This window comes from Planococcus citri, chromosome 2 (assembly GCF_950023065.1).
Source record: "Planococcus citri chromosome 2, ihPlaCitr1.1, whole genome shotgun sequence".
NCBI classification, from domain to species: Eukaryota; Metazoa; Arthropoda; class Insecta; order Hemiptera; family Pseudococcidae; genus Planococcus; species Planococcus citri.
In genome coordinates this window covers 74,223,689-74,512,046 of record NC_088678.1, presented here as the reverse complement: position 1 = coordinate 74,512,046, position 288,358 = coordinate 74,223,689, and the positions used below count along the sequence as shown (strand labels likewise).

At 35.3% G+C, this 288,358-nt stretch overlaps 2 protein-coding genes and 2 long non-coding RNA genes across 10 annotated transcripts; 3 read left to right on the top strand and 1 right to left on the bottom strand.

Annotated features, from left to right (window-relative positions):
* Positions 1–23,330: 23,330 nt before the first annotated feature.
* On the bottom strand, positions 23,331–27,521 carry LOC135837706 (uncharacterized). Its single transcript, XR_010557243.1, has 3 exons — positions 27,344–27,521; positions 27,092–27,280; positions 23,331–26,630 (listed from the first exon to the last, which is right to left on the bottom strand). It is a non-coding gene; the product is annotated as an uncharacterized LOC135837706 (long non-coding RNA).
* Positions 27,522–31,821: 4,300 nt separating this feature from the next.
* Positions 31,822–33,655, top strand: LOC135837704 (uncharacterized). 3 transcript variants are annotated; one of them, XM_065353072.1, is made up of 6 exons: positions 31,822–32,212; positions 32,325–32,475; positions 32,570–32,623; positions 32,710–32,856; positions 32,931–33,019; positions 33,105–33,655. In XM_065353072.1, the coding sequence occupies exons 1-5, from the start codon at positions 32,147–32,149 to the stop codon at positions 33,002–33,004; spliced, it is 492 nt and encodes a 163-aa protein (XP_065209144.1). In that variant the 5' UTR covers positions 31,822–32,146; the 3' UTR covers positions 33,005–33,019; positions 33,105–33,655. The 3 variants fall into 3 exon arrangements, with proteins under 3 accessions (XP_065209144.1, XP_065209143.1, XP_065209145.1); XM_065353071.1 differs by having other exon boundaries at positions 31,835–32,212; positions 32,931–33,008; XM_065353073.1 differs by having other exon boundaries at positions 31,837–32,235; positions 32,931–33,008.
* Positions 33,656–51,167: 17,512 nt separating this feature from the next.
* tio (tiptop) lies at positions 51,168–240,457 on the top strand. Of its 5 annotated transcripts, XM_065353067.1 has the most exons (4): positions 75,795–76,008; positions 76,084–76,396; positions 231,759–231,960; positions 234,480–240,457. In XM_065353067.1, the coding sequence occupies exons 3-4, from the start codon at positions 231,863–231,865 to the stop codon at positions 238,051–238,053; spliced, it is 3,672 nt and encodes a 1,223-aa protein (XP_065209139.1). In that variant the 5' UTR covers positions 75,795–76,008; positions 76,084–76,396; positions 231,759–231,862; the 3' UTR covers positions 238,054–240,457. The 5 variants fall into 5 exon arrangements, with proteins under 5 accessions (XP_065209138.1, XP_065209139.1, XP_065209141.1 ...); XM_065353066.1 differs by lacking the exons at positions 75,795–76,008; positions 76,084–76,396 and adding an exon at positions 51,168–51,949; XM_065353069.1 differs by lacking the exon at positions 76,084–76,396.
* A 4,151-nt stretch (positions 240,458–244,608) lies between these two features.
* Positions 244,609–245,291, top strand: LOC135834430 (uncharacterized). Its single transcript, XR_010556672.1, has 3 exons — positions 244,609–244,852; positions 244,949–245,074; positions 245,167–245,291. It is a non-coding gene; the product is annotated as an uncharacterized LOC135834430 (long non-coding RNA).
* Positions 245,292–288,358: the final 43,067 nt, after the last annotated feature.

Below are 288,358 nucleotides of genomic sequence, written 5' to 3'. Positions count from 1 at the left end.
GGTTTTAATGCTAGATCTTGGCTCATTCAGGAGGTTTGTTTTAAATTTTACTCATTTTTAGAAAAAAATGATGATTAGGTGATAAAAATCATTAGTGATCGTTTGCCTTTGATCTAATCCCTTTGCATTTTTTGGATTTTTTTGATTTCCAAAAAAATCGAGTAAAAGGTCTTTTTCGACTAATTCGAGGTCGCCGAGTCCGACTCTGCTGTCCGATTTGAACGTTCACCCCTTCTTCATAGAAATTTGGTACTTATCTCGGAATTACACAAACCAGCTTCAATTTTGACCTCATATTCGAAATCAGTGACCTCAAATTAGTCAGAATCCGTCATAAAAAATGCAAAATTCTACAACTTTTTTCTAGATCATTTTTTTTATTAAAAAATGGTAAATTTTCAGTAGAAGGAAGCGTACTCGGGACAATCTGGCATCAGAAATGAATTAATTTTGACGCAGAAATCCAAAGATTCGCCAAGACTTCGAAACTGAACTGATAAAAAGGATTCGAAACTGTGTCCAATCGATTTGACGAGTTGAAAATAAGATAGGTAGGTAGGTACTTCAAATTCAAGCTTTCTAGATCAATTTGGTAAAATTTTGATTTTTTTTCATTTTTTGACCCAAATTTGATTTTTAAAAATTCATCAAAAATCGAAAAATTCATTTTAGTAGGCACCTGAAATTTTATTTAGAAGTAGATACGTATTATATTCGTTCCTTCTTTCGATCTAGTTTTGTCCAGTTCAAAAATTTTCATGCCAGTTCGGATATTTCTCTCGTTAAACTTTTTTTAGATGATACATTTTTTAAAAGAAGAAATTAACTATTTTGAGACCTTTATTCCGACGATTCTTTGTGCTTCAAGACACCGATGTCGTGGCTCCAATTTTTAAGAATCCGATTTAGTTATCTACTCCGAGTCTGAGATTATCCACATCTGATAAAATTTGAAATTTCACAATTACGCTACTAACCGGACATTTCTCCATCACTATCATGTTCCAAAAGCTCAAAGCTTCCCAGTTTATCGAGCGACAACATTTTTTTTCAACAGTTTTTAAAACTCATTACCTAGAAAACCGATGAACCGATTTCAATGAAACTTGAAATCTCACTAGGCCTGCACGATTCCTACAAAGTACTAATACGACCCTCAATTTTTAGTGAATCATTCATGACCGAATTGATCAATTTTTTGAAAGAACCATTCGCCAACGAATCGATTGATTCTTCAATTTATGAACTAATTCGTTCGCGAATGAGTCACTTATACCTACGCATCAATTCGTTCGCGAATGATTCACAGAAAATAATCCAATTCGTTCGTGAATGATTCACCAAAAATTGAGTAAATGAATCGATTCGTTCGCGAACGAGTCACTTGTACGAATCGATTCATTCGGGAACGAGTCACTTGTGCGAATCGATTCGTTCGCGAACGAGTCACTTGTGCGAATTGATTCGTTCGCGAACGAGTCACTTGTACGAATCGATTCGTTCGCGAACGAGTCACTTATACGAATCAATTCGTTCGCGAATGAATGTTTTAAAAAAAGTGGATCATGTCGTTCGTAAAAGATTTTTACTTTACGAAAAATCGGTCTTCTCATGCTAAATGCGTGAGAATTTTTTTTCTTCCGGTTTTTCGATTTTATTTTCGAAGATTTTCAATTCTAATAATTTTTCTTGGCTGGCACTGTGTCCCAATTTCGAATTTTTGCTCATTTTTTTTATGATTTCAATTCGGAAATGAACTCACGAATCACGATATGTTGAGTGTTTTTCTCTGTAATAGGCTCAGTGTATCTGTGCCCAGAAGGCCAGAAGGCCAGAAAACCAAAACACCTAATTAGATTGCTCATCCTTGAAGTGCCCAAAAAATCAATATTTTTGATCGCAGGAGGCTCCAACTTCAACCCACCTGAAGTCGTCTTCAGAGTGTCTTAAAATTGGAGCACAGAGTAAATTTCGGTTTTTCATCTCCATTTGCGATGAAATCTTGGGGAAATTTCAAGTTTCAAAAATCTACTGGAGGCTCCAGTAATTTTCAAAAATTTACTGGAGGCTCCAAAATGACTTGAAATCCACCTTCAGTCGACTTCGTAGCGTATTGAAATTAGTTTGCAGAGTAAATTTCGGCTTTTCAACCCCATTTCATGAAATTTTGTGGGAATTTCCAGTTTCAAAAATTGACTGGAGGCTTCAGAACTGCCCAAAACGGTTTGAAGCAGTTTCCAATCGATTTGGCAGGTCGAAAATAAGGTATATCCCAAATTTCAGCTTTCTAGGTCAATTTGGTAAAATTTTGACTTTTTCCCACATTTTTAGCCAAAATCAATTTTCCAAAAAAATGCCATATAACCTTTCAAAAAGTCGCTTAAGGCTCCAAAACAAATTTGAATTCCAGCAGCAGTCAACTTCGTAGCTTATTGAAATTAGTTTGCAGAATGAATTTCGACTCTCCATCACAGTTTGATGAAATTTTGGAGAAATTTCAAGTTTCAAAAATCTACTGGAGGCTCCGGTTATTTTCAAAAAAGTCGCTGGAGGCTCCATAACGACTTGAAATTCACCTGCGGTACTTCGTAGCGTATTGAAATTAGTTTTTAGAATACATTTTCAGCTTTACAACTCCAGTTTGATGCAATTTTGTGGGAATTTCGAGTTTCAAAAATCTGCTGGAGGCTCCAGAACTGCTCAAAACGGGTTGAAACCGTTTTCAATCGATTTGGCATGTCGAAAATAGGGTATATCCCAAATTTCAGCTTTCTTGGTCAATTTGGTAAAATTTTGATTTTTTCCCTCATTTTTGGCCTAAATTTGATTTTCAAAAATTCACCAAAAATCGAAAAAGGCAGTTTAGCACTTGAAATTTTGACAAAAAAATGATGAATTTTTGCCTGTTCTCTCGATCTACCTTTGTACGGTTTGAAAAATTTCGTGCAAATCCTCTGTTAGAACGCAACATCTGCGATTTCGGCTGACCTATCAATCAAAATGACCGCCATTTTGTAAGTAGGGCCACCTTTTTTTTTTTTTAGGACAAGGGCTAGAAATGTTCTTTAGGGTTCCCCCCTTTAAGAAAAAAGTTGTCCCGGAGGATTGGTGAGGGTGCGGTAAATCCTTATGCGGACCCCCCGACTATTGCTCTGTTATTGTTCAATAATGAAAAGCAAATTTCCTGCATTCTTAGGTAGGTACCTAAAAGTACCTACTTGCTGTATGTAATAAGTTACCCCATTTCTACCTTACAAATTTTCTTTTCATCTCAAAAATCCATCCAATAAAATGAAACGATCGGATCGATAATATTCTTTCTTTATCTCATCTCTCACATAATTGCCCATTCTCTTCGCCAATTAACCCTTTCAAAAGTCGAATCTACGTAAAAGGCCCCGAAAAAATGGCGTAAAAAACAAAAACAAAACGGTCGACGAATGAGGAAAACATCCAAAAAAGAGAAAAACGAATAAAGAAGGATAAAAGACGACACCGATGATGTCGAGGACGACGACGAGGACGACTGCGACGCAGCAGCGAGAAAACGCATTACAAAAAACAGTAAAAGTGGAAAATTCAACGGCAGCAACAACAACGACCGACGACGATAATACAAAATGAGTTTAACTTAAGCGTATGGAAGATTTATTTTAATGAAACGTTGAATTTATGAAGATCGTCGGGGGCTACGAAAATGGTGTTCCCGAGGCACTTAGGGTGCAAAGGGTAATGCTGTTTACCCCGAAAAAGAAGGGTGCTCTAGTCGTAAATCTGTCAACGTATAACGCTAACATGGCGATGAACAGGTCTGCTCTCCGTTTCATCCCGTCAGCCTGTGCGTCACCCGGAGACTCATTCTTCAAGTTTTACTGCTTCAAGCGTCACTCTTTTCTCTGCTGATATCGCTCTTCATTCTGTTTCCTTTCTTAATAAAACCGTACGACTGTTCGCCTGCCTCGCTCTCTCGCATACGCGCTATGCAGTGATGACCAGAATTTTTCCTTTTACCGTACTCTTTTTCTTTCTCCTTTTTCCTCCGAAATGGGTTTCGGTTTCGTTTCGACGCCGAAGACGATCGAGACGAAATGCAAGTAGGCCTATAACGTATACCTAGACCTTTATAGTTGGCGTGTTCTGGTCGTTGTTTAATGCTTTGTTTCAATTATGGCCCCTGCCTGCGTGTGCTGACGAAGAAGAGGGTGCGAAAATGGTGCGAATAGTTGTGCAAAAGCTCCGCATCGGTTGAGTGGTTTTTTAGCTCTCACTCTCTTTCTCTCTCTCGTGCTCGTGGTCGTTTCTCCCATCTATGGCTACGTATACGTTGTCTATAAATTTCAACGTTGAAATTTGCTTACGCTTTATCACCAGCAGAGATGAAGCTGCAGAGGGTGAAATTCGTCATTCTGTTTTAGCCCTTCGTTCTTCTATGTTGAGAGTGATCTATGGGTTATTACCGGAGTAATATTTACAATATTCTTGGAATTTACAGGCCTCTTGTTTTGAAAAGGCGTGCCTCTACGATCTTCTTTCACTTTTTCCACCCCCGATTTCAACAGCTCCTAGTTTGGGTGCTCCTGCGAAATAGCCTTTATGCAATTTTCGCTCGCTCGTGTTCGAGGAATTGTATAATTTCGTTTACCACATCGGAAATGAAAATGCCGAGTATGCATGTCGTGTTGTGACATTGCTGCCTTCTCGGTATATTTTCTCGATGATTCGTGTTTACTTTTTTCTTCAATTAGATATTCAAAAAGTAAATATTTTCTTTGAATGCATAATCTCAGTTGTCCATTTTGGGTTGGAGGCCATAATCAAACTATGCAAGTTGATATTCACCACCAGCTAGAATTTTTGTGAATGCCACATTTTTCGATTTGCTACTTTATTTCAAAATCAACTTCAGACTTGATACGAGTATTATAGCTGCTGAAATCAAATCTTACCTCTTATGAACTTATCAGTGACTTATCATAAATATTCTTCAATTTTCAATTTAGAAGTTTCTGCTATACTCCATTGCCTACAAAAGATCTCTACTTCAAAAAGCCCTAACAAAAAATTCCTGATTCAGTCAGACTCACTCTCTGCTCTTTTATCAATTCAAAACAAATTTTCTGAACATCAACTTGTTCATAAGATCCATCAAATCATCTATAAACTTCGGACTACTGACAAAATTATTAAATTTATGTTTGTCCCAAGTCATGTAGGCATTGAAGGAAATCAGGCAGTAGATGAATCAGCTAAATCAGCTGTTACCCCCTCTAAAATTTTCTCTGTGACCCATGATGATGTTATTAACATTCTAAAAATCATCCAAAACTCCAATTGGCAAAATCTATGGAACTCAAAAACAAATCACAAACTATTTACCCACAAAAAATAATCCTCCCTTGGAAGCACCTTAGTCACCTAAACAGATCTGAAGAAATTATAATCACCCGCCTCCGAATTGGTCATACTAATAATTAACCCACAGCCATTTGTACACCAAAGCTCCTAAACCCACCTGTCAATTCTGTAACTCTGAAATAATCTCCACTCAACACCTTCTATTCTACTGTCCCTCCCTCAAAACAAAACGCCAATCCTTAAACATTTCAGACCTCAACCCTACAATTCCTGACAACATCAAACAGATGGAAAACATTCTTAAATACATCAAAGAAATCAATCTTTCAAACCAAATCTAGACTAACCCCTGGAAACTGGGCGTAAAAATCCTGGCAATTATACACGTCCAGTATAAAAAAATGTCAAAAAAAAAAAAAAAAAAACTTCAGACTTGATACGAGTATTATAGCTGCTGAAATCAAATCTTACCTCTTATGAACTTATCAGTGACTTACGAAATTCTGAGCGAAATTAATTCCTCACTGGAGGCTCGTGCCATAGAAAGGGGGAGGGGTAAAGGCGACTAAACAGAAAACTTGATATGTATTGAAATCAAAACCAGGAAATTACACTGAAATTTGAAATAAAAAAACCAAAATTGAAAGTGAAAATTGAAGGTAAAATTCAGAACTGAAAATAAAATGTAATGAAAATGAAAATTCTAAGAAATTACTACACAAAGAGCCGAAAATCGAAAACGAAATTGAAAATTTTTAAAATTGGACTGAAAAACCGAAAAAAAAGTTAAAAAATTACCGTAAAAATTAAATTGAAAGCTTCAAAAATAAAATGAAAAAATGGGTAAAAATGAAAGAAAAACTCAAAATTGTTAAAAATTGAAATGGAGATTAAAAACTGAAAATGAAATCAGAAATTTTGAAAATTGGATCAAAACTCGAAAAATGAAAATGAAACTAGAAACTAAGTAGTCAATATCAAAAACTGAGAATGAAATGGAAATTAAAACTGATATCAAAACTGAAAATGAAATTGAAAATTCATAAAGTAAGATCAAAAGCAGAAAATGAAACTGAAATTTGAAGAAAAAAAACTGGAACTGAAAAAGGGAATCGAAAATGAAATTCAAAAGCAAAAATTTTAAAAACTGACAATGAATAAAAATCTTAAAAATTTGGTCATAAACCAAAAATAGAACCAAAAAATGAAATTAAACTGAAACCTCTGGAAATGAATTTCAAAAATGAAAGTGAGAGGTACCCAAAATTTAAAAAAAATAAAACTGAAATTGAAAAATAAAAAAAAAATGGAAAACTGCAGAGAATGAAATGAAAAACAAAAATTGAAGTAGAAATTAAACATGAAATTAAAAATTAAGGGGCAAAATGTAACATGTACCTCACTTAAGTTTTCAAAATTCCGTCTGACACTCAAAATTAAATCAAAAAATGAAAATCAATATGAAAATTTTAAAAATGAAATCGAAAACGAAACATTGAAAATAAGTATCATGAAAAACTGAAAATGAAATATATGTAGGAAACCAAAATTGAAATCTAAAATAAAACAGAAAACTTAATGTGTAATGAAATCCAAAATAGGAGATTAAATTGAAATTTGAAATAAAAAAACCAAAACTGAAAGAGAAAAACGAACATAAAATTCAGAGAATAGAATGTAATAAAAATAAAGTTGAAAATTCTGAGAAGTTGGGCCGAAAATAAAATAAAAAAGTGAAAGTTATACGAAAAATTCTAGAAATAAAATCCAAAACATAAAAATACCCCCCTTCCCTTTCCTTCAAATAAAAGACATAATTTAAACTCAAAAACTATAAGAATAGAAACTAAAATTTCAGTTCTTTAAAAATTAAATGGAGAATTCGAGAACTGAACATAAATTCAAAACAATCATCAAAATAGAAAACTGAAGGTGAAATAGAAAGTTTTGAAAATGAAATCGAAAAATAAAAGTAGGTACCTATCTAAGTAAACTAAAAAATTCTAAGAATACCTATACCTAAAAACAGAAAATAAAACAAAAATGTTTAAAAATGAAATTTAAAACTGAATCTGAAGCCAAATACATACTTTGGAAATAACATAGAAAATTTAATAATATGAAATTGAAAATTCTGAAAATTGAATCAAAAAACTGAAAATGAAAAGTGAAAAGAGGCGAGTAAAACTGAAAACTCCGAAAACGAGATCAAAAATCAACAGAAAATAGAAGAAAAAAACAAAATTGAAAATTGAAATCAAACGTTTAAAGTAAATCCAAAGATTGAAGGTGAAATTTAAAGTTCTTAAAATTAGATCAAAACTCGAAAATACCTTAATTGAAAAAAGAACGTAAAATTGAAGTCAAAATCCCAAATACTTGGAACCAACAATTTTGGAAGTGAACTTGAAAACCGAAAATAAAATCATAAATTCAAAGTTTAACTGACAATTCTAGGGGGGGAGTTTTTTGGAAGGGGGGGACAGCAATCAAATTGTAACGAGATCATTTCGCCTCGCATGCAACAAAATTTGCATAATCCATCACCTGTAATTTTCCACAAGGCATCAAGAATTGGTCAAAAATTGAAATATAAAAATCCATTTAGTTTGGTAACCTGACAAAATAAGCATAATACACTGAAAAATAATTGAAAAACTTGAGACGATGGGGAAGCACGGGCTGAATAGGCCATAAAACCTGAAAATGTTCACCAGCATTTCCTTTCAACTTGTATCCTATCTCTCTGCAATTTTTTCAGCAAAAATCATCATAGCTCTTTTACCATTTCATTAACCACCCCTACCCAAACAAATGTATTAAATTTCACCATACTCGTTGTAATAATATTTCTCGAAAAAAAAAAAACTGATACAGCCATTAAAAAAATTAAATAATTAACAAAATGATTCTCTCACAATAAGCTCGTGGTCTCGATTCGACCAACAGTTGGAAATTTACAATCATCCGGATTCTATTTTAAGCGAACCCTAAGCCCAAACGAAGACGATAAATATCGTAAAAATGTACAAAAAGCACGTGACCTCTCGTGCTATAGCAGCCGGCAGCGAACAGCGAATTAACGAAATATTGATACTGTTAATCATCGACCACGTAAATCATCTCGTCGTAGCGAGGCGCGGGCCACATTTAAATTAAATATACTTACTCTACAGTACATAGGTACCTCTACCTACATATTATTAGGTACCTATAAAAACGCAGATTAATCAAGTAAAAGGCCGGATTCTCGATCTACAAAATGTGTACAGTACACTGTACAGAGTCTTATCACAGACAGGAGGACAGCACTTGTTATGCAGTAATACTGCTGGCATCGGCAGCACGAAATCAAGAAAATCAAAAAGCAGGAAGATATATATTCGTGTTAAGCAAACCAAACAATTACGTTAACAGAAGTGAATTAAAAAGCAAGGGTAAAAATTTCATGAACAATACACGCTTCGTATATAATAAATTTCGGTATTTCTCATTAAATGTAATTGACAAGAGGCGTTTACCAATCACGAACTATAATCTAAATGGTTGTTGATTTGTAACCGTATTGTTTTTTTTTCTCTAGCTGGTTCTTTTTTCGTTACCTATTTCATTTCTTCTTTTTTTTTGATGTTTTTTTGTAGTGTTAGGTATAGGTAAATGAGAAATAATGTTCCTTTTGAAAGGATATGATTTTTTCTATCGGACAATTACCTACTTTTACTTACCTATACTTTTATTCGAGTTTTAGCAGCCAAATTTTGGTCATGTTGAGAAAATGGTTCATTGTGAGCTATCGAAGTAGTCAAAAAAAGGAATGAAACGATGTGTTTAAACTTTTCCTTCGTGGGTTTTAAAAACTTGACGAGGAGGAAATTGAAAATATTTGGTGAATTTTTGAAAATCAAATTCAGGCCAAAAAAGAGAAAAAAAATCAAAATTTTTCTAAATTAATCTAGAAAGCTGAAATTTGGAATACACCCAAATTTTCGACCCTCCAAATCGTCTGGAAAAATTTTTGAACAATTTTGAGCAGTTCTGGAGCTTCCAGTAGATTTTTGAAACTTGAAATTTCCACAAAACTTCATCAAGTGCAGTTGGAAAGCCGAAATTTATTCTGTAAACTACATGATTTCAAAATTTCAATACGCTATAAAGTCGACTTCAGGTACATTTCATGTTGTTTTGACGCCTCCAGCGCCTTTTTGAAAATTCCTGGAGCCTCCAGCAGATGTTTGAAAATTGAAATTTTCACACATTTTCATCAAATGAATTGATGGAAATCCAAAATTTACGCTGCACTTCGACATAAACACGTTATCAAGTAGAATACTGGTGAGTTTGAGTAATCTTGGAGACTCCAGTAGATTTTTGAAAATTCTTGAAGCCTCCCGCAGATTTTCGAAACTCGAAATTTTCACAAAATTTCATCAAATGGAGTTGAAAAGCCGAAATTCACGCAACAAATTAATTTTAAAGCGCCATAAAGTTGACTGCAGGTAGATTTCAAATCCTTTTGGAGCCTCCAGCAAATTTTCAATACTCGAAATTTCCATAAAACCTTACCGAATAGAGTTGGAAATCCAAAATTCACTCTCCACTTCAATTTCAACACGTTATCAAGTCGATTACAGGTGGATTCAAGTCGTTTTAGAGTCTCCAGCGACTTTTTGAAAATTCCTGGAGCCTCCAGCAGGTTTTTGAAATTTGAAATTTTCACAAAATTTCATCAAATGGAGTTGAAAAGCCGAAATTCATGCAACAAATTAATTTTAAAGCGCCATAAAGTTGACTGCAGGTAGATTTCAAATCCTTTTGGAGCCTCCAGCAAATTTTCAGTACTCGAAATTTCCATAAAACCTTACCGAATAGAGTTGGAAATCCAAAATTCACTCTCCACTTCAATTTCAACACGTTATCAAGTCGATTACAGGTGGATTCAAGTCGTTTTAGAGTCTCCAGCGACTTTTTGAAAATTCCTGGAGCCTCCAGCAGGTTTTTGAAATTTGAAATTTTCACAAAATTTCATCAAATGGAGTTAGAAAGCCGAAATTTACGCTGCAAATAATTTCAATACGCTATGAAATCGACCACGAGTGGATTTCAAGTCCTTTTGGAGCCTCCAGCAAATTTTAAATGCTCGAAATTTCCATAAAACTTTACCAAAAAGAGTTGGAAATCCGAAATTCACTCTCCACTTCAATTTCAACATGCTATCAAGTCGACTGCTGGTAAGTTCAAGTCATTTTGGAGCCTCCAGCAACTTCTTGAAAATTCCTAGAGCCTCCAGCAGGTTTTTGAAACTTGAAATTTCTACAAAATAACTCCATTTGATGAAATGTTGTGCAAATTTCGAGTTTCAAAAATTCACTGAAGGCTCCTCAAAAAATCGCTGGAGCCTCCAAAATGACTCAAACCCACCAGCAGTTGACTTAATAGCGTGCTCAAGTTGAAGTCCAGCGTGAATTTGGCATTTCCAACTTCAACTGATGAATTTTTGTTGAAATTTCAAGTTTGAAAAATCTGCTGGAGGCTCCAGGAATTTTCAAAAAGTCACTATATGCTTCAAAAAGACATGAAATCTACCTGCAATTGACTTCACAGCCTTTTAAAATTAGTTTAAAAGAATGGATTTCGGCTTTTCAACTGCATTTTGATAAAACTTTAAGGCAATTTCAAGTTTCAAGTAATCTGCTGGAGGCTCCAGAACTGCTCAAAACGGTTCAAAACTGTTTCCAATCGATTTGGAAGGTCAAAAACAGGGCATATCCCAAATAAAAGATTTCTAGATCAATTTGGTAAAATTTTGACTTTTTTTCTAATTTGGTTTTCAAAAATTCACCGAAAATCGAGCTTTATCCAGTTCAAAAAATTGTGTACGAGTCCTATGATGGAAAGCAAAATCTGTGTTTTGGCTGACCTGTTAATCAAAATATGGGCAACTTTTATTTGGAAAGTTTGCTTTAAAATGTTCCTTAGGAGGTCCCCTTTAAGAAAAAAGTTATCCCAGGAGATCGGTGGAGGGAGGGGGAGGGGAGTGTGCAATTATTCCTATTGTCATATGCTGCTGGACTATTGGTCTTTTATTGTTTTCGTCAACATCTTCAAACTTGAATTATGAAATCAACGAAATTTATGTCAAGAAATTGAGAAAATCCTTCAATTTCCAAACTTACTCGTACCTATCTCTTGAATAATAAATTCGGATTTTTCTTCAGATATCACAATCTTCAACTTTTCAGATCCACTTTTACTACGAAATTTTTTCAAACATATTCTCTGAATTTATCTGGACGTCGAATCGAGAAGATGAAAATGAGCATAAAGGGAGCTACGATTCGCGACATTCACTCTTAGCTGCACCAAAATTTATCAACATGCGATTAGGAAAGGAAAAAATCGATGACCCATCTCACAACTTTCATTTTAGAAACTGTCACCGAAGAAGTAGGTTTGAAAACAGAAACTTTAAAAAAATGAAGATCTCAGCAGAAATATTCTTCATCTAACTCCCCTTTATCCTCTGAATGAACACGTTCTATCCGCAAGTCTGATCGACAATAAGAAATCCAATTTCAGGTACAAAAATTGACCTCGATGAAAACCTATCGAACATATTAGACTATACTTTCACGCTGTACACACATTCTCGTACACAAGATACTCTATGTCGGTCTCGGTATACAGAAACAGCGGCAACGATCCGATTAAAAAGGCTGATTCAGAATTATCGACATTTGCAGAAACGAGAACGCGGTGCGAGCTGGGCGATGGCGAAGGAGGAGACGACGGTGGCATAGCGTATCCTCTACACTACAGCAGCATGGATATAATCCAAAAAGGGAGAGAAAAAACGATAATAAGTCATAATTTGAACACGTGCGGGGGAAAGGTTTAGGAAATTAAAGATTCTCAGTATACTATATACGAAGAGAGCAGCGAGAGAAAGAGAGAGAGAGCGAGCCCCTTAGAAAAGCGTACAGCGTACCCTTTTCCATAACTCCACCACCGCGACAGTTGCTAACTGAAAAACCATTAGGTGCGTAATGGTGGTCCACCAATGCACCAAAATCAGCGCAACGACTTCTTTCCTCCAGCTACCGGCTGTGGCGGCGGCCGCTACCTCGTCGTGCTATTGCTCGCTGATGCATTGATTATACATTACACGACAACGTCACATCATGTTTCGCTTTTTCCCTTCCGCGGAAAAGCGCAAAATTTCTCTCGCTGTGCGAGCTAAAAGCGACTCCGGCGACCTGTCTTTATACGTACCGAGTTCCTTCATTCCTTCCAACATGTATATTTTTTTCAAAGGCCGCGCAGCCTTTTCGCCTTTGGTTCGCGTTGCGCCGCCATCGCCGTGACGAACAAGAGAATTTTTTAAAACAAAATTGTCGCAGAGGTTTCTTCTCCTTTTTGAGAGATTTTTCCTCATCTTGCTCCCAAGGAGGTACATACAGCTTCAGTTACAGCAGCACTCTGGCGTACTCTAGATATGGTATAATGGCGCCTGTACCACGTTTCATCAAATTTATGTATTAACAGAGTTCTTTCCTACGTATATCTACCTACACGACGAATACAAGAAACACCAAATCGATGGATATTTTCGAGTAGGTATTCGTGCTGTAAACTTCCTTCATCCTAATATGCTTCAGAAATTACGTCATATTTTCACTCGAACCATTTCTCTTCATTTTTCCAAGTTTTCATTATAATTATTTTATTTCAAAATCTGGTCTACACATAGTTGGTCCCAGTTCCTTCAGTGGCCGGGTGGGGGTGCTTCAGTTATTTTCACGTTGTCTCGAGGTTCTCAACTTCAGCATAGCATGCCCCCAAAGTTATGATACTTTGATCAAAATTGATTTCATAGTTCGAAAGGGCATTGCATTCTTAACTTTTTAACCATTTTGAAATTTTCAAAAGTTGAAAGTTGAACTTTCAAATTGAAAGCTCAAATTTCAAAATGGCGCTGTAAGTGGGAGCTACCATTTAAACTTTTGAAAAAATTTTCAAAGATGTACCTTTTGATGCTTCTTTGAAATATTTAATTTTCGAGATGGGATCTTTTAATGGATGAGGAGCACCCCCCCCTCCTCCAAATTTGGGAAAAACTTACAAAAAAATCTGGGGCATGTGATATATCGAATTGTACGTTTTTGGTAATGCTGAACACGAATATGATGTCAGTTTTTTGATTGGACCCCATCCACGGACTCCAGTACGTCCTCAAATGGGGTAAATATTCAAAAAAGTGTTTTGTTCGTTCGACGCAGATATGACGTCAGATTTTATATTGGACCCCATATATGGAAATCATTACCCATTTTGTTGGACTCTTACCGATTTGGGGAGGTGCTGGGGGTCGTGGATGGGGTCCAATCGAAAATTTGACATCATATTATTCGTGTTTAGCGTCACCAAAAACATAGTATTCGATATACTTATCACGATAGGTCAACAACCTGCACATTTTTAAAATTCACAGAAAAAAGACCAATAATTCGATTCATTTTTGGAAATTTTGCCCAAAATTTTCCTAAGATGAATTCAATTTTCAGTTCTAAAAAAAAATTACGAAACTTCGAAATTTCGTTTTTAAAAATTATGCCCTCTTTTCTCTCAGATTTTTGATGAATCCCCTTCTCTCAAGAAAATTTTCATTCACACATCCAAGTCCCTAATAGTCTTGGCATATGACAATAGGAGTAATTGCACCCCCCCCCCCGCCGATCCTGCGGGACAACATTTTTCTTAAAGGGGACATCCTAAGGAACATTTTAATGCAAAGTTGCCAAAAAAAAAGTTGGCCTTACTTACAAAATGGCGGCCATTTTGATTGACAGGTCAACCGAAATCGCAGATTTTGCGTTTTAACATAGGACTTGCACAAACTTTTTCAAACTTTACGAAGGTAGATTGAAAGATCATGCAAAAATTTATCACCTGTCCAAATTTCAAGTGCTAAAGTGCGTTTTTCGATTTTTGGTGAATTTTTGAAAATCGAATTTAGGCCAAAAATGAGGGAAAAAATCAAAATTTTACCCAATTGACCAAGAAAGCTGAAATTTGGGATATACCCTATTTTCGACATGCCAAATCGACTGGAAACGGTTTCAACCCGTTTTGAGCAGTTCTGGAGCCTCCAGCAAATTTTTGAAACTCGAAATTCCCACAAAATTCCATCAAATTGGAGTTGTAAAGCTAAAATTCATTCTAAAAACCAATTTCAATACGCTACGAAGTACTGCAGGTGAATTTCAAGTCGTTTTGGAGGCTCCAGCGACTTTTTGAAAATTCCTGAAACCTCCATCAGATTTTTGAATCTTTTAAATTTTCACAAAATTTCATCAAATGGAGATGGAAAGCTGAAATTTACTCTACACTCCAATTTTAACACCCTCGGAAGACGACTTTGGGTGGGTTCAAGTAATTTTAGGGCCACCAGCGACTTTTTTTGAAAATTACTGGAGCCTCTAGCAGATTTTTGGAACTTCAAATTTTCACAAAATTTCATCAAATGGAGATGGAAAGCAGAAATTTATTCCACACTTCAATTTTAACACCCTCTGAAGACGATTTCGGGTGGATTCAAGTCACTTTAGGGGCTCCAGCGACTTTTTTGAAAATTACTGGAGCCTCCAGTAGATTTTTGAAACTTGAAATTTCTCCAACATTAATTTATCAAATGGAGTTTGCAAGCTGAAATTTACTTCGCAGACTACATGGTGGTTTCAAATGGTTTTGAAGCTTCCAGCTGCTTTTAGGAAATTTCAATTTTCCAAAAAACGTCATACAACCTTTCAAAAAGTTGCTGGAGGCTCCATAAAGACTTGAAATTCACCAGCAGTCAACTTCGTGGCGTATTGAAATTAGTGTGCAGAATGAATTTCGACTCTTCATCTTGGTTTGATAACATTTTGGGGAAATTTCAAGTTTCAAAAATCTACTGGACGCTCCAGTAATTTTCAAAAAAGTCGTTGAAGGCTCTAAAATGATTTGAAATCCACCAGAAGTCGTTTTCAGAGGGCGTTAAAATTGGAGTGTAGAGTAAATGTCAGCTTTCCATCTCTATTTGATGAAATTTTGTGAAAATTTAAAGTTTCAACAATCTGCTGGAGGCTTCAGGAATTTTCAAAAAGTCGCTGGAGCCTCCAAAACGACTTGAAATTCACCTGCAGTACTTCGTAGCGTATTGAAATTGGTTTTTAGAATGAATTTTAGCTTTACAACTCCAATTTGATGGAATTTTGTGGGAATTTCGAGTTTCAAAAATTTGCTGGAGGCTCCAGAACTGCTCAAAACGGGTTGAAACCGTTTCCAGTCGATTTGGCATGTCGAAAATAGGGTATATCCCAAATTTCAGCTTTCTTGGTCAATTGGGTAAAATTTTGATTTTTTCCCTCATTTTTGGCCTAAATTCGATTTTCAAAAATTCACCAAAAATCGAAAAACGCACTTTAGCACTTGAAATTTGGACAGGTGATAAATTTTTGCATGATCTTTCGATCTACCTTTGTAAAGTTTGAAAAAGTTTGTGCAAGTCCTATGTTGAAACGCAAAATCTGCGATTTCGGCTGACCTGTCAATCAAAATGGCCGCCATTTTGTAAGTAAGGCCAACTTTTTTTTTGGCAACTTTGCATTAAAATGTTCCTTAGGATGTCTCCTTTAAGAAAAATGTTGTCCCCGAGGATCGGCGGGGGGGGGGTGCAATTACTCCTATTGTCATATGCCGGACTATAATGGTGGGGGGAGGGGAGTCCTCTTTTTCCTCGTACTTTTTCGATATCGTGATTGAAATTGTAAGGTAAATACATATCTAGGTAATAAAAATTACTCACATCTCCTCCGAGAATTGAAAACTAAGAAAATCAAGAACTTGAATTTTTTTGTTGTTGAAACCATAGTTGACTCTTCAAAAAGTTGTAAAAAGCGAAAATTTCAAAAAAGGGAAATATTGACAAAGAGAAAGTCTTGAGAAATCAGGATTTTGACTTCTATACGAAGGAATTCATCCCTCGAACACAGCTCCCAAAAAAAATGTCAGCGGTTCAAATAGAAAATGGAGAAACCTTTCTTGAAATTCTGCTTTTTCTCAAAACATGTATGTAGCATGATATATATTTTTTTAAAAGAATTATTTCAATGCCAATTTGAAAAAAAACTAATTTTTTTCTTGAAAATTCACCATATTTTCTAGAAAAAATAGAATTTCTTCAAGAAGCTCGTTTTAGATTTAAAATCATTCTTTCATGTTGGATTTTACAAAAAATGTCGAGTAATTTCCAAATACATAAGTATAAGAATTCATGCAATTTTAGTTACAAAACGAAACTTTTAAGCAATTTTTGGCAAAAAATGAGTCTTCTCTGTAATTTTGATAAAGAAACAAGATTTGTTTGCAAATCTTGGCAAACAAAAAATAGGTAAGCCATTTTAAGCAAATTACGATAAGAAAAAAAACAGTTTTGTTTGAGATTTTGAAGAAAAAAACGAGGGTTTAAGGCAATACCTATTGTTAAAAATACACTTTTTTTGGTCATTTTGATAAAATATGTATTTTTTTACAATTTTGGCAAAAAATGTTAGAAAAACAGATTTTTTGTTGCAAAAAAAGCAGGACTTTGTAGAAATTATTTTTTCATGCAATTTTGAAAAATAAAACGTCAATTACCTACCCCTAATATTTTTTCCATTCTTCGCCAAAAAAAAAAAAAAAAAAAAGAAGAAGATTGAGACATAAAATCCATTGTGGGCACTTCTAAGAAACCCTTTTGTATCGAAGCCTAAATTAAACGTGTTGCCAAATATGGCATAATTTGTCTCAAAGCTCAACTGATGGGTAGGTAGGTACATTATGTTTTATTAAATTCCAATACACATCTCCTTCTCCCAGCACGTCTTCTGCTGTACAAAAATAATACTAGGTGAAGAGTGCGACGTTGTCAGAAATCTACAATTTGAACTTTGTTACGAAAGCTTGATTCGTTCCTACAAGAAAGAGAGAAAAATCTCTATTTCACCAAATACTCGTATCTACCTACCTACGCCAGCACTTCTATTAGACTTTGACTTTGGTATCTTTGATTTTCCATATTTATTATTTTTATTCGAAAAACTTCCCTTCGAAGGCATTTTAGGTTGAGATAAAGTTTACAAATAACGATAACGGAATCGTATACTACTCGAGCTCTCGAGCCTTCGAGGCATTTTTTTTTTTTGAAATATAAAAATGAGAGAGAAGAGAGAAAGTACATTATTATGGTGTGGGCATCGTCGCCTACACACCACGTAGGTACCTAAAAGTTGAGCTTTAAAAAGACGAAATGCGAAAGGAGAACAAAACGTTGGGTTTTTAAAACCAAACCAACATAAATATTTCCCCTTATTCGGTTCAATACCCTTTTAAATGCGTAACGTGTGTAATTGAAAAGCGAACCTTGTCGACGAGTGGTGTGACATCGCTGTAGAGAATTCCAGTCCCTGAATCTTATAGTAGGTACCTACTAGGAAGAGGGGTATCACGATGAGATGATAGTTCTTCGTTGAGAAATGGTGCTGTTGGTAGCCTTGCATTGATCAAAACCAGAATTGAAAATATTTCGCAACTATACAGGTTGTCCTGGGAATGAATGATGGAATTGAAAATTTAGATTGAAAGATCATTTAAAAAAAAAAAACTTCAGATGAGCATGTTTCCTTTCCTGAAGTAGTTTGCTCAGAGATGAAAAATTTGACTTCAGTTTTCATCTTTTTCGATATTTTTCAGCTTCGGGAGCTGGAGCTTCATGCAAGTAGATCAACATCATTTGAAAGACCAAGGGAGGGTTTTTCTTGAAAGTATGATCATTTAAAAGTACTCTGCCTAGAAATGAAACATTTTCAAAAAATTGGTACACATATCAATTTTTCATTTTTTTGTTTAGGTATTTTTTCGACTTTGAGAGGCTTAAATCAACATCATCTGGGAGACCGGAGGAGGGTTTCTCTTGAAACTGTGCTTATTTAGAAATATTCTGCCCATAAATGAAAAATTTTCAATAAATTTCCACAGACATCAAATTTATATTTTCACATTGTCTCGAGGTTCTCAACTTCAGCAACGCATATCTCCAAAGATATGATACTTTGATCAAAACTAATTTCACAGTTCGAAAGGGCATTAAATTTTAAACTTTTCAAGCATTTTGAAATTTTCAAAAGTTGAAAGTTGAACTTTCGAATTGAAAGTTCAAATTTTAAAATGGCTCTGGCAGTGGGAGCTACCAATGCTACCATTTAAAAAGTTTGAAAAAATTTCCAAGGATGTACCTTTGATGCTTTTTTGAAATATTTAATTTTCGAGATGGGATCTTTCAATGGAAGGGGAGCACCTCCTCCCCCGAATTCGGGCAAAACTTCAAAAAAAAAAAACAACCTGAGGCAATCTTGCAATGAATTTTTCAAATTGTTTTACTTTTTTTTTCGAAGTTTCTGAAAGGTTTTCCCAATTTTTATATCTAACTACATATTAATTTTTAAAATTACGAGTAGAATGAATTTTCTTGAAATTTTCTACAAGATTTTTTTATTTTTCATTGAATTTTAAAACAATGAATATTTTACGAATTACAATGAATGTAATGATCTCTTTTCAATCTCAAATTCAACATTGGTGTTACCATATCTTAAAGTTTCAGTCAATTTCGACTTCGAGACATTTTGAGACGATACTTATTTCAATTTTTTATGTATTTCAATGCAATTTTGAATTGATTTTCTCAAGATTTTTCCAGATGGAATTTGAGTGTTATTTCCAAACAAATCTTGAGTGATTTTTCTACACAATTTCAAATGTGTTTCGGATGATATTCTAATTTTTGGAAAATTTTGGAATTTTTCACATGAAAATTGAAAAATGAACCTAAGATTTAAAGTGCAAGTTGAAAGCATGTTCTAATTGTTATTTGTTTTCTGCATTTATAAATTGAAGAGTGAATTTTTGCTCAAAATTTTCCAACAATTTGAGATTTAAGTTTTAAATCCTTTTCAAATAAAAAAATCCAAATTCGATCCAATTTTCAGCCATAAAAACAAAAATCATAATAAATCTCTCTTCTCGTCCATTTATAAAAAAATCCCCAATTTCTGCTTCAGATGAATGGATACTTAAAACTCGACAAAACGAATTGCTCTAAACAAAAGCTGCCATCTTGATACACGTTTATAGCATCTCTCACTTTCGTTCAACCCAAATCTCTTCTCAGTAAACGGAAGCTCTCACGATTGTCACGTTCGTTAACGACAAGATATGACGATAAATTTGCCTATTCTTCGCGACGAAGGCGTAAAATAAGGAAACCATCCTACGAATTGGTGTAGAGATGGCAATGGCGCTGACTGCAACGAAGGGCATCGTCGGCAGGAGCACCACAGCACAGACACATCCATCGGACATAATTCTTCGATTGTACAATGAGAAACACTACGTGGGCGTGCCAAAGTACCCGAAAACCGAGTACATATTTTTCTCCAAATTGCGTTTGCGACGTTGTTGTAAAAAAAATATACGACTTACGTAGTAATAAACTTTCGTCTGTCACAAATGGCTCACTGAAGAGATGATAAAACGCGTTAATGCTGATCGTGTTCTTTTTTTTTTTGCTTCTCTCATTTTTCTTCTCCTGCTGTATTTTATTTTAAATTAATTTATACTCGGCTACCAATACCTGTATATGAGTTCGTTTACCAACTACTTAAATACCTATACCTCCATCCTTCACACACAAGTTACAGATCTATTTATTGCAAGGTCTCGCAACCTCTCTGTCTCTTTTCTTTTTATTGTTTATTCGACAGCGGGAGTAAAATGCAAAAATACATTGTAAAATGATGGGTTCAGTTCATCGTAAAAATAAAACATCTCACACATAAGTCGAACAAGTAGGTTTGCTCTTGAATTAAATATTATTAACGTGGCATTTTAACGACTCAGAAGAAGCTGTGTTGTTTGGGAAGATGGTACGTGGAACGTCTCCTACAGAACCACATCTTATTACCGTTGATTTACACGCTTTTCAAAAAATATATCTTTGAGAAATACCACATGCACAGGCATCCACACACAGACAAGAATGTAGTACGAGTAGATTCAACAAGAACACACAAATACCAGGTACCCATAGAGCAAGAAAGTAAAAAGGATAAATATGTTATAAGCTACAGTCGTAAATTTATTTAACTTTAAAGCACAACCGACGTGATAGAAAGAGAGGAAAAATGCACGCCTATGGATTAGATTGATAGGTGCTCGTAAAACTTGAGAAGGTCGACTCTCTCGTTCTTTCGCCCTCATCGCAAATTATACGATAGCGCCACTATTTTGGCCCTAGTTGTACGATAAACGTATAGATAGCGATATCGAGCGTAAAATGAGTCAGCTTCTGCTGGCCCGAGTGGCTGGTAAGTAGTTTTATGTGCTAAAGCTACGTCGAATAACGTCTACCTCCACCTTACCACCCAGCCCGGTGATTTACACAAATGGCTTTGCATGTCACTAGAACGTTTCAAGATTTTCTTCGCGTACAAAATTCGCCTCGGCTGGTGATGGAAAAGCGTCTTATGCGCTTGTACTTTCAATATCTTGAGCGAATATTCTCCTCTTTTTTTGCTCCTTCTCTTCGTAGTTTCGCGTTAGGTGTACTGTACGTCTTGTGTGGTTATGGCTAAGGGAAAATATAACCGAGATGTTTTGCAATACATTCGGATGCTGGTTTGAAGGTCGATTTTGTTAAAATTCGGGCACATGTAGTTGAAGGTAAAATTCAAAAGCTGATTTAGTTGAATCGAGAGCAAGTTTCAATGTTGGAATGTTTTCGATTTTTTTAACGAAAAAAACAACTTTTGTTTTTTTTGGGGGGGGGGGGAGTTTGTAAGTACCTAAATAAAGAGGCTAGTATACTATAGACATGCTCTTCTCGACTCTACTCTACAGAAATAAAATCAAACGGGGGGGGGGTGGTTTATTGAAGGAACAATCTCGATAAAGGAACATTGATTTCCAATTATTCAGTTGAACGTCAAAGTTCATTTTTTGTCAACTTTTAGATTAATAAAATCAACTTATCGAACTGGAACTTTCAAAATTTTTATGACAAGGAACAATGTTCAGAATTTGTTTGCCACGTGTTTTCAGTCTGTTGAAAGAATAGACAAAACGCACCATCTCCCTCAACCGATGATAATTTTTTTTCAAACATACAGCATTTTCCCACACGGTCTCTCTGTCTCTATGTAGAAGTCTCCCCGTCCCTTCCCGCGCCCCCTCCCACCAGCCCTCAAAAACTCGTCTTCAAAAAAGTTATTTGGAAAAGGTTTTTCTAAAACAGTTCTTTCAACAAAAAAATCTAAAATAGGTAAGAAGTGGTCATTTTTGAAAGTTGAGGTCAATAACATGTTTCGTTTTGTGAACAAACAATGTTTTTTAAAAACGTTTTTCACTCGTGGTGGATTTTTTTTGCAAAAAATATCCACAGGAGACTTTTTTAATAGCATAGTTTGATAGTTTTATTTTTCATGAAGTTTCCATCATCCCTTCCAAAATTAATTTTTCAGGTACATAAAGTATTCTTCAAATTCAAGATTTTGCTCATTTTTTGTTCTAAAATGAAATTTTCAATACCAGTAAATTACCAAAAATTACCATTACACCAAAAGTAATTATTTACCAAGAATTGCAATGTTGTTTAGGTTACCTATCAAAAAATACTAGTAATAAACCAGAAATTACCAAAACATTGACTGGCTAGAAAATAGCAGTAATTTGTAAGGTATTACTGGTAATTTACCAGAAATTATCCCTAATTTCCCAGAAACCCTGTGAAATTTACCTGAAATTACCAGTAATTTACTTAAACTTACCAGAAATTTACCTAAAATAACTAGTAATTTACCAGCAAGAAACTACCTGTAATTTGTCCAAAATGCCATGTATTTTACCTCAAATTACCTGTAACTTACCTGAAATTACCAGTAATTTACATGAAATTACCAGTAATTTACATGAAATTACCAGTAATTTACATGAAATTACCAGTAATTTACATGAAATTACCAGTAATTTACCTAAAATTACCAGTACTTTACCAGCAAAGAACAACCTGCAATTTGTCCAAAACACCCTGTAATTTACCAGAGATTACTAGTAATCGTTCGTGCAATCATGCAGTTGTGCTATTGTGCATTCGTGTGATCGTGCAGTCGTGCGATCGTGCAGTTGTGCGATCGTGCAGTCGTGCGATCATGCGATTGTGCAGTCGTGCAATCGTGCAGTCGTGCAATCGTGCAGTTGTGCAATCGTGCAGTTGTGCAATTGTGCAGTCGTGCAATTGTGCAATCGTGCAGTTGTGCTGGCGTGCGATCGTGCAGTCGTGTGATCGTGCAGTCGTGCAATCATGCAGTCGTGCAATCGTGCAGTCGTGCAATCGTGTGGTCGTGCAATCGTGCGGTCATGCAATCGTGCAATCGTGCAATCATGTGGTTGTGTAATTGTGTGGTTGTGCAATCATGCAGTTGAGGCACCATCAGGGATGAAAACCGTAACTGAAATTTTTAACTGAAATGAATTTTAACTGCTAAAATGAGGCAAAAACTGTAACCGTAACCGTAACCATAACCAAAATTATTGATTTGATATTTTTTAACCATAACCTTAACCAATTCATTTTTTCGTTTTGGTTAAATACATAACTGTTATTTTTTTGAGTAAAAATCTCATTTTTCTGGTGTAAAATATGACATTTATTACGATTTTTGAGAAAAAAGGGCTCAATTTGTCTAAAATTTTCTTCAAACTCAAAAAATGGCTGAAATTGCATTTTTTCGTTTTTTTGGCTGCAGGCGCCCTTTTTTGACATTGAAGTGCAATTAATTTTTGATAAATGAATAAAAACTGTAACCTTTATTTTTAACCATAACCTTCATTTTTTTGGGTCATAACCATAACCCTTAACTGTAACCATAATAAAAAATTTTAAAAAAAATAACCGCTAAAAAAATAACCGATATTTTTTTTCATATTGGTTTTCATTCCTGGCTACCATGCAGTTGTGCAATCTTGCAGTTGTGCAATCGTGCAGTTGTGCAATTGTGCAATTGTGCAATTGTGCAGTTGTGCAGTTGTGTAATTGTGCAGTTGTGCAATTGTGCAGTTGTGCTACCATGCAGTTGTGCAATCTTTCAGTTGTGCAATTGTGTGGTTGTGCTTTCTTGATTCTTGCAATTGTGCATTTGTACATTTGTTTGTTCGTTTGCCTGGTCTAAATCCATTCTGCTATCTGATCAGTCCCTCATCCATATCATCAGCCATGCAATTCAAAATTATTTTTTCAAAAATCTTGTATAAGGTAGGTGACACCGCATGGAAGGGAGATGGGCCTGTATCTCTTTGGATCATTTGCATCTTTACCTGGTTTCTGTAAAGCAATAACATGTGCCTGTTGCCATAGTCTTGGCAGTCTTGAGTTTTCTGTACAGGCATTAAACTCTTTTTGGATCCAATTTATTGCCTTTTGTCTGAAGTGTTTAATCTGTTATCCATACCGGCAGCCTTCCTGTTTTTGGACAATTTGATTGCAGACTTCACTTCTTTGTTGGTAATTGCCTAATTGGTGTGGCAAAGTTATTCACTGTTGGAAAAATAAGAGAAATAATCACATTGATGTTCCTATATGATGTTATCCATTGTAATATAAATGACAGTAAGCTTTAGGGAAAAATTAATTTCTGGGCCCCAAAAATCCATTCTAGACAAAAAAAATATTCTCCTTGAGCAATTATACTATACACATGTGCATCTCAGACACTTTTCTCTGTAGATGTGCAGATGCTGATATTTTTAGTATGGGTAGCATGGTGAGGGGGACATGGAAACATGGGCATGGGCGCATTGGGGGTTACTTGTGAGCCATCTTGATATTTGGATTTTTTACTAGTTTGTTTTGTTTTTTTTTCTCCTCTGAATAGATCACCATTTAAAAATGTTAACTTATATTTTGTTTTTAGTATCTTTTTTCTGTTTCCGTTTTTTTCTATTTTATTTTATTTTTTGCACTTCACTTCCTTATTTTGTATTTTTATATTTTTTTCAGTTTATAAAACGATATGCACTCGTAGTTTCTATTCCCCCTTAGTTATAATCAGTCTCTCCTGTAATTGGCTTCTGGGGTTCTGGCTGTTGGAGAGACCTAGGTAAATTGTATATAAAAATAAAAAAATTAAATAATTTACCAGAAATGATCCGTAATCTATTAGAAATTACCAGTAATTTACCAAAAACTGTTGGTGAACTGATTTTTTGAAAATTGATAGCCATTTACCAAAGATTATTATGAAGTTACTTGTAGTTGTAGCTTTCAGTAACTCAATTCACCAAAAATCATCTGTTATTTACTAAAAAAGTTATCTGTATCGGGATAAGTCTCTTTCACAAGGTAAACTACTCGTAATTTAAATCAAAGATGTGTTTTCTACTTACCTTTAGTAGTCAAATTCTATTGATGGGGATTATTTTTAAGTTTCAAAATCTGACAAAATGTCTGAAAACTATTTTTGAAAGTTTATCACGCAGTTTATTGCTTTTTTAAAGTATTGGAATGTCAAACTGGTCATTTTCTCGTCTTCTTTTTTTTTAAGGTTTGACAAGATGTTGGAAAGTTGTGAACGAAAATTAAGTCTACTTAATTTTATAGATCTATTGGTTTTTTCTCATGTTATCATAAAGTACAAAGAGCAGAATCGTAACGCGCGTGTTGCGAATCTAACAAAAAAAAAACATTCCTACTACACATTCACAGGCAGTTTATTCACCTAGTTTCGATTTAGGTATAGGTACCTATTTTTTATGTGCTCAATATTTTCATGAAACAAAGTTAGTTTGTTCTTAAAAATAATTTCAATACAGGTCGCCCTAAAAAAAAAAAATGTTTTTTTTTTTTTAGGGCGACCCATTCTGAAATTATTTTTGAGGACAAACTAACTTTTGTTCGATGAAAATATCGAGCACATAAAAAAAACATCTACCTACAATTAGAAAAATTTAAAAATACAAAAATTCAGACGTTTCAACTTTCAAGATCAGGATTGAATATGAAAGCATTGTGTACTGTATATTCCACCTAGCTTAGTATCTATTGTTGTTGTTGTTGGGTCAGTGTCGCAGTTTGTTCTCGCCTCTGAATTAATCATCCGTTCCGTTCCGTTCCGATCTCAGTTACTTGAAGAACTATTCCTCTGAAATTTTTTCCCCCCAATGGATATTTGAATTTCTTCTTCAATTTTATTCCAATCAGCACTTTTCTTACAAAGTTGGTTTTTGTAGGTTTCTTTATTAATTCTTCTTGAGGCTGAAGACTGTAGATTTTTTCACTGTCCAATTCCAACCACTAATAAGCAGGTATGAGTACACAAGAGTATGATACAATGATAAAAATTGCTGATAAGTTTGTTTCAATGCTCCTCAACATGTTAGATAATAGGTTAGAATGCAATCATATCCGAAATGGTTAGCGTACATAAATGAAGTCCAAAGCTCATTAGCGGAAAGTTTCATACAGAGTCCTATAGTTGTCCTCCATTTATTCCAACTCAAATTTAGTCAAGGGTTTTTTCCAGTTAATGTTTTATATTTGTGATTCGTTGCGCTCGGTGCTGAAGACTGTAGATTTTTTCGCTGCCTAATTTAACTGTCAATAATTTAGTTCCCAGGTACGATCATACCCTATACGATGAGTATGTGGCAGCACAATCCTATAGTTGTCTTGTTCTGCATTTCACCATTTGTTCTAACTCAACTCTTGTCAGTTTTTTTTTCAAACGTTGATTTTTTTTTGTTTGTAGTTTAATTCTGTAGATTTTTTTCACTGTCCAATTTTATCGGTGAATCATATTCATTGATGAGTATGACTCGCCTATAAAATATGTAGATAAAAGATACTTGATTTCACAACTTACAACTTCGAAACATGTTCACAAATTAGCAGCAAATAAGCTTGAGGTATTCTGCAGAATTCCATCAATCAATGGAGTTCCATCTGTATGACACGATTATTATTACATAACTTATCTAACGTGATAAATCACTGCTCTTAAGTTTTGCGTCGTAGCGTATGCTCTACTCCCTTATTCTGTCGCTTGGTTTGATAATTCATCTTCTCTGCTCTCTTCTTTTCCTTTAAATCTAAAATTCGGAGCTCATAAAGAAGAATTGGACACCGCAAAACAACGTCCCCAATGTTTCTGTAAATTTTCAAGATGTTGGTATAAAAACATTGCACATACTTTCAAGTTAAAAAAGATCATAAACCAATAATCTCCTGATTGCCACGTGTGTGATGCACCTACGCATTTATTATCCTGAAAGAGGGAGCATTTTTGAAAGAATCGTGGCTTTTATTCTCTAGAATCTGCCCCCTACCCAACCTGTTTTAGGAAAAATGGCCTAGTCTGAAAAAAATAGTATTTGAGATTCTGTGTTGATCTAGACAATAGTCATCAAAATGCAACGCCCCGATTCTAGATACATATTCAGTGGTTGAAAATTTGCAAATCACCTACGTATTTTTGGGTAAATTCGTATTATTGACAATTTTCTCTTTTCAAATATTTCCTGTTAATTTTGGTTAAAATCTTTCAACATTTTTTTGTCACGATTCGCCCTAATAACCTACGTACGTGTTAACAATAACGTTAATTCTTACCTATAGATTGTACATTCTTCTTATGGACGTGTTCAAATACACATTCGTTGTTCGAAAGACAACTTTGTGAATAATTTTCTAATTCCGTTTTGATTTAATTAAATTTTTTGCATTCCAGTCCTTCCTTTTGGTTCATGATAGGATGATTTGTCATCCTGCAGTCATCTAGTTCGAATTTTTTTAAATCAGCTGAAAAACAAATAAGCTTAATATGGTGAGCTAACTACTCATAGGTACTTAGCATAAGCATACCTTTCTCTAGGTAGATTGGACTGGAGCAGAACAACACTCAAAGTACCAAAGAAGATGAATTCTCGTATCTATAGTTGACGTGGGGTGCAAACAAATTGCTGGACCGTGCTATTGTTGGATACTCGTCTGCAGTAAATCTCAAATTAACGAAATTCCAAGACGATTCTGTTTTTTTGAACAGAAGATATGGTAACTTGATCAGAAGTTATCTTATCATCGGAAGCGGAATGTTCAATATTAATATATGACGGATCATTTGGTACATGTATGTAGGTACCTACTTACAGATACGTAGAGGTACATATGTTCGTATGGCGGAAGTGAAATTATCTATATTTTTCGGAATTTGTTACTCAAATTTTATCTCATCTCAGAGAAAAAAATCAGTGTAAGATATTTTCGGGAAGCTCAAATTTGGAAAAAAAACTGTAAAATGTCATATGGAGAATTTGTTGATAAAAATTTGAGCTCATTAAATACATTTTGATGACATTTTTTAGAAATTTCAAATTTCAAAAATCTACTGGAGGCTCCAAGAATTTTCAAAAAGTCGCTGGAGACCTCGAAATGACTTGAACTCGCCAGCAGACGACTCAAAAGCGTGTTTAAATTGAAGTGCAGTGTGAGTTTCAGATTTCCAACTTCATTTGATGAAATTTTGTGGAAATTTCCAGTTTCAAAAATCTGCTGGAGGCTCCATAACTGCTCTAAACAGTTCGGTTATTTCAGATAAATTTATTCGCGAAAAATTCACTCAATTTTTTCGTACATTTTATGAATTTAATTACACGAATTGATCAAAGAATTGACCGAATTTTGATCACATCGTTCGCGAATGATTCATTCGATTCGATTAGATCATTTCATGGTCTATTATACGAGATCGTCTCATCTAATTAGATTTTCTCAGAACAACTTATTCAGTTCAAGTGAACTCGTTCACACATTATTCGTTCATTTTGTAGTGATTCACTTGCGAACGATTCATCAGATGAGTTTTCAATCAATCACACAAAAAATACGAATTGATCAAATCATCGACAAAGAATTGACCAAAAATTGGATAATTTATGAATGAACTACATTAAAATGATAAAATATTTGTAAATCGTTCGCGAATGATGTACTCGATTCAATTTGACCATTGTAGGGTCTATCATAATAAGGTTATCATCTGATTACATTTTCTTAGAGAAACTTGTTCAGTTCAAGTCAATTTGGTCGCGAACGATTTGCTCATTTCGAAATGATTCATTCGCGAACGATTCAAACTGATGAATTCCGAATCAATGATACGAAATATGAGCAGATCAAAATTATTCTAATCATTAACAAAGAATTGATCTAATCGTTCGCGAATGATTCACTTACGATAGTTCCATCCATAAGACCGTTCAAAGATTTATCATCAGATCTGTTCCTATTTTCACAGAACAATTCATTCGATCTCAGTTGATTCGTTCGCGAATGATTTGATCATTTTGGACTGAATCATTCACGAACGATTTACTCGATTTGATCGGATAATTTATGAATCAATTACAAATGCATTGATGACGTTTTGATCAAAACGTTCGCGAATGACTCACTCGATTCGATTCGATCATTCTAGATATAACCGTTTACGATCGATTTGGCAATGACAAGTCGAAAATACGAGGGGTGTCCGGGAAATTAGTCACATTTCGCTCTTACGTGGCGAGAAATGTACCTACAGGGATCATAAACACACGACTAGAAAGGTTGAACTTTTAGCTTTAAAATGATATGTTTACGATCGTGATATGATAAATAGAAGTTGGTGAAATTTTGGTTTGAAATGAGGTCCAAAAAGATCTCGGGTCACGAGAGTAAAAAGTAGGAACTTTCATGCAGTGCTCCCTCTAGCTCCCACGTGAAGAGAAATGTACCTACAGGGATCGTAAATACACGACTGAAAACGTTGAAGTTTCAGCTATTTTGATTTGGAATGGGCAATGAAAAGATATCGGGTCCCGAGAGTAAACCTAGAGAAACATTCATGCAGTGCTCGCTCTAGCGGCGAGACTAATTCACTTATTGAGTAACTTTTGTGCTTAACTTTTAGCCTGAAGTCTCAGGAACACATTGGTGTACTCAACTTTTCTATACGACCTACAGAAAAAATTTTAAATGGCTCTGAAGCGACCAAGAGAACATTCTCATGAAAAAAATTCAAAAATTTCCACCAACATGACTTTTTATTCAGTCGCTTTCAGTTCATTTAACTTTTTTTTCCACAAGTTATGCAGAAAAGTTAAGTATACCAATGTGTTCCTGAAACTTCAGGCTACAAGTTGGGTGCACAAGCTACTCAATAAGTGAACTAGTCTTGCCGCTAGAGCGAGCACTGCATGAAAGTTCCTACTTTTTACTCTCTTGACCCGAGATCTTTTTGGACCTCATTTCAAACCAAAATTTCACCAACTTCTATTTATCATAATTATCACGATCGTAAACATATCATTTTAAAGCTAAAAGTTCAACCTTTCCAGTCGTGTGTTTATGATCCCTGTAGGTACATTTCTCGCCACGTAAGAGCGAAATGTAACTAATTTCCCAGACACCCCTCGTAGGATATTATGCCAATAAATTTCAGCTTTCTAGGTCCATTTCGCGAAATTTTGATTTTTCCCCTCATTTTTGGTAGATATAAATTTGATTTTCAAAAATTCGCCAAAAATCAAAAAATGCACTTCATCACTAGAAAGACATCAAACTTAAAAACTTTCCCAACTTTTGAAGCCAAACCAGCTTCTAAATCTATGATTTTCCCAACTAAAATTCACATTTTTTTCAAAAATTTCTGCCCTCGCTTTGCTCGGGCAAAACTGTTGTACCTTTTCACATCAACATTACAACTGTTTTGCTCCTTGAAATTACAAATTTTGAAAATCTTTTACCCTCGCTTCGCTCGGGCCAATTTGTTTTTTTTTTCACGCTTGAAAATTTCAAGAAACTATTGATAAATTTCTTAAAAAGTTGAGATCAGAAAAACTGAATTTTTTCTTTAAATTTGATGAATTACAATTTTTCCAAAGCTTTTAGCCTCGATTCGCTGGTGCCAATTTGATTCTCTTCTACTAAGTTACGATTTCAAGAAACGTATGATTGAATTTGAAAAATATTGAGACCAGAAAAACTGGATTCTTTTATTAAAATTGATGTTCTACTTTTCCATTTCAAGTCACATATTTTCCAAAACTTTTGCCATTGCTTCAATCGGGCCAATTTAGTTCATTTTTTCACACTAAGAATTTCACAAAACCATTGATAAAATTAAAAGAAAGTTGAGATCAGAAAAACCGAATTCTTACACTAAAATTTATGTTGTTCTACTTTGCAAACTTCAAACTTTTTAAAGCTTTCGGCCTCGCTTCGCTCGGCCCAAATTGATTCTCATCTACAAAGTTACAATATTTTTAAAAATCTATGATTGAATTTGAAAAATGTTGAGATTAGAAAAACCGAATTCTTTCATTAAAATTGATGTTATTCTACTTTTCAAATCATAGATTTTCCAAAACTTTTGCCCTCGCTTCGCTCGGGCCATTCAAAATGCTCTTTTCAGAAATTTTAAGAATGTGAAAATTGAACAGAAAAATTCCAGAAGTACTCAAAATATTCGAAGCTTATAAAAAATTCAAATTTTTCATTTCTTTCAGAACAGAACCACTGGCTTTTCAAAATTTTCAGCACGTTAAAATTTTGATTATAGTCGGCAAAGTTACAATTTTTTGGCTACAAAATGTCGTGATACAATCCCCTCACTACTTGTAACTTGAATACCTCTTTTTTCATCTACCAACTTGGGAATTTTCAGTCGAATAAGTTGGGAATCTAAGGATCTTTGCCCCCCCCAGCAAAACCACTTCGCTACGTCCCTGGATGAATTTTTGCATGCTCTTTCGATCTAGCTGGGTTCAGTTCAAAAAATTTCGTGCGAGTTATCTATGTACATGTTGAAAAGCAAAATCGACGATTCGGCTGACCTGTTATTCAAAATGGCCGTCATCTTGTTATCAAGGCCAACTTTTTTTTTGACAGGTTTGCTTTAAAATGTTCCTAAGAAAGTTCCATTTAAGAAAAAAGTTGTCCTAGAGGATCAAGGAGAGAGGGGGTCGCAATTATTCCTGCTGTATTTTGCCGGATTAGAAAAATTTCAACATTTCAAAATATATACATTGATCGAATGTGATATCAAAGTAACTTCAATTCGAAAATGAAACGAAAATTTTTAAAAATCAGGGATGCGTGATACTCGATATCTTAGAATGCCATGATACTTTTCGGTGAATATGTTATCAAATTCACGATCAAGGTATCGATATATAACATGATACCAACTTTTCAACGCCAGCGAATTTTAAAAATTATCACAGGTTCAAAAATCAAAATGTACGATGAAGTTATTGAGATCTAGAGGTAGGTATTCATTTCTCTCGGAATAATTTCAGTTATTTATCAAGTAAATGGCACGAACATCTCATCTTGATAATCTGCATTTATTAATACTTATACATATACGAGTATCTCTTACAGTAGGTACCTATTTATCTCAAGTTAGGTTCCACTTCTAATTGAAATTTCTTTGAACCACCTATAGCCTAAGAATATTCAACCCACACTCACATTCTAGGACCCTATACTTACCTATAAAAGCGATAGCTTAGCTCATCGAGGATAGTTTTTTTTATTATTTTTTATTATTAATTCAAGCTTTGGTTTTACAATTTCGTAGTACCTATTCATTCAATTGATAAACTATCATTCAAGTTCAAAGAGATGCTCAGTTCTTACAGAATACGTTTAATAATTTTGTTATATCCAGTTGGAGTATCAATGGATTGGGTAAGCATCCGCAATAATTAGGTGTACGTAATTTTCACATTTGTAATTTGTAAATATTCTTACCTATTTCTGATTGATGCTTTATAATGAATATTCGTTTACTTAAATTTAGATACCTATGATAACGCCAGACGAGATGGAAAGAGAATTAGCTTTTAAAGAATTCCTACAAAAACATGGTGAACCGTGGTCGTTGAAAAATTTGGCGGATCAAAACGAAGAACTTAAAAAAGAAAAAGCATTTTTGAAATACATGGCCGAACGTAAGTAAATATAAATATGAGATACATAGTTCAAATTATTGCGCTGGAATTTAGATGCAAAATTGCAAAGATCAAAGAATGCATTTTGTTTTAGCCGTGATCGAAAATTTGGACGAAACCACGGAAAAATCTATACGCAACAAAGAAGGTACAAGGATGAACAACTAGAAGAGTACCTAGACCTACTCTTACTTCTGATTGATGCTTTATAAATATGTATTCGTTTAAATTTAGATATTATGCCGCCAAATGAGATAGAAAGAGAATTGGCTTTTAAAGAATTCGTACAAAAACATGGTGAACCGTGGAGCTTAAAAAATATGCGGGATCAAATCAAGGAGCTTCAAAAGGAGCATTCCTTTTTGAAATACATGGTCGAACGTAAGTAAATACATATGGGATAGTTCGAATGATTACGCTGGAATATTCAGATGCAAACTTGCATTTTGTTTTAGCTGTGATCGCAAATTCGGACGAAACCACGAAAAAATCTACACGCGATGAAGAAGGTACAAGGATGAAGAACTAGAAGGGTACCTATACCGTACATTCCATTTTATGAAAGTTCTTGAAATAAACGTTCTAAGGTGGTACCTGTTTTAATAATGAATTTATTCACTTTGTTTCAGGTTTTTAGGTTTGTCCCCGAAATATCTACATTTTTTCTCTATTCAAATGATCAGTTTTACATCAACTATAGCCAGTGGAATAAGACCTATAAGTACGAGTAGTACAAGTATATAAACGCACTCCGGAATCATTGTGGGAAGGACGACATCTATGACAAGCTTTATAGTAGAGCAAGTTATGATTTTTTTTAATCAAAGAAATCACAATTTGCTCCGCATCATTTTCTGCAGCGGTCCACGGAGATACCCGGAGACCTTACGCATAAATGTTTCAGTGATAAAACTGGATCTACTGAAAGAGACGTAGGTAGGTATTGGTATTGTAATAGCAAATAGCCTACGTTTTTCACCACCATAAGGACAGACCTACGACCTTCAACACAAAACACAACCATTTGTTTCAATGAATCGGTATGCTTTGGTGAAATCGTCACCAAAACATACCATTTCATTGGAACAAATTATTGTGTTTTGCGTTCAGGATCGTAGGTCTGTCCACCTGTGGATCAGTTTTGTTAAATTATATACCTAAATAATAATGAAGTTTTTGTAGAAAATTGATGGTTTTATTTCACCTCGGATTAAATCGTCCTCAAAACATACCACTTAACAGAAATGTTAGGGTCACAACAGTTTCGGAAAGAGAGGAGAGGGGATCAACAGTAATACAGTGAAAAAATCAACAACATGTTTTTTTGGTCAGCCTTATTATTCCCCCACATTAACATTTTTTTGAAATGGTTCTACATCAAAACGAACCTTTTAGGTGAATTTTGCCAAATTTGGACAGAATGCGGATTTACACCATCTTGAAAACCCAATTTTGGACCCGTAGGCAGCCCCTCCTCCAATTTTGGAGCGATCGAAGATTGATAGTATGGTATCGTTTTCATATGAATCGAACCCACTGAACACGAATGTGAAGTTAGATTTGCAGTTGGACTCTTCTAAGTGCCACATTGAGGGGGGGGGGTTGCCCAAAAACTAGATCTATATTTTTTGTGAAAAAATGTTTACCCAATTATGTATAGCACTATTTACGCCATGATCAGGAAGAGAATTATGATGAAGCATTTTTCACAAAAAGTTCAATTTTTGGGGAACCCAACTCTTCGAATTGTGACCTTCAGAAGGGTTTAACTTTTTGGGGGGGAGGACAGACTCACCATATGTAATTTCACATTCGTGTTCAGTGGGATTCTTCGCAAATGTTTCGCTATATTAAAAGATATCATTCCTAAAACTGAGGAAATATTTTGGAACGCACATGATGCCAATTTTTTTATCATTGTTGCCAATTTCAAAAAATAAAAAAAATCACAAATTTCTGGCGATTTTTAACAATTTTTTGAAATCCAAAATATTGGCACCACTGCGTTTCGAAATATTTCCTCAGTTTCAGGAATGATATCCTTCAATATTTTTGCATTATTAATGCGAAACATTTGCGAAGAAAAAATTTTCAAAACACCAACTACAGGTGACCCAAAAATAAACGATTTGCAAATTTTCAATCACTCAGTGCAGAACTCTAAGGGTGGCCTTGGATGCCGATCTTCTGAGGCAACTTTTTTCTTAAAGGGACAGTCCTAAGGAACATTTCTAGCCGTTGTCCTAAAAAAAAAAGTGGCCTTACTAACAAAATGGCGGCCATTTTAATTGACAGGTCAGCTGAAATCACAGATTTCGCGTTCCAACATATGGGACTTCCACGAAATTTTTTAAACTGTACAAAGGTAGATCGAAAGAGCAAGCAAAAATTCATCATCTGTCAAAATTTCAAGAGCTAAAGTGTCGTTTTCGATTTTTGGTGAATTTTTGAAAATCAAAATTAGGCCAAAAATGAGGGAAAAGTCAAAATTTTACAAAATTGACCTAGAAAGATGAAATTTGGGGTATATCCAATTTTTGACCTGCCAAATCGATTGGAAATGGTTTCAAACCGATTTGAGTAGTTCTGCATGAAGCCTCCAGCAGATTTTTGAAACTTGAAATTTTCACAAAATTTCATGAAATGAAGGTGGAAAGCTGAAATTTACTCTACACTCCAATGTTAACACACTCTGAAGACGACTTCAGGTGGGTTCAAGTAATTTTGGAGCCTCCAGCGACTTTTTGAAAATTCCTGGAGTCTCCAGCGGATTTTTCAATTCTCGGAATTTTCATAAAAGTTTATCAACCAAATCTGGAAAAATTTCAACACGTTTGCAGGTAGATTTCAAGTCGTTTTGGAGCCTCCGGCGACTTTTTGAAAATTTTTGGAGCCTCCAGTAGATTTTTGAAACTTGAAATTTCCACAAGATTTCATCAAATGCATTTAGAAAGTTGAAATTCATTCTTTAAACTAATTTTAATACGCTATGAAGTCGGCTGCAGGTAGATTTCAAGTTGTTTTGGAGCCTCCGGCGACTTTTTGAAAATTTTTGGAGCCTCCATGTAGATTTTTGAAACTTGAAATTTCCACAAAATTTCACCAAATATGCATTTAGAAAGTTGAAATTCATTCTTTAAACTAATTTTAATACGCTATGAAGTCGGCTGCAGGTGAATTTCAAGTTGTTTTGGAGCCTCCAGTAGATTTTTGAAACTTAAAATTTTCACAAAATTTCATCAAATGCATTTGGAATGTTGAGATTCATTCTTCAAACTAATTTCATTAGACGACTGCAGGTAGATTTCAAGTCGTTTTGAAGCCTCCAGCAACTTTTGGAAAATTCCTGGAGTCTCCAGCAAATTTTTAAAACCTGAATTTCCATGAAATTTTATCAAATGCTGTTGGAAAGCCGAAATTCATTGTGTAAACAAATTTCAATACGCTATGAAGTCGACTGCAGATGGATTTTAAGTCGTTTTGGAGCTTCCAGCGACTTTTCAGAAAGTACTGAAGTCTCCAAATGTAGTTGGAAAGCCGAAATTTACTCTGCACAGCACGTGCTAAAGTTAATACCGGACAGATTTCGTAGCATTTTTTAAAAACTCGAAGCTTCCAAAAAGGTACAGGAGGCTCCAAAATGACTAGAAGCCATCTGAAGTCGTCTTCATGACCTGGTGTTAAAATTGGAATGTAGAGTGAATATTTTCAGCTTTCCATCTCCATTTGATAAAATTTTGTGAAAATTCAAAGTTTCAAAAATCTGCTGGAGACTCCAGGAATTTTCAAAAAGTCGCTGGAGTCTTCAAAACGACTTGAAATCCACCTGCAGTCGACTTCGTAGCTATTGAAATTAGTTTTCAGAATGCATTTCGGCTTTCCAACTCCATTTTGAAGAAATTTTGTGGGAATTCCAACTTTCAAAAATCTGCTGGAGGCTCCAGAACTGCTCAAAACGGTTTAAAACAGTTTCCAATCGATTTGGCGGGTCAAAATTTGGATGTATCCCAAATTTCAGCTTTCTAGGTCAATTTTGCAAAATTTTGGTTTTTCCCTCATTTTTGGCCTAAATTTGATTTTCAAAAATTCACTAAAAATCGGAAAAGGCACTTAAGCACTTGAAATTTTGACAGGCGATGAATTTTTGCCTGCTCTTTCGATCTACCACTGTACGGTTCAAAAAATGTTGTGCAAGTCCAATGCTGGAACGCAAAATCTATGATTTTGTCTGACCTGTCAATCAAAATAGCCACCAAATGGCTATAAATGTTCTTTAGGACTATCCCTTTAAGAAAAAAGTTGCCTTAGAAGATCGGCGGGGGGGATTATCTCCACTCGTGGCCTGGGAGGGGCAAAAATTTTGAAAAAATCGTTGAAGTGTGATTGTTCCCTTCAAAAAGTGTTTTTTCGCCATTTTAGGGTAAGTAGATGAGGTGGGGGGAGATTTTTTGGCTTCAACAATTTTTTATAGGTTCAAAAATCCGAGGACACGGGCATTTCACCTCTTTCACCTTGTGGGGGGGGGGTTTGTAATTTTCAACTTTGTCAAGTTTAAAAAATTTTCTGCCAGCTGGGATTCCTCCCTCACCTCCTTTACCCTCCCTCGTTAAAAATTGTACCCTTGAGGTCTTTTTTTGGGCATCGAATGTTGAATTCTCCAAAAATTTATCAAAATCGAGAAATATATTCCTCTTTGTCTGTCAGATAAAAATCAACAATCGCTCTGCAGAAACAGGTTCCTCATGCAGTAACCCAGTAGTACCTATGCTCACAGGACAACAGTCCAAATCCAAACTCCATTATTAGATTATGAAACTTCCAGTAGTCAGCATAATATTTCTTTATAATGAAGGCACCGAGCAAGGTGGAGCTGATGAACCATTATACAAAGTATAAATATGCAATCGTAGAACCCATTAAAACTCTCTTTATAAACATACAGGTGTTTAGGTAGGTAGGTATAAAAAAGAAATTACATTTTATTACAATTGATTTCAATAAAATGGAAACACGAACCGGTTGCATTGATCTGTATAAATTTCATATACCTAGATTAGATATATGGTATACCTACCCATATTAAATATTCAAACCTACATAAATTCAGATGCCCATCAATGGTATAATTTTGTCAACGCATAATCGAGAAGTGCAGAAGCTCCAGAAAATGAGGCTCGTTTTTGTAAAAAAAAAATCAATTAAGTACCTATAAATTTCACATCATCATAATGGAACAGACTATTCCATATATCTACTCAACATTGGTATAACTACAGAAAGACTGATAATAAAACTTGATACGAAATCGTGGATATAATTAGCTACACGATAAATCGCGCATATGTATTAGACACGATCATCATGAAAAATAAAAAACCGACAACATCAACAACAACAACAACAACACGGGCGTATGCGTATTTTCGTAATTTGCATAACTCGATCATAGCCTGCAGTATTGACCGTAGCGAATATTACAATTAAGGCAAATTGTGTACAATTTAAAATAGCACAAATGATCGTTTCAAAAGACATCCAATCCTATAAGATCTTTTACTATATACGGTAATTGTTCAATCAGGTCTCAACCAGAGCAGGAACTACTTAACCATGAAACAATTTATCTTTTATATGCTGTAAAGCTAAATCTAAACCTAATACATTGTGACTATATGCGTGTCTTGTGGCATTTTATAACGGACCTTCGACAGTACACCATCACGAGTATGTCAAACAACAATAACTACTTAAAAAAATTTCCACAGCACCATATGTCCTTCTTCGCGAGAGAGCTCTGGCTTTAATTGAAGTTGAATAATCACGACTGTTATATGTTGTGTTGTCGTTGAACTGGATGCGCCAACGCTTTTCTACTCGTATACTTACAGATCATTGGAGAAAGAAAGGCGCAAGGCGCTTTATAACAAATGAATTTTTTTCCACCACTGCTACCTCATCGTATATGCTGGTGCTACCGCGTTAAAGTGTGTGCATCATGTGCAATCTAACATCTTTATCCAATTGAATCCCACTTCTACCTATACCTTACTCTATGGCGTCTGTTACACCTTATTTTTTAACGTTCCAATGAACATGAAACCGGACATAGACTTATTACGGTAATCTCAGCGGGACTTCTTCTACCGGTCATGGTGATACCACGAGATACACATTTTCTTCAGAATGAAGAGTTAATTTTTAACCTGCGCCGATAAATTTTACGAAATATGAATATTTTTTTAAGGAGAAAAAAACCAACCACTGTCTGTAATATGCTATAGAGGTATGTCTGTTTCAGTGTTTATATACGTCTGTGTGAGAAATAGACACATATTCGTGACATGATCTTAGATTACGTGTGATTTTTTCTCGTCTTCTGCGCTTTCCTCTGCTGTATTCATTTTGCTGTTTGGTGTGTTACTTCTTCATTTGCAATAACATATGTGGACTTATTGCCCACATTTTTTCATCGTGTGCTCTATGTATAAATGCATGTTGCGAATAGGAAGTTATCGATTTTAATTGATTTTCTAAATACAACACGTTTTAATCACGTCTTGATATGAGTTCAGTCTTTCAAATTTAGGCCCACGGTATGAAAAGAGCTTACATATAGGGAATCTCATGAGTGAGCAGGAACTGATTTGATCAGATTTTTTTTTAAGTAAGAGGATCTCGAGGGTTGTTCATCACAAAATGTATAGCTGCTCAATAGCAAAATTACAGATCCCACAGGGGTCCAATAGGTCTCGCAAAGTTTCGATTTTTTTCGGACAATTTCGCCAAAAAAAATGAAAGAATGTGCCAAAAAAGCAAAATAGTGAAACTCATAACATATTAGGCATAAAAAAGTCGTAGAGGGTCCGTAAAATATATTTTGGGGTCCAAAAATGTCTAAAAAATCCCCAAAAATGGTCGAAAAATGCAATTGGACAGCTACAACTTTGAAAAGCACTTTTTCTGGTCATAAGTCGAGTTTCGTGGAATTGGGGCATTTTTGGGCCCAAGATTTTCAGAAAATTTCTCAAATCTGATCGAAAAAAACGATGGGGAAGATATAATTTTTAAAATCGTCTTTTCTAGTCAAAGTTGAGTTCCCTGAAGGTTGGGAACTGTTTCTAGTCTGTGAATTCAAAAGAGTATTTTTTGGGCCCAAAATTTTCAAAAAATTTACCAAAAATTGTCAAAAAAATGCGACTGGTGAGGTACAACTTTGAGAATCGTATTTTTTGGTCATCAGTAAAGTTTCGTGGAATTTGGGCGTATTAGTTTCGAGTCTGTGCATTCAAAAGAGTACCTATAGTTGGGGAGCCCACTTCAGGATCTATTGCGCCCCTCCACCGTCGATCGTCTGGGACAACTTTTTTCCTAAAAAGGGAGTCCTAAGGAACATTTCTAGCCCTTGTACTCAAAAAGAAGTGGCCATAAGGGTAGAGGCACCAAATATGGACCACTTTTTTTTGGAGGATTGCCACTTGAAAACTACAGGAGGTAGAAACCTCCACAAAAGCTTAAAATGAAGTTCCATCCTTCCACTAACACTGTACAAAACCTCAGGGGTGAAGGTCAACTTTAAGTATGTTTTTTTTATTGTTGAGTGATGAGTGTCAAAATGACAGTTCGAAATTTTGGACGCCTAATATGGACCACCTATAAAATTTCAAAATAAACATACTTTCACATTTTTCAAAAGGTCATATTTATTTGTAGAAATGAACAAAAAAACTCATTTTAAGCAGTTCAGGTTAATTTTGAATATTTTTTTCAAATTGTTGAATGACGAGTGTCAAAATGACATTTCAAAATTTTGGACGTCTAATATGGACCACCTAAAGAATAATTTCAAAATAAACATATTTTTACGTTTCAAAACATCATATTTATTAGTAGAAATGAACAAAAAAAAGTATTTCAAGCATTCTCCAGTTCAGCGGCTGTAAAAAATGAGTAAGAAATTCAATATCACAGGTGGTCCATATTAGCGCACCCCATAAAAAAAACTTTGCACCAAAAATTTCTGTATATACCCTCATTTTTTGGCAAAAACTGATCACTCCAGCAGAAACTACATCCTTTTTTGATATTATAAACATCAATGACATTTAGAAAATTACACCACATATACATTTTAATAAAAGTTAAAAAACACACTAAAAAATTTTTTCAGTGTCTCAAAACAGTTTTTTGTAAATTTCGCAGCGAGTTTTGACTTTACAGTTGTAATTTTTGTCTCATTCGTTTTTTTGATGAAAAATACATCAGAATACATTTTTTCCTGACAGATTGCGCTAATTACCAACGAGAACGGGCGCTGGTCCATATTGCGGACTGGTCCATAATTGGTGCCCTTACCCTTACTTACAAAATGGTGGCCATTTTGAATTTTGATTGACAGGTCAGCTGAAATCGCAGATTTAGCATTCCAACATAGGACTTAAACAACATTTTTCAAACCGTACAAAGGTAGATCGAAAGATCAGGCAAAAATTTATCACCTGTCCAAATTTCAAGTGCTAAAGTGCGTTTTTTGATTTTTTGTGAATTTTTAAAAATCAAATTCAGGCCAAAAATGAGGGGAAAATCAAAATTTTACCAAATTGACCAAGAAGGCTGAAATTTGGGATATACTCTATTTTCGACATGCCAAATCGATTGGAAACTGCTTCAAACCGTGTTGAGCAGTTCTGGAGCCTCCAGCAGATTTTTGAAACTCAAAATTCCCACAAAATTTCATCAAAATGGAGTTGGAAAGCTGAAATTTATTCTGCAAACTAATTTCAATGCGCTACAAAGTACTACTGGTAAATTTCAAGTCGTTTAGGAGCCTCCAGCGATTTTTTGAAACTTACTGGAGCCTCTAGTAGGTTTTTAAAACTTGAAATTCCCGCTACATTTTACCAAAATGGAATTGGCAAGCTGAAATTTACTTCGCAAACTAATTTCAATGTGACATGAAGTCGACTACATGGTAGTTTCAAATGGTTTTGAAGCTTCCAGCTACTTTTTGGAAATTTCTATTTTCCAAAAAACGCCATACGACCTTTTAAAAAGTCGTTGGAAGCTCCAAAACGACCTGAAAGCCACCTGCAGTCGACTTCGTAGCGTATTGAAATTAGTTTGCAGAATGAATTTCGACTTTCCATCTCCGTTTGATGAAATTTTGGGGAAATTTCAAGTTTCAAAAATCTGCTGGAGGCTCCAGTAATTTTCAAAAAATCGCTGGAGGCTCCAAAACGACTTGAAATCCCACTGCAGTTGGCTTCGTAGCGTATTGAAATTAGTTTGCAGAGTAAATTTCGGTTATCCAACTCCATTTGATGAAATTGTGTGGGAATTTTGAGTTCTAAAAATCTGCTGGAGGCTCCAGAACTGCTCACAACGGTTTGAAACAGTTCCCAATCGATTTGGCATGTCGAAAATAGAGTATATCCCAACATTTTAGCCTTCTTGTTTAATTTGGTAAAATTTTTATTTTTTCCCTCATTTTTGGCCCGAATTAAATTTTCAAAAATTCGCCAAAAATCGAAAAAAGCACTTTAGCTCTTGAAATTTTGATATGTGATGTTCCTTAGAACTCCCCCTTTAAGAAAAAAGTTGTTCCAGAGGATCGACGGGGGGGGGGGGGGTGCAATAGATCCTCAAGCGGGCTCCCCAACTACTATTTTTGGGGCCAAAATTTTCAAATTTTTTTTCAAATTTGGTCGAAAAAAGCGATGGGGAAACTACAATTTTGTAAATCGTCTTTTCTATTCACAAGTCAAGTTCCCTGAAGTTTGAGTGCAATTTTGAGTCTGCTCATTGGCAAAGATATTTATATTTTGCAAATGAAAGGCTCAAGCTAGAGCCTCAAATTTTATCGTACTTTATTAATCATTTTTTGGCAACTGCTCATTATTTTTCAAAACATATTTCTCCCAGCCTTCACCCCCTCCAACCCCTCTCCCCCTAATGAAACTTAGAAATCTTCCGCCTTATGATGTACCTGGCTTCAAAGAAATTTTTCAGGTAACAACGTTTTGGACCCAGTATTTTCAAAAATGTTTCCAAAAATGGTCGAAAAAAGTGAAGGAGAAGCTATAAATTTTGTAAATCGTATTTTCTAGTCACAATTCGAATTCTCTGAAGTTTGATCGCTATTTTGAGTCTGATTATTGGAAAGAGTATTTTGTCCAAAATTGATCGAAAAAAGCTGTGAGGGAATCTACAATTTTCTAAATCGTCATTTCTAGTCATAAGTCGAGTTTTGTAAAGTTTGGACACAATTTTGAGTTTGCGCATTCAAAAAGTATTTTTGTTTTGGGCCCAATATATTCAAAAAAATTTCTAAAAATGGTCGAAATATACGGTTGATCAGGTAGGTACAATTTTGGGAATCGTCTTTTCTGATCAAAAGTCAAGTTTCAAACTATTTCAAAAGTGATAGCATGCTCAATCGCAGTTTTCAACCACTTTTTTGGAAATTTTTCGAATTTTTTGGACCCCAAAAAATACTTTATGGATCCAAGGACTGTTTGACGCTTGATATAATGTCACTCATGAGGATCACTATTTTACTTTTTTGTCACATTCTTCCATTTTTTTTGGCGGAATTGTTTGAAAAATCGAAATTTTGAGACCTCTTGGACCCCAGTGGAGCTCGTAGCTTTGCGATTGGGCAACTATAAAGTGATGGACTATCCTCCAGGTCCTCTTACTTTTCAAAAAAATAGGGTTAAATCGGTTACTACACACTCGTGAGGTTTCTCCGATGGCTGTTCGAAGAATTTGAGCCTTTAAGGAACATTTCCTTGAAAATGTAATGCTCAAAGTAACAAAATCTGCCTGCTTCTGTGTTGCTATAATACAGTTTTAAGACAAATGCAAAATGATTCTATCAGAAGTACCTATGTACCTAAACCTCACGTTTATCTTGTCTATATGTATTCATGCCAATGTTGTAGTTGAAGGTAGACTGAGAGGTGGGCAATGTCACGAATTCCATTATCTGTATGATCGAATCGCATCTTCGACTATCTCAATCAAAATGATAAATTATAGAAATATGAAAGATCTCGTTATTAGATTACATTACGTTAGATTGTTTTGAACACTTACAGGCTTGTCATGAATTGGCCAGTAGAATGGTGAAAGTTATTTTATACGAGTGTATATATTTTTTGCCATAAATAGGGCCAAGTGATACCTATAAATGAGTGAAAAAGTATACCGATAGAAATGTACAACAATGTGTAGGTAAGATTAAAATACATTTAAATTTCTTATCAAATAAAATGTTACGAGTAGATATAAATTTTAAATAGAGGAAATTCTAAATTTAATGGCGGATGAGGGGGGGGGGTTAATGAATTTCGGTTTCCTCAAACACACGTCCGCTCCATTTAATTTTAAACTAATGATTCCTCGTCACCACAAAGGCTCAAAAGCACCAGTCTTCCTCCAGTTAAAGAGATGCATAGTCTAAAATTTCAATCAAAAATAAACCTCTCAATTTAGCCATAAGAAAATCATAAATGGATCTGATGAAAAATGAGAGTGCCTAATACCCTTCATTGAAGCTTTTCCATATTTGAAAGGACGACCAAACTTGAAATTTCTTAATTTTCCTTGACATTTTCTGACCCTTGAGTATCTAGCTCACATTTTTGAATCAATGGCATCTCATAGCTGAACAAAAAATTAGATAGTGATAAACAGAAAACCCAATGATAAAAACTGGAATTTTTACATCAGATGATCTAATCAAAGATAAAATCAGCTGCCAGTCCATAAAACATGTTCTAAAAACATATAAATTTTCAATTAGGTAGCCTAGATATGAAAACATTGTCAAATCACAAGAAGCTGTTCCGCTTCACATAAATTAGCAATTACGATGCTACACAACAATCCAGCTAAAAAGAAAGATATCACATCTCTCGAGTTCCCAAGGATTTTTATTGCAACTGCAGCTCCTTTCCTTTCTCTCAGTATAATTATAATTTTATCCAATTTAAAATTGCACAGAAAACGATTATAATGCACAAACTAGGGTACAGGTACACAGATTCATATACCTGTATAACAAAATATTTAAATACCAAGTAGTTACACATATCCATATACTCACTCTGAAAGTCTCAACAGCACGCGGATCTCTTTTACTCGAGAATTATTACAGTCGTGTTTTCACGTTTAAATTTCATTACCTATATATTTTTGAAATGAACTGCGCATTCATACTTTTACGTGAATACCTTTTCATACAAATGACTGTTGTAATAATATATAACCCAACCCTTTTAACAACTCATATACATATCTGCTTTTCTTACGCACCTTTTTCGTCCCCCCTTTTCTTTGGTACCTCCTGCAAAAGAAATCATTTACGTCTAGTACACTATTATTTATAGTTTTTCATGTTGATGTATAAATCAAATATGTAATTGTGTGCAGCAGTCCCTTGCTTACGTATTGCTTCAAGTTTAACTTCGGTGATACGCGCGGTCACTCAAATATTTCTTTGAAGTTTGATTTATGGATGATGAGAACTGGAAAGTGGAGACCTTTTTAGAAAAATCTTCATATCGTTGTGCGGTGATCAGGTAATGTCAATTGTATATCTTATGGTGTGATTGGATTGTTGGCGATCGTATGATTTTTTTATGGGTGTAAAAAAACAAGGTAAGTACTACATAAGATGATTTATGAGTAGGTAGGTAAGCAGGTATGGCATGGGATGGACAAGACTTGATGAGAAGGAAATTCCAGTTGATCCTTTTGAGTTTTTTTTTTTAATGTCAGAATTGGAGTCGTTATTGTTACGATGTATTTTTTTTCGCACATTGAAGATAATTTACATTGAAGAGAATTGATTATAAACTGGTCATTTTTATACGAATTGTCAAAAATTCTCAAGTTTCAAAAAGTCAATATAATGTAGAACAAGATGATTGTAATACATTCGCATTTGTCTCTAAAATAAGGAGCCTTCAGATGTTCGAAGATCTCCTATAGTTGAATTTCAGAGCCTAATTTGTGAAATTAATGATTCTGAATATTTTTAAAGGTTTCCAAACAAGGGTTGAGCAAAGAGTTGAAGACATAAAAATAAGGTTTTGCTATTTGAAAAATAAATTTATAAGTCTTCTCTCATTTTGGAAATTTATGATTTTCTCAATTTTCTCAAAACTATTACCTATGTTGATTTTTGGGGCCAAGTTTGAAGATGTAGATGGAAACAAAAGGCCACGTTGATGGAAATCTGGGATAAAATTTCATTATCTAAAAAGTTTTCCCATTTCCTCCGCCTAAATTTTTAAAAAACCCACAAAGGAAAAATCTAAACCCAACTTTATTCATTTTCATGGCTCACAAGCAGAAATAAGTTGTCACACCACTCATATCAAAAAAAAAAAAAATGGAATGAGAGGGTCAGATACTGTGAAGTTTTTGATTTCAAAATAATTCGTTTTATAACAATTTTGAAATTCAGAAAAAAAATACGTTGAAAATTGAAATTTTTTTTTAAAAATGTGGCAAATAGAAAATCTGCGTGTTTATGAATGAGAAAAACTTTTCATTTTGGATGTGAAGAGGGAAATCAGACGATGAGACAAAACATCTCATTTCAATGTAAAAATGTAAAAATTATGAAATTTATAAAATCAATTTCCGAAAATCTTATCCAGATAATAAGTAAGGGAGAGACGCCAAATATGGAATGTTGCCTAATATGGAATGCGACAATATCTCGAATGTTTACCATCGAAATCTACCGGCGATGGTCAGAATCGATTAAGCTAGTGAAATAACCAGGCTATACGAGTTTTGGTGGTGATCCGTAAAGTTATCTGTGTTTAATTGACAAAAATGTGATTTGATAACAAAAAAATTTTTCTGTGAAAAATTTTGAATTGAAAAATTTTAGCAGAAAATTGTGCGAAAACATTTGTATGAAGATAGCTTCTAGAAGTGAAAAGTGAGTACTTTCAGAATATTTCATCAGTTTTTCTCGAAAGCTGCAAATAAAAAAGTTATGATCGTTTTTTATTCAGATTCTTTGGGTAGCCTATTATGGAATATGCTGTGTTTCTTATTTTTTAAGTATTCTTTCGATCACACTTGTTCAAAACGTTGGTAATTATGCATCTTAGATGTATTTTAGGTCTCAAGTCAAATAAATTTGATTAAATACGCAATTTTATCCATTAATTTTTGAAAAAAAATTTTTTTTTCAAAGTCAGATAATTTCACATTTTAAATTGATTAAAATGTGAATTTTGTTATTGTAGTCAAAGGTTTCAATTACTTATTACATTTCAAGTCAAATAAATTCATTTAAATACGTATTTTTGAGAGTAATTTTTGAAAAAAAAACTATTCCATATTTGGGGACCATTTTTTCAAAGTCCAAAAATGACACTTTCTACAAAATTGGGAGTGGGGGGAAAAGTTTTTGGTTTTGAGAACTGAGCTTTTAGAGGGTAAAACTAGAGGGTTGCAGCTACCCATTGGTTGTTTGAGATCACCCTTAAGTTGATTTGGGGCTGAGCAATCTCAATTTTAAAGATGGTATTCCATATTTGGCGTCTCTCCCTACTTACCTAAAGGCGCAAATTTGAAAGGACCCCCCCCCCCCCATTTAACATTGCTCCAATGACAGCTGAAAAGCTAAATTTTGCTTTAATCGAAAGTTCTCGACAAGTACCTATACTTGCTTCTAAAAATATAGCGAAAACCAAACTTTGACTTTTTGGACCCCATTTTGATAAAGATCCTGAAATTTACACGAAAGAAAATTTTTTGAAAAAATGTTTTTGTACAAAATTTGAACCGATTTGGTCTCATAGAGGCCATGATACACCCCCAAAAACTAAATCTTTGGCATTTTTGAATGCCTCTTCGATTAAGTTGGTGGAAATCTAAACCATTTTTGCCTTTAAGGGAGTTGGTGGGGGTACCCCATAAAAACTAATCTTTTGGGGCATTGTGTGAAAAAGAAAAACTCTATTGTAATCATTTTTCTCCTTCAGATCAACACATAGCCAATCAACGAACAGTATTTCTGATGAGTCCATCAATGATTAGTGTTTTTAAATGCTCAATTGCTTCGCAATATATCATTTTGGTGCCACATTTGAAAGAGTAGCCAGCAGTTGTTTACTTTTGCGATGATTAGAAATTTTAGCACTGTCCTCAGAAATTCTTACGCATTTATAAATGGCAATAAATTTATGAAATTTTCAGTTTATAGCCAATCAACAAACAGTATTTTGAATTTTCGACATAAAGGTATAATCTGAGCAATTACCTACTGTTCATCAGGTTCATCAACACCAAATTTGGGACTGATTTGGAATTTAATTTTTAATATTTTTATTTTTTTTTATTCGTGTAGGAATGATTTTGATTTTATTTTACTTAGTTAATGTTTTAATTTATGAGAAATTTATTTGACTTCATTTTATTAAAAGTGCTGAGTCTAGGTACATTCTACTTTATAAACTAGGTATACATATAAAAAAGATCAATAAATGAAAAATCAGCTCCCAGTTGATATTTAAAAGCAAACTTAGCAACCAATGCAACCATCAACCAATATGGTGAAAGTAAATGCAAACACTATCTTGCAATCAGTGAATAGCTATGGCTTATTCACAAAACTGGAGGCATTTTATTTGAGGGGGGGGGGACTAGAAATTTTCCATGAGAAAAACATACCAAATTTTACAGCATAAAATAATGAGTTTTTAAATTGAAATAAAAGATAAAATGACAATTTTTCCAATTTATATAATTTGCACCATGGCTTATAAAAAATTTTAATTTATTTTTCTTTTTAGAATTTATGGAAGTTTCAAAAATGTATTTTTTTGATGTGGGAAGGAGATAGAATTGTTCAATTTCATTTTAGAAAAAAACATAAGAGTCCCAAACAAAGCGAAGGCAAACAAAAATTTGTATTTTGAGAGGTAAAGAAACAATGTTTTTGGATGACGAGTTTATTTTTTCAATGACACAATTTTAGAACTTACCATAAATGTTTTTAATTTTGATTAGAAATTTTGATTTTGAAATAGGGAACTTCATAGGCAAGTCCACCCTTAATTGGAATTGGAAATGGTTTGGAACTGTTTTGAGCAGTTCTGGAGCCTCCAGCAGATTTAGGAAAGTTGAAATTCCCACAATAATTTTACCCATTGCAGTTGAAAGGTTGAATTTTCTCATACTTACTTACTCAATTTCAACATTCCCGAGTCAAACCATCGTTCTTGTATGAGAAATTAAAATTTTCATAATTGATGAAGAAAATTTTTGGAAAAATGTTTTTTTTAAAAAAAAATTTTTGTAATTATTGATCCCATCCATTTTATTATTATGATTTATTTAAAGTAAGGACACCATTCTTGAAATTTTCTCACTTTTTAGGTCATTTTAGGTGCAAAATTGAACCACCTATATTATTTTTGTAAGTCGTAAAAATCCCCTAAAAAAGTGAACAAAATTCAACTGGTTTTTTACTTCCAACTGGATATAAAATATAATCAATCATTAAAAAAATATATAGGTACCTGTATTGAAAAAATAAGTATCCAAGTATTTTCTGATTTTTTGGATGTGCAAATTTTAAAATTTGAAACTCAAATAAAAAAGAGATGGTTCAAACCAGGGGGCATACATCCCAAGCGCACATTGAATGAAAAAAAACACATCTCAAGCGCAAATCGATTTGTACATCATTAGCGCAAATGCATTATAAAAATGCATCCCAAGCGCAACAAAGAACGCCGCTATCAATACACTTTCCCAGTTTGCTTTACGTAGGGGGTTTCAAACTGTTGGTCAGTAACGCAGTTTATGTAGGTATGTAACACAACTTACAAGCACATACAAAGGGTGTTCCAAAAGTAACGCCTCCAAGCTCATAGTTTGAGTCCTGAAACTTTCCATATGCGGAAATTTCTCTATCTGTGGTACCCACCTTCCATGCTAATATCAACCCAAATACTCTCGGGGGCCATTTCTCCCCTCTCATGCGCCTGTAGGCTGTATCTGTATGTATTTTTCAGAAAACCCCCTTTTTTTTGAATGACTGTAGTTCCACCCCACCTCCCCCCGTAGATAGAGATACAAAAAAAGTTGATACATCATTAGATCGTAAATTTGACATAGATTCTTTTGTCCAGCTACATACTCGTATTTTTCGCTAAAATGCAATGCGGGGGAGAAAATGGCGAAAAACGTGTTTTGAGGGGCTAAAATCCACCGTGCGAAGACGCACCAGGTGGATCGGGGGTGATTCCACATATGTTGTTTAGGTTTGTTAGCAATTTTGTTTGGGTTTGCCCCCATAAAGTGCTTTACCGACTGTACTACAGTAGTTATGTTTATCCTTATTTATTTAATAACTTTCCATGTGATTTTTCTGTGATAAGTATCAAATTTACTTATACAATCTTACATGCTTATTAGTTTCGTCGATTTCTTTTCGTTTTTATAGGCAACCTATTTTGGGAACCACTGTTTATGAAAACCCGTTTTACCCTTCGCGGCATTCTTTGTTGCGCTTGGGATGCATTTTTTTAATGCATTTGCGCTTGCGATGTGTAAATCAATTTGCGCTTGGGATGTGTTTTTTGTTAGATCATTAGCGCTTGCGATCTACGCCCAAACCAGGATACTACAATTTTTCCTGTAGTCTTTTAAGGTCCCTCCACAACTTTCCCTACCAATCTCCCCATATATGCGGTCTGTGGTAAAATGTGTGGAACTGTAGTTTATTGCAAAATAATAATATGTTGAATAACGTTATTAGGTATAGATACAATCTACATCGACACTGTATAGTTGGTCTTATTTGAGTGGGCAATTTTGTTTTTTAATAAGGGAGGGGGGTGGGTAACAAGTTTCTCTTGCCACCTCAACATGCCACAAGACTTAATGAGGGGGTGGTATAACCTAACCTAACCCAACCTAACCTAACCTTACCCAGGATTAGAAATCTTTCACCAGCAATTTTTTCTTCAAAATTTTTCTTCCATTCTTCATCCCTGTATGGTCCACATGGTCTGTATAATGTGAAACAGCAACTTCATCACTTCAATGGTAACAAGTGTTTTTGGAATTCCTCCTGCAAACATAGCAAAAAATATGGATAAAAAAGAAATGTGAAAAAATTCATCAGCTCCTTAAATAGGTATAAATTCTTACACCCTCAGTATTAAAAATTATAGTTTAGTGTAAATAGGTAAGCTGAAAAATACTACAAGACGTTGAAAAAAAAACTAAATAAAAGAAAGAAAAAAGAAATGAGAAAAAGAAAAAACCAAATAAGATGAAAAAAGCGATACAGAAAAATGAATTAAACACCGAGAGTTAAGCAAACTATAAGTATAATATAGAGATGGGCGGCGATGGTGATTTTTCCTCCACAGTCCACAACCTGAACCACAACGACGACGTCCTTGAATATTTGTATTCTTCGAATCTACATTGAAAACAATAAATCGCGTATCCGTGGATAGATCTACGGTGTTGATCATCTCGTGGTCTTTTTAGTCGCGCGGACATACGATGAATTATAGGCGGCGTGTACGTATATCACTCCAGAAAGAATTCTTCTTGGAAACTGGTGTGCTGCAGTGGCAACGGCAGCGACTTCATCCGTTTGACAGGAATTATTGCTCGGGGTTGGATAAGTTATGTGCGCATTGCCAACGCTAGGAGGAGTCACGCTGACGCTGGTCACGCCCATGGAAAACCGTGACGTCATCGGCCGGTCCCACTTCAAAGGGTTCGGATATGTTCGGATCATTTCGGCGCGACGTCTCGCTGTCGTAGCAAGTTCTCTCCTTTATCCTACGTCGCCCGATAGTCTACCTTCGTATCCGTTACACGTTACATGAGTATTATCGCTGTTCCGCGTATACAAATCCGCGCTCTTTTTTTATATTTTATTTTAATTTTTTCTTTTTTAGTTTTTAAAAAATAGTTTTCGTTTTTATTTATTTACCTGCGATATTTTCGTTCGTATTTTTGTTATTGTTGTAAAACCCTTATTCGCGACTTTTTTATAATACCGTTTTTATTCGAGTTGTTTTTATTATTTTTAAAGAGTATCCAGATTCGATGTTGTAAGACGACGACGACGACGACGACGACGAAGAAAAACGTGATTTTTTATCAGCATCCTTTATTTTACGCGATTTTTTTTCTGTTCTCATCGATGGTTATGTTTTTTGAGAAAACAAAGCTCGACCGGCGTTAATTCACATTTTATAATGAGTAAATTATTACAAGTTTCAAATAGTGCGATGATGTATCGGCGTAGCCAGCCGGTGCTCATTTGTGTATGATTTTACAACCCGTGTATATTACAAAGAGTGATATTAATTGATAAATTTTATAAGTGAAGGTGTCATCATTTCGTCTTTCAAAACGGAACGTACTCGTAGTATGACACGGAGGAAACAGAATTGTCCCAAAAGGATGAAATGTAAGTTGCATATTTTATTTTATCTATATTTTATTTTTTTTTTTTTCGCGGTAAAGATAAGGCAGCCTTATCGCTGCGTTCGTTGCCGTTGCACGCAGTGATATCTATCTTCGTTGCAGTTTGTCGTGTTTCCATGCTCATTTGGCCGGATAGGAATTTTTAACGTTGTCTCGCTCGCTTTTCCAACCTGACGGGACACGTTTGTGCGGATACGCTCGTATTTGCGCTCATATATGCGTTCCTAACTCGTGTGAGTTGGATTTTTTTTTATGAATGAGCGAGTGATGTGGTACGTTATAAATGTATTGAGTCATGGATATAATTCGGAGTTGAATAAACTGCTTATGCTTAGTTGATTACTAACGTAAGCTCATCAGTTTATTATTAATGGAGAGAAGGAGGGGGGAGGCAAAGCAGACAACATTTTTGATGCATCGAAATTTATTAAAATTATATAGAGATGTTTTCTGAATAACAGATTACCTAAATTATTAATCGAGCTAAACATTTTTATTTACATAGCTCTTTCCCCCTATCGATGAAAATATTCAACTCAAATATCTTGCAGCTAAAAATAAATCACTTATTGAATCGAATCATCGACACATGCTGTTTGATAAATGAATAGGAAATGGAAGTGACACTGATAAGAATTGACGATTGATGGAAACAACAAGAAAAATGTCAAGTGTCGTTCGTCAAGTCAAGATGTCAACTTTTACGAGTACCTATATTAGCTAACGAGTTGAATTGCATTCCTAAGATTTAAAAAAAATATATATTTTTCTCATATCGAAAGGAAATGAAAAATAATTTACATGACTAACCTTATATTGCGATAGATTCTTCGTGTTAATTTTTCAAAACGAAATTTTGTTGCAGGCAATTTGTTTTGAGGCATTTTGTGGGACTGTGTCCAAAATTAATATATCTAATTATTATTACGGTATTAATAGAAAATATCATTTTGAATCCTGTTATAAATTTTTATTTGTGACCTTATGCACTCATGCACGATCAACTTGAAATATTTTAATGACTCATTAAAACGTAAAATATTTATTATTGCGATCTTGGCTCTGTGCAATTTTGTATTCACCTGGCACACGCGGTCGTCGTTGAATGTTGAATTCGATGTATGTACATATTTCTCGTCGACTCGTTTTGTTTTCGATATAGATAGGCAAAGACGAGGGGGGAAATTCGTTCCTAAATATTAAAACTATCTACCAATTTGATAAACTTTGCCAAATTAAGAGAAAATTATTGGGTGTCAATTTTTTGACAGGGTATGAAAAATGAAGCCGTAATATTTCAACATGGTTATCGTAGGAATTGAAAAGTCGTGAAGAAATCACTAAATGAGCTTAAAATTTGTTACTTTATTTATTTTTTTTTAAAATCAAAAGTATTAAATTGTTAAAAATATTGTTTGAAACATTTTGTTCGCCAAAAATATACGTACAAATCCAATTTTGGAACTGATATGTAATTTTCGAGTATTCATTATTAACTCATTATACATATTCAGTCACAAAACAAACTCAAAATTTGCTCCTAAAAATTAAAAAAAAAAAAAAAATGTTGACCAAAACCCTTTAAAAAATGTATGTATACTTACGTATTTAGGTACGAAGCTAATTCTGAATTTGATAACTTTAAAATTGTCATTTATGTATAGCCTACTATTTTTCTTCTAAAAATTAAAAAAAAAAATCAAGGAAATTCATAAATATTTTTTGAAAAATCAAACCTCTAAAATCTAAATAATGAACTGATAATTTTCAAATTTTCATTATACTTGCCCCAATTGATGAAACAAACTATAGAAATTTTAATTTAGTCTCGAAAATTTAAAATTTTTTTAAAAATCGAAAAAGTTGGCTGAAGAAAATGTTTGAAAAATGAACTCTTAAAAATATTATATTCCTGTCAGCATACGAGTACAACACTATAATTTTGGAACTGAAAACCTCAAAATTTACTCCATAAAATTGAAAAAAAAATCAAAAAGTTGATAAAAAATGTCAGAAAAATTAAGCTTTTAAAAAAATATACTTACATTATTAAAAATTACTAATTTGAGAACTGATTTTCAGATTTTTATTAAGATACTCAAAGTGACAAAACAAACTCAAAATCAACTCAAAAAAAAATCAAAAAAATTTGTTGAAAAAATGTTTGAAAAATAACCCCTGAAATATGTATATTTAAATTTACATGCAAAGCTAATTTTGGAACTGAAAAGCTCAAAATTTACCCCAGAGAATTTTTTAAAAATCAAAAAAATTCGTTAAAAATTGTTTGAAAAATGAAGCCTCTAAACGAATCCAATTTGGGAACAGAACAAATAATTTTATAATTATCATTTCGGTAAATCCAAATTTTGAAAAATTTGTTAAAATAAACAGAATAGACATTTTTTTATTATATTGGTTCCTACTTACATATTTGATGAAAAAATATTGAAAAAATAGCACTTAGGGTCTTATGCTGTCATAAAAAATTGAGGATTTTATTTATCTAATTTTTTTTTCACATTCCCATTTTTAAAAAAATATATTTTTTGAAGTTGAATCAAAATTTTATTCGTCAAGAGTACCTAAATTAGTGATTGTGAATTTTTTCAGATGAAAAATCCTCCCTCACATAATACAAACTCAAGTTTCTTGATTTTTGCAAAAAAAAAATCCAAAAGTTTTTTTTAATGGAATTTGAATTGTGAATAATTCTGAAAACGTGTCTCATTTATTTACAATACTTTTTGATCACTTATCGGATTACTATTCAAAATTTTTTTCTTTTAAAATGATGATGAGGACTCAAAACTTGAGAAAACATCTAAAATATTTGAAATTCAATTTTTTATTCAGTTTGAATGGCTTTTGGTTGAATTTTTCCTCAGATTTTTCAACCAAGTAGAAATGCAATTTTTTCTAATTTTCGAATCCCAGCTCCCAAGTTTTATTTATTCGTACACCATCTTTTTTTTTGGGGGGGGGGGGGGGTGTTTGTAATTACTTGATTATTACACCCGTCGTATGAGATTTAAATCGAGTTGGTATTTCAAAAGGCTTAATGAGGTGAATTATTTTTATTTATTTATTTATTTATTTATTTACTTTTTAATTTATGTGATATCATACCAATCTCACCTCTGAGCATAAAAATGTCGACAGATTCATACATAGTTACATTTATTTTAGAAAATTGGAGGTGAGTGATGAAATTTCATGTCCAGAGTTACAACTCAATTATCTTTCAAAATGGAGATTCAAACTTTTCAAGTTTTTTAAAAATTTTAGGTAAAATTTTATAAATTTTTAATCATAAAAATATCAATTTGGTGAAAATATTTCAAAAATTCATAACCCTGCTAAAAAAACATTAATCTAACAAATCAAATTTGAACCCCTCTTTTCACGTGTCTAATAATCTTGAAATTGAATAATACATTCTTTAAAAAAAATTGTTGGAAAATACTCATCACCATTGATGAGTTTTTACCTTCGTCACTTTTTTAAACGTAAGAAAATCGTTTTCTTGAAGTCAATTTTTTATTTTCCAAGTTTTTTTTTTTTTAAATATGTACATAAGTAGAAAAAATACAATACATTTTTGATAGGTACATTTATCTTACAGTGATGTAAGTTTTCATCCCTATTTTTTCTTTTTAGGATTATCCCTATGGCATTTTCCAGTTCAAGTATCTACCTATTTTTTAAGCAGCCTTTAAAAGGAGGTAATGGGTGAAAAATTGTTCATAAATGTTCAAATATTTATTTTTTTAAATTACTGATCTGAAATATCATCTTTTTTTTTAAATTTCAAATGAATATTTTCAAAGGAGTTGAGCTCTCTACAAAAAAAAGGAAGTTCAGATCCATGATCTGATTTTTTTCTCTGCAATTTTTTATGTCACTTCAAAACTTTTTTTTTCATTACTTACTCAAATCTTTGTCCCATTTTTTTTTTTTTTTTTTTTTTTTAAATCGAGAAGAATTTTTTAAAAGCTCATCACAACACGTTACTGAGAGAAAAATGAATTCTTTACATTTTGGTTCTAAAATGCTTCGTTTTCGAACTTTCTCCCTCATTTGAAATTAGAATTGCATGTTATTTTTATTTTTCAGTAAAAAATGTGTAGAGAATCAGTGATGAAAAACTGAAAACTGAAACTGAAAAAAGCAAAACTGATTTTCGGTAGTTCATTTTTTCCAACAAATTTCCAAAATATTTCGAATTTGAAGGGAAAAAAGTGGAATTAAAATTGAAACTGAAATGCAAAATTTTTGCCATTACTGGTGAGAATTGATGGGTAAATGTATAAAATTATGTTTTAGCTATTTTAATGAGTTTTTCTACCAAAAAGACGTTGCCTACTCCTCCTCCTTCCAATATCACCACAAATTCAAACTGGCTAAAATTTAATTTCATATAAAACATGTTAATTCATTTGATCTTTTTTGGTTCCATGCTTGAAATAAAAATCTATAAGTAGGTTTAGGTACTTACTACAATTTGGGAGTATTATACTTACAGCTCGAAAATGAATAGTTTGAGGGCAAAATTGCATGAAATGTAAGTTGTAGTAAATTCAATTTCCTGTTGAAGTTTCATCTGATTTTTACAAAAAGCTTTGCTGAGCTTTAATTGAAGATTTTTTTTTGTTCAAACACGCTGAATATATCTGAAAGGATAGGTCTTTCTTCCAGAATGACCAATTTTAGAAAATAATAAACGATACCTACTTCCATAATAACAAAAAAAAATGAAATTTAATTTTTTTTTCAAAATGTATCAATTAATTTACATTGTGGCGTACATGTTTGACTATGAAATCAGTAATTATTCGGTGCAAAAGACAGTAGTCGAACCCATATGGTGCCATCACCACTCCACCCAGCCTATTTAAATCCTCGAAATTATCCAGGATAACTAGAAACATCTCAGATTTTACTTTCACTTTAGTTACAGGGTGGTAAGAATACTTAACATTGTGAAGTCATCTTGAAAAATTGACCCTTTTGAAAAGACCATCGAAACTGGAGACAATCAAGGTAATACCTAAACCTATTAGGTATATTTCTTAAGGACAAAAAAAAAATAAAAGAATAGAAACACCAAACGAATAAATAAATGAATGAATGAACCATCGTCGTCGTCGTCGTCGAAAAAAAAACACACACACAAAAACCTGTTCATCCTTTGTACGTACAATGTTCATCCCAAGCCAAAAACCGAAGATGAAAAATTCAAAACTCACCCCGCCGATTGTTTTTTTTTTCGCTGGCACATGACACTGACATCTCTAAGAGGAGAATTCAATCAATCAACATTTTACTGTGCAGTCTTCTCTCGTTCCATTTGTCCGCAATTCTTCAAGCCAAGCTACCCATCCACATAGCTATTATTCCAACACAATAGAGACTAGAGAGGAAAAAATTCATGTCACTTGTAAGACAGCACGCGTCTTTCTAATAGTATAGATCTTCTAGGTATGTGTAGGTACAACATGTACTATACTATACAATGTACACAAGTACATAGACCTATAGTAAAAAACACACTGCACATAAGAAAAAAATATATTTACCTGTGTGAAGGAATATAAGGAGGAAAGGATATACGCTCGTCATTTGTCAAAAAAGTAAAAGCGAAAAAAAGCAGCCTGCGAAGAAGAGGAAAAAGCACGCTATGTAACTAACTGTATAGAGCAGTGAGCAGAAAAAAGGGTAAAATGCTCGCGAAAGGAAACCACAGCGGAGAAAAATTTACCCTATAGTGTAGAATGCTGTATGCTATATGGGCTTGGGCATTTTGGCCTTTACAAAACTCTCTACTCTCTACTGATGTGCTGATGTTGTGTATTGGTATTGTAAATGCTGATGCTGGTGTATGTGGGAAGTTGTTTTTCTCTCTCTTTCTATCTCTCGTCTACTATATGGATATCGTCATCGTTCGTCGTATGGCACTGGCTGCTGTGTGTGGCTGGTGTGTTTGTGTAGTATATACACTGGTATACGTTCTATTTTCCGCGCCATGCTACCTAATTTCCTGTAGCCGTCTGTTGCAAAAAGGATTCCTCTTCATTCAACAGGTCGAATAGTATTTCACCAAGTCTGCTCAACTTTTTCGACCTCGTGAAAAACTGATGATAAATTATTATTTATATTATACTTACTCTTTACTTATACGAATGAATCAAATATTACTGCAGTAGGTCTAGGTACCTACACCTTATAATATGTATGTATGTAGGTACATTTTGTGTGCCACTAAACCATATATAATCACCATATTATCCGTAGGTAGTACCGATTAATATCCTATTTTGGTCCATAGCACATACACAGTCCATATGGTAAATAAATTCACTATACAAGATACTGGATTTATATAGACAAGATATGTATTATATTTTTAATCGAAGAAATCAGCACAACATCTAAAAACTGACTCACAGCAACGAAAGCGGAATATCACATACATCTTTGATGGAGTCAAGAGTGACTTTTTTAGGCGATAATTATGCTAAACAGTGGAATTATCTTCATAGGTATATTATAAGTATACTCGCGTGATTCCAATTTTATATATAGTGGGTGAACGAGTCTGTAAAAATATTAAAATTGTGAAATATTCGATAAAAATTCACCTCACATCGTTGTTGGCTTGGCACGTGGGTGAGTGATGTTTTTTTCACTTTGATTTGATGAGATAAGAGAGTAAAGAAATATGTATAAGAATTTAAGACGAGGTTTTGGTGTAATTTTTGCGACGACGATGAAGATGTGTGGTGTTTTAATTGATAGGTGTTGGAGTTTCTCGTGCGAGTATTTATGAGATGATGGCGTCTCAGTTGGAATTTATGGAGTGATTGGGATGATGCGTCGGTTGATGGTTGACTTTAATTGTTCGCGATTATGATGGTAAAATATGATGTTGAAGGTGACAGTGTAGTGTTGGAAATTGATCTGGTTGCCAATAAAATTATTGTATTTGTGGATACCTGATTGCAGACTTTGTTTTTTTCTTCTAAAATGAGCGATATATTTGCCTGGGGTGATCGTGGAAGTAGACCGTAATAATGAAATAGATGATGATTGATGATGAATTGATGAGGTACCTAAGTATATTTAAACAATCTGTTGAATTAGGTAGAGTTTTATGATTAGAAATCTGGATAATAATGAATTGGTATACCTAGATTTTTTCCCCACAGTTTCGAAAAATAACCTTGGGAACTCTACATGGACAACAAAACGGATTTCAAAATAAGGTATTTATTCAGCTCCATGACATCCTGAGTTCCTTTCTATTTTAATTGCCGAATTAATTTGTTGATCATCTTCGATGAATCATCTCACTGTTGGAATTATGAAATGGTTCATTTTGTTTTAAGCAAAGTCGTTGATTTAAAAATTTTAAATTTATTTTCTATTCATTGGATTGGGTATGTATTTTATAATTTGAGAATTGGGTGAGTCGAAGAATGCTCGGAGAAAATATCCTTTCACTGGGGTGAGTAGTTTTTCAACTTTTTTCAAATTATGACAGAGCCTGGCAAAAAATCATGGCCAAATAACCTCAATAAGACATAGAAAATTTTAAAAATCAAAGTGTCTAAACGGTCACGAAATTCATGAAAAAGTCACAAATTTTGCTATGAAACACCCTTGAAATTTTTTTAAAAGCTCATAAAATGAAAAAAAAAACAAAAAATTACAAATTTGTTCAAAAAATTAGGAAAATTTAGAAAAAACTGAAATACCTATACTTGCCTACAAATTGATAAACAATTTCATCGCAGTTTCGAGTTCTTCATTTGGGGGGGGGGGGAGTATTTTTATGCTGTAAAAATGTGAAAAATAGATCATGAAAAAGTCATGATTTTTTGATTGAAACAATCACAAACTTGTTGAAAAAATCAGAAAAATTTAGAAAAAACTGAAATACCTACTTGCCTACAAATTGACAAACAATTTCATCGCAGTTTCGAGTTATTCAATTGGGGGGGGGTATTTTAATGCGGTAAAAATGTGAAAAATAGATCATGAAAAAGTCATGATTTTTTGTCTGGGAGTTTTGTTAGACACCCTGAAAATTTCTGGTCAACGTCAGGGACGAAACTATATACTTAGTTTAAAAAACCAGATAATGTACTTCTTAAATTAAAAATTTTTGAAAACTTCAGTCCTCGCTTCCCTCAGGCCCGTTAGTTTTTCTTTTTCAAAATCAAATTTTTAAAAAAATGATTATTCATACTCAAAAAATGTTTAAATCAAAAAATAAACTCCTCAAATAAAAAGTAAACGTTTTTTTACTTCTCGAATCTAAAATTTTCGAAAGTTTTTGCTCTCGCTTCGTTCGGGCCTGTTTGATTTTCTTCTTCAAAAATGGAATTTCTAAAAAAAAACGTCGCTCGTTCGAATTATAAAATTTTGAAACCAAAAAAAATCAAACTCCTCGAGTAAAAAAAATCAAAGCTCTTTCAACTGTATCAAAATACGATTTTTCAAAAGCTTTTGCCCTCGCTTCGTTCAGACCGGTTTGCTTTTCTTTTTCAAAGTTGAAATTTTCAAAAAACCATCATCTAGATTTTGAAATTTTGAAATTTAAAAAAATCAAACTCATCATTTTAAAAAAAAACAAAGCTCTCATCAAAGTATGTACGAATTTTTGAAAGCTTTTGCCCTAACTTCGTTTGGGTCAATTTGTGGGTTTTTTCGAAATTGTAATTCTAAAAAAATCGTCTTCAAAATTCTAAAATTTTGAAACCAAAAAAATCGAGCTTCTCAAATAAAAAAAAATCAAAGCTCTTTCGCCTATCAAAATACGAATTTTCGAAAGCTTTGCTCTAACTTCGTTCGAGCCAGTTTGCTTTTCTTTTTCAAAGTTGAAATTTTCAAAAAAAACATCATCAAAATTTTTAAATTGAAAAAAAATCAAACTCTTCAATTGAAAAAAAAAAAAACAAAGCTCTTATCAAAATACCAATTTTTGAAAGCTTTTGTCACAACTTCGTTCAGACCTGTTTGCTTTTCTTTTTCAAAGTAGCAATTTTTAAAAAACCATCATTCAAATTCCAAAATTTTGAAACCAAAAAAATCAAACTCCTCAATTTTAAAAAAAAACAAATCTCTTATCAAAATACAAATTTTTGAAAGCTTTTGCCCCAACTTCGTTCGGGTCAATTTGGTTTTTTTTTCGAACTTGTAAGCAATTCTAAAAAAATCATCTTTCAAATTCAAAAATTTCTAAACCAAAAAAATCAAACTCCTCAAATAAAGAAAAGCAAAGCTCTTTCACCTACCAAAATACGAATTTTCGAAAGCTTTTACCCTCTGTTCGTTCAGAACTGTTTGCTTTTCTTTTTCAAAGTTGAAATTTTCAAAAAACCATCATCCAAATTTCAAAATTTTGAAGTGAAAAAATCAAACTCCTCGATTTAAAAAAAAAACCTTATCAAAATACGAATTCTTGAAAACTTTTGCCCCAACTTCGTTCGGATCAATTTGTTTTTTTTAAAAACTTGTAATTCTAAAAAAAAAACTGTTTTAAATTCTAAAATTTTTGAAACCAAAAAAATCGAACTCCTTACATAAAAAACATTGCTTTTTCACGTATCAAAATATACGAATTTTTGAAAGTTTTTTGCCTTCACTATTTTATACAAAATGAAAAATTCCATGTTTGAGGCTTCTAAAAATTGATCAAAGAAAACGAATTTTTTTTTAAAGTCATGATAGTCCATAAGAAGACCTACCCATAATGTCAACTGGCAAAATTGTTTTCTCATCTTTCGTTTTATTCGACAAAAATTGACATTTTTTTCTCATATCAGTCGGGCAAATTTTCGGTTGCACCCCCCCCCCCTCCTCCCATCCACCTCTAGTTTCATCTTTGGCCGAAGCAGGCTCGTAAAAAACACTCTTTCACTGGGGTGGTTCGTTTTTCAACTTTTTTTTTCTTCAAATTTTAATGGAGCCTGGCAAAAAATCATGGCCAAATAATTTCAATAAGAAAACGAAAATTTTCATAATTTTTGGTCAATTTTTGACCCCTTTCCCCTTTGTGATGTGCTGTAAAAAATTTTTCATCTCAAATATTTCGCATTAATTAAGCCAATACATCGAAATATGTAATTTTTAAAACTGGGGAGATATTTTGGAATACCTACTTGCAGTGGGGCCAGTTTCTTTTATTTTTGGTCATTATTGTCAATTTCAAAGAATCAAAAAATCCAAGTTTTTAGCTTTTTTCTCCATTTTTTGAAATTCTTGATGATCAAAAAATTGGCATCACTGTAAGTATTTCAAAATATTCCACCAGTTTCAGAAATTATGTACCTTTCGATACATTGCCCTAATTAATGCAAAATATTTCAGAGGAAAACATTTTCAGAACACAAATTTATCCAAAAATAATTTTGTACTTACTTCGCAAATTTTCAACCGTTCAGTATAGAATTATTCTGAAAGTGGTATTGATCTTTCTGAAAACAGGTTAGGTAGGAGCTAGAGCGTATAAACCACAATTTTTCGAAAATTCCCTCTCTTCGAAGATCAATATCTCCCTTCCAGGGACATCTCCGGAGCTAGAATTTTTTCTGCATGACTTTCAACTCAAAATGAAGGTCTCTACTAATTTGATCTAATTCCTCTCAATTTTCTTCTCTTGATCCCCCAGAATGACCACGTTTCAGGAAATAATCAACAATATTTTCACGGTGAAGATGAAAAAAAAAAGAAAAGAATTTCAGTTTGGTTTTCAAAATGATGTCAATCAATAAAGGTCGTTGAACTTGGATGTGTTCGATTGCCCTAGGTAAATGAAAAATTCATCGTTGTCAAATTGCAAAAGACACATCAACTGAAATCGAGCAAAATTCAGTCTCTTTTCCTTTGCCACTGTCTCACGACGAGGCACGTCAAAAATAATCAAATGACAAGAGATATCCTTTGGCTTTAGGCTTCCATATCCATATCTCGCAATAATTTATACCGATCAAAAAAATTATCCGCTAATTAGCTTTGGAGAGGGAGGGAAGGGAGGTAAACTAATCTAAATCGATATCTACGTACACCTACCTAACTAGATTTCGAAAACAAAGCAATTCGAGACATACAGAGCAAAAAAAAAAACTAGGGATAAAATACGTGTAAAAGAAAGGAGAAAAAAACCACCATCTCGCCAACGGTATAAAAAAAAAAGTATATCCTGCAGCAGGTCGCCGTCGTTCGAGTCATTGCTGGCGGGCTGAGACGAAGCGAATAAAAACCAGTCGTGACATATGAGTGACGCTTCGACGAGAACAAGACTAAGATGAGTAAAATAATACGAAAATTTTGATGATAATATTGAAAACGACGTCGATACGAAAGCAGAAAACTGATATAATAAAAGATTAGAATGTGACAAGAATGACAGCGGACAAACATAGACGCGAAGAGGCAGAGGCACAGGCACCGCCATCCAGCCATCTCCATCATCCAGCGCCATATTCCACTGCTTTGCTGTGGCGCAAGGGCAACAAATATCCACTGTAGATAGAGACGGCGGTGGCTCTGGCTATCCGTTGTCACTCAAAAATTTTCAACCGTTTCGAATCCGTCAGTGGGATTTCCACCTCGCCTATCTAGTTTAGGTCACGAATTTCGTATAGCACTGAACTGGCACTGGATGTGGTTGTGCAGTCTTACGTTGCTCGGTTTATGCTTTCCTATATATGCGTTATAAAACCGTACAAAAGCCTCGAGCAATGTATAAATTCTCGGCATTTCATTTCATTTTTTTCCCGAACTAATTCCGATTACCTTCATTTTATAAACTTGACATTTACTGACGGACGTTTTTCATTCTTTCTATTCTTTTTATACGTATATATGTATAAACGCGGTTTACGTATCTCTTCTACTCTTTTTTTTTATTTTTTATCTGTATAATATGCTTAATTTCAATTTCAAAATCGAGAATTAAAATCTTGGTAGTTTTTCCAGGTATTTCGAAGCGTCGTTTTAGAATTAATTAGTTTTTAAAGAGGTATACACTACAGAACAAAAAAACGTGCCAGGAATTCGGATTATGTGTCGGTTTGTTTACTCGAGGCGAGGCGCCTCTCACATACATGTAAACTTCTAGTATTCGGACAAGGGACGAGCAATGAAATTCGCGACACGACAGTTTGAAAAGTCGACACGAGTGGACATTGACGAGTGACAATGGTATACCTTCTTTTGACGGACAAGTACAACATAAGTACCATCGTTGCTATCGATCGTGCCAAATGGTCGTCTTCTTGTGGTATCCTATCGTCTCTGTCTCTCCCTCTGTCTCTGTATATCGGTGAAGTGTGCTATGCCAACCCCGAACCTGTCCTTTCCAGGCTTCACTTGGTTACAAATTGTACAGTTTATACCTACCTATGTAACCTCTCGATTCTCGTTGTGGCCTATTTCTCAATGCCATTTTCAATATTTATTTTTCACGAAATCACGCTGCAAAAATGAATTTACTTACACGACGTGACCTTCTATTGGCGGAGCTGCGGCGTGGATTTTCATGCAATGATCTATGGCTAATTTGATCGATGGGTTTGATTAAAAATTTCATACAGTTGATTTTAAACGTGGTATAAGTTCGGGAACTTGCATCATTTATACAAATTCACAATCACGTTCGTTTGGAAGGCAAAACAGACCTAGACCCCGAAGCACATGTTACTATGCCTGCCCCTCCCCTCCCCTCCCCTCCCCTCCCCGGTTAAAAAAAATTAACACGAATTTCCACTGCTGAAATGTATTTTTCGATTCTTGGCGAATTTTTAAAAATGAAAGAGCCTTAAAATGGGATGGAATCAAAACGTTACCAAACCGATCTAGAAAAAAACAATTTCAGGACCCTAGAGTTGGTTGGAAACGGATTCGAACCGTTGTTTTGAGCAATTTTGGAGACTCCGAAGTTGGAAAGCTAAAATTTACTTGATACTCTAATTTCAACAAATTGAGTCGATTGGAGATGGTTTCAAACCGGTTTGGAATCTTTCTTTCTTTTTTTTTTTTTGGTATTCCTATCATACTGCACTTCGAAACTGCTCGTTTCTCCTAAACACCAACCTCACCTACCGCTCAGACCACCTCGCGCTCACTCCACCTGACATGGCCGAAAAGTCCCAAGCCCAAAAACCTGAAACCCACAACTCACACGGGACAACTCACACAAGGGATCCACGGCCCCGGGAGAAGGTGCCGAGAATTTGAATTTATTATTATTTGTTTATTTCAATTCTGCCCCTTGGTAGAGGCACCCAGCAACGGGCCAAACTTGGTGGCTACCGACGAACAGTGTCTTGCATCCGGACAGCAATGTTTGCAGCGGGGTGTGGTTCTACCTGGAACAGTTTAGCAGCAGATCACATCTCATTAAGTACATATCACATAGAACATAACGCATAAACATATATAAAAACAACGAGAGACTTTGTACATGGGAAAGCTTCCCTAGGGCACTAGACTGTGCCTTGGACAGTGACTACTCCCACCACAGAGATGACCCCTGTCGCAGATCAGCATGCTGGAATGGGAATGCAGGAAAAGCAAGGCGAAACCCAAAAGTGGACCCAAGGCCCACTAACTGCCGCAAAGACTTGACCAACGTGACCCCGAACAGCCAAGGGCTCCATCACTGTGGGTCACTGACCGGACCAATAACGAGAGAAATGAAAGGGAAGCCCTGCCAACCGGAGTAAATGGACCCTCACGTGCCTAGCCAAGGACCACCGACCAAGAGTGACTCCACTACAGAGATCTCTTGCCTGGTCTCCCCCTCAGGATAAAAAGAACGCTTGTTCTTTCGCGCAATGATCCAAGGTGCCAGCCCGCAAGACGACTGGATGATAGATCACACTGGGGAAAAAAGGAAGGAACTCAGGAGAAACCATAGGTGACACATGTGGCCTGAGGTAAAGAAAGGATTCCGGCAAACCCTACAAAGGGGTTTACCCATCATTACCGGCAATGCGGCGGAGGCGAACTTCATACTACATGTTGAATCTTTTTAGCCATTCAATCAGCTCCTTGGCAAACGTGTTGAATTCTTTGCTGATGGCTATCTTCCTATTTGTACGGTCAATGAAAGCATTCTCGACTGAATGTGCGATTAATGGTGTGTAGATAATACCTAAACTCGCCATGCCCTGTCAGGATTTGGGAGGACCAATAATTGCATGCAACGTCTGGTGCTTGTAGCCTATCCGAGATATTAGGAAACATAGTCTTCATAAAAGCGTCGTATTTGTCCCAGTCCTTCTGCCACAACCTAATGGTATGCTTTCTCAGCCTATCCTTAACCTCCCTATAGGTATGTAAGCCTCACCATTGGTGACATGACATATGTAAACTTCTTTGGCTCTACCTTATATAACTCCGGATAGTTGAATGGATACTTCCTAGTCTGGATACCCCGAATTTCGAAAGTTTGAAATTTTCAAAGAGTTGGAAAAACTGTGGAAATTAACTTCATGATTCATCAACTTGACTATAGTTACAGACCATTTTCTCAAAATCGGTTTCTGCCAGTTCAGAACTATACATTGTTACTAGGAAAGAACCTTGAAAATGGTCTTGGATTTTTATGGGAATTGCTAAGGGTCGAAGAAAAATCGTAAATACTATTTTTGGTATAGCTGGGCCATTTTTTCCAAAATAGCTTCAGTAGGATTTGGAGCGAAAAACCGCCATTTTTTCGAAAATGGCCTCCCTTAATTTTTTCTGAATGGCTTTTTATTCGAAATTGGCCCTCCTGAACCAAATTTCGCCATTTCTGGGCATCTGGAGGCATCCAAAATTTTGAAATTTGGTCCTTTAGAAGGCATGGAAATCGATTTGGGCAGCTATGAATCGAGTTGTGGTTCATTCTCAGCCTGTTTGAAGTGTTTATCTTTATTTGAGCCGATTTCAAGAAAGACCTCTCGAGGAAGTTTTCTTGACCAGCATTCCTCTGTTATCAATAAAAATATTTTGGCAAAAAAAACTACTTTAGGGGTCCGCCTGGAAATTGAGCAAAATGTGCATAAACTCGATAAAAGTCAGACCCAAATAAGCAACAAGTTGATTTTTTTAACTGCTGAAGTTGATTTCTAGGTCTTTTGGAGAAATTTTAAAATTCTGGAGAAATCGAAAACCACGTCTGAAGCTCCAGAATGGCTCGAAATAGTGAAATTCGTATTTGGGGGAGGGGAGGGGGGTTGGTTTTAGATGAAATAAACCATTCGTGTGAATTTCGCAAATTTCTCTTTGAACAGAAAATTTTTGATTTTTGAAAATATTTTCCTCAAAAATATTCTGGTCAAAAATATGCAGTTGAGGTGTTTGCCTGGAAATTGAGCAAAATGCGAATAAGCTTGATAAAAATAGGCTCAGAGCAAGCGAAAAGTTGATTTTTAGCTGCTGAAGTTGATTTCTATGTCTTCTGGAGAAATTTTAAAATTCTGGAGAAATCGAAAATTACGTTGAACGCTCCAAAATGGATCGAAATAGTGAAATACGGGTATCGGGGGGGGGGGGGGGTGGTTGTAGACAAAATGAAGCCAATCGTGCAAATTTCAGAAATTTCCCTTCGAACAGAAAATTTTTGATTTTTAAAAATATTTTCTTCATTTATTCTGGTCAAAAAATAGACATGATGTGTGCATCCGAAAATTGAGCCAAGTAGATAAACTCCTGAGAATATGCCAAAACTCAAATTTTGGCTGTTCAAGTTACCTAATTTCTTCGTCTTCTGGAGAAATTTTAAAATTCTTGGAAAATCAAAAATCGCGCTGGAAACTCCAGAGTGACCGGAAATGGCGAAATTCGATTTAAGGGAGTTGATATTAATTTTGGACAAATTTAGGCCATTTTTACCTACTAAATAAATTTCATGTTTTTTTTTTTTTTTTAAAAGCATACTGAAATTTCCAAAAATGGTAAATTTTGGATATTTGAAAATACCCTTAAAATCAATTCAGACAGCTGAAATTTTGAGTATGGGGGTTCCAGATCACGCTATTTCCAAAAATCGCTACCTCGTTTAAATCAAAAGTGGACATTTCGAGAAGTTCCCTTGTTTATTTTTCCAAATTCCCTATCACGAATTTCGTTTCAAAATCACGAATTCCATTTCGGAAATTTCCACTAAAAAAAAATCCTTCTATAAGTATTTCACCTGTTGTGTATTTCGTTCTTTGTGTACCTATATAGTCTACTCCATTAACACAGCGCAACAATAAAAAAAAAAAAAAGGTAAAAATAATCAATACAGAAAGATCTTCACCCATTCGAGTAAATAAATACCCCCATCGGGCCAATTTTCCTTAACGCACCAGGTAATTATAAAATTCACAATGAGTCCAACGAAACTATATAACAACAACAACGAAATAGCATTTTAAACAGAACCGAAATTACACAAAAAGCAATACTGATCTGCACACCCTTAAGTATCATGTTACCTACATTTGACAGGTTCGTTTTAAAATAGATTGTTAACGTTCGGGCAATCGCTGCATGTGAAGAACAAACACTGACAGTATCTCTCGGAAATGGCATTTAAGTTGGCAACTAATGATCGATAGCTGTCCGACCAATAACTGACAAGCTGTTCTGAAATATTAACCTTTAACCTCCTTTAGAATGGTTTTTTTCCCGATCCTCTCTGTGTCTATGTACGAATCGTTCCATCTCTTGTGTTTCATTTTCTCGTATGTGTGAGTGTATTTAAGAATAGATACCTAAGTATGTTTTACTGTGAACGAGGCGATGTATTTTGTTGCTGTTAGTTTGTTTATATAGTATAGAATTATTCAATCATCAATCTAATATCTACGAATCGATATGATAATTAATTAGGTCCTTGGACTAGATTGTCAAAAAAAAATCTGCATAAGTTACACTTAATAGTTACAACGAACATTGCTCATTTTGCACAGTGTTAATCTATGTAGGTATGGTCAATTGATTTTATAATTTAGGTAGATATTTCGCGCAGATTACACACGACTCGGTTATAACGAGACCTTCAGCTCCCTCCTTTGTGCACCTCTCTGTTTCTTTCCACAAAGAATGGCTTTCTAAAAAATTCATTCAAGTTTCAAAAATCTGCCGGAGGCTCCAGAACTGCTCAAAACGGTTCGAAAGCGTTTGCAATCGATTTGGCAGGTCGAAAATAGGATATATTCCAAATTTCAGCTTTCTAGGTCAATTTGGTGAAATTTGATTTTTTTCTCATTTTTGGCCAAAATTTGATTTTCAAAAATTAGTCAAAAATCGAAAAAATGCACTTCAGCCCTTGAAATTTTGACTATTGATGAATTTCAGCTCGCTCTTTTGATCCAGCTTCGTCCAAATCGAAGAATTTCGTACGAGTCCTATATGTTGGAAAGCAAAATCTGCGATTTTGACTGACCTGTCAATCAAAATGGCTGCCATTTTATTACTAAAGCCAACTTTTTTTCGGTAAGTTAGCTTCGTGTTGTTCCTTAGGATGTCCCCTTTTGAGAAAAAAGTTGTCCCAGAAGATCGGTGGGTGAAGAGGGTTTGTGCAATTATTCTTCTCGCATCGTTGCCCCCCCCCCATGACTGAAAAAGATTTTCGTGACGATTGACTTCAATCTGCAACTTTTTCCATGCAGTACGGAATGCTTGTCAAGAACAATGAAGTTTTACTACTATAACGTTATGCATATTAATGAGCTCGTGTGGTTTTATGCTAGATGCACTATAGGTAGGTATATGCGTTCGTTACTACACACAGAGAACGCCCGGATAATGCCAACAAACAATTATGTAAGCGAATGTACACACAGCGATTCTGTCGAGCGAATTTTCGTCGTCGTCGTCATTTTTTTTGCCTTGCTTTTTCCCTTCTCACCCCGGATTTGGTTTTGTTAGGTTCGCGATTCTTCGTATAGTCGAATGTTTTCGCGAAAAAGAACCATTAAAAAGTAATTTCTCTACGTGTTTCGGATAATTTATTGTTTTGAGAATGGAGAATGGTACTTACATAGTTGTAGTGTGTACGTAGATGGATTGCTGTTGTATAATTTATATATGTAAGTACTAATGTGTGCATTGTTTAAAATTAGAGAAATATTTTGACGCAGTTTGATGGTTGATGGAATTAATAATTATAAAATATGGTTTCGTGGGGTCTTGGTAAAATATTCAGTTTTTAACCTAATCTAACCTAACTTTCTGAATCAAACTCATGAAGAGTAATAGGTACATATGTAATACTTTTGTAATCAATTAAGTAATTTGATTTTGTGGATCATCTTCAATATTTTTGATGATACCCTTGGACTTTGAGGCTTAGTGCTTGATCATTCGATCATTCGAAATCTGACCAGTTTTAGAACCTTGAAAAAACTTTTTTTTTGCGATGGAAAAATTGAAAAAAAAATCAATTTTAAATCAATAGGTATTTAATTTATTATTAAAAAAAAAAAAACAGAAATTCTGACTTAAAAATATTTGAGACAACTTTTTGATTAAAAAAATTGCTCTTATTATTGTTTATTCGTATATAAAGTTTTTGGTTGAAAATTTTCAGTTGTTCCATCACAAAATTTAGGGCTTCATGATTTCAAAAAATCCCAAAAGTCTCAAAAGCAAGATTTTTATGTCGAAAACCAAAAATCAAAACAAAAAAGAATCCTTGATTTTTCCTTTAAAAATTGATTTTTTGTGATAAGAAATTCAATTTTTCTTCAATTATTTTCATTTTGAAAAATTAATTGAAATACTTGTCAAGAACTCAACAAAAAAAAAAAAAAAATAAAGAAAAGTAAAACTATACAAAGCATAAAAGTTTCCTACCAATTAAATGCAAAAATTAATTTTTCTAGGTGGTTTTGTTTCTGAGATATTTCGACCAAAAAATTAAAAAGCTCAACTTTACTGTACAATTTCTTATTTTGAAATTTTACGTCAGTAATCAATACTGATTGAAAACCTAATCAATCATTCTTTAATTTACCATCGAATTGGGTCCGAATAATTTGAAAGTCAATTTCAATTAATTGAACCTAAATTCAACGTACCTAGAGGAACATTTTTTAAATGATTAAAAATCAACAAAATTTACTTATTTCATTTTGTAAAAAAAACACAATTTTTTTCCATCGAAAATTGCATTTTTTCTCATCGAATTTTCACTCTCGAGTTTGAACATGGTTTATTTCACCTTTTTGTTTCCCAAATTTTGACTATGCTTATTGAAGATTAGAAAAATGTTACTTCCATTGGTTAATTATCATAACTGAAAATTCTCAACTTAAACTTTATTTAAACCATAGATAATAAGAATAATTTTTTAATGAAAAAGTCAATTCAAATACCTAGTTATATGTAAGTATTTTAAAATCAGAATTTTTGTTTTTTTTTTCAAATCAAATACGAATTCAAAATTTAAAAATATTTCAATACTTCCAAATGTGTTTTCAACGTTACAGTCTCCCCCTCCTCCTCCTTCCACACAACTGTCAAAACCTCATTTGACTAGATTTGTCTCATATCGATACTTAATATAGGTAAACGATTTGATTGATCATTCCGTCGAAAAATTCCTGCTCGATGAGTCTAATCAACGTAGGTTTAAGTTTCTATAATACCTACTCACCTAGATCTATTATGCAAACCATCTCCTAAAATGATTTTATATCGAATCACCCGAGAAGTTAAATTTGCAAATTTATGATCCTTAAAGTGTTTTTTTCTGTTGAAATATGCTTCTTGACTTGATTATGTTAACTACTCATGTATGTATATGTACAATGGATTAATAGGACGAACATATCGTTGACGTAACCTACACCGAACAGTATAATTTTATCGAATGACAAAATGATGGTTTTTTTTTTCCTCGCTACTCTAGTCTCATCGAAAAAATAAAACAGACGGCAATTAAACTCGATATTAATGATATTGTATCGGTATTTTGGCAGATATTTTATCTTCATATACGGGTTTACATGTTGACGCAATGTATAAATTTTTCACGCGCTCGTTTCTACATATACAGCAGATAACAGCACAGCTCACAGACTCAGCTCTTTTCTCTCTCTCTCTCTCTCTCAATGTACGACGACTACTAATCTATAATACGCCCACAGGTGCCACATAAATCGAATTAGTCGTTCGCATTGAACTTATAAAGTAAATATTGGCTGATATCCATGTCTAGAAATTTTTATACCGAGTTTGCGTTAGGATTGGGATTGGGACCGAGATCGAGCATTAAGTGAAATTCATTATAATAACGATTATCGTATAATTATCAATAGCTGCTGATGTGCTACGTGTGGCTGGCTGGATGCAGTAGTCTTCTCATATATGTATGTTTTCACCTTAAAGTGATGAATGATCTCGCAGACCAGTATTGGCAACGTGGCTAACTGGCTATGGTTTTGCTTTACCCTTCTCAGTGGTGCAGTTCGCGGATGGCATATGGGATTTGTTCAATTTGCAAGTTGCATCTGCGATTTGAAACAATCGAGAATTAGACAATCGCTGATGTTATAGGCAATTTATGTTTCATCAAGTAGTCTTATCATCGCTACATATTGTTAATTATAACGTCACTTATTCGTGTATTAATTTAATAGAAGTTGAATATTAATCGAAAACTAACTCCTGTGTGTCCATCGTATGAGTATGTGGCTATGACTCCCGCAGATTCACTGGTGAGAAAGGAAATTGCCACCAGTGCAGCGATCGTAGGCCAAAATGAGATTATTAATTACGACTAGACGTCGAGATACAGTCATGAGAAAACGTGCCCATGAGTCATAGCTTGTGTAGAAGCCAAACAGACGGATTTGTAGACTGAACCGAGTTACTGATAAAATAAATTTAGGCTGTAATCGCTCATCTTTTTTTATTCCCAGCTGTTGAATCAATCAAAGTAGCAAGATGATAAAGTAAAACATGGATATATATGTGACTTGAGAACGATGGCAAAATTTTGTTTCATTTGGTTCAAAAATACTTGCCTTCCCTTCCTCCCTTTAATAATGTGCTGAGGACTTACACAAGGACAAAGCTAAATCGAAAGAGCATGCGAAAATATATTTTTCATCAGCCAATATTTGAGAGACCTGAGTACATTTTTCGATTTTTGGTGAGTTATAAAAAAATCAAATCTGGCCAAAAAAATGAAAAAAAAGTCAATAGTCTACCAAGTTGACCTAGGTACTTAGAAAACCCTCAGATTTGATTCATTTTTTTAAAATAAGATGTTCAAAAGTTGCGAAATTTTCTCCACTTTCGATCGAGATGATTTTGAAGCCCAGTATAATTGAGATCTATGGCTTGCCAGGTTGCATTTATCAAAAATAAAAAAAATTAAGGTGAGCACATTTGGGCATTTTGCCTAATTGCCTTACTAATAAATATTAATTATCGATTATTGTTCACGAGTTTGTATGTATTTATTTTTTACTTATCTAATGCATGTATTGAATAAAGCTCTACTGATAGATCCGCACGTATCGATATTATGTACTTACATGGCAACAAAAGAATTCATTACTATTTAACTACACATTCTGTATGAAAACTCGTCGATATCTACGTAATATAAATGCGTGAACTCGTAGCTGATTTCATTGTATTTACATTCAGCTTTCGTATTTATAGCTTATTATTATAAAGGATCCATAATGTTACCTATCATTATCATTCAAGTACTCGAATCGTTTTTATTATCGAAGGTATATCAAATATGAATTCAACCTTAAGCCTCGAAGTCGAAACATCGTTGACTTTTATTTTGATCTTCGATTGTAATCAAATTAAGAAACTATCATATCTGATTATCTTTTAGTTTAAAACGTGTCTTTTGTTTTTCATCTTTTAAAAGACGAAAAAAAGAAACACGAATTCATTTTTCATAATTATTTTTGATCCGGTGACGAACCTGCTTATTAGAATTCGATAAGATATTGGATTAATTTATTTACAAATACTTGAATGAAATCTTTCCGCAATATTGTAAATAATCTTTATCGAACATCAAAGAATTGAAATAGCTGATTAAGTATACGCCTCGTACTTACTTATTTATACGAATTTACTTCAAGTTATTCGTTGAGAAGTTCAGAATACCTTGGAAAAATTCATTCTGTATCAAAGTAGTACCTATTCAATGTAAAAATAAAAAAATTAAAACAAAGTAAATTCAATATGAGATTTCCTTTGGTTCGAAAATGTATCATTTTTTTCATTTCTGTAAATTCCTGCTTCGGGTATTTGCTAACTGCGCATGGTTGTTTTCTTTTCGTTGATTAATTAGGAACTAGGAACTTAGCCTGGGAATGAGAAAGGAATACCTACCTAAACATATCCATATGATTGACATTATTTTTGTTACCAGTCTCTCAAAGATTGAACGTTGATGAATGATGAATGATATCACTCATACTTAACAAACATTCAGCATTGTTCTCTTTTTATAGATATTTCCTTTCCTAAGTGAAAATGTCGAGATAACTTGCTTTATCAACTCCGAATAATATTTTATAAAATAATAATTGCAATCTAAATGTGTTCTTGGAATACCTACACAATACACATACTTCACTCGTTATCGTTATAATCGCAATATTAATTAGGCAGCACTCATTCGTTTTATTAGACTGACGGTACAGCTCAGAATTTAGCTGAATAAGCGTATTTTTACTGCCTTCATAGTTCATAATTAAAAGAGAAATGGATAAGTCTTGAATATTGTGGAAATGTGGATCGACTTTAGTTAGTAATATGTAGATCGTTCGTAGCTGAGTTCAAAAAGGTTTTGGAGTTTCTCATTTTGGACTTTGATGTTCTGATCTGAGATCTGAGAAAACTTTAGAGTCCAACTTTTGAACCTTCTTCTTTTTCATTCTTTATTAATAATCAAATAATCCTCAGACCTTTTAGAGAGATGATTAATAATTATGTAGATTGTAGAAGTTCTATTGAGTAAATCTTTATAAGAAATATTTACTACTTGAAAGATCGTTAATTAATCAATTATTTCTGAATTCTCAATTCTGAACTCAGTGAACTACTGAACTCTATAAAATACTCAAAATATCAAAAACAAAAATCAAAATAATAAAAAAACTTCAAAAGTTCAAAAGTAGTGGTGGGATATTATCGATATTTATCGATATATATCGATATTTGCCGCCGTCGATATATATCGATATTTTGAAGCCGATAATCGATTATCGGAAAATTTTTAAAAATTATGCAAAAATCCCGCAAAGGCGCAAATAAATTGTGCGAGGTATTTTTTTGCTCTTTTTGAGCATTTTCAGACTCTTTTAGAGTAAAATAGTGATTATCACAGCTATTAATGGTAGCCATGGGCCATATCTGTAGAATGATGAAATGTTGACAATTACGTCATAAATGTCATCATTATTTATTTTAAAAAGCGCCAAATAGGTAGCTAGATACTGTAAAAGCAAAAAATTAAAGAATAGAAACAGCTTAGAGATGATTCAGTTCATCTTTTCATCAAAAATCAGCTGTTTTATGGTCTTTTTATGAACATCAAAAACATCCGATATATATCGATATTATCGATATCAGACCTCCGATATTTTGACGATATCGATATCCCGAAATATCGATAATATCCCATCACTATTCAAAAGAATTTTTCTTATCACTAAGTCACTAACCAATCAAAATCAATTATTTCACAGCAAAATTTAAATTCCTCAAACGTCAACACTGATTTTAAATTTTTTCAGTCATTTTTTTGGACATTTTTGTACTTTGATCGAAACCAACCTGGAATTTCAGTTCTGAAAATGGCGTTCGGTAATTTTCCGCTTCGGTTTTCGTCATTAATTAATTAATTAATTAATTATATTCTGGAACGTGTTTGAGTGATTTGTTTGTTTTATTCGAAAGAATAGAAGTGTTCGCGTTTGACAAGTGTTTCACCAATTCATCCCCGATCTGTTGTGCTGTGTTTGAAGTGAAAGTGGCAGTGTCTGTTCGGTCCTTGGCTTCGGTTTCTGTTTAGTAAGCTAATTTCCAAATTATTTGAATGTGTTTGAATGATCTATTTATTTTAATTAATTAAATTAACTATCAAAGGTGTTCGTGTTCGACTAGTGTTTCGATCAATTCATCTCCTATCTTTTGTGTTGTTCATAAAGTGGCAGTGGTGATTGAAGTGATCGTTCGTTCTGTAGCTTCGGTCGTTATCCACACTCCTCGTCAGTACGATCGATTTCTGATTTTTTGAATATAGTTGAGCGAGTATTGATTAAATTCATCGAAAGTGTTCGTGTTCGATTATTAGTGTTATGATAAATTCACATCTCACTTCGTCAATCAAGATACCAAACTGGAAACGTTCTACTTTGAAGAGTCGAAGGATTGAAAAAGTCGAACTGCAAGTTTCTAGGTAATGTTTAACCAACTTGAGTAAATATTACTCGTACACATTATCCTTGTACTATACGATTATCAGTTTTTTTTACGATATAAACAAATTTGACACCGGATTATAGTCAGTCTACAGTCTACGTTCAATTGTCGGTGCGTATGAAAATGGTCTTATCAACTTATCTCAATCTCTACGTTTACATTCAGTCGCCGAATCATGCTTCCCATCATCCCATCACCGTGTACCGGTTCATGCTTGTCTCAAATTGAAAATCGGCGTCGATTGTACCACGTACTACCTAAATTCATTTAATTACCAGACAATTATAGATACGTTAGCGGTTAATTTAACGATCCGAAGGAGAATACTTCTAATGCACAGAGTAAATAATTCGATACTTACCCGCATCACTCACAGTTCACATACAGCTGCGGTAATTTTAGTATTTCAAAAAATCCATAATTGATAGCAATCTGCCATCGGAATTTTTGGTAAGTTGTAAATTTTTCACTGACTCTGACGCCCTGACGATGACGGCGACGAAAGGTACGTTCAACTCGTCCTATAGATAGGCAGATGTTCGTCGTATACAAAACTTGGTTAGCTTTCATCTTCGCATTAAAATTCTGAATTTTTTTTTCTCTTCAACGCTACCGTGTAATTAGGAAAATGTATTAGTAGTACGAAATACGAATGTTGGTTATTATTTCGTAGATATTTGACAATGTGTGATGTTCTGGTCGTCGTGTCAAACTGATAGTTGTGTTTTTACAGCTGAAGAATACAAATTACCCGGTTCGTCGAGTCAAACAATACGAATTCACTCAACCAGTTCTATAAATTTAAGTCGTACCCCTTCGTCTGCCCATCTTCTGCATCTCTCTTCGAGTATATACGTACAAAACGCCATAGCACGTACCAAGGAATAAAATATGGAGACGCGTGCAACAACCCGAAGAACGCGAATCACGCTGCTGCAGTCGAACCACATCGCAGATTCGCAGATTTGCAGATCGCAGAGAGCAGCAGAAAAAAATACCAGAGAATCTAATATCTTAATGTTGGAAGATTCGTTCGTATTTTAAGCCGGGAAATTTACGATTATGGAAAGTTTAAAATGTCAGTTGAATAGACAAGACAATAGCGACTGGTTAACCGCGCCATCGCCAACCGGTTGCATTGTTGGTCTTGGTCGCGAACCAACGTATATGCTGATCTCGGTGTGCGTGTTATTTTTTTTTTTTACTTACTTACCTCTACTGAATTTGAAATTGCTCTGCCCAGATGCTCGTATGCTCGTATTTATCCTACGACAATGTGATGATAGCTTTCTACTCGTGTATGGTAATGAGCTGATCGCTTGCTGCCCCATCATCATCTCAGCAGCCTGATCGTAATTCGAATTTGGCGACAAACTAGGAGCATTGTTTCGTATTGTCTACTGCAACTGCAAGAATCGCTGCAATCCTTCCAACAGATCGTGCGTTTTGTTCTCCTCGTCGCTGCACTCGTCTTCACCCTGCAGAGATGCTCGTTTCGTATTCGACTCCAAGTATTTACCTACTATACGTAATTCAAATAACTCAATCCGAGTACTCCAATTAGCCGAAGTAAACGAAGATCAAATCGAACGATTATTTTGTCCAGACAGCACACATTGCTCGAGTATTACTATCACACATTCCCTCAGCAGTGTTGTTCTACTATACCAAACTGGGCCTGGGCCATTTTGTATAATGCGGCAATTTACGTTCGAAATTCGTCCTCGTCTAATATCCATGGTACTTGGCACGATGCTCGACAACGACAACGACGTATTATTCTATGGCGAAATTTATATACGTACTTATATGCTCGGTAACCGGTTGACTGACGACGACAACGACGACGCCAGCATCGCAACATACACGTTGAAAATGACGAGAAAATACACCATATTATATGAGAAAAGAGATTCGATTAATAGGTTTTAGTGTAGGTTACAAACTTGATTATGTTGGAGTAATATCCCTCATTTTATTTATGTGTGTTGGTGCTGTACGCATTCTAAATGTGTACGACGACGATGAAGAAGACAGAAAAATACTCGAAAACCAGTTTTTTTATTTTATTTTTCATGTGGAAAATATAGTAAGATCTACCTACCTATCCAAAGGATCGCGAACTGGTTACATTATCCATCAAGCCGGTGACATTTCAAAATTTGTATACGTTCACGAGATGAGAAAAGTCATCTCACTTATTCGTTTGGGATGGCGATACGACTCAAAGCTTTCTCCCTCTTCTGTCTCTCTGTCTCTACGTATCTTAATGTCTGTTCAAATCTCATCAAAATCTGACTACTCTCGACCGCTTTACCTACCTATTAGGTATAACGTCTCTAGTTAATTTATCGGAATTTTTCGATAAACGGCCGTATTTATAGTATATATTTTTTTATCTTCGGCTTACGCGTTGCTCTTTTTTTCTTCTTGATGTTGATGAACGTAATAAAAATGATAAAAAGAAGAAACTAAACTAGTCGTTGGAGGATATAAATTCCGGGTACTGTTCGTGGCAACCTTAATGACTGATTCGACTGATATAATGACAACGGTTTTATCTTTTCAACTTAGCCGCGCAGTTTCGCCCGGTTCATCCGACTACGCTCTCTTTGGCTCTTTATGGGATGGAATCAATGGTTTGTTGTTGTTGGAGAAGGTATACGAGATTCGAATTATGTCATACGTTGTTGTATGGGTGTCCTGATTTAATTTCTATTTTATCGGGATTGCGATTAGATTAGAAGGTTTGGGATGGGTTTTTTGTTGAGTTAGTTGGATGCGAAAGTGACGATGTGTGCTGAATTTCGAGCGTGGAGTTCCAGATTTGAAGTGTCAAGAGCTGTATCTCTCGTTTGCGCCATTTTTTATTTTTCAAAAATGAGACTAATTACGACTTGTCAAAATGCCAAGTACGAATAAATTGAAAACTGAACTGATTTTTTGAATTTTTATTACAAGTATAGAAAATCAAAAATTTGTTTGTGTGTTACGAAAGTAAAAATTTTTGAAAATTTGCTTTAATCCCTCCTTTTGCTAGTTCTTGGGAAGAAAATCACATTTTTAGACAGAAATAATGATCTAAAAATAAAATAAGGAAAAATTTTATTTTCTTACTTCTCTCCAAAAAAAAACTGGAAATAATTTTTTTTCGATTTTTTAGTGTTTTAGAAAATTGAAAAACTCGAATCTGAAAACTTATCGATCTGGAAAATTTTTATCATCTTCTCCCTCCTCAAAAATTTGAGTATTGGAAAAAAATCTCGTGGAAAGTTCTGCTTTTAAGCTGTCTTTTTTGTTAAAATTGTCAAAAAGTCACGCTTGATTCATTTTTTCATCATTTTTTAAATTTTCCATTCATTCCCTCTTCCCTCCCTTACCTCTTCCAGAATTTTTCTTTCTAATAAAAATATTTGAAAAAAATGTCCTGCTGAAAATCTTGCCTACTTTTTTCCTCTCTTTTTATCAGAATATTGAAATTATTTTGTTAGTTTTTTTTGCTGTAGTTGATAACTGAAAATTTAGGACCTGAAAATTTATTGACATGAAAAATCTTTACCCTATATCCCCCCCCCAACTACCTATCTCCTTAAAAATTGAAAATGAATGTTCTGTTGGTTCCATTCTTTGTGCAAATTATGATTTTTTTTGCGTTCTCCCTCTTCCCTCTTGAAAAATTTGAATTTTCAAAAAAAAAAAACTAGCTCTTCACTTTGAAATTAAAGAATTTCTGATCTGGAAAAATTTTGATACCCTTCCTCCCCTCTTCTCTTCAAATAAATTTAAATATCTGAATAAAATGTCCTGCTAAAAGTCTTACATACCTACTTTTGTCCTGCTTTTTGGATTTTACTCCCTCCCCCCTTTTTGCATTCAAATTTTGAACGTTTCTATTACTTATTATTTTTTTTTTTGGCCAGAATTTGGAAATTATTTTTTTCTTTTTTCAGCTTTTCTAGATTGATGAAAAATCTGGATTTAAAAATGTTTTTGATGTGAAAAATCATGACTCTGTACTTCTCCTCTTTCCTCAAAAATTGAAATACATATCTTACTAAAAGTTCCCTCCTTTTTTCTGATCAACTTTGAAATGTACCATTTTCATTGCCAAATTTTTCAGTTTTCAAAAAAAAAAGGTGAAAAAAATGGGTCAATATTTGATTGAAAAATGAGGAAAATAACGATAGAAGTGGGACATCTTGATACGCAACTAAAGTAAGACTTCCAAAAAAGCGTTCGTTCCAATATTTGCGTTTCTTTGAGGAGAAGGGAGAGGAAGGGGAGGTGGTAGAAAATTTTCAATTTTTCATCTCAGCTAATAAGGGATTTTTTTAAAAACCATTCTCGAAAATTTTAAAATTTTTTACCTGGAAAAATTTTTGTACCTCTGTCCTTGCCATTCTCAAAGAAATTGAAAATTTTGCAGTTTTGTCTTGCTAAAAATCCTGTTTTTTCATGTTGTCGTTTTATTGCATTTTATTAAATTTTTTCCCAACTTCTTATTCTTTTCCCTCAGCTGTTGTTGTTGTTTTTTCGTTTTTGTAACGCTGAAATAAATTGGGGTTGAATTTGCATAAATTTTGAATTCTGAAAATCTCAAAGATCAGCATCCCACTGCATTCATTCATTTTCAAATCTTGACCCCCCCCTCCCCCTCCTCCCTCTTGATCTATTTTTGTTCTCGTTTTCATGACGCCAAAGATTGGTCTTGAATTCGGATTTTGAGCTTCGAAAATCTGGAAAATCACCATCTTCATCTCTTGAATTTTAAAAATTGATTTTGAAAGTTTGATTCTCCAGCCCCTTCTCACCCCCCCCCCCCCAAACCACCGAGTAATTTTCGAGCAACATATTTGGGAGTTGTTGAGTTGATTCCCAAAACACGAAAATTAAAGACAGAACTCTCAGATTAATTTCTTCTTTCCTGATCTCTATTTCCATCTTCTTGAAATCAGAACCAGAAAACATTCGTGTTAATTTCATACCGAATGATCCAACATAATTCACCGCACGGATATTCCGAATCCAGACCCTCGAAGAAAACCATCTATGCGAGTGATTAAACTATCCTTTGTTCTGCAAAAAGTAGTCTTTGTTGCCCTTTAACCCTCCTCCTAGATTCTCTGGTGTCAAATACGTCTTAATTTGATTTATAAGCCAAAGTTGAGATCTTTATAAAGATATTAAAAAAACTAGTATACCGAAACAGGTGTCTGCTGTCCTCGTTAAGAGCATCTCGTCATCTAGCTAATTTCTCGGCGCGTCGCTGCAACCCCTTTTTTAAAAATGCTAGTATTATATAAACCGCATAGCTGACGAATTATTTATCCGTCGGAATGAAAAAGGGGTAGTCGAGCGAAGGAAAAAATTAATAAAATACACCGGCGAGGTGAAGCGAAGTATTTGCGTGCAGTGAAGCTGTGTAGACAGAAGCACCCTAATAAACAAAAACACTAAATCGACACAGTACGTACTCGGGTTCGTTATAAATAAAGAGTAAACGAACGAAACTCGAGTAGTATACGAATCAGAAAGGTACCAACAACAGAACAGTTAATGTATCAAGGACGAGGTGATACATTTGGCCAAAGATTTATATCATGGCTCACAATCAGTTACCTACTGGAATTCGAAAGGACATCCGAGAGTAAGAAGGGAAGACATCGCATAACGTCTAATTTCGGCTTAATTAAAAATCGAAATCCCGACATATAATCCGATATACCAGAAGGAGGGAAGGATGGTGGATGGTGCAGTACGACGTTTCCTTGCCCAAGTCACGATGACAACGACTTACTACAGTAGATAATATATATTTTTAAATGTCTGTAAACTCGTATGCCTCTTTCTCCGCCAATCTATCGTACTATACGAGTATATCGTGACTTCTAAAACGGAATTAAGAAACGTTCGTATAGCTCAAAAATAGAAGAAGAGTCTTTAATTCTGTCATCATAATCGACTGACAACGTTTCACTTGAAAATTGAACTTCCGTGACGAAAAGTTGTCTTTTTTTTCTCGCTCCTATACTCTAATTTAATAGCCGCGTGAAACGACAGCAGGCAAAAATTATTTATTGTCGTTTCTGGAGAAATACCAGTATAATATTGTGTACACGACGCCCAGGCTAAGGTGTTATTAACTCTTTAAAATAAAAAAAAACTCGGAAAATTGTAAATTTCTGCTTGTTTACCGCCGGCCACGCAATCGTGTCACCTGTCAGTCATATTTATATTATGCGGAATACCAGATGGTAGTAAGTTAGCCAGTTTTGAAATACATAGGGTAGGGTAAAGTATATGGGTTTGTTATACGAATTGGATTAGGTATACGAATACGTAGTTAATCCTTTTTCCCAAGTTGTGTGCGAAGGTCTCGTTCCAGTTTATTAAATTATTACAGTAATAATTTGGTTTAGTTTTCGGACTGCTGTATTTACCTTACACGTAAGAGAAAATGGTGTCGAGCTTGGTTACCTCTTTTGTGAAAAATTATACAGGTGTCTTAAATGTTTTGCAATATGTTGAAAAAACAGAAATGGTATAATTATGTAGATATTTTTTTGTCAAATTAAGAGGTCAAAATGCTTCTCGTATTTTCTAGATTTTCAAGGATCGAAATCCGAATTCAATAATCTTCAACGTCGTGAAAATGAGAACAAAAGTAAATCATGAGGGGGGGGGGGGGGTGGTTAGGATTTTCAAATGAACGAATGCAGTAAAGTGATGATTTTTGAGATTTTCGAAACCCAGAATTTATATTGTGTATGAAAATTCGAACCCAATTTTCAGCGTTATACAAAAATGAAAACAAAAAACCAACCGAGGGAGTAGAATAAGAAGTTGAAAAAAAATGAATAAAATGCAATAACTTCTTTGAGAAAAGAGAGGGGGGTGTGAACGTTTTTCTTTATCAGAAGTTTTTCAATTTTTTGAGAGGAGCTAATTTTTTTCATTTTGAAAATCAGATATAAGTAAGGGGTCATTATTATTTGTATTTTTTGTGAAACTAGAAAAATTTTCATACCCCTGTCCTCGTCATTCTCAGAGAAATTGAAAATTTTGAAATTTTGTCTTGCTAAAAATCCTGCTTTTTTTCTTAAAGGAGACATCATAAGAAACATTTTAAAGCAATCCAGCCAAAAAAAAATTGGCCATGCTAACAAAATGGCGACCATTTTGATTGACAGATTAGCTGAAATAGCAAATTTTGCTTTCCAACATAGGACTTGCACGAAATTTTTTTTCAACTGGACAAAGCTAGATCGAAAGACCATGCAAAAATTCATCTCAAGCCAAAATTTCAAGTCCTAAAGTGCGTTTTTCGATTTTTGGTGAATTTTTGAAAATCAAATTTAAGCCAAAAATGAGAAAAATATCAAAATTCTACCAAAGGGACTTAAAAAACTGAAATTTGGGATATACCCTATTTTCGACCTGCCAAATCGATTGGAAACTGTTTCAAACCGTTTTGAGTAGTTCTGGAGCCTCCAGCAGATTTTTGAAACTTGAAGTTTTCACAACATTTCATCAGCTGAAGTTGAAAATCCGAAATTCACGCTGCACTATAATTTAAACACGCGATTAAATCGACTGAGGGCGAGTTTAGGTCATTTTTGAGCCTCCAGTATATTTTTAAAAATTGAAATTTCCAAAAAATTTGATCAAATGCAGTCAAGTTGGCATTTCTTTTTTGTAAGCTAATTTAAATACGCTATCGAGTCGGTTGCAGGTAGATTTCAAGTCGTATTGGAGCTTCTAGCAAATTTTTGAAAATTGCTGGAGCCTCCAGTGAATTTTTTAAGCTTGAAATTTTGAAAATTTCATCGAATTGAGTTGGAAATCCAAAATTTACTCTGCACTTCAATTTTAAAACGCTATCAAGTTGACTGAGGGTAGATCTCAAGTCATTTTGGAGCCTCCAGCGGCTTTTTGGAAATTACTGGAGCCTCCAGCAGATTTTTGAAACTTGAAATTTCGGCAACATTTCATTAAATGAAATTGGAAATCCGAAATTCACGCTGCACTCCAACTTAAACACGCTATTAAATCGACTGATGGTGAATTTAAGTCAGTTTGGAGCCTCCAGTAGATTTTTGAAAATTGAAATTTCCCCAAAATTTGATAAATTGCAGTTGAAAAGTCGAAATTTATTCTATAAGCTAATCTCAACACGCTATCGAGTCGACTGCTGGTAGATTTCAAGTCGTTTTGGAGCCTCTAGCAAATTTTTGGAAATTGCTGGAGCCTCCAGCAGATTTTTGAAACTTGAAATTTTTACAACATTTCATCAAAATGAAGTTGGAAATCTGAAATTCACGCTGCATTTTAATTTAAAAACGCTATTAAATCAGCTGCTGCTGAGTTCAAGTCATTTTGGAGCCTCCAGTAGATTTTTGAAAATTGAAATTTCCTTAAAATTTGATCAAATCGAGTTGGAAAGTCGAAATTTATTCTGTAAGCTAATTTCAACACTCTATCGAGTCGACCATAGGTAAATTTCAAGTCGTTTTGGAGCCTCTAGCAAATTTTTGGAAATTGCTGGAGCCTCCAGTCAATTTTTTAAACTTGAAATTGAGTTGAAAATCCAAAATTTACTCTGCACTCCAATTTTAAAACGCTAAAAAGTCGACTGCAGGTAGATCTGAAGTCATTTTGGAGCCTCCAGCGACTTTGGAAATTACTGGAGCCTCGGGCAGATTTTTCAATGCTCGAAATTTCCATAAAATTTTACCAAACAAATCTGGAAATCCAATATTTACTCTCTACTTTAATTTCAACACGTTATCAAGTCGTTTTGGAGCCTCCAGCAACTTTTGAAAATTTTTGGAGCCCCCAGTAGATTTTTGAATGCATTTGGAAAGTCGAAATTTATTCTGTAAACTAATTTTAATACGCTATGAAGTCGACTGCAGGTAGATTTCAAGTCGTTTTGGAGCCTCCAGCGACTTTTTGAAAATTCTTGGAGCCTCCAGAAGATTTTTGAAACTTGGAATTTCCACAGAATTTCATCAAATGCATTTGGAAAGTCGAAATTCATTCTGTAAACTAATTTCAATACGCTATGAAGTCGACTGCAGGTAGATTTCAAGTCGTTTTGGAGCCTTCAGCAACCTTTTGAAAATTTTTGGAGCCTCCAGTAGATTTTTGAAATTTGAAATTTCCTCAAAATTTCATCAAATGCTCCAATTTTATGTCCCATGATTCGTTCTTCATTCAATTTCATGAAATTGGGGTATAATTTAGCTACCATTGAAACATTTCTCAAAATTGCATCTCCTGTCGATTTTCGAATCGTACTATTTTTTGTATAGGTACATTTCTGAAAGAAAATACAAAACCAACCGACATCTAAAACAACACATTGTATTAACACTGTTATTCAACGTTCATTCAAAACACCATGTCCATAAACATCACACCACACTTCACGTCAGATAATTCGAAAGCGCGTACTACTCGAGTACATAAAGACCAAAGAACGATTTCAAAAAAAAAAAAAAAAACACCTTAATAACGTGTTTGTTGCTGTCGAGTACCAACACACTTATGATCATGTACCTACGTTGGTCGGTTGGTTAGTAAAAAAGTAACAGATAGAATACATTTTAAGAATGAAATTCTCAACTATCATATTAGTAGCCGGTAATTTGGAGAAATAATTGCGCGATGCGATGGACAGACCGAGCTCGTTTATACACAGTGTTTCTTTCTGCTTTTTTTTTTTTTTAGAAGGCTAATTATACACGATATATTGGAAGTTGACCCGTGTATTTTGCCTCTGTATACGTATAGTACGTATAAAGAGAGAACCAAATGAACGTGTGGTCAAACGAAGGAGTCATTTGAGACGTGGTAATTACGGGTTAGGCGTCGTAAAAATGTATACGACTGGTGAAAAATGTACATCGTGTTCGATTTGGGAAGATTGACGGAATGTTATACTATATACACCAGAGCTCAGCGTCGTCGTAGTCGTATTACAAATACATACCTACCTATGTATCTACTTGTATGTGTCCCTGTTGGTAGGAAAGAAAAAAAAATAATAAAAAAACGCGGGGTTACGCCACCGAGCTCGATCGTTTATCGTATTTAAATATACGCTGTTTATCTGTCCGTCAGCCTCTATGACGCGCTCAATTAAAAAACCTATCAAAGTGTCAATCAAACGTCAATCATTTGTGAAGGAACGCCTCGCTTGCTGACTGCCTGTATCTTCGAAGACTGTGTTTTTCGTTCTCTATCTCTCTTTCTCGCTCTCTTGAATCCTATACCTTTTGATCGCAGCAGTAAAGGAGAGAAAAAAATTATTTCACTGGTCCCCGAAGGTGATCTTTTTTACTAGGTTGGCCGTCAGTTTCAAGTTGAAATTTGAAATAAAAAAGAGAAGAAAAATTTTCGATTTCATTAAAAATAAAGTTACGCCGGCTACGAACTGTGTGTGATGCCGGATTGAAATCTGTCAAGCGTGGGATACCAGGGCTACACTTTTGAGCTGAGTTGAGCAGAACCTTTTGCTCGGATTTTGGTGATTTTTTTGATTGAAATCGAGCTGGGCAAGAATCGATCAGATACACGATCCACGTGACAAAGATACCCACGTGGGACTCGAACGTGTTGCTGAATGAGCTCGACCGCTCCGTTGCTCGGTTATGCCGACGAATACGAACATAGCCTGTCTTTTCATTGAATATTGTTTCTCTAAAGGTCTTATTTTTCTCCACGATAGTGTAGCTGATTTAATGTTGTATCGTGGAACGCGCGTTTAAGCTATCCCGAGATATACGTCAATCATTCATCGTCTACGTATACGTTGTTTTACGTTAGAAAAACCTCTACGTGATAATTTTTTGCTAGCCGAGAGTTTCCATGACACAATTTCACCCACGAACTTTACATCACGCTGCTGTAAAGTTTTCTTCACTGCCCTGTCACCCTTACGTAGGTATTTTCTTGCTCCTCGATTCTCGTGTAAAAATTATAGTATCTTGAAAGTTGGTAATTTGTTCTTCCACACGCGAGATTTTGCTCCCAAATACCTACTCGAATTGTCACCTTATACGAGTATTTCTACGAGTTGTTTTGTCTCCTAGAGGAATATTATAATGATATTTTAGATATGATAAATACACTCGTATTACACTCTACGAAAAAAGTAGGCTGTGAAATTTTTTAAAAAGATGTTCCGCGTATGTGAGACTGCCAGAGAGAGAGAGAGACAAAGTAGGCTGTGAAATTTTTATTTAAAAGATGTTCCGCGTATGTGAGACTGCAGTCAGTGAGAGAGAGACACGGAACTGGAAGATTGCGCAGAGTTGTTGTGGCGATTGAACTCGTTGATCTTTTCAACGCAACATCCAAGACCCAGGTATAAACGGGCGCAGATTGATTACAAACATTAATGAGATAAGTTGACTTGGTACGCATTTTTTTGCCCATGCCCGGATAATCGAGTGATATTAATTCGTTTTCTAATGTATTCGCGTCCCAGCCGCGAACTCCTCGCTTGCTTCTGCCACAGCCGAAGAAAGTACCGGAGGTAAACCGGTTCCCGCACTGAATACTGTGCAATGTGCGAATGAACGTTTAAAAAATACGTACTCGACTCCTCGGTTCTGTTCGGTTCTGTGGTGTTTGGTGAACCGGTTAAAAATAGTAAAAAAAAAACTTTCCAGTATTCGGATACTACAAACGATATGACCAGAGCCACCGCCACCATCCATGCCAGCGATCTCATCTGCAGGCGGTGTACGAATGCCATGTGCCCGCATGATTGACACATGCCATAAAACGATGCACATTCTATACGCGCGTGTGTTCTGAGTGACCATTGTCCAATTGTCCATGTTCGTGTGTGATGATTGTGTAGTCTTGATAAGAGGTGGGAAAAGCGATGTTGAGGAAAGAAAAACGTTTTCGGAATAATTTCATTGGATTTGAAATTTCCAAAATACTCGAGTGGTGATTTCCCTCCTCCCCTCTATCTGCAGTGGTGTCAAATTTTGAGATGGATTCACAAATTGAAAAATTAAAATGGAAAATTAAAGTAGATTCGAGAAAAAAGGTTCGAATGAAATCAAAGGTCTCAAACGAATTTCGATCAAGTGTTGAAGGAGACTTCATAAGCAGCAATTCGACAAAAATATCTGGTTGAATAATTGAAAACTATGGTTTAAAAATAGGTATTGCAAAATTAAATTTTTTGAAAATGGTCACCTTGGTTATTTTTTGAAATTTGAAGGGAAATTTCAGTACATTTTTTGAATTTGATGATCTGAAAACCTCTGAAAACCTCCCCCCGAATCAATTCAACCACCTCCCCTCCCCTCTCACTCCAATACCATCTCAGATTTTTTTTCAGACAATTTACATTGGTTTTCTGAGTGTTGAGCAAATTAGGGGACCCAAAAACATTCTGCAGATTAATTCGTTTCCCTCCTCTCCCCTCCCCCATATCCCAGTTCAGTTTCAATTGTTTATTTTCGCAGAGTGTCCAAAAGACCTTTCCGGTCCTAAATGGTATTTTTTTTTTCAAAAAAATCCAAAAAGATGAGAAAAAGTCGGTTCTTATTTTTATTTGAATGTCCTTCTTTTTTCCGAATTTTCAAATTGCCAGTTTTAATCAATAGTGAGATATTTTATTTTTTTGAACTACACAAATTGAAAGTAAAAAATTTGTTAAAATTTTTCCTAAATTTAAACAATTTTTTTTTGAAAATTATAAGTTCTTGAAATAATTTTTTTTGGGTGATTTTGTAACAAAATATAGGGGGGGGGGAATATTTGGCCAATTTCTTATTTTAAAACATTTTATCAGACTCTCGTACATTTTTTGTGAAGTTTAATGAAATTTGGTGAACTGCAAGCATCTTCTGATTCAATTTCTTCTCTCTCTCCCTAAAACAATTCCAGCATTTCAATTTGATCTGTTATTTGTTTTCAAACCATCATTCACAAGTCGGTTTTTTTCAACTTTTAAAACAATTTTTCATTATAATAACTGTTTTTGTCGAAAATTCGGCCCTGAATGCCCTTACCTTGAAAATGAACTCATTTTTTTCCATCATATTATTGTGAAGATTTTCCCCAGGAGCAATTTTCTTGTGGAAAATTCCCCCCTATTTTTTCATCATTTTTGACCATAAATTTATATTTCTTGGATGAACTGAGCGTCTTACGAAAAAAATGAATACAGAAACAAAATTGTAAGCTTAAAATTCTCTATCAGCAGATTTGCTAGCTCAGAAATTCCATATTTGCTGCAAAAAAAAAAAAAAAACAAGAAAAATGGGCAAATTTTCGAATTTTCGAATTGATTTTATGAAAAATCCTCACTCATTATTTTTCTCGGATCAGCAGCGTGAAAAATTCTTCCAGAATAATCTTAAAATTTCATTCCTATTGGGCTATTCAAGATGCTACTTCATGAGCAAAAACTACATTTGGTCACTTGAGAGGATTTAAGCCACTCTGAATTATCCATGGGGGGGGGGGGGTGGGTATTTTCATGTCTTCCAAGTACAAGATGTTTTGTTGCTATTTGAACACAACTTTTTTCAAAAAATTCGACCATTTTTTAAAATTTCTTATGACTTTTTGACTCATGTTAAAATTCATTTTTCAGAGTTTCTGAATTTCAGCGAGAGAATAATGATGAGCAGGGGGTGGAGAGGGGAGTCGTCAATATTTATGAATATGCTTTTGTCGGAAAAAGAGTCACGAAAAAAGTTCAAAAATTTTGTTCTTCGGAAGTTCAGTATACGAATTCTCCTTTGCCCCTCCCCCACTTCCCCAGAATGAGCCAGGATATTATTTTCAAAAAGCAGATATGCATACAAAAGTGCCTTCTTCCTTTTTTTTCAAACCACATACAGCATGATAAATTGACGAAAAGGAAGGTTGTGGAGGGGGGGGGTGTTGAGGGCTGAATAATTTTTTGTGAATTATGTTGGAATTAGAAAATAGAATTTATTTGTTGTAATTATTGAGAATAATTTGTGTTGAATTATCTGATGTTCTAACAATTTTTTGTTTTTGTTTTCTGTTTTAGGTGAGTATTGACGTTTTCACAGTGATTGCGATTTTTATCGAAAGCAGAGTGTCTTTATGATCGATGCTTGAACTTTGAAGCATTCGTAAGTGAGCAAAAAACGTTAATTTTTATCATTTTAGACTTCTCACGTCGGAATCATTGGTTCGTTTGCTGAAATTTCGATGCCTTTTTTGACATTTTCAAGGGTTTAGACATTTGAAAAATTTTAAATTCGATATATGTTGAAGGGGGGGGGGGTTCAGGGTGGATCGAGTCATGGATTTTCATTGCCAATATCTTCGTTATTATAATATTTTAAAACAATGGAACTTTTTATCGAAATTAATTCGGATTCGAAACCACATTCTAGTTGACGGATTAGTGGTGACCTTTTCACAACGAACGTTTTATAGGGAAGAACGTGCTAAGAAGAAGTAATCGAATGGCCCTGTTTAAAATGTATCCGTCGATATTATTTGTAGTAGGTAGGTAGGTAGGTAGGTACGACAGGGAAGAGTCGCGTAAGCATACCAAACGTTCTGTTTGAAATGATTGACATCGACACATAATTCTTTTAAAAGGTGTAGAATATCGTATGCGTATCGAGTTGTTAGAATAATTAATCTAATTAAGGTTACGACCGCGCTACCGCGTCATTCTGCTCGCTGACGAGGTTGTCACCGAACCTTGGACGAATATTACAAATTCTAAGTGTAGAATATCGACGACGATACGTCTCGTGTATAGTACATATTATTATTTTTTCGAAACTCCCAAACTGTGAAAAAAAATGAACATTTGGAAAGATATTTTCACTGTGCTCTCTCTCTCTCTTTAGCTCACTCGCACACTGCAGGCATACGATACCAGAAATTACACATTATAATATTACATATTATACATATGTATGGGATGAAAGAAAGGCTAGGCTAGGCTATATACATAAATGAAGAAGTGAGGTAGAGGTGCCTGTGCACTGCACGCGGCGGCAACATCGCATCCCATCGCGCCGCCGCCACCACCGCTGCCGCCGCCGCAGCATTTTAAACTCATATACACTGTGTATATATATTTCGCCGAACACTGACAAAAATGACGGATTTATGACTCATGGATGTTGACTGTTATAGCTCACTATAGCTCGGGTAATGCAACCGCGTCACAAGAACATAAATTATACAATAAAACAGACGGAAAGATAGACACCAACGTTTACCATTTACCACGATTTTTGGTTTTTTGTGTTCGGCTCGTTTGCTGTGGGAAATGCACGGTACCGCTTCGAACTAGCTACCGCAGTGATTTCCAAAAAATTTAATTAAGCCGCGACTTCAACTTGCAGCGAACTAGCGAGAGTTTTGCGAGCGCGGTGGCGCTGGTTTTTTCCCCTGCTCTGTGCCCTCTGCCTTCATCATCGCGCTGTGTTGGTTTTCTCTCGTCTTTATAGTGCTATACGCGGCTACAATCGGCTCATCTACGATATAGATACCTACGTTACGTACGAGTATAGTATATTTTTCCTACTTCTTAATGTGTGAAAAAATAAGAGCTTGGAGATGGGCCAAAATAACGCATAACAAAAGATTAATGTAAACAGAGGTTTTGTTTAACGTTAATACGACCGAGAACAAGAATTAATTCGTGTATCAGATGATTTTATTTACAAATATTCGCGCTATTTAACCGCCGCCAAGTATCGAGGTGATTGATGGTATTTCAAGGTTGGCCGCAGACAAACTATTTCGATGGGGTTTTCCTTTCCTGCTTCTTCTTCGTTCATCACTACAATGATGAGAATTTTTATGTGCAAGTTTTATTTTATTCGATAAATGAAATTTTTCTGCGAAGGAGTTGCGAATGTAGAAGAGTTGAAGACAATTTAATTCGATGTTTCGGAATAAAGCCAAATTTTAAATTTCGGGGCGATAATTGATTGGTTTTATACAGGGGTATTGAATTTATCGCGGAGGCATCCGGTGTTGCCAGATTTTTGATGTGAGTGAAGAAATGTTCGAAATGAAAAATGATTTATATGAAAGGAAAATCTCGAACTGGAGAGGTCTGGTTGGTCAAGAAACAAGATTTCTGGACTATTAGCTTTGATATGTGTCAGTGTGAACACTTGTCCTAGCTTATCGCGAATGTGCTGGTGCCAAATTTCTGAAGTGATTTATAAACAGCATGAAAACGAAGAAAAATCATGTGAAATAGAGAGGGGAGAAAAGATTTTAATCCAAAGGTTTATTTGATCAAACTTGCTTTTATAGTCTAAAACTGAAACATGAGTATTTTGTTAATCATGCTAAGTGAGAACAAGCCAGTGTTGCCAAATTTCGGAAGTGATTTATTGGAATAAGCTTGCTTGAGATGGGAAGGGATCCGAAGTCCAAAGTTTTGAATCTGAAACTCTAGCTGATGAATTTCACCTTTATAGTCTGAAACTGGGTCATTTACTCCATTGTGAGGACAACCAGCGTTGCCAAATTTCTGAAGTAATTTATCACATATTCAAAAATGATGAAAGTTGGATGAGATGAAAGAGGAGGGGAAGGGGGGAGGGTCTTGAAACTTGAATTCACTTTTATGTTCAGGAAATCAAGGCATTTGATTGATTATGGAGGCACTCAGTGTTGCCAAATTTCTGAAGTGATTTTCAAGTATGCTTGCTTGAGATGAATAGGGGAGAGGGAAGTCTCAAATATGAAATTCCAATTTCCAGCTGATAAATTTCATTTTTATACTTAGTCTGAAACCTAGAAATTTCCTCCATCTTGAGAGTTGAGAATGAGAACAACCAATGTTGCCAAATTTCTGATGTAATTTATATCGCGTGGGAGAGAGAAAAAAAAGAAAGCTTGTGTGAGATGAAAAAGGGTCAAGCATTCTTCAACTTCATTTGATCGAAATGATTCACTTTTATTGTTAGAAACTGAGGCATTTGGTTGATCACGGGAGCACTCAATGTTGCCAAATTTCAAAAGTGGGTTTCTAGTGTACACAAAAAAACTTCTCATGAAATGGAAAAGAGGCAAAAAGCTCTCAGTTGAAAAGTTCAGGTCCAGTGGTCATATTTCACTTTAAAGTCTGAAACTGAGGCATTTGGCCGATGTTGCCAAATTTCTGAATTTAATCAACGGGAAATTGCTGTGGTAGGCCAATTATTATGAACATAATTTTATGACTTCTGTAGTTCAGCCATAAAATGTATTCGGTCAAGGTGGAGGTATACATTTGATTAATCACATGGACACTACACACTAAACAGTGTTGCCAAATTTCTGAATTTGTTGTGACAATGACTTTAATTAATTAGGCACTCAAGATTCGAAATGGAGATGAGGATTGTCTCAAGTGATATATTCTGATAAAGTTTCATCGCTCTTTTGTTGGTAATTTAAGTGCACAACTTGGCAACGTTGCCTTTCAATTTTTTAGATTCCAATATTGTGAATTTTTTGGCCCAGTGTGCTTATATTTCTCAAATTTTCATCGTGCAATATTTCCTATAAATCATTATGCAAAATGATGCATAACAAAGTATGTAATATTCTAAAAGCGTTGTTGCCAAATTTAACTGAATCTGCATAAATTGAATATCAGTGTGTTGTGTATGCTAAATTCAGTGAGGAAAAATGTGAAAGTGGCGAGTCAACGAATGGAGAAATGTGAGTTCCAGTTGATTAAACAAAAACGTGTGCATTTTAAGATTTGGCAACGTCGCCGAATTCAGTATTTTTATTCATTTTTCTACTTTCTCGGTAATCTGATGCTTTTAAAAATGGAAACATCTCTACAAATGCGTGAAAAAACATGATTAGAAGATTCCAGTCAACATCAGAGAATCAAAAATAAAAGTTATAAAATGCAACGTTGCCAAATTTCTGATGAATTATATTCCCAAAATCTGAAAATAAAATCTGTCGAGGCATAACTCTTTAAATAGTAATAAATGAGGAACGATTTCTGCCTCTTCTACCCTCCCCCTCCCCGCCGTTTTGAATAAACCCAATAAATCAATACTTACGAGAGTTGAAAATGAATTAATTGATTTTTTATAATTTTTTGCTCCCTTTGAGCCTGTTAATCAAGAATAGGAGAAGTGAAAAAATCGTATTGTGAACTTGAAAACACATTCAAGTAGAGAGTGGAATTTTCCCAGTCACTCAAAAAGCTTACCAGGTATTAAAAGCGAAATGAAAACCGAGCAAATGAGAGTTGAAATAATGTAAACAGAAGTAAAAAAAAAAAAAAAAATGTACAAACGAACGAAATGAGCCGTTAATCTATTATCAAGGCGGATTAAACACAATGGAACACGTAATGACTTTTGTTTCAATGATAATAATTTCATAACGAGTGGAAAATTTTATCGGCGAAATCAATTGAAATCTGCGCAGTTATCTTACTCGTGTGGTGCTCCAGACAGGGGAAATTTTTCTTCACCTTATACAGTTTCGTGCGTCGGTTACGTCATTTCAAAATATACAACCGCAATCGTCAAATTTCGCGTATCAATTCGACAACTGGAAACGAATCGATATACCCGCAAAAGAGCGGAAAAATACCAATTGCGAAGTATTTTTGGACCTTTGCCTTCTCGTTGGCAGGTTTTTACGTATACAGGGTGACAGCTCGAATCGACATTCGTCAACGATTTGGCGACGCTCAAATGCTCACCACCCCACGTGACTGCGCCTTATGTCTATACCTGTGCGTGGGGTGAGTATGGTACGTTTACGTTTGGCACGTGACAACGGACGAGATTTTGGTTTTTGCCCGAAATACCAAAAATTCTTGTCGCGGAAACGAATGAAAAAAATCAATTGTCGGAACGACCAGCATCAGCAACGGCTCCGGCTGTTGCAACGAATGAACGAACGAGTCGAATGAACGATAAAAGAAGCTGAAAAAAAAAAAGGCAAAAAACACCGTAGATTTAATAAGTTTACTTCTGTCACGGTGGAAAATTTACGATTTCGCAGGTAGTTAACGAGTCGATGGAGGTGGCGGTGGCGGTGTTATCAACGGTAGAAGTCGTATAAAGAAGAAAAAAATGTCGATGGTACTCGCGGATACCTACTCTTGACGATTCGTATCGACGTTCGGTTATACGATTACGATTATAGATGAAAAAAACAACAATAACAACATCGACGACGACGACGACGACGACAACGGTGGAGACGTTATCGATGTTCGATTCGATATTTTTTTCAATCGTATCGTATGTGTGTAGTCATTTTATGGGCCTGTAAATTACAACGATATGCGGTTCGGTTGCCGGTTCGGTTGCCTTGCTGTATGCAGATGGATAGCTAGAGATACTACTCGGCATTCGGCGAGCCTGAAAATTGAACGGACCGTAGTTTGGGTGGCCCTGACAGAATTCGACTGATGTGTTATGACTAGGGACAAAGATAGATATAAATAATGTTACAAGTGACAGTTTTATGAGCGTTGTTTGCTGTTTGTTGAGTAAGTGAGATGACGACATTGATGTATGAATGATGATAAGAGTGGAGAACACAGGCTTAACCAACAGCACACCAACACACGTGCATACAAAACTCGCGTATTACAATAATTATTATACTAGTCGAATATACGTACAACGTGTATGTGTGTAGAGAACAGAGTTCTGTGTTCGCTTCGCTTTGGTCGCCTGGTTGTCGTTGTCGTCGTCGTCGTCTCATGTAGTCGACATCGACCAACACACTGCCTAAGCATGCCACTAACTACGAAAACCATCCATCGCGATTTGCCACCAGAAAAGATATCGATAATCGTGAGTTTTATTCCGGATACGAAAAATTGAGAAATTTCGTTCAATGGGTCATCAAAATACTCGTACGTATTATCGTACGTAGAATTCCTAGTGCGATAACCTCTCTCATACGGTATATTCGTGTAACTGACACCTCCAGCACCCCCATCCGTGGTAGAGCGATTCGCAACAGCTTCGAAAAAACCTAGCTGAGGGTGGAGGTTGCTTGGGCGTCGTTGTCGTCGATCCCTTTCACGCTCCTTTCATTTACGTTCAAACGACAAATTTTAAGCGTCATTAAGTGAATTTAAATATTAAAAGTGATACGAACGAATTTACATTGTTTTCTATCCCTCATCGTGTACGAGAAGTCGACACGGTGTACCTTATTTTTCATATTTTTATTACCCCCTGCCATTGCGAAGAAAAATTATCATCATCGTTGCCATTTATATGTACCAATGTCAGCATCATTTCGTAATCATTTTTTCCCCTTTGCGACTCGTTTCAGCCTTTCGATACGAATACGATGAAATAAAGGTGCGATGATGCTGTGCCTGTGTTGTTGTACAAGATGTTTTAGCAATCTTTGTTTGTTCCTTTTCTTCCTTACTTTGACTATAGTTTTTATGTACTTAGTACTCGTTCAAAAACACCGAAAATGAACTGGCATTTTGGGTTCAAGTAGAAATCACCACAATTTAATCATCTTGAAATACGACGATGGACCAGCATTGATCAATATATTCATTCCAACAGGTTTCACCCTGTGTATAGTGATGTTTACAACGGATGTGGCAAGAATTTTGATTTTTTCCCCCTAGCTCCTCAACCACGTGTAATGGGTATCGGGTTGATGATTTATGAGTATAGTGCCTTGATTTACTGCTGTATGAGTTGAAACGAGTATGCTGGAGTGACAGATTAGGTATCTGTGAAGTTGACTAGTAATAGGTGTTTGATCTCGAATCAGTGATGCTCCACTGGAGGCCAAAACGAATTCCGTTTTCAGAATATCTTCTATGTATGTATTGAAAGTTTAGTGAAAGTGCTGCAAAAGTTCGGATTTTAAACACAAGATAGGGAAAATAGTGAACTTATTCGAAATTTCAAAAAAAATGGTCCAAAAAGTGAAAAAGTGAAGACTTGAAATATTTTTGAGTAAATTATGAATTATGATTAAATGTTTATATTTTTAAAAATAGGCTGGAAATAGATTTTGAAAATTGAACTTTAAAAAAAGCTCAACTTCGAATTTCTTCAACTTGAGGCCTCCATCGGAGCCTAAAATTTTCTAAAAATTATAAAATTGGTGTGACATATGGCTCATTAGTCATTAGGTTTTTAGGAGTGCACCTTTACAAAAAAATAAAAAATAAAACAAGATATTTTGAGTATGCCTCTGTGCCCTTCACCAGTGGTTGAATCAAAAAAATGAGTTCATTTTCGTATTCAACACTCAAAAAAACCTAATAAACCACATGTAGATTTTTTCAATTTTCAGAAAATTTGTGAGATCCAGAGGTGGGCGTTGGAGGGGTTGAATCAGAAAAATGGGTCGATATTCGTATTCAGCGGTATTGAAAACATGTGAAACGATACGTCACAAGATATTTGACATTTTTTTTTACATTTTCATGAATTTTAGAGTTCAGTACCCCCTCCCCCTCCCCTTCCAGAATCTTAGAATTTCAATAGAAGTGAGCTGAATAACTTATTGACAGGAACGAATATAACCAGTACTAATGATGTAGATGCTGATTTTAATTTTATTACAAACCAGATTCTTCAAGCAACTCGTTGCCTTAGTTGCAAAGTAGCGTATGTCCATCTGTTCACTTGATACTTCGTGTAAAAGTGCTTTCAATCTGGAGCGCCATCTATTGGGTTTTAGTGGTAGCCAATGGGTAAGTATGCTGGCGGGACATGTCTCCGACATACCTACCCATTGGCTACCACTAAAACCCAATAGATGGTGCTCCAGATTGAAAGCACTTTTACACGAAGTATCAAGTTAACAGATGGACATACGCTACTTTGCAACTAAGGCAACGAACTGATAATCTTCCCAAAATCCAGTGTTGGAAAAAAAACGTTTTTTTTTTAAAAAGACAAAACAAACGGTTTTTTTTGTTTAAAACGTTTTTTTTGTTTAAAACAGAGTTTTAAACTGCTGGATTTTCATTTGTTTTAAACGAGTTTTAAACATGTTTAAAATGAGTTTTAAACATGTTTAAAATGTGTTTTAAACACGTTTTTAACACAAATTCATTTGTTTTGGATTCAGTTTTTCAAATATACATCATCTAGTCATCAACTTTTAAGCTGTGACGTCATAAAATAGTTATAAGGCTCAAAAAATATTGAAAAATTGAAATCAAAACACAAAATTTGCCTTTAAAAAAAAGTACACGAAGAAGAATGAAAATCTAAAAATTCAGTTCCTTCAATTTCACAACTTTTTCAACGAGAAATTGAAAAAAAACGTGTTTTTTTAGGAAATCGGAGTTGAAAAAAAAACTTGTTTAAAACAAAAAAAACATTTTAAACAGAATTTTGTTTTAAACACTGTCTGTTTTTTTCTTGACGTTAGTGTTTTAAACGTTTTAAACATATGGTGCTGTTTTAAACTGACAACACTGCCAAAATCAAAAGAAGTAACGAAAAATATAATAGTCTCCCTAAACATATAATTAAATTGATTGAAAAAAGAGGATTATTGAAGAAAAGAAGAAATAAAAATTCAAAAAACAATATAGAATTTAATCTGATGTGTAAATTAGTGAGAGCCCAGCTTCGTAAATTTAATTCTGAAAAAAATAACAAGATGATAGGTGAAATCTTGGAAACAACAAAAAGTACAAAAACTATACGTAAAAGTCTAACCTTGGGTAAGAATTGGACTCCATGTCTACTTAACGAAACAGGAACTAAAACATATGAAGGGCTAATTGTGAAAGTCGCCTTAGTCATTTTTTTGTTCACACGAGTTTAAACATTTTTTTTTTCATATTTCATCAATTTTAAAGGGAAAAATGAGTATTGTAATGCATTCTGGGATAGTTGAAGATGTTTTTTTAATACTTGACCATGATGTTTTTACATTACTTATCACTGAAGCAGGACAACAACGTTTTCATTGATTTGTACAAAAATCACTGCTGACTAAGGCGACTTTCACAATTAGCCCTTCATATGATCACCTCAAAATCAATGAGGTTGCTACAAAATTCTATTCTGGCTTATATGATGGGAATCCAAGCTATGCTCAATCTCTAAGGACTCTAGAAAATCAAAGACTGGAAGAAAATGTGCCTCTATTTCTTGGGGAAGAAATAGATTTAGTGATTTAGTGATTAAAAAATTGAAATATGGAAAAGCAGCAGATCCTAACGGAATCACAAATGAACAAATTAGGTATGGTGGCGAAAAATTGAGGGAAAACTTGTTAATATTGTTCAATAAAATTTTGGAAAAGCAACAAACCCCAAGTTCTTGGAAAAACTCCAATATCATACTGATTATCAAAAAAGGGGATAGAAAGAAAATTGAAAACTACAGACCAATAAGCATTAGCGACACCATAGGAAAAATATTCTCATCAGTTTTAAATAATAGACTCAAAAATATCCTAGAAAGTCAACAACCTATGGAACGGAACAGGCAGGTTTTAGAAAGGGATTTTCAACCACTGACCATTTACATGTTTTAAACCAGATCATTGAAAAGAGTAATGAGTACCAACTAAAAATGTTCCTACTATTTATAGATTATACATATAAAAGCCTTTGATTCTTTAGAACATGAGTTCATGATTGAAGCACTAATTAATCAAGGTGTGCCTATCATGTATGTGAAAATGATTATAGAACTTTACTCAGAACTGAAGGCAAGGATAATTACAGAAATAGAAGGGGAATATGGAAAAGGGTTAAAACAAGGGGATCCACTCTCGGCACTGTTATTTATCTCCTCTTTGGAAGCAATTTTTCGCAAATTAAATTGGGAAAAAAAAGGAATTGTTATAGATGGGTCCGACCTGAGCGAGCTGAGATTTGCAGATGATGTTGTTCTTTTTACAAGTACATACATAGCATATCCCAATTACAATGTATGGTTGAAGAACTAAATAATGAGGGGGAAAAAGCTGGTTTACATATAAATTTTGGCAAAACAAAACTATTAACCAATTCAAAAAATAACACTACCTTACAGATTGATGGTCAAAAAATAGAAGGTGAAAAAGAAACTACATATTTATCTAGGACAACAGGTAAACATAGGAGGTTTTAATGTATAGAGGGAGATTCAAAGAAGAATAGCACTATCATGGAATAAATTTTGGTCATTAAAACACATCTTCAAGGGACCCTTTACAGAAAGCCAAAAAAAAAATCATAAGTAACCAGCTTTAAAATTTGGAATGATTTTAAAAAAACAAACGTTCTTTTGACATTCTTGGAAAATATTTTTAAAACAAACTAATCTCAATTAAGTATGCCTTTGAAAATGTCTGAAACAAATTTTTATTATTTTCATTTTTCTCCAAATTGCAGCAGTAGTCCTGAGCAATTGGACTCCAAAGTTGGCTATTTCGATGAGAAATTTCAATCTCTGAAGCCCTCCTACCCTACCTATCTCAAGGATGACCGAAAATCCAATGATGAAGATTTTCCTTATTTTTACTAATCTAGGGAACCGACAAAAAATTGATGAGCAAAATCGCATTCGTAAAATAGAATAATAAATAACAATTATTCAAAAATTGAATTGGGGGGGGGGAGTCTTGAAAATAAATTTTCTTCGGATAGGTATCAAATATGGTAGCAGAGTTTGTGGTTTAACGAGTAATATTCCTGAAAAATACGCTTCAAGGGAGCAAGACGAATCAAAGGGTTCATGGAGTGGTGATTCTATAATTTGTCTCATTTACAATATTTCATCTCCCCTCTCTCCTTCCTCCTCCATCGCAGCAAGAAGGATTTAATCCAATGCGCCAAACATACTAGAAAATCTCTCCACAATCAACCCAATCCTCGTCAGAATTTACTACAAAGTCAATAAACCCGAAAAACTTTTTTTTTTTTAGCACCATGTACCAGAAAAATATAGTTTATTCCTACCGGAAAACTTTCTTTTTTCCAACTCTCGCCTATCAAAACATATCCAAGTCCGAAGATACGAGTATACTATAAGTTACACGTTGGCTTATTTAGGACACGGTGTACGTGAAACCCTTTTTAAAGGCCGCGTTCGTCGTAATTTGCACCCTTGCCCGTATATCTTAGGTAAAGTAGCCGGTTGCCACCAAATTTATGGCGAATTTTATGCTTTAAATTTTATGTGCTGCGAAATTTTTTCCCCAAGAGTCGTTAATAATGATGAAGTTTGAAAAGAAAACTTGGCATGGCGCCTTGGGCATTTTCTTTCATCGCGAAAAGCTACATCAGTATACAGCTTTTCCCTTTCCCTTCTACCTCGCTCGATTCCTTTTTTCCCTCCTTTGATATCGTCATCGTCGTTGCATATTTCGTATGCAATATGTGTATTCTGTATAATATAAGAGTGTAGGTATTAAATTGTCATTGTCTGTCCAGTTTTTCGAAACACATCGAGTGTGGAAAATTTGCACAAGTACACGTGCCTGGTACCATTCGGTGCCATTCAATACAAATCAATCAAAATCGTCTCTAATTGAGCTCATCGAGTACTCTAAACGTAGACCAAAGATAACAAACGAATCAATCGAGTCGTCTTAAAGATAAATATAAAACACGCAGCAAGCCACATTAGAACGAAACGTCGAATCGATGGCGATGATGGCGACTCGATGACACAACGAGTCGTCAAAAAACAGGTCTTGGGCAAGTCACTCGACACTATTGACAATATACATTCGATTGAAATTCATGTATCATCCGCATTTTTTATACCACAACGTGGATAAATAAACGCCTCGCGACTCTCCAAACAACAACAGCAACAAAAACATTAAGAATTCTTAAGAAAAAAAAATCCGAAGCAAGGGCATACCTCTAACTATACATATAAAAAAAGAGCGTTGGATTGATTTACAATGATTACCAGAATGGAGCTTTTTAGTTAACAAAAAGAAGACTAACTCTATGATTAGTAGTTATCGTTGGTAATCTAACTTATTATACCCTGATACTCTCATTCGCCTTGTCCAATACACTTACTGACTTACCATTGCCCACTTCTGCCTTCTCTTTCTCATTCTCATACCGAATAAGATGGTCGCTATTAACGGAGGAAGCGTGTATTTTATATTGAAATTCTACGTCTGCGGGATTTAAAGCTATAAAACTATTGAAAATACTAGTTTACTAGTGTAGATACGGGCTGGAGGAGGAGGTGGCGCGGTGACTATACAGACTGGAGAGTAAGTATAGGAAACGGTGCGCGAGATAATGCGTCTTTGAAATATATATACGTACGTGTATTACATACGACTTGTCCTATACACATGGAGAAAAAGCCAACCAGGCCCCTCGCCGCGGTCATCGATAATTCAATCTGTCCCGCGCTCGCGTATAGCGTAATTATGGCGAAATTATACGAAAAAATGATGAAAAAACCGTCCGAGTAGATCGTAAACTATTCCAAGCCACAAAAGAAACTCGTAAATTAACGCAGCCGAGAATAAATGTATCTTCTATATACCGGAGAATACCTCCTTTCTCCTTCACTGGACCAATATCCTTGCTCCGAAGACCAACGAGAAGCATTGACAAACAGGCACTCTCTCACATTCTCAATAAAAAAAAACCATCAGAATCCATCCAGCATCAGTAATTTTCCTCCTCCTGTGCTGATATTTTCGAGAAAAAAAGCACCCATCCGACGTGCAATACAGGTCGTTGATTTCATTTACGTAGTTTTTATCTCATTTATTTTTTTTTTGTTTCGTCGTCATCGTCTCGTCGGTCGTTTAAATTTGCACGAAGTGTTAAGTAACATTACCTCGTAAATATGTCGAAAAAAAAATTTTCCCCGACACGTTACATAGACGTACACACGGTATATATTCGTCAAAAAAGCGTATTATATAGCGTAATTTTCCTCGTCCCCGAGCAACTACTCGCTATATTCTCTATCGCATAATTTATAATTACACCAGCTGTCACACTTATACGAGCGAAATACCCGTGGATCGTATAATACATAGTACACTATGTCCGAATATTCCAAATCTTTGCATTTTTTTTTTCGTGGAACGTTTATACAATGTATGAACGACTATTACACTATTTACTAGTGTTTATTTGTAAACGTATATTTCGTCAGAGACGTTTACTATCTTGCAAATTAGTCTAATATTGTCTGTATTACGCGCGAACGTTTAACTTAACGCCAGTCACATGATGTAGCAGAGGCGAGGAAGGAAAACGAGCAGGCAGAGAGAAATCGATTACTGTTTCTTGTACTACTCACCACGTGTGTCGTAAAAAAGTTGTATAAAAATTCCTGCATCTACCAACTTATTTTTCGAAAATAACGAGAGCGATGATAGAGGCATTATAGTACACTAATATTAACGAATATAGGAAGGAACGAAAAATGAAGGGTGATGGGGTAAGGGGGTGAGCAAATATATTCCATGTGGGTATCTTTTTTATTCGATAATGGAATGAGGGACACGTACTAAGTGATGCAATATTTATACACAGGATCTATCGTAGGTATGCATAAAATTAAAAATCACAAGGTGTTTATCAAACAGGACAACAAACAACAGCAGGATAAACGTGAGATTTTTGGCGGAAAATTGTTTTCAGATTCTTCATTTTCGAAATACAAGGTGAGGAGGGAAAGAGGTATGTGATTTGGTCACAATTTATTCAAGGCAACATTTTTCTATTTGAAAAAAAAAATATGAAGAAATACAGGAAAACACGAAAAATTTTTAAAATTTTGAAGAAGAAAGCAGTCAAAATATTTATTCAATTCATGAACATTTTTTCATATCTATTTAAAAAAAACACAAAAAAATGAAAAAAATTAAAAATTTTGAAAAAAAATAAATTTAAAATTTGAAAACTTGAAGAAATTTTTATCACGAAAAATTGGAAAATTGAGCTAAAAATTAGCAAATGGACAATGGACATTATTTTTGGATAAAAAATGCATGTAAGAAAAAGAATTTGAAAAATTTCCTCATAGAGGTGCTCCATTTTGAAGAAATTGTTCAATTTTTTGCAATAGAAGTAATGAAAGTTTTTCATTTTTCGATGAAAAACGACTGGTGGGAGGGGGAGGGTTTTCTAATCAAAATTGAAATATAAATCGTTTTTGCTTTGAAAATAAAATGCACGATTTAAACAAATTGGAAAATTTTGAAATTTTCTATACTGTTACTGTCAAATAGGACATTTATTGGATTTCTTTCAAATTCCACGAAGATAAATTTGTTTAAAATGATTGCAAATGGATTTGAAAAAATTTATTTTGCTGAGTATATCTTGAAACAATTTATGCTCTCTCTTCTCTTTTCCTTTTTGCACGAATTATGATCAGATTTAAGATCCTTTTAGATTTGAGATCTGAAACATAGAACTATAAATTTGATCGAACTCAAATTTTCTCAATCCAAAAATTACAACATGGGATGAAAAATTTTGAAAGTATGGTTGGTTTGGATTTTCTCTACTAGTCCCCCCCCCCCAAAATAATGGAATTATAGTTTAGTTCTTTTTGACCCCTGGTGTTCCACGAAAGAGTTGATAAGGTGATTAATATTTAGATCTCGCGATGAACGTACCAGAAAAATGTTCTAATCAAACGATAAAATTTGTTTAAAAAAGTAAAAATAAAAATGTACTCAACTTGGAAAAAACATTTGTACCAAAAAAATGGTCGAGAAAATCGAGGTTGAACAGGCAATCCAAAAATCAAATTTAGACGAAAAATTGGAAACGAGACTATAAAGGTGGGGGGGGGGGATTTTTCATAACTACAGGTATAGATGAATTTTTAGCAAATTGGTAGAATAATATCGAAAGAAAAGGAAAATACATATCTTGAAGATCACGCCAAATCGAAAATGCAAGACTTTCGCGGGGGGCTTTGACCAGACCCCCCTCCCCCTCCCCCTCCAAAAAAAATTAAAAAATACTCTTATAAAAAGTGAAACGTGATTTTAACGTTTTCAAAGCAAGTTTGAATTTTCAAAAAATGTCAAAAAAGGATACGCCGATGAAAAAAATCATTGTTGTGGCAAAATTCCTTTTTTTTCCACCAAAAGTGATGAATTGAATAATGAAAATTGCATTTAATAAAAAACTTGGTATTTTTGAGCAAAATGCAGAGAATTGTCAGCATCTTCATTACTTTCAACGTCACTAACGTCAAATGCACGACCTTTTCAGCATTTTTATCAAAATTAGAAAATTGTATTTTCAAGAAAAACTCATCTTTGAATTTACGAAATTCTTGCCGAATATTTTTGAAATCGCTCTAGCTCAATTAGGTAGGTACTTTTAAAACCTCTGGAACAGAGATTTCCTTCAAGTTGCAGCATTGCAATTGGACTCCAAAGTTGGGCATTATAACCAGAGTCCTTTGACAATTTGAAAGCTCTGATTCAACTAAATCATTGGTGAAAATCTCTCACCAAATTTTATTGTTTTTTCAGTAAATTTCTGCAGTGATTTTCCCTATCAGTTCTTGCAAATTCTCGCTAATTGAAAATTGAACAGATTGGAAGTGATTAAAATTAATGTAAAGATTAAATATAGGTACAAAAAAGAGCACGTAGTTTCACCCGGAAAAAAGACAAATCTTTTTGGTGTTCTCTCATTCAGAACATATAATCCCTCCCCTTACCTCTCCTTTCAAAAAAAAGGAAGATAGTATCGCTGTATTCTCAATTCTAAACTAATATTTCAACACACATATATACCTACACGAGCATTTAGTTATATGAAAAATGGTCATATCACGTTAACCTGTTGTAAGGTAATTTATATCGAGAGACATGTGCCGTGTTAAAAACAGATCCCCGAATAAACGGCGTTAAATGTCTCGAATATAAAACGATAAAAAACTAAGCGCCTTCTTACATGTGGACGACCGCAAATAAAAACTTATCCAACTTTTTCACCTCTCTTGTCTTCACTCTCTAGTCCTACAGGGGAAAGAGACACACGCGAACGAGATAGTAAGTTTGAAAAATATCTTCTTGAAAATAATCTCACCTCTTATACACTAAAATGATCGACCTAAGGGATGATTCTATATTATTTTTTTCCATCCAAACCATAGCGCACCCAGGTAAGTATAAAAGGTTAAAGGTATACTTACTACAAGGCACGATGCACGATGAAATTGGGATTATATATCGTGGCTCATTAATCAACGTGTGTAGTACCATTGATGTGGTAGATGGATACTCGAAGCCGCAAAAGTCAGCTTCTCAATCGATTTGGCTTACTGTTTGCTACTCGTTTATAAAAGTATTACATGGTAAATTGTATGTAACCACTGCCTAAGGCGGCGTATTATATTGTAAGAAACTGGTTTCGGAGGAGGTGTACTATACCAGGGTGCTGCAAAAGAAGAGCAAATGTACCCAGTGGAGTAAATCTTTGGAAGGTATATCGCGAGCTGGTAGCAGAGCCTGTGTTTGTTGAGAAACGCCGGCGCACCGAGGCCGGGTGCGTCGGTTGATTGATATTAATCGCATAAATTAAACATTTTGACGGCTGTGTAAAAGGGATAATGAGTGGATGGTGTAGTTCGGTAGGATGATATGTAGGTATACGTGTGCGAGAGAAAGAGAAGGAGGCGAGGGCAAGGGCGAGGGCGAGAGGATGAGATAAAGGCCGAGGCATCAACGCGGTATCGGTGTGTAATTCGATGGCACGACTAATGCATCAATCTATCATTGTCGTTGAAGCTGTCAGCTCTTCCTACTGTTTATTCTTTTTGGTATATGTGTGGTATACAGGATAGAATATTTTCTTATATAGAACCATACAAATATACAAGGATGACGCTTATATAAACTGGACTTTTGCCTATTATGAGTATTACTTCGACGCCTGCCTGTATCGAATGCACTTTTTTTTCATTACGATATACTCGAGTCCTGAACCCTGCAACCGGTCTTTTTTCTGTTTCGCCATCCACGTGTATATTAAGAGATATTAAATGGTACGGCATCAATCAACCGCAGCAGTATAGGTACTAGGAGCTAAAGTTAACGGAGAGAGATGGAAGAAAAACTTCTCCATCGCTCGAGTTGTCAAGTTTGTTTGACATTTGAGACTTATCGTTGGCGTTTATTACTTACAGGTGAGTTTGTTTTAGTATTTGATTTCGTCTTGCTCGCTCGCGCCAAAGTTCAATTCGATACATAGTTTTGTCTTCGAGTCTGTATCTATCTCTTGCCTCTTGCCTCTCTCTCTCTTGCAAGTTTGTATGTACCTTTAAAGCAGGAGCCCCTGCTGTACTTTTGTAAAGTTTTGATAAAGAATTGATAGATTATTCTGCGGCTGTCATTTGTCCTTCTTTTCCATCACTCGCTGCGAAGACAACTCGAAGGGATGAAATAACAAAACAACAACAAAAAAAAAACAATACGAATACGTCAAGAAATTGATGTTAAAGCAAATAACCAAGTTGGGGAAAAGGTTTTCTCTCGTATGAAATATGAAGTCTCCCCGAGGAAAACCTCTTTATATATTATGGGTCATTCGGCGAATACCAATGAATAGATATAGGTGCTGTGTTGCCAGACTTTTTTACATTGAGAATTATCAATAATATTATGGATGTGTGTGTGATTTTCAATGTGTTGAATTACCTATACATATAATCTGATGTTCTAATGATTTTTTTGTTTTTTTCTGTTTTAGGTGAGTATTGACATTTTCGAGTAATTGTGATTATTATGGAAGAGTGTCTTTAATCGATGCCTGAAATTTGAAGTATTCGTGAGTGAACAAAAAACATTTATTTTTACCATTTTAAGCTTTTTATTATGCTGGACTCATCGTATAGGTGGGGATTTCATGCATCTTGGAAAAGAAAATGCCTGTCGCTGAAGTTGTCAAAGTCTCGAATGTTGCTATAAACTGGCAAATATTGTCGCTTTTTTGCAGAAAATTCCAAAAATTCTCAATTTTTTCGCCTAAAATTACTCAAAAGTCTTGTTTTTTGCCAAAAATTGTCAAAAGTGTTCGCTTTCTCAAAAATTGGCGTAAAAATTATTTTTCCTGCAAAAAATTTCGAAAAGTCATGAGTACTTTTTTCTCTAAATTGTCCAGAATTTTTGCTTTTTTGACCAAAATTGCAAAAAAGTACCTACTTGTAATTTTTTTCAATAATCCTCATAAAGTCCTGCTTCCTGTAAATATTGTAAAAGTCTTGTTTTCTGCCAAAAATTGACAAAAACTCTCGCTTTGTAGTAAAATTGCTAAAAAAATTCACTTTTCTCCAAAAATTCCAAAAAGTGTACTTTTTTCGTCAGTTGTCCAAAATTCTAGCTTTTTTGTCAGAAATTGCCAAAAAGCTTTTACTTTTGCTAAAATTGTCAATGTCTTGTTTTTTAATCCAAAATTTCGTTTTTTCAAAATAACAAAAAATGTTGCTTTCTCGGTAAACTGCAGAAATACGAGTATATCATTTTTCTAAAAATTCTGCTTTTTACTTGATTTGTCAAAGTGCTGCATTTTACAGAAAATTCCAAAGTATCTCTTTTTTTATTCCAAGTTGTGCAGAATTACTGATTTTTCAACCAAAATTGCAGAGAAGTATTTGTTTTGCCAGTAATAGCCATAAAGTTTTGCTTCTCGCTAAAATCGTCAAAGTCTTGCTAATTATTCTTGCAGAAAATTGACAAAAACTTGCGTTCTAACAACATTGCTAAAAAATTTCACTGTTTTCAAAACTTCCAAAAAAATCCTTTTTTGAGGAATTGTCTGAAATTCCAGTTTTTTTTTGCAAGAAATTGCCAAAAAGCCATTTTCTTCTGCTAAAATTGTGAAAATCCTGCGTTTTAGCAAAAACTCTCGTTTCTTTTAAAAAATGACAAAAATTTTTGTTGTTTTTAGCAAAACGGTTGATTTTTTGGAAAGAATTCCACAAAGTCACACATTTTTCCAAAAATTTTCCAAACTTTGTTTTTTTTTTACTGAAATTTTGAAAAGATAGGTATCATTTTTGATTCAATTAACAAAAGGTCGTATTTTTTTTCTTCAATTATCATTCAAAAACTACCTTTTTTTTAGCAAACTTGATAAAAAAAAATTTTCAATTATTTCTTCCAAGAGGTACCCAAAATTGTTTGTTTTTTTATTTGCATGAAATTGCCAAAAAGCCTTTTTTTCTGCTAAAATTGTCAAAATCTTGCGTTTTAGCAAAAATTCTCGTTTCTTTTAAAAAATGAGAGAAATTTTTGTTTTTTAGCAAAACGGTCGATTTTTTTGGAAAAGATTCCAAAAAGTGACACATTTTTCCAAAAATTTTCCAAATTGTGTGGTTTTTTTTAGAGAAGTTTTGAAGAGATGGGTATCATTTTTTTGGCCTCTAATTACCTAACAAAAGGTCATATTTTTTTTCTTCAATTGTCATTCCAAAATTATTTTTTTAGAAAACTTGATGAAATTTTTTTTTTAATTCTTTCCAAGAGGTACCTACTCAAAATTTGTTGTTTTTTTTGCAAGAAATTGCTTAAAAAATATCACATTCTTGCGAATAATTCTCAAAAGGTCCTGCTTTTTGCTAAGATTGCCAAAGTTCAAAATTATTGCCAAAAAAATTGATGATTTGTGAGAAATTGAGAAAATTCTTACTTTGTCGCCAAGAAGTGCCAATAGCCAAAAAGTTGCATAATTAGTTCAACTTTAAGATTTCTCTACATTAAAATGTGTTTTTTCACGTTTATCACTTTTTTGGTCTCTTTTTGTTTACTTTTTCAAATGTTTTGGTAATTAAATTTTTATGGAGGGGGAGGGGGAATTGAGTACGAGCCTTGGTATTTACAATGATTTGCTATGCCCAAAAATGAGCTAACTGAAGATCAAAAAATGTCTGGAGCTCTTGAAAACTTCAGCGAGTGGCAATTTGCGACTGATTTTGATGTTTGATGGATTGAAGAGCTGTTGGTAGATGATTTCAAAAATTGTAATGATGAGTGTGCTTCTTAGTATGAAGCTGGCATGGCTTGAAAAAAAAAAGATGGAGTGATGAGTGGTTTTCTTTATATATGGTAAAACTGATATTCTGATTGGAGGGGGGGGGGGGTCGACAAAAATTGTTGAGCACAATGACATCACTTGGTTCTGTTCAAAAAAAAATTCAGTAATTTTTTTCTGCCAAATTTTTCAATTTTCGAAATGTTTGAAAGTTTGAATCAAAAGTTTTGGAAAATCCATAATTTGAAAAATAAAGCAAAATTAATTTTAATTTAAAAGAAAAAAAGGTGTTTTTTCTGATCTCAACATTTTTCAAGTTTGATCAATGGTTTCTTAAAATTCCAACTTCAAAGACGAGAACCAGATTGATTCGAGCGAAGGCAGGGCAAACATTGTCCAAAATTTGTAATTCTAAGAGGAAAACAGGAATTAAGTTTGACGTGAAAAGTCAGTTTTTCCACCCTTGACATTTTTAAAAGTTGAAAAAAATATTTTCTGTGAGTTAAGAAATGCGAGGGTGATAGCTTTTGAGAAAAAAATGAAAATTTTCTGAATAGATCGAGAATGTTTCCAATAAAATTCGAATTTTCCCAATATGGCAGAGGGGGATGATTGCCCTGTGAACAAGGGGGGGGGGATTCCGTATCCAAAAATTATCACACCTCACCTAACGAATTAAGAGAAAGAAACGAGGAAAAGTGTGAAAAATCCTTTGAAAAGAATACCATCAGAGGAGGAGGAAACCCCACCAACAGAGCCGCGATACGAAAAAGTAACCAGGATCGAGGACGAGGCAGGGAATTTTGAGGGGTGGCGGTATCGCTGGTGAAAGTTCACCCTTATAGCGCGAGCTCGCCACGTAGACACGCACACACACTTGCAGCATAGCGAGACAGCGAAAGAAAGCGCCGCGAGAAATCGAGAATCGAGTACCGTGGGTGGTGGGTGTTGGATCGGGGGTTCGGTAGGCGGACGAGGACGACGACGGTACACAATACTACAGCACAGTACAGTACACGCTATAAAAAGAAAAGACAGAAACCAGAGTGATGTCAGATTGATGTGGCAGGCAAGCCGTTAGCCATAATTCAAGGAAAATGTCCCCAAATCCGTCCTTGTCAGATGAAATACAAAAGACAGAGCAGCGGCGGCGGCGGTGGCGGTGGAAAAGGACCTAGGAGAGCGCGAACGAACGACGAACGACGAACGAACGGCGCGGCGCGAGAACGACAGACAGACATAGTACAACAAGAAGCGAGATAGAACGATATAGGCATGGAATGGAGAGAGAATCACACGCAAAACAGAAAACAGCAGGCTGGAGGAGTATGGGCTGGAGAAATACGAATGGTATAATAGGTTCGGTATAGCCTGGGCGCAACAAAGCTCCCTTATAATATTCCGTCCTTGTCACACCTCATAAGTAACTGCTAGTAATCAGTCTTTTCTATTGCTGCGCTCTTATTGCCAACTCCACGTAATAAATCGCTCAAACTCGCTCATTTTAATGACGTCAGCTATATTTCTCTGTCTTTTCCTGACAGCTTCGTCCGTCGCTTCCCGTCAACTTCATTTTTCGTCTCTATATCATCATCATTATTTTCCCAGAGAGTTGGTCTCCCTGTCTCTCTCTCACTCACTGTTACTCACTCTGCATGTCCCTGTGTATCTTATAGTATATAGGTACCCTCCCTTTGGACGTCTCTTTCTCTTCAACCTCCCTGGTATTACTCTCTCGATGTGCTGCTGCCATGTCTCATGTACTCTAACATCGATGGCTGACTGTGGTGTATTCGCGCAAAGAGGAACGAGGCAGAAGAAGAGAGCAGACTCTCAAGGTACATACAGAGGTAGACTACCTCTTCATCGAAAAGCAACGCTTTCGTCGTCCTTCTTCACCCCCCCCCCCCCCCTTGTTCCAAATCAACCACCAAATAAGTATCTGATATCCATAGATTTATACCTATAATATATACGTGGGAGCTTCGCGAGATACGAGGGTGAGAGGAGGAGGAGGAGGGGGGGGGTTAATTTACGTCAAAAATCGTAATGGTCAATTTTTTTCCTCGCAGCTCAGCGTCCGACGTTCACGCTTTTCCATCATACAAACTATTTTACGATGTACCTAGATTCGTACTTTTCCCCTCCACCCCTTCCTCTACTACTGTGTGTGTTTTTCGCTGTTCTAGTTATTTATACTTTTCATTAACCGCGTGCTCGCTGTGCGATGCGGTCTGCAGATTTCGCGTGTGTGTGTAATTATTTTGTTATATACAGTTGTCTGTGCTATGCTGGTTGCCTGCCTGATGCCTGTGCTACTATGTTGGCCGGTTACCCTGCCAACGCGACCCTTGACAGGAGCTTTTAACCGATCGTCAATGTAGATAATTGCGAGAGGTGGAAAAAAAGTACACATAGGCTTTTGTAACAACCGGCCCGACAAAACATTTTGATATTAAACGGAAATTACACTATGGTTTTCTTTTTGACAAATGTCGACCATTCAACAAACCTATACATTCCCTGCTCAACGCCCCCCCCCCCCCCACTCCCCGATCCGATGTACTTTTATACACGTAGGTCTATATAGGTATGGTTTTTAGGTAGCTTTATTACGTTCGTTGGTGGTACCTGCGAGTCGATAATTGATTTGGCGAACCGTATATGTTTTCCATAAACTAGACTATAATGAAAATAAATGATTTAATCATACGATCGCGTTGTAATTAAAATATCTACCCCCTTCCCTGTGTTTGTGTGTGTGTGTCGTGTTCGAACAGATATTTGTGTATACAACACAGAAAGTTGGATGGGTTAATTTGTTGGTCTCGTGCGTGGTAAAAGGTTCGTACGAAATGTACGATTTGTCGACGAGCTTGTACTATAGTGTATAGTATGTTATAAAGAAACAAAAACTATTTACGTAAAAGCTCCCTGCCCTGCATCCATCTCTTCCTCCTGATGCTGTTTCCCTATCTATGTATATTGTAGAGTCTGTCGCGTCGTCGTCGTCGTCGTCGTCGTCGTGAACCAGAAGGAATATTAATTTTACTCGTTCGAGTTTGAAATGAACTGAACTGAGCCGAGTTAATTCGATTGTACATGCCGACTGATGAAGCCGCGCTGTCTGTAACGATGATAATTTAATCGGCTGTAAATCGAATCGTTTTACAAGCTCAATGAGTGGATATGCTTTTGCGTACGAATGGCATGGCGTATGCTTGTGTGTGTGTGCGAATCATTGTACATCAGAGGACCTTCAGAAGAGTGAGCAATGCAGGGTGGTAATAATGGAAACGAACGAGTCTGAATTTTGACAGAGGAAGTAATAGAAATATACCTATAAGTAAGCCAAAGGGTACACCACGAGGAGTTCTTGCCGAAAAAAACCAACCAAAGTAGACAGGAACCGGTTACAGGTTGTGTTTTTATTAGAAAATAGAAAAAAAAACTGCAGGCGAAAAGTTACAAAGCGGTATTAGGTACTTAATGTGACATAAAAAAAAAAGAAAAAGAAGAAAAGGTTTCGCCAAAAAAAAGTATATCTCGAGGAAAAAAAAATTGACCGAAATATGATTCTTTATGTGCGTCTGTCATTTACAATCTTCTATATCGATGAACTCGATCGTATGTATATCTATTTGTGTATACGGTTGGTTGTCTTTTGTATTAGGGCCGGTCCCGGTCGTCTTCTTGCTGTTGTCATAGAGTATCGTATGTCTTTGGGATGTTGTTGTTGTTGGTATTCCTTCTCGTCTTCCTCATCATCATCATGATTCTCTCTTCGTCTCTCTCTTTTTTTATATGTATTACGGTGTAGTAAATCTCTCCTCTCATGATGTTGTAGAGAGTGAGTAGTTATGTCTGTTGCGTGTAATAGTATGTGTGGATATATGTACGTATATCTCTTTGGAAGAGGTACGACGAATACGAGTATAATATTTTCGCGACCAAGAAGACTACGACGATGGGATGGCAAAGAGACGACGTTTGTTTAGTATTTCCGTTTCGTCTAGCACTCATCCGTCAAAATGTTTGCGGTCTGTGGAAATTTTAGTGTGTGCCCTTGAATATTCGCATTTCGTGACCGATTGCACGTCACCCATTGTTTTTGTGTCCTAGTCGTCTTTTTTTTTTCATTTTGATATACGATGCGTAACCAGACTGTTGATGAATGTATTTGGTTACACCCTTTCGTCGTGTGTAGAGGGAGTTTTATAGTGTGTTTGGTTGAAGCGAAAGTGTACTTGTACTCGTACGTGTGAGTGGGTGATTTTGGCCAAATGACCACGGGTTTTTATGGCCTCGAGACACATTCGCGTGTTTTTTTCCTCTTCATGGGATATCGATGGTGATTGGCCAGCTGCTGATGGAGTTGGAATGGCTTCTTGCTGCTCAAGTGAGAAGGGATGGCTAAAAATACGTACCATTTGTAGAAATGTACGTAGATCAACAATGCAGATTTTTTAGTATGAGGGAGAAAAAGTTGCATTTTTGAAAACGACCCACAAATTCGAATTCAGCGTCGTCAAAAACCCAGATTTCAATAGTTGATTTAAAGAGAAAAAATTGATTTTACCCCCTCTCTCGGGGGCCAAATTTGAGTTTTGAAAGTGAAACGACCCAAAAATCCAAATTAGCGTGCTCAAAAACCTAGATTTTGACAGGTTAGTCGATATTTGAAAAAAAAATTTCAATTTCACCCCCTCCCCCTCGGTCCAAATTTCAGTTTAAAAGTAAAACGCCCCAAAAATTCAAATTCAGCGTCCTCAAAAACCTTAATTTTGACACATTAGTCGATATTTGAAAAAAAAAAGAATTTCACCCCCCCCCCCACCCCCCTGGAGCTAAATTTGAATTTGAATCTAAAACGACCCAAAAATTCGAATTCAGCGTTCTCAAAAACCCAGATTTCAATACACTAGTTGATTTAAAGAGAAGAAATTGATTTTACCCCCTCTCTCGGGGGCCAAATTTGAGTTTTGAAAGTGAAACGACCCAAACATTCAAATTCAGCGTGCTCAAAAACCTAGATTTGCGACAGGTTAGTCGATATTTGAAAAAAATTTCAATTTCACCCCCTCCCCCTCGGTCCAAATTTGAGTTTAAAAGTAAAACGCTCCAAAAATTCAAATTCAGCGTCCTCAAAAACCTTAATTTTGACACATTAATCGATATTTGAAAAAAAAATTAATTTTAAATTTGAATTTGAATCTAAAACGACCCAAAAATTCAAATTCAGCTTCTTCGAAAACCAGATTTCGACACATTGGTCGATTTTTTTTTAAAATCTGAATTTCACCCCCTCCCCTCCCCTTCCTCTCTACCCAAATTTCAGTTTAAAAGTAAAACGACCCAAAAATTCAAATTCAGCGTCTTCAAAAACCGGATTTCGACACATTAGTCGATTTTTTTGAAAATTTTAAATTAACCCCGTCCTTCTGGGACCAAATTTGAGTGGATTTTGGGAGACCTTAAATATGTGGAATTTGTTTATTCTGAAACGAGAAGCAAATTGGTCCGAGTGAAGTGAAGGCGAGAGCTTTGAAAATTTTTATTTCAAGATATGTACCTAATAACGAGGTTTTTATTAATGCGAGGAGTTTATTTTTTATTTTTTAAATTTTAAGAATTTGAATTGTCAAGGTGTCTACAAGTGGTGAAAGTAGTGAAAACGTAGTGATTCTTAGCAAGTTTGCTTGAAACGTAGTGAAAAATGTAAAATTTGAAAAATCAAGTAGCAAAGTTCATTGAAACAATTTCATGTATAAAAAAGTTATCAAAAAATCGACGACTCTTCCCTCCCCCTCTTCCTTCCTCTGAAAAGCCAGTCTGCCAAAATGGGTGGAAAGTCTTGGTTTCGGGGGGAGGGAGGATTGCCAAAAAGTCTTTACTTTTTTGTCAAAATATAATTTCTAAATGTTCTGGCTTTTTTACCATACTTACTTAATTACTGAAAAAAATGGTAAGTTGTTTTTTTGCCAAAATCTCCCTCAAACCTCACTTTTTTGGTCAACATCGTCAAAAAGATCTTCCTTTTTTTGCCAATTTGTCATTTGTTGATTTTGAATTGTTTTATTTTTAATTTGTTTATTTTATCGACGAGAAATTGGAACAACTTGAATAAATGTAGCGATGGTTGTGTAATCATTTGAGTCAATTTCAACTCCAAACCAAAAAAAAATGACAAAATTAAAAAATCGATTTTTGGGGAAAGTGGGGGAGTTGGAAATATTTTGGAACGTAGCGATTTTTTTTCGAAACGTAGTGAAAAAGTGGTGATTTTCTTTCAACAAATTTCCTCTAAGTATGTTTTTCCTTTGGAAGTGAATTTTGAAAAAGAAAAGAAAATATGCTCGAGCGAAAGGAGGGCAAAACCTTTTGAAAATTTGTATTTCGAGAAGCATAAAAACGATGTTTTTTTATGTGAGGACGAGGTGTTTATTTTTTGGCGTTTAAAATTTTAGAAATTGAATGATGATTTTTTTGAAGGAAGCCTGAGTGTCTATACCAACGCGAAAAAGGCGAGAATATTTGACCTAAGTATAGGTGGCACAAAAGCGCAAAAATGGTATAACAATTTCTTCAGAAAGCACGAAAATTTCTAAAAAAAATTTGGAGTCATTATCAAAATTACCGTTGTTTTCAATTTTTGTTCAATTTCTGCTGTTCCATACTTCTTAAATTATAAATTTTTGAAAGCTTTTGTCCTCACTTCGCTCGGGCTACTTCTCTCTTTTTTTTCCAAATTAAATTTTCTAGAAAAGTTCTCGTACATCCTTCAAATCAGAAAAATTCAAGTCTAAAAACCGATTCTCGTGTCAAAAATAATGTTTTTTAGAACTTTTTTTCGACCAGTGTACCTTATGATCTAAAACTTGAAACGCCAAAAAATTGGAGAATGAATCTTGAAACTGAATTGCTTTTGTAAGAGCCCTGTGATGATTTTTTTCATACTGTCGTCGTTTCTTCTCCACCCCTCCCAAAGGATTCCCTTTCAGCTAGAAATTTTGGAATCTCATTGACGAAGAAAACAGAATGAAAGCCAAATTCAAGCTAATTTTCATTTGAGGCTTGAAGGAAGCAAGCAATAAAAATAAAATTGAAGATGTGTTGTAGGTTAATTAATCGATAGCGAAGAATTTGGCCTATGTCCAGTAGTCCAACATTCGTCACGTTTAAATAGATTTCGTATCGAAGTAGAACAAAATTTCTGGAGTAATTTCGACTCGAACCAGCCTTCTGAAAATAAAGCTATCGGGATAATGAGCCATATCTCATGCTGCTGTTTACGTGTACAAATCGCGACAAAAATTACGTTTAGAAGGAAAATAGCGAGAAAATCACGAAAAGCTAACATCACAGAAAGGAAAAAAAATGTACGCGATGGAACTCGAGCGAGAAACGTAAAAACAGCCACGACGACGACGACAACGACAACGACGTAAAAATGTCGAAAGAAAATTCGCCGCAAAAAAAAAGGCGATAATATTGGACCATGCAGACGTGTTAGGTATAATATTGATTGAAGGAATTGAGAATAGAATTTGCTTTTGAAGCCATTCTTTTCAATATTATATCCGTTCACGACGTCACGTGCTCCAATAATAGAGGCGAAAAGCAGCGAGTTGGGCAGGTTGGGTGGGTGTTAGGGGTGGTGGCGGGGCAGGGGGCAGGGGGCGGGGGGAGCTCGGAGCTACCCGTTGACAATAATTCATCAAGTGTCTGTCATGCGAGCTGCGACGGGGACGTGAAAGAGCGAGGTGAAAAGAACGCTTTCGCTGTGTGCTGCCGCTGACAGTGAGTGACGCAGTGACAAAAGTTTGACGATTTCAAAGGATGAAAGAGGAATAGAGTGTATAGGTGGCGGTTGTCGACGCGACGCGACGTGCGGGACGTGTTAAGTTGAACTTAGCGTCGACCTCTCGACGAGAGCTTCCGAACTTCTCGCTATAACGGGATAATAAATCGATAAGTAAAAAATTTCTGCGTATGTACATGTGGAATGGTGTACGACGACGACGACGACGTTACTGCAGTCTGCGTGTACCATGTAACTTACTGTGTATAACTGTGTGCCCGCTAGAGAGGAAAAAAGGCCATGATATTTGTATAGCGTCGTCGTCGTCGTCGAAAGATTATCTTCATTTTTTCCCTTCATTTTTCGCGTCCGAGTTTCATCATATTATACTTTTTCTCTCTATCTCTCTCACTCGCTCGCAAAGCTTCCCTAGGTCGACTCGAAGAAAATACGACGACGGAGATATTAATTTAAGCAAATTTTCGTACGTCGTGAGCCAAAAGGGTTAAAATAACGCGAAGAGAATAAAAATCGCGACAGACGAGAATTACCTACCGTCAATTTACAGGTGTTTTAAAAAGCCCCGAGCTGATTAATCCTCGTCGTCGTATAGTAGTCTAGCCGCAGCTTGGAAAATTTCAACGCAAGAGACTCCGCTACGACTTGTAAGGCTGTAAGACGAGGTAAAATTACATCATGAGACTTTTATACAGTCTGGCCTCCGCACTCTCCTCTTTCCCTAGACATATTTGGGTTAAACGGCGCGGAAGTGAAGATGTACACATAGTGAGCGCCGGTAGCCGAAATCAGAACCCATATACAGTTTCCTTATACACACTGTCTGCTCTCAACCCTATTATCCCTGCAGCGAACGAGTGCGTAGTTTTTGATGAACCGCGTGTCGGGAAATTGGTGCGAAGATGCCTTGACGGTGGTGTTTTGCAAGACCACTACCGACATAGAAACCTGTCATATGGTTACCCTTGGTCTCTTTTGTCGTTTAATCATTTTTATTCAAAGGTGTGCCGTATTCATACATAAATTCTATGCTGATTGAGAGTGAACTGGGATATTCTTTGCAACGGTGATATTCGAGCGAATGTTTTTCAAACATTATTCTTTGTGTATTTCTGCCAAAACAGCAAGAAGTGTATTCTTGATGGTCAAAATTGGCGAAAAGTTTTGTTTTGTAGCTAAAATTGGTAAAAAATTGTCGCTTGTTTACAAAAATTTTCGAAAAGTTGCACTTGTTTTACCCTTAAAAGTTGTCCAAAAGTTTCGCTTTGTTGCAGGAATTGCCAAAAAAGACTGCCTGTTGCAAGAAATATTGTCGAAACCCTGTTTTATGTTGAGCATCGAAGGCTCGTACTTGGTTACTTCATTACAACTTTTTGATTGCTCAAGCCGTTTTTTTTTTACAAATTTTCAAAAATTTAATTTTTTTAACATCTTGAAAAAAATAAATGTTTTACTTTTCGGCAAAAACAGCAAAAAATTGTCGCTTTTCGCAAAAAATTTCAAAAAGTCTTGATTTTTTCCAAATTTATCTTCCTATTTTGATAAAAATTATGAAAAAGTATATGTACATTTTTTTGTCTGTTGTCAAAAATTGACAAAAATTATCGCCTTTTAGCAAAATTGAGAAGCCTTGGGTTTTTATCAAAGATTGCCAGAAATTATTGTAAAAAGTCTCGCTTTTTCGATAAAAATTGCGAAATGATTCCCACAAATTGCTGTTTTTTGCTTAAATTGTCAAAATCTTGCCCCAAATTATCACTTTCTCGCCAGATGTCAAAAAGTATCATTTTTTTGCTAATAATTGTCAAAAAGTCCTCCTTTTTGCTAACAAATGACAAAAATTCTTGTTTTTTCAAAAATTTACCAAAATGCTTAATTTTTTAGTAGAATTGCTGAAAATTGAGGGCCTGAGGGGCTTCCATTAGTCAATTTTTTTTCACTGATTTTTACAAGTTCAAATAGACTTAAAAAATTTTCTACAAGCAAACATCTTCCAATTCGTTTTTTTTTTCATGGAAGAACACATGCATATCACTGAATATGGTGGAATTATTTTAAAAGTATTCAGTGTTGTAAAAATCAGAAAAACAAAAAAAATTGACAAAGGCCCCTTTTCCATGGAACCCTGCTGTTCCCCTATTTTTATGCCGGAAATTGCAGAATTCATTTTGAAACCAGTCACTTTTTGCTTACTTTTTCGAGCTTTATTGGTTACTAAGTTACTTTTTTTGAAAAAAAAAAATTGAATATTATTATGTGCTCTGATAAGGCTTACTTTTTTCCAAAAAGTGTCGTTTTTTTTAAATGATTGCAGAAAAGTTTTCCTTTTTTGTTATAAACATGTGAAAAAGTCTTACTTTTTTGCTTCCACAATAATTTGCCAAAAAACCATTTTAGTGCTAAAATTTTCAGGCTTGTTTTTTTTTGTCAAAAATTGTCAGAAATTTTCACTTTTTTTGCCATAAATTTCCAATAAGTTTCATTTTTCATAGCTGAAAGAACAGGCGAAAGTATCTTTTTTTTTTGTTGCCAAAAATGGCTAGAATTTGTCAATTTTTTACCAAAAATTTCAAAAAGCTATTCCTTTTCTGCTAAAATTGTGCTAGTCTCTCTTGTTTTTCGAAAATGATAATTTGTTGCCAAAAAGAAAATGTTGAAAAGTTTTCTTTTTCATTAGCAAATTACGAGAGGTCTCAATTTTTTGATAAAAATTGCTGAAAAGTTGTACTATTTAGTCAATTGAATTGTCAAAAACATTTTCGTTTTTTTTTATTCTGATTATTCGAATCTCCAGTTTTTCCAGTAGCCATCATGGTAGCAGAGTATGGTTCTGTGTTGGCTCAACTACAATTTTCCTCTCTGAATAACAAAGACTTCTGATGAGAATATTGTGAATGGTTTTTTTTTTAATGAGCTGCGATAAAATGCGTTTAAAATTCATTGTTTGCATTATTCAACATGGTAGCAGAGCGTGGTTCTGTGTATGTTCAACTATTTTCCTCTCTGAATAACAAAGACTTCTTCTGATCAGAATATTGGAAATGTTTTTTTGAATGAACTGTGTGATGAAATGGGTTTAAATTTCACTGTTTACATTAGTCAACATGGTAGTAGAGCGTGGCTCTGTGTATGTTCTACTACAATTTTAATTAATTGGAATGAAAGAAATTTTTTTTTTAATGTGGTAGAAAAGCATGGCTTGGTCTTTGGTTTAGGTTTAACTAAAATTTTCATCTCTGAGGAAAGAAAACTTCTGATGAGCATTGCAGAGAGAAGATATGTTTCTGAATTAATCTGAGAAATTACTTCTCTGTTTTTATCCTGAATATTTATTCTTTTAATGTTTTTTATCGATTTGTTTCAATTTGCATCCAATTCAACACATTAGTTCGCATGGTAGCAGAGCATGTATCGATTCAGTTGTATTTTTTGCTGGTTTCCTTTTCTTGACAACTTCCAATTGTCAGGGTTTTCTCGAAAAAGGGTCAATTTTCCGACATTGCTCATCCTGGCATCCTTGATGGTAGCAGAGCGTGTGTTCAAAGTGTAGATTTTCAAACAATATGTGACATGGTAGCAGAGCGTGTGTTCAAAATGTGGATTTTTAATCAATACCTGACATGGTTGCAGAGCTGCAAGAAAAAATCATGTGCATGCAAAAAAAGAATGATTTTAAAATGCGATCGTGTGAATGAAAACACGTTAAATGGTAGCAGAGCATGTGTTCTTACCTGATCCCATCGACTTATCGCAAATTTATCCATAGATAAGGACGCAGTCACCATCCAAAAGGATAAGGAAACATACCAGTGATAAGACTATATCAACAGCGTAGCGCATTTGAAGAAAATAACCAGCATCGTAGATGTTTTGTATAGAAAAGGAAGTGACCTCTCGACCCGGATATTTGCGTCTGCGAAATTTCACCGCTGTCAGATTTTTCATTAAATATTCTAATGCAGGTTTTTCCTCACGTCTAGTTGCGTTAAAGAGCGTACTTTTGATGCTCTGCTATGCTATACTATATTCTTGTACTTGTACACAACCACCTAGCCAAGACGCGTATTGATCGGCTCAAGCAGATATATAAAAAAAAGAAAAGGGCATCTTGAAGAACAGCCTGACAAAAGAGGAGTTACTTTTCGTCGTAATTCTATTAATCGTCGTATTGCTGGCCCCAGTCTTATGTGACTGTGCCAGCGTTTTACAAGGTGTAGGTACGATAGACGTATGTCGGCCAAGTGGAGAGAAAAGCTCCGTCGTTGCTCGTTGTGTGCGATGGCGATATTTGCCAGAAAAATTTTTCGCGAAAGGAAAACTGCTTTTTAACGGCAGTGAGAGGTGGCGGGGAGAGGGGCGTACGTCTAAAAGCGGCTGTGTTTTAACGATATATGTATAGGGGTTCGAGGAATAGGCGAATGGGGCAGAGTGGTGAACGTTTTGAGCGTATTTAGTGCTATACATACGTATACATACGTATAATACGTACTTTTACACTGTGCTATGCTATATTCTACGACTACTACACAATTCTACGTATACTTATAGTACGTATAGAGGGCATGGGCAGAGGTGCATGGTATAGCAGCAGTAGCTGTAGCTGTAGCTGTAGTAGTGGTACCACTGGTAGTAGTTATAAGAACAGCAGAGTGTATGTTTGTGTAACACCTTGATTTATGCGGTTGCTGAATTATAGCTTTTTAGAACGAGATAAAGACAGTTTGAATGGTATTGTCTGAAGTTGTAACGTGGAGCGGCGGCGTAGGAGGGAGGCAGGCGCGGACGGATATTTATTTTATACAGCTGTTTCCCTCGACATAATGTCCCTCTATATATCGTGTGTGCATGCTTTTACAGTGACAGACAAGACGGAAAGTTTTGAGAGTTTTGCCGGCATAATGGCATCTACAACCATTCGTTGCAAGATATACGGTCCCCCGCCCTCGGCGTATGCTCCATCACCGACGGCTATCTTACTGTAATACGACCACCGCCACCCGAATCCCATCTCGCCTATATCGTCCTTTTTCATCTTCTTTTTCTTCGTTTTACGATTCTCTCTACCATCCCTCAATGCCCAACCTCGGCACCTACCCTCTGCTTTTTTGCAGCGTAGAGAGCTTCGCCCTCGCACTTTAGCGTATTCGCTATTTGCGAAAAATCTGAAAGCTAACTCGGGGTCATATTTTCTGTACTATACTCTGGGTGTGTGTGCGAGTCTCTGTCTCGCTCTTACTCCCTTCGTCGTCGTTGTTGGTGTGTATTTTTCCACATTCTATCACCCCCACGTCCCCGTTGGCTCATACTGTGTGTGAGCCCCCTCCGGTACCTCGAGTCAAACTACCTATGTAATAACGCCTTTTTTCTTCTTCTTTGCAACTTTTCTTCTCTACTCTAAAGTGTATCAGTTTCTTTCCGTCACGTTCGAGTACAAAATTGCCGGGTACGCGACGACGATAAAAATCTATCGTGTTTCCGTTTGTTTTTCTCTTTTTTTATTCTATTTTTCATTTTTTTTTCTCGTTTTATATTTTTCGTCTTATAACTATAATGCTCGTGTTGTAAGTGTGTGTTATTCGCTTTATGTAGTTTTTTTTTTATATATTTTCGTTCGCCTCTCTTGTTCGCGTATATTTTTCTTATATCGACGAGTCCAAATTAAAGATATGATTCGTTTTTTTTTTTCGTTTTTTATTTTCTCTTTTGTCTTCATTATTATATTTTTTTATTCGTCGTATCAATTCGAATCGAGTTGGTTGGAATTTTCCCACCTTGTTCGCAAAATTTAATCCGATTTTGGTTTCTTTTTCTACGTTTGAGGTAATTATGCTGGAAGCAGAAGCGTGTCGAATGGGGGAGGGGGTTTCTTGTCCCGGACAGAAAAATTTAGGTGAAAAGTTAGAAATCGGAATTTTTTGAAAAAAATTGGATCAGTTGGAAAAAGTTGGGAAATTTGGGAAAGTTTATGGGTAGCAGGGAAAATTGAAGAATTGAAGAGCTCTTTTCCAAAGTTGGTTATCTTTTCAGAAAACTCTCAAAAATCAGTTTCATTACTACCATGAGTAATACAATTCCAGTGAAAGCAGTTCTGAAATTCTGCATGCAGGCTTCTGAAATCAGCAGAAAATTAAAACCTCTCCAAAACACCTCAATTCGGCTCCAAGATCACAAACACCTTCAAATTTGAGGCAAAGAAAGGGGTTCCATGTCAATTCGACCGAAAAAATTCGACTTTTACCCATTAAGCAGGTTCTGGGAGCCATGGGCGAGGTTAATTTGAAAAACTAAGGCTATATTCGTGTTCAGCGATATCGAAAACATACTATTTCATGTGTCACACGAATGAAATCATTTTTTTGACCTTTACCCCATTTGGGGGGTGCTGGGGGCCTTGGATGGGGTCCAATAAAAAATGTGACGTCGTATTCGTGTTTAACGTCACCAAAAACATACAATTCGATATATCACATGCCCCAGATTTTTTTTTGAAATTTTTGCCCCAATTTGGGGGAGGGATGCTCCCCCTCCAAAAAGATCCCATCTGGAAAATTGAATATTTTGGAAAAGCATCAAAAGGTGCATATATGGACATTTTTTCAGAATTCTAAATGGTAGCTCCCACTCACAGTACCATTTTGAAATTGCAACTTTCTGGTCCTAGCCCCCTCAGGGGTGGGTGGGTGGGAGGCTTCAGTTATTTTCACATTGTCTCGAGGTACTCAACTTCAGCAGCTCATACTTCCAAAGCTATGATACTTTGATCGAAATTGATTTCACAGTTCGAAAAAGCATTGCATTTTGAACTTTTCAAATATTTTGAAATATTTAAAAGTTGAAAGTTGAACTTTCAAATTGAAAGTTCAAATTTCAAAATTGTACTGTAAGTGGGAGCTACCATTTCAAATTCTGAAAAAATTTCCATAGATGAACCTTTGATGCTTTTTCGAAATATTCAATTTTCGAGATGGGATCTTTTAATGGTGGGTAGCACCCCCTCCCCCAAATTAGGGCAAAACTTTCAAAAAAAATTTAGGGCATGTGATATATCAAATTCTATGTTTTTGGCGACGCTGAACACGAATATGACGTCAGATTTTCGATTGGGTTCCACCCACAGCCCCCAGCACCTCCCCAAACAGGGGAAAAGTCAAAAAAAATAGATAGGGATGGATAAAAATTTCAAATATCTCTTCGATTCTCAATTTTTTCGTTTAAAATATGAACTAGCGTGCAGAAGGGAAGAGAAAAATTAAAGGTAAACTCCTTAACACGAATACCAAACCTTCCCATATCAAAATTCGTATCTCTCCCCCCCCCCCCTCTCTCTCTTGAAAATTTACGTCGTCATCTCGCAGACAAAGCAACAAATTTTGATACCATGCCTGCTCCCCTTAATCCTCCACAAACTCCAACAACAAACTCTATAATATCACCGTCGTCGTTACATCAAACTCTAAAAAATTCACACATCGAGCCCGTGACAAAAAGACGTATCCTAATCCGCCCACAGACTGGAATTCCATCTCAAAAAACCCTCGAGCTAACGTAAGACGCGAATAAACATCCGATTGGCAGAGACCTACACATTGTAAGTATGTATTCCACAATCCACATCTCAATCAAAAACGCAAGCAAAGCAAAGAGTCGAGCAAAAGAGAGAGAAAAAAAGGTCGAATTCGAACAAACGACAGACCGCCACGTACGAAACCTCTTGCCCCCTTGCCCCCGCAACGTCTGCACCTTCAATACGGAACATAGGCAACCTACACACATGACCTAATTTGTATATACCACCACCCTGTGTGACGATAAGGCGCACGGCAACCCCAGCCTGGGTTGTGTATTGACGATGGATGGCGTCGCGTGGTTAAATTATTCAATCAACGCTGGCCAACAACGGTCCAGTTTCACACGCTCGATCCGAATAAATATCCTGCAAATATGGTATATGTACACTCTACAGCCTCGTCAGGTACTCGTATATGTATTTTTTGCCCATTGACCACCGCAACTGCCATTCCCATCAATCCACAGTCCTTCAAGCTTGGCACGACTCCCTCCCCTGCCTTCCTACTGAATCCATACACGTTCAGACCTCCGCCAAAAAAAGCGAAAAAAAATACACATACCAGAGACAAAATTGATTAAACGAACGAGCGAATTTTCATCGCACTACGTATATCAGAGGCAAGTTTTCAACACGCGTCGCACGTATTACATGACGAATTTCATCATCAAAGCTGACACATGTTACTCTGCTCCAACCCAATCCAACCTTCACGATCTTCTCGCTTTTTTTACGCTTTTTAACGACAAGTTTATCAAAAAAAATCTACCCGTAATCAACCTTTAATAAAGATGGAAATTCGTCGAAAAGAGAAGACGCGAAAAAAGAAAAGAAAAAAAAACCAGCTTGAAAAAAAAACGAGGGTTTGGGAAACGTCTGCATGAGCGAAACACGCTCCGAAGGAGAAAAAACTTTATTCATGGGTGGAAAGAGGCAGAGAGCGAGTTACCTATACGTATAAGTTATACGACGAGAGATATGGAAAGGATTGGCAAACTGGGCCAGTGTATTTGTGTACTTGTAATGGTGGACGTCGGTCAGTCGATGGAAATACGCTTGTCAACGTGTACGAGTTTGATTTTCAAATTGACAACTTGTTCCATACGTGAGAGATATGATTAAAGATAGAAAATATTCTCTATTCCCTTTTCGTATTTGCTAAAGTTTTACTCCACCTATGAATTTTCGAAGCTGCCGCGGCCGCAGCTGCGCGACAACTCTCAACTTTTCAATAATTTTAACCCTTTTTCCTCGTCACCTTCACCCTGATCCTTCTGCCAGAGCTGTGATGAAGTGATGTGTCGTGAGAGGGGGGGGGGTGAGACTGGAATTTTCCTCAACTTTTTGCTTCAGTCCCCCCTCCAGTAATTTTCACGCTAATTAGCCAGATGTGGTTCGAATAAATTTTGGAAGGGGGAGAATGAAACAAAAATGTTGAATAATTTTAAATTGTCAAGTACTTCGCTTTTATACTCTACAGAAAATTTGAATTTGTTGCAAGGCTAGTACTGAAATCTAAAATCAAAAATTCGCAATTTTTTCATGTTTTTTTTTGAACCTTTTGGCCTTTGAAAATCAAATTCAAGAAAAGAACAGGAGATTTTCGATTTTACCCGAGCGAAGCAAGGGTATGAAAGCTTGAGAAAATTTACAATATGTGGGGTACAAAAAAATCATTTTCTAACGCCAAATTTTTTTGCTTTTTGGTATTTTTGAATAAAATGTCGCTTCTTTTTTCACTCAATCAAATCATCATTAAATTTTACAAAACTATATTTTTGATCCTCATTTTTCAATTTTAAAATCAGTGTGCAGAATTTTTTTTTGTCTGCGTCACTTTCCGTCTTCATCAAAAATTGAGAAGTTGAAAATTTTGAATTGCTTTTCGCCTTCAGTTTTGATATTGAGTAATATTGCTAAAAAAAATTATGTTGTTTTTTGCATCCGAAAGGTCTCACTCTTTTCCAATAATAGTTCTAATACGTGTCATTTTTTCGCCAGAAATTGTTTTAAAAAGACCTTTCATTTTGCTGAAATTTTCAAAAGTCTCGTACTTATTGCCAAAAATCGTGAAAATTCTCAATTTTTGGCCCAAAATTCCCAAAATATCTTTTTTTTTAAATTAAAAAATTTCAAAATATTTATAGTTTAATTTTTTCGGCAAAAATTGGGAAGAGGACTATTTTGGCAGTAATTGCCAAAACGTCCTGTTTTTTGCTGAAATCGAACAAGTTTCTATCGAGTTTCATTTTTAGATTTTGATTAAAAACGAAAAGATCTGTTTTTTTTTTTTTTTTTTTCTGCATCAAAATGTATTATCCATGTTTTGTCACTTTTTTGATTACTTTTTTGAGCTTTTCAGGTTACCAAAGTCACTTTTTCTTTTGGAAAAAATGAGTACGAGCCCTGGAATTTCAAAACGTTGACTAAATTTGAAAGATGTTGACATGGCAGGGACCAGGTTTCCTCGTAAATTGTTTTTATCGAAGGCACAGTTAGTTAGTATAAATCTTGAAAGTAGTTTTTTCAAGGAAACTGAATTGCTTACTATATTAAATGGCACGTTTTCTTGGAATTTTCTAAAAAAAATTGTGTCGTTAAAGACAGAGAAAGTAGTCTGGATGAAAATTTTCCATTATTGAGTAATCGATATACTCACTTTTTCCAAATAGACGAGTAGACACCTACAACTGATTACAAAATCAATCTGACGTCATAATTTCTTCGAAAAATTTCTCGAATTTCATTCAATCAAATCGAATGAATAATTCGAATAATGTAATTGATGATAACGTTGGTAACTCGATCGATGAAGCCCGGTGACGAATTCGCATATTAGTACAAGCATTTTGCAAAACTATTCCAAGAATACGTGTGTATTACTCACGTGGCAGGTTCAGTTCGACTTCGACTTCGACGACGATGCCATAAACTAGATAGGTCAAATAGAGAGACAGAGAATCTGCGGGCATGTGTTTGTTACGAAGTCGAAAATTCTGTGGGTTATTCGGGTGGAAACGATAAATATTTATTTAGTTATCCGGAGAAGCCTCTTATAAGTACTACGTAAGTTTATACAACAAACTATACATAATACTACACAGAGTACAGACAGACGTGTATGTTATATACGTACATACACAATACACATATGTATACTCGATTCTTCATCCTCGTGAAAAGTATAGTAACTTTATTAGCTGCGGAAGGAAATACGTAGTGAGGTGGCAGGCGATGCAGAAACAGAAGGAGAACAGGCAATCATTCGTGTAGAACCTAATTCGAAACGCTTACTTACGATTATTTTTGTGTTTTTGTTGCTGCTGCTGTTGTTGATGATGATGATAGTGCTATTTTTAATACGTCGATGAGCAAATTAAATGCAGTACCTTTGCCTTTATTTGAGAAATTTTGACTGGATTTTTAAAGTGGTGGAATATTGATTTCAGAGGTGGATGTTTAATGGCTCAGGGTTGCAAAATGGGGTCAAATTTTTGAACGACGATGAAAAAATTTGAGCAATAGTTGGTTTTGGGTGAGAGAAGGTCTATGCATTTGCATTTTTATGCACTTTGCAAGCCTTTACTTACATTTCTTCGTAAACTGTACGAAGAGTAATTTCCCCCAGGAGTATGTTTTATTGCCGGATGTGTTTTTTTCCTGCTTCGCCGCCTCCCCCTTCTTATAGCCAGGCTGATTCTCGAAGAGAATTTTTCCCTATTCGATTTTTTTTTCTATATAGGGTAGCTTCAGGGGGTGTAAAAAAATTCTCTCGACGAGATTTTAAACCGTTCGTTCGAGTCGGTTCGTTTCCGTCACCTTTCGACTTTGCACGAAGCATTCTTGTGTTCGGCGGGATATTGATAAGTGACACGGTGACGGACGTTTTTGTGACATTGCGCGTTACATTTAAAATTGATAATTTTGCTAGTGTCGCTGTCTGTGTCGCGGCAGGGTGCTGTTGCTGCGGTTGCTTGCGTGCTGCTGTTGCTATGTGCAATCTTTCTCTTCGTCTTTTCGTCTCACTCTACTTCCTATATCTGTCTTCGTTTTTATACTTATCTGCCTGATGATTCTCTGTCTCTCTGTCTCTGCAATGCCGGCCTCACCGTTTGCGCTTTGCTGTGCTGTGTGCGTTCTTTCTCCGTGTTCATTTTATTAGTTCGCCGTTTTAGTCGACGATATACTAGTCGAGCCCGCTTGCGTCCCGACGCTGGTGCTCGTAGCTTTATAGCACGTCTCGTCTCTCTGTACTGTATGGATGTCGTTTTTGCTCGCTCTCTCTCTCTCACTCTTGTTCTTGCTCTCCGCGGTTGTACTTCAACTGTCGTCGTAATAAACGTTCGCTAGATGTTTCTATATCGCTCTGTGGCAGATATCAAAACGCGTAATGAACGGATGGATAATTCAAAATGACAGACAAGCCGAACTGATAGTAGTGTAGATGATGGCGTCAGTATTACGTACGTATATATATGTACGAGATTCGCGTACAGTTCAGAGGAAGCATAAGGTGGCGGGGTTAGACGACTTGACGGTGGTCTTAAATTAATTAATTGTGTACTATCGCGCCCGGACTTGCAGCAAATAAGGTTTACCTATAGGTGTATGGTGTAGAGCAGGTTGCATAGAGAGAGATGCCAGAGTTGGGGGGTTTGTACGCGTGTGAGAGTCGTAAATGTGGGAAAAATTTAAAGCTGCTATTAAAAAGGCTATTAAATTAGTTGCTCCGAATGTTTTGAAACTGCGATGAGTCGGATAGAGAAGCTGGGCAATTGTTTTGCTGCGAAAGTCGTTAACAAGTGTGTAAATCTATTGGTGTGGTTGGGATAAATTGAATGAAAATGTTCTAAAAATTGTTGAAATATCGTCAGATTTGTTGAAATTTTGAAAAAGTGAATGAATTGTAGAAGTTAGAGTTTTTTTCGAAGTTCTTTGCGAAAATTTTGTTTGAAAATAATGGAGATCGTGGGTGAAAACTTGCAAAATTGTTGGAATCATTGTGAAAATCTTCGAAATTTTGTGAAATTTCATGAAGTTTTTGAGAGATGATCAGATCAGGGTGTCTATCTCTAGGAAATTTGGAAGACCTGGAAAAGTCTGATAATTTTTTTCCCCATTTGGAAAATTATGCAAATGGTAGGGAAATTTTGAATTTTCACACCAAAAATAAAATAAACTTTTTTTGCAAAAATTTGCAGTCTTATTTTCAAAAGTGCCCAAAAGCCTCACATTTTTCAAAAATTGACCAAAATTCTCATTTTTTACCAAAATTTTGTAAATGTTTCCCTATCTTTTCTTACCAACCAAAAATTGCAGAAAATCTTACTTTTTGCTGAGAATTGCCTAGAAAAAGTCTCATTTTTTTCGAAAAATTATCGAGTTTTGCTTTTTTGCTGAAAATTGCAAAGAACCCTTATGTTTTACTGAAATTGTCAAAGTCTCACTTTTCCGTCAGAAATTGTAAAAAACTTCGCCTTTTGTCAGAATTGCCAAAAAGTCACGTTTTTGTCACTTATTTCTAAAAATTGTTGCTTTTTTTTGCAAAACAAAGATTTCCAAAAGCCTCGCTGTTTTCCAAAAAGTGCTCAAAAGTCTCGTTTTTTTTTTTAGAAATTGCCAAAAAGCCTTGCCTTTTGAACAGATCCAACAAATATCGCTGTTCTGCTAAAAAGTTCTCGAAATTTTTCCACCTTTTTGTTAAAAATTGCCAGAAAGTTCTTTTGCTAAAATTAGCAATGTCTCAATCGAGTTTTGTTCTTAGTTTGTTGATGTAACGCGTTTTGTTCCTGTTAAGTTTTTTTTTACATCAAATTTGGGTAATGGAATTTTTTTTGTGATTTTTTTTTCAACATTTTGGCTACTTCTTCCAATCATGTTTGGTCACCAAAGTCACCTTTTCTTGAAAGGAGCACCATTATGTAAAAAATTCACCCTCGGATGTCATTTTTCGCAGGTTTTTGTACATTTTTTGAAAAAATAAAGGAGCACGATGGATGTCCTGAAAAATGACCCAAGGATGTAGAATATTGGAGAATGCAGTTTATGGGTTGTGAATTAAGTAAATTTTTGGGCCTTTTGATTTCAATTTCATCAGCCCCATTTGTCCTGTACAGCATAAATTACTTAACTAGGAAGGGGGGGGGGGTACGAAATTCAAAAATTTTGAAAAATGATTTGTGGATATCGAATTAAGCCCTATAATATGTTTTTGAAGACGCTGATTTTAAAGTCATCAATTACAAAGATCTCAATATTGTATTTTTTGACATTTTTTGGTTTTTTAGCTCCCATTCGGGGCTCATTTTGAGGTTTGTAGTCAAATTATTTTCAAAAATGAGTTGTGTTCTTTTAAGACCTCACATTTGGACACAAATATTGTTTTTTTTTTTTGTAAATTTTCAATTTTGTATCTCCCCTTTGGAGTCAATTTTGGTGATTGGGGACAATGATCTTCAAAAATGAAGTCTTTGCCTTTAAAAACCCATGTTATGATATCTATATTGCATTTTTTTAAAATTGTGCTACTCCTCTTTGGAGCCCTTTTTGGGGTTTGGGGGCGAATAGTCTTCAAAAATTAATTCTGTGCCTTTGAATATCCAGGTACTGATACCATTATTGTATTTTTGAAAAATTTTGTATTTTGAATTTTTTGATTCCTTTTCAGAGCCCATTTCAAGGTTTGGCGCCCTGAAAACCCTACGTTTCGATGTAATGATTGTAGTTTTTGAAAATTTTCAAGTTTGTATCTCTTCTTTGGGGCCAATTCTGGTATTTGGAGTGAAATAGTCTTCAAAAATGAATTCTACACCCTTTAAAACACAAATTTTAATTGTTTACTTCTTCTTTGAAATCCATTTTGGGATGAAGTGATCTTCAAAAATGAATTCAATGCTGCTTAAAACCCCATATTTTGATGCTAAAAATTGTAGTTTGATAATTTTAAATTTTTCACATCTTTTTGGGAGCTCATTTCAATTTTTTGGGTCAAATGGAAAAATTTTTATTTGAATTCTGATGATATTTAAAAAGTTTGAAAAATTGGGGAAAATGGTCTGAGAAATTTGGAAATGTTGAAGAAAATAATTTTTTAAAATTCAAAATAGTCGACTTTCTGGAGAAGTCCCCTGTCTGCTAGCTTAGAAATCTCCAAAAATACCACAAAATGCACCTTCTATGAAATTCTTGAAAATATCTCATCATTTTGTGGGAATATCCTCGACTAATTTTTAACACATGTGAAGAGTAAACTCGAATTATATTCGAACCATTTTTCAAAAAAAATAAAATATTCCCAAATCGTTGATAGATTAATTACACACATGATGGAAGGCTCGTACCGTAGCATCGATAATCTCAATCTGTCGTATGTGTATTTACACACATCCGAAGAAGAAACGCTGTAGGTATATGTACTTTTATATTCGTTTATACAACTGCTTGCGCTGCTCGACTACATCGAGTTTTTGACGCATCACGTACGTAATTACCGCCGACAGTTATTGGTTGACTGAGTAAATAAATTATTATCGATCTCGTGTTTATAAAAATATCGATCAAAAGTGACTCAGACTCACACACGAACGAACGAACGAGTGTGTGGAAACCGAAAATTAATTTCAAACCAGACTTGATGTACACGGATGATTGATGAAGACGCTATAAAAATTATGTACTGCGTGAAGAAGACGACTCAACTGCGTCTGTTTTCCATCTTCGATGATCTTCGAGCATGGTAAAAAAAGTGGTGGGTTTTCTCAATAGTACAACAAAAAGATACCCTACCATGCACCGCTCGCCGATCAAATGGCATAGAGGTATAAGAAAAAGCGGTCTAGGTGATTTGCACTTGTGTACTGCATTGATCAAGATCGCAGCATAAGATCTCCTCTTAGCCAAAGGGAGTTGTCGTATTGATTGCGTTTATATGTGATGTGTGGTGTGGTTTAGTATACCTATAGTGGTGTAGTCAATTAAGAGGTGTTTCGAAATTAAATAAATCAAAAGATGTCGCTGTTAAGGATAAAGGTGGATGGATTAAAACAGGCGCGCATACGGATGTGAAGACGAATGGCATAAATCTAAATTGTCTCTACGCTTCTGGCTACCTTTTGAAATGCGAAATCGTCCAAGGCCAGCATAGGTGTAGTTTATCTTCATAATGCACGATAACGTGCGCAGTTTTGTAGGTTTTTTCCTCTCTGTTGTGTGGTGACTTGATCGAATCTACGAGTATATGAACCATGTGTGAGACGACGGAGACGGAGGCGATTTTCAACTTGACCAGAAATGTCTTGGCATATGCTTCGATGTCAGATCTTTGAACCACCCACCTTGCAGCGGGTCGGATTAGAGGTGAATTTTTAATTCGATTCGAGTAGAATGATTTGTAGGTGACAGGTGCTATGAGATGGAATTTGGATGATGGTTTGTGAGTATGCTTTCGGTGGTTTTCGCTTCATCTATTTGAAGTTGGGTACTACTGGGTATGTATGATTCTATGTACTTGGGGTTTTTGTTTGGTGGCAGAATGTGATGAATAATTTAAAAAATTTTCGTTTTATTATTTTACATTGTTTTTATGATAGGTTGCAGAGGCATCAGGTTCTGTCTCGTGCTTTTTGCCGATATGTTCTGCTAATCCTGCAGTTGTCCTGTTTTTCATTAAATTTTTCAAAATTTCCTGATTTTTTCAATTAGACTTAAAATTTTCAATTTATAAAGAATTTTTAAAATTTTTTGGTACGCGAAGTCTTATTGCAGAAAAACTGTAAAATTGACACAAAAAAAATGAAATTCGAGTGAAATGTTGCAAGTATCAAAAATAGCGTCTTCAATCAAAAGAACGAGGTGCAAGGAAAAATCTGTGAACGTGATTCATGGCTCATAATTTTCGTGAATCACGAATCACACCCATCCCTGATCACGAATTAGGCCCCACCCTGCCTTATAATCACTTTTTTCGTGAACCAAAATTCACCCTTTCAATAATGTGGCAACATCGAAATGCAACATACTGTTGCTCGTTCGTGTTAATTTGTATCGTACATTCCTCATAAATTGAGTCACATCAGTATGTGGATTGTGAAGAAAGGTCGCGGACACCTTTACACCCTCGTATATAATTTCGATGTACTACGTATGTTGGGGGATAATGACGTCAGCAGCTAAATCCTGCGGCAGCTTAGCGTATAATAATCGAATACCTTCGCATATCGTACATCTCTATTATTGCGGAGAGCGAAATCAAACCAGCATGAAAAAAAAAAAGGTCGTGCTCGAATACTTGTTAATTAATTAGCCTGCCGAGTCGCACGTATACCTATATTAAAGTACTCGAGAGTTGAGCAGCGCGTAACGAGCACCCCTCGAAAGTGTTAGGTTTAGTCGAATTAACAAAGAAATGATGGATATCCGCGCGACACATGAGACGACGCAAAAGGCCGAGAAAATGTGCAAATAAAGGCCACAGCAGCAGTAGCACGAGCCCACCGCCACGTATATATTCGCGCTCATAAGACGACGAAGACGAAGGACCGCGGTGGTACTCGTACATGACGTGGAGAGGACAGGATGGCCAAAAACCAGGGAATTCGAAAAGGGAACCCTGGTCGAAGGGGACGAGGGTGGCGGTGGCGTCGACGTGAGAGCGAGCCCGGAGAAAGAGAAAGAAGTTGACGTCGTGTGGATGACCAAGCTGTATAGCGTATAATAATGAAGCCGTCGGAGCGAAACACAGAAATAACAAATGAGACGACCATCAATTAACGGAAAGTTGGCGGTCGTCATTAAAAGGCGCGTAATACAGTTCGGGAGTGATAGTATTTGTACTCGTGGTCGGTCTCGCTCTATACAGAGAGCCGAGCAAGCGTCCAAGCAACCGAGCACCGGCTTGATAAATTGTTTTAATGAGTGAAATAAGTTCGCAACGCGACGCCGAGTCGTTATCCGGGGAATTTCCAGGGGACAGTCTTTTGTTTTGCGCTCTTGACGGATGCTAATGAAGGGCCGCGTTGGGCCTCTCTTCTCGCTCGATGTGTACTGGTATCGCCATTCGCCGCTGGTACCGAGTATACCGACGGCTTGCCTTTGTACGCGCCTTCATCATCGTCGTCGTCGTCGTCGCGATACACACGGTGATTTCTCACCCCCCTAAATGATCCCTCCCCCGGCCATCCGTCCCAATGTCCGAAAACATACTGCGCCAAATTTAGTTAGTTACTAGTCCTCCACCGAACTTCGCACCTCGTCCGAGTGTCTTTTCAAAAAACAAATTTGTCACTTTCGACAAATAACTCGGAGCTTTCTTTGAATGGACTGGTCAGAATTGCAGATTTGGTATACCGAATAAGCCCTTTAGGGTTTTATTTCCTCGCCACTCTCGACTCGTCTATCGGTTCGTGTGGTGATGGCTGTGTAGTCGTGGGCGATTTTTCAAACTCTTTTGAGTTAGTTGAGTTAGCTCCATGCATCGATTTTGTTCGCATATTAGAAAGTTCTAATAATTCACGTTCTTCAGAATTCTGAACAGAATTTCCTTGAAAGGTTTCTTCAATATACTGCAAGAGATCTCAGAAGGTTTCCGATTCCTTTAAGAATTTTTAGACTATCTCTTCAACAAAAATAAGTTGCAGAGCAAATTTGACCCTAAAATCTGATACAATCAAATTATTCGGTTCCAAAACCGGAATGACTTATTGGAAAAGTTTAACCATGGCCAAAACATTGAACCTTACAGCTGATTATATGAATTTTTCAACCGTAGTGTGTAATTTCAGCCAATTTCTTTTCTAGATAAGGTAAAAAAAATCAAAAACACGATTTTTGAATGATTTTGGCTATTTTGCTACCCCATCCCTTCCAAAAAGTATACCTAAAAATTGAAAAAAAATTCTTCAAAAATTGGGAATATTTTTCTACTGATTTTTAAAATTATTTTTTAAGTTATGAGCATCTTATTGAAAACAGGAATGTGTTTGTCTATTGAATTTTTGAGCTATGATTTTGTTATTTTTAGTGTGTGGCTTCAGCCAAATTCTTTTTTACAAAAATAGTACAAAAAGGCATCAAAATCGTTTTTCAGCAATTATTTCTAAAAATTGTTGCTTTTTGCAAAAAATTACAAAAAAATCACCGTTTCCCGAAAAGTGCTCAAAAAGTCTCCTTTTTCGTACAGAAATTGCCAAAAGGCTTGCCTTTAATGCTAAGATTGAACAAATCTCGCTGTTTTACTGAAAAGTAGCGGAATGTGTTCTTGCTAAAATGATCAATTTCTCAATCGAGTTTTGTTTCTTAGATTTCAGATGTAATATTTTTTTTCTGTTTTTTTTACACCGTGTTTAGGTGATAGAAATATTTTTGGTGTTTTTCCGGTGATTTTTTTCAGCATTTTGCTTCCTAAAGTTACTTTTTCTCAAAAAGAATTATCAAGTAGAGTTTTGTTGAAAAAAGTTCTGCATTATTGTGTGAAAAATTCACCTTCGGAATATATTTCGCACGTTTTTGCACATTTTCTAAATTTTTAAGACCTTTTGCCATCACTTGGGTCTGTTCTCTGTTTTTTTTTTTATCATCATCTTAAAAAAATTTTCAAATTCTAAAATTTTAAAATCCAAAAAATACAGAGTGTTCTTCCTTTTCCAGAAGGTCAGGAAAAGTATGTCTTTTCGCCCGAAGGTCCTCCCCCCCCCCGAATTTTCAAATAATTCTGTCATTCAATCAAAATTCAATTAAGCGAAAAATGAAAACTCAATTTTTCAGAATTTTTTATTTTTTCAAAAAACGTCAAAATAATTTTTTTTTTTGGATGTTTGTACCTAATTACTAATTGTTTATTTACATTGTTTGATGTATTATAAATTTTTGAAGTTTTTTTTGGCAATTTTGTAAAAATGAATGGGGGAGGTAGGATTAGTCTTGTACATTTCTTCCAAAGTCTTTCTTTTTAGTTTTCAGATTTCGTTAGACATCCTGAAAATAAATAAACTCCTTGCATAAAAAACATCGTTTTTTAGTTCTCGTCATCAAAAAATTTCGCTCATGCCTGTTCTCTTTTTTTTCAAAATCAACTTCCTGAAAAGAAATCGTTTTCAGGCCTCTCGAAATCAAATTTCCAAAAACTTTCTCCTTTGCTTCGCTCGGGCCACTTTTTTTTGTTTAAAAATTCAAAAATTCACATTTGGGCTCCCAAAAATCCAATACAGAAAATGAAAATTTTTTCAAGTCACGTGAATGTGATTTCAATCGGTAAAATTGGTATTTTTTCTCTATATAAGTCGGAAAATTTTCAGTCAAACCTTCTCCCCTGTCACCTTCTAAAAAAAACTATACGAACTCGTCCCTAGAAATAGGGCTAACTTATACTTGCCCCAGGGCTGCATTGACTCTCGACGGCCCTGTATTTAATCGATTTTTGGTTGTTTTTATTGTTTTTTAGTAATTTCAACTAATTTCGACGTCGTCAGCAATGCAATTTTTGCAAAATTTCATTATTTTTTTTGGTGTTTTTCAGCAATTTTCATGTCACTTATACCTACAGTTTTTCTGCAATACTTTGCATTGATTTTGGTGTAATATAATAAGCTAAATTATGAGATGAATGACTAATTTAAAAATGCTAATTAAATATTGTATTTCTGTTTGTTTCAGGTGAGTACCAATTTCACTGTAAAATTAATGGAATATTTATCCACTTACGGGAATAATTAGTAAGTCGTTCATATTTATTTACATATGATTTCTGAAACAGTCGAGTATCAATTATTAATGAGATGGCTTGCAATCGTCTTTGCATTCAATTGCTTTAACCTGCCATAATAACTTGACGAGAAGACTTCAGAATGGTTCGGGATAAAATTGAACTGAGAAATGACTTTTCGTATGACATTTTGAGACCTCCACAGTCCATATTTACTTAAAAATACAGCTTCTGTGAAAATTAGAAAAAGTTGAACAATATGTCAGTCATCTTCATTAGGATTGAGCGAAGAAAAAAAACGTATCTTGGGTTTGGACAAAAATTGGTAAAGATGTTTATTTTGAGTGGGAGACCACCTAGAAAAATTTTGAACCCCCTAGTCGTGCAGGAGGCTGAGCCAGGGGTCCTCAAAGTAGGGTAATTTTTGACAAAAACACAGTTTTTTGTGTTTTTTTGGGGGGATAATACAATTTGTGCAACATCTCAGCCTTGGTCACCTTCCTCAAAAGTTGCGATTTCAGTTTCTAAACATCCCTGACCCATTGAATTAAAAATTCAATATCACTTTTGACCCTCTACCAAGCACTTGAAAATTGGTGGATCGCGAAAATTATAATTTTTGATCAACTTGATTGCACTTTTCCGTAATTTAAAATTTCTTTTGCGAAAAACTAACGCCGGATTCGTGTTCAGCAGGTCAAAATACCCAAATTTACCACACTTTTCGCGATCATTTCGATCAAATTTTCAAAATTTATATTTTTTTTTACTAATTTTAATTGACGTTAAAAAAAATTCAAGTGAAAAAATTGAATTTGGTCAGTTTGATCGAAATGGTCGAATTTATTTGATAAAATTCACTTTTCTAGCTTATTTTTTTACGGCGAGACTCGCTTCTTTTTCTATAGTGAAATTCCTTGTCCCTATTTATCTACATATTTACTCCAGTAAATAGAAAAAAAAAACACAAGGGAGAGGATGTGAAAGACGAAAAATAAGGGATGAAAAAACGTCGAGCTTTTCTCTTACACTATATGCGAGTATATCAGCTATACTATATACGAAGGTATGTATATCGTCCTTGTGGCACTGCTGTTGTTTGATTGAGTACCTCGAATTGGACATTATCGATCTGGACAGGACGCGTCGACGAAATAAAAATTTTTCTCGTATTCAAGTACCACACACCCAGCATACCATAGAAAATGGTGCAGAGAGAAGACGCGGAGGTGAAAAAGAAAAAGGGGGAAAAAATCAGCAATATTATCCGGTTTGATAGACAGTTTATCACGTCCAGTAATGGAGGGTAACTACGTCGAAGCATGCTATTTTTAAAATGTCTCAGTTTTTTTTCTCTCTCTCTGCGCTTTTTCTCGCTTTTTCTATCCTCTCGGTGTGCTGGTATGGTATGGAACGCGAGATGCGATTTTTCTTTCGCTAGAACAATATTTCGAAAAGATGTTTATTGCTTCAATCCTGTTCGCTGTATTAACGCTATTCATCATCCGATTGTCGTAATGGCAGTACGTGTTTCCTTTTTATGTTCTGTGTTTATCCGTACTACAGATAGAATGGTGTCAAATTTTACGTCGTAGTAGGTTTTTTCTTATTTTTTTCTCCATTTTATCGTCGTTGTAGATACTATGTATGTGCAGTTTCCAATTCGGACCCGAGACGAGAAATTGCTTCGGTGTACGACGAATCGCTCTCGTTCATTAAATACGATTGATTTTGTATTTTTTATCTTATACGAGTATATATTCTTATGGTCGAATGTTGTGCGTGCGACGACGATACGATAGTGACAGTTTGTATTTTATTTTTTTTTTTGTCATGGCGAAATGCATCGAAACGTGAACAGAATGAGAGAGAAAGAGAGTGTAAACGAGGCGATTGTCTTCTCTCGTCGTTGGTACAGCGCGGTCTATGATCGGAAGTGGTACAAAAGGTGATCGGATTGGAGACTGGAACGATAGAAAAGGCGGAGCAGTAATACAAGTACCTACAAGCGAATCTTTCGCAGATGACCTGATCGCAGACCAAGATGTAGCCACGACTACTGCGACTTGTTTATGCGTCTATGAGGTGTATGTGGTGGGGGGTATGAAGAAATGTACCTACTGTTTTGTGATCTGAGTTGTTTTTAGTGTTTCGAGCAGATGATTAATTAGTTAACGATTAGTCGACGATTATTTTTTTTAAATTGATTGGAAATTTTGAGGTTAGCAGATGTAATTTTGTAGACTTGTCTCAATTGGGTTTTTGTTTCGTTAGTGAAATTAATGTCTCAGTGGGTGGAAAATTTCCAAGAAATGTCATATACCAATCCACAGAATGAGAGTTGCAGTTTTTGAAATCTGAAAAATTGGATAAATTTTCACTACTGTACTTTTTAGATGGTATGGCCATTTAGTGTTTGTGACACTTCTTTTTTGCAATTTTTTACCCCTATAAAGAGTACATCGTTGATTTTTTTTTAATTCTTGAAACTTTTAGCTCTCAACTTGGAATTAAATCATATCGGAAAACCTCACAAGTTTTCTAAATAAAATAAAGAATTGGACTTTTCACGCTTTTAGAATACAATTTTTGAATTGAGAATACAAATTTTTCATTATAAATGTAAGTAAACTCTGGTGACATTTTTTCAAGTTGCATACTGTGAAATTCACCTTTTTTTTTGTGAAATCTACCTACTTACTCATTTTTTTTTAGTGAAACTCACTCGTTTGTTTTATGATTCAATTTGAATGAGCAAAACTCGCTGATTTTTAGGTTGGCTACATTTTTTTTCAGGAATATCCATTGATTTTAATCCAAATTACTATTTTTTTGTAATACATGTATTACTATTTTTTTTTTGTTGTTTTTTTTTTTTTTAGCAAAATGTACTGATTTTTAGTGAAATTGACTCGTTTCTAGTGAAATTTATCATTTTTTAGTTGAATTTCAGTTTCAGTTTCCAGATTTATACAGTTTTTTTTTGGTCAATTTCACCTAAACTTATTTTTTTCATGTTAACAAGGCAGATATTTTGGGCCCAAATATTCCAAAAATGATTGAAAAATTCAATTGGGCTAGGTTCTATAGTCGCAAGTCGAGTTTTTTCACATTTATAAATTTTTTAACAAAAAATAACTTTTTGAATTTCAAAATTTTCAAGCAAATAATATATAATTAAAGAATTTGAGTTAAAGATTTTATTCAAACATGACGTGATATTCATCAATTTTTAAAATTGATAAGGAGAAAATAAAACTGCAAATTGAAAAGAAACGTTATATTTTTGGCGTCTACTTGTTTGAATAAAATCATAAGGTGTTTAAAGACATCATTTTTTACACAAATTTTGCTAAAAACTTGAATGTAAATTTTGACACCCCCTCCCCCCACCATAAAAAAATTCCATAAGTGCTCGAAAAATTAACTGCTGACAGTCCTGCTAAAGGTCCTACTAAAATCCTATTTTTTCATTTTGAAATTTTGTTGGACACCCTCATTTTAGCGTGATTTTGAGTGTGCAAATCTGAAAGGGTATTTTTTAGTGGCCCCAAATGACTAAAAAATTGCCCAAAAATGGTCGAAAAATGCAATTGGACGAGCTGGAACTTTAGCCCAAAGTTGTGGTATGTAGTCAATTCGTATTTTTCGATTATTTTTGAGGAATGTTTTGAAAATATTGAGCCCAAATACATGACACCTTTTTGGATGCGCAGATTGGAAATCGAAGCAGAGCCCCATTCAAGAAACTCGACTTGTGACTTCCCAATGACTCCTTTTGACTTTTTCTAACTCGATAATGTTATCTCCAGTTGGCTGAGAACTTTTGAGAATTTTATGAATCATTCCAGGATAAATTTACGTTAGATTGAAAAAGCATGCAAAAATATAACCCAGCCAAAATTTCAGATGGCAAAATGGACATTTCGATTTTGGTGAATTTTTGAAAATCAAATTTGAACCCAAAGTGGCATAAAAATCAAAATTTTACCAAATTTGAAACATTTACTGTTGATTTGGGGCAGATTCTATGAAAAAAAATTGAAATTTCCAAAAAGTCACTGAAACCTGCAAAACGATTTTGAAACCACTACCAATGGACTATAACCGTGTTGCAATATTAGGGTATACAATTTGAATGAAATTTCAAGTTTTAAAAACCTGCTGGAGACTCCAGAATTGCTCAAAACGAGCTTAAACCGTTATCAATCTATTCGGCGGATCATAAATTGAGTATATTTCAAATTTCAGCTTTCTACGTAAATTTAGTAACATTTTGATTTTTTTTTTCATTTTGGGCCCGAATTTGATTTTTCTTTTTAAATTCACCAAAAATCGAAAAATGCACTGGAGCATCTAAAATTTTGCTTACTTATGGTATACATATTTTGCCTGCTCTTTCGATCTACGAGGTTTGTACGGTTCAGCATTTTTTTTGGCGTTTGGTGAAATTCGCTTGTTTGTGATGCTATTTACTTTTTGTTAGTTGAATTATTATTATTGATCTACCTAATATTAGATAACAATTTTCTGAGTTTTTGAGATGTTGACTAATTTTTTTCAATTTTTGGTAAAATTGGTTCAATTTTAGCAATATTTTGTTCTTTTTTTCCCAAGTTGAATTTCTTAATTTTTAGTGAAATTTGCTGACTTGTGTTGACGTTTCGCTAATTGACACTAAATTTTTGTGATTTTTTTGCTCTTTCAATCCCCCCCCCCTTCAAAAAAATTGTAGATTTTCATCCCTAAAAATTATTGAGGTGATCCACACTAATGAATGTGCAGCCAGACTTTCAACTTCCACTTTGGTAAATCTATCAATAACTCGACCGATTGTTCAAAATAGACAAAACAGAGAGATGAAAACAAGCTAATCAAAAGCCATATCATTTGCCTCCGCCTATACCAATTCCATAGTCATGTATATTCGAGTAAATTTCCAATGCTTTCTAACGCTACAACATGTACTTGATATAGAACAAATACACGAGTATAATTACGTTAACTTAAACGATATAGGTACCCAAGAAAATGTGAAACTTTCGTGATAGTGAACACTTTCGCAAAAAATTTTCCCAAACAACGAAACGGTGCGCTGGTTAAAAGGCAATTTGGCGTTAAATGGTAGAGTATCGTCATACACCCGTCGTCGTCGTCTTCATCATTGTACCAACAACATTTCTATACAGTACACTCTGCTATAGCGAGAGCCAAGTGATAAAAGAACGTATAATTCTAAGTCGAGCCCCAGCCATAGCCGGATAGATGCATTAAAGAAATGAAAATCAGTAAATCGTAATTGGCCACTTCGTTTCGGACTCTGGCACTATATATTTTAACAACACTTGATGCTGCGCTAGCGGCGGCACCATTTCTCTTTCTTTTTACACATTTTCTTCTTTCTCTATGTACTATGTCTTTCTCTCCTCGACGATTGTATAGAGCGCATAACAGCCGAATACGCCGTTTAAAACAACGACAGCGCAGCGAATGCGTTGTCTTCTTCGGTGATGGGCAAGTAGATTTCCAAACTTGAGGGTGGAGTGTTGGGAAGAGGAGACGATAAAAAGTCGTCAATTCTGGATCAAAAGTTGGACGGATAAATTGAAGCATGGTGGCAGAACGACGTTGGCTTTTCTTCAACTGTGTTGTAGCCTTTGCGTATACTCTTATAGTATAGTGTGAGTGCTTGTGCTGCTGTATCACGCTGCTAAGTTTTTGAAGAAAAGGTAATTGGGCTCAGAATGGAAGAGCTGCTGTCGGTATATAGCACTTTTGGGAAATCTCGGGCCGCTCTCTATATTGCCGAGGCTGCAGTTTTATATACATTACAACGGCCCCGTTACATTATACGAAGAAAAGACGAAAACCACCTCTACCTCGTCCGCCATCCGCCAGTTCGACGTATACTTTGCTATAAAGGCAGCCGCGACCGCCGCCACCGTCGACGACTAGTACGACGACGTCGACGTCGTCATCGTTGCCTCTCTCGTTGTTCCGTTTTAAACGGCCAAACTTTTGCCAGCCTTTCTCGCCTGAACCGTTGTTTTGTTAATCAGATTTCGCTCTTTCTCTCTCCGCAGCTTTCGCGAATACTTTTTTTTTTCTTCACATTCGCACGCCCGCCACTTCTACTTTCGCCTTCCTGTATATATCTGTATACTATGTGTACTGTGTACCACTATAATACTCGTACTCGATACTGGAAAAACTGCTAACGAAGCCAGGCCCGATTCACCGTTCTTCGACGACGGGGCGCGAACGAAACAACTCCAAAGACGACGATGATGAGGACGACGACCCCGAAAAGAAAAAAATAACTACAAACGCCGAACTGTGTTTTCAAAAGTCGCATAAAAACTCGAAGCTATTTTTTTTTCACTACTTCCACCCATCTTCGGCATCCTCGTCATCGTCGTCTCTCAGCTTCCCATACCACGTATATCGCGTGTATTTTACTAACTTGTTCCCTTCGTTCGACAACGACTACGACGACGATGCCATTTCGCGAAATGAGAAATCCAACACGAGCCTACGGTGTACGCGATTTTTACTCTCGGGCCCTTTTCTCTCCTCCATCTTAGGCTATAATATGAACTTTGCCAACGTTGCGAAGAGAAAAATATACTTATATATTAAAATTTTCCGCATCGAATTGAATTTTTTCTCGCCTCTTTCTCATCTGAGTGTATAGCATAGCTGAGCAAAACCCAAGGCGAAACACTATGCCAAAATTAGTACTACATGCCCGAATTGATTTTGCATTTTCGTATAGCGAGATTCCCAGCCTCTTTTTTTTATGGTTTTTGATTAGCTATTTCCAACCCTCTTGCTTCTGTACACCATTATTCAACGTACCCAGATTTCAATTTACCTCACAAATGAAGTTCCTTTTTCGTTATTCTCATCTATTTTTTTTTCTCCGGTGAAGTTGTAAAGACCACATATTGCTGGTGAATAGGTTTGTGGCTGATATGGAATTCCAGGTCTGATAGAAAAACAGCGGAGGGCTTGATTAACTCGAGATGAAGTTGGGTTCTTGTGTGAAGAAAAAAAAATGAGAAACCAATGAAAATATATCCGAAAGGAAGAACAAAAGTTATATCTACTATGTGTTGGAATCTTATAATAAGGTCTAACTTGCAGATCACAGTGGGAGTGGATGGTGAAAAATATGAGGATGGGCAAAAAAATGTCCAAAAAAAGTCAAAAAGAACGAAGGTTGGGAAGTCACAAGTCGAGTTTCTTATACGCATCTAAAGAGGTATTATTTGGGCTCAAAATTTTCAAAACATTGCTAAAAAAAAAATGGTCAAAAAATGTGATTGGACTGCTGCCCAGTGCCCTGTCATCAAATCTACCCATAGATACCCCTCCCCCCTCTCCTCTCCCCAACAAATCAAGTCTTCAAGATGTCCAAAGATTTTCTAATCGGAGAATCAGTTACATGTCAAGATTTCAAGATTCGCCTTCCCCCTCCCCCTCTTTGCTCATATCATTTTATTTGCAAGAACTAGAGCATTGTCGACAAAAAATTCACTCAACCTCTAACAAGGTTTGTTCACTTCATTGAAATCCTGAATCAAGACATTTTAATAAATACTCGAGAGATTTCGCCTTATTAGAGAATTACTCTTTGAATTTAGAAAATATCAAAAGACTACCAAAATCAACACACCGTCTTATCCCAGGAGGTGTAATGTCGCATATTCTTGGTAGGTGTTTATTGTTTAACACTGGTTGGTCTGAGGCAGCCAGACACAATTCTCATGGTGTTGTTGAGAGCAACGTCTATCTTCTTGACATGTGCTAATTGGCCCTAGGTGGCACATCCATACTCTGCTGTAGAGTAGCACAGTGCCATGGCTGTTGTCCTCAGTGTCTTTGGCTTTGCTCTCCATCTAGTTGATACCAGTTTCTGCAGTAAGTTGTTTCTTGCTTCCACCTTCATTTTTGTATGCTTACAATGTCTCTTTATATGTGAGGGTTCGGTCTAGCACAGGGCTGTTAAATTACTGTAATTTATTTACTTATAAAATACAGTATTTTACAGTATTTATGGTATTTTACTAATTTGGATATGGAGAGTTGATTTTTGTAGTTTGACTTCAAAGTTCTGAACTTCTGACCTGCCTCTGAAGTAAATTTTCATCTGTTTTAGGTGTCATTTAAAGATCATAAAAAATTTTCCATGGACATTTTTTGGAAATTTATGTGGGGAATTTTTTTTTTTTTTAATATATTGTTTAAACAGTCACAAGGTATTAGATACATAAGTGACTTGATATCAGTAAATATACATCTTAAATTAAATCATTGTACTTAATATCTCGAATAAAGGGTACCCCCCGATAAGATAGGCAAAATGCCCTTAACCTCAGATTTCGATGAAACTCACAGGGTATGTTTAGTACCCCCAAAAAATAATTTTGGGCCCATAACCCGCTCCCTACCCCACCCCCCTGCCTGAGGGGGGTGGGGTAGGGAGCGGGTTTTGGGCCCAAAATTATTTTTTGGAGGTACTAAACATACCCTGTAAGTTTCATCGAAATCTGAGGTTAAGGGCATTTTGCCTATCTTATCAGGGGGTACCCTTTAAGTAGTTCACAATAATTATTTTCTAAAAAAGGATTTTGATTACGAGAAATTTTATGTAATAATCTAGAGTTATTAAATTTTGGACAATCAAATATGACATGATGGGCTGACATAGGTATGTTACATATATTACAAATAGGTTGTGGTAATTTAGATAATAAGTATTCATGAGAGAATTTACAATGATTAATTTTAAGTCTAATTAATATTTTTGAGTCTCTACGAGAGAGTCCAAAAGTATAGATTTTTTCATCATCATTTCTTTTTTTAAGGTTCAAGGTTTTGAAAATATGTTGAGTAATTATCGGTTTTTATATTGGTGAGTGGGAGAATAGAATGAAGAGAGGTTTCACTGCAATTTATAGATTTTTCTTCGAATTGCTGCTTCTTGACATACCGGAGATTTGATTAAATAAGATTCATTGCGGAGTTTCTTGATTGCAGAATGATAACCATTACACAGGAAATTTTTGGTAACTTCCAAATCATAAATTTCCATGGATATTTGGAAATTTATGAAGGAAAGATGGAAAAAAGTGTTAATTTGGCTTTTTGGTAAATTGTGGTAAAATATGGTAATAAACTGTTGGTAAAATATGGTAAAATACTGCCGTAATTTACCAACATAAATTACCTTACAGCCCTGGTCTAGCATGATTACTAGGTATTTGGGATTTTCACTGTTCTCCAGCTACACTCCTCCCCATACCAGCTTCAATGTGCACTTCAACTTTGCATTCTTCAGGTGGAAGCTACACACTCGAGTTTTGGATGGAATTTGGACAATTTGGTCTGAGGGCATTATTCACATAGTAGGTCTCTAGTTTATTCAAGGTTTCCTGTAACATTTCTTGCACTTTTATGTGTGCATCCCCCTGAGCGGTTGCTGCCAGGTCATCTGCATACAGGAAGTGTGTGGTCTGGTCTCCAGTTAGCTGATCATTCATGTATATGTTGAATAGGATTGGGGCAAGAACACTCCCCTGAGGCAACCCATTTTTTTGCCCTCTTCATCTACGGGATTTTCCCATATGGGTGACATAGAACATCCTATTATTGAGCATAGATTTAATGATTGTGGTGAAATTGTGATCCTGGGTGACTAGTGACTACATATACTTTCTTGCACAGTAGACGGCAGTTCACAATATTGTATGCAGCAGTTAGATTAACAAACACTGCACCTGTGATTTTTTTTCTTTTCAAACCCATCTTCAAAGTGTTGTACAAGGTTGGTGGCCTGGCTTGTACAGCTTTTCTCCTGGTGAAAACCAGCTTGTTGGGGGATAAGTCTGTCATCAATTGTGTCCTGTACTCTATTGAGAAGTAGTCACTCGAATAGCTTATAGCAATGGCACAGGAGTGAGATGGGTCTGTAGCTTTTCCTATCATCGGGGTCTTTCCCAGATTTAAGAATCGCCACTACCTTTGACTTCTGCCAGAGCTTTGGCATCCTTGCAGTCTTAGCCACATTATTGAAAAGGTCGATCAGCCATTTGACACCCATTGGCCCAATTTTCTTGATCTGCTCACTATGTGTACCATCTAGGCCAGCTGCTTTGCCATTTTTGAGTGACTTGATCACACCGGAAACTTCTTGGATCTCTATACATGATCTGATTTTGAAAAAAATCGAAGACCCATTGGCATGGAATGACCCACAACAATATTTAAAGGTGACGTTCTCTGAATGACAGCAAAAAAATTGAAAAAATTGGGGTAGAGGGAGTAAACATTTCCTGAAAATGTTTTTACTTGGTAGAAGAAAAGGTAGTAAACCTAATTTAAATCCCCCACTCCTAAAATATTTGTGCTATTGGGGCATACAATTTTTCCTCATGCTTTTTAAGTATCAGTTTCATGCCATAAAAAATACTTTCAAGAAAACCACGTTTTGAAAAAATATAATTTTACTCTCATACTCGATACTTTTGATGGCTTCATTATATTTGTGATGCTACACAATTTGAAAATTGTCAATTCCTCCTCCTTTCCTATACCTCTCGCAGTCATTACAACTTCGGTTGTAATCTTAAAATTATGCATACGACCTAAAATGCGTATAAATTAACATACGCGTATAGCTTCGCATTATCGGTTCAAAATAAAAGTTCAATAAAACGTTGATTTAAAGCGTATTCTTTCTGGCTCATCTTATACGTACAAGTATAAAAAAAAAAACAAGCCTCGCCTCCCCTGGCCTGGCCCGGATCATATCTCAAAATCATACAAAATAATGTAGAAAAAATCAACTTTTCCCATTTATATGCTAATCGGCCATAGGCTCAAATAACACAAGAAAGAAAGCTGATTTAGAATTGAAATTTCACCATCGTAACATTTTACGATCTATTTTTATGAACTGGAGCGATGAAAATTCGCTAAATAAATTTTTCTTCGCGGAGTATACATTTACGTATGTCGTATATGCTTCTGTAGTGTAGTGTGTGAGAGAGAGAGAGAGTGTAGTCGTGTGGGTACTCAAAATGTCGGAAATTTTACGACGAATATGGTAATGGTGAGGAAATCTCTTTGGGAAGTTTGTTGGTTCCTTTTTCTTTCTCTTTTTTTGTGGGTGCAATATCCTCTGGAATGTGCATGTATCTTTCAGAGAGAAAATTGTTAATTTTTTGTGTTTTTTTTGATGGCCTGGCACCTGAAGTAGCTGATCCTAAAAAAATTTATTTTGATTTCTGATAATTCCTTTTGGCATCTTCGTTCATTTCCGGTTCGTTTGAAATCGTGAAAATTTATTTTCTATTTACGTCGATTTCGATTCGTTTGATGTGGCCGGCTGTATGAAGACCTTGAACCCCTCAAATCATTCAACTCCATCCGTTTTGTAGAAACATATTCGTCATGGAACCGGAATCATACCTTCATATTATACACTTTTTAATCGGATTTTCCCACATACATTGTATTTCAACGTCATTCATATACGTAGCACCTAACCTATCAACCCCCCCTTCCCCCGCTCATTGTTTTTCATATTTTATTAGCTGCTATTTTCGTCGATTATTAATTAAGGATATATTTTATAATATATTGATCGTACCTTGTCTACATCTCACCTACGTCGCAATTTCAAGATACAAGTATGAAAGGAAACTCAGTTTCCGTTTAGATTCTTAACTCGAAGCTCGAGTATCTGCTTTGGCATATTATTATTGCGTTAACGAGTTGGAAAACGTATAATTTGTTTTGATCGCTCGTATGCAGGTAGGTATCTGATGTGCTTCACACGTTTAAAAAATTATCGTTTATTTCGGGCAAATGGAATGGAATTAATCTTGTGGAATGGTGCAAGATGTCGTCGTATGTTTTTCGTCAACTCCGGGTGCGATTTTTTGTTGTTTAATTAATCGACGCGAAAAATTCTTAATGGGTAATTAAACAGTTGCCATTAACGGTGCGATTAAAAAAAATGAGCGAATTAATTTCAATTTTATGGATTCGTGCGAGGAACTGATGTCAGGTTTGAAATGTGTTTTTATGACTGGCAGTTCAATTTTGTGGCCTTTGAAATGCTCCTCTCCCCCCCCCCCCTTATCGTACAATCGTCTCGATCAGTTCATAAACCACATCAAATGGATCGGATCTCGCATACATTCGATGTAATCTGCAGAATCTCTCACTGGATGGTTTTAGTAGTTTCGGACAATCGTCCATTTTGGTAAAAGAATCTCAATATATTACACGTAGGTACAGAAGGGTTGATAGAAGTTGAAATATACGACGACGACGACGACGCCTGGGCCGAACCTAACCGAAACTAGTTTGCTGTAAATACTATAAACCGGCCCATAAATAAAGTGCATACAAGTTGGCTCGATAAGAATGGACAGATATGTGTTCGATGTCATTGTTTATGTTACACGATCGGAGGAGACGAGGGAGGCAGGGTAGAGTATTCATAAGGCAAGGTGAGGCAAATGAGTGAGTGGTATTAAAAGACACGAAAACGTTAATAAATCGACGTCGAACGACGACGAACTACTCGCCATAGTACGTGTATCACTCCGCATTGGTATCTGTGTTGGTTGGTGAAGAAGAAGAAGAAGAAGTAGAGGAAAAAAAAGAGACACGACGATGAGGAAATGAGCTTGATCGTCACACAAGAGTTTGCTTTTAACACCCAGCCAGCCTTCAAGTTCATGGAGTTGCACGAGAGAAGACACTCACTCACTCACACATTTATATACGAGAAGAGTAGGTACCTGTGCACACGCATCAGAGACGAAAAAAAGGAGAGGAAATTGTTGTTTTTGTCTACTGTGCTGTGTGTGAGATGCGCCAAGTCAAGAGCCAAGCCGCGTGTGCGCTTATGCATCAGGTATAAATGTGTTAGTACCAAACGGCATTTCTTTTTTGACAGATTTATGGGGACAGGTTAACGTTACACAGAGTATATAGAAGAGAAGTTGGAATACATGGGGAAGGAGAAGAAGGAAAAAAACGTACAAAGATTAGAATGATGGCGACCAAGAAGACATGACATATCGGCCCGCCACTTGTCTCTCTCTTCACAGAGCTCAGGCAGAGGGAAGCGCCTTGCGCGCTTTTCGATAATAAAGATTATTAGTATAATTCTTGTGATTGTGGATGTGGATGTGGAGCTGGAGATGGAGCTCTCTTTCTCGAATGTACTAATATGAACGACAAGAGTTAGGTTGCTGTACATATACGACGAGTTTATATACTAAATCACAGAAAGCCGGAGTAATTCGCTGTCTTTTTATGTATAGATATCTTTACCTTTTTACTTATGCGGTGTGGAACCAGTTCCCCCGTCTTTCTCTCTCTCACTTTTATAATATGATCGCTCTCTCGAGTAGACATATTATTATGTAGGCACTGCCCTGTAAGAATTACATAAATATGTACCGCATTATAGGTATAAAAAGTCAACTCGATACTGTTACTGTATACTATTTGTTTCAATCTGCTTCTCTCTTCCTCCCTTCCCCTCTCCCTTGTATGTCCCCTTCAGTTGTTTTTTTTAGCGATGCTATACGACAATTTCTCATCAACTAGTCCATTTTGTCGCATGTTTTTGCTATTTGTAGATTTTATAAGTAGGCGCTGATCTTCTTTTAATGTGAATCTGAATATTGTTGATGGTTTCATTATTTATTGAATCGATTTCGTTCTGGTTCTTGGCAAGCTCGAGCGATATTGCGCCATTTTATCGATGAATTTAATCGAGATAACGACGTCTAGAGTGATGATTGAAATTGTGCCGAAGTCGAAGAAAAACCACCGGACCGGATGCATTTGAAAATGATCATAGATTTGATGCAATTTTTCGAGGATGATTTCTCTGGATTGAGTAGGTAGAATAACGAGATTCTGTGGGTGGATTATTGGGAATTGAAGGGGCCAGATATCTTTTCAAAACTCTCAGGAAATTGTGGTTTGTTTGAAAATTCGAGTATAAATGACTCCTCAAATCTGGGAGATGACTGATTTCTGTTGTAGAACTTCGGTTTGAATTCAAAGGTTGGATTGCAATTCATATCATTTTGATAATTTTTGGATAATTGAGGTTCGAAAGGATTAGATATTGAGGAACCTGTTGTGCCTTGATGACGAATAGAATTTATTGAAGACCTCAGCATGCTTCGTAAATAATTTTTGATGTTTTAGTGTCCTCAAGTTTTTTTTTTTTTTTTTGTCAAGATTTCAAAAAAAGTCGTGCTTATTGCAAAAAAAAGTCTCGATTCTCTCAAAATTACAAAACAAGTCTTCCTTTTCATAAAACTTTCAAAAAAGTTCTGTTTTTTGTGAAAATTGGAAAGAAATTTCACTTTTTTTTGCAAAAATTGCAAAACAAGTGTTTTTTGACAAAATTTTAAAAAATGGTGGGTTTTTACAAAAAGTGTAAAAAAGAAGTCTCGCTTTTTTGTCAAAATTGTGGAGAAATTCTGTTTCTCAAAACTGAAGAAATTGGACTTTTTTCACCAAAACCTCATAACAGGACTTTTTTTTACAAAATCGCAAAAAAGATGCTGCTTTTTGTGAAAATTGCGAAAATACCTGATTTTTTTGTCAAAATTTGCAAAAAGTCGTGAGTGTTTTGGGCAAAGTTGCAAAAAAGTTCGATTTTTTTTCGGTCAAAAATACAACAAAATAGTTTTTTGTCAAAATTACCAGGAAACAAGTCTTTTTTTTGTCAAACTTGCAAGCCCTGTTTTTTTTAACCAAAAATCGTAGGAATGAGACTTTTTTTAAAAAAAAAAAAACAAAAACAGCAGAAAGTTCTGGTTTTTGTCAAAATTGTTGAAAAAAAATCTTGTTTTTTCACCAAAATTGCAAGAATGGGACTTTTTTTTGACAAAATTACAAAAAAGTCCTGCTTTTTTCATCAAAACTGTGAAGAAGTTCTGCTTTTTTTATCGAAATTGCGAAACAAATCCTGTGTTTTTATCAAAATTGCAAAAAAATCCCATTTATTTTGTCAAAAATGCAACAAAAGTCCTGTATTTTTTGTCAAAAATAATTCCTGCTTTTCTGTCACAATTGCAGAAAAGAAGTACTGCTTTTTTCATATTACAAAAAGGTCCTTGTCACAATTTATTTCAAAGGTACCCTGTTTTTTGTCAAAATTGTTATAAAAAAATAATGCTGAATTGTAGGAATTGCAAATAAGTCATTTTTTTTTGTAAATATTGTAAGAAATTAATTTTTTTACACTTTATTTTAAAAATTTGTTTTTGTCAAAATTGCAAAAAAAAGTTCTGCAGTTTTGTACGTACATTGCAAAAAGTTTAGGTTTTGCCAAAACTTTCAAAAAGTCCTTCTTTTGGCGAAATCAAAAAATAGTCCTGTTTTCTGCCAATTGCAATAAAAAGGCTCTACTTTTCTGCCAAAATTACAGTACAAGTCCTATTTTTTTTTTCAAAATTTGAAAAAAAAAGTCCTACTCTATTGACAGATTTGTAAAAAATTTAAATTTCTGTCATAATTTTCAAAAATCTTTGGTTTTTGAGGCTAATATAAAAATTTATTTTTATCAAAAATTGCAAAAAAAAATCCCGAATTTCTGCCAGAATTGCAAAAAATTCCAACTTTCTGCCAACATTTCAAAGTTGTCCTGTTCTAGAAAAAATTGTAAAAAAAAGCCTTACATTTCTGTCAAAAGTGTAAAAAAATTTAGATTTTTCACAGAGTTTTAGAAAAGTTCTGCTTTTTGTCAAAATAAACACTGCCGAGAAGTCAATTTTTTTTAAAATTGCAGAACATATTTTTTTCAAAAAAGTTCTGTCGTTTTTTTTTGCCAACAATTTTGAAAAAACGTGCTTTTTGTCCTCGTCAAAATGGCAAAAATTAGTTATTACCTACTTTTCAAACTAGTTCAGCTTTTGGAAAAATTTTTGAAAAGTCCTATTTTTGTCAAAATTGCAAGAAGGTTCTTAATTTTTCATTAAAGCCTAACAAGTTTTTATTTCAATAAAATTGGCGTTTTTTTTGGCAAATTTTCATATAGGGCTATTTTGTAATTTTGAAGTAAAAAAGTGAGTTAGTCATGTTTCCTGTCAAAATCAAAATTGTATAAAAAATTGCTTTTTGTAGAAAAATCTCTTTAGAACAATCACTTTTTGTCAAAGAAAAAAAAAGACGTCCTACTGTTTTATCCAAAATTGTAAGAAATTCTGCTTCATTCGCTATATTTTTTTGACAATTTCAAAAAAGTTCTTTTTTTGACCGGATGGTCAAAAATTATGTTTTTTGCAAATGTAACCAAGAATTCGTGCTTTTTTTGTTTTTTCCTGAAGAAATTTTTGATCGAAAAAAAAAAAAATTGATTTTGATGAAATTTTGAAGATGAATCCTCTCCAACCCTAAGATTTCAAGCAGTGGAAATCCAAAAAAAAAAAAAAAAAAAAAGGTAGAAAGCGCAAAAGTGTTGGATTTTTTTCAATTCAAAAAAGTTTTTCATTTTTTTGTGAATTTTGATTTTTAGCATCCCTTTATCTTGCCCTCCTCCCCTTTTAATTCGATCTCACGAAACTGAATTAATTTTCATCCATGGTCGAATAATGTTTTCCATTAGTAAGTACGATAGTATTGTGATCACATCCGCATATTTATTGGCAAAGTTGTCAACGTCTGCGAAGAACGCGAACTTCGCATGCGATAATTTCGCACTACCGCGTCTAGGTTATTGACCCCTTCTCAATCAATGTTTACATTCCGCAGTTCACCCCAACATTTAGCAAAACGATGATAATCTTTTTCTTTATATCGTAGTACGTATCAAGGGCTGATATTTTCTCGAAAAATAGCATAGCACAATCATATACTCGTAACTTATACTCGTGTTCTTAGCGAATGGAAACCCTTTTCAGCGCGAAACAGCGAATATTTTTTACTCAAAATGAGGGTCTACTATATATACGATGTGGTTTCTCACCGGGCTAAAAGTTTTTTCTCCTTCGACGATGTACAATCGTCCAAGCCAAGAGAGCTGTAGTGTACGAGTATACCTAAATTTTATTATACGCGGAGACGAGAGACTAGAGATGTAGGGGTGAGTGGAAGAGAAAGGACTCTCGGCGAGAATGAACGGAGAGGAGCTTTTAATTGAATTGTGGAAATCGGGTCAAAATATACTGACGGCTGTAAATGACGTTAAATAAAGTGACGTCGTTTAAGAACGCATAGATCGAAACAAGTGACGTTTTGCTAAAATAGTAGTGTGTACCCAGGTCGTCATCGTCGTCGTAGTAGTAGTAGTAGTAGTGGTATTTGTCGTCGTCGTCGTCCTGACAGACAGAGCTATAGGAGGACGTGGATGAGTGAAGCAGGGAGGGGAGGTGGTGTGCCAAACGGGTGTAAAGGGCGAAGCAGAGAATGACAGAGTGAGAGAGAAAGAGTGGAAAAAGTCTTCTTATATAACCGTTTGGAAAATTAGAGCGAGTACGAAACGGAAAAGTCATCGACGTGTAAATGAGGCAAGGGCTGGAGCGAACTGTCAGTCAAGCTTTTGTGTCAGTTTGTCTGCAGTGTGTTGCGCGCGTTAGTCGTCGTCGACGAATGAATTCGAACGAGAGAAGAGAAAAACTTTTCTGCGGCGAAATTGTACTACTGTTCGTTTTTGTCGTATAGTGTACTTGTACGTATATACTTTATACTTACTTATACATATACTGTGTGTACCGAGGTACGCGGACGACGACGTGACGATGACGGTGTGACACGGTTTGTCGCGGTGGTGGTATTATTATTACAGCATGAAAATTGGAAGAAAGTCGTACAGTATTGGACGCGACGACGACGAAGGACAAAAGAAAAGGGACGTCATTTAAAAGACGTTTGATTGATATTTTGCAATTTCAATCAGCAAGCACTCGCTGCTCTTGCTCCTGCTCCTGCTTCCGCTATGCTGGGTATCCCTCGACGACGATGACGATGACGACAACGTCGTCGACGTCTTGTTTGCGCCGCAACGAACACAGATGACGATGAGGTAAACGTAAAGGTGAGACGACTACGATGACGACGACACGACAAGGCAATCTTTAAAACTAACGTTTTTGCGAAAAATTTCACGTTACATTTTCTCTCTTTGACGTCAGAGTCAGTAAAGACGAGAGAAAAAAAGACATGACAGGAGGTAAATTTGCTTTTTCCGTTTCTTGTTCACATTCGATTACTATTATCGCTAATATACGCTCGGTATTTTTTCTGTCACCTACAACAAAAATTTCTTCTATAGTCGATCAAGGGATATCCCACCCCCCACCACACCATCCGGGTCGTATTATCTAACCCTTGGCGTTTGCTCTGTGGCTGTGGATATACTCACTCAACCCTCTACACGATGATGATGTTGATGTTGCCTACCCTCGTGCTCTACAAGTCGCTGTGTGCTGAAAGAGGTGAACGAAGGGGTTCAATCGACAAATCGTTCTTTTGTGCATCAAAGACTCTCTCGATATAGCGTTGGCGTCGTCGTCTCTATCGCGAGTTGAGTAAATTATTATTTCCAAGTCCTGTGTAATAATTTTCTTGCTCGCTTGTTCGTCACTTTCGAATAGTGTGCGACGATGAAAGGTTAATTTTTCTTAGTAATTAAAAAGTATAGGTATCGGATTTGGGTTGGTGGGTTATTTTGAGGTGTTTTTTCAACGCCTTTGAGTCTCGATGAGGTGCATGCTGTAGGGAAAATATGTAATGCTGAAATGTAAATTGGGTTGGTTTTCTGCCTAGGTAAAGAGAGAATGAAAATCTGTAATCATCTAGGTAATTATCAAGATTTAGAAAGAACACCACTCGTGGTGATTGAATTAACCCTTTTGGAACTGAAGCCATAGATAAGGAGAGGGAGGGGTGAATTTTGGAATTTTTCACTGCGTGAGATGAATTGCTGATTTGTTTTGTGAAGTTTGAAAATGAATTTTAAATGTAGAAGATGTTTACGTTGAAATTTAAAGAAAAAACTGAGAAGTTGTGAAATTAATATTTCGATTTTTGGAATAAAAATTTAAGGAAGATTTTCAAAGTGTTTTTTTGCAGGGTATTTGTTTTCAAAGAACTTTAGAAATTTTGGAGAATTACCCCCCGCCCCCCTCACCATTGAAAAAACCCATGAAATTTTACAATATCTGAGAATTTAAAAAATTAAATTCTTCAAAATTGAGAATTTTGTTGTAATTTCAGCAGATTTTATTTTACGTTGAAATTTGAAGTGAAAATTAGAGAAGTTGTGAAATTAATAATTTGATTTTTGGTATAAAAATTTAAGGAAGACTTTCAAAGTGTTTTTTGCAGGGTATTTGTTTTCAAAAAACTTGAGAAATTTTGGAGAATTACCCCCCGCCCCCCTCACCCTTGTTAAAAAACCATGAAATTTTACAATATCAGAGAATTTTGAAAAATAAATTCTTCAAAATGGAGAATTTTGTTGTAATTTCAGCAGATTTTTTTTTTCTCACAGCGTCCAACATTCTAATTTACCTCGCTTTTATCCCACTTTTGTTCTGATTTTTTGCCAAAAATGCAAAAAAGTTCCAACTTTTGCTGAGAAGTGCAGAAAATGTTGTCGAAAAAGTCGTGAGTTTTTCACGAAAATGCAAGAAAATTCTGTGATTTGCTCAAAACTGCGAAAAAGTCCTGGTTTTTTGCTAGAAATTCCAAAAACTTTTACATTTTTGCCGCCGTAAAGAGGTCTTGATTTTTTGGATGAAGGAAAGAGGGAGGGAGAAGGGGGGGGGTAAAGAAGTCCTACTTTTTCGTAAGAAATCTTCAAAAAATTCACTGTTTCGCCAAATTTTCCAACAATTGCTGTAGCTATTTGGCAAAATTTAAAGTTTCGCTTTTTGTAAAAATTGCAGAAAAGTCCTGATTTTGTGTCAGAAATCCCAAAAACTTTTGCATTTTTGTCGTGAAGAAGTCTTGATTTTTTTCGTAGAAATAGGATGAAAAATTCGTACTTTTTCGTAAGAAATTTCAAAAAATTTCATTGTTTCGCCAAATTTGCCAATGCTCTTTTTTGGAAAAATTCAAAGTCTTGCTTTTTGCAGAAATTACAGAAAAATGTCCTGTTTTTTTTTTTACAAAAATTTTTGAACTGTCAGAAGTGCCAACTTTTTGCCAAAAATGTCAAAGAATTCTGTTTTTTTGCCAATGAAAAGTTGTGTATTTGAAAACCCTGTGATTTAATCAAAAGTGCGAACAAGTCTTGACTTTTTGTCAAAAATCCCAAAAAATTTACATTTTTATTGAAATTGTAGAGAAGTCTTCGTTTTTCAATAATTTTTTTCGGTGGGGGGACCAGGGGGATTTTCTCGTTAAATAATCAAAATTTCACTGTTTCAAGTCAATGTGGCACTTTTAGTGAGATTTCAATTTTCTTTACAGTTTGAAATTTTCTTCGAAGGAGTCGAAATTTACATTAGGGTTGTTGGAAAAACCATTTTTCGGTCGGACAATATTATTCCCGTACGACCAGAATTTTAAAAAATAAAAAAAAAATCGAAACGTCGAAATCAAAATGACAATTTATACGAATAAAATCGAAATCAAGAATAATTTTCCAAAAAAAATATGTTCCAAGGGAATGATTTTTTTTTTACTTCCAAAAATTTCTCGACAACTAAAAAGAATAACCTAATTAAGGAAAACTGATATTTTATTCGCAAAGGTTTCAGTTTGTAGGTAGTCTCTTTAAAAATTCAATTTTCGTTGCAATTTGATCTAGACACCTCATGAGAATGGTCTCCTAATTGAGAAAAATTCACTCATTCTGTGTCCAATTGTCCATCATACCAATAACCCATTCTCCCACTCGCTGAAGTTTTCAAAATTCGAAAGTTGAACTTCCCCATGGAAAGATGTTCAAATTTGAAAATATACCTCGGCAAATTATAGCAGTCAAAACATTTCCATTTAAAAAACGAGCACCTTTAAAAGGTACCTAAAAAAGCACCCTCTCTCCCGTATTTCTGAATAAAAAAAATCAAAGACACCTAATCCATCACACATTAAGACATCTTCTAACGATCTCTGCTCGTATAACATTAGCATTGCAAACTCGATTTCAATCCCCCCTCCCTTCCCTCCCATTACACCTCATAATCCTGTCACAAAGAGAGGACTCTGAGAACTTAATTTCATCTCAATTTGAGCGCCACACATCACTCATAGCTGTTTTTCCAAAACACCACATACACAATACTTATACAATACCTTTGCCATTCTTCCAAGTGCACCAGAATAAGTATACGTATATACGAACAGGAAATCAACCACACAATGAAGTGACGTTACACGCAGATACACACGGAAGGGAAACGAAAAGAAAAGAGAAGGAAAGAAACGAAAAAGGGTTAGAGCACCTTTAATATACATACAGGCAAGAGCAAGGGTACACACATATACAATAATACCTGACTACGCGCCCGAATCATTCATTTCAAGTGCATGGCAAGAAGAAGAGAGACTGCTATGGGAGGGATATTGCGGGGGGTAAAATACAATAAAGGTAATAGACGCGGGTAGTCGTGTGCTCGCTACTGTATTCGTGGTGTTTAGTGTTTACCTTGTCACCCTTATTCGTCAAAATAACGCGTCGAGCTACTGCTTATATGAGTAGTGCTCACCTTTCTCTATCTGTCTCTGTTCTCTGCTCTTATAATATATAACAGATGCGCGAATACGAGTATATGTGAGGCAAATGTCGACTTATTATTGACGTGTACATGTACAAGGTACAGCACGTTGATATTCGTGTATGTATGAGGTACGTATATGTATAACACATAGTGAAATGTTGACTAGAAAAACGCCCAGTTCGTATTATGGATATGGAACAATGGGGGTAATTCATCCCTTTTTTTTTCGCACCTCGCCAAGTGTATAAGATGAGGTGCGTGTCTGAACAAAATGCGTTTCTCTCGGTTGTTTTGATTTGTTTACAAGCAACAACTTTTCTCTTTCACTTTGCTCCTAAACTAACAAAAACTTTTCGCACCCGAAATATAGGTTCGAACATACGTACGTCTACGTATGTATGTATGTGTGGTGTACGTGCGATTATTTGACGAGTTTTAAGCATATACGATACGACGATGCTGCGCTGACGAGAGAAAGCGTCAACTTTTTGTAGGTGACAAATTTTCATCGATTTTTCCCCTTCTTTTTGCAAACACACAAACGGAGAGAAAAAATATGCAGGGTGTCGAAGAAACAATCAACGTACCGACACTAGAGATTGAATTATCCCAGTTACCATTACGCATATGTTTGAGCATTATTTCAATTCGCCTTGTTCGACTCGAACAATCAGCTTTATTTACAGAACAGATGAGAATATTCGTCGAATTTTGAAAAATGTATTTGAAAGATGGCTCATTATGGAATTTTTTGTACGCCGGTACCTCGTGTTCAAAGAGGTTGAATCGTGGTCCGAATTCCACTGGTTGTGAGATGCAGTGAACAATAATTTTTGGGAGTGAAAAATGTCCAAATATTACAACACAATAAACTACTTCTAATTTTTAAAATTTTTTCTCCCAAAAAAAATATCACAAGATGAAGAGCCCTTAACTCATCCCTCCCTACAAACAAAATTAACTCAACTTCATTTCTGAAAATGTATTTAGCAGTGAGAGAGCAAAATAAAACGAAATTAAAAGTTGAAATTTCAAAAAGCAGAATTTTTGAATAAAAACCTCTCCATTTTGCGACTCCCCCCCCCCCAACCAGAAAAAGTCCTCCCAAATGCTTCAATCAAACAGAGGGAGGAGTGGCGTGCAGACCAAGATCTAGTAAAAACTTCTCAAAATACATTCTTTTAATTTTTCAAAAGGAAAGAAAATATCTACCTGAATGAAAAATTTCAAAATTGAACAGAAAAACATGCAAGACTTTGAGCAATTTTGACCTAAAGTAGAACTATCGAGGGATAAACTCAATCTTTGCAGATCAGATGAGGACTAAAGTCAACAGGGAAGGAATAGATACTACGGCAGTCAAAATCTTTAATAGTCTCCCTCCTCAAATCAGAGATGTTCATAATACTAAGTTATTTAAAAAATTCCTTCAAAAATGGCTAATCAAGGAGGCATTTTATTGTGTGGATGAGTTCCTGGGCAAACTACGAGTATAACCCTCTATTGAATTATTTTTTATATTTATTACTTCATTTATTATTTCATTTTGTTTTGTTTTGTTTTATATCATTCATTTCATTTTATTGTATTGTTAATCATTGTAATGTAAAGTTGCTCTGTAGGGTCTATCGATGTAAATGACTATGTAAATGCCGCTTGCGGTACCTTACAATAATAAATTTGAATTTGAATTTGAACGATTGAGAAAAAACCACAACTTGAAGAAAATTTGGACAAGAAAAGAAACAACATTTTTTTTTTTTGCAATTTTAGCGAAAAAGGGCCCCTTAGCAATTTTGGAAAAAAACAGCATCTTTTTTGCAAATTTTATACTTAGCGAAAAATTGAAATTTTTCCAATTTTGGCAGAAAACTATACTTTTTGCAACTTTGATAAAAACGTAAAAATTTTCCTAAAATTTTGGCAAAAAATAGAACTTTCTGGCACTTTTAGCAAAAAAGTAAGTGGGGCTTGTTTGAAAATCTGTACAAAAAAAAAATCAACAGAACGTTTTGGAAATTTTTAAATGGAAAAAATTAGATATTTTGCAATTTTTGTAGAAAAAAGGCTGGCACTTCGCGGGTTTGGCAAAAAAATTGGTTTTTTTTGGCATTTTTAGCAAAAAGGTAGCACTTCTGATAGTTCAAGAATTTTTGCAAAGGAAAAAAACTGGACTCTTTCTGTAATTTTTGCCAAAAGCAAGGCTTTAAATTTTGCAATCAGCAGCAATTATTTGCAATTTTGGCAAAACAGTGACATTTCTTTAAATTTCTTATGGAAAAGTAGAACTACTTTACCCCCTCTCCTCCCCCACTCCTGAAAAATGAAGACTTCTCCACAATTTCAATAAAAATGTAAACATTTTTGGGATTTTTGACAAAAAGACAAGACTTTTTCCTAAAATTTTTCATTTTTGCGCCAAAATTCTTTCAATTAAGTAATCCTTTTTTCAAAAAAAAAAAAACATCCCCAGATCCCCTAAGTTTTCTTTTTTTTAAAATATTAATAAATCATGAAAATTTCCAATTATTTCTCAAAATTTTTGAATTTCTAGAAAAGGTTTTCTGATTTTGTGGGCTTCATGAAAGGAGACAAGGACACCATCTTTGTGAGAGGATGAGAGGAGGGACTTTTAATTCAAGGATTCATATCAGAAGTGAAGAATTTTCAAAAAATTTCTGATGTCTTCATTTTTTTTTTGCATTTTTTCCTTTTGAAAAATAAAGTAATAAATGACCTCGTTTTCAAGAGAAGGCCCCCTTCGGCCCCTAAACAGTATTTTTGATTTTATTTAAGAAGACCAATTTTGCTTGAGCGAAAGACATAATTTTCAAGGATTCTGAGCATAAAATAATATAAGTATTTTTCAAAAAAAAATTCACTCTTGAATTTCTTAACTTATTTTTTGAAGATTCTGAAAACTTGAAAAATGTTCATCGTAAATTTTGAATATCTTTTCAAATAATAGATTACCCCTTTTTCTACATAAAAAGTAGTATTTTTGATTTTTTGAAAAAATATTAAATTTTAAAAATTTTGAGACTTCATGAAAGAAGACTAGTATTGCTTGAAGGAGGGAGCGAGAGCGGTATTTTCTTGAGAATTTTAGGCAAATGAAACATTTTTCAGAGGTTTTTGTGAGCATCAATTTTTTGGGGTGGGGGGGGGGAAAGAATTTTAGCAAAGAGAATTTTTCACGAACATTAAAATTATTAAATCTTTTTGAGTTAGGTACATTTAATTCAAAAACATTTTCAAGGGTTCGAGTCTTTGAAAAAATATATAAAGTTTTAAAATTTGAAGTCCTTAAAAAAAAGTACCTATTGGTTTGAGTCAGTGGCCCAAAAATTGTCCCCATAGCATTTTGAGGTGAACTTTTTTTCAGACCCCTCTTGCCATAAATTTTCATCTCATCCAAAGTGGTCTTGAAAAAGAGGGTGCACAACTGCACGACAGTAATTTTGAAAATAAAAATACGAATCTACAGGGAGTCCTCAAACAAAACGAAGACCTCTAAAATTTTCAAAAATCTTTGCCACCTTTAAACATTTTTTCGGAAAGAATCCGCCTCGAGAAGTTTATGATCAATCTAATTAGCTCTAACAATTCACACTTTGTCGTTAAAATTAGCTTTTTAACATCGTCCCTCGATCTCATACTACGTTACAAACGCTAAAAACAGAACATTTAAAAACATCACCAGTCACCATACCTACAACTTTTCTTCCACCAGGACCGAAAAAAAAGTATCGACAAATTTTCACGTAGGTAAGCTGTTTACAATACACTTCCTTTCTAACACGTCTTTCTCCGGCTTTACCTACCTATATAGCCTTGCTGCTGGCATCCTGCGAAACGTACCTCTACCTACGAACGAGTATATTGTAAAGACCATTCTCGCAAGGGTGGTTTCTCTCCTCTTTTGTTATTTTAAGTGAAAGCTTTTCGCGCCCGCGCCTATTTTTTGGGGGTCAATTGAATTTTTCATCGGGTGAAAGGAAAATACTACTTAAAGGAATACCTATATATGGGGGAGTGGAAAAGCACCGAAAGGACGACATCGACATCGGTATCGGCGGCGGGCGGCGCAGTGCATTAATTAAAAACCCCGGTAACGTATCGGTGGCCGTTAAAGGTGTCGTTTATGTGAATTATAAAAATAAAACGCAACGAATAAGAAAAAATAAAAGTACTTAGAAAAGCCAGCCAGCAGCCATCAAGGTACATTGGCCGGGGGGCAGGGGACACGACGATGGCGTTGAATTAATACGCGCGGCGCAGCTATCGGCTTGCGAAAAGACCGTGTCGTAAAAACGAATCTGCTTTAAAGCGAAAGAAGGAAAATATATATGGAAATGGTCGAGGCAGGGGCGCGGCGAGGTGCATGGCGAGACGTGTATCGAAAATAGAAGAACTAAGTGGAAATAATAATGAGAATAAATATATATAAGGGAAATTAGGATGAAAGTTAACGGCTTACAAAACGTTGCGTAAAAATAAAATTGTATTCTTCTGCAAACGATTTTTATCTGCGGAGTTAACAACAAGTATTGCATTTAAACGCCTCATTGTGTGTGCCGATCGACTTCCTCACTTTGTCGCCACTACTCGACGTCGACGTCGTCGTTGTCGACCGTCGACGACGTGCGGAGAAAAATTGCAACTATAAAGAGCGCCACAGCACCGTAGGGTGGGTTTTTCCTCCATTTCCTGCGGAATAGTTTAGTTACCTAAACTACGAGTATATACGAACTCTCTATCCTGAGTATTAGAAAAGCGGTGTATTCTTTTCGTCCTTTCTCTCTTCTTCGTAGATGGGCATAGATGGATGCAGGATGATGAGGGGAGTTTCGATACATTTCTTCGTCACGTTCACCTATTATCGTATGTGTATGTAAAGAAAGGTACAGCAAAGGGGTGAGAAAGCTCTCTCGTTATTGTCAAGTTCATCAGAGAGGGAACGTTAATGTCGCGAGGTTTTGCCTGGCTACAAAAAAGAAAACACAGTAAGCAAACCAGACGAATCGTTTATTAAATTAGAGAGCTTTCAGATTTTAGCAGATTAATTGATTTTGCATACGAGACTTCTTCTCTTCTTCCTGTATGTTGTCAACCGGAGCAAGGTGTATTTTGAGTCCCTCCTTACCCCTGCAGAAGATCTATCGACTGTCCTGGGCTCATCGAATGTATTCAACGAGCACCTTGGAAGCTTTCCTCTCTCTCTTCTGGCACCTCAAAACTTGACACAGTCCGGTCACCTAAACGGTAATTAAAACGATGTCGAATCTTGGTCGAATTAACGACCAGTTGTCACAAACTTGTAAAACTACCATATAACTTTCTACTTTTATTCGATTTATGTTAATTTCACACCGGGCTGGACTCCGGGTGAGATTTCAACGCTGTTTATTTTATCCTATATCGTATTGCTGAGTGCTACTGCTGCCGCTGCTGTTGTTGTTGTTGTTGTTGTTGTTGTTGAATGTCATATATCGATCTGTATGTATGAAAGTTGATTTTGACGTAAAGGACTAATATGTCATTGGCATGGATTGGCTTCGAATTGTAGATATCTTTATAAGTGTCTTGCCTCTACTTAGATGAGGTGTGTTCTCGTTCCGGTTCCCTTGATTTATTTATAAGCGACCGGTTTATATGAAGCTGTGACGAAAATATCGCGATAATTGGCGCTTTGCTTAGATATACGTTACGTAAATATCGAGTTTTTTTTGGACGGACGGACCGATGTATTAATATATCTAGTATATGACATTTAGAATTATCGTATAAATAGGGCCAACCTTTCTCTAATACGTCTTTTTTATTTTTTTTGTTGCAGGTAAGTTGGATTTACGATATGGATACCTGTCTATGGGTGTTGGAAGAATACACGTTTATGCGAGAGAAGTGACGGTAAAATAATTAATACAGTTTTTACGAGAGATGTAGTCTCCTTTGAATTGGAAAGGGGTGATCCGGATCTAGTATTGGTGAGATTTGATTGATGTGAGATTTACTCACTGCTGCGTATAATGGAACGAAAAAATACGAGGGAAAGGAAGCATTTGAACTGACAGAAAAAATTTTTAACCAGACAAATCCAGATCGAAAGAGCTTGAAAAATACATCAGCAGTCAACATTTCAGGTTCCAAACTGCATTTTTCGATGTTCAATTAATTTTTGAAAATCAAATTCGGGCCAAAATTGGTAAAAAATCTACATTTTACCAAAGTAACCTAAAAAGCTGAAATTTAATGTGTACACTCAGGGTATGTAACAGGTAGTGAAAAAAAGAAAAAAAAGTCAAGAATGCGTTCATTTGTATTTTTTTTTCTTTTTTTTATGATTTTGATTGAACTTTGTATATACACATTTTCTTCCAATTTCTGACTTTGTTGATTTTTTCATGTGTGAAGGGGGGAGGGGGGGTCAACTGGAGAACTTTCTGGAAATTTGGTTGAAAAAAGGTAGTGGAAAAAGTAGTGATTTTTTTCAACAAAAATTCCGTCAGTACCATGGTTTTATTTTTGACCCCCCTCCCCCCCCAAAATTGATTGGAAATGGTTTCAAACGGTTTTGAGAAGCCCTGAGCCTTGAGCAGATTTTTATAGGTTGAAATTTCCACAAAATTTTTCGCAATGAAGTTGGAAGGAAAGCTATAATTTATTTCAACTCTTTCAATACAGTATATACCTACTTGAGGTTGATTTTGGTAAAATTTGGACTTTTCCCCATTTTTGGTTCAATTTTTTTTTGATTTTTCAAAAATTGGAAAAAGCACTTAATTATTTGTCTGAAAATTTGGTTAAAATTTCCTGTTAATTTTTATTTTTTGAAAAAATTCTTGATAATTTGAGTCCTCAACCAAAAGTTAAGTAATTGTGGAAGCCTCTTAAGATGCAGAAAAATGGAAGAAATGTAACGAAAAATTTTTATGCATTAAAAATTCTCAATTTATGGATCAGAATTCTTCGAAATAAATCACCCCTGATCACTGAAGCAATTTGGCCTCCTCCAAAATGGAGAAAAATCAAAACAAAAGTAGGCAAATAAAAAGAAAAGTGGATGAAACTTTTTGAAAAATTTTCAATTGCTGCATCAAAATTCTTTTGAATAACCTCTTTTGGAAGAAAAAAGCCACCCCAGATCATTCAAGCAACGTTACCTCTTTTGTATTACTGACCCCTCCAATATTGGAAAGAAAATTTAAAAACTAAAAATTAATGGTGGATGAAAATTTTTCAGAAATTTTAAATTTCTGTGTTAGTATTCTTTTATACGACCCCCCCCCCCACTTTGTAGAAAAAAAAATATTTTCGGTCCTCAAACAATTTTGTCCCCTCTGCAACCCTGTTCCCCCCTCCCCCTTCTTCATACCATATTGTCAAAAAAACAAAAAAATAAAATCAGAAATTTTTTCAACAAAACTCAACTTTTATGTGAGAATTTGCTCAAATTAACTTTTTTTGAACAAAACACCTCCCCTGGTCTCGCGCAACAATGTTGGTTTTGCTCCAAGAAGTATGTATATAAAACAAAAAAATCAAATACCTATCAAGTAAATGGAGTATAATTTTCAAGTTATTTTTTCTCAAGGGGCGTTAGGAAATTGAATTATTAAAAAAAAGAAATTTCCTCGAATTTTCTTGTAGTTGAAAATTTTACTTTTCCAATGTTTCTTTGGAGGAAAATATTGAATTATGAAAATAAAGAATAACATACCTACTTGAAAAATTTCAAAGTTTGATTTTAAAAATGGAACAATAAAGTAGGCTTTTTTCAGCGAATTGTTCCAAAAACGAGACTTTTCTGCAGTATTGGCAAAAAAGTAGGATCTTTTTTTCATTATTTTGATTTTTAAAAAAGACAAATTTTCTCGTATTTCTCGAGGAAAAATATTTCGAAATTTTCAGGACACCCTATATTGTCAAAAAAAATATTCACACTCTTGTTATAAATAAATAATCTGTTGCATCGATCTCGTAAAAATTGAAAAAAAGGATCAGTGCATAAACCAATCAAATATAAAGTATGAAGAATTGAAAAGCACCTGTCCTTCTTACTTCTTTTTTTAATTTACTCCACATCGAAACGGACACAAAGACGTACCTAATTACGATTATATTTTTTATTACTAGTCGATCAGACGACTCGCGCGATCCGGTAGATTAATTAGGTAGTCCGAGAACGTCTCCGAGTATTCGACTCACAATCAGAAATCGAATTCGGATGTTTTATCGATCGTTAAAAATTTAATAGTCGATTTAAGCGACCACTTCTCGATAAAATGTAAGTCTGGCGTCAACGTCCGCCGTTCTGCTTTTCTTATAGGTGGTCTCTCTACCGTCTTTCTGTTGTGCAGGCGAAGATGGCCCATTGTCGGCGTGATATTTTACAGGTTTTTATGTCTTCGAGAGAAAAGACTTGTCCATGTCCACGATGAACCACGATTTACATACGACGCGTTGTGATCCATAAGTGACTCTCTGAGAAATATGTAGGTTTTCAGAATTAGGAGTATATCTGTTGTAATCGTATTCATCCGCACTTCACACCACCCTACAATACTTCTTGGTATTCTTTCCCTCGAATAAAGTACTATGATTCTTGCATATGCAACAATAGTACATAGTACATATAATCTCGACGGGGTGTAATAACGATGAATTCGCATACTCTGAACACGTTTCGCGGGGTGTTCGCCCTCTTCTACAATATGTATTAAAGGCTATAAGGGTTCGTGATGTACTAAATCATTAATCGACGTTATCTGTCCTTTTTTTTTCGCGGTGCTCTGCGAGTTGACTTTGATGATAAAGGTGGTGCAAGTTGAAGGAATAGTAATAATTCAAATCTTATTCGCTCTTTGACTCGATCTACTCACCGGTAACGAATATTTTTAGATCGAGTCGCGCGTCTGTAAGTGCATCGAAACATCTGCGGATTAATTTGAATCCGTTGAATTAGACGGAATTTAATTAACCTCGTTTGAATGCTGCGAGCTGGCTTGAGTTTTATTACATACGAATGCTCGTCATATTCGTAAGTAGCTCGTGCGTGGAGTAATTCGGGCAAGTAGGATGGATCGAACCGAGATCGGACTGAAAGGTGTTTTGAGAGATGATTATTTACTTATTTATTTTTTGAAGAGTTGCGAGGGTGGAATTTGATAAAATCATGGTGAATTGAAGTATACAGGCATGTAGTGGGTAGAGGATAACTTATGTTGTAGGGGAGGGTATTTTGAATTGAGGCCACTAGAATCAAATCTCTACTTCTCCATTTTCGAACTTTTTGAGAAAAACGCAAAAAACCTCCCTAGCATTTATCGTAACATAAAATACCGAGGTAATATGTCTAATATTTTTGTACCAACAAGACGATAGTGACCCACATGTTTGTTTTACCCTACGCGTTGCCGTAAGAGTTCCTGGGCAGTTTGAAGTTAGGAGAAGTTAAGTTTTGTCTCCAACCGTACACTTTTTACATCGTTTTAGGGCACTTAATCAAAAATTTTTCTAGTAATATGGTGCTAAAAGTTGAAGAAAGCTTGGAAAGTTTGAGAAATTAAAATAATATTGCATTTTTGACCATTCATTTGGAAATTGAAATTATTTTCCTTTTTTTTCAAAGTAAAAAAAAATAATTTTTGTTGATAAAAATGAAAGGTGTTTTTTGGGGGAAGAGTCCTCACTTGATGAATTTATTCAATTTCAAGCCTAATTTCAAGGCATAACACTAGTGTTTCATTCGAAATCTGCCAGGTTCGTTTGAAAACTCGACTTCTCCATTAAAAAAGTAGAGTTTTGATTCTAACCCCTAACTTTACACGCTGTTTTACCATACTTCCTTGACCGAAATTCAAATGTTGACATTTTCATCAGATGCGGGACATGTTGTAGTATACCAAACCATGCTTAACTCATTTTCGAAAAAAAGTGGAGAAGTAGGCATTTGATTCTATAGGCCTCAATTGTGAAAGAAATCAAAATTGGATTAAGTAGGTGGGTAATTCTCAGAAAAAGGTAAAAATCGTGTACATGGCAAATTTCTCAAAGGTTTTAGCATGAAATTTTTTATTTTTTTTTTTGGTCCATTCAAGGATCATCCCCCACACATTTCACATATGGTATTGAGATTTTTAGCCCCTCCTTTCATTGGTGTACATTCGATTTTATACCCCAAATGTCCTTCGACTTGGCTGTCACACGCCATGTTTTTGAAAATGAATGTTATAAAGTGTCATGAACTTCATTTTTTTGGGGAAAAATTGACACATACTCATTATCATAGAACACGAAGGTCCATTATTGTGCAAATTGCAATTGGAATAAGTCCATAGGAAGCTCACATTTCACATTTGAAAACTGTCACACACTTTTTGCGCAAATTTTCGAGCAATTTTCAATTATTTTTGGTAGCTTCCCAATCCAACATTTTTTTCTGGCGAGTGGCTGCACTGGTTCACTGTCCTCATAAAAATGTTACCCCGCAATGTTATTTTCAAAACCTACGCAATGGCTCGTTCTGATCGTACTTGTTTCTGAAAATATGATATTTCGCAAAATCGGTGTCCTTCGGCTTGCCTTTTTATATACCCTGATGAACCCGCCAAAAACGATAATTAAGAAAGGGAAGTTATTCTACATAATAAGTACGCATTTATTACGTGTTCAAACTCGAATAATGTCCAGTAGGTAAGGCTAGAAACGAAAAAACGTTGAGATTGTCCTTCGGCTTGTCCAGCGCCCATTTTGTCCTTCGACTTGGCCAAATTTCAGACAGCTGTACTTTTATCGCGCTAGTCAACATATTACACGATAATATAAGCAAAATTTGACATTTTCTCCCTCCCCACGCCTCACCTCCACCCCTTCCAAAAAAATAAGTCCAGATTCGAACTTTGCGGCCTGAAAAACGTGAATCGACATATCACACGATAATATAAGCAAAATTTGACATTTTCCCCCTCCCCACGCCTCACCCTCCACCTCTACATAAAAAATAACTCCAGATTCGAATTCTACGACCTCGAAAACATATCAATCGACATATTACACATCGATGAGGGTCGAATCCTAATTATCGCTGTTTTAGGGGGGCCGGGGTCCACAGTGGGGGGATTGAATTGAGGCCAACACTAGAACAGGGATCTAGGACACCTATACAAATAATTCCCACTTGAAATTTTCCAAAAAAATAATTTTTATTTTTCAAAATTATGCACATCAAAATTGACCCTTTTTCTGAGAATTACCCAGGTATGCATTTCCAAATTTTTGTCAGAAAAGTGAGCATTTTTGACAATTTATGGCAAAAAAGCAAGACCTTGGCAACTTCAGCAAAAGACAAAGCTTTTTTTGCAATTTTTGGCAAAAAAAAAGAAAGACTTTTTAAGCAAATTTTTGGATATAAAGCAAGACTTTATGACAATTTTTGAGATGAAGTGAGCACTTTTTCAATTACAGGCAAAAAAGCAAGACTTTGGCAATTCAATCAAAAGACAAATTTTGAAAAACATCAAGTTTTTTTCTGAATTTTTTGCAAAGAAGTGACAATTCTGAGTAACTTTGCTGAAATTGAAAATGATGATCAATTTTTTGAAAAACTATATTTTTGTCAGGAAGCAAGACTTTGACAGTTTTGACAAAAACTAGGTTTTTTTATAGCAATACTTGAAAAAAGTAACTTTTTGAAATTTTTTGCAGTTTTTCTGAAATTTGCCAATTTTTGTGAAAAAGCAAGATTTTGACAATTTTAGCAAAAAGAGGACTTTTCGGCAATTATTGGCAAAGAAATGATGCCTTTTCGCAATTTTCGTTAAAATAGAGAACATTGTTGACAATATTTAAACGAGACTTTTGGACAACTTTTTGTAATTTTTTAGAAAAAACCACAAATTTTTGCTCATTTTTGAAAATGCGAGGGAAGGGAAGAGTTTTAGTCAAAAAGCAAGACTTCTGGCAAAATATTGACAAAAAATTTTTTTCGTAATTTGTGTCAAGAAAATGATGTTGTTTTGCAACTTTTTGGTGAAAAATGAGACTTTGCCAAGTTTTGGGGAAAAAAGCTAAGCTTTTGAATATTTTTTGCAACCTTGTTGAGAAGCGAGATTTTTGTTAATTTTTTCGAAAAGCAAAACCTAATAGCAAAAAGCTCGACTTTTTGGCATTATTTTTTTTGTTCGCTTGAGATGATTGTGCATATCAAGTTAATTTTTGCGATTCATATCACTTTTTGACTCGAACGAACCCAAGTTTTTTTTGCATATTTTCCATAATTATTACGTCCATTTTCCCTGATTTTTGGCATAATTTCCAAACTTTAGGCAATACCTAGTTTTTATGCAGTAGAAATGAAATAAAAAGTACCTACCCTATTTGTGGAGAGAAATCGAGATTCATCAGTTTAATTTTTCAAATTTTTCCAATAAAATGGTTCATTTTTAATGTTTTGTTGATCGATTTGTTGAGACAATTCAGATTTTTGCAAATTCGAAGAGAAATTAATCCAAAAAATCAGCATACTACGTTCACTCAAAAAATCCTTTTCAATGATACCCGCATTGGGTGTATTAACTTTGCCGATTCAGAATTCCTTACAATAAATTTAGGGGTATGAATATAAAATGCATACCACATTTTGATTTTCTGGATCAGTTTGGTGATATTTTAATCAGCAATTTTTCGGGAAAGATGAGATTTTTTGCAGAGAAGCGATCGTTTTAGTCTTTTGGCAAAAACTTCTTGCCAAAAAGTGAACCTTCTCAACAAAAAAAAACAATAATTTTTGGTTAATTAAGTGAGACTTTTTTTTAGAAATTATTGGCAAAAAGTGATGCTTGTTTACAATCTTTATCGAAAAAGGTTTTTTTTTGCAGCTTTTGGAACGTTGACAAGAAGCGAGACGCTGACATATTTTTCCAGAAAATCAAGGCTTTTTTCGGCAGTTTTTGACTACAAACCCAGACTCTTGGGCAATTTTTGGGAAAATGAGTGCAAAATTCGAAATTTTTTACAAAGCAGCAACATTTTTCAGCAATTTATGGCCCAAAATAACTTTTTTGGCCAATTTTGACAAAAGTATGGAGACTTTTTGCCATTTTTGGCAGAAAGCGAGATATTGGAAATTGTAGTCAAATGAAGGGCTTTGTACCATTAATTTTCGAAAATTCTCCAAAAATTCAAAAATCAACTTGGGCAGTTCAAAATTTGGTTCTAAGGTCTGGGTGACATGCTCTTTCAGTAAGCCAAATTTCAACTCAATCGGAGTTGATGAGTTTATAAAAATTCCCTTGTTAAAAGACCTATGCCAGGATAAGAATACTTCGAGTTTTTACAAGTTTCTAGTAATATTTCGTAAAAAGGCGAATTTCACCGAAAGAAGAAAATTCCCACACATTACGTTTCGGTCTTACGTCGTTGCTTCATTCATCGAATATGCTACCTATTTTCTTGGCCAAACTCTGATTATACCCTCGGCGGGGTTAGCTGTTCGCTGTTTTCTTATTTTTCACGTTCTCGTGTTGTATACGTAGAATGAAATGAAAAATAAACGAATTTAACGACGATGGTAGCGCACGTTGCTCGTCAACCAGACGTCAACGTCAACATCTCTGGACCTTCGTCTTATTAAGAATTGAAAACATTCCGAAGAAAGATTTGACTGCGGTGGAAAGAATACACTACGCTGAGGTTAGATGGTGGTGGGGTACATAGCAACTGGAGCAAAAAAAAATTGTACCTATAAGAGTGTCTGCTGGAGAAGGCAATGGAGGTGGTGGAGATGGCGAACGACGACGACCATGCTATACGAATAAAATACGAAGTTGAGTCAAGTCGCGCTGTACTGTACGTCAAGCTAATATGTCAAGAAGCGTCGCCGAATGTCACAGTCTTGTCAGCGCCATCTCGGCTAAACGAGAAAATAGCACCGAGTTGCAAGATCATATGAAGCGAAAGGCACCTGCTCTTGTCTCTTTACTCCCAAATTGTAATTCTACAATGAACGGACATGTGACAACTGTTATCCGTTGTGTCGGTGCCGGTGCCGATGCTGCTCTGCGCTTCGCCACCACTCTGATGGCTTGTCGCTCTCTTCTATGTACATCTACGTGTATATAGAGGTTTTTTCCCATCTTTCGTCTCTGTCTTTCTCTCTAGTACGGTTGTTGCGATTTCGTTCTCTCTTGCTCTGTTTTCTACATTGATCTTCCTATTTGCTGCTGTCTATGTACATGTAGTAGAGGTAGAGGTGTTCCATAGGTACATAGAAACGCGTGTACGTCTCACAAAGCGTTCGTCAGTCTATGGCGTGTTCTTTGGACACATACGAGATGGTTAAACCGAATCATTATATGCTCATCACTCCGCACAGAACACAGTTCGTCTAGTAAAATATTGAAAAGACTACACGGAATGGTCTTCTTCGACCATTTCTCGCACATCTACCCCGTCCCTCACCCAGTCCAGGCCCCTGCTGCGAGTAAAATTAGATGAATATCGTCGCGTAATCGTTGCTTCTGCTTGCCCCATGCCCCACTACCGTGGTTGGCTTAGGTAATTAGACGCGTGGTTTCCTCTTCTTGAATCGGTACGGCGGCGGTGGCGGCGGCGTTAACACAGCTTCTGTCAATCTGTCACATATCGCGCTCCGTCGAGTTATTCTGCTATGAAATAAGAGTACGTATGCTAAGCTAAGAGACCAAGACGCCAAACGAAACGAAAGTTGACTCATAGCGTCACTAATAAGATCGACGATGATCGTTAGAATGAGGAAATACCTTTTACGTGCTGTCCACGATGCGCCAGCTTGTCGGCTATATGTGGCCAGTTCACGTTTACCTGGTATTTATTAGGTTAACTGATCGTCGCGGCGATAAAATTGCCGCAGATTTAAATTCATCCAGATCGAGAACCGTGTAATCGATATGTGTATGCGCGTGATGTGTGGTTTTTATCTGTTTGATTGATCTCTGCCCTCTTGCTTACCTAGTTTTCTTACCCCTTTTTCGATTACGTTTCGGCGGAAGATGTGATTTTTGTCAGAAACTTGAATGATTAGGTGAAGGGAAGATCGAATTTGAATGACACTACGTCGCTTTATTCGGGTTTATATTGTTAAATTTGTAATTTTATGTCGAAAACGTGAAAAAATTTGGTCAATTTCTGATATTTTGAGTGTACATTATGGCAAAAAATCGCACATTTTATCAAACTCGATTTTATGTCAAAAAATGTCGAAAATGTCTCGCTTATTTTTCAACAAGGATGGCAAAAAATTGACAAAAATTTCACTTTTCAATAAGATTGCTAAAAAGTCTCACTTTTTTACACTAATTATTCAAAAGCTCAGCTCCAATTCCTCCCCCGCCCCCCCCCCAAATATAAATATAAAATATAGCAAAAAGGCTTGCTTGTTTTCTGCCAATAATTTTCAAAAAGTCAGGCTTTTTGCTAAAGTATTGTCAATCTTGCTTTTTGACGAAAATTCTTCCCTAAATTTTTCAGTAAGTAATTGACAAAAATATGTCGTTTTTTCGAGGAAAAAAAATTCCAAAAAGATGAAAAAATTGTCCAAAGTCTCATTTAAATACCTATTTTCCAAAAATTGTCAAGAAGTCCTATCCTTTTGCTAAAATTGTCAATGTCTTGCTTTTTGACAAAAATTGACAAAAATAGACCATCGTTTTCAATTTTAGAAAAATTACAAAAAATTCCAAAAAGTTGCCTTTTTTCCTAAGCATTACGACTTTTTGCCAAAAATTTTCAAAAGGGACCCTCTTTTTTTCAAAATTGTCAAAGTTTTGCCTTTCGTTAGAAATGTACAGAAATTTTCAATTTTCGAAAGTTTTAGCAAAATTGTATAAAACTATCATTTTTTTTGCAAAAAATCCCAAAATCCCAAAAAGTTGCACTTTTGTCCAAAAATTGCTCAAAATCTAGCCCCTCTTCTCAGCTTCTTGATGAAAATTGAAAAATATCATCGTAAGTATTTCAAAAATTAATCATCATTTTCAATTTCATCAAAATTCCAAAAAATTCCAAAAAGTTGCATTTTTTTTCAAACATTGCGAATTTTTACCAAAAATTTGCAAAAAGAATCCTCTTTTTGTCTAAATTGTCAAAATTTTGTTTTTTATCAAAAATTTACGAAAATTCATACTTTTCAAAAATTGACAAAAATCCTCAAGTCTTAGCAAAATTTCAAAAAATAGTCGTTTTTTTTGCAGAAAATCCCAAAAAGTTGCACTTTTTCAAAAATTGTCCAAAATTACGTTTTTTTTTGCCAAAAATTGCTATTAGGGCCGTCTTTTTTCTAAAACCGTAAAAGTCTCGCTTTTTATCAAAAAATTGCGAATTAGTTCAGCTTCTAAAAATGGAATAAAACCAAAATATTTAATTTTATAGTGTTCTGTTTTTTTTGTGATTTTTTTTCTGCATTTGAATATGTTTTGCTCACGTTTTGTCACTTGTTTGCTGTTTCAACCATTTTGATTTCTTTTAAGTCTGCACTTTTTTTTTCTTTTTGGAAAAAATTGAGTAGGTACGAACTTTGTTTTTTGACATTTTGTTAAGCTTTTGAAAACTTGGAAATAACCTGTGGCGTTCTTGTTATTAGGATTTCATGACTCAGTTTCAAGCAAAAAATGTCCATGATTTAAGAACTTTCCATGGAGAGGACGACTTCACCTGCATTTTTTCCAAAACAATCTTCCTTCTTTTCAAGGGCATCAAAACACATGTCATTTGAAAATATTTCAAGTAAGGGGTGGGGGTTGAATCAGCTTCATGGCTGAAAGGAAGTGAAAATCGTCATAATGTTAAGGGGGTAGGTAAATGTTCCCTCAGTTTACTTACTGAATTTTAACTCTGGAATGGATGAAAATATTCATTTTGAAGTTGGTTAAAATTACCAGCAAGGGTCAAAATGTTCGAGCATCCTACATTTTTTTACGTTCGGTCGGCTTGTTTTAAAATTGAATTCGTGGAACTGAAAAATGACCCCATCAGTAGGTACCAAATTGATATGTATTTTTTTTCAAAATCTATGTCCGTCGAATTCGAAAAAAAATGGTGACTTTAGATTCCATTGAAAGGGGTAGAAGGAGGGGGAGGTTTGATCATACACACCCTTCTCTCAACCTTGATCCAAGACCCGTGAACTTGGACATCTGTGCCTTGTATGTCCATCGAGCAAGAAAATCGTCTGTTTGGCGATGATTCGTAAAAGTTATCGCGTGTACGCGTATCCTATACCTCGACTTGTCGTATAATAATGTCGTAAAATACGCGGATGTAAATCCCATACTTCTCCTCTCCTCGCACTCTATACAATCTACATGCACCCAACCCATCGCAGATTCTATAGTTATGTGTCTATGTACGTAATATGTATATCACTAGTTGTAGTATGTAGTGTACATATGCGCCGAGTGATGGTGAAGGGGAGCGTGAGGGGGGGGGGTGAGGGGGCGACGAAGTGAAGCGGTGGCAAAAAATGATCGTGTCGAAAAAGACGTATGTAAAAGACGGATGGATGATATACTATTGCGACGGGGTATTAGTGCTCGCGTACCCTGCGCCCGCTCCCCCCCTCTCGCCACGCCGCCGCAATAAGGATGGATATAGTATACGTACATGTATATATGCGACGGTTGGTAGTCTTTCTGATTTATAGGGCAATAAAGAAATATAATTAAAGGCCAAGTTACTGTATATGGAGTGACAGTGTAGTTTAGTAGCTTTTGCAACGGCACTACGTCATAGGATACATAAATTTTGAAGGCGCTCCGCTCTGCGCGCCCGACGATCCCCCAAGGGGTTTTATAATGCCACGTCGACCGTCGCAGCGCCGCCATACGCGCCACTATATGCGAATGTACCACTACTATACGTAAAGAGAGAGAGAGAGAGAAGGGATGAAGAACGGTATACATACTACACCGAAATCGGGCGGAAAAAATTGAACGATACTTTTTTTTTCGGGGGTAATGCGAATTATACTGTGTATAAGCGTAACTTTTATACCCACATATACACTTTTCGTCTGTCTCTCTCGCTTTTACTCGTACATACGTATACGTAGTACGATTCTCGACGACTATAATAATACTAATACATACGCCAATGGTACTCTGTGTGTGCTACACCATAAAATAGAAATCTCGATAAATCAAGATAACAGCAGACAGCGTCACCGGATGACCCATAACTCTTCACGTTTTTGGCACATGAGATATCTCGTTTCTTCTTTATGCTCGAGGTCTCCCTCCTGCCTTACCCTTTTTACACCCATCTTACAGTACATGTGCAGTATAGATGGCTGTAACTCTGTGTAAACCATCGTATAAATACTAAACTCGAGTTGAGAGTATTTGGTGGTGATGTGCTTTTTCGTTCGAATGCATTGTTGCGATAGGTACCTACCTACTGAGAGTACAGATAAGGTGCATTTCAAGATCGATGTTGTTTGATGACACGTGACCGAAGGATTGTGACAGGCTGCATCTATTTGGCTAGCATGCGTAGGGCCAAATATTGGTAGTCTATTTGACAAGTTGGGAAAAATTGACAATTTTGAAAAAAATCAAAATTTTATTGCAGTTTGACAATAAACAAAATTTTTAGACAATTTTGGAAAAAAAACAGGTAGATTTTTGGGAATTTCGGCAATAAATTGAGAGTTTGTGACAATTTTAGCGCAAAAGTGCAACTTATTGGCGATTTTGATAAATTAGGTATTTTTTGGGTAAATTTGACAAAAAGAGTAGAATTTTTTTGCAATTTTGCCAACAAAGTAACATTTTAATGACAATTTTGACCGACAATAGCGTGTGTTTTTTTTTGAAAATTTTGGTAACAAGAATACTAGTATTTTCTGGTAATTTTGACAATGAGTTATTTTTTTATAAATTCAGCAAAAAAAACTTTTTTTTGATAATTTTGGTAAAAATTGGAATTTTTTTGAAAATTTTGGCAAAAAATCAGGATCTTATTGCAGTTTTGCAAAAAAAAAAAAAATCATATAATTTTGAGAAAAAAGCAAGATTTTTTGGCAATTTTCTCAAAAAAAGAAGATTTTTGGAAATTTTAGCTAAAGAAGTGAAACTTTATGCCAATTTTTTTAAATCAAAAGTGGGCATTTTTTGGGCATATTTCTCAAAACAAGAACGATCTATTTGCAGAATTTTTTGACAATTTCGACAAAAATGAAGATTTTTTGACAATTTTGGCAAAAAATCAGTATTTTGTTTGTAGTTAAGCAAAAAGAGTAAATTTTTTAAGGAAATATTGAGAAGAAAGCAAGGTTTTCTGGCAATTTCGTCCAAAAGAAGTGTTCAAAAAGTTGTTTTTTTTTAACGATTTTGAATGGCTTTTTGAAAATTTCAGTTGAAAAATAGGTAGCACTTTTTGGTAGTTTTTAAAAAAATAAATCAAGTTCGTTGACGAAGTTTGGCGGAAAAAAGTGGAGTGTTTTGCCATCTATGGCAAAAAAAAATCAAGATGTTTTGACAATTCTGGAAAAAAATCATGATTTTATTGCAGTTCAGCTATTCTAAAAAAAAAAAAAATAGGATTTGTGGCAATTATTTCGGAACAAAAAGAGCGAAATTTGATGACAATTTTTTGCTATTTTGTCAACAAATGTTTTTTTTTGGCAGTTTTGAATTTAAAAAAGTAGAACTTTGTGGTAATTTTGGCAATGTCTTTTTTCAAGGCAAATTAGGCAAAATGCAATATTTTTGGGATTTTGATGATAAAGGAAAATTTTCAGACAAGAAAAATATTAGCAGAACATTTTGCATGTAATTTTTCAAATGTCAAAAAGACGTAGAAAATTTTTACTCAACCCTTTCGCACCTAAAATCTTCAAAATTCCAAGATTTTTTACCTGTTGTTTTTTTCATTTCGAGGATAGACGAAGAGGTGCTTTTTAAAGACAAAATCGACAACGGTTTCTCACCCTCCCTTCACAAAAATTTGGAAAAATAATGAAAATTTGACCAATTTTTCCTATTACCCAGAATATTACAATAAGAGGGGGGCACAAGTTACAGAAACTTTAACTTCAAGCAAATATTTGCACCATTTTTCCATTTAATTTTTTCTTATTCACTCCGAATATCTCGCTGCATCACGTCCCTTTCCGAAACATAACCCCGTTTCACATTTAGCCCATTATACACTTATTATACTTTCGCGGCGGACTTATGGGTTGACCCTTAACGACTCTAAGCACGATATATTGTGGTATAAAACTGCATATACTCTTTTTCCAATAATACCCATCTATTTAGACAATCTCACGATAGATTGTATCCGCTGTTTCTTTCCCTTTGGCCGCCTGCGACTGCGAGTAATATAATTATGAGAGAGCTTCGCGTACGTGTAAATATAAATAAATCACCAGCTCGGCCGAGGCCTTATATAATGGTAATGGCGATGGCGCATACGTTGAAATTAATTTTTCGCGTGTCGTCGAGAGCTCGCGGAATAATCGTTTTTTTAAACTCCGCGTACCTTTTTGAAATGAGAAAGAGTGCGATGAAAAAAAAAAGAGAAAAAAATCGCATACTTGAGCGATGACCTTTACATTATAAACTAAGTCGTATACACACGGACAACCACCCAATGCCCCACCTATGCTCTGGGGCAGGCGCAAGCTGCACACAAAATCAATCCGAAAAACCTAACTCTTCTGTACCTACATACTATACGAGTACAGGTACATGTGTGATTTATCGATCGAGCGAGTTCGATCGCCAACAAGTTACACGATAATACAAATGTGTATTGTGTAGCTCTCGATGAGATATTTATAACGTCTGTCGACCCAACAGTGATTTTTTTACCGCAGAAAAATACATTTTCAATACGAGCCGCGCATAATAATTAATAAACACGCGTGTACCATTTATACGAGTAAAAGAGATACCTGCCTATATTGCACATGAACGAGTCTTCGCATCCATAAGTATTTCAAAATCATACATATACCAGTTAGATTCAGCAGGAAGGAATGTACTGACATCGTCGCAGTGTCCATAATGAGATACGACGATATTGAAATCTGTCTTCGAGAGAGTATGAAAGAGATGTGTTCCTATTATAATTGCAGATTCGCTGTCGTTGTCGCCCATTCGCGAGTTGTTGGTTGTTGTTGACGCGTCCAGCAACCTCGCCTCGCCCTATTTACCTCTTTATTACGACTACCAAGACGATGAAGTGTTGATGTAACGACGACGACGACAACGACGACGTCGACAACCACAATAAGACAACGACCATTTCCACCACTCTACCATCACCGTCAATCCACTCGATTGTTATATAAACTTTATTCGAAAAGTATATAGCGAAAGGGTTTCGCTGAATTATCATTTGTCCGGCACTTATTTCCATTCTAATGGCGAGAAATTAGAACAGGTCGCATGAAACGTATGTCAATATAACTGACGTTCGTCGAGTCATCCGCGTGTACTAGAATGGGCGAAAAATGAGAAAATTCCAACATCATTTCGAATTGTTTCGATTCGAAGTCAAAACTAGGTGTGTACATAAGTCACATTTGAATAAGGCAGCTTGATTGCGGCGTTAAGGAATCAAAAAACAACGCGCTACGTAAATAAAAAAAGTTTGAAAACTTACCAAAACCCTTACTTGAATCCTAATTTGTTCCATTAGAACACTTATAGAAGGCCACGTTCGAGCTTTTTACGTCAATAATTTTTCCAAAATTGTCATTACAATGCTACTTTGTTGTCAAAATTGCAAAAAAATTCTATTCATTTTGCCAAAGTTGCCTAAAAAATACCCAATTTATGCATCAAAATCTCCGTTGGGTACCTCTAAAAAAAAAAAAAATTTGAGCAGAATTTCCACCCACCCCCCCCCCCCCCCCAACCCACCTCCTTGGACAGTATAGCCAAAAAAACTTTATATTTGTCAAAATTACCAAAAAGTTTTATTCTTTTTTAAGTACCAAAACTTCCAAAAAGTCATTCAAAATTTTCAAAAAAAACTTCAAATTGTACAAATTTCCAAAAAGTTCTTCTTTGTTGATAAAATTTCAAAACTTGCTCTTTTTGCCAAATTACCAAAAAATTCTACTTTTTGAAATCAAAACATTCAAAACTGACAAAAAAATCATTCGCTCACAGTTTTCTTAGTTGCCAAAATTTCCAAAAAATCCTATTTTTTTGTCTACATTTTTTTTTTTTTACTAGAAAATTTTACTTACTTTGTTGCCACAATTGCAAAAAAAAACTTCAGTTCATCAAAATTCAAATTCCCATAAAGTTTTACTTTTTTGCGAAAATACTATTTTTTTTTCTTCAAAAGAGCTCGACTGCTTCTGACAAGCTTTGTCAACAAACATGATTTTATTTTCGTTAAAATTATTTAAAAGTTTTATTTTTTAACCAAAACCAAAAAATCACTCAAAATTGTCAAAAAAACGACTTTCGTACAAATTGCCCAATAGCAATGATGAAAAACTGAAACTGAAATAAAGAAATTGAAACTGAAAAAGCAAAATGAAAACCAAAAGCTGAAAACTGAAACCAAAAAAAGCAAAACTGATTTTTGCTAGTTCATTTTCTCCAATTAATTTCCAAAATATTACGAATTTGATGAGGAAAAAAAATAGATTGAAACTGAAACTGTTCAAAAGTTTTGCTTTGTTGCCAAAACACCGAAAAAACTTGCTCTTTTTTGTCAAAATTGCTAAAAAAAATACGGATTTTTGAGATTTTGAAAAAATGTGTTTTGTTTGAATTATTATAAATAATTGCGTAATTGAGATGGAATTAGGTACAAAAATTTCTTTCTCAAACATGTTTATAATAAATTTGAACATTTTTCAAACGCTTCACGAATTCATTTGTCAAGGATGTTGGGAGGGGGAAGAGCTGAAAATGTTACTTTTCTATTTTTAACCTTCAAAATAATTTCTTCAGATGTTCTTGGATTTTGATTGATTTTTTGAGGGGTAGGGGGGTACTGTCGAAAATAACTTTACAATTTCAATCCTTCGTGGCTCATTCTACATATATGTACTTACCCTTCAGAGCGGGGGGGGGGGGGTCGAGCTCTATGATTTTCTCGCAGGAGAGATTTTTTCATCTGACCCTTCAGAACCTCCCACCAGCGCCCCAAACAAAGTTTAAATTCCAAGAAACTTTTAAAATTACTTAGCGGCGTCGTCTGTACTGCAGTTTTCGAGGCAGCTGAGTTCGAATATCCACTCAATTTTCGATCAGGCCTCTTTTAACCTCCCCACCAAGTACTTCTCAATTGCTTTGATTTCCAAAAAATTTAAAATGACTCGTGGGGCGTCGCTCGTTGAATTTTCGAGGATTCTGTGTTCGAATATTCGCACATTTTTTCGATCTTGCCTAGCTTTGAACCTCCTCACAATGTCTAAGTACCCGAAAATTGATTAAAATTCCAAACAATTTTTAAAAACTAGTGAGGTGTTGTTTGTTGAGGTTTCGAGGATAACGAGTTCGAATAATCAGTCATTTCTGAGACACATCACTTGGTGGCACCATGTGACACCCTCCCCCCTCTGCCTCACCCTAATTTTGGAAAGAAAAATTACGATAATGTAGCGTGACGTGTCCATTTCTACTGATTGAAAATGCCGAATTTGAATATCCTTTTATTTTTCAGGTACGACTCTTTATATTACATACCTCCCCCTTCCCCTCCAACCATCCTTTCAATCCAAAAAATGAAAATAGCAAAAATGCGATATTACAAGTTGATTACTGCCAATTTGGGGGGAGGGGGGTCAAGTAACAAAATCCATTGCATTTTTCAAACACATCAGCATCACCATTACGTTCTCACGAAAAATGGAATCTTGAGAGAAAATAAAAAAATTGATTTTTTTCGAAATTTTAAGAATTAAGAACACGATACATTTTACCAATTTTAAAGGTGCTCGATACCCCCCCCCCCCTATCCAGCTTTGTAAGTTTGTTTCCACATTTCCATCACAGGAAACTCGCTTTCCGCACAAAATTTGTAGCTCACTTTTCCACTAAACTTGCAAATTTCCACCTCGTATAGGAAAATTTTCCCACATCGACCCTTTTCAATCAATCTCTCCGCGGCCAAACCGACGTACGATAAAAATTTCCTGTCGATTGTTGCAGATTTTACGCGGCTGCGGCGGCGAAAATGACCGGAAGAAAAACATCATTTTACACTCGGTTGAAAAGTAACCAGGCAGATTTTTAAATTACAAAACAAACGAGTTCGCGGCTCTGGCAGCAGAGCCGGTAAAGCGATCGGAATTTCGCTAAAATAGGGGTAAAAGCTGCGGCTGGTCTGGGTTAATATACCGGACACGTCGCGTCTAGCGAAAGAAAGGCAGTGCGGCGCTGGCTGGCGAAAAAAGGCTATTTTATCAATCAGGCGAAGGGTGAGTGAGTGAGGCAGGGTGGGGGAGGAGTATGAAACCGGGAGGATAGTCGCAAGCTAACGGCAAATTAATGACTAGGTGTTTGTTCGAATTTACAAAATCATTCGTCGTTTTAAACAAACCGCATCAAAGTAAACGCAGCAGCATTTTGAGGAATTGATGGATATACGTATACGTTAGTGCTGCGAGACCGATGGATGGAATCGTGAGCCTGAGCTTTGATACTCTGTATACGGCTCTCTAATAGGCATAGAGAAGCTGAGGATTTAATAATTGTATATGGGTGAGCTTTTCGTAGGACTAAATTACTCGGATGGCGAACACTTTTTACACGATGGGTTAACTATGTACCATTTATAACGATCGGCTTTCTTAATTATCATCATTTTTTCGGCAAACACGCCATCAGTTCGATGGCTCTCACCCTCTGTATCCTAAGCTCATATACTGCGGCATCTGCAGCCACCTCGGTGTGACCTTAAAGAGCAAAGAGAGTCTCGCGAGTGTTTTTTTTCTTCTCTTCACGTATATTTGTCTTTGATTTGGAATCGAAATCGAATACAGGCCTGCTTATAAAGTTCACGAATACGAAAACATGGTACGTCGATGATAACGACACAACGACGATGAGGACGACGACGATCAAATTATAGGTTATAATAATTTTTCACCGCGTATACGTATATTCGGCCACCAGCTTGGAAGACGTTGCTGGGGGCCGGGGGGCGCGGCGGGCTAGAAAAAAGTACGCCTAAACGGGCTACTGCTGAGTGGACGTTTAATCATTTTAAATGACATTTCATCATTTAAAATAATACGAAGTGAGAGAGAGAGACACACAGAGAGGGCGAGAAAAAAAAGGGATGGTGGGCGTAAAGAACACGGCGTCAAAGTGAACCCATAACGATAGCGAGCCACCTCCGCGTACCCTGCTAGCCCATAGGCTATCCTTTTTTATCGTGGGACAATGCTCAGCTGGCGCTTCCTGCCACATTTACCTTGATGGATGCCGTCCATCAATGTCGTACTTCTATCAAGCTCTCTTCTGTGTGCGAATGCCGCTGTCCTTTTCTCGCTCTCTTTATCGTTTTCGCGGCTTCGGGTTTGTTTTTCGAATTTATTTTCCTGTCTTTCTGGCTCTCTCGTCTCTCGCAGCTACGAAGTATGCTTCTGTGAAAAACCCTACTGCGAGTACCTCTACCTACTCGACTCGCACATCCCTGCTCGCTCTTATCGCCTGAAGCTATACGAGAAACACCGCGTGGATGATTTTTTTCCTTCCTCCTCCGCACAGTTTCGCTATGTTTTTACATCATTTGGCTGAATGACGTGTCCGAGAGAGAATATCGTACACGTGTAATTTCGTAGTGAAGGATGAATGGAAACTCGTCGTCCTCGTATATTCATCGTTGAAACGAATAAATGGCCTTTTTTTGAAAGAGAGAAGAATTTCGAAAATTCTCATAACGTGACGCGCAAAATCTTTCAAAATACGGTTAAAATATTCAAATGAAAGAGAAATAATACGCAAATTCCTATAGTGAAATTGCGAATAACCTCCAAAAAATAAAGAGCAAATTTCAGTGAAATGGACAATTATTTGATTCGAAGGAGCAATAATGTCAACACGACTAAGAAAAAAAAATCGAAAATTATTTACTGGAATGTAAATGTAACGCGATGCATCTAAAATGCAATGAAAATTGTCGAGGAATCCATGAATTATTTGAAAAAGCCTCAAATATGCTGACAAATTATTAGAAGCGATAAAATATCATGAAAAGCTTAAAAAAATATTGTAAGAAAAGAAATTGGAAAAGTATCATGAAAACAACTTTTAAAAATCCGAAAGTCAAAAAATGAAAAACAAAATTCAATCGACGTAAAATGAAATGAAACAAAACTGACGCTTCCTTCCCTCTCCCCCCTCCTAAAAAAAACTTGAAAGATCGCAAAACAATTCTGTCAGAAGTCCTGCTGAAGTCCTTTTTTTTATTTTGAAATTTTTTTAAACTCATTACCTAGAGAACGGCTGAACCGATTTCGATGAAACTTGAAATCTCACTAGGCCTGCAAGATTCCTACAAAGAACTAATACGACCCCTCAATTTTTGGTGAATCATTCATGAACGAATTGATCAATTTTTTGAAAGAACCATTCGCCAACGAATCGATCAATTCTTCAATTTATGAATCAATTCGTTCGCGAACGAGTCACTTATACGAATCAATTCGATCGCGAATGATTCATCAAAAATTGAGTAAATGAATCGATTTGTTCGCGAACAAGTCACTTATACGAATCGATTCGTTCGCGAACGAGTCACTTATACGAATCAATTCGTTCGCGAATGATTCATCAAAAATTGAGTAAATGAATCGATTTGTTCGCGAACAAGTCACTTATACGAGTAGATTCGTTCGTGAATGATTCACTAAAAATTATTGAATTCGTTCGCGAATAATTCATCAAAAATTGAGTAAATGAATCGATTCGTTCGCGAACGAGTCACTCATACGAATCGATTCGTTTGCGAATGATTCACTAAAAATTATTGAATTCGTTCGCGAATAATTCATCAAAAATCGAGTAAATGAATCGATTCGTTCGCGAACGAGTCACTCATACGAATCGATTCGTTTGCGAACGAGTCACTCATACAAATCGATTCGTTTGTGAACGAGTCACTTATACGAATCAATTCGTTCGCGAATGATTCACTAAAAATTATTCAATTCGCTCGCGAATGATTCACTAAAAATTATTCAATTGGTTTGCGAATGATTCATCAAAAATTGAGTAAATGAATCGATTCGTTCGCGAACGAGTCACTTATACGAATTGATTCGTTTGCGAACGAGTTGGTGTCACTCATACTAATCGATTCGTTCGCGAACGAGACACTTATACAAATCAATTCGTTCGCGAATGATTCAGTAACTATTGATCGATCAGTTTGCTAATGATTCACCAACAAATCAATCAATGTTTCGGTTTTTCGTTCTTTTGTACCAAATTAACCTACTCCTCAACTAGAAAATGTTAGAGTGTCCGCATCATGAAAGTCGTCCTCCCTCCCTTACAATCCCTTTACAATGTGTGACCCCCAATCTCTGAAACTTTCGTTTTATATCGACGTATAATTTTCACATTTCTATCGTATATTCCTAATAAGCATCATTTTGCAATTTGACACACTATATACTCGTATAGGTGCTATAAGTAGTTATTAAAAAAAAAAAAAAAATTGAAGATCGTAAATTACGACAAATAGCAATATAAAACGTTGAAAACAATTTTCAAATTGATAATGGAATTTGGTAAAATTTCACCTCTGCTTGGAAAAAATTTATTTCGACGGTAAAATGATTTTAAACCATTAATAGGGTATAGCTAATGGTCGTTAAAGTCATTGAAAAATTATTAATTTCAAAAAGGTGGCCATAAAAGCCTCGTAATGCTATTAAAGGGTTATAATTCGAGCTCAAAATTTTTCGTAGCCGATTACACCGCTGTTTAGAAAGTTTCTCGATTGTGTTCGTATAGTCGTACCTATTCTGATTGGTGAAGGAGGAAATATACCTGCTATCACAATCAGTACGTAAATGTAATTTTTCCCGATATTTTGGTTTGAAATTGGTTCAAAAAAATTGTTGGTTTATGGAAAATTTTATTTGAGAAGAAAAAAAAACGTCGAGTATTGTGAGGTTTAATGTCCAATCGTATTTATGAGTCGGAAAAATTATTTCAACGTGCAGGAAAGCTTTTAAAATTACTCAAATATTATGGAAAGGATTCATTATTGGGGAGGGTCAGGTTTTTGAGATGCAATAGGCATGTTTTTGAGGATAAAATTGTGTAACGAAGCTTAGCTAATTTATATGAATTTATTATTATTATTGTGATAATCCTATACTCAGTTGATATAATTTCTAATCATTTTTTGTTTTTTTTTTCTTTTTCTAGGTGAGTATCAAATTTCAATCTCAAGAGTGAGGCAAGATTGGTTAAGTGAGTGATTTTTTTTCAGTATTCAGTGCTTGAAAAAAAAGCAACATGAATTATTCGTGAATGTAGATAGTCCGGCATATGACGATAGGAATAATTGCACCCCTCCCCTCGATCCTCTGAGACAACTTTTTCCAAAGCTGGATCGAAAGAGCGTGCAAAAATTCACAAACAGCCAAAATTTTAAGTGGATTTTTCGATTTTTGGTGAATTTTAAAACTCAAATTTAGACGAAAAATGAGAAAAAAATCGAAATTTTACCAAATTGACCAAGAAAGCTGAAATTTGGGATGTACCCTATTTTCAATCTCCCAAATCGGTTGAAAACTGTTTCAAACCGTTTTGAGCAGCTCTGGAGGCTCCAGCAGATTTTTGAAACTTGAAATTTCTACAAAATTTCATCAAAATGATATTGGAAATCCACAGTTTAGGATCTCCATTTTTGACCACCTCCCCCTCTCCTCTCACCACCTCAAAAAAATTGTTAAAATTAGGCGAGGAGAAACTTAAACGACTTTGTTAATTACCCATTTCAATTAATACTCGTTTTAATTCACAACATGTTTAGAATCATCGTTTAATCCTTACTCGTATACGATTCACGACACTGACAAATCATCACTTCCGTCAATGTTGATTGCCGCGGTTAAGTATGTGCCTAGATTAAAGGATTAAAAGCCGATAACACGAAAATGTTTATAAAGAAAGAAAGAAAGACAGAAAAAATAAAAACAAACCACGCACAACACGAATTAGGCGTGTTCAACCGTCCAAACAACGGTGTTAACGCCACATACTCGAAAAAAAAAGAGTATGCTCGCAAAAGCGAATAGAGACAAAAAAAAAAAAATAACATATCGTCTCGGTAATTGACGACACTTCGGTATCCTTTCCTTCTTTTTTTTTCGCATCTAGATCGAGAAGACGATTGTACTCGTATAGTCCGAAGGGAAAATGTAGAAACGACGAATTATTAAACGACACACACACGTTGACTAAAAATACAATTAACTATATTCGGGTACATGTAGTTTTTTGATCTAGTTGTTCGACCTTGGGGCTAAATTCTAGATGAGCTATAAATCGTTCTCTTTGGACGGGTAATTATTTATACTTTTTTTTTTTTTGGTAAAAATTATTTCGTCGATTTATGTCTTCTGCGTGTACATGTCATTTCACGTGTTAGGAAATTTCTTCAAGGGGGTTTCCAAAGTGTTGGGAATGATCAAAGAATCAACGTAGAGAGAGAATGAGTGCGGATAAATGAGGTGTGGAAATATATAGGTAGGTATATTTTGAACCTTATTATAAGAGTAGGTTAATGGTGGAATGGAACTGGCCTTAGGGTGGCTATGCAATATTTACTCTTGAGATAAACACGTCGCCGAAAACAAAATGCTAAAATAATGGAGATCTGTAGGCTATGCTCGACGAGTATATTGAAATAAGAAAATAGGCCTGTAAGAAAGGGAAAAAAAGGAAAAGGCATTTGGAATAAAAAAAGCTAAAACCGAATAAAAAATAATAGTCGAATGAACGATTCGTGAAAGAGTAGGTATACCTTGGAAATAGATAAATAAATGAAAAAAAAAGTGAAAAAAACCCGTTGAGGGTTGCCAAGTTGTGTAAGTTGACAATATCAGGAAAGAGTAAAAGCGAGTGAGTGAGAGAGACTGTGAGCGCGATGTTTTCGTGACACACACACGCACAGTCGTCGTGGTACGAAGAAGAATCGTTTACGCGACTCACGCGGTTGGCGTGAGATTGAGCGAGACAGACTGAGTGAAAGAGAGAAAAAGGAGGAAGGAGCGGGAGGAGGCGAAAGGAGGCAGCTGGGACATTGGGAACGCCACGTTTGAAGGACATAATTCACTCAAACGTTTGACAGTTTCGAATTGTTGGGCCGCTCGCAACGCCATTAAAATTATTAATTATGGCTCCGGCAAAGAACGTTTTTCTCTCCCTGCTCGCCTCGCGTGTTCTTACGCATTTGTTCCTTCCTTTTGATGTGTCAACCGGTGAAATATATGGGCCAAGATTAATGCCGTAAAACTGCTAGATCTGGTACCCCGCAGCCCCGCCGGCCCAGCTCGCTCTCCTAAGTAAATGCGTTATTTATATGTGTTTGTCGATTAAACGCGCTGTCATTTTTACGCGTTGCCGCATATAAAACTTATATACACCGGAGGAGCGGAGACGCGGAGCAGAAGCGGTGTATTGACATTGGCCGTTTCCATTATCTGCTCTGCTCTCGCCGTCTCTTCTCTTCTTCTCTCTCGAATGCTCTCTGCTGGCTGTAGTAATAATTCTCTCTCTCTCTCTTCTTCTCGTCCTACTATAACTTATTATTACTCGTGGTACCGTTTTTAATTCGTTATCGTGATTATCGAATCGACGAAAAAATTATAGCCGATTGTTGAAGAGCCGATGAGGCTTCTTCTTCCTGGTTTGACTAAAATAGGAGGGGAGGGGGAGGGTTGTGGTCTAGAGCTGGCTGGAGGATTTGGTGTGTGGTGACCTGGTTGTCAACGAGTCCGATATTGAGATCTTATCGAGGGTTCAGGGGTACGTAGTGTGACTGTAGGGTGTTGTCTGGAGGTTCGGAATTTTGCTCAAGTGGTTTTGAATCCATTCAGGATGATTTTGGTGTGCAGCGTGACTTCCCGATTTCCAGCGTCATTAAGTTTCGAAAATCTGCTGGAGGCTCCGGAACTGCTCAAAACGGCTTTAAACCATTTCCAATCGATTTGACTGGTCGAAAATATAGTCCGGCATATGACAATAGGAGTAATTGCACCCCCCGATCCTCCGGAACAACTTTTTTCTTAAATGGGACCTCCTAAGAAACATTTTAAAGCAAACTTGCCAAAAAAAAAGTTGACCTTACTTACAAAATGGCAAAATGGCGGCCATTTTGATTGACAGGTCATGCCGAAATCGCAGATTTTGCGTTTTAACATAGGACTTGCACGAATTTTGTCAAACATTACAAAGGTAGATCGAAAGATCATGCAAAAAATTATCACCTGTCAAAATTTCAAGTGCTAAAGTGCGTTTTTCGATTTTTGATGAATTTTTGAAAATCGAATTTAGGCCAAAAATGAGGGAAGAAATCAAAAGTTTACCAAATTGACCAAGAAAGTTGAAATTTGGGATATGCCCAATTTCCGACATGCCAAATCGATTGGAAACGGTTTCAACCCGTTTTGAACAGTTCTGGAGCCTCCAGCCGATTTTTGAAACTCGAAATTTCCACAAAATTCCATCAAATTGGAGTTGTAATGCTAAAATTTATTCTAAAAACTAATTTCAATACGCTACGAAGTACTGTAGGTGAATTTCCAGTCGTTTTGGAGCCTCCAGCGACTTTTTGAAAATTCCCGAAGCCTCCAGCAGATTTTTGAAACTTTACATTTTTACAAAATTTCATCAAATGGAGATGGAAAGCTGAAATTTACTCTACACTCCAATTTTAACACTCTCTGAAAACGACTTCTGGTGGATTTCAAGTCATTTTAGAGCCTCCAGCGACTTTTTTGAAAATTACTGGAGCCTCCATTAGATTTTTGAAACTTGAAATTTCCCCAAAATTTCATCAAACTAAGATGGAAAGTCGAAATTCATTCTGCAAACTAATTTCAATACGCTGCGAAGTTGACTGCTGGTGAATTTCAAGTCGTTTTGGAACCTCCAGCAATTTTTTGAAAGGTTGTATGATGTTTTTTTTTAGAAAATTGAAATTTCCTAAAAGTAGCTGAAGGCTTCAAAACCATTTGAAACCACCATGTAGTCTGCGAAGTAAATTTCAGCTTGCCAACTCCATTTGATAAATTAATGTTGGGAAAATTTCAAGTTTCAAAATCTACTGGAGGCTCCAGTCATTTTCAAAAAAGTCGCTGGAGGCCCTAAAATGTCTTGAAACCACCTGAAGTCGTCTTCAGAGGGTGTTAAAATTGGAGTGTAGAGTAAATTTCAGCTTTCCATCTCCATATTTGATGAAATTTTGTGAAAATTTAAAGTTACAAAAATCTGCTGGAGGCTCCAGTAATTTTCAAAAAAGTCGCTGGAGGCCCTAAAATGTCTTGAAACCACCTGAAGTCGTCTTCAGAGGGTGTTAAAATTGGAGTGTAGAGTAAATTTCAGCTTTCCATCTCCATTTCATGAAATTTTGTGAAAATTTAAAGTTACAAAAATCTGCTGGAGGCTCCAGTAATTTTCAAAAAAGTCGCTGGAGGCCCTAAAATTACTTGAAACCACCTGAAGTCGTCTTCAGAGGGTGTTAAAATTGGAGTGTAGAGTAAATTTCAGCTTTACATCTCCATTTGGTGAAATTTTGTAAAAATTTAAAGTTACATAAATCTGCTGGAGGCTCCAGTAATTTTCAAAAAGTCGCTGGAGGCTCCAAAACGACTTGAAATTCACCTGCAGTACTTCGTAGCGTATTGAAATTAGTTTTTAGAATAAATTTTAGCTTTACAACACCAATTTGATGGAATTTTGAGGGAATTTCGAGTTTCAAAAATCTGCTGGAGGCTCCAGAACTGTTCAAAACGGTTAGAAGCCGTTTCCAATCGATTTTCCATGTCGAAAATAGGGTATATCCCAAATTTTAGTTGTTTTGGTCAATTTGGTAAAATTTTGATTTTTTCCCTCATTTTTGGCCTAAATTGGATTTTCAAAAATTCACCAAAAAACGAAAAACGCACTTTAGCACCTGAAATTTTGACAGGTGATAAATTTTTGCATGATCTTTCGATCTACCTTTGTAAAGTTTGAAAAAGTTCGTGCAAGTCCTATGTATTTCGGCTGACCTTTCAATCAAAATGGCCGCCATTTTGTAAGTAAGGCCAACTTTTTTTCGACAAGTTTGCTTTAAAATGTTCCTTAGGATGTCCCCTTTAAGAAAAAAGTTTTCCCGGAGGACCGTCGGGGGGGTGCAATTATTCCTATTGTCATATGCCGGACTATAATAGGGTATATTCCAAATTTCAGCTTATTAAGTTAATTTGGTAAAATTTTGATTTTCCCCTCATTTTTGGCCTAAATTTGAATTTCAAAAATTCATCAAAAATCGAAAAATGCACTTTTGTATTTAAAATGTTGGCTAATGATGAACTTTTGCATACTCTTTCGATCCAACTTTGTCCAGTTCAAAAAATAGTCGCCATTTTGTCAGTAAGGCCTTAGGAACTAAAAATTGATGAAATTTTGGTAATAATAGCGTCATCATCTCTACATGACGCCAGTAACTTTTTTCATGATTTAATAAATTTTTTGAGCTTATTTCAAAGTTTTCATCAATTTGACATTTTAAAAACTCAACTTTACTACTCACATGATCTTTAACCATGATCGCCGATCATTTTCCATCGCATTGTCGATCTCATTGTATAGTCCACTAGGTCATCGGCGCGGCGATGGCTGATCGTCATACGCATTACGTAATCTGCGTACAAAGCTACCCTTATTAATGGCTAAAGCAAATGTTATTACGCGTGGAGAACATCATCGTGTCGTGTATGGGGAATACGTACGTACATAAAGGACACGTAGTCGATCAAAAAATAAAAGAGAGAAAGAAAGAGCAAAAAATACGGCGAGGGGAGTTATGATTAATAGGAGGCCTTGGGTATGATTTTTCGCTGTCGGGGCTACGATTTATTGTAATTTTCGCCTTTTTTTTTATTTTACGATTTTTATTTATCGGCGTCGAATGAATAGCGCCCGTACAACGCAGTGATAAAATATGACCAATGTAATGAAATAGTTCCGTCCCAAAGATGTCGTAAACTCGATACTTTTTTTGGCGCGGTGTATCAGCTTCAGCTACTACCTTCGAGCTATTCGATACTTACTCGTATACGTGTACTCGTAGTATGTACTATACGTAAAGTGTGATGGAGAGAGAGAGAGAAAGAATGAGAAAAACGAAACGAGCGGGTAATTTTGAAAAATCGACTTCACCGCGGACAACAAATCAACTGGCAGAATTACGTGATTTTTATCCTTTATCAAGGATTAGTTGGGTGAAATACGCCTTTTTTGATTTCCATTCATTGAGCCAGCAGCATCGCGGCTTCGCGCATCTACACAACACAGAATAACGCTGATTTATGACGCGATTTTGAAATACGTACGTCCGTCTATGCTCTGCTCTTTTCATGTACAGAAAAATGTGAAGCGAAGCGGTCGGACGCGGACGGGACGCGAATATTCAAGTCGTTTGAAGAGATGTAATATTTTATACCCAGGTCATGGTGCAGATAGACAGCTCGAATCGAACGTTCTTGGTAATCGGTGAAAAGACTTCGATAAGGTACCGATCCGCGGTGACAGGTACGAATCATTAATTCCCCTGCATGCTCAGGAGGGTTCCCGCGCCATATTATTTTTTTCTACTTCAAGGTCTGTAGTATATGAAATGATCGAATTCTACCTAATTGTTACATCCCTTTCATAGGTTTGCGATGGTCATTCGCGGTTCATTTCGTAGTCCAGATTTTTAGACTGCTGAATTATGCTGCACTTTGGTGTTTATTTTAGTCGTTGACGATGTTTCTATAAAAATTTTTATCCAGAAAACGTTTTCATTTGGGATGGTGCGATAAATTGACAAATTTTCAAAAAATCGAATTAAAATCCACCCTGCTGAACATTGGAAGTTTGTTTTTTCAAATTTACACGTTTTTTGATTTTCCCTGATGCCCTAAAAAATTGTGCCAAGAGGTCTCAAGGTGTAAAAAAATCAAAAAAATTGAAAAATGTGTCAAGAGGTCTTAAGTTGAAAAAAAGAAAAAAAATGAAAACGTTCAATTTATCAATTTCATCAAAATATACCATAATTATCATCAATTTTTTGCCAGAATTCCTCTGAATAATATCCTTTTCAAGGGAGAATTATTCCGGAAAGTACCAAATTGGACGATTTGAAATTAAAATGGTCTAAAAATATACTTTTTTATGGAGTTTTTCGTCTTTCGAGTGCATTTTTTTCAAAAAAAAAAAAGATTCTAAAATTAGACTTTTTCATATGATTTTTGAAAATTTTGAGAAAATTGGGTCATATAAGTATAGTGAAAATTTGAGCATATTTTACAGCAATAGAAAAAAAATACTCTCGCCCAAACAGTTCAAAATCAGAATTTTTCATGAAAAAAAAATAGAAACTGAAGTTGTATGTTTCGGCAATTCAGAGGATCTAATAAAATGGATAAAATCTGACAACTTTGCCTTTGGTTTTCCGAACTATTTTGGCGTACTTGCAACTATAGAGTCTCTCAAAATTGAAAAAAAATCAAGAAAAATGAAATAAATTGTAGTCGGTAAAAATATTTTGAAAATTTCTCATTTCCATGCCCGAATTTTACTGAATAGCAATTTTCTTGACCTACCACTTTGTAAAAACCACCATAATCACCCTCCCCCCCCCCAAAAAATGAAGATGAAATTGAGAAAAATGAAAAACTCAAGTCTGTAAAAAAATTTTATCGACAGTCAAAATGCATCAAAAGAGCCATTTTTCCAACAAAAAAAAAATACATATAAATGCTTGTCGGCCCATAAGGAACATTGGTCTTCTGTTGAGTCTTCCAGTCCCCCCTCCCCCCACCGAAAATGGAAATAATAAAAAAAAATGAAAACTTGAATTCTATTTAAAAAATGTTTATTGTCAATCCCTTGAAAAAGAAGGAAAAATCAATGAAAATTTTATTTATAAGTCTAAAAAAATTCCTTTTGCCAGTCGAAGTACTTCTAGTTAATCCTATTTTCATCAAAATTCCTTCCTCGGACCCCAAGTAATATATTTTGTCCTCCTGCATAGATTCTCCAAAGTTGAAAAACTCAGAAATGGGATTATAGAGTAGGTATGTGAGAATTTTTGAAAATTCATCATAGAAGAGGGTATTTAGAAGGACTTTTATTCGAAATGGAAGATTTCAAAAAAAAATCTATAAACTGCACATTTTTATTTTTTCTAATAAGTAGGGTGTAGGGGGAGGGGGGGGGGTTCTACACGAGGAAGCCAAAGTTGTTTGAGCGAGAAGAGAAGATTTTTTTCTTGAAAAAATAGTAGATAATTTAGAATTTCGGCTCAGAAATTAAAATTTTCAAAAAAATTTTCAGGTTTGATTTAATTTTTTTTCAACTTTGGGAAGCTCTATTTAGGGATATGAAAATTGCTTGAGGAATTGGAGGAGACTTTTTTCAATAGTGGATTACGTATTTTATTCTGAGCAAAAATGATCTCATGATCTGAATTTCTTGAAAATCTATTTTTTTTGTGTTTTGATTTTTTTTACAGAATTTAGGAAATTTTTTCATGAGGCTTTATAGTGGTTTCAGAATTTCTTGATGCATGAAAACTGAGAAGTTTTCCAGTCCATGGTTTTTATTAGAACACCAAATTTATACAGCCCTTCGAATTTATTAGTGATTTTTCGGATCCTTTTTAAAGGAAGACAATTTTTATTGCGCCAATTTTGTTGAAAAATTTCATCTTATGTCTTGAGAAATTTCAAAACGAAAGATGAATTTTCCATAATGAGAGCCAATGTGGGCCTGGGGCAAATCATTTTTTTTTTTTTTTTCAATATCGAAGTACATACAGAAGTTGTAATTTTGGACATTTGAAAAAAAAAATGATTTGGTCTATTTCTGTAAGGACGAAATTGTATACAGGTTGAGAAAGGGAGGGGGAGGGGGTCCGACTGAAAATTTGTCGACATAAGTAGGGGGAAAATGCTCATTTTGCCAATTGATGTCATATTCATATGACTTATAAAAATTTTCATATTCTGTTTTGGATTTTTGGGGGCCTAAATGTGAATTTTTTATTTTAAAACAAGAAACAAATTGGTCCGAGCAAAGCAAAGGACAGGCTCGAGCAACGCGAGGGCAAAAGCTTTCAAAAATTTGTGTTTTGGGAGGTAAAAAACACGTTTTTCTTTCATTACAAACCCTTCTTTTGCCAGGCTCTCCAGAAAACGCAGGCTCCTTGGTGAACTGCCCTCTCCCCCCCCCCACAATGAATTTAATATGAGCTAAAAAATCAGTGGCTGGCTATACTCACACGTAATTTGTACTCGTATTAGCGAATCGGTTACTTACGATATTTCGAGTATTTACGATCAGAGTTGCTCATCTCGTCTCGTACTAGAAGGAAAAAAAATTGAAAGCTGGGATTTTTTATTCGCGCGTCGCCTTTTTATTACCTCATTATCGTTAACGACGATGGCGACGACGACGACGTATAAGTTACGAAAAGTATATCTCTACAGTGATTCGAAGAAGTTACATTTTTAAGGGTTGCCGAATGAAAAAAGATGAGAGAGACGAAAATGCGCAATAAATAGGACACAACTCGACTCTTGCGTGTGTGTGCAACTGTACTCGTGAGTCCACAAGTAGGAGTATAGAATAAAAACTAAAATTAGAGAGAAAATCTTCGGGACGAGCGAAATTTCTAATAGAGGAAAAGTTAGTACACTATACGTACCGAAGAGACGAGCTCGTTTCAAGTTTTTGATTGAGAATAATGACTGTTTTAATTTTTTTATGATTCGTATTTACTGCTACTGCATGTGCTGTACGAGTAGTAGATACGTACGTTTACGTGAGTGTGACGAGGATGATGGAGAGGCTGCGGGCAACGAAATGAGAAAGAAGAGGTCTTGTATAATATGCTATAAGATATAGTAACAATAATAGACACTTATTAAAGAACAGTGACAAGCGCTGAGTAATTTGTTAGTCGTGTGGGAGCTGGGAGATGGTACTAGATGCGTGTTTAGGAAAAACTATAATATCTACACTATGGTGTATATGGTATGGTATGGTACTCATTCGTGGTGTAGTATCTGCGAAAGATACACTATGTATATCCTTTGCTTGCTTTGCTGGTGTTGTGCGGATAGATAGATTAATAAGAAGGGCGTCACAAAGGAAGGGTGAAGAGAACGTCAAGAGGTGGCTGTACCACCACACTCTGTAAGGCTCCAGTAGCGCGCCGGTGGTAGTTGTTAACAAAAACCATATTACGGCGGTTAGTTTTGTAGCGCGTGCGGTGTTGCGATACTTTTTCGACGTGTAATTTTTTTTTCTTCACTCGCTCTGTACGCGAAAGAGATTTTGTGCGGCATTTTTTCGTGCTTTTTTTCCCCGTTCCTCTCTGTCGGTTTTTGTGATAGTTTTTTTTTTCGTGAAACGTGTAAGTTCGCTGATTTTCGATGTGTTTTTGGTGCAGTTGATGGTGATTCTCGAGTTCTTTCGTCGTATGGATTTGATTAAAGGTAAGTTCGAAGGATGTAGTGATGAGATTTTGAGAGATTGGGTGTTTGAGAAGTGGCTGAGATGTGTTTTTGAGAGATGTGTCTACAGTTATGAGTAGATTGGTGAGATTATATTGATGCTGTGGCTCTTTGGATCAGTTTTGAAGTTTGGGTGTTGTAATGAGAGGGTGGATTTAGCTTTTGATGGGTTATTTTGAATTGAAATGGGAGTTTAATGGGAGGATTTGTGTTTAGTTTTGATGATGGAAAGAAAGTCATCTATTTTGATTGAGTTCGAAGTGTCGGTTTACAATTTACATCGAAGAGATGATTAGTGGAGGGGGAGGGGAAATGAGCAATTTTATTTTTAGCGAGAAAATGAACGGTGATCGAATTAAGGATCACTACGTATCTCAATTACGAATGTTTAAAATGTGTTGACGTGATTATCTTTGACATTTAATGGTCAAAATGGCCAATTCGAAGAGGTAATTTCAAAATTTGCGATTTGAGTGTAAACTATTCGAGTATATTTGCAGTCCTGAGTGTTCAAGTAGATCATGATGAAACACCTGTTGAAAAATCCATGCATGAAATACTTTGAATTCACATTGTAGGATCATTTTGAAGAAATTCAAGTTGTGACGTAGCCTTAGTTGAGAGGTGAGGAGAGGGGGAGTGTAAAGGTAAAATTCACCTTGTTTAGCAAGAAAATGAGGTGAAGAGAGTATGTTTCATCGGCCATATTAGAATAGAATGATTTTAAATGGAGACCGGAAATATTTGAGTTTATTCTCTTTTTTTTTTGACTTTTTGACACTTTTTATTTGCGTACTTGGAGGTATAAAAATACGAGTATCGAAAACCACTCCAAAAATCTACATTGAAGACCAAAAAGACAGATTCTAACACCTGGCTTGATATTTTTGTAAAGTTTTTGAGTTTTATTTCTTCTCAATTGAATTAGTTTCACGAGATTGACTCGGTGGGGGTAAAAATACATGAATTTTCAGAGTGTTTAACAGGTTGTAAAAATAGTGAAAAAGTAGCGATTTTAAAAATGGGCAGTGAAAGAAGTGAAAAAGTAGTGAATAAGCAATGAATTCAGTCAAAAAGGTAGTGAGAAAAATGAAAAAATTCAAACGTGCAACAAAAACTTTCAAATCATTGAGAAAAGTTTATTTTTGATGAAATTGGCAACTTGTTCTTTTAAAAATAATTTTGATTGAAATAAAAAATACTTTGTATACTAATTTTCTTCCAATTTGATTTTTTTTGAAAATTTTTCAGTGAAAAATTTGATTTTGTTATTTTTTTGTGTATGTGAGGAGGAAGGGAGAGGAGGGGGGGGGGTCGAGCGAAGAACTTTCTGAAAATGTGGTTGAAAAAAGGTAGTGAAAAAAAATGAAAAAATTCAAACGCGCAACAAAAACCATCAAATCATTGAGAAAAAAGTTTATTTTTGATGAAATTGGCAACTTGTTTTTTTAAAATAATTTTGATTGAAATAAAAAATACTTTGTATACTAATTTTCTTCCAATTTTTGTTTTTGGAAATTTTCCAATGAAAAATTTGATTTTGTTAATTTTTTTGTGTATGTGAGGAGGAAGGGAGAGGGGAGGGGTCGAGCGAAGAACTTTCTGAAAATGTGGGTGAAAGAAGTGGTGAAAACGTAGTGATTTTTTCAACAAAAAAAAATTCCGTTTAAGATAAACATGATTTGGAGTAATTTCGAGCTCGAACTTCTTTTCTATGCTCTCTCTCCCACCCCCTCCACCTGTGACGTAACATCTTGACACGTGTTCGGCACTTGAGCTCAAAATAACTCGACAAATGAACGTAGATGGATTTGAAAAGTAAAAAAGACAAACCATAATCCATGTAAAAATCAAAACACGTTTAAGAATTGTGTAAAATTGAAGAATTATTTATCTGAAAAATGAGTTCGATGGATTTGATCATTTTGATGATGTTTTTAATGACGATTCTTTGCAGAAGGTGCATTTTAGTGAAAATTTTTGCTGATTTCAACATGATGAAAAGTTTTGTAGTTTTACTTTTGAAAATTTTAATAATTTTTCTTCGATTGAACAAAATTGTCAATTTTTTTGTTATAATTCTCTCATTTTTTTTTGATATGGATATGTTTTTTGCGTTGAAACTCTGGCTAAAATTTTCAATACAAAAATCCTTGCGATGCTGAAGACTGCACACTAATTTCCAAAAATGTAATTTTCTCAAACATCTTGAAGCAGCCCTTGCATGTTGTAATTGACTGAAATGAAAAATGCATATCTACTTTTTCTTCTCGAAATTTCCACATTTTTTTCACCAAAACTTGCCATATTTTCTAACTAAAAATTGTCGATTTTTCTCCTCCAAAAATCTTAAATTTTTTCATTCGAAATTGTCAATCGTCATTGAAGTGTCATTTTTTTACTAAAAATTCTTTTTTCACAAAAAGTTGACTTTTCGTAACAAAAAATAGTACTTTTTTCTGAAATGGACATTTTTTTCTAAAAAAGTCATTATTCCGGAAGAATTTTTAAAAAAAACTACTCGTAGGGTTATTATTGTTTTAGTCAATTTTTTCATTAAAAATTGCTGTAAAACGTATTTTCCAGTAAAAAGCAATTTGTCACAAAAAATTTCCATTTTCACAGAAACTTTTCATTTTACATAAAAAAATGCCATTTTTTCTTTCTGAAATCGTCGCTAGTCACTTGAAGTGTCATTTTTTACTAAAAATTGTCGTTTTTACTGAAAAGTGTCACTTTTTCTCTATAAACTTTTGTTTTTTGCTAAAATTATCATTTTTCTATAAGTATTGTCCTTTTTTCCCTTCCCCCTAAAAAGTATAATTTTATATTACTTAACACATGATTAAATTCGAGTGATTTTTCTAATTTGTTCTAGAAAAACGATATAATTTCATTTGAAACTCATGAGGAGCTCCAGGTACCCGAGAATTCAGTAAATTACTCTTATACCCACCCCCTTGCCCTTCTTATCGATATTTCTCATCAACTTGCCAATGCATCATTTCTCAACTGCCATTCACAATTCACATCGTTTTCGTCTCTTCTCGAAAGTAAACATGGAATATAAACATGGCTGCTTTAATTCCGAAATACTCTTCTTTTGTTGTTCGCCATATAAATGCTCGAAAGTTATATAGAAAAATACTGCGAATACCTATACACTCGATAGAAAGAGAAAAAAATTCATCAAAATGAATCGATTCGACGTCAACTTTGATTTTGAAATGTGTCCGTTGCACAATATTAATGACTCGCGTATCGCGGATGACAAACGAATGTCTGTTTATTATGGTCATAGTGCCGATTTTTACGTGTACCTTTTAGTGCTACACTAATAGAAATACATGATACACTTTCATATAGTATACTTTATCAAAGAATCGACTACCATTTCACATATACCTGGATTGTGCCGAAAAAAGATACCTAGACAAGGAGAGAGAAAAAAATTCATTTACAAGAAGGATAGTATAGAAGAATATCGTACCTACACTAACATTCTCTATGAAAATGACGACTATACGACGAGTTGATGTTGATGATGATGATGATGATGATGGCAGCGGCGGCGGCAAATTCATGTCTGTAGGTAGCTCTCTAGTGCATGTTGTATAGAGAGAGAGACAGAGAACGCGAAAGGAACGATTTTGTATCGCGGGTCCCGAAGGGAATGACGGATAGATTTCTGCCAGAAACATCATTAATTTCTCTCGCTTCTCTCTTTTTCTCGAGCGCTCCAAGATGAAATCGGGGCAAAAGTAGTGTAAAGCGACGACGTGCGACGATGAAAAGTCGGCACCTTTCAAAATCGTCACTCTTGTGTAAAGTGTTGTCAATCTTTGTAAAGTCACCAAAAAAAAAAAAACGCCAAGCAAACGTATGTTTGGCTTTTTACACGTTTGTGTCGTCGTTGCTTCGCTCGCTCGAGCTTTTGGCAGATTGCTGCCTTTGTGCGAGGGTGGAAAAAAATGGAACATGGAGAAATTGGTTTTTGTAAAGCTTTTGAAAGGTGGTTTGTTGCGGTTAAGGTGGATTTAATCGGAGGGGAGGCAGAGGGTTAATTCGTCAGAATTCGACGTTGATTTGTAGACTGAAAAAGCAAGGAGAGGGTAATTTTGAGAAATCAGGTGTTTAGAATTTTTAGAAAATAAGTGAGAATTTCTGCAATTTCTGGCTGAAAATTAAATTTTTTGAATAATCAAGCCAGACTTTTACAATTTCGCCAAGAGGAAGTGCTTTTTTTGACAATTTCTGGATAAAAAGAGAGGCTTTTGGATAATTTTTAAAAAAAGTGAAATTTTTTGGAATTTTTTGCAAAGTGAGAATTTTTGAAAATTTTTGGCGATTAAGTGAGAATTTCTGCAGTTTTTGACTTGAAATCAAATTTTTTGGAATCAGCCAGACTTTTACAATTTTAACAACGAGGAAGAGTTTTTGACAATTTCTGTCCAAAAAGGCGAGACTTTTGAATAATTTTTGAAAAAGAGAGATTTTTTGGAATTTTTTGCAAAGTGAGAATTTTTGAACATTTTTGGCCGTAAAGTGAGAATTTTCGCACTTTTCGACTAAAAATAATTTTTTTTGGATAGTCAAGCCAAACTTTTACAATTTCAACAAGAGGAAGAGTTTCTTGACAATTTCTGGCAAAAAAACAAGACTCTTGGATGATTTTTGAAATTGGTGAGATTTTTTGGAATTTTCTGCTAACTGAAAATTTTTGGGAATTTTTGAAAATAAAGTGAGAATTTCTGCAATTTTTGACTGAAAATTAAATTTTTCGGATAATCAAGCCAGACTTTACAATTTTAACAAGTTTTTTTTTGACAATTTCTGTGAAAAATAGCGAGAGTTTTTGATCAATTTTGATAAAATGAGATTTGTTGGAATTTTCTGCAGAGCGAGAATTTTTGACAATTTTTGGCAATAAAGTGAGAGTGAAAATTTTTAGTTTTGAAAAACTGGAAAAAAGTTATATTTTTTGCAATGTTTTCAAAAAATTGAGATTTTTGGCAGTTTTTGGAAAAAAGCAAAACTTTTGGTGCAAAAAACCGAGCATTTTTGACATTTCATCAACCCACTCGAACTTTTCCTGACCCATCTTCGTGCTCAACACGAAAAAATAAACCATTCGAGCCTTTCTCGTCACACTGTACCACACTACTCGTATAAAGGCTAGTGCATGAAATATAAACCTTTAATACGAAAGCTCGATACTCGTACAGTACATAGAGAGCCACAAGGAACACCGAGCAGAGCAAAGAGGGAGCTATCGCGTATTAAAAGCAGCATTTACAACAGTACACATTTACGTTGGGCTGATTGTGAGCTGGCGCGTTTGTGTATATATACACGTATCATTTACACAGTCCCTGATGGATTGTTTATCGACCAGACACACCAACCGTGTCAAGATGAAGAAGAGAACAAGTAATCAACGCTAAACAACGTCTGCTACTCATCACGTTGACGACGACTCAGTCTGACACGACTGTCACAAGCTACATACGTCTCTGGTGAAAAACTCGACTCTCGGCCGTGCCTCTTCGCTGTTTCACATCTTCGCTGTGTGCACGTCACAATAAAATTAGCTCCTTTAAATTTATAATACATATTTTTTCGCCGACGTGTCGAAAAAAAAAAGGCGAGAGAAGATTCAATTAATTTGTCATCTTTGTCTGTGAGTGAGCCATGTCTGCTCTCTGCTCAACCCTTCTGCCTGGCAGAGGAGAGTCGAGTTTTGTGACGTTAACAAAGAGTCGTGAAATCTCGCCGCTATCTCATCACACTAGACGAATCGTAAATCTTACATTTTTGAGTGGGTGTCGTGTCGCGTTGTTGTGTGCTTTCAGGAACGTCACATGAGTGAGAAGAGTGGCCTCTGACGAATACTCTTCAGTTTTTCGTATTTAGGTACATGAATTTATCAACTATATAGTCACAGTAGCTGAGTTTACCTAATTACGTAACAATTGGCGAATAATATACGGTGCTGGTATTAGTCATCATAAATACACGCTCTTCGCTCTTGCTATACAAATATACGGACATGTGCTCAAATACAATGCAACTTGTAATATCGATGCACCAGACCATAGTTTGAATATCAATCAGCATCCATTCGTAGGCTGAAATGGCGAGCAGGGATTTTCAACTAATTCCCCCAGCAGTCTGTCTACTTTCAAGTGCTTATCTTGGTGACCCGATGAAATGCCGCTCGCCGTATGGAAAACAAACAAATATAGATGGATACTTCGTAATCGTATCAAATGACTAATAAACTTGTCAACGAATGTCTTTTAGAGGAAACTCGGGCAAAATTTTTCAAATGGAAGAAAGAGAAATTGAGGTAGTCCCAAAATGCTCCACCAGTCAAAAATTTCAAGTGTTGAAATTGATTTTTCCATTTTTAGAGAATTTTTAAAGGTTCAAATTTGGGCTAAGAATGCTGGCAAAAAATCAGACTTCAATCAAGGTGACTCAATGGTGCCGAGAAGGCAGATTTCATAAGGACAATTCCTTTAAAATATTTTTTTGGGGAGGGGGGGTGTGAAAGCGAAGCTAAATTTACCTCCCCCCAGTGACCACTATAGCCCTACACCAATTTTCCGCACAAGTTTGATACACTATAGATAAGAAGCACTACAGAAGGTGGTAAGCTACATCACTAATACCAAAGGGGTAAAGATTAGAAATATTCCTTAGGCGGGGAGTATTTGCCAATACCTAGATAGCTCAGAAGGGTTGTAGTTTGTCAAACTCACTATACATCATTCAAAGAAGATACGTAATAAATAAGACTCTGCTTTACTTACTACATAATGTATACCCTATTGACAAAATTATGCATAAAAACAGACGTGTAGATGTGTAGGGTAAGGTTGCCTAAATCGTACCTCTTCTTGGTTATTAGGACCTGGAGAGCCCAATTTTCACTCTTTTTGACTGATTTTTTTTTTAAATTGTAGCTTGAAACCTTGTCTATCGAATGACATACTTATCAATAGATTAATTTATTCTTCAATGAGAAGAGATATTTCAGTTTCTGCAAAGGTCTTCAAGTGGTACGATTTGGGAAACTAGTCTCCTAAATCGTACCGCCAGTTCCTCAAGATGTACTACCCAGTCATTTTAGTCATATTTTGAAGGAAGTAGATGAAATGAGGTAAAAAAATTCAAGAAAAAGCATAAGGTTTTCATTTGTATTCATTATAACGCATATTTTGATTTGTAAAATGAAAAAAATACTACATGTTTGTCTTGAAGCTTTTTATTCAGTTTTCTTTTAGTTTTTACCTGGTACGATTTAGGGAACTCATTGCATATAATGCAAATGTAATAGTACGATTTAGGAACCACAAAGTGGTACGATTTGGGCAACTTTGGCATTTTTTGAATAACTGGCAGCACTGTCATAAAATATACTTGTAACTGACATCTGTGCGCGATGAAACAATTATAAATGTGTTTCAAGTGATCTATTGAAAAAAATTCCACTTGATTAATTCTATCAGGGCTCCAACACCATACATAGTACATCGAAAAAGAAATGTATCCCAACCACACATTTTCTTTAAATTGTGATAAGTTATGCAAACATTAGTCAATCTGGCTGATTTTTTTTGTATAGTAGGTGGCAACACTGACACATTTCACCGCGTTACCTAGCCCACTTAGCCACTTCACTGCTTGTGAAGAGTGAAGTTATTTCCGCATAAATGCTTGTGCGTTGTGAACTTATCAAATTTTTAAATTTTTCTCCCAAGTCCAAAAAGTGCAAACATTTATGGGAAAATAACAGTACTCTTTGCACGCAGCAAAGTGGCCCATTGGGTTAGGTAACACAGAAAAATACAAACTGCAGGTCCCGGGTTCAATCCCTGCCCAGGGCAAAACAATTTTCAATTTTTATTTCATTTTACATACTTTAACATTACTTTTACACATTATATTCGCAGGCTGAATCACATGCTTTTTTTGTAAAAAGTCCAAATTCAAGCATGCTTGTGCTATGCATAAAAGCTATCGCATAATTTTTGTCAATAGGGTATTTACATGCAGTTTTTACATAAATTCATTGACATACGTTGTAATCTATAATTTTGTTAGATAGTATGAAAACAAATGAATTTATTAATGACAATGATTTAGTCATGTGTGCAATGGTTAGATCAACAAAATAAGAGTCAATAATCTATCACTGAGATTTTACCCTAACTACATTCGAAAGATAGGATATGCAAAAATAGGTACCTAATAACATTTACACAAAAATATAATGTTTGTTTAGTCATCATAGATTTCAACACCTTGCTCGAGAATCTATGAGAAAAAGAATAATATTTAAATCAAGTAGGTGTATCTCACCTATAGACACTGGACCTGCAGAATAAGACAACCAACTGCAGGCCAAGGGGAATGGAAATGGTAAGGAAAAGTTGTGTAATGCCAATTTATCCCACTGGGTGCTCTTGGCAGTGCTGTACTTCAATTTTGCTGGCAACAGGGAAAAGGGAGGGTTGTGTAGTCTGCGAGGTACTCCTGACTGCGCGCGCAGCCAGGAGCTCCTTCTGGGCTACACAACCCTCCCTTTTCCCTGTTGCCTGCAAAATTGACTACAGCGCTGCAAAGAGCACCCAGCGCACTATGGGCCAGGAGACCCCCAAAAACGGGCGTAATTCAAAACTGAACTGATATATTCGGGCAATATCGTGTGTTCTCTTCTGCATAGGAATGTGTATTTTGAAGTGGTGTATACTATGCTTTAGCGATTTTTTGCTAAAAAGTGCCATTCTGCTGTGTAGGCTCATTTTTCTATTGAAAATATAGCATTTTTTAATAGAAAAATGAGCCTACAAAGCACAATGGCACTTTTTGGCAAAAAATCACTAAAGCATAGTATACACCACTTCAAAATAGACATTCCTGTGCAAAAGAGAACACACGATATTGCTCGATTATATCTGTTTTGAATTACGCCCGTTTTTGGGGGTCTCCTGGCCCATAGTGCAGCGGGATAAATTGGTGTTACACAGGATATTTTGCCAAGATGGCTGCCAGTTGGTATTCTTATACACAGGTCCAGTGTCTATAATTTCACTACTTACTTGAACGGTACACTTTTTCCATCTCTTTCCTGCGGGCCCACTTAATACTATGGGCATTGATGGAACTTAACTAAACGAGGCACAAATTGGACTTTGCATATTTCAGTGATGTCCGGATACATCCCTCAATACCAAAAAGGTACACTGGTTATTAATCGAAGTTAGACCAATTAATCTGGAATTAATCAAAAGTATTAACCATGTGTGAGATGGCGTAAATTCAAGAACTATACCATGGTCTCCCTGAAAAAGAGGCACTCCCATGGCACTAATTTTATCTACGTTTGACGAGAGAACCGACTACCACGGATTGCCAAAACCAAGTGAAGTTTGAGTGTGAAGATCAGTATTTAAGATGGTCAAATCTCCACCCTTAATTGTGGAGTACCAATAGCACACTTGCTAAGTACACATACTGTACATAAATTAGACAATTTATGTGATTTTGTGTTATTTATGACCAAAATTCCTATCTTGGGCTATAAATGTCAAAGGCTCGCAAACCCTTTCACTTTAAGAAGGGGTGGCCTTATATGCACAAGTACATCGTGTACTTAGCCTTCTTCTAAGGAATTTACACATGTTATCAATATTTTCAATACAAGGGGTTTGTAATAAATGTGTTACCGTTAATGTGTTTACTCCAGGTAATGTATGAAATAACTAGTTATTTCGTACATTACCTGAGAAAGTGTGAAATTGAATTTTTTCTACACTTTACCTAGTTATTTCATACATACACGAGGTGTGCATCATAAAAGTATGAAATCAATGAATGAACTGTGATAAAGTAAGAAATGAAGCTTAATTCAAAGCTAGAACATGGTGTCCCGCCACAGAATAACCTCCAAGCCCCAGGGGCAGATTTTTGGCCACTCAAAAATTTTTTTTTTCATTTTGTACTTTACTTTCGACATTACACCATTGAGCAACCGTGATAGGTAGTGTTGAGGTTTGCGGGGCTCGATAGCAAATTCAACGTAGAATTTTTTGAGATGGCTAATAACTGCGCCAGATGAATAGGAAGTGTTGTATACCCAGCAAAATAATTGGAAAAACGTGTTCAAAAATTGGTATTTTTTCTTGTGACATATCCTTTTCATCAGTTGCCTTGAATTGAAAAAGTGTGACATTTTTGGTACTGCAAACCCCTGCCTCTTCATCTCAATTTGTAAAAAAGTTTCACCACTTTCAATGCTGAACAAAAACTTGGAAAAATTCAAAAATTTCATTTTTTTACTCCCATTTGAAGATCCGGTGAAGTTATTATAGCCACATCAAAAAATTCCATGTGAAATTTGCTATCGAGTCCAGCAAACCTCAATTTTTAATAGTTCATTTCAGATTTAACTGATCACACCTCGCTATTTCATAGAATAACTATGTAGTATGAAATAACTAGTTATTTCATACTATGGTAACATATGCACTACCTTCGGCAGTGGGGCCAATCTGCCCTCTGCTAAGTTATTTTTGAAAAATCAACGAAAATAATCGAACAGACAAATCTTCCCAATTTTTCATCAACTATTTGGCATCACCAATACCATTACACACGAGCTGGCTCCAAAATCAATACCATAGGAAATACGTGTAATACTCTCTTGTACCTGTCCGGACATCACTGTCGTTTCACAGAGTTCTGCCAGGACGATTAATGGATCCGCCGCACGTACATCTATAATAGAAAAAAGGTATCTCGCTTTTTGGCCAGACTATCAAAAGAATAGTATAGCGAAAAAAAAGAAGAGAAAAAAAACCACATCCCGCGTGAAAAAATACCCCTGCAATTCTTTGTTATATACATGTATAGAGAAAAATGTGTTTACACGAGGCTATACATAGCACATATAAGATGATCCGTAGAAAGGTGAGGAGGGAGAGGGAGACATCATCGAGCAGAAAAGTGAAGAGCAATACACGCTATACTATACGTATATCGGTACGTCATCGACGAGTGATAAATATTAAGGCGGGCAAGTGTCACCCCAATTCCATCTATAACTTCTTTTATACATTGTCACTTTTCTCGTCTATTTAACAAATATCGGCTGATTTTTCCAGCCAACACTTTCGTGTCCCTGTCGTGTATAAGTAATATAAAAATCGTCTATGCCTAGTGCCTCTGCCTATATACCTAGACCCCTAGCAACTTGCTCACCTTTCAGAGAAGGGAAAGAAGGGAGGTGCGGATAGCTCGACGATATCGACATATAGGTGTCGTTATTTGTAATCTTTAAATTTATACATCGTTTTTATACTATAACCTAAAAATGATTTACTATATGGTTCTCTTTTTTTTTGCTCTATTCTTCTCGTCACTTTTTCCTCTTTTTTGGCGTATAGGTATCATTTATTTTTGCTACCTGCCACACGAGCTGTGTTCATCTCTTCGATGCAATTTTTCTACTATCGTCCTTTCGTTATTGCGATGTATATTTTTCTTTTTTCTCTCAAAAAGATGAACGTGATGACTTCCTGAGCTCTTCCCCCCCCCCCCGCCAGATTCCTTCTTCATTCATATTGTATGGTATCATATACTATCAATTTAAATACGTCTTAGCTGCGAATAAGTGAGCTCGATAGTGCCAAGAATTAAATCTGTTTACAAATCCTGCACCAATTAAGCAGCAGGAAATGTGCCTAAAAAATATACGTAACTATTGTTTTCGAGCTAAAGTAAATTTTCAATTGGACGAGCTGATTTATTGCCAAATTTGCGCTACATCGCGTAATTCCAAATACGATCGTTTTGTACCGATGTGAATTCACGTATCAAATGAGAGAACACAGAGAGACAAAATTATCGCTGATGTGCTGCTGTAGGTTAGGTTAGATACGTAGATTTGACGTAAACAGTCTCGTTCAATTTTCATCGGTGTTTTTAATACTTATACGATGATTATTTGTGACATCGAATGGAAAATTTTGAAAACTCGTAGCTCAAATCTGAAGTCCGAGGGAAATAAACATTCGGCAAATCCGTGCTGGACAACAACTGTTTTTTTTCCATCACTCAATCATCTACGTATATGAAAATCCGATTAACGTCATTGACCAAAAAATAAGACAAAAGGCTTGTCGATCCGTATTCGGAAAGAAAATAATCAAAACCAGACAACTTTATGGAATTTTCCTCGCATCCAGGGCTTCAGATACTGACATGACAATTGACAAATTAACTGGATACTCGTCTGACACGAGTACATAATACGAATTCGTCAAATTAAACACGTAAACAGGGAAAAATAGGCACACCTCAATGAGTCAAGAAACAAAATCCATTCACAATACCTAAGAATAGGTACGAAATGATCGCGAAGGAAAACTTTATCACGCTTCATTACCGAATGTCTTTTCAAATTAAAAATCTGCCCAGGAAAAAAACACTCCCACGACTGCGGATCCGGCGAAGAGCGGGGGTAATCGCAAATCGTCCAAATACACGATCGTTCGTTTCGAACACGTGATAAGTGTAACACGGTGTGGTTAATTTTAACTACCCAAACACCTCCCACAAAGTAATCATCGCTAGTGAGAACATTATTAACGAAATCATTTTAAAAATTCACCATTTTCGTCTTGTGCACTGACGCGACATGTGTTCGATGTACTTGGGTTATTCGTATCATCGTACGCAAGCAGAAGAGCAGAAGTGGCCTCCGAGAGCGAAAATGCAACGTTGCAACGTAGGAAGTATACAGAATGATGGAAGAGGTCCTGATGAGAACGTAGATGATATGTAAGGTGAAGAAAGCAACACGATTTCGAAAATTTTGCACTTCAATGTTCAATGAGAGCTCGGGGGGTCTAACAAATGATACCCCCTCATCTCCATTCATTTTCACAAAATTTCCAACAAAAAACTTCAAAAATTTATAATTTGTAAACGAAACGAAAAAATAATTAAGAAAATACATCAAACAATGGAAATAATCAATTGGTTTTCATTAACGAAATATTTAATTTATTGCTATCATATTAATTTAATTATTTTGACATAGGTATAAAAAAATGATAAATTCTGAAAAATTGAGTTCTCACGATTTTGATTAGATGACAGAATTATTTGAAAATTCCGAAAAAACAACTCAAAAAAATGAAAAATTTCGACAAATCATTTCATGTTTTCAATATCTACTCGTATTCATGTAAATCGATAAATTTTTACTCACCAAAAGTTTTCACGTTTTGCCAAAAATATTCACATTTTTTGACAAGATCGCTGTCTCGCCATTTGTCAAAAATTGTTGGTTTTTGCCAAAAATTGTCATTTTTGTGAAAAATTATCACCTTTTTGTCAAGATTGCTATTTTCTTGCCAGAAAATTGTTGGTTAAAAATTGAATTTCTCAAGAACGGTTGAACCGGTTTTGATCAAATTTGAAATTTCATAACTAGGCTATTAGCCGGACATTTCGCCATCATCATCATGTTCCAAAAGCTCAAAGCTTCCAAGTTTATCGAGCGACAAAATTTTTTTTTCGACGTTTTTTAAAACTTTTTACCTGCTTAGAAAATGGCTGAACCGATTTCGATAAAACTTGAAATTCTACTAGGCCTGCACAATTCCTACAAAAAGTACTATACGACCCTCAATTTTTGGTGAATCATTCGTGAACGAATTGATCAAATTTTTGAAATAACCATTCGTTCGCGAATGACTCACAAAAAATGATTCAATTTGTTCGTGAATGATTCGCCAAAAATTGAGTAAATGAATCGATTCGTTCGTGAACGAGTCACATTTACGAAACAATTTGTTCGCGAATGATTCACTAAAAATTATTCAAATCGTTCGTGAATGATTCAACAAAAATTGAGTAAATGAATCGACTCGTTCACGAATGAGTCACTTATACGAATCAATTCGTTCGCGAATGATTCATTAAAAATGATTCAATTCGTTCATGAATGATTCGCCAAAAGGTGAGTAAATGAATCGATTCGTTCGCGAACGAGTCACTTTTACGAATCAATGCGTTCGCGAATGATTCACAAAAATAATTCAATTCGTTCGTGAATGATGCAACAAAAATTGAGTAAATGAATCGATTCGTTCGCGAATGATTCAAAAAAAATAATTCAATTCGTTCGTGAATGATGCAACAAAAATTGAGTAAATGAATCGATTCGTTTGCGAATGATTCACAAAAAATAATTCAATTCGTTCGTGAATGATTCAACAAAAATTGAGTAAATGAATCGACTCGTTCACGAATGAGTCACTTGTACGAATCAATTCGTTCGCGAATGATTCATTAAAAATTGAGTAAATAAATCGATTCGTTCGCGAACGAGTCACTTATACGAATCGATTCGTTCGCGAACGAGTCACTTATACGAATCGAATCGTTCGCGAACGAGTCATTTATACAAATCAGTTCGTTCGCGAACGATTCAGTAACTATTTATCAACTCGTTCGCGAATGATTTATCTAAAAATCAATCGTTTTGTTAAATCGCCAATCGGTTGTGAATGATTCGATTTGATTCACTTCGCTTTGTACAATAGTTTCACAACAACCGAATCAATCGTAAATTACGAGTAATTGATCTGTTTGCAAATGATTCGCCAAGAAATCAATCAATTTATTTAATAGCCAATCATTCATAAATGATTCGATTCGATCGTCAACAGATCAATTGCTGTACTTGCTGTACAAATGTTTCAAAAAAAGTGAATCAATTCGTTCGTATAAGAGATTTTTATTTGAAGAAAAGTCGGTCTTCTCACGCTTAATTTTTTCATCACAGAGTGTCATTTTTCGCTAAAAAATCATGTTTTTACAGTAATAACGTAATTTTTAAAAAGTAATACCTACCTTTTAAAAAAAAATAGTTCTTTTTCAAGTTTGCCAATCTGGTGAAAAAATTTCTTTAAAAAAAATCTCCGAAGCCCAAAAAGTATAGTATGCAAATTAATACAGAATGACCCTCGTGCAACGAAAAACACCCTCCTCGTGTTTAATATTGAATCATACCTGTTGACTCTGACTAGATAGTATTAAAGATGAGGATGTAGTGGGTGCACTGCGACCATAGAAACATGTACACACAGATATACACCGATGAAAGCAGTACCATGCCATGCTGCCTCAGCAAGAGGGAGAAAAGATGAACGAAAACCATATCAAGTCGACATCGTTGTCGCGGTCGTATTCGATTTTTCATAAAGCAGCAGCCGGTAGTTGTACTACGGTGGTTGCAAACAAGTCGTTGACAAATAACATATTTAAAAGAGGGTTCATCTTCGTGTCAAAGTCCTTTTGAAATTTAAATACGTCAAGCCTGGCCGAGCCGCCTGCGCTCGGTTTCTTGACAGAATATACAACGAAAGGGTGCACTAGGAAGGGAAGAAAAAGGAGAAGAAATGAAATAGAAAATAGGCAACCGAGTGTTGTAGTACGCGACTACGACTATGAAGAATGACAATGCGATCATAAAAATGTATTTGTCTGTGTAACAAGCGAGCAGTATCACGTTGGAGTATACACAATATATAAGTGGTTTTTACTCACTCGTGTTATGTGTGTTATTTCGATTACGATTTTGTTTTATCGTTTTGACATTTGTTGCGGCGCGTGCGTCTCATCTATCGTCGTCGATGGTATTATACGAGTTATCATTTTCTTTCTGCGAGCTTTTCCATCTTCCTGCCACCTTACCCCCTTCTGTATATTGTGATTCGTCGTGTTGGAATATCACCACGGATAGCTGTGAGAGGAAAAATTAAAGCTATTTTTCTATCCGAATACTTATATATTGGCTCGTCGTCATCTCGCTTTTCTTATACTCGTATATAGCTATCGTGTGTTTTGAATTTATCGAAAGTGATTATTTTCCCAAGTCGAGACTGTAACGTTGACAGCCCCTTATCCTTTCTTGGGAGGGTTTTTGTATTGGTGGTTTTTTTTTTTGCTCCTTTGTTGAGGGTATTCGTATACAAAACTTTCCATAAATTTGATATATTATGTGACGTGTGTGTGTGTGTGATGGAAAAGAAGGAGAGATTTGATTATAGAGTGATAGTAGCTCATTAATAAGTCACCACTGTTTCTAAATTCGTACCTTTAATTACAACCTACGGTTTTTGTCCACAAATGAGGCTTCAATCTGCAAACAAACAATAAGCACGAGGCGTCAATCTTTTTTATAAATTTTAATATCCAATTTCGCATCTTATATTGTCGAATATATTAAATGCTATTCATTACTTATAATACACAATGTAAGTATAAAATTATCACCCGATTACATAATGCTAATGTGCTGTGCTGCTTCCCAATGACCTGTATATTTTGCGTCTGTGTACGTATTATAGAAAGTGATAGTGATGCAGGATGATGGCAAATATTTATAGACTAATCGTGTCCAACAACGACGACGACGATGAGATTCCAACGTTTAGAGAGGTATTTCCAAGATTTACGAGTCTCGTATTTCGACGACGAAGACGACGGACGACGACGCGAAACTAACTCGAATTCTGTAACAGATTAGTCAAGTGTGAGATGATACGAGAAAAACGATAAATGTGTGAAATGTTGTAATTCGCCTTATGTAATTTCTTTTTTTTCTCTCCTATTTTCATTGCGGAGTAGATGCGAATTGCGAAGATGTGAACGTACGAGATGATTTTTTTTCTTTTTCTATAGCGTGACTTTTTTCAATGTTGTGATGATGGTATTGTGTGGGAAATGTGGGAGTGTTTATTTCTATGGTGGAATTTCGTGAGAGGGGCAAGAAAGGTGAGAGGATGAATAGGATTTTATTTATGAAGTGGTGTGAAGCCTGGTGATTTTATTTTGATGGGATGATGGAGTAGGGAGGGGCGGGGGAAGACGTTTTTAATAATTGAAAAAATTCACTGATCAGAAACAGCTCTGTTTGTGGTTTTTGGACGCATTTTTTTTCTCAAGGGAGGAGAATGATGGCGATGGGCGAAAATTGGCCAATGTAGCCCATAAAAACACAAATTCAATTCTATATAAAAATTTCGTAAAAATAATCGAAGTTTGGTAAAAAAATTGAGTGAAAATTGTGTGAATATTTTGGAGTTCATTACTGATGTTGCAGAAATTATTGGTTATTATTTTAAACTACGTTAAAATATTTTTAAAAATCGTTTGAAAATTGTTAAAAATGTTCATCGAAAAGCTTTAAAATGGCATCAAATTATTAAACAGTTGAAAAGCGGTTGAACGAATTGTTTAAAATATTGAAAATTGCCTAAAAGTTGCTTAGAATTTCATTTAAAATTCTGAAAATTGCAGAAAAATATTCATACATATTTGTTCGAAATGATGTAAAATTAATTTCAAAGGTCATAAAGACAGTAAAAAATTGCTTGAAAACTGTTGAAAAAAATTACAAGTTTGTTTTCAGTGGAAAAAAATTGAAAAAATTATCAAAAAACTGTCGAAAAGTTGTGTGAAAAATTTATCAAAATATCGTAAAAGTTGTTAACAAGGCTTAAAAGTTTTTTAATTGTTGCTAAAAGCATTCGAAATGATGAAGAAAAGTTCAAAATTGTTCTTTATTTTATGAAAATTTTTGAAAGTACATATCAAGAAAAAAGTTTGGATTTGTTCAAAATCGATGCCATACGAAATCGATTGGAATTTTGAAATACCACAAAATGGTTTAAAAGAAGTAGAGATGGTTGAAAGTTGCATGAAAAATTGAGCCAAGTGTTGTGAAAGTTGTCAAAATTACGAAAAAGTATTCCAATTGTTGTTAAAACCAAAAAAAGTGGTGCAAAAAATTTTGAAAGACGAGAAAACTGCATAGAAATGGACAATGGTCTAAAAATGGTCTGAGCGGAGTAGAAATTTTTTAAAATGACTTAAAAATTGCGTATTAAGAGTCTGGATTTATTCGAAATGATGTAAAATTGATTCAAAATAGAGGAAAAATTGCCAAAGCGATCTGAAAACTGTATAAACGATGCACAAATTGTTTAAAATGATGTGAAAGTTGATGAAATCGCTGAGAAATTGTTGAATGTTGCATAAAAAATTGTTTAAGGTATGAAAATGTCGGGAAAGTTGGTGGATTTTTGCTAAAGCCTTTCAAAATACTGTAAAAAAGTTGAAAATGATGAGAAATTTGTGAAAATGATTTAAAGTATTATAAAAAATTTCCAAAACGACCTGAAAACCTTTTAAAAGATGCACAAATTGTTCAAAACGAGGTAAAAGTTGATGAAATCGCTGAAAAAATTGCTGAAAGTTGCATAAAAAATTGTTTAGGGTATGAAAATGGCGGAAAAGTTGGTGGATTTTTGCTAAAGCCTTTCAAAATACTGTAAAAAAGTTAAAAATGATGAGAAATTTGTGAAAATGATTTAAAATATTATAAAAAATTTCCAAAACGACTTGAAAACCTTTTAAAAGATGCACAAAATTGTTCAAAACGAGGTAAAAGTTGATGAAATCGCTGAAAAAATTGTTGAAAGTTGCATAAAAAATTGTTTAGGGTATGAAAATGGCGGAAAAGTTGGGTGAATTTTTGCCAAAACCCTTCAAAATATTGTAAAATAGTTGGAAATGGTGAGAAATTTGTAAAAATGAAAAGAAATTGAAATTATTTTGAATTGATTCAATTACAGAAAAAAATCGTGTAAAAAGTTTTGCATTAATCGTTTCATATTTTGTAAAAAATTTTGAAAATGGGGGAAAGCGTGAAAACTTTTTAAAAAAAACAAAGAAATTGATAAAATTACTGAAAAACTGTCGAAAATTGTTTGAAAATTGTTCAAAATATCATAAAAGTATTGAAATGGCAAAAAAAATGTTCAAGTTTGCTCAAAAATACCAAAAAAAGTAGAAATTGTGTGAAAACATCTTTGTAAAAAGTATAAAAAAAGCTCGAAAGAAATGTTATAATTTTAATATTGCTAAAAAAACGGTTTAAAATTGCATAAAAATTGTTCAAAATCTCAAAAAAATGTTGAAATTCCGGAAAAGTGTTTTAATTTGTTCAAAAATGACATGAAAGTATTGAAATTGTGTAATTAGCTGATTTTATTTTTGAATAGTAAAAAGCTACAAAGAAGGGTAAAATTCAAAATTGCATGAAACTTGTTTGAAACTTGAAAAAAATGGAAATTTTGCACACATTTTCTCTGATTTGTTTGAAAATGCCATTAAAGTTGTAGAATTTGTGTAATAGCCCTTCGAAAGAACTGAAAAATAGCCTCAAAAATTAAAAAATTGATAAAATTACTTACTGAAAATTGTTTGAAAATCTCATAAAAATTGTTGACATGTTTTTCTTCAAAATGTTGACATTTTAGAAAAAATGTTCAAACTCAAGTATTTTAAAAAATTCCATAAATTGTAGAATTTGAGAAAAAATAGTTCGAAAGATGTAAAAAAATGGTCTGAAAAAATGTAAAATTTGATAAAATTATTGAGAAAATTTTGAAAATTGAATGAGAATTGTGTAATGTGTTTTTTTTGAAAATCCCATAAAAATTGTATAAATTTTATAAAAATGGTTCAAAATGAGCACGAGTTCAAAACGGTGATGAAATTTGTGTCAAATTTATTGAAAACTTCGTAATTTGTTCAATTTTAACGTGGTCCTTCGGGTGTTGCGTTTTTAAATTTTAGTATAACCAATGGGCTCAAGGCGCATCTGAAACCAAAATTATTTTTGTTCGTTTTCGTGTTCAAGTGCAGTAAATTGAAAATGTAATCGATCAAATCGCTAGTATATTGTGTAATTAATAAGATGAAATATTTTAAAGCATTTAAATAACTATATATCAAGAATTTTTAGCTCTTTTTTGTGAGTGTTAAATTTCAAGATATCCGTTCGGTTTTAAAGGGATTTCTCCGCGAAAACTGAATGAAATTGGATGATTTTTGGATATGTTGTTCATGAAAGTGCCTTTGAGGCTGCTACGTTGCCTTTTTTTTCAAATTTGGATTTTAAGTTGCCCTTTTTTTCAAATTTGGAATGAAAATTCCAAATTTTAAAAAAAGGGCAACATAGCAGCCTCAAGGGCACTTTCATGAACAACATATCCAAAAATCATTCAATTTCATTCAGTTTTCGCGGAGAAATGTCTTTAAAACAGTCATTCTGGACATCTTCCAAAATAACTAAACATATGTACTTATCTAATGTTTTTATTATTTTAAAATACTTTATTATATTAAACAAACTAATACTAATCGTGCTGCGCAAAAAGTTTTTACTTTAGCACTTTTGAACACGAAAAAAAAAAGATTGAAATTCTCTGCCTTGATAAGTGAAACGCAACCCTCAATCACCGAAGGACCACGTTAATGGCATTTTATCGAATTTTTGTGTAATTTTGAACCGTTTTCAAGTGATTTTTGAAACATTTTCATCAATTTTTACTGTATTTCTTCCCAATTCTGGGATATTTTTTAATTTTCTTGCCAATTTTGCTTTATGCTTGGAATTTTTTTCTTGGGCATTTTCGATAGTATGTATTTTGAGATCTCATGCATACGTTCAGGAGGGGGGGGGATACCTCATAAGAAGGACTCCAATTCATCCAAACCCACCTTACGATTCCTCCTCGCTTCCCATCTTGGCACATTTTGGACGGTAAAATCTTTTTTGAAAGCTCTCGAAAAATCCTCTCCGCTCACCTCGTTGTACTTAGCATCACGTAAATTGTAGGGAAACTTTTCGGTGGTAAAGTTCCTTATCTGGTATTTTTTGCGGCTGCTTTTGAAAAAAGGAAAAACTATGCAGCATCGCCAAAGAAAAGGATAATTGAAAGAAAGAAAGAAAGAACGAAAGAAAAAAGCACCCGAAAAAAAAGGCAAGGCAAGACAAGACAAGACGTACTATTCTACGGCGAAGAAGAAGAAAAAGCGAAGAAGAGTCGAGTCTTCGTCTTGTTCGTCGACGACGGCGACTTGCAGATAACGGTTTTCATCTATTGTTCGCATTCGTTGGTAAAAACAAAAGCAGACGGAAGAACAAAAAGGCCGGGTTAGTTGGCTTTTTCGTCAAAATGACGAACTTTCACCAACCATCCGTTTATTCGTTGTAAACTATATAACCGCGTGTCGCCCTGGCTTGGAAAATTTTATAAGTAAATTAAAGCAGCAAGAAAGTATGTATAGTATAGCAGCGTGGAACAGAGAGAAGCATCGCGGCGGCGAATGCGAATTATTGTTCTCTCTTTTTCAATTGTTACGCCCATTATCATAACCGAGTTATCAAAGAATGAAAGAAGTGCTACTGCTAGGTGCCCTCGTAAAGGCGAAAGGGGATAAGGTGGTGTGGACGTTGCTACCATCTTGTGTTTTTCTGTCAACTTTTGCACGCTTTTCAAAATTTTCGCTGCTGTAATTTTATCAGCTATACGGAGAGACTTATTTGTATACGAATGCTGGATGCTGTGTAGTAGATGAGGTACTCTCTTTCTCGCTCTTTTTTGTATATTACGACGTACCAGTACTGTACCATTCTACTGGCTTCTGTTCTGCGTTGGTTTTGTTTTATGCTGTATAAAGTTTAGTAGTATTTCGATCGTCTTCGTATTCTTTTGTCAGTATCTGTTGACTTGATCTATGTGTTCTCTATGGCGTATCGTCTCTCCCCCTGTCTCCCAACCTAGCACAGAGCAGGCTTTTGAAAGTCAATTCGGTGCTGTAAGATGTTGGCTGGCATGGCTTGGTAATTAGCTCGAGTACTTGATACCTTATATAAATACCAGGTATACTTATTACCTGTGGTGCATATTGTGGTATTGTTGTCGTTGTCTTAGCAGAGCAGAAAGGTCTACTGCTGGTTTTTTTTTACTGTAGGAGGCGACACCGACACTTGGAAGCGTGAAAGTTGAAGGGATACATACACGAATAATGTACCTCGACTCCTCGACTGCGATATATATAAAGTATATTATACGTTTATGTGTATGTACCTGCGAAAAGACAACAGCGAGTGAAAGAGAGGTGAAAAAAAAACCGTGGCAGGGAGATGAAGGAAGAAGAGGGAGCGAAACACGAGAGTCGTCGCGTAGTAGTATATTTATTAATTAAATTGATTTACGAGTTTATTGTTTTGTCAATATAGGAGTTGGGAGTACGGGGCAGCCATGTTGCATGTAAACGCGATAGAGTATGGAAACGCGTGATATGAGCATTTTGCACGTTTTCTTTTGTCTTTTCGCTTCTTCTAGTTTATTTTACTTGTTGTTTTTTTGCTTCGCTTTTTAATGTAATGCTGTAGTAAGGCTTTATTTTTTATTCTGGATATTCCATGTGCCTCTCCGTCGTCGTACTCGCGTATGTGCTTCTGTAAGTACCTAGAGATATTCCGTATAGAGTATATACCTATAGTAAGATCGTGGCGAGTATTTTATAATATTGTTGTGTTGCTACGATATCCTCTACATAGGTAAGTGTATTGTGTAGAAGTCGAGTGAGTCGAGATCGTCGTCTGGTGTAACAGAAGCTAAATCCTTATCAGCAATTAAAATGCAATCCATGGGTAATGAAGAATGTTAACTCGGGTTGAGAATTCGAGATGTACAAATACGTATAGCTTATCTAGCGAGGGTGGGAAATGGAGCATTATTATTGTAGGAATGTGATTGGGTTTGTGAGTTTGGTGATTGCTGTGCCAGAGAAAGAGTGAAAGAAATTCGAATTTTGTTATTGAATTGGATGAGATTTGGATGAAGTTGGATCTGCATGGAATCACGGAGATTGAAGATTTGGGTAGAATTTGAACCTTGTTTTGATTTTTAAATCTGAAATCAAACATGTGCTGAAAATTATAATTCAAAATTTGTTTAAAATTTGTTTAAAATTTGTTAAAAATTAAATTTAATACTTAATCAAATATTTTAAATTTGTTTTTATGAAAATCAATTTTGAAAAATTAATTTAATTGAAATAATTTTTTGATGAGGATGAAAGATCCATGAATTTGGATTCAAAATGAGCATAAAATTGAATTTTGATTATTTTGTAAAATAGGTAAATTTTCACTGATTTAGATGGTTTTTGTCATTTTATTGAGTGAATTAATAATCGTGATAGAATCACATCACTGGTCAGTATTCAATACTTGAACGAAAATGACTGAATAAATCTTTATTTATTTATTTTTTGAGCGAATTAACGAAGCGAAATATGGCCTAGAAAAACTGGTATCAACTCATGAAGAAAGTCAGGAAAAAATTTAAAATTAGATTATTTTTTCGAATCCTTTAAAAAAGTTGAAAAATTACAATATTGAATATCGATTTTGGACTCAGGGGTGAACTGGATCGTTTGTGAGCCCCTGGCGGATGCACCGAATGGGACCCTCATAATTTTATTCTCCCCCCCCCCCCATCACCTTCAGAATCTTTCTCGACCTGTTTTTTTCTCAAGTTCGGATACTTAAAAATGCAAGTTGTGCAATTGATTTGTTTTATCCTTTTATTCAATTCCGCAAAAATAAGTCTACCTGACAGGAACGAAAGTAGAGGTGGTTTTTGGGGAGAGGAGGGGAGGGAAGGGGAGGGACTAAAAATTTGTCATGAGAAAAAAATACCAATTTTTTCGAAATGATAATTTTGCCAATTGATATAATTCGCAACAAGCCTTATAAAAAAATTGGTATTTTCCCTATTTTTAACTTATGGAAGTTTCATAAATGATTTTTTTTTTAGGTTTAAAAAAGAGATAGAAATTAACTCGAGGAAGGCGAGGGAAAAAGCTTTTAAAAATTCGTAATTCGAGAGCTAAAAAACAATGTTTTTCAAAAATTTGGCAAACTTTTTTAGCTCAAAATTTTATAATTTGAATGATGAGTTTTTAAATTTTCAAAATTTGAATACTCAATAGATTTTTATGAAAGTTCGATCTCAATTTTTGGAAAAATATACACAGAGACCCAAGCGAAGCGAGGGCAAAGGATATCAAAAATGCGTATTTTGAGAGGTAAAAAACAATGTTTTTTGTGATGAGTTCATTTTTTTTAAAATTTGAATGTAGATACATGATGAAAAATTTCAATTTTGGGGTAAAAGAAAAGCAAACTGGCCCGAGCGAAGCAAGGGCAAAAGCTTCCGAATATTCATGTTTTAAAAAAGTGAAAATAGTGTATTATTTTTTTTGTTTGAACGTGGCCTTGGAGGCCCCTTGATGTCTCGGTGCTCCTGGATTAAAATTGATTCGCTTCTTTAAAAAAAAAAGTAAAAAAAAAACACTACAAAAAAATTGACATAGAAAATTGGAAAATGGGTTTTAAAAGAATTAAAAATACTCAAAATTGAAAAAAGTTCATTCAAACTTGAAATTTTGTCAGATATTAAAAGAAATTAAATTTTTAGAAATTGAAAAATGTGATTTAGGCAAAAAAAATTAGGTTGTGAGATAAATTTGAAAAAATGATAAATATCAACTTTGAATTTAAAAAAATTGAAATCACGTGTGTGTGTTTTCAAAAAAAAAAAATTTGAATGCCCAAAAATTGAAAAAATGATCAAAAATATTCACATACGGAAACGATCAACTTGATTTTAATATTTCGTGAAATATTGGACAATTGGATTTTAAAACAGAAATTAAAAATAATTTTAAAAAAATGAAAATCTTGAGGTAAAAAATTTGAAAAAATGAACTCACAAAATTGTAAATTGTAATCAATTTTTTAAACTTTGAAACATCAAAAAATTCTAATATAAAAATTGAAAATGATTTTAAAAATGATTGAGAATACTCGTAGGTGCATAAAATCAATTCAATTTCGATAGTTTGTTGAAATATTAGTTAATCAGCTGGTCAAAAAATAAGAAAAACGATTAAAAAATGTGAACTAATCGAAAAAAATCAGAATTAAAAACTGATGAAATATCGATTTTGATTATTAAAAAAATTCAAATTCGTTGAAAAAATCACAAAACTTGAAATGATCAAAAAATTGAAAAATGATTTCCAAAGCAGTTGAAAATACTCACTCGTGGATGAGAAAATCAATTAATTTTTTTTTAAATTATATGTTTGAAACATTGAAAAATTGTAGCTAATGAATGCAGGCCTCTAATGAAGTCACACTCCTGAAAAAAATGCACCTTGAGATGCACTATTCATGTATAGTTATATTCAATAATTTGAAATTAATTCGTTCGCAAAAACATATCCCTCAAAAATGGTGTCCATTTTTGTGATTCTATATTTTTTTGTAGTTGAAAAAAATGTGAGAAATCTCTTTAGAAGGTCTGTGAGTAGGTACATACATAATTTTTATGTTGAAGTGTGCTCGTAATATTGAACTTATTACGTGCGAAATAGTCGAAAAATGTTTGCAAATTTCGAAAAATATTTTGCATCATACTGAACAGTGTTGTAAATCTCATTTCGATGGGCCGATTTGGTTTAAAAAAAAAAAAATGATTATCGTAAAAAGGTTTCGCATTGAATGCCTATTAAAATGAAATTCAACGCTTTGCTGAATGAGTTTTGTTTTTTTTTTTTTTTGTTTTTTTTTTTTTTTTGTTTTGGGTGTTTATAATTACGCGATTATTACACCCGTGGCTAGAAGGGTTTAGATTTGGTTTATTAGGTTGGTGCTTTTAAGTAGGGTTATAAATTTTTGGATTTCAGAAAATTTGTCATCATAATTGTTTTTTTTTCACGAAGCAATCGCAATAAAATTACTTTATGAGTGTTATTTGCCTTTTTTTTTTCAAAATTACGATAATTGAACCATATGCACCAAATTGCTTCAATTCGCTCGTAAAACGATTTTTTTTTTCATTGGTTTTAACTCTACTAAAAATTCATACAGATTCGTAGGGTTTTTGAAATTAAATTTTAAGCACTTGGTATTTTTTTTAATTCAAAAAAAATTCTCAGTTTGTGAAAATTTGGAGCATTTTACCTAAATTCCTATTAAGATTTTGCTAAAACCTGTTTTCGATTGAAAAAAAACAAAATATCTTAGGCTGATTTTCATTCTTTTAGAAGGAGGACATTGGTATTAAAAAGTTGATAAGTCTATAAAAAAAAAAAAAAAAAAAAAACTATTGAAAAGTATTAAATTCTTTGGAGGAAATTTAAGAATTTTTGAAACGAGTTCTCTCAACTCTTGGCCAGATTCGGCTGAAAAAATACGTTTTCATCCATCGAATGTGATTTTTGAAACGAACCTCGAATCAACCTTCACTGCAGGCTTCAGGTATCGATAGATGAAAAATATACCACATTTGGAAACCATCGATGTAATACCAGTAGGTATCTATCTAGCAGCATAACATAGCTCTTAATCAAATTCCAAACTATATCCATTCGACTCGTCGAAAACCGCCATATTCACTATTCGGTGCAAAGTAAATAAACCCATCGTTTTTCATAATCGTTCTCGTACATTTACGAGTCAAACGTCATGTACGCTGGTGCGACAAACATACGCTTGTTGGTCGTAAATCCGCCACCGCCGGCTATAAATCTGATCCTTGAATCGGATGATTTTTCGTTCGATTTTATTTCTGGCCGACTGTGTAATTAAAACGATTTCAAAAATTGATAATTAATCGTTCGACGAGTGGTTGGAAATGTGATAGAATATCATCATCGTTGTCGGTCTCGCGGTGTGTTGGAAATTTTTCAAATGTCGATTGTCATCGTGGTGTGATAAATATCGAAGTAACAACTTAATGATCCATCTACCTACTCGTTAACAGAGCATGAGCTAAGCACGTGGCTTAGGTGATTTTTTTTAGGTCGAATTCGAGTTTGCTTTAAAAGGCTCGTGCAGATTGCAATGAAAATTATACCATTTGTAATTTTGACGTTGAAAAAAAGAGTACGAAAAATATATTGATTTTGACCATTCTGATTATTTGTACCTAAAACAACCATTTCTCATATCGAAGGGAGGAGAGAGAATGACGAAAATCGTTCAAATATGGTAATTTTATGCTGAAGTTCATTTTTGTTTTTTGGCTAATTTTTTCAAAAATTTTGAAACTTAAAAAAACTGTTTTTATGGTGATTTTTTGACTTTTGTAAAACGTATAGTTCATGCTTCAATTCGACCTCCCCTCCCCTCTCCTCTCGACCACTCAAAAAATGACTCGCGAGGTCGTGATGTAAAAATATGAAAACGGGATTTTTTCAAGATTTGCCAAAAAAGCAGTGAAAATATTTTTTTTTCACCAAACAGGTCGATCAGCTGGTTTGTTTCTAGAAAACTAAATATCTATTTGTATTTAATCTTTATAATTCTTGGAATTTTGTGTAAAATATGAATTTTTATGAAAACCCCAAGATTTGAATTTGAACGACAATTTTTCATGGCTACTGCTTCGGAATAACTCGTTTATCATTAATCATAACTTTTCGATGGCTTTTATGACCTTCGAAATGATGGAAAATTTTTTGCAACAGCGATGTGATTCGTGATTAATTTGATTTAGTCATACCCAGTTGCTCATGGTTGATTCATTGTACATCCCATTCGTCGATTTCTACATCAGATAGGTCTTCGTATTTCAAAAGTGGGTGGGGAATAATGTTGAAAAGAGTTTCGATTTGATTTGTTGTTTGTTGAGCTCGGTATTTAATCATGTATGACAGAACCCAGAAGGTAAAATGAGTTCGTGGCTCACTCGTAGTTGAGCATTGATTTTTTAAAGCTTCTCGTAGAATGTTTGAAGTTTTTTTTTGGTGTAAAAAAAAACTTTTTATTGAATTGCACGATTCATATTGGGAGTTTTTTTATGTGTTTTTTCAGTCAAAGGTTTTTAAATCAGTAGCCTGTTTCTGTTCTCAACGTAGACTTTTTCGCCAGCTTTCTATAGAAAGGTTCCCTCGTTTCTCGTATAAAAGCTCACGAGCTCGAAAGTCCTTTTTTAAATATTGAATATCAATCTAAGTTCAATTCGACTTCGAAATATGTACGTTCTCTCAAAAAGTTCGATGTTTCAATAGAATCCTTCTTCGAAGCAACTTTTCAAATTCATTATTTCATTCTGTTATTATTATTATTTTTCTAATGTGAGGTGTGTATAATTGATGAGCACCATTTCTAATGATCAGGGCTACATTAACAATTTTATTTTCAATTTAAATGACTAATGGCACAATTAAATAATAATAATGAGATGCACGCGGGTGTGTTATTGCTGTACATAATTTTTTCATTCGTATATCTCTACCAACTAATTGCACAGCTTCTGGTATCACCTTTATTAATTTTGATGAGATTTCAGTACGGATGCTTACCAATTGAGAAAGTGTGGAAACATTTGAAATTTTCAATTTCAGGATGAAGTCTCTGAAATGAATTTTATAGTAATTTTTTGCTGAAAAACCAGAATGAAAAAAAAAGCTTTCTCATTTATGTAAAATTAAATATATTTTTTTAAAATTTGAGGTTTAAAGTAAGGTTTTGATTTCGAAAATAATTGATCATATGCGATCAAAAATCTCAAATACATATGTAAATCGATTTTTGGGATTGAATAAATCGACATTCGATCATGATCGATTTTTGATTGCAAGATAGAATATTTTTGAAGCTGAAATTCTTTGTTCGTTTCAAACATAAACGATCACGATAAGATCGAAAATCGCAAATGAATCGATTTTTGGGATTCGATTAATCGATTTCTGGTTATGATCGATGTTCGATAGGGAATTATTTCATTTTTAATGCAAAAATTGAGATTTTATGATCGAGAGGTCTTCTCATCTTCTGAAAAGGATTTAAAAATTGCTGGAGGTTTCAAAATGGCCCAAAACTGATAGTTTTTCAAGTGAGGTGGAGGAGGGAGGGGGGGACGTGAAAAGATTATTGTGTGAAAAAGTTGAAAATTTTTTATTTTGCATTGAAAACAACTTTTTTGATTTTTTTAGAAATTGGTCAGAAATTGAAGAATGAACTTTGGCATCTGAAATTTTTGTTGATGGGGTGTTTTTGTCCTCTCTTTCGATCTAGCTTTATCTGAACCCAAAAAAGCTCGGTCAGTTTGAATATATTTCTTGTTAAAATGTGACCAGAAGCACCAACGATCGACTTTCCCTAAGATATTCTCAACTAATTATGCCAATTTTGGACTACTTTGAAAAATTCGAATTCCTATATGTGGAATAGAATCATTAATTTTTTGACTGCCCATAAATCCATGTGCTCCAATAATAACGACTCATAATGAGGTTTATACTTGATACTCGTACAAAATGATCGTCTTCATTCGTTGAAAATGTATTTTTCTTGTTATCGAATTTTTTCATTTAAAACAAGAAACAGCTTGTCTTGATCGAAGCAAGAGCGAAAGTTTTTGAAAATTTGATTTCAAGAGACCTAAAAACGATGTGTGTTTTTTTAAAAAATGATTTTGAAAATAAAAAGGGGCAGGTCCGAGCGAAGGGAGGGCGAAAACTTTTGAAAATTTGTATTTTGAGAGAACCAAAAAACTTCTTATGCAAGGACTTCATTTTTTTAGCTTTTAAAATTTTGGAATTTGAAAGATTTTTTTTTTTTAGAATTGTAATTTTGAAAAAGAAAAGAGAACAGACCCAAGTGAAGGTACATAAAAGCTCTTGAAAATTTGTATTTCGAGGGACATTTATGCGAGAAGTTTATTCTTTTACTTTAAAATTTTTGAAGATGAATGATGTTTTTTTTTAGTTTTAATTTTCAAAAACAAAACACTTTCTTGGCAAACTGCACCCCCTTGTCCCACCCCCCTCTCGACGTCCCTGAGAATTATTCAGGTTCATGCAATCAAAAACTTGGTGTTTGGCATCTCAAGCTGATGAACTTTTTCCAAAAAATGGGAAATTTTTAGAAACATACTGATCAAACTCGAAATGAAACAAAAAACTGAAACTGAAACTAAAATAAGGACCGAAAACTAAAAATTGAAAACTGAGAACCAAAACTGAAATTTTTTAGTTTTTTCGGTTCAAATTCATATTTTTTGGCCCATCAAAGACTGCTCAGTAGTCATCGTCTTTTTTCATTATTTTTTTTTAAATTTCGATTTTTCAATTTTTCAGCGAATAAAATGAAGTTTTTTGTGTGAGTGTTTTTTTTTTCAAACTACTGAAAAAAAAACAAACAAACAAACTGAAATTGAACATTGAATCCAGAAAAATTTGAAGCTGAAAACTGAAAAGTAAAACTTTGATTTTTTTTCAGTTTTGTAGCCCTAAAAAAATCAATACCCACGATTTCTAACCTCATCCCCTCTCCCTCTCTCTTCTAAGGCTACTTCATTTCTAATGTCATTTTTGACAATTTTTTTTCCTGATGAGGTAGGAGATGGGCTATATGGGTTCCAAAAATTGGTAATTTTTTTGAAAAAAGTGGCAATTTTGAGTATTAAAATTTTACAGTGACATGGATCATGTCATTGTCATACCCATTGACAAAATAGTTCCATATGGTCTGCTGACAAGTCTTATTAGCCCGATGTTCGTTTACCTCAATCAAAATACCAGTTTGGCTTCGTTCGTCAGCATCGCTCGGTCAAAGACAAACAGGATGACGATTTTAGATAGTTAGCAGATAGTTAGAGTCGGATGTGTCTCGATGTTCTTGTAATTTCAATACAGGATTCCTTGTCATCGTTCATTTATGCAAATCACTCGCTAATAAATCGGTTAATGGCGACATGGCAGCTCTGACGATGTACTCGTCGTATCAGCAGCTTCAGCCAGCACCAATATCTGCGGTTTTGAGAGGAAAATGATGCTCTACCTACGCTCGAGATGTAGCTGTAGCTGCCGCTGCCGCATCGGCGGCAGTAGTAAATATGTATATTATCTAATACACCGTGCAGACAACAGCATAATATCACATATAAATATATACCTGGCTATAGGTATACTCGACACAGGTACGAGTATACATATACACTGCAGCGAGCGATGGTAGGTAATAATTCACATAATATACAGTCTCGTTTGAAGGTACTTCGCCTACCGCCGCGCGACCGTCACTGCTCATAAAATATATAAATCAGTAATGACGCATTAAAATGATTTTATTTCGATACACGCGTTCTGTAAACAATTTACACGGTCGCCTACTCCGCTCGTCGTATACTCTTTTTCCACTCATCACTGTACAGTGAAGGGCCAGCCCAGCCTCTCTCTGTGAGCTACAGAGGTACGCCTGCCTGTCATCGAGAGCCACATTCTGCCATTAAAGACTCTGTTTGTACCTATACACGTATTGGATTGGAGGTGGTAGAGTGATATTGGAGAGACTCACGGAGATGCGAACACAGAATGATAAAAACTAGTTGGCATTTTTTCGCAACATCCGCGAGACAAATGGACGAACATCTATCATCGCTTTAGTGTCCGGTTTTTTCCCCGCCGTTGGTTGGTCCATTAGCGGTGCGAAGCCTGAAAGCAAATCTCGACGTAATAAATTCTACCTTAGATGTGGACATTGGTGGTTCGATTCGGCGACGTGCCTCTGAATAATATTTGTCGTTGACCGGTTCGATGCTATAGGTATATAGATTGCCAAGTGGTAATCTTATACATACGAGTACGAGCTGTATGACCTTCCGGATAACACGACACCGTTGATAAGTTTCACCACAGGTTGACCACCATTAGACCAGTCGACTCTTGTGGAAAATAATTTCAATCAATTGAAAGACGTATTTATGACTTTTTTTCTCCGGTCGATGCGACAAGTAGGTATAGAGGAATGCAGTCGAAGATGAGGCGATGATTTAGTTAGCACCTGTCTCGATTGAAATATTGTATAAGTTGACCCCCCCCCCCCCCGACTGTTCCCTTCGTCTTAGACGTGAAGACGTGATTTATGCCAAGGAATTATGATATTTTTATACAGCTTTATAAATATTTTTCGAAGAACAGGACGATGAGGAGGTATGGGTCGAGTCAAGGATGATGTATTTACATGTTTTAATGTGATCTTGTGTGTGGAATTGATGCTGACCGGAGACTCGTGGTATATGTTTTCTTGTGTGATTACATATAGGAAAATGAGTCGATTTGGAGGGAAATTCGTGTGACTTGAAGGTGCTCCGAATTCGAGGGGGGGGGGGTATTTTGGCATTCTGAATTCATAAGCTTTGATTTCCTATACATGAAACTCAAATCTGAGACTTTATTTTTAGCCCCTGACCTAATTTCTACATGAAAACCATATTTTTCCTCGTTGATCTATTAATATCAGCTACTCTTGAAAAGACGAATCGTTTACGATATCCTGATTTGAAAAGCTATACCCTGGAAAAATCCCACCCTCGTTCTGAGTAAAAATACAGATTGCGAAGGTATATAAAATTAAAGTTGTCATTTCGAATCCAACTATATGTTGCGTTGGTTTCTTCGAAGAAAAATCGTAAAACACTTGTCATCACATGTCGACGTAGGATTGGAATTTTTGTAGGTGGTATTGACCATGACGATATATACGTAATTAAGAAAAACGCCGATATAATTAGTTCACCTGTCCGTCTATGTTAAGGTTGGACGATTGGAAATGGAAGGATTTGAAGGAAAGGTGCGATAAACGTGTGTGAAAAAGGGTTTCTCGTCAACCCCAAACGTGACGTCAATATGCCATGTGACAAATATACTGAATTTAAGTAGAGCGTGAAGATGAAATTATTAATAACGACTTGTGTTACTTACTAAGTTTACGTATCTCGTATAATCGTGTGTAGTAGTTCGAGTAGATAAGTATATTTGGTAGAATAAACTTGTATTAACGAGATTTTCCTTTTCTGTTTGATTTTAGGGGAAGGTGGAGAAGGCGAAGAACCTCCGGAGGAAGTACAAGAAGACGAAGATGGTGATGAAGAAGATGAAGACGGATCTAGAAATTCGACCGGTACTCCTGATATGATCCCCGATTCCAGAATCGCGTCTCCTATCACCGTCCTACACGAAGAAAATACTCAACCTATTGATCTAGCTAATAGCGAATTGCTCGCAATAAAGTGAGTACTTTTACTTACATTTTGTTTTATTCTTATTGGCTAGCTGTATTGCCTGTATTGAGATGAATATGATTGTTTGAGCCCATGAACAGGGAAGAAGGGTAAGGGATGTATGTATCCAAAATTAGAGTAACATTGATTTCTGTGCCATTTTACCAGTAATTTCCCCAAAATTACCTGTAATTCAATTTACTCAAAATCACCCGTGATTAACTCAAAATTTTATCATTAATTTATCCAAAATTATCAGTAATTTACTCAATTGCCAAGTATGCAATATTTCTTGGAAAATTATTGTCAGATATAATTTACTAAAAATTTATTTAAAAATTAATAATTTACCGAAAATTACCAGAAATTACCACTTCAGTAATTTACCCAAAATTTTTAGTTTTTTACTCTAAATGAAAATTACCATAAATTTACCAAAAAAGTTGGTATTTTACCAAAATTTGCAAGTAATTTACTCAAGCTTACTAATAAGTATTGCATTGAAGTTCTTGAAAAATTGTCCAAAATTTACCAAAAATTCATCAAAGTCGCCAATATTTTACTGAAATTACCAGATAATTTACTAACAAAAAAAAAAAAACGAGTAATTTATTTCACTGAAGAAAAAACATCTATGAAAATTTTCAATTTTGGTTGGTACGCAATTCATGGGTAATTTCCAATTTAAGAATGGAGATTACCAGTAATTTACAAATTTTTTTTGGTAATTCAGGAAAAAATTGGAAATTTAGTTTTTTTTTGGTTCTTTGAAAAAGTGAATTACGGATAATTCTTGGTAAAATGCGAGTGAATTGTGATAAATTACGTTTTTTGGTGGGGAGGGGGGAGGGAGTTATTTTAAGAATTATTTTTGGTAAATTTGGTAATTTTTAGTAAAAACTGTAATTTTTGGTAAATTACCGGTAAATTACCGGTAATTACCAATTTATGGTGAATTACTTGTAATCACCAATTGCCGGTAAATTACTGGTAGTTACCAATTTTTGGTAAATTACCAGTAATTACTAATTTTTGGTAAATTACTGGTAATTACCCTTTTTTGGTAAATTCCTGATGAATAATAATTTTCGGTAAATTACTCGTAATTTAAAATAAAATAAATTATTCTTTTTTTTGAAAATTACTGATGAGATTTTTTTTTTGATAAAATACTGGGTCATTTTTTGGTAAATTGAAATTGCTGGTCATTGTTTTTGGTAAATTACTGATATTTTCTGGTGTTTGAAATTTGAAATTGTTTCTCGTTTCTGGCACAAAAATCAATTTTTCAGAAGAATTGAGAATTTTATACCTATGTATGCCGAGAAAATGTAAAGCAACAAAATTGTAGAATATAAAATTTTCCTACTAAGAATTTTTCTGTGTAAGGCCTTTGGAAATGTTTGGGTAGTTATTGATAATTTCTGGGAACTAAGTTACTGGTAATTTATAGCAAGTCATTGGCAATTTTTGAAAATGTAGGTAGGTACAATAAATTTCAGGAAGGAAATAATTGATCTCAACGATCTCGAGGTTTGTGACCTGGGCGAAGCTAAAGTGTAACAACCTACATGAGTTGAGAGTATAATTTATTTCACGAGATTGAAAATTTTTTTCACAATCGAGCGAGAAAAACACGTGTTTAAGCTCTCAAGCGATTAGCGAGATGCAAAATACCGTTTTGCTCAAAGTTTTGAGTCTTTATTATTTACAAATTCACATCAAATTGTTCAAAAGGATTTATTTTCAATTACTTGCCTATAAAAAACAATATTGTTTTCTTTTTTTTTTTTTTTTTTTTTTTTTTTGGAATCAACGTGAGTGATATTTTTTGACCAACAACATCTTCAGTTCATTATGAAGTGCTTCAATTTAATGAAATAATTCTTATAAATCAGTGAATTTTTGTATGTACAACCCATGTTCAGAACGTAATTTGATTGTCGTACATCGAAATTCTTTTAAAAATTTGAAAGAAATGCTGACAATTTCTTAATTATGTCTTCTCACATTTGAAGAACTTGAAAAAAATTATATTTTTAGACTTTCGTGTTAGGCTGACGAAGCACTTTCGAATAAGTATTAGGACTAATTTTTGAAAAGTTGAAGGAAAATTCAAAAATTCCGAAATACATAATTGGCGAATTCCTAAATTCTACACAATTTACATTAACAACATTTTGTCAGACTGTCCGACTTAAGAATTTTTCACAATTTATGTCAACCTTTTTGTCAATAAGATCGAGCTGAAATACTCTGATTTTTTCGGACTAGGTAGTTATATCTAATGAAAATTTGGAAACATTCTTGCTGAGTTTTTGAATTTATGCCATACTTTAACAATAAACTTATTCGCAAAAAACGTACTCAATCATGATTTAGAGCTTCCCTAATCCCTTTTGGAATATTTTTCAATGCCAATTATTCATACCTAGTTTAATTTCAAAATATGTACTTACCTGTCAAATCAACGAAAGCGAATCAACCGACCGAAGTCTAATCGTCACCTTACCATTTTTCTGTTTCAGTTCCGGCGAAAGTCCACACTCTGCAAAAGATACTCTGCTCGCTGGCCAACGTTCGTCAGCCACACCTCCGCCACCAATCCTCGAACGGTGCTCATCGGGCGAATCTCTCGATTCGGCAGCCGAAGACGAAGGCCCCGCTTCGGTATTCCAACCAGTTCCTCCGCGACTAGCCACCATGGTCAGCGCATCATCGCCTCTAATATCGTCCTCATCGTCACCTCCGCTATTGTTACCAGTCAACGCTACAACGCCTCCGCTCAAATCACCAATCGTAGCAGCGGTCGCCGCAGCAGCCGCAGCCGCCGCCAACGCCTCTGCCAACGAGGCCGTGCTCGACTTCAGTACCAAAAGGCGGCCGGACGATAACGCTTCTCCGGTGCTGAACTTATCGAAATCGGGCAACACTTCATCAGCCAGTGAATCGAGTTTTGTTGCTAATGGTCCTCTGGATCTATCACTGGGTGTGAATAAAAAACGCGAACTGGAAGATCCTCATGTTGGAGGCGGTATGCATAAGAAACCAGCTCGAATGCCGACCACTCCGATATCCCCTTGGTCATCACCTCTACTCACATATCAACTGCCGTATTTCGCTCCAGGTGGCGTACCGATGATGCAGAAGAACAACAGCGCTGCTGGGTCACCTGGGTCGGCATCCGGTCCGTCGGCTAGTCCGCTTCATCCGATAGATGCGGCTGCCGCAGCTGCCGCCGTCTGGAACGGCAAATCCAAGATCTCAGATAAGAATCACTTCGGTGGTATGTCGATGGCTCCGAGCGACGCTACGAAAGCTCTGGAGAAAATGAGCGAGCTCAGTAAGTTGGGCGTCGTAGATGATTTCAGACCAGTCATTCCCTTATCTCCAAATGTCTCCGGTAGTAGCGGAGGTCGTCATAGTGCTTGGCAATCGCACTGGCTCAATAAAGGCGCCGATCAGGCCAAAGACGTGTTAAAGTGTGTCTGGTGCAAGCAAAGTTTTCCCAGCTTGGCGGCCATGACCGCTCATATGCAGGAGGCCAAGCATTGCGGCGTCAACGTACCCGGAGTTTCACCTCTGCAGCAATCCATTACATCGATTTCCACTCCGTCTCAAACCTCTACCACTACATCGTCGGTTAGCAGCTCGTCGGTGTCCAGTAATAAATCCTCGTCCGATTTGAATCTGCTCATCAAGGAGACGATGCCTTTGCCCAGGAAGCTGGTCCGTGGCCAAGACGTATGGCTGGGTAAAGGAGCCGAGCAAACTAGACAGATTCTCAAATGCATGTGGTGCGGACAAAGCTTCCGTTCGTTGGCCGAGATGACCAGCCACATGCAGCAGACCCAACATTACACCAATATCATCTCGCAAGAACAAATCATCTCGTGGAAATCGTCCGAAGAAGGTAAATCGAGCGGCGGCGGTGGTAATTCCGGCCATTCGGGGTCCGGCGGCGGCGGCGGAGCAGGCAGCAACGCCAACTCCAACTCGACCAATAGCCATGTCAGCGCCGTGCTGACGTGTAAAGTATGCGATCAAGCGTTCAGCTCGCTCAAAGAGCTCAGCAACCACATGGTGAAGAATTCGCATTACAAAGAGCACATCATGAGATCGATCACCGAAAGCGGAGGTCGCCGAAGACAGACTAGAGAAAAAAGAAAGAAATCGTTACCAGTACGCAAGCTGTTGGAATTGGAGAGGGCGCAGAACGAACTCAAGAACGGAGGCGATAACATGATGATGACGATGATGATGATGGGTGGTAAACCCGGATCTCTGCACGGATCATCGTCGAATCGTATCACTTGCGAAAAATGCGGCGATAAAATCGATATGGCGGTGTTCGTGGATCATATTAGGATATGCGTCGGCGCCAACGCTCAGCTGACCGACGAAAAGAAGAATTTGCTAAAGAATGCCCTAATGTCGTCGTACAATAACGCTTCCGAGTCACTGACGGAGTCCGCATCCGGTACCAAAGGCGGCAAAGATCCTCCGTACCAGAGGCTATCGCCCAAAGCTTCGGATCTTAGCGTCAGCAGCGGTAAAGATAGCTCGGCAGGCGGAGGTGGCAAGTCAGATAAGTCATCTTCTCCTTCCGTACTGAACGCCATCGAGAAACTGATCGAGAAAAGCTTCGATCCCAGAAGCAGACACGGTGTAGCCGGGTATCCAGGTTGCCAGCCCAGCAGCACTTCACCTATCGGTTCGAGTATTCTGAAACGACTCGGTATAGACGAAAGCGTCGACTACACTAAACCCCTAATGGACGTTAACTTACAAGCAGCCAAGGCCTATATGCTCGGATCTCATCAATTCCACAACTCGCACTACGACCAGAACTACTTCAGCGGCGGCAGCAACAGCGGCGGCGGACGCAGAGAACGCAGCGGTAGCGAGTCGAGCTCGGTATCGGAACGTGGCAGCAGCCGGCACGAGTCGTCAACGCCGGATCGGAAATTCGACGACAGGACGCCTCAAACGACACCCGAAAAACGCGTCTCTTCGTCGCCCCAGCCACCCAAATCGAACGAATCTGCCACCAAAGAGCATCTAGCAGCCGTCGAGATCAAAGAAGAACCAGGCTCAGTCGTCGACGAAGACGTTAAACCGGATATCAAAATCGAACCAGTAGATACCGATAGAGAAGACGACGATGGTAAGAAAAGCGACAAAGATGCCAGCCTGACACCGCGTCGTTCCAGCAGTGATTCGTCAACCACGTCCAAAAGCATTCCACCAGCTTCGGCCGATGACCTAGGGGAAGACCTGAGCACCTCTGGCAGCAGCAAGAGACTAAAAAAAACACCACCCGATTCTAGTCCGGCTACGATGGCCAGCCCGAGCCGCATGGAACGAGCTTCGGTCAGCCCTAGCATCGCGATGACCGCAAGTCCAACCAACTCCGAACGATCCATTACACCCAGAAGTACCAGCGACAAGAAATCTACCGGTAGTTTGGGCGCTCTGTCTTCCATGTTCGATAGTCTGTCCGGTACGACCTCGTCGGCCAGCTCGGAAGCTCCGGCTCAGTCCAATAAGGCGTCCAATCATCCGTTGGCAGCGTTGCAGAAACTCTGCGATAAGACAGAAACCCATCATCATCCGGCTAGCGGAAGCAGCTCAAGGGCCAACTCATCCTCAGCCTCGGCCAATCATTCCGATCGTACTACTCCTCAGTCCAATACTCCCGGAGCCATATTGGCCTTCAGTTGGGCCTGCAACGACGCCGTTGTCACCGACTCCATTATGAAATGCGCCTTCTGCGATACCCCTTTCATATCGAAAGGAGCGTACAGACATCATCTCTCCAAGACGCATTTCGTCAAAGACGGAGTCATACCGGATCCGGTACCGCTCAAGTCACCCAGCTCGAATTCGTCGAGCGGACAAAATACCTCGTTACCAACCTCGCTGGTCGTCAAGAACTCCCAGCAGGAGAACTGCAAAGCGGCCGGATCAACGCCTCAGTCAACGTCGTCCTCCACATCGTCCATTAAAAGCCCACAGCCGCAGACGTTCGATGAAAGTCCTCATTCGAAATTCCTCAAGTATACCGAACTAGCTAAACAATTGTCCAGCAAATACGTATAATCGTGAGTTTTTACACACTTTTTTTTCTTTCTTCTTCTTTTTCTCTATTTCGTAATGTTATTCGTCTTTTTTTTTCTCTCTCTCTCTCTTTTGATAAGAATGTCGCGTCTTCGTTTATTTTTTTCCCTTTGTTTTCGTTGTTTTAATGTTTACTTATCTTACCCCCTTTCCCTACCCTGTCCAGTCCATTGTGGATGTGCTCGTGGATTTTACGAGACATGCAGATGAATGTTTAGTGTTTACTTTTGAAGTATTCCCTGCCCCCCTTTTTTTTTGAAAAAATTCCTCAGCCCTGAGTCTGTCAAGGGTGGTTTATTATTCGCTTGGATTTCGAATTGTGATCTTTCAACTCGATAAAAAAAATTTTTTCTGATCTATTTCGATGTGGAAAAAATCTGTATTTCGTGAGGGTCTGGAAAAAGCTCAATTTTACGTATACTTTCTCCCCTTTTTCTCCCTCCCCCTCCCTCTTCAAGAAATGCAAATCGATTACGTTTCGTTTTTTTTGAAACGAAAATTTAAAAAATTGAAAAAAATATTCGTACTTATTATTTTTTTTGTCATCGAACAATCTACGAATAGAAAAAAGAAAAATGGTCTATATAGTTAGAATGTGGCGATTTTTTTCTTATTTAGAGATGTAAAAAAAAAAAATTATATTTAGTGAGCTGTGAATCTCCGCCTAACCATTATTAAACGGTATACGATTTTTATTAGGTGGTTTCTTCGTTTTTTTCTAGTCCACTTTTTTTTCTTCTTTTATTATTTTTTTTTTAGTTATTTGTATTAAATTTTAGATTCTATACAAGTATACGTGTATTCTTAAAGGTAGTATGAGTGTGATGTAGACACACACTATTATTATATTTTATAAGTGCCAGCGATTTATCATTTTTTTTCTCATAAGTTTTAATATACCTCGTTTTTTTTTTTTTTTTTCTATAAATACTATTATGTACCTAAAACGTCATAATATTTTGATATCTTCTCTCAGTATAACTTATAAGACTATACCATTGTTAAGTAGCTCGTTGAATAATTTTTCCAAAATTGTTTACTCGTGTCATTTTTGCTTTAAAAGGAAAAACAAAAAAATGTGTAGAGGTTGTATGAGGATTATCGCGAGGAATTGTTGTATACCATTTTTATTTTTACTTATTTTTTTTTTCTTTTTCTAATGAGGATGTATTAATATGTTATTTTGCCATTTATCATTTTGATTTTTTTTCTTTTTTTAAATTTATCGACGAAAAAGGCTGTTTAAAGCTACATACGTATTGTATTATTTTACTGTGTTTAATAATATGTACCTATTATTATGCTCATGGTCGTTAATTAAGCAACATACTCGGCGTACGTCTCTTTTAATGATATTTTTGTTATACCGGTGTTGTTGGATTTGTATTATTTTTTTTTCTTGTTTGTTTGATTTTGATGAAATTACGAAAGGTATGAAAAAAAAAACTAGTCAATGGTGAAAGATAATTAATTTAACCATTTAAAATACTCAACAGATGAATTTGCATTTATTATCTAAAAAAAAAAGGCATCAACTTTCAAAAAAAAAAAAAAAAACGTAACGAAAATTGTGTCATAGTCGATCTCACACATTGACACGTTTATTAAGATGTATTGTAACGTTATACTTTATAGAAGAAAGCTCTTAAAAAAGCTGTTTTTTTTATTTCCATTCCAAATTACTTATTTTTTATGTTTTTTTTTCTGTTTTTGTTTTTAATTGTAATTTTTTTACCACATAGAGTTTAGTATCTTCCATGTTTTTTTCTCTTTTTTTTTGAAAATGGGTGAAAGTGAGATGTGAAACAGTATAATACAGACTACGATAAAAAGTATACGATTTTATTTATATTGTAACGCTTTTCTATTACTTTTTTTTTTGTATTTTGAAAAATGGCGTCATTTTTTCGGCTTTCATGTACCTACTTACCCGAGGTAAAGGTATTATTGAATGTGTGTGAAACATGATGAGTGTAAAAGCGATACCTACCAACGTTGATGAATATATTTTTGGCCTTTGGGTTCTGCGATTCTCGAAAGCTTTATTGTATACCTACTTTAATGTATTGTCTTGTTGTCTTCCTGTGTAAGTGATGATGATGATGCCATTGAAAAAAAAAAAAAAATTCAAGGAAAAAACAACGTTTATTTATATATTTATAATCATGTGTTCAACAGTATAGTAAAATTTATTGCTAATTTAATTTGAAGCTTTCCCAAAAAAAATGAAAAAAAAAAATGTGAACGTAATTGTATGATATTAGTTTTGTATAATTGACTTACGCAGTGTTAAAGAGTTAAGTAAATCTGTAATTTAGAAAATTGTATAAAACTGTTTTTCCTCTTACTGTTTTTAATTTTACTGAATAATAAAAACTTACTATTATTCGAGTGTTTTGAATTTTTGTACAAGGGTGGTTGGTTGAGATGGTGGGGAGGGGGAGGAAGGGGGAGAGTACGCATGCGCTGATTGTGTGTTGGAACCGGTTTGGCTGGGGTTGTGCCGTGCGCATGCGCAGATTGAAAGTTGGAACCGGTTGTGTTTGGGAGGTTGTGTCGTGCGCATGCGCAGATTGAGTGTTGAAACCTGTTGTTGAATTTGGCTTTGGTTTTAGGCATGGTAGGTAAAATTATTAAGAAGAATGGGCTGCAAAGTGTGAACGAATCAAATGTTCAGAACTTCAAAGGAAACGTTACAAAGGATGGGAGGTTTTTAGAATTTCCGATTGGGTTGAAGATTTGAATTCAAGAATTGAGCTATAAATTGAGAGAATTGAGTTCAGAAAATGAACACTGAACGGGTGAATGAGTTGAATGATACGAGTATGCTGGTAATAATGCATATTCAAATTCAAGCTCAACTTCAAAACCGTTCATCGTCGAGTCAAAGCTCAAGAATGGTTTGACGCGGAGTTCAAGAAATGGATGAATGAAGAATTGGCTGAGGTAAGTGTCATAAAATTCAGCTAATTTTCATTAAAGGAAAACTGAAATTGGAAACCAGAACTAGAATTGAAAGGAATAATTTTCAGAATCAGTTTTATTTTTTTTCTTGCTTTAAATTTTTTGATTTTGGAAGGGCTGATCTCATTTTTATTCTGGTTACAGTTTCAGTTTTAGTTCTATTTATTGTTTTTATTTAAAACATTTTTTTTTCAAGTTCCAGAAAAACTAGTAGTTAGGTACTAAAATAGAGAAATTTAAGTTAAAACTGTAACTGGAACTGAAAGAAAAGAATTATTGCACTAAAAATGTAACTGAAAATCGAACTAGAATTGAGTGGACCCGTTTGGTTTCATCAAAGTATATTTCAGTTTTAATGTGACAAATTATTTAATTGATTTGTTGGGGTTTTCAAATTCAATTTGTAATGAAAATAGGTACTTGAAGCTGCAAAAAAATAACTAAAAAATTGTGCTAAAAAGGAGAACTAGATAGTACTGGATCTGGAGCGTGGAACTAGAACTGAAAAAAAAAAAAAACTCAACTGAAATTGAAACATAGAAGCTTGAAATGATCAAAGTTTTCCAACTCTGATCAGTGATGCAAAATTCAAAACATTTCAGTTTAGTTCTAGTTCCAGTTTAAATCAATTTCTAGTTATCAGTCCCACTTTCAGTTTCAATTCCATTTTTTTTTTTTTTTTTTTCAAATTCTAGTTTCATTTCTCTACGAGTAGTTCTAGTTCAAGCAGTACACAATTTATTTTGTTGGTCAATTTTTTTCAAGTTTAGAAGTCTGTTTTCATAAAAAAATATTGAAAAAAATTGTTATTGAACTGTCAAATGATTATTATTTTGCCAAATAAGGTCATTTAAAGGGGATATTAGAGTCTCAAATTCAAAATAAAACTTGAAACTCAACAACCAATTTAAAAATTTTTAATACTTGAAAAATGAATCCATATTAGTACAAAATTATTGTGAAAACTCAAACGGGTTTAGCATGGTTTAAGCTCCATTTATATTTTCAGTTTTTACATTCCTGATTTTTTTAGCTTCAAAACACTTCTTTGCTGGTCAGTTGAGTTGAATTTTTGTGGTTTCAATAACCCCCGTTTCATGGCATATTCCATATGGAATTAATCTATCTGAGAAATTTAGGGATGATAAATTTCCAGAAATTTATATTTTTGGAAATTTGAGGAAACTTTCCAGAAAGTTTCTGGAAATTTATAATTCTTCAAAATATGAAGTAGGCTACACTTAGGTATTTTGAAAAAATGTTAGTTTGAAAATGTCATTCATCAGCTACCTACAATTCCAAATTACATTTCCAAATTTTGAAATTTTCTTTCATTTTAAACAACTTTACTTTATACATAATTATATATTGTGCAGAAATTTAATGCTTTTTTGCTTTTTTTTACAATTTTATTTTCTCACCATTTAGAACAATTTTCTTCATAAATTTCATTAAATGCCCTTGGAAATTTGCGGATTTGAAAGTTTCTAGAAATTTTCCTCATAAATTTCCAGAATCTTTCTGTTGAAAATTTCCTATAATCTCTTGGGAAATAACAAATATTTTCAATTTTTTCAACTTGTAGTTTGTAGGTAATGAAAATAGGGGTTTAAAGTTGAAAAAATTGATCAAAAAAATTTGTGGTTGGTACTAAAGCCCGGAACGATGTCGTTAGTCGTTACAACGACATCGCTTCAAAACTGTTAACGATACTGTTAGTAACAGGTTCTTCTTATCAGCGAATTATTCACATCGCTTTCTAACAAGTTTATTTGAAGCGATGTCGTTAGTATCGCTTTTGGTATCGCCATCGCTAACGCTTTTGAATATGACTCACAGACACTCACACACCCCCGCGCTCATATAAGCGTGCGCAACCATTCATATATTCATGCAACAGATAAGGATTTCTGTGCCGATGCATAATCGATACTGCAATAATCGTTTTATGAAAAGTGATTGTAACAACTAACAGGTTTGGGTTTTATTTGGCGATATCGATTACTAACGGGTATCGCTTTTAAACGATGCGATAGCTGTTATAACTACATCACTAACGACATCGTTCCGGGCTTTAGTTGGTACCTCTACCTACTGAAAACTTGAAAAGTAGAAACCAGAACCAGAACTTCAGCTGGAAAGAGCTAAAATTGAAACTAAAATGAAACTGAAATTGAAAAAAAAATATGTAGTATATCTGAAGCCGAAATCGGATTTGAATTGAAACTAAAAATGAAATAAAATAGAATAAAATATTGGAATTAGAACTAGCGGTACCTACCTAACTCATCCGTCAATTGTAGACTTACTAGTTTTTATTTTTCATTTTTTGTTCTCCTCATTTAATTGATTTATGTAGCTTTGTTTGTAACTTTATATTTATTTTAGTTTCTTTTTATTTGAAGATGCTTTTGATAAGCTTTTTTTGGGGATTCAATTTTTAAATCCTTCATCTTGTCACCTTCCTGTCTTTTCCCTGCTACTGAGAGAAAGGAATTTTTGCACTTTTTACGAATTCTTGAAAGCCGGTACCTACAACCTACCTACTTTGGATGTTTGGAATACTTATTTTTAGTTTGGAAGATTGACTTTGTAAAATTTTTCTTACATCATCTTGTCAATTTTTCTTTTCTATTCATTCTGAAGCCTAAGTTAGAACGGTACCAGTAGGTACTTTTACCTAAAACTAGAAAGTGTAGAAATGAATCGTTTTAAAATAAATATCATCTTCAAGTTTAGAGGTGGAAAATCTGCATAATTTCAAAATTCAAATTTGTATCAAAAAGTTCAAAGTATGGAAATTGTTGCTTTTTTGAAATTCGAACTTGAGCATATTCATTTTCCCAAATTCAATTAGGTAGGCGTAGGTACACTACCTAGCAATAAACGAGAAATAATACATATGAAAGTATTGTGCAAAATTCAATTTGGAATAATTTCTGAAGCTCCTTCTGCCTCTAACTGTAGTTTTATTCTACTTTTAGCTAATGTTACCACCTATTTCAACAATTCAACAGATACATGTAATGATATATGGTTTACTTTTCTATCATAATTTTATTCCATAAATCAAGACTACGTCGTTAATACGACTTCTTTTCTACGATACCCTAATTACATATTCTAGTATCTTAAACTGGACTAATCGACAGAATTATGGTAATCAAATCGATTAAAATTTAGTAAAAATAATTTTTAATGAACCAGGAACTTCTTCTAATAATTTATGTACCTACATATACATAACTTAGAACATCTAAATTCTAAGCTACAATGTAGATCAATTTCAAAAATGAAAGCCACTTTCATGAATGATGAAAAATGAAAATAAATACCCACTAACAGTGTTCCAAATTCCATGCCTGATCAGGTCCACATATTATTAATTCATAATTGACACAATTTTTTAATCGTTTCCTTTCTTTCTATTTGATTTAAAAAAATAACTAATTGCATGTATTCGAAATTTCGAAATTTTCGAATTTAAAAAATAAAATCATAAAAACAAAATGAATAAATTTTTCAAAGTGGGCAACTTGGCTACACTGAAAAAAAGAATCATGACTCATTGTTTTGTTCTGTGCTATTCAGTCAGGTAATGGCGTACGCGGTTTTGTTTCGCTTTTCGTGGTATTTCGTTCGTGTTTTTTGCAATTTATTAATTAAATAATTAATTTCGAGTAATTGTTTCGGTATCTTATTCATCAATTAAACTATTCAATCCATCGGTAAACTTGTTGGAATCGGTAACTCTTCGTATAACGAGTCTCTGTCTTCGGTCTTCTACCAGTTCACCGGAAACCGGATTAAGACATAAGTAAGCTTGAAAAAGATGGAAATATTTCATAAATCTGTTCAAATATCATCTACTTGAACAATCAATAAATATGTTTATGGTTTGAATTACCCTTAGATATCAGTTCAGCTGTGAATTGTGATCGATCTTCGCGTGTTACGATCGTTTCTATCGAACTTCTATAACTGATCCGAATCTGTTCGTCGAACTTCTGCGTTCTTCGTTGATGCTCTGTTAGTTTCTGTAAGTATGATCAAAGATGTTGCAGTTTCCTTCCAATCATCAAATATTAGTATTATTCGATCAATTAGTTGTTTCATTTTCAATATTACCAGGCGTTGTATTGTGTTATTCGAAAACACTCGATCGGATCCGTCGAAGTACAGTTTCAGTGTTTTTTGAATCATTCATAGTCGTTGGAAATTCGTCGATTCATGTTATTTCGTATTCAATATTGAGGTATGTAATTGGATTTCGATCACTGCTGTGTTGATTGTATTCGTATCTCGAATTGTTTTGAAATGAATTCGTACAAGATAAACAAGATTGGTGAAAAATGAACGTAGGTAAGCAGTAGGTTCTAAAGTAACGAAATATTTTTCATTTGTTTACTTCAATATTATCAAACTAAGAAATACTGATGACAAGTCTCAACTTGAAGAATGGAAATTCAGATGACTGAATACACTTGACTGATGAATCTACTTGATGGGAATGTTATCTGACAACCGTTTTATCAGTTCCAAGAAATGACGGTATCGTTCCAGTGTCTCAATCTGTATATCTAATATTGTTCCAAATTGTTACCATCTGTTCAAACTTGAAAAGTGAAACTATAGTCAAATATTATAAAATGGTGACGTAGCCAACGTCAAGTGTTCTGCTTCGTACCTACGGTATCATTTTCACCTTTCTTGGTCGTAATTATCTCAATTTACTTTCATCGAAGAACATCTTTTGTCACCGGAATTTATACATATTTTTTTGCATTATTAATCACGCAGGATATCGTTATAGCTGCGTACGAATGAATAAAATATCAACGTAGAATAGTCGATCATCGATTATAGAATTCGTTTCAGACGACCATTCGGGTAAGTTGATCAGAATTGTTTTGATTGATGTGTTTTCATCTTCTCCATCTTCGGTAAAATTAAACCTACGGTTCGTTTATGTTTTGTTTGTTCTCTCGCAGATGGTTTATTTGAAGAATAGAAGAAAAAAGTAAGTCAATTTGCAAAAAGTATTTCCAATACGTCGTAGTAGTCGTATACTTACGTTAGAGAGAATCGTACCTACGTTAAGAAATATGAAGATACGATAACAATCGTTGGTCCGTCCGTCCTTTCGTTCGTATATATATCTATCTCGTCGTCGTCTTCTTCTTCGATGAGAAACATTAAAGAGGAAAACTTCCATTAATCGAACAAGTTGGGAAAATATTTTTTCGAAATTTATATTTACGAAGGACTTTATAACTAACGTAGTATATAGATAGTATTTCCGAGAAGAGCTCGTCGACTATGCCGTAATTCCGCCAGTCTGAAATATTCGCCGCGTCGGACACCGGTCTATTTTCTAACAATCTTGCTACGGTTCAATCCAATTTATTTTCTTGACGTTTTCTCTTTGAGCGTTGGAAAAATTTGATTCAGTTGACAAACACCCTTCAGCTAAATAAAGCTACTTCGCCAAACTAATCAAAAAACGAGCGCTTTGTCATCGTAGTACGTATACTATCCTACACTATATATATAGCACTGAAATTACATCGTCAAACGGAATAATTCGTATCGTCGGGTCTCCGGTCGTCGTCTGCTCAGCGCTCTTTTCGAAAACGGTTTTATTACTACTTCCAATGTCTCTTATTCGTCATATATATGTTAGGTACCAAGTCCGAAATTGTACAATTCGGGGTTGGTACAGCCAATTTTGTACCATCTCCGAAGTGTCCGGACCAAGCGTGAATATTACTTTTTCATCGGACTTGGTTTGTACAATGCCCGGAGGGTCCGGACAAAGTGTTCGACTTGGTACAATTTGTGTTGTGCAAAGTCCGAAATATAGTTTTATAATGAATGAATTCGAATTTTACATCCCTTCATTCCATAAATATTGAACCAAATTAAAGGAAATTTAAAGATGACTCTAAAATACACACCACCAGCAGAATTTTCAGGTGCTGAAATTCATTTGTTGATTTTTGGGGAAATTTTTAAAGATTCAAATATTGCTATGCTCACTTCTCAAAAAAAAAATAAAATAAAATAAAAAGATCAAATTGAGGTACTTACTATAACTAAAATGCTAAAATTTGGTTTTTACTCTCTATTTTCAACTTCTCTACTCGTGAAATTCTCGTGCCTTACTCATTTGAAAACTACGCACTAATACTTATGTGTAGATTCCAAATTCATTTTTTTATGGATTTTTCAAAGTCAAAATTTCAACAAATTGTCGTGAAAGGCTGAAATTTGGTTTGTACCATATTATCAATTTTCTGAGTTAATAGCAGATTTCTCCAGTAATTTTTTAAAAAATTGAAAAAATTTTGGATTTGAACTAATACTAATACAAAATGGTTTTGAAAAAATTTATCGAAAAGATCATAAAGATCGATGGCTAATACAGGTTTATGCTAAATTTTAATTTTGCTCTAAATACTTATACACAATTTAGAAATATAAAAAAAATCACAAAAATCGAGATGAAAACGCTTCAAAATTTTGTGCTTCTGAAAATTTGCAGCCCTAGGCAGCTGCCTAAGTTGCCTGTGCATAAATACCGCCCAAAAAAATCAAAACCACCACCAAACGACTCGAGAAGTTGAAAATAGAGAGTCAAAACCAAATTTCAGCATTTTAGTTAGTAAGTACCTCAATTTGATCTTTTCATTTTCTTTTTTTGAGAAGTGAGCATAGCAATATTTGAATCTTTAAAAATTTCCCCAAAAATCAACAAATGAATTTCAGCACCTGAAAATTCTGCTGGTGGTGTGTATTTTAGAGTCATCTTTAAATTTCCTTTAATTTGGTTCAATATTTATGGAATGAAGGGATGTAAAATTCGAATTCATTCATTATAAAACTATATTTCGGACTTTGCACAACACAAATTGTACCAAGTCGAACACTTTGTCCGGACCCTCCGGGCATTGTACAAACCAAGTCCGATGAAAAAGTAATATTCACGCTTGGTCCGGACACTTCGGAGATGGTACAAAATTGGCTGTACCAACCCCGAATTGTACAATTTCGGACTTGGTACCTAACATATATATCGTACCATCTCGTTTACTCGACGACGACTCGCGTCCGTCCGTTATTCCAACTTTCTGATAAATCCTTTAATAAACTTTTTCATAGATGGGAAATATCGCCGTACAGTATCGAACGACCATACATATATACTACGACGATGCGATGCCGATGCGAATATCGAATTCAAAATGAAAGAAAAGCCTTAATAAATTTCCGCACCCCCCTCCCACGCCTCATCCTCGTGTAGCCATCGCCGAACCATACTCGTATATATACGATTTCGACGTTATTCGCCTAAGCTAAAATTTCAACCGATTGAAATACTTATACTCGTAACGCATGCACCACCGGTGCTGTTTATTGCGGCTATGCTCTGGTTTATTTTTATTATTATTATTAAGAACACGCCACGGCGTACATTTATTGAGGAAACCAACCCGACCATCGTGATTGGTTTATTTTTCGCATTTTTCGCTACGTACTACGACTACGACTACGAGTAGAATGTAACGCGATATGTGTAGATTTGCCGATATAGGATATCACTCTGTGTAGTGTGTAGGTAGAGTGTTTGTGTATCGAGTCGAGTACGTTGGTGTTGGTGTTGGTGTTAAAACTGAAGTGCCCGTTGCACAGCCCTGTTCCTTCTGCCAATCACTTCGCTGTTCGAATTTTCATCCTTCTTTTTCTAAAACCTGGAAGTAGATAATATACATTATTTGAAACTATCAGACATGATTATTGATTGAAAGATAGGATGAATTTTTTTTTTTTTTGAAATTTTAATCAGTTTCGAAATTTGGAAATTATGGGATACTTGATTCTCGATTAGCCTAAGAAAAATTATGTTCAACTTTTTTTTTTTTTACTTTTGTTTGTTATGAAACGATTCTATTGCAGATTAACTAGAGCATTAAAAAAAAAAATTGATATAAATTGAATGCTTCACTATAGTTATTCAAGTAGGTACCTATAAAAATAATTTTTTTGAATAGTCTTTTGCACTGAAAAAACGAAATACGAATTTTCATGCTAAAAACGATACTTTCAGGGGTACTGAACATCAGGGTGTACCTTATTTTATATTATGGTGGACATTTTTTTTCGTTTTTTTTTTTTGCTCTCACCCCCTAAAGTTGTTATTTCGGGTGAGAAAATTATACCATAAAATTTTCAACTCTCTCTCGGTGAAGATTTCTCCAACCAATGTTAGTAAAATCAAGTCGTGACAGGAAGCTCCCCCTCCCCAATCCCTTTCCCATTCAGTTCAAGTTCTCTAAAAATAGGAGAAATCCAAACAATTGAAATTTTCACGTGTTTTTTTTTCATCTTTTTAATCTTTAGATGTGGTACATTTTCATTAGAAATACCTACTGTCAAATATTTTTGACCCCTTAGCATGATGAAAAAAGTGGAAATTGTCTTATTTTTCAAAAACCATTTTAATGTTTTCGATTTACTCCCCCCCCCTTCACTTCCACGAGGAAAAGGTTGAACTTAGTCTCTCGCTCAATTTCTATAATTTTTGATTTTTGATTTATGAAAGATTAATTTTTATTGTCATTAGTTCCTTTGATTTTTCAAGTTTTTTTCCCCAACTGGATTAGTTGAACTAGCCAAGATTATTATTATTGAGAGACCAAGGTATTGAATTGAATAATTTGATCACTTTCGGTGTAAAATTGTCAATAGCCATTGTGAGAATGAAACATTTAACAAGTGAAGAGGTGTTTTCTCGAGAAGAGAAAAGTCATTTACTAGAACTCTTGGAGATTGATTTTTTTTTAAATATCAATTTTTTTTTATTTTTTTCAACTTTGGAGGTCTCTATGTTGGTGGCTAACATTGTTGGGGGATTTTCTCGAAAAAATGATAGTGTTTTGTGGGATCACACGAAGGCACGTAGTGTCCATAAACATTCCAAAAATGTCGGAAATTGCCATAAAAACTGAAAAAAAAATAAAATATTGGGGGGCGGGGTGAAATTTGACAAAACAAAGAAGCTTTTTGAGCTTTTGTTTATCAAACTTTGAAACAGAAAGAGGACTTTTTAGACAGGCAAGAGAAAACTTAATGCAGACGTTTTGACGAAAAAGCACAAATTTCTGATCATTTTGACTATATTATTGACTCTCTCCGACAGTTTTGACAAAAAACAGGAATTTTTGACAATTTTGGCAACAACAGTGGTGTTTTTGGGCAATCTTGGCAAGAACAAAACTGTTTGACAATTTTAGCAAAAATTAGCTCCTTTGACAATTTTAGACACTTTTTGACAAAAATGAACACTTCTTGACTATTTTGTCAAAAATTGACGCTAAAAAGAGGACTTTTGGAACAAAAAGAGGACTTTTTAAACAGATAAGGCGAAACTCAATTTTTTTAATTTTTTGGGGTGAGAAGGGCGTACAAAAAATTAAGGGGACTTGAAACTTTCGAAATTTTCAAATAATAATTCTTACCTTCAGACATCAATTTTACCTACATTTTTGTTTTGAAATTTTTCAGTTTAAGGAGACTTCATACTCGTACGAAGGGACCAACATCATTTTGGAAGACCAAGAGAGGGGTTTTCATTAAAATGTGCTCATTTAGAAAGATTCTGCTTATTGAAAAATTTTCAAAAAATTCCACTGATCAATTTTCTATTTTTTTTTTTCAAATTTGGGAGATTCCTTACAAGAGAGCTAAACTTGAAAAGTGGGTTAAATGTAGAACAATTCTAATGTAAAAATGAGATATTTCTAAAAAAAATCTGAAATTTCATCTTTTTCATTCATTTTGAATAAGAAATCGTGCATTTTTTTTATCGAAAAGGCTAAAATCATTATGTTTTTATTTGTGTTTGTTTTGATTTAAAGAGGGCTGAGGGAGGGGGTAGAAAATGAAAATTGAACGAAAATCGTGGATTTGGAATAATTTTAGCTGTGATTCCTGATTCATTGAATTACGTTCACGAATAATATTTTTACTCCTCGTTCTCTAGTGATTCGTGATCCGTGATTTGGGTCATTTTTTTGGTGATTTGTTCCAATCCTGTCATAACTTTCACGTAAGTGTTTGCTCATCTTGAAAAAAAAGTAAGTAGGGCCACTCAAAAATTGTTAGATTGAAAAAATGGCGTAAAAGGCGCCAACTTGAATTTTTGTGGAAAGTATTGCTAAGCTTCTTTTGAATGGGGTGTCTTTTTCGTAAGAACCAAACGTTTTGAACATGATTATAAGCAACTTCAGATTTGGGGCGTACACTTATCACTCATCAGCCCTCACCTAAATTTTTATAATTTATTTTCATATTCATTTTTTTTTTTTTTTTTTTGCTACTGGTCGTGCATGATTACAAGAATTTTAGTCTAGTTTCGAGGCAATTCCAAAAATTCAAAGGCCTATTTTCTGTGTAAAAACAGAAAACCAAAAGTTCATCAAACTGAAATTGAATGCTGAAATTCAGTTTATTCTTCATTTTCGACCTGCAAGATCGATTAGTGATAGTTTCTCAAGCTGCTTTAAAGCCTTTACAACGGTTTTTTGGATTTTGTAATTTCAAAAAAAAAATAAATGACCAGAAAAACACTGTCGAAATGAAATTCAGCACGTATATGAACCTTGTTTTATCGTTTTTGTGATCTTTTCGATCAACTTATGTACAATTTTTCAAAAATTGTTTCTACCTATTCCAAATCATTTAAACCATAAAATTCTAAAATACTCCGAAGGTTTCAAAACAGCTCAAAAAGACCACGAGGTCGCGTAAAGGAGAAGTTTTTCATCGATAAGGAACCCGTTGAAGGAAATTTTGGATTTGAACTGGTAGAAACGAATTTTGAAAATTTGTCTCTAAATGAAGAGCTCAATTCCAAAATGTGCTTTGTCCAATTTTTTCAAAAATGCGTTTTCAGTGAATTCCGTTAGATGGGACTGTTACGCAGTTAGGTAGGACGTCAGATAGCCGAAAATTCGTTTTTAAACGCGCTATCCAGTACATTGAATGCAGAATTTTATGTAAAATTCGTTTTATTCAACACTATTGAACCAACCTACCACTCCAAAATGTGCCAAGTCCAACTGGGTGCAGTAGTCTGTTACCTAACAAAACATTGTACCAGTCCAAAACGTGCTAAATACCACATTTCATCGAGATAATTTTGGAAAATAATCTGTATGCAGTGCCAAAACGTGCTTAGTCCCATTTTTGGCGACTTCGTACACAGATTGAACAAATAGGTGTCATTTTGAAAAAAAAAAATTGCAGGGAAAATATTCGAAATACTTTACACTACACTGTCTGATATTGAAAATTGACATTAAAACATCTTTGTGTGTTCACGAATTTTGTTTTTGATTTGCCAAAAACAAAAATCTGGGACAAAGCACATTTTGGAATTGAGCTCTTCAAATAAATTAGAACGGTGAGTAAGATGCTGAATTTCATTTCAGGCCTTTTTTTTTTTTTTTTTTTTTTTTTTAGCAATTTTAAAAACTCAAAAGCCCCAAAATTCGCTCGAGGCTCCTGAACGACTCGAAACCACGATCAATCGATTCGAGAGGTCGAAAATAGGGTAGAAACCAAATTTAATTATTTTATCTCAATTAATTGATCTAAATTTTGATTTTTTAAAAATACTTCATCGTACCTACCCGAATTTTCAGAATTTCGGGAAAATGTCTCAATTTGATCGAAATTTTGATTTTCTTCGTAGAAAATGAGTCTTTTTAGAAATCATCAAAATGAAGTTCAGTGTCTGAATTTTGTCTCGTTGTGTATTTTTAAATGCTCGGACCGCAATCGGAATTCAGATAGAATATTAAGTAGCTCAGTATATTAACCTCTTATAAAAAAAAAAAAAAAAAAAAAATGAAAATACAACGTTTTTACATAATGTCTCCCTCCCCCCAACATTTTCACCAATTCTGTCTGTTTGCAAGCTGGGATATTTTTAAAATCGGTAATGAGAGGAGTATTCAAAAAATCTGGATCAAAAAATTAAAAAATTCACAAGCAGATGTTCTATACTTAGGCCGGCTGGCTTCGGTTTAATTTTGAATTTTCCAAGGATAGAGAACGACGCTGACACGCGGGGGGAGGGGGAATAATCCGAATTATTCAACGACAAAGAACGTATATAGATCTGGTGTGCGAATGAGCAGGGGGCAGAGAGCAAATTTGACTCTCATTTCAGAGAGACGAGTCGCTAAATCTTGCTTATCGTATACTTACGTTGGTGGAATCGCAGACTATAGCGTATAATTATTTAAAATTCTCGTGACGACCGAACGTTCGTTCGTCGTTGTCGTTGTTGTCGTCGTTATATTTACCATTCTCGAACACTCTTTACGGTACGTACAGTCGTAAGTCTGGAAAGCAGCAACGATGAGTACAGAGAGAAAACTTAACAAAGTAGAAAATAAAGATGGAAAAGAAAGGACGAGTGTGGAATTGGAGCTGGAGAAGGAGCAGGAGCAGGAGCAGGCAAGCAGGCAAACCTCTTGAATGAATTGAATTTGCAAAGAACAAGCAGTATAAGTATTTTGTGCGCGAAGCAAAACATGCGAAAGCCTGTCCCGAGGTAATTTAGTACTGAATGATGCCCCTTTTTTGCCAACCATAGACATGTAACAAGGTTTTAGCTTTCCAACTCGTTTCATATATTTTACATCGCCTTTTGCCGGCATGCCATGCCTTCCTCTGCTGCCTCCCCCTCCCCCTCTGGCCTTTATCTTCATCCCTTTTTAGTTTTCTTAATATCATCTATCCGTTTGTGTTCATCGTCGCCCACCGCAGCCTCCATCCGCGAATATCTCTTCTACCGGGTTTACGTATACTCGTAGTGTATTTTTCGCGCAGAGAGGCGCACTAAATCTCTCGCTCTCTTTACGCTTTCTTTGCTTAAAGTTAATCTTTTTTAACATTCGTCGTCGTGTCGTCTTGTGAAACCGCCACCGCTGCCCCTCTTATCGTCGAGCGTGCAGTCTTCTAAATTCACATTGGCTTTATCATCTCTTCTCGGTTACAATTACTACTACTGCTAGATACTATACGTACTGTGTGTACTCAGAGAGACGTCCGCCCTGCTCCTGTCTGCCCATGCTTTCTTGTCACACGATGAGAAAGCGCTTAATTTGTACGAAATGGTTTTAACGACTCGAAAGAATGGTTGCTGCTTGCTGGTGGTGCTGCCATGGTATAAGGAGTAAGGACTAACTAGTATATATACGGAGGTTGGCGGTTGTTTGATTCTTACTCTCGTTCTTTAAACTGCCACCGAGCACGAAGTTACATGCCGGAAAAGCGTAATCCGACGCTCGTGATCCGAGCTTTTCACGTTTTAAAATGCGTCCCGAAAGAAAGAAAAATAGACTGGAGGAGGACGGGAGGCTGAATTTATACGGATTGTAGCAGTTTATTTGGCTACAGAAATGCCATCTCGATTGAGTATCCGAGCGTAGACTTATCCTGCCCATGCTGTCCAAATGTATGTAAATTAAATATCTACGAAACCAGAGACATACTACGTCTCAGTAGTACCTGCCTGCTTAAAAAGTGCTTCTTCAAGTCCAGCCTGACAATAATGATTTTCAGCGAGTAAATGAGCCATGGCCGAAGTTAACGACTGCAACTGACAAGGGAGGTGCCCCAGGATTTCAACAATTCTTGCATCATTGAATAGAGGACATCGAACAACTTCAGCAGCTGAAAATTTCGTGGTAGACTATGTTCGATGTCCTCTATCCAATGGTGCAAGAATCATTGAAATCGGTGCATGTCACCTGAGGCACCTCCCTTGTGAGAATTTTTCGACGATTAGCTGCAACAACTACGTCATTTATCAGGCAATTAGATGAATTTAACGAGAGAATAATTATAGATACAGCATTGAGGAAGAAGTTGGAAGAGCAGAAGGTGGACAGGGGACACTGACGAGGATGGGGTTTTTTCGAGGTAAATTCAACTGCACGAATTTGACACTTGGAATTGAGTCATTCCTTCAAAAATTGAACCAAACTTGAAAATACGTCTTGCAAGTTGTTCGAATTCAAATTCTATATTAGTACAATAGGTATGCTTATTCGGATGAATCGCGAAAAAAAAAAATCAAAATATTTTGACCAAATTCAGTGGAGACCTTCATTTTGAGTTGACAGCCATTTAGACGCCTTCAGATAATCAATATTATGACACGATGAAGTTTTCAAAATCCTGCGATTCCGTTACAAGTTACAACTCTTTTTTAAAAAAATTTGAAATTCCTTGAAAAAATTCAATTTTTACTGAGATTGTGAAAAGGGTCAAAAGAGGTGGCAATTTATCCACGGGGTTAACTTTAGGAGATAGAAGACATTTCCAGTAAATTTTTCAAAAATTTCTGCTCAGGAGGTGCCTCTGAAGGAGAAATTTGGGTCCTCAAAGAGTGGGCATTTTTGAAAAAATTATGGTTTTTCGCTGTAGTCCCTGTCCAACCTGTTTTGGGGAAAATTTGTGCAAGTGTACACTTTTTTATTATTTACCAAGTGGCTAGACTGGTTTTTTTTTGGCGTTACGATCAGAAGCCCTTTCCTTTACTAAAATTGTTAACGTCTCTCTACCAAAAATAGCAAAAAATCTCGCCTTTGGCAAAATTGCACAACAGTCTTCGCCTCTTCCTAAAAATTATCGCTTTTTCGGCAAGAACTTTTAAAAGTCTGAATTTTTTTCAAAAATTACCCACAAGTCTCGCTCTTTTACCTCGTCTTATTGCTTTTTTAACAAAAATGTCTGAAAAAAGTATCTATCACTTTTTGCCAGAAATTGCCAAAAAGCCCTGCATTCTGCTAAAATTATACAGGTTTTGCTTTTTACTAAAAATTGATGAAAAATTCTCGGTTTTTGGCTAAATTTTTAAAAAATTTCACTTTTTTGTTGGTAAGATACTCGTAGATTTTTTTGAAATCTCACGTTTTTCCAGAAGTTGCCAAAAGCATATTTTTCTTATATAATTTTTTTCCTTAATAATTGCCAAAAAGTCCTGCATTTTGCTGAAATTATCCAAGTTTTGCTTTTTGCTAAAAATTGGGAAAATTCAACCTTTTTTCTCGATAAATTGCCAAAAGCATATTTTTAGGTCTGCTCTTTGTTAAAATGCATAAATTGCCCAAATTCAAAAACTTTCGCATAAAATTCAATAAGTTTATTTTTTCTTCAATAACTAGGTACTAATCCAAAAATCTCAATTTTTCGCTAAAAAATTCCACGAGTCTCACTTTTTTGACAAAATTTAAGGAAAGGAAAATTTATTGTCAAATTATTGCCAAAAAGAGCATTGTTTTTTTAATAAAATTGTCGAAGTTTTGTTTTTTGACAAAAATTGACAAAATTGCTGAAAAATTTCATTTTTTCGATAAATTTTGCTCAAGAAAAATTTCGCGAAAATTTCCAAAAAAGTTCAATTTTTTCCCCAAAAAACTATTAATCCAAAATTTCAATTTTTTGCTAAAAACTGCAGAAAAGCATCACTTTTTTGCCTACAGCTTTCAGGAGGTCAAGCTTTTTGCTTAATATCAGATAGAATTCCTTTTTACCATAAATTGACATGAATTAATCTCACTTTCTAGTAGAATTGCAAAGTCTTGCTTTTTTTTTTTAGCAAAAGTTGAAAAAAATTCACCAAAAAGTCTCGTTTTTCTATCATTAGGTAAATTGTACGAAAACTCGCTTTGTTATAGTAAAAATTATTTTTTGTCAACGCTTTCCAAAATATGTACATTTAATGCTTTTTGACAAAAATTCTCTCTTGACAGCAAAATCTTCAAAACTTTCAATTTTCTTCAAAAGTTACCTATAACCTAACAAGGGAACTACCTGAACCGGCAGAAACGAAAATGAACGAATCAAAGCTAGATCGAAAGGAGACCACCTCAGGACCCCAAATCTAAAATTTAAAGTGCTAAAGTTGATTTCTCGATTTTTGGTGAATTTTTGAAAATTGAAAAATCCGAAAAATTATCAATTAATACCAAAAATAGAAAAATTGATGAAAAATTGAATTTTCTCGGAAAGTGACTCAGATGGTGTCCCCAACTCATTTACGACTATCGAAATTCGTAAAACCTCAATTCCAGTCATTCTGGAGCCTCCAGCGATTTTTCATCATTTCGCCAGAATCTTGAAATTGCTGTGGAACGGCTAAAAATCAACTTTAGCACAAATAACTTTATTTGAGGCCTATGTGGGTTGCCTTTAACCATTTTTTGCGGTTGTCGCGAAAATCGGCGTCTGCCGGTTCAGATGTGTATTTTTGACCACTGGAAAAAATGACAAAATTTGAAAAACATCTTGCGCAGTAGGCAAGATTAACCGACTTTGCTCTGTTATACAGGAAAATAAACAAATTTACCGAAAATTTACGGATTTACCAAAATTTACGGATTTACCAAAATTTACCAATTTACCAAAATTTACCAATTTACCAAAATTTACCGAAATTTACCAATTTACCAATTTAGCGAAATTTAGCTATTTACCAAAATTTAGCTATTTACCGAAATTTACCAATTTACCAAAATTTACCAATTTACCAAAATTAACCAATTTACCAAAATTTACCAATTTACCAAAATTTACCAATTTACCAACATTTACCAATTTACCAAAATTCACGAATTTACCAAAAATTACCCCAGCAATTTACTAACATTTATCTCAGTAATTTACCAGACATTACCCACTAATTTACCAATTTTACCGACTTTTTCCATTTTACCAAAAATTACCTTAACAATTTACCAACATTCGCCTCAGTAATTTACCAGACATTTTCTCACTAATTTACCAATTTTTTACCGAATTTTAATTACCCCAGTAATTTACTGCCAAACGTTTTTACCAATTTACCAAAAATTACCTAAGCAATTTACCAAAATTTTCGACCAACTTTAATTACGAGTAATTCACCAAAAATAACTAATCATTTTATTTACTAAAAATTACTATTAATTCACCAAAAAAAAAATATCAAAATTTACTGGCTATTTACCAAAAACTTTGTTTTTTGTTAAAACAAAAATTACACTAGAAATTTTTGAAAAATTTTGATTTTTTATGGCAAAAAAATTTTGGACGGATAAAATTAACAAAAAAATTATCAAAAAAATCAACAAAAATTTTCTCCTCTTGACTCGCGCGGGATTCGAACACCCGACCTCCGGCGCACCAATCTGCAACCTACACACCCTAACCACCACGTCTGTTTGTTGGGGGTGAGCCGTTTGCGAGATATAAGGGTTTACACAAATTTCTGCTTATCCATAACGTTGAAACACACTTAAACGTTCATATCTCGTAAACGGCTGAACCGATTTCGACCAAATTAAAAATTTCTCTAGTTCAGTATCAAAGCAATATTTTGGCATCATCAGTTTCGACTTAAAGTTCGGAGCTTTTGAGTTCAGCGTGACACAAATTTATACATAAATTGATATATATACCTATATATATATATATATATAAACTTCTCTCGTTTTGCGTCATACGTCTTATCGTGATCAGCACACTTCAATTCGTCAAGAAAATCCACCCCCATCCAAATCCGCAACCATCATGACAAATACAATACCTTACTTTTCCGTTTCACGGCAAAGTCGGTAAAATGTTGAATACTCCATCTTTTGCGATACTACCTATCCGAAATCGAGCTCTGACCTATTTTTGACGTTCCGAATAGGTGAAACCTCCATTTCGACCATTCTGGAGCTTCCAGCGATTTTTTATCATTTCTCCAGAATCTTGAAATTGCTGTGGAACGGCTAAAAATCAACTTTAGCACAAATAACTTTATTTGGGGCCTATGTGGGTTGCCTTTAACCATTTTTTGCGGTTGTCGCGAAAATCGGCGTCTGTCGGTTCAGATGTGTATTTTTGACCACTGGAAAAAATGACAAAATTTGAAAATGTTGAATATTCCATCTTTTGCGATGCTACCTATCCGAAATCGAGCTCTGACCTATTTTTGACGTGCCGAATAGGTGAAACCTCCATTTCGACCATTCTGGAGCTTCCAGCGATTTTTTATCATTTCTCCAGAATCTTGAAATTGCTGTGGAATGGCTAAAAATCAACTTTAGCACAAATAACTTTATTTGGGGCCTATGTGGGTTGTCTTTAACCATGTTTTTGCGGTCGTCGTGAAAATCGGCGTCTGCCGGTTCAGATGTGTATTTTTGACCACTGGAAAAAATGACAAAATTTGAAAATGTTAAATATTACATCTTTTACGATGCTACCTATCCGAAATCGAGCTCTGACCGATTTTCGACGTTCCGAATAGGCAAAACCTCCATTTCAACCATTCTGGAGCATCCATTAAAATTTTCAAATTTTGTCATTTTTTCCAGTGGCCAAAAATACACATCTGAACCGGCAGACGCCGATTTTCGCGACGACCGCAAAAAATGGTTAAAGGCAACCCACATAGGCCCCAAATAAAGTTATTTATGCTAAAGTTGATTTTTAGCCATTCCACAGCAATTTCAAGTTTCTGGAGAAATGATGAAAAATCGCTGGAAGCTCCAGAATGGTCGAAATGGAGGTTTCACCTATTCGGAACGTCAAAAATAGGTCAGAGCTCGATTTCGGATAGGTAGTATCGCAAAAGATGGAATATTCAACATTTTCAAATTTTGTCATTTTTTCCAGTGGTCAAAAATACACATCTGAACCGGCAGACGCCGATTTTCGCGACAACCGCAAAAAATGGTTAAAGGCAACCCACATAGGCCTCAAATAAAGTTATTTGTGCTAAAGTTGATTTTTAGCCGTTCCACAGCAATTTCAAGAGTCTGGAGAAATGATAAAAAATTGCTGGAGGCTCCAGAATGACTGGAATTGAGGTTTTACGAATTTCGATAGTCGTAAATGAGTTAGGGACACCATCTGAGCCACTTTCCAAGAAAATTCCATTTTTCATCAATATTTTCTATTTTTGGTATTAATTGATAATTTTTCGGATTTTTCAATTTTCAAAAATTCACCAAAAATCGAGAAATCAACTTTAGCACTTTAAATTTTAGATTTGGGGTCCTGAGGTGGTCTCCTTTCGATCTAGCTTTGATTCGTTCATTTTCGTTTCTGCCGGTTCAGGTAGTTCCCTTGTAAGTCTCGCTTTTTTGCCAGTTCAATTGCAAAAAAGTATCACTACTTGATAATTTTTTTCAAGTTTTCAAAAATCAGATTAAATATTGTAAAATTAGATACTAAATGCCCTAGCTAATTATGGTAAATGTATACCGAACCAATTTTTTTTTCAAGTTTTTAAGTCTGACATGAATTAAAGTGTCAAAGAATATGGCAAGATATCAAAATACCAAAAATAGGAGATTTTTGTTTTCAAAAGTCCAACATACTTAATGACGAGGATTTCCAGCGTATGTTTTCAAAAAAATTTCTAATTGTTGCGTCAAAAATCGTTCATCCCCCGCCCAGATTTTCTGAGCAATCGTCTCCCTGCATAAGCCCTTTAAAAAATTAAGTTGGTGGAAATTCTTTGAAAATTTTCAATTTTAGCATAAAACTTCAAAATGTCAGAGAGGTTAATTTCTTCAAAGTTTTCAAATGTCTATAAAAATAACGTCAAGAATTCTTCTGCACTGTTTTCAAATTCTTTCAAGTCAACAAAAATCAAAATTTAGCATAATGTCAAATTTTTTCCAAACATTTTTCCAAATTGTAGAAGTCTGACATAATCAGAAACTCAGTATAATTATTTCAACGTTTTCGAACGTCATCGTCTTAAAATGCAGCGTGACGCGGATCGAGTCTTAAAAATTTTGAACACACCCCAGGCTTCCAGGGCCCAATTGGTCATTTATGTTTTTAAAAGTCTAACGTAATGAAGAGAATTTATCGCATATTTTTCTCCAAGTTTTTAGAAGTCATACTTAATATATAAACAAAGAATTGAACAGGTTTTTTTTCAAAGTTTTCAAGCGTGATAAAAATTTTGGACAGACCCCCAGCCCAACAAAGAAAAGTATTTGTATGTCAAAAGTGAAAATGATGAAATCTAGTCTGCGATTACTCAGCGAGAAGAAAAAGTGAAAAAAGGTGTCGGGCGCTTGATTTGAAGGGGGAGGGGGATCTGTCCGAAATTTCGAACGCGTGACGTTGACATTAGAAAATAGCGAGAAAAATAGTTCAATTCTTTCCCACTTTGACCTCTCGCTCATTCTGTTATCTATATCACAGCTTTTAAAAAAAGCCACGATTTTTGGCAAATGCAGTAACACGTCTTTTTACATTTCATCCGCATCGTATCCATACTCATACATGATTCACCTATACTTCTACACGTGAATATATAGTTACATAATATAATACGAGAATACAGATGTGTGGCATACCCAGCTAATTAGATTTTTAACCCCTTTCTTCATTATGTTTTGTTTGTGCTTTTTGTACTACAGCACCATGCTTGAGAGTGAGAGTGTGTCTGCGTGGATTGTACGTGCGGTGACCCTTTCTTTTCTCTCACCTCTCCACTGATATCTCTCTCTATGCTGCAGAGTTACTACGCGGATTGTTTCGGCATGTTCGGATACCCTTAGCCCTTAGGTCGTATGTGTATCTTGTTGCCTATACCTCGTCGCACGTCGGAGATGATAATTAAATTAAGCTAAGCACCGCGACGAAATTCTGACGAAAGTACATAAATGTGTACAGTAGGTATGTATTTTTTTACCACAAGCTTTTTCTCTCCTTCTTGCTTTTTCTTCCTCATTCATCAGCATATACACCCTCTTGTTTAAAAATTTTCCCTTTATGTTTATCCTTTTTTTTCTCTGGTTTTAAGTACTTCTTCGGTTTATTTAAGAGGGAGGGGAGGGTTGGAGAGGATATAGACATAGGCAGAGAACGAATCTCAGCACTGGACAAAATGGTATCTGATACGATGGTGGCGATTTTGATCTTGTATCCTTTTCCTTCTATATTTATTTTTTTCCCTTATACACCTTAAACATATCGTTAACGACTACAGTTGTCGTATATTAGCAGCCTTAGCAAAGCATAAATACTACGTAGAAGGACCTATAGCAAGAGCTACGTATATGAGAGTATGGCAGACGTGGTTAAAGCATGGCAGTTTTTTCTTTTTACAAGATGGACGGCGGCTAGTCCTTGGAACATTTAGAGTAGTATACTTCGTGTAACAACCGGATAAGATTTGTGTCTTTTGGCTCGACGTTACATTTGGCTTGGAATTTGTTTTCTGTTTGCCATTTTTACGAGGACGAAAAACGTATCTATATAGTATATAGTGGATTCGTCTATCTCTTTCTCGTTCGTATCCTGACGTATAAGTAGTACGTAATGTACACACCGGAGTAAAAGCCATAGGGTGTGAGAGTGAGAAAGATAGTAAACGTGTCTCGGTTTTTATTTGTTGGTTTGTTTCGTTGGTTGGTTGGTTTGGTAGCCGAGCTTCCAGCTTCTTTTTCCTTTTATTTTATTTTTTTGGCTTTAAGTCTGCGTCGTCGGTCGTCGTCGTGAAAGAAATTCGTGTAAGTAAAGTAGTAGTATAGTTTTTCTCGGGTGTTCGTGATTTGTTGTTACGTCTTTATTGCCGAACATTTGATGATAATTCTCGGTATTTTTTCTCCCCTTACCCTTGACATTTCCCATGTATGTGTTTGCCCTTAAAGTGTTATTGTGTTATTGGTGTTTCTATTGGAGGATGTTTTGTGCGGTAATCGGAGGATAAGAATCTGATATTGATGTCGAATGTCGATCGTGTTTTCACGAAATAATGACTTTGGTGGGAACGGAACCGAATTAATTGAGCTTTTTGGGAACTAATTGACTTTTTTTTTGCTAGAAATTTTCAGTACTTTGAATTTTTTACAAGGTGAAAAAAAAAACAGCTTCAAAAATTCCCTCGTCTTAATATTGTAGAAAGTTAGAATTGCTCTCCTCTGTTAATTTTTCAAGATTTTAGATGAATTTCCCGAAAATTTCGACTATTTTTTTTTACATTTTAAACACATTTTGCTTCAAATCCCTCATTGGCATCGTTGTTTGGGTTTTTCATCGCTTCTCGTCGACGAGAGAGAAAAAACCAGGCTAGCGTTGAAATTCACTCTTACGATGACGTAGGTCTAGGCATAAAATCTCGGGGCAATCGCGTGAAAATGAAGGCCCAGAACTATGTAGAAAGTACACATATCACCTTATTGTGCTATATGATGAGTATAATCAGCTCCGTCGATAAATTTCTCTCGCCTCTGCCCTTCGCTGCCATCATCACTCCACCTCGTAACGTTGTGTTGGTCTCACGTTGGTGGGTCGTAAATTACGTCGCGTCAAGCTACTAGATGTAGGTATAGGTAGGTAGCTATGGTCCTGGTACGTACTACGATGATGTTGGCAAATTTTACGTTGATAAGTTTTAAAATTTACGGCGATATTTGGAAAAAGCCCGTCGTAGTAGCTTGGTGCAGCACGTCGATAAATTATACGACGAAAAAACCAGACCAACGCGGTATGATACGTAGGTACGTACGTAAACGTATAACCACGTTATGAACGCGCCTTTGCCTTTTGTGCTTCTGTTTTTCGCACCGAGTCGAGAGAGCTAACGAGGCGTCTCATTGGATTTATGCGTGTGTTTTTTTTCTGGACGAATTTTCTATCCAAGAGTAGCATGACAACGGATCGTAAGAGAAAAAAATGTCGAAGGATTTCAATCAAATAATTAGCGCAGACCTTCATTTTGAGTTGGGAATCACTCGGAAAAAATTTCAGCTCCGGAGGTTTCCCTGGAGAGGAGATAAGGGTCTTCAAAGAGACAGCATTTTTGAAAAAATTGTGTTTTTTTCGCTCTAGCCTCTACCCAACCTGTTTTGAAAAAAAACGCCCAATTCCAAAAAATGGTATTTGAAATTCTGCGTCGACCTAGAACATTGCTATTAAAATCCAAGACCATTTTTAGAGTTCTATGAGTAGTTTAAAATTTGCTAATCGTTTATTTTTAAGTTTATACGTATTTAGAAAATTGTCTCTTTGCAAATAATTCTGTACAAATGTTTTGCATTAATTGTGCCACAACATCAAATTTCTGAAACCAGTAGAATATGTTGTAAAGCAGTTGGGCCAATTTTTTGAGCCATTACTGCCAATTAAAAAAAAAAAAAACAAGAAAAATAGCCAAAAACTTATCACGTTATTTAGTTTATCGATAAAGTAGCCAAAAAATTGATAAAATGAGAACCAAACATTATTAATACATTGGTATAACACATAAAAAAAATCATCAAAAAAAGAAGATTGAAATAAAAAGTTGAACTATTTTACAACTTTTTGGATTTTTTGATAAAAAAATTTGGCAACCAGAATGAGAATTTTTGCAAGTTCTGAACAAAAAAATGATAATTTCTGGAAAAAGTGATTTTGAAAAAATTTTGGAAAAAAGCGAGACGTTGAAATATTTCTGCAAAAAACCCAATTTTGAACAACTTTTTTTTCAGTCAACAAAATTTCAATTTTCAAAAAAAGCTGGACTGATTATTTTTCCTTGCATTAAAGTGGACTTCTAGAATGATATCAAGACTGACTTGAAGGAACATGAAACGAAATTACTGAATTGCTGAAAGAGGAGCCGACAGGTAGACAGCTGATGATCTTGAGAAGAAAGACAAACGTCCTTGAGAGGCTAGACAGATAGGTCATTGAACTTGAAAGGCCAGACATGCAGACATACGATCTTGAGAACTCATACAGACGGTACAACAGCCTCAAGAGGTCAGACAAGCAGACATATGGGTCAATGATCTCAAAAGGCCAGACAATCAAACAGATGGGTCAATGACCTTTGGACGCAAGACCAGAACAGACGACCTTGAGAAGTCAGACAGACGGTTCAATAGCCGCAAGAGGTCAGACAAGTAAACAGATGGGTCAATGACCTTTGGAGGCAAGACCAGAACAGATGACCTTAAGAAGTCAGACAAGCAAACAGAGATGGGTCAATGACCTTTGGAGGCAAGCCCAGAACAGATGACCTTGAGAAGTCAGACATGCGGTTCAATAACCTAAAGAGGTCAGACAAGCAAACAGATGGGTCAATGACCTTTGAAAGCAAGACCAGAACAGATTATCTTGAGAAGTCAGACAAGCAAACAGATGGGTCAATGACCTTTGGAGGCAAGACCAGAACGGGTGACCTTAATGAGTCAGACTGATGGGTCAATGACCCCAATGGGCCAAACAAGCATACAGATGGGACGAAGACTTTCAAATGCAAAACCAGAACAGACGACCTTGAAAATATAGGTCAATGGCCCTAGAAAGACATACAAGCAGACATATGACCTTTTAAGGCCAAATGTACGTATCAATGACCCTAAACAGGACGTCATTAAGATCCCAGACAGACGGGTTAATGACGTTGAGAGGCCAGGCGGGTAGGTCAATGACTTTAAGAGATCAGACAAGAAGACATACCGACCTGGCCTGGCCAAACAGGGAGAAAGACGATTTTGAGAAACCAGACAGACGAGTCAATGACCTTGAAAGGTCTGACCGAAAGATATAAAACATTTGGAGTCTGGACAAATAGGTCAATGACCTTAGAACCCAGACGCCCGGGTCAATGGCCGTAAAAGGTTAGACAGACAGACAGACAGACAGACAGACAGACGACCTTGTGAAGCTAAACAGACAATATACAATTGGCTGAAAACTTGGTCCGGATGATCAGATCAGATCAGACTTGACGACCAGACATGATCATAACTCACGTCCATATAGACTCATCTGACTGTAGATGGCAGTCAGACTGCAGAAGATCTCGCCAAAAAGCTCGACCTTGCTCAGAATCAGACTGAAGACATGGTCCGGATGATCATGTCTGATCGAGCAACAAGTCAACTTGACCAAAAAACGATGAATATTTCGTTTGAGGCTGCGGGGCACCTTGAAATGGTCAGATATGTCTCGTCTGGAAGATAACCATGTGTGAACGCCTTTATTTTGAACTCAATTTCAACAGGAAAGAGTTTTTCATTATCTAAGGTTCAGTCACTAGCTCCTCTCCTGATTTCCGTTTTATCTCTCCACCCGTCTCAGTTTTGAGCCAAGACTATTGCTATACTGCTCATGATCTTGGCTGGTCTCAGATCCAATGTGCCCATCTAATTGGAGATGTTCTTTTGCCCCTTTTGCCTGGGACATTCTCAAACATGATAATTGATAATATTATAGCTTCAAGTTTTCACCATCTCCGTGTTCTGAATGTCCGAATCTCGAAATAGATAGTCTGCAGAGCGCTTAGTCTTTTCTTGGCACTCGTTCTGCTAATAAGTTTTGAATATCTAAAAAATAGAAAATCTATGGGAGGGGAAGGCCGAAGGGTTATTCCTTGTTGTCTCGAAAAATCAAAATTCTGCAAATTCGGAAATTGGCAGCTTCATGAAGTTTTCTCGTCAGAACGTCTTTAGATGAAATACTTCCCCCTCCCCCTGGAAAAATCACCAATTGGGTCATTACATTCGTGAAGATGTTTCACAAATAAAAAAAAAACGATTTATAGTTTATCAAAGTTTCAGCACTATTATTCACATCGATGACAATTAAATCGTCAAATGAAATCTCAATGAGAATTTCTACGCCCACAACATTTCGAAGGAAAAAAATTTCAATCAAAAATTGATCCAACACGAGATCCATTCCCACTCCTCACCATCTCTTCACTCCAATCAACCGTACTTCCCTCGCCACGTCGATTAAACCTCATCTCGTCGATTTAGGTCCGCTACAACGTTGAAAATAGCTCACTTTACGCTCTACAAACGAAAACCCCGCGTACTACGAGTAGGTATAAAGGATGAAAAGTGAAAAATGAATGACAAATGACGAGTAATAGGGTGTTTGTTAGTTGCTTAATGTTTACATCATTAGCGTCAAAATGACGACGAGAGCGACGACGACAGCGGTACGACGAGCAGCTGTACAGCCCTGCCGAGGGCGATGGGTGATGGGGTGAGGAGACGGCGGTAAACCGCAAGATTTTCCATTCATTCCCTCCCCCCTTTCACCCATCATCGTGGGTTCACTACTGGTTGTTTCTCTTGCCATGGAACATAGCTGAGCAGCACACATACACAACGAATAAATAGTACGAAGAGAAGTGGAAATTCCTTCCTATCCTTTTCCTTTTGCATTTTCCTGTTGCAGCCTTTATTTCTGTGTTCTTGTAACGCCGCAGCACCGACGAAAAGAGAGAAAAAAGTCGTGTCTGTTTTTTCGACTGCTCGCAGAGAAGCGAGCTTTTTACCCAGCTTACCGGCAGATCTTCTCGTGTCGACTTCACAACTATAGGGAAAAAGTAAATCGACTTCGACTAATATTCTCAACCTCGGTGTACTCCGACGTGTTAATAATTTGTTGTTAATGTTGTAGCGTAACTGTATAACACGCACATAGACGATGAGGGGAGAAAAAACTACACCAACTATGACGACATGTAAAAAAAAAGTTGTTTGATGTGCCTACTATACACTCTCTACAGTATACCGAGAGAGAGTATATATACACACCATCGATGATGATGAAACAAGTAGCAACCCTCTACTTCAATTCTGTGTTTTCTTGATAGCCGCTGACAGCCGCTATTAACCCGTAATTTGCATCGTTCACTTCTTTCGTTCTTGCTTTTCTTTTTTCTTTTTTCTTTTTTTTTTTAGCTCTATGTATTTCTTCTCTTTTCTTACTTATATTTTTACGAGAGCATTTTTCTACTCTATATTTTCTTGACCTTTTCTTCATTTTTCCCCCCTTTTTACTATTTTGCTATCACAGTTGAGATAATCGTATGGTTTCGTTGAGCAGGGAACAAATCTGTGTACAGGATTTTAAATAGAAGTAATTGGGGATTTGAAATTGTAAAATTTAAATTCAAAATTTCAAAGGTGAAAGTTCAACTTTTCATGAAATAATTTTTCTCGAGTTTTCCCGATTTTACTGACCAATTTTTCCAATTTTCCAGATTTTTTGAAAAGCTGTTACACTTGAAATAATGGAACAAAGAGAGGAAAAAAGGAGGCCATGAAATTATTCCGCCAAATTTTCATGAATGTTTTATGAATGAAGCTAATGATCGAGGAAGAGGCTAGAGTGGCTTGCATTCTGAAAATTTGAATTTTATCCCTAGCTTAATTGTTATGTTTTGAGAATTTTTGGGTATCAGAATTTGGAAAAAACTGACTGAAAATTTGGAAAATTGACGCACCAATGATCAATTTGAAGGACCGAAAATGAGGTGTAAACCAAATTTTATTGAAATTCAGTTCCCAAACTTGAATTTAACCCTTTCAATTTTTTTGAACGAACTGTGAACTTTGAAATTTGAGTTGAACTAAAGAGCCAACGATGAACTTTTGGTTCACTTTTTGACGAATTTTACTTTTTTTTTTTTTTTTTACATAAAAATTCCATGTTTTCAGATGAAATGAAATTTCACGATTTGAAAAAAAAAGAGAAATTGAGAACGTTTGAATTGAGGCAAAATTTATGAGAAAACTGAGAAAAGTCAGGGAAATTTGCACTTCATAGAAAAAATATTGAAGTATCAAAAAAAATTGAAATTTTTAGTTTGAAATTATTCTAGCGAATTTTATCAGAATTTTTCCATGTTTTCAAATGCCTGACAAAAGGTCAAATTGTGGTGAATAATTTAAAGCGATTCATTGATTTTTTTCAAGTTCTTGAAAATTTGACTAAATAATCATGGTAAAATTAAATTGAACGAAGATTTTTTCCCCATGTTTGCTGAAATCTTTACAAAATTTTTGACATAATTTCAGGAACTCAACAAAATTTTTCCACTTTCTCAAAAGTCGAAACAAAATTTCAGAGAGTCATTTTTGAAAGTTTGGCTTAATTTTTTCCATTAATTATTGATTTTTTCCAAGTTCTCAAAAGTCAGACTTATAAGGAAATCTTGTCAACTCGTCACCTTTGATTTGGCTGAAATTTGGCTCACTGAAAGTTCATGTCACCAACATTTCAGAATCAAATTTTCAGCCACTGAAGTTGATCACAGCGCTTTATTCTGGAGCGATTCCAAGACGCTGAAAAAAAACAACTTCTGCTGGAGACTGCAGATCATCTCGAACTTGTCAGTAAATGTGCTATTTCAGCCATTTTCAAAAATTTGAAAAATCAACTTGGGTAGCTGAAAATTTGGTTCTGAGGTGTGCCTGATTTGAACTTTCAGTGAGCCAAATTTCAGCCAAATCGGAGGTGTTGAGTTCGTGTCAAGAATCCGTTGTAATTTTTTGCTATTTTTTTCTACGTTTTCAAAAGTCTGGCGCAATATTGAGAATCAGATAAGTTCCTCTATTCCTTAAGTCAACGTTACACGGAACAGCGCCTTGAAAATTTCAGGTGGACTTCCCCTCCCTCCCCTCTCCTTCCTACCACAAATTGATTGCCAGACACTTTTTTCGTGAATTTTCAACAAAAGAAGTGGTTTTTGCAAATTGTTTATTTTTGGGTAAATACTCGTGCGTATACGTACATTTTGAAAATTTTCTCTTTGCAAATATTTCGCCCATTTTTCTCTCCCCAAAAGTCTAGATTTTTTGCCAATAGTTTTTAGAAAGTCTAGCTTTTTTAAAAAATTATAATAAGTCTCGCTTTTTACCAAAAATTGACAAAAATTCTCGTTTTTTGGCAAAATTGCTGAAAAATTTCACTTTTTAAACGAATCTCGCTTTCTAGTAAAATTGTAAGTTCTTATTTTTTTTTTAGCAAACATTGAAAAAATTTACCAAAAATTCTCGTTTTTTTGTCATGAAAATTGCACATAAACTTACATTTTTAGTAAAAATTGCGAAAAAATTTAATATTGTTTGCCAAATTTTTTCTTTTTGATAAAAATGCTCATTTGACCGCGAAATATTTCAAATTTTATTTTACTCTCAAAAATTACCAAAAAGTTTCGCTTTTTTGCCAGTAAAATAGCAAAAAAAGTTTCATTTAGGATTATGTACTTTTTTTCAACAATTTTAAAAAAATTCAATTTCTTGCTCAAATTGGGTTTTTTGCAAAAACATTTCCAAGTTTTGCTTTTTTTCAAAATTTGTTCAGAAGTTCGCTTTTTGCTAATTTTTTTCTTTTTTTTTTGGTCAGAAATTGCAAAAATTCTCACTTTGATTGCCATTTTTTTTTTACCAAAAAGTTTGTAAAATAGTTCAACTATACCATCATCTCAATTTGTTATGTTCTTTTTTTTAGCGATTTTTATGCATCATATTATGTATGTATAATGTTCAGTTTTTTTTGGTACCAAAGTCATTTTTTGGAGGGGGGAGGGGAGATTTGATTCCGAATTCCAAAATTTGCAAATCGCTCATTTTTTGGGTAAATTCAGATTTTGAAAATTTTTTCATCTAAATATTTCGCTTTAATTATGTCAAAGCATCAAAAGGTGTCATTTCTGAAATTGGTAGAACATTTAGGAACGCCGCGCTGTGGGGACATTTTTTCGGTCATTATTTGCCAATTTCGATAAACTTGAAAATTAAATAAATTTTTGGCCATTTTTTCGTTTTTTTTTTTGAAAAATTGGCTCGACTGTGTTACAAAATAGTACTCCCATAGTTTCAGAAATCGGTTAATACGCCTTGTGGAGCGATTTGAAATCGTTGGAGAAAAGTCAGTTTTTGCTAGAGACTTCAGATTGGTCTTATAACGGTGCCAATAAATTCTGGAGGTCAAATTCGTGGACTTGGAAGAAGTTTTGAAAAATGTTCGCAAAATTTGACGATTTTGGAATTTCGAGATTTTCAACTCTTCGTCAAAGAAAACACTTTTCAACTAGTCACCTCAGATTTGGGTCATTCCATGTCAACTCAACCAAAAAAAGGCGATTTTGAAAGTCATGTGTTTCGATTTCGCTCAAATTTTTTTCACAATATCCACGGCCCCCAACAATTTTTTTGGACTTTTACCTTTCGGGGGAGGTTCTGGGGGCCATGGGTGAAGTCGATTCGAAAAACTAAGGCAATATTCGTATTCAGCGATATCGAAAACATACTATTGCATGTGTCACACAAATGTAACAGTTTTAGGGGGGTCACCCCCTTTGGAGAGGTGCCGGGGGCCGCGGACGGGTCCAATCACAAATCTGACGTCATATTCGTGTTCAGCGTCACCAAAAACATACTATTCCATGTGTCACACGAACAAAACGCTTTTTTGAACTTTTACCCCCTTTGAGGAGGTGCTGGGGGCCGTGGATGGGATCCTATCAAAAATCTGACGTCATGTTCGTGTTCAGCGTCGCCGAAAACATACAATTCGATATATCACATTCCCCAGATTTCCTTTTGAAAGTTTCACCCAAAATTGGGGGTGGGGGTGCTCCCCCCTCCGTCAAGAGTTCCATCTCGAAACCTAAATATTTCGAAAAAGTATCAAAATGTACATGTATAGAAATTTTTTCAAAATTTTAAATGGTAGCTCCCACTTACAGCGCCATTTTAAAATTTGAACTTTTAAATTAAAAGTTCAACTTTCAACTTTTGAAAATTTCAAAATACTTAAAAAGTTCAAAATTCAATGCGCTTTCGAATTGTGAAATCGGTTTTGATCAAAGTATCATAGTTTTGGAGGAATGGGCTGCTGAAGTTGAATACCTCGAGACAGTGTGAAAATAATGGAAGCCCCCCCACCCGCCCCCTGAGGGGGGCTGGGACCAAACTGATTGCGGCTTTCTTACTTACTGGGTGGGTAGATATTGTAAAAAAAATTTGAGCAAAATCGAAGGACATGACCCAAAAACATTGGTTGAGTTGACATGGAATGACCCATTTGCGAATTGCGATTCACCTGCCCTGATTGATTCGTTCAACACAAGCTCTGAAAATACACATGATGACCAATGTTGCCAAACATAGACTTCTTCTGGTAAATTTCTACTTACAATCAGTGGCAACACCGCAAGTATTTCAACACTGCCGCACCTTTGGACAATTATAAGGCTAAAGTTAGACGTAAAAAAAAGTATATCGGATCCAATTTCGAGTAAACTTTCGCACTGGAACGAACGGTCCGAACGAGCGTATTTTTCGCAGCCGGATCGGATAGAGACCATTATATAGGGTGAAATAGGAATATAAAACTGACGAAAAACATTCGCACGAATGACGAAGGGAGGGGGGGAAGGGTGCGGAAGAAAAGAAAACGACTCTACAAAACGATATTAACGTCGGAAAATGAATTCGGCGTGTACGTCGTTCGTCGTCGTCGTACGTCCAGTCGAGCCAGGGCATCCGAGTAGTACGAGTACGCTATAACCAAGGCAATGGTGTAAGAATTGTAACACTAACGACGGCATTTAGAAAGTTTATTTTGCGGATTAAATACGAAGAAACTAGTAACAATAAAGAGAATACCGCGCGATAATATTTTGCGGTGGCAACGGCTCTTTTGTCCATTAATACGGCCAGTTTGTTATACGGGTGGCGTAATAACAACAGTTCTTAGCGTTGTTATCGAAACTCATAAATTGCGGATGTAATCTTGAGTTATCGCACGTTCGTTGCAGGCGATATATACACGCGCGGAGACCAGGACCAGGCCAAAGATGGAAGGAGTGCGAGCCCGAGCACTGAGAGAAAAAGGAAAAGGACGCCCCAAGTCACACATTATAGTACTCTGTATATACATACATGTGACGGCGCTAGCGCCAGCGCCCCAAGTCCGACTTTGTCCACTATATGTACATTTACGTACGTACATAGCCTTATACTCGTACTACTAACTGTACAGGAGAGTACCATACAGAACACCTTATATTATATTCGTTGTCGTTCTTCTTCTATATACACTTACACAGCATACAGGGTACGTAGAGTACCACGCGGTATGTTCTCTCTCTCTTTCTCTCTCTGCAGTGTACAGTAAAACAACAACCAGTCTACCCCCATTAATTTAAAAAGCTACGTTGTATAGCGATCTTGATTAAATTATAAGTTACGATTTTATCCTTTTCCATGTGCTGGCATTTTACGAACCGAACGGCGAACGTACAACGACGAAATGGCCAACTCGAGCTCTCCGGACGCGAATAATTTCGTACTTTACATTCTCCTTTGGAAGCGAGAGCATTTCTCTACTTGTTTTTTGTATTATTTGTATGTGACGGCGATGGTTTTCTTTCGTTCGTCGTATACCCCGACAAGATTTCGCAGATTTACGACCAACGTCTCGACGACGACGATTGAAATTGGACAATTAATGAAATTAGTTCGTCTCCGAGTTTGGATATTGTGTGATACGTGTAGTTTTTTGATGTGTGTGGAACATGATGAGATGTATTGGATAGTTTTTTTGAAATGGGTCGTATCAATGGCTTTATTGAAGTTTGAAGTTCGCTAACATTTGAACAAGAACTCAAATTACGAAAGTGGATTCTTCTCCCTACCCTAAAAATGTACGTTCAGTACCTCAAAGATGGGGTGGATGCTGTTGATCAAAAAAATTGAGATGGAATCAAAATTCTCACCACAGCATTCCAAAATATTTCTTCAGTTTCAAAAATGATATCTTTCGATGCTTTGGCAAGATGAATGCGAAATTTTTGAGAAAAAAATTTTCAAAATACGTATAATTTTCCCTAAAATGAGAAATTCCTAAATTTTCAATCGTTCAGTGGAACTCTAAAAATTGACTTTGAATTTTGTGTTGCCAATATGGTTTCGGTTAACGCAGAATTTCAAATACTTACTTTTGACAATATTTTGACAAAAATTCTCGCTATTTGGCAGACTTGCTGAAAAATTTCACATTTTTTCGACAATTTTCCTCAAAAAATCTATGGCTTTTTTTGCCAGAAATTGCCAAAAAGCATCTTTTTTTCACCTAAAATTACCAAAAAGGCCTGTTTCTTGCAAAAATGACATAAATTCAAACAAATTTCGCAGAAATTCCCAAAAAAGTTCAATTTTTTCCAAAAACTATTTAGCCATAAGTCTCGATTTTTTGCCAAAAATTGCGGAAAAGCATAATTTTTTGGCATTAGTTTTCAAAAAGTCCACCTTTTTCCCAAAATTATTAGCCTCGCTTTTTTTTTGCTAAAAATTGTCAAAATGTGTGTTCTTGCTTTTTTAGCAAAAGCTGAAAAAAATTCATCAAAAAGTCTTGGCTTTTTGTCTTTTGTCATGAAATTACACAAAAACTCGCTTTTTTGAAAATAATGCAGAAAATTATCATTTTTTTTCAGTACGTATTTTCGAAAAGTATAGCTTTTTACAGAAAATTGACAGAAATGGTCGCCTCATTACCATTAAAGCTTGCTTTTTTACCTAAAAATGCCAAAAATTGTCCAAAATTTTCACTTTTCTTCCAAAAATTACTAAAAATCGTCACTTTTTTTGCAAAAATTACAAAAAGTTACTATGTTGCCAAAAAAGCTCTGCCTCTCCTTAAAATTGTCAAAATCTTTTTTGGCCAAAAATTGTCAATAATTCTCCCTTTTATGACAGGAATGGCCAAGATGTCTTGCTTTTGATGAAATGTCCTGTTTTTTTTTTGTGATTTTTTTCCTACATTACAATATTTTACTCACGTCTTGTAACTTTCTTGGTTACTTTTTTGAACTTTTCTGATCACTACAGGCACTTTTTTGGGAGGGTAATGGTTAGAAAAAGTTTCAAGCGATTCATTTCAAAAATTTATGACTTTCAAAATGTTGGAATTTTTTTAAAGTTTGAAATTTTCAACTCATAAAAAAATACACTTTTTAACTTGTCATTTCAGATTTTTGATTCGGTGTTTGGAATGTCGATTTGTAGACAAGTTCTCCCTCAACTCAAAACTAGGTTCTGAGGTCTGTATGACATGCTCTTTCAATGAGCTAAATTTCATCCTAATCAGAGTCGATGAGTTTTGATCTCGATTTTAATTTGTATTGGATCTCTACTTTCCAAATCCAAATTTTGAATTTCCGAACGATATTTCATTACTTTTCACTGTTCTTGAAGCAAAATTCAACAAATTGAATGAATATAATGCTTCGCCGAAGCCTTCAAAGATTTTCACTATTATGACATCAATATATTTCTTGCGCCGAGGGTCCGTCCGAAAATTTTAAAATCAAAATCCGGCTTTAAGACGATAAATTTTGAAAACTTGAAAAAAATTCAAAAATTTTTCGTCATGTCTGACTTTTGAAAATTTGAAAGAAAATTATCGAATTCTTCACATTACCTAAGCTTGACTTTTAAGAACTTGAAATCGAAAGTCTGTCCAAAATTTTCAAGAGCAAAATTCGCGAGACGATAATCTGGGAGGCACTGATTCGTAAGACACTGATTCGTAAGACACTGTTCAGGGTCACACTGACTTTTGAAAAGCAAAAAAAATTAAATTTCTGAGCTTATGCCAGGCTTTCAAAAACTTGGAGGAAATCGATCGACTTTTTGATGAAATGTTTAAGAGTTTTCTATGTGTCATTCCCAGATTTTAGATTTATCAGTTTTTTCCTGTGATTTTTCAATCACCTTGGTACCTTGGTGGATTTTTCAAAACGATCAATTCCACTGTATTAATGAGAAATTTTGATGCTCAAGAAAAATAAAGAAGACAGATACAGAGAATTAAACCCCAAGATACATCAATAATTTCGTGATTCAAAAAAACCTGAAGTACATACCCATTCTCATGAAAAATATTTATAAAAAATTACCCTCGACTCGAATTAAAACACTCATAAATATTTTTTTCAATCAAGAATGAAACTTATTATAAAAGGCAAAGGGAAAAGGGGAGGGGGGAGTTGACTCTTTTCGAAGTTCGAGCTACCACAAAATAGAATTATTATAATTATCTTCGATAATTTTCAATTTTTCGACATCTCCAGCAGCATATGTCCATAATACACCTACTGCTGCGTCTCCTAGCTATATCGTAGACTTTATGTATCATCGAAAACCTGCTCAAGTGCTCACGCAGGTCAATGGGAACACGACGACGATGGACGCGACGTGATGCTCATCCTTTTGAAGAAACGAAAACCATCATTTCTCGTTCGATACACCCGATGAATAAAGTACGTTAATGTGAAAAGGTTGTACCGCCACGTTCACATTTCCATCAATTACAACAAAGATGAAAGAAGACGACGATAATGAAACGATAGCGAGTAATAAAAATCATTTGATCTTATTTACGACACGAACTCCAAGTAGGGAACCTCCGAGACCAAAGGGGGGTAATGAACTATATCCCCAATTCAATAATCTATTCGTTAAAATTTATTTACGACTTTGGGGTCGTCGAGTTGGTGGTACATACGTATGAAAATTTCCACATTGCCTCCAAACAAACGTACGTACGTACCAACGAGATGTGTATACGATTTCATTTGAATAATCAACGAAAATTAGTCGCTACACATTGATACCCTCGTCCCTCTTCTTCTCCATCATCATCATCAACTGCACCACCGCAGCAATGTATCTTGAAATAATTATTACCGGGCTGTATCGTTTCATTTCTCATTTGTATGTAACGAAGGGGGTAAGGGGTTGATTGGGTACACGAGTATACTCGTACATTATACCTACCTAATGTATAGTAAGTGAAAAACCAGTTTACCAAAGTAATACACAGACACACCTCAAAATACGATGCCAAATCATAAATAGAACAGTATACATGAGAAGAATCATATCATATATTAAGGAGTCCCTCCCCTCCCCTCCACTCCTCCGTATTTATTGTCGCAGAAAAAAAAGGGTCGAATTAATATTTTTCAAATACGCGCGTCTTATTGCCACCGTCGTCGTCGTCATCAACTTCACGCCACCTCAAAAGTGAGACAGATATCGAATAACTAACCCACCCGGTCGGCGAAGGAAAAAAAACCAAATTAATAGATCCACTTGAAAACTCGTTGTTTTCTTCTCATTCCGGCCATTGTATGGTATGAAAATTCGTACGTAAAAGTTCATTTATCATATTACCGCCTAGTAAAGAGTATAAATGGATCGGTACTCGAAATAATAATAAGTCTTTGCAATTCCACACCTTCTTCTATCGGTATTCGAACTAGTTACCTACCCTTTTTTTTTCATCTTTCTTTTTTTTTTTCTTTTTTTTCTGTAGCAAATAATATTCGAATAATTAGCAGCGGTGGTTTTCGAGGGCTTTTTTTTTCTTCTTCTTCGTTATGAATATTTTTTCCTACTTGTGGCGTTGGTATCTTTTTCTTCTTTGAGAGACTAATGTAAATTTCATAAACCTTTCGAGATAGCTGACTATGGCTTGTCGACCGAAATGCTAGTTGCTTTTTTCTTTTTGACAAGGTGAGAACATTATGAACCGTTGAGATTAATGATGAAGCTCGCTCTGGTTATTATTAGTATCGTTATTATTATTATTATTGCGTGTGATTATAGTATTCGTACCTCATCAGAATTTTTGAAAATATTTCAGCATCTTTCTCGCTGTTCTGTATGTAGTTGAAATTTGAAGGGGCTAAGAAAGTTGGAAAAATTAATCTGGAAAACCTGGAAAAGTGAGGGGAAATCATCTCTCTGTAATTTTAGACTTCTTGAATATATGGCCATTGGCCTTGAAATGATGCCAGGTAGGAGGGGGAGTGAAAATAAATGCTCCAAATTTTTGAAAATCAGTTGTTTTTTTGCAATACAAATTTTCAAGAATTTACTTTCAAAATTTCTATTGGCCGGGGGAGGGGGGGTCTTTCCAAAATTTGCGTCATGCTGAACTTTTGAAAATTTGGAAAAAAATTCAGTCGACTTTCTGAAATTATGCCAAACTTTTAAACACTGGGGCGAAAATCGAGCGACTTATTGAGAGTCGAGACGTTGACTCCAGAATACTTGAAAGAAAGTTGATCAATCTGAGTGAGGTTGACTTTTGAAAATTTGAGGGAAAAACCTGTTGATTTTCTGATATAATGCACTTCTTTTGAAAATTATTGTGGAATTTTTTTTGTCAAGTTTCAGACATTATGTTGTACTATGAGGGGGGGGGGGGGGGAAATCTCAATTTTTTCCTCAAAACAATCCAAAAGTAAGTACATATCTCTTTTTCACCAGAAATCGCCATAAAATCTCTCCTTTTTCTGAATTTGTCAAAGTATAGGTACTATTGTGTTTTGACAACTTTTTTTTTTCTAGAATCAGCCAAAAGTCTCTCTTTTTGACCAGAAATTGCCAAAAAATTTCTACTTTTGGCTTAAATTGTCAAATTAGGCATTTTTTGTTAGCAATAACTCTCACTTTTTTTCTAGAAACTGTTAAAAGTCATTGCTTTTCTACCATAAATTGCAAAAAAATATGGATTTTCTATCAAAAGCTCCCAAAAAGTCGTGTTTCTTGCTAAAGCTACCGAAGTCTTGTTTTTTTCCAAAAATCATTTTAAAAAATTGACAAAAACTTAGCTTTTTGAAAAAATGGCAATTTTTTTTTTGCAGAAAGTACTCGAAAGTTCTACTTTCTTACAAATCGTCCAAAATTCTCACTTTTTCGATAGAAATTCCCAAAAATAATAATTTTTTTCTGGTACCTGATTGTCAAAAAAAGTCTTGATTTTCAAAACAAATTTTAGAGTCATTTTTTTGCGCAGAAAGAATTTCACTTTTTTACAGAATATTCCTAAAAATCTCACTTTTTTCCAAAAATAGTCCAATAAAGTCTAGATTGATTGCCCGAAATTTCCAAAAAGCTCTTTCTTTTGCTGAATTATCAGAGCCTTGCTTTTTGCAAAAAAATGATAAAAATCGCATTTTCAAAAATGACAAAAATGTCTGCTTTTTAGAAAAATTATTAAAAACTGTACTTTTTTTTGCAAAGAATTCCAAATTTTTCTCAGATTTGCACAAAAGTCTCGGTTTTTTGACAGAAATTTCCAAAAAACCCTTCTTTTCACTAAAATTGTCAAAGACTTGCTTATTAGCAAACATTTTTTTTTTCAGAAATTGCTAAAAAAAGGTCCTGATTTTCTAAACAAATTTTAGAAAGGTCCACTCACTTTTTTCCGAAATATTCCAAACAGTTTCACTTTTTTCCAAAAGTTGTTCAAAAGTTTAGCTTTTTGTCTGGAATTGCCAAACAGCTCTATCATCTTCAACTGAACTGTCGGAGTCTTGCTTCTTTCAGAAAAATACATATAAAAATTGTCGCACATTTTCAAATGACAAAAATTGTTGTTTTTCAGAAAAATTACTCAAGTCTTTTTTTTGAAAAAAAATTCCTGAAAAAATCTCTCTTTTTTCTAATATGTAGTAAGATGTTCCAATTTCCAAAGAGTCTCACTTTTGATTTTTTTTCAAAAATTATCCTGCTTGTTTCCCCGAAATTGCCAAAAAGCTGTCAAAGATCTTGCTTTTTGCAAAAAATTATAAAGATTATTGCATTTTTAAAAATTACAAAAATTTTTTCTTTTCAGAAAAAATGTAGATATCTTTTTTTTGCTAAGAATTTCAAATAGTCTCTTTTTCCAGAATTTGTCTGAAAATCTCGGAAAATTGTTTTTTTTTTAGAATTTGCAAAAATTCTCAATTTGTCCCCTAAAATTGCTAAAAGTTTTCGCTTTTTCAAAAATTGGTTGTTTCTGAGCAAAACAGCTGAAGATTATTGTTTTTTTGTTAGCAAAAAACTCCAAAAAATCTCACTTTCTTCAAAAATCCTCCAAAACTCTCGTTTTTTTTTGTCAAGAATTTAGAAAAACCCAGTCTTTTTTGTAAAAATTGTTATTGCCAAAAATTTCCAAAAATTTTTTTTTCTTTTAACCAAAGTTGCGAAATAGCCCAACTTTTTAAAATTTCAGCAAAACATTATTTTAATTTTGAGTGCTTTGTTTCTTTCTTTTTTTTGGCCATTTTTCTTCCTTTTTGAACATCATTTTATTTACACAACACGCATGCTTGATTTTCCAGCTCTGAAACTGGATAAAAGATTGTACATATGTCTTGAAACCTTTGAAAACCACAAAAATTTGCTTTTGCTCAATTCAAAATAGAGCTGAAATGGGCTAAAGAAGAAAGGTTGAAGGCTTTCAAATGTTTTCAAGGTTTTTGGAGCACTGCAGACTTCACATTTTTTTTTTTTAGTCGAAAAAGCCAACGCACGTTCAAAATATGTTGGTATTTGAAAATGAATGAAATTCTGTTCTTTTGAAACTGCTTTTCCTATCTTCCAACTCAATCCACGCATGGGTCCTAAATGTCCATACTGTTTATCATTATGGTACTTCAATTTTTCTCACCAAAAAATTGATGAATTGACCCTTTTTACTCGCTGGTTTATGAGTGTAAAAATTGATCGAGTTGAAAATTTTGTTCAAAATCTATTTCTAATGAACCGAAATGCGCCAAATGTTAATCAATAATAATCATTTTTAAAATTTGAAACATCAAACCATCCCACTTTCGTTTCTCACGCCGCCCCTTTGAAAAACCAAACTCTTCAACTTCTCCATCTAGACTCCATTCTATTAAACAATTCGATCACAATCTAAACCGAAAGAACGCGAGTTGCAGATCTTTATAAGAAGATAATATACCTAGCATTTCCATTATCCAAAACCACATAAATCGATCACACACCTCCAAGAGAAGTACGAACATATGCGTATACTGAACGGTGATAGGAATGGAAAACGAAGGGTAGGGAATGATATACCGCATCAATAGCACATCACACGATTCCGCCTTAAAAACAAAACCCCATCGATATGATAATTAGAATCGTAAACTGTTTGATTAATGTTCACCAAACGTCACACCTGGACAACAATTACGAATTTTTTTCAAAAAGGAATTCCGAAACGTTAATTCGAAACGAAGAAGAAGAACCTAGTTAGATATTTATGTGTATTAACACAAATGTACCCATCTATGTAAATGGAAATTGAAAAAAAAAAAATTACCGAACACGACACATGCCTCACCTTATATCTACCTCTCAAACGAGCTTCCACTAAATCTAAATTATATCGATTTTAATACACTCTAGCGAACTAATAACGATCGCGACGATAATCGTTCAAATTTTTTAACCAAAAATACCTATATTTCTCAATAAACTTGACACTGCAGCGAAGAAGATGAAGAAAAAAGAAAGATGCCACCACATATCCCCCATGCTCTTCTTCTCATTTTGGCTGCTGAGGCTGGGACTAGGATCGGGACTCGCGCAGCGTTGAAAAAATATAATTTAAAATAAGAATAAAATACACGATTTACGACGACTGTCCTGGCGCAGCAATCGTCTACACATTTAAACGCGTTCGTTCTTTCTCTTCTGTCTTTCTCGCTCTTCTTTCTCTCTATTCTCCCATATATATTCTTCATAAATTATGTTACCGAATAGAGAAGCGGCTTATTTTATCGTCAAAATATTATTTCGTTCAGCCTTGAACCAAGCGCGAACGCGAGCGCGGTAATTATCCGTTGAAAATATATTTGCCGGTTACTGTTTCTACCCAAAAAAATACTATACACGCGTACGAGAAAAAAATTTTTTCATTCTTTTTCGCAGAGTCGATTTATGTCTTTCTTTTTTCCGTCTTTTCATTTTTGCAACCCGAATAAAAAAAAAAGGCAGGAAAAAACTTCATGAATCTTTTTGCAAGTTCTCCTGGCGTTCCAGATTTCATAAAATACGCACAAGAGCTAAAATATTACTGCAGTAATGACCAAATAATTTGAATGTATGAAGATTTGTAGATATTAATGGAGACATGGATATCTTTTCATGCTCTAATGAGGACAAAATGCCACGAAAAAGAATATGAGGAGGAGGAGGAGGAGGAGGGGGGAGTGAATGATTTTTGAAGCAATTTTTGAAGATGACATGAGGTTGGAAGATTTCGTCCATATTTTATGAAGTTACTTATATTGGGTTGCAAAAGTCACCCAGATGACATTTTAGTCCCCGAGTCTGCCAAAAAGGAAATAATAGGCCTCTAAGGAGAAGACAATTTTGATGCAATCGTACTTTTTTATGCTCGACCCCCCCCCCCCAATCATCACCAAAAATGTTGAGTTCCAAAAAAACACACGTTGTGAAAATATTTTTTTCTCCATTTCTTGCACTGGAGGAATATTTCAGAACAAAGCAGTATTAATTGTTTCAAAATTTAAGAAGTGTAAGGTAAAGTACCAGTTGTGGATAGGGGTCCCGGTTGTGGATAATCGTTCCTATGGGCTAAAAAAAAAAATTATTGCTCGTATCTTTTTCTGTAACATTTAATCATTTCCTTGCATTCATGACAACATGAAAATTCACCCATGAAGTCTATGTACAAAAGCATTGAAGTTTCAAAATGATAAAAATGCAGATTTTAAAATTTTTTAGAAGGAAAATTTCAATGATGGAGAAAAGCGAGTCAAATATGTAATTTTTCATAACTGCGGAAGTTTTTGGATAGTAATAAGATGAAATAACCACCTCTGCATATTTTTGAGAATTTTTGATTTCATTTAGTACTATTTAGAGCAGTCTTTGTCCGCAACCGGGCCAGGGGGCCCGGTTAGCGGATAATTGGAAGTTTTTAAGATTCTCTACTAAGAAATGAAATATTCTTGATTTTTTTTTTCCTCCCAAGTATTATGTAGTTCAACAGTTACACTACACAACAAAATCAAAAAAATTTGAAAAAAGTTGAAATTTGGGCTTCTCAGAGCATGTTGAAAAAAGTATAACCACAACTGGTACTTTACCTTATAGATTTTTCTGACATACCTATGCTCTTTCTTTGAGATATCTTTTCCTCTCTCCAGGGACACTTGAAATATTTTTTGGGTGACATCCTACTCAAAATGGAGATTCTCATGGAATTGACCAAAATTTTGAGAATTGTTTCACAATCTAGCCTCATGAAGAATCAGACAAAACCATTTTGAAACTATGACAGGGGTACTTAACAGGTAGTGAAAGTAGTGAAAAAGTAGTGAATTAGTCAAAAAGGTGGTGAAACAAAAAATGATAGAATTCAAACGCGCAACAAAAACCTTCAAATCATTGAAGAAAAAAAGGTCCATTTCTGATGAAGTTGGCAACTTGTATTTTCAAAAATAATTTTGATTGAAATCAAAGAGTGCTTATATACTTCCAAATTTGCTTTCCATTTAGATTTTTTTTGAAAATTTTCCAGTAAAAAATGCAATTTTGTTGAATGGGGGGAGGGGTGGATTTGGTTGAAAAAAGCGCTGAAAAAATTGGTGATTTTTTTCAACAAAAACTCGATAGATACCATGTATGATTCCCCCCCCCCGTCCATACTAGGCAGTGGGGGGGGGGTATTGTATTATTAAAGAAAAAACAATCTTAGACTAAGGCTTACTAGAATAAACATAATTATGTCTCTAAATATAATTATACCCTCACCCCAAGTCTAAGCAGGGAGGGGGAGAGGAGAGGGGAGGAGGTGAGACAGATTGTCCACCATGACCCAAACCCCTAGGCAGTTGCCTAAGGCCCAGTTGTCACTTTCCAGGTTTTGTTTCCACACATACCTTTTCAGATCACAACTGAGCCCTAAACCCGTCTCAGGGTGAAGTTTGAAGGGGGAGTGATTTCGCCTAGGGATGATCCCAACAGGTTAGGTCCTCTAGTTATTGCCACTAGGTTTTTTTGGACTTTTGTGGGGGAGTCGGTGCTCTTCTCACTAACTGCCCACAAGAAAAGATTGTTTTCTATATTATAAGTTTAGTTTTTACAAGTATATAGATAAATATTATAGTAAATTTTAGGATTATCTCAAGATCCAGGTAAATTCGGTCCTGAGTATTTCATGTGTTGTATTGGCACTGCGACGCAAAGTGGCTGACATCTAGCGGCGAACGCTCGAAATGCTGAAAACGGGTCCAGTTATAGAGAGAAATCGCGTTTTTTAATTTTTACGCAAAAACAGTAGGGTTTTTTACCAATTGTATAGGGCATTATTTGAAGGGAATTTAATTTCCGATTTTTTGGTGTAAAAAAAAATGAATTTCGACCATTTCCAACGCGACAAATTCAATTTTTGTGTAGCAATTTTCACCCATTTTCAGAATTTCACAAAAAAATACATTGGTAAATCCAATTTTTTTAATTTTCTTAGTAATCAGCATTTTCTCCTCTTTACATTAATATAATCACCAGATTTTTAGCTTCAATACTCGCGGAGAAATTCAATTAAAAAGTTGTGAAATGCTGAAAACGAATGAAAGAAAGTATCAAAATTCAATTTTTTTTACACCAAAAAATCGGAAATTAAATTCCCTTTAAATAATGCCCTATACAATTGGTAAAAAACCCTACCGTTTTTGCGTAAAAATTAAAAAACGCGATTTCTTCCTATGCTCTCTGTATAAGTGGACCTGTTTTCAACTTTACATTTCAGCGCGTAGCAGTGCGCTCTATGTATCCGTCGCACAGCCAATTCAGGCATAATTTTATTTACAGTTGACGATATTGGTTTTTGACGTCTTGTTCAGGTAGTCACGCTAACATGTTCAGCGGGGGGGGGGGGGTGTGTGTACAGACTCTCAAGAGTCACGGTAAGGCCCTTGAAGCACTGTAGGAGCGCTCTCATAACTAATTTCCATTCAAGTTGGTCCACCCCCCTTACTCTCAGTACTGCAATTTTAGTTATGTTTAGCTCTACGCATTTGGCTGCCAGAGCTTTCATTGTTCGTACAAAGTCTTCTATCGTCAGCTTGTCCTTGCCTCTTTCTTTGGTTACTACATATACATAGAACGTAGTTCCCTTTACTGTAATCTCCACCACATCTCCCACTTTTGCACCCCTTGACTTGAGAGTGTCAACATTGCCAAACGCTCGCCTGAATAAGAGTGCAATGCCCTTACTCATCTCAATGCCCCAGCTAACACAATGCGCCAAGGTGTACTCTGGGATTTGCAGCATTAGGTCGTCTTCTAGTTCTTTCATCATAAATACTCCATTTGATCTGACTGATATATGTCCCCATTTGTTCCTCTGAATCTGTGCCTCACGTTTTTTTTTCAATATGTTCAAGATACTCTTCACCTGAGCGGGGGTCAGTTTGCTGGTGTGCAGTTCACTGATGCTTAGGTACTCCCTGTATGGAAGCAGGGAGGACACAGAAACTGGTCCCACTGGGTGGTAGAATCTCTCCTTTGTGGCTCTGAGCACAAGATATTGTGGGGGGGGGGGGGGAATGATGAGCAGCGAAATACTTCGACATTTTAAAATTTTGAGCGAGTTTATTCAATTGGAAAGGGATGGTCTGTAATTCTGAGAATTTAATTTGTGTGATTTTGATGGCTAACTTGAATTTTTTGAAATTGAGTTCTCTCTTTTGTGAAAAACGTTGTGGAGAAGCAGTTTTTAGTACTTAATAGGAGGGGTCCTGAAATTTTCAGATTTGAATTACTTAGAGTCATATCGAATTCCTCGTAGTTTCAAGTTATTTAATTTTTTTATTGGGGGGGGGGGTATTTTAATGCGGTAAAAATGTGAAAAATAGTTCATGAAAAAGTCACGATTTTTTGTCTGGTAGTTTTGTTAGGCACCCTGAACGTGCATTTTATGATATTTAGTTACAACCTCAGAACCTTTTGTGATATGTAGAATTCGCAAAACCTTGAAGGAGACTGAGGGAGGGGGTACGAAGTCCCAAAATTTTGATCAACGTGTAAAAAAAATGTCAAATACCGTGTGACACGTCGTTTCATACTTTTTCAAAATCGCTGTATACAAATATCAATTAATTTTTTCGATTTGACTACTCCAACGCCTCCCCTTCAAGCAACTCTTCAAATTTTTTGAAAACTGAAAAAATCGTGAAACGTGTGGCTTAAGTATTAATTTTTTAGGAGGGCTGAATACAATAATTTATCGAATAATTTTTGTTTTTTGGTTCCTCCAACGCCTCCCCCCACCAAATTAGTTCTCAAAATTCCCTGAAAATGTAAGGGTTTTTTGATGTGACACCAGCGACATCCTCATTCCTTTCCAAAAATTTTAAAATATTTTTGACGTTTCAAACGTCAAAAATATTTTAAGTCACGTTTCAGTGATACTGATCACGATGAACAAAATGATTTATGGCAATGACAGCTTTTGAAAGAAATTCAACGTTTAGTGTTATGATGATTCAATGTCAACTGCTGAAACCATCCCATCTGTCCCAATGAAGGTTGGAGGGCCAATAATAGCGAGTTCACTTCTTTCCTAATGTCAGGATGTCAGGAAGCTAGAGAAAAATTTCAAGCAAAACAACTGGACTGATTTTAAATATTAAAATAACATTGCCTTTGAGGTGTCCAACCCAAAAATCTATTTTTTCTGCAAATTATGAGTAATCTTCAGAAGCGGACTGGCCTAATATCAATTAGCAGATTTGTCATTTTATCTTTTATTTCAATTTAAAAACTCGTCATTTTATTCGGCAAAATTACTACTTTTTTTCTCATAGCAAATTTTTGGTCCCTCTCCCCTCGCCACTCTAAAAAAAAACAACTCTAGTTCGTTCCTGTCAAATTGGCCAATTTTTTGCGAAATTGAATAAACAGACAAAAACCAAAATCAATTGCACAACCTACATTCGAGTATCCGAACTTGAGAAAAAAGATGAAAGATTCTTAAGGAGGGGGGGGGGGAATTTCCAGAGGCCCCCACCGACACTGTTCGCGCCTGGCAATCTTAAATGTGTGGTTTTTTTTTTTTACTGAAGACCGCAACCAATGGAAAGATTTGTTTGAGTAACTATATTCTCTTTTGCAATAAGGATTCAACTTTTTAAGCACCTTTCGCTCTAAGATCAATTCATACAATATGTTGAAATAACACATTAAAATCAACTCGAACGCATCTCGTACTCACCCACTCATTCATCTTCGACTTAGGTCAACATCGGACACCTTGCGGCTCGAGGCATCCAAAATTCAAACTTTCCATCTGATCTCTGAAAACACATGGAAAATAATCTAAAACCGTAGTAGACCTACCACCTTCTATTCTTATACATTCTTCGGCTTGTTGAGCGAATCAGCTCGAACCATACACCTAGGTACAGATAATATGCATAGAGAAAGATAAACATCTTGTAAAAATTATGATCTTTCATCATCACGTTGAATTATCAATGCTCACGTCTCGCAACTTTCTCTTTTCTCGTGATTTATCGCGTATATGTAGAGGTAAAGGTATCTCTATACGCTGTACTACGAGATACGATGAGATATAGCGCGACTTTTGCGTAGAATTTGTAATTCGAACGGTTTTTGATTCGTATTGAATTAATCGGCGCATCACTCACTTGGGCTGTGCAATAAATTCCCATCATATGGGATTTTATCCTACCTACGTGTATAGAGTATCTATCGTATACGAAGATGTACTTCTCGTATACTCACCTTCGCGATTCGTCGACTATATTCATGTGTGTGCGATTCGAGTAATTTCACCGAGGTTAGTTCATATTTTTTTTCGCTTTGTTTTGATTTACTTCGCTCTTCTCTCTCTTTCTTCAAAACCAACGCGAGGTATTTTTCTCTGTCTATGACTCGAATGAATCGTACACACGACGAAACAATAACTCGCGATGAGCGAGATATTCGGGATATGTGATGTATAGCGTAGGTACGTACGACGAGGTACCTCTATATAACCTCATCTTTAACTCGGGCGCGCAGATTTATTTCGCTTATCATTTTTTCTCACGTCGACGCCCGGTACACAGCACACAGCGTGCGCCTTAAGCTTCTATTATACCTATTTGTCATTGAAAACGTTGAGAAACTGAAAGAAGCTCTTGTGCTCGATTTGGAATTGCGTTAGTTTATCGACTTGATGGGATGCCGGAGCGACACGAAACGCGAGATGAGACGCCACTCAGTTTAACTTGTCATTTCGTCGAATTCATCACCTTATACCTACTTGCGACAAATCACACGTAGATATCACTGTAATAGAAGAGAAAAAATTCGGGTGAAATGGGTTTATACGTATTGTGTTACTCTCGCCCGTGGGTTCTCTTTTTGCCGAATGACGTAGGTAGAGGTTTTCCATGTCATCGAATTCGAATCATCGGTCGCAATAGTATGCTGCGTGTTGTTGAAATGTGTATAGTGTATGTTTGTCAAAAGAGCAGGCTGTTTGGTAATAATTTCTAAAAATGTTGGAAAAATTACGCTCTTCTCTAACAGATGATAGTCAATTTTTATTCGAACTATAAAATTATGAAATCATCTCATTTCATCACCTGTAATATGTTTGAATTTTCAAAGTATAAGGG

Coding starts and splice junctions, on each gene's coding strand:
- LOC135837704 (XM_065353072.1), top strand. CDS start 32,147: ATGCTCAGTTCTTACAGAATACGTTTAATAATTTTGTTATATCCAGTT. Junction 32,624..32,709: donor ATCTATACGCAACAAAGAAG/GTACAAGGATGA, acceptor GTTTAAATTTAG/ATATTATGCCGCCAAATGAG. Junction 32,857..32,930: donor TTTGAAATACATGGTCGAAC/GTAAGTAAATAC, acceptor ATTTTGTTTTAG/CTGTGATCGCAAATTCGGAC.
- tio (XM_065353065.1), top strand. CDS start 198,865: ATGGTGATTCTCGAGTTCTTTCGTCGTATGGATTTGATTAAAG. Junction 198,908..231,758: donor TCGTATGGATTTGATTAAAG/GTAAGTTCGAAG, acceptor GTTTGATTTTAG/GGGAAGGTGGAGAAGGCGAA. Junction 231,961..234,479: donor AGCGAATTGCTCGCAATAAA/GTGAGTACTTTT, acceptor TTTCTGTTTCAG/TTCCGGCGAAAGTCCACACT.